Here is a 258,837-nt window from a genome sequence, read left to right on the forward strand (position 1 = left end):
CAACCCCTCTCCCCACTAGATGTTCCAACCCCTTCCCACTAGATGTTCCAACCCTTCTCCCCTTTAGATATTCCAACCCCTCCCCACTAGATTTTCCGACCCCTCCACTAGATATTCCAACCCCTCCCCACTAGATGTTCCAACCCCTCCCCACTAGATGTTCCAGCCCCCTCCCCACAAACGACCCCAAACCCTCCCCACTAGATGTTCCAACCCCTCCCCACTAGATGGTCCAGCCCCCTCCCCACAAACCACCCCAAACCCTCCCCACTAGATGTTCAAACCCCTCCCCACTAGATCGTCCAACCCCTCCCACCAGATGTTCCAACCCCTCCCCACTAGATGTTCCAGCCCCTCCCCACAAACCACCCCAACCCCTCTCCACTAGATGCTCAAACCCCTCCCCACTAGATGTTCCAGCCCTCTCCCCACAAACCACCCCAACCCGTCCCCACTAGATGTTCTAACCCCTCCCCACAAGATGTTCCATCCAGCTCCCCACTATATTCTCCAACCCCTCCCCACTATATTTTCCAGCCCCCTCCCCACAAACCACCCCAACCCCTCTCCACTAGATATTCAAACTCCTCCTCACTAGATTCTCCAGCCCTCTCCCCACAAACCACCCCAACCCCTTCCCACTAGATGCTCCAACCACCTCCCCACTAGATTCTCCAGCCCCATCCCCACTAGATGTTCCAGCCCCCACCCCACTATATTTTCCAGCCCCCTCCCCGCTAGATGTTCTAGCCCCCTCCCCAATAAATGTTCCAGCCCCCTCCCCACTAGAACCTCCATCCCCCTCCCCACTAGATGATCCAGCCCCTCCCCACTAGATTAAAACATCCCTCTCCCCACTAGATTATCCAGCCCCTCCCCACTAGATGTTCCAGTCCTCTCCCCACTAGATGTTCCAGCCCCTCCCCACTAGATTCTCCAGCCCCCTCCCCACTAGATTCTCCAGCCCCCTCCCCACTAGATTCTCCAGCCCCCTCCCCACTAGATGTTCCAGCCCCTCCCCACTAGATTCTCCAGCTCCCTCCCCACTAGATTCTCCAGCCTCCTCCCCACTAGATGTTCCAGCCCCCTCCCCACTAGATTCTCCAGCCCCTCCCCACTAGATTCTCCAGCCCCCTCCCCACTAGATGCTCCATCCAGCCTGCCCTTACCCTCCTTGTTAGCTGCTCCCTCTAGTTACTGTCTTAATTAGCACCTATAGTAGCTACTGCGGCTATAATAATAGAATCACTTTTCCTGTTTCTGGAAATCCCTTTGAAATTACACAGGATTAAGGAAAGTTGGTTGCCAAATTAGTATGTACATCAGTAATTTAATTGCATCTGAGGCTATTAATTAATAAGGTGCCTTCTTAATAGTTAATGTATAATTGCTATTAATTAACCAGCGGTCCCGATAAAGTGTCACCAAAATCAAACAAAAACAATTAGCATCCGGAGGTAAGTGTCTTTTAAAAGGCTCATTATAAAGACTAGAGGTAGTATACAGTAGTAGTTAGAAAGATAACAAACCCAGTGTAGATGTTCATTTGGTGGGAGAAATAATAAACAGTTGACATCCATAAGGGAATTAACATTCATTAATTAGGGGGCTAAGCCCATTGTAACATAATACATATTGTTGAAGATCTGTCCCCTCCAGCAAAGTTGTTCCAGTTCTATTAGAAGTGGATTTCAAGCTAGATATAGAATTTCAACGGTTGAAACTTTTGATTATATCATTGTTGTATTTGATTGTATTACAGATGATATCCATTGAATTGGATCCTATGATATTCTATTGGATTCTGGATAATTCCTACTATGAAGAAATAACATCACCCCATAATTCATATCGTTTATTAATGATTTCTAAATAAGTATACTTAACTGGCTATAAACTCTTTACCCTTAGGGTTGAAAAGGGTACCTTATTGTAAAGTGTTGCGAGATCTTGTATAATGTTAAGGAATTAAGTGTATAAGGGTACCTTATTGTAAAGTGGTATGGAATCTAATGAGTGTTTTTGTCAGACATGGTTACCCTGGGCAGGCTCCTGGGCAGGCTCCTGGGCAGGCTTACAGGCTTGCTCTTCTCTTCTCTTCCCCTCATGTAGTAGACTACATTCCTAGACAAATGTAATCATCTCAAAACCTTATGTTTGAGGAGTCTCCATTTGCAGTGTCACATGGTATAAATACAACAGGTCATAACTTAGACCTCAGTGAACAGCCATGGCTAATATTTAAATACACTGAGAGGAAACTAGCAGCTTTCATGTTTGAGTTAATGCCTCCCTAAAGCCTATTCAAGGGAAATAACACCAACACTATTTAGTTGTTCATCTTATCTGGTATAAATCTGTGAGCTAGTTGGGTTTTTGCTCTACAGATCTACGTATGAAGCCGTGTTCATAAAAAATGAACGAGGTGGAAGGTTGAGAAATTACATGCATCTTGAACATGAAACTTTAAACAAGCCAGACTGTTATTTGCAGAGCAATATTACCGTGAATACAAATGACACCACAACCTCAATTTTGTGCTCTGTGAGAGGAGTGGTGCAAACCGCCAGTTAAGTGTTATTCTACAGCAAGTGCTTGTTTGGTCTCAGTTTCTGTCGTATCACAATGTCAACAGTCATGCTGTTTAGTGTTGGAGGTGTAAAATAATATTTGGTCTACCATCCAGGAGAAAAATAATGTAGAGAAAAACCTTTATTCAATGAATGATATTTTAGAAATGTTCACCCCAAGCAGCTGTTGCCTTACTTTACATGAAGTACATCAGGAACAATAGTGTAGGCTACAGTACAGAACAGTAAGCAGACACTTGCTCCCTATCAACCCTCTAATAAATCTAGACTGGTACGCCAGAATGAATCCCAAAGTGGAACAATGGTGAGCATAGCATTCAGTTTAACAAGGCTAAAATTAAACATCCCACTGAAAACTATTAAAGTGTACCATTCATTCAGCACAGCCTTTCAGGTAAAAAGAACCACTCCATTCAGTCTTACTTCCCTCTGTTTCCCCTGTAGCCTCCTACCTTCTTTCCACAGAGAGACAGGAAGGAAGGGATGTGTTATGTTATGGGACCTCGGGGAGCACTGGGGTATTTTACTCAGGCAGTGACTGAGGCGGCCCGTTGGGAATACAGTAGAATCTGTGTGAGTATGTAACTCATTAGTTCAGTTATGTAATTTGGTAGCAGTGATAATCCTTGAGGACCGGCAAGTTAACGCACCTCAGCAACAAGAGACAAAGTCATCAACAAGCAGCAAAGTAGCGACAGTACAGCACAAGCTGTTAATTGCTCAGCCCCATATACTGTATGTTAATACCATGACTGTTCCTCTATGGCATTTAGAGAGAGGATGTCACGCCCCCTGGCCTTAGTTATTTTTGTTTTCTTTATTATTTTGGTTAGGCCAGGGTGTGATATGGGTGATTTGAGTTTCTCTTGTCTAGGGTTTTTTGTAGATTTATGGGGTTGTGTTCAGTTTAGGTGTCTAGGTAAGTCTATGGTTGCCTAGATTGGTTCTCAATCAGAGGCAGGTGTTTATTGTTGTCTCTGATTGGGAACCATATTTAGGCAGCCATATTCTTTGGGTATTTTGTGGGTGATTGTTTCCTGTCTTTGTGTGTTATGCACCAGTTAGGACTGTTTCGGTTTTCACGTTTATTGTTTTGTATCCTGTTCATGTTTGAGTTACCTTATTAAATTAACATGAACTCTAACCACGCTGCGTTTTGGTCCACAACTCCTTCACAGGAAGAAAGCTGTGACAGAATCACCCACCGCAACAGGACCAAGCGGCGTGGTGACAGGCAGCGCCAGCAGGAGCAGCGCAATCAGGACTTCTGGACTTGGGAAGAAATCCTTGATGGGAGAGGACCCTGGGCACAGCCAGGAGATTATCGCCGCCCCAAGGAAGAGCTGGAGACAGCGAAGGCGGAGAGGCGCTGGTATGAGAAGTCAGCACGGCGGCGTGGATGGAAGCCCGAGAGTCAGCCCCAAAAATTTCTCGGGGGGTGGCACACAGGAAGTGTGGCGAAGCCAGGTAAGAGACCTGCGCCAACTTCCTGTGCTTACCGGAGGGCGAGAGAGACCGGGCAGGCACAGTGTTATGCTGTGGAGCGCACGGTGTCCCCAGTGCGGGTGCATAGCCCGGTGCGGTACATACCAGCTCCTCGTATCAGTCGGGCTAGAGTGGGCATCGAGCCAGGTGCCATGAAGCCGGCTCTACGCATCTGGTCTCCAGTGCGTCTCCTTGGGCCAGCGTACATGGCACCAGCCTTACGCATGGTGTCCCCGGTTCGCCTGCACAGCCCAGTGCGGGCTATTCCACCTCGCTATTCCATTCAACCAGGTAAGGTTGGGCAGGCTCAGTGCTCAAGAGCTCCAGTGCGCCTGCACGGTCCGGTCTATCCAGTACCACCTCCACGCATCAGCCCTCCGGTGGCAGCTCCCCGCACTCGCCCTGAGGTGCGTGTCCTCGGCCCAGTACCACCAGTGCCAGTACCACGCACCAGGCCTACAGTGCACCTCGCCTGTCCAGCGCTTCCAGAGCCTTCCTCCTCTCCAGCGCAGCCGGAGTCTCCCGCCTGTCCGGCGCTGCCAGAGCTTCCGCCCCTCAGTCCAGAGGCGACAGAGCCCCTCAGTCCAGAGGCGCCAGAGCTCCTCTGTCCAGCGCTGCCAGAGCCTTCCTCCTCTCCAGCATTGCCGGAGCTGCCCGTCTGTCCAGAGCCGCCAGAGTCTCCCGTCTGTCCAGAGCCGCCAGAGTCTCCCGTCTGTCCAGAGCCGCCAGAGTCTCCCGTCTGTCCAGAGCCGCCAGAGTCTCCCGTCTGTCCAGAGCCGCCAGAGTCTCCCGTCTGTCCAGAGCCACCAGAGTCTCCCGTCTGTCCAGAGCCACCAGAGTCTCCCGTCTGTCATGAGCCGCCAGAGTCTCCCGTCTGTCATGAGCCGCCAGAGTCTCCCGTCTGTCATGAGCCGCCAGAGTCTCCCGTCTGTCATGAGCCGCCAGAGCCGCCAGTCAGCATGGAGCCGCCAGAGCCGCCAGTCAGCATGGAGCCGCCAGAGCCGCCAGTCAGCCAGGATCTTCCAGAGCCGCCAGTCAGCCAGGATCCGCCAGAGCCGCCAGTCAGCCAGGATCCGCCAGAGCCGCCAGTCAGCCAGGATCCGCCAGAGCCGCCATTCAGCCAGGATCCGCCAGAGCCGCCAGTCAGCCAGGATCCGCCAGTCAGCCAGGATCCGCCAGAGCCGCCAGTCAGCCAGGATCCGCCAGAGCAGCCAGTCAGCCAGGATCCGCCAGAGCCGCCATTCAGCCAGGATCCGCCAGAGCCGCCAGTCAGCCAGGATCCGCCAGTCAGCCAGGATCCGCCAGAGCCGCCAGTCAGCCAGGATCCGCCAGAGCCGCCAGTCAGCCAGGTTCCGCCAGAGCCGCCAGTCAGCCAGGATCCGCCAGATCCGCCATTCAGCCAGGATCTGCCAGAGCCGCCATTCAGCCAGGATCCCCCAGAGTCGTCAACCTGCCTGAGCTACCTCTTAGTCCTGAGCTACCCCTCGGTCCTGATCTACCCCTCGGTCCTGAGCTTCCTCAGTAATGAGGCACCCCTCAGTCCAGGTGGGCCCTTTGTTAGGGTTACTAGGCCAAGGTCGGTGGCGAGGGTCTCCACTCAAAGGACGCTAAAAAAGCGGACTAAGACTATGGTGGAGTGGGGTCCATGTCCCGTGCCACAGCCAGAGACGTGGACAGACGCCCACCCAAACCCTCCCCTATGGGTTTAGGTGTGCGGCCGGGAGTCCGCACCTTTGGTGGGGGGGTACTGTCATGCCCTGGCCTTAGTTATCTTTGTTTTCTTTATTATTTTGGTTAGGACAGGGTGTGATATAGGTGATCTATGTGTTTTGTCTTGTCTAGGGGTTTTTGTAGATTTATGGGGTTGTGTTCAGTTTAGGTGTCTAGATAAGTCTATGGTTGCCTAGATTGGTTCTCAATCAGAGGCAGGTGTTTATTGTTGTCTCTGATTGGGAACCATATTTAGGCAGCCATATTCTTTGGGTATTTTGTGAGTGATTGTTTCCTGTCTTTGTGTTTTATGCACCAGTTAGGACTGTTTCGGTTTTCACGTTTATTGTTTTGTATCCTGTTCATGTTTGAGTTACCTTATTAAATTAACATGAACTCTAACCATGCTGCGTTTTGGTCCGCCTCTCCTTCACAGGAAGAAAGCCGTGACAGAGGAGCGTACTATATTTCACAAAATACTGTAGCATCCACTTTGGTCAGCGGCAATAGATGTTGATGATGTAATTAATAGCTTGATTGATATTTTAGTTAAACAATAAAGACAAGGATACATTCCACTGTAGCCCTACCAACCTGAATTCATGAGCTGAAGCTATGAGGAATCACATTAGGGTCTTGGGGATGGATGACTGGCTCAGAAGGTGACAGGTTCAACCCTTCCACACTTGACCCTCGTCTATGGCCCTCCTCCACTTCAGCCCAACCTGCAGCAGTGAACAGGAAGAGGAGAAAGGGTGTCAGTATCATTCACCGTGACACACGTAGTCCAATAACAACGTACAACATCACAGCAGTTAACCTTTACAACACACTTATTGATCTGTCCTGTGGTTATCAGGCTGCGATCAGAGCTCGTGGCTCAGCTTAGCTCTGCTTCAGGCTCTTTGAATTCACTCAGCAGCAATATCTCAGAGACAATGACATCCAGACGCTCTACCAGTTATTCGTTTTCCACGTACGTTCTCCCAAGCTTTCAGTGGAACAATGGAATGATATCTATATCTCTTTCTGGGTTCCATGAGACGGCTAGATGTACAATGAGATATCATCTGAACACAAGAGAGCGAACTGATTAAGAAAAAACTCCTGAACCCCCTGTGTGATTTTCACTGATGAGATGAAAGAGTCTCTCCACACATTGAAAACATGTAGAAAGGATTCTCTGATGTATTAAAGAAAAACAGTAAGATATCATTTAACAATTCATTGAATTAGATTTAGTTTTGTCTCTGTTAACCTATTCCCTAAATAAATACAGTAGAGCATGTTAATGACTGTGTTCGTGTGTGTGTGTGCGTGTGTGCGCGTGCATGTGTGTGTGTGTGTGTGTGTGTGTGTGTGTGTGTGTGTGTGTGTGTTAAAAAGCCCTGTAATGTAGCTGTTATGTGTAATGTGGAGGTTGGAGTTGTCCCTCCCTGAAACCACACAGGAAGTGTAGGATACTCAGTGGACGTGGAACTTGACATTGTAGCTCAGGCTCACATACAGTATGACATATAGTCAACCTATCAGGCCAGTTTAGACAGTAAGATGACAATAATGATGATGGTGATGATGACTATGATGATGAAGAGGAGGATTGGGTTTAGGGGATGGTGGGGGGCAGAGGGGAAACAGTCTTCATATTTTTTTCTTGCGAGTATACATTTTTTATATCAATATCAAATTATTTCTGGGTAACAATGAAGTACCTTACTGTAATAGATTTCCATTCAAATGGGCAAACATGACTTTTTAAAGAAAAAAAACTATTTGTCAAGCAAGAATTTTGCTAGGACTGTGTGGAAATGGTCTGAGTGTAGAGGGGAAAAACTGAAAACTAGGTGTTATTGGAACTCCTATTGGTCCATTAATCAAACTTCCGCATGGTGATGTCACCATGGAAAGCCAAAACTCCCACCCATTCAAACCTGCTGATTAGAAAGTCCTGTGTAGATTGTATTTTCAACCAGCAACTATAAAAAAAATACATTATTACAGTGTTAGCGTCATCATCTGCTGTACAATATGATACAAAACACGCAATTTTGACTGCACTGGGCCTTTAAGAAATCAGATCTATTCCTCCTTTCCTTCTGGTCGGCATGGCCCTTCCCTCGTGCTCCTTGGCTGAGTGACTCATTGCAAGCTTACAGAACAGGGCTGATTACAGAACAGGGCTGATTACAGAACAGGGCTGCGTACAGAACAGGGCTGCGTACAGAACAGGGCTGATTACAGAACAGGGCTGCATACAGAACAGGGCTGATTACAGAACATGGCTGCATACAGAACAGGGCTGCTTACAGAACAGGGCTGAGGGCAACTAAGCTAAAATTCTGGAGGTTCAATCATCCTTCCAGTCCCTCCTCTCTACCTTCTCTTCCTCTGTATCTGCTGCTAAAGCCACTTCTATCACTCTACATTTCAAGCTTCTGCCTCTAACCTTAGGAAACTATTTTCCAGCTCTCTACCCTCCTTAATCCTCCAACCCCTCCCCCTTTAGCCTCCCTCTCTGAAGACGACTTTGTCAACACCTTTGAAAAGAACGTTGACGACATCCGCTCGTCATTCACTCAGCCTATTGAGCCCACTCACACCGACCTACCCTACGCCTTGACCTCTTTCTTCCATGTCTCTCCAGATTAAATCTGAGAGGTCCAGACAATCTTCCCGCTCGACCCCATCCCCTCCTCCCTGACCACTGGCTGTGTCCCTTTTGACTTATAAATGGCCCGAGTCGCTCCCCTCCTTAAGAAATCAACACTCGACCCCATCCCCTCCTCCCTGACCACTGGATGTGTTCCTTTTGACTTATAAATGGCCCGAGTCGCTCCCCTCCTTAAGAAATCAACACTCGACCCCATCCCCTCCTCCCTGACCACTGGATGTGTTCCTTTTGACTTATAAATGGCCCGAGTCGCTCCCCTCCTTAAGAAATCAACACTCGACCCCATCCCCTCCTCCCTGACCACTGGCTGTGTCCCTTTTGACTTATAAATGGCCCGAGTTGCTCCCCTCCTTAAGAAACCAACACTCGACTCCTCTGAAGTCAAAAACTATGACCCGGTATCCCTTCTTTCTTTCTCCCCAAAACACTTGAGCGTGCTGTCTTTCACCAACTCTCTCGCTATTGCTCTCAGAATTATCTTCTTGAACCTAACCAGACAGGCTTCAAGACACGTCACTCAACCGAGACTGCTCTTCTCGCTTTCACGGGGCTCTCCGCACAGCCAAAGCTGATTCTCTATTCTCTGCTATCATCCTCCTAGATCTATCAACACTTGAATCAAATCAAATCAAATGTTATTTGTCACATGCGCCGAATACAACAGGTGTAGACCTTACCGTGAAAAGCTTACTAACAAGACCTTAATCCATGTGAGATCCTCCATCTCCACAGGGCTGGGCGTCTCAGGCTCTGCACACTCTTGGATTGCATCCTACCTGGCAGTTGACGTGGAGAGGATCTGTGTCTGCACTACATACTCTCACTACTGGTGTCCTCCAGGGCTCGGTTCTAGTCCCTCTCCTCTTCTCTCTATACACCAAGTCACTCGGCTCCGTCATATCCTCACATGATCTCTCCTATCATTGCTATGTGGATGACACTCAACTACTTTTCTCTTTACCCCCTTCTGACACCCAGGAGGTGACACACATCTCTGGGTGTCTGGCAGATATCTCAACTTGGATGTCGGCCCACCACCTCAAGCTCAACCTCGACAAGACGGAGCTGCTCTTCCTCCTGGGAAAAGCCTGCCCGCTCCAAGACCTTTCCATCACGGTTGACAACTCCACGATGTCGCCAAGTGCAGAGTGCAAAGAACGTTGGCGAGATCCTGGACAACACCCTGTCGTTCGCTGCAAACATCAAAGCAGTGACTCGCTCCTGCAGGTTCATGCTCTACAACATCTGTAGAGTACGACCCAACCTCACACAGGAAGCGGCGCAGGTCCTAATCCAGACAATTTTCATCTCCCGTCTAGACTACTGTAACTCTCTGTTGGCTGGGCTCCCTCCTTGTGCCATCAAACACCTGTAACTTATCCAGAATGCTGCAGCCCGCCTGGTGTTCAACACTCCCAAGTTCTCCCATGTCACCCTGCTCCTCAGCACACTCCACTGGCTTCCAGTCGAAGCTCGCATCCACTACAAGACCATGGTACTTGTCTACGAAGCAGCAAGAGGAACTGCCCCTCACTACATTCAGGCTATGTTCAAACCCTACACCCAACCTGAGCACTCCGTTCTGCCACCTCTGGTCTCTTGGCCCTCCCACCCCTCTGGGAGGAGAGCTCCCATTCAGCCCAGTCCAAGCTTCCCCCTGAAGCTAGGACAGCAGAGTCCCTGTCACATCTGAGTCCCCGTCACAAACATCTGAAACCCTACCTCTTCAAAGAGTATCTTAAATAATCCCCCCACACCCCCCTTTGTGAACTACTGTAACACTCGGACTTGATATTTTCCCCTTTACTAGCTCTGACTTTGCTACTTTAGGACAAACGTACCTACTATGACTGTATGTGGTTGTCCCACCTAGCTATCTTAAGGTGAATGCACTAACAAAGTAGCTCTGGATAGGAGTGGCTGCTAAATGACTAAAATTTCAATGTAAATTATAGTAAAAGGGGGAATGAAAGGATGGCTCATTACAGTGTAACAATGATAGAAGCAAAAACCAGAGTTATCAAATGTGCTGTGGCCTACATGCTGATAATAGATATGTGTGTAGTGTCTAGGGAAATACCATTTCAATATAACTTTTAACTGGATATCTCAAAGCTGAAATTAAACATCCATTCTAATTGAATACCTGGTCCAAATTGCACTCACACCCACACCATTATAAATCATCAGGAATCACTTGTACAATACTGCCTCTCTCCTAACCTGCATTACAAACACAGTGGAAGGCTTTTTAAACCTTTGATAAACGTTAATAAATTACCTGGATTTCTAAATTAATGGCCGGCCGCCTGCTTGACGGAGATATCATTGTGCTTCATGAATATTTAGATTTTGTGATTAGATCAAAATGCTGTGAATTCCTAAACAGCGCCATGCCCAAGCTCTCACTGATCATAAACTCTTCTCTTTAAAAAAAAAATAAACACATTCTATTTCTTGCAAATCTGCTGATATGGAATAATTAGAAATGCGTTTGCCAGTATTTTCCCTCCTGTAACATTTGCATGACTTTAGATCTCAACCCAGTGATCTCCAAGCAGACGGAAAATAAAATATATGTTTTGTGCAACGACGACTCCCCAAAATGTACCTTGCTGAGTTAGATAATGGATTATATTGTGATGTTAAAGAGGCTTGTATTTACAAAAAGAAACAAAGGCGAGCGGCTCGGTCTCCAGTCCTGGGAGACATTGATTAGACACTTCCTGTCAGTCCTATTCAGCTGCTGTGTCGCTGGCATCCCAGCTCATCTGCTTCTAGACATGATAGGGATCAAATAGTTGCTGCTATGCTCATTGTCATAGCATTAAGTTGTGTGAAATATTAGTGAGGGGAAAGACTACAATAGACAAACTTTGACTGAATAACACAGTCTTGCCATGGCTACATTCCTTCACACTTTACAATGAATTTCTCTCTCTCACACAAAAATAGGCCTACGAAACACACACGTGGAAACACATGCAGACACACAAACACAGGTGCACACCAATATACACAAACACAGGTACACACCAATACACACAAACACAGGTGCACACCAATACACACAAACACAGGTGCACACCAATATACACAAACACAGGTGCACACCAATATACACAAACACAGGTACACACCAATACACACAAACACAGGTGCACACCAATACACACAAACACAGGTGCACACCAATATACACAAACACAGGTGCACACCAATATACACAAACACAGGTACACACCAATACACACAAACACAGGTGCACACCAATACACACAAACACAGGTGCACACCAATATACACAAACACAGGTGCACACCAATATACACAAACACAGGTACACACCAATACACACAAACACAGGTGCACACCAATACACACAAACACAGGTGCACACCAATACACACAAACACAGGTGCACACCAATATACACAAACACAGGTGCACACCAATATACACAAACACAGGTGCACACCAATACACACAAACACAGAAGCTATGTTAAATCATTTAAGTCTCAGTGGAATTCTCACAACATTTTGTGCCGTCCTTTACACCACCATGGGGTTTTGTGCAATGCATTCACTTTTAGTTTAGATTCATGTGTGACTTCAAATATAAGTTAGCTACAGTACACTTTCAAACACGGCAGGAAAGTCGTATAGTCGGTGTGTGTGTGTGTGTGTGTGTGTGTGTGTGTGTGTGTGTGTGTGTGTGTGTGTGTGTGTGTGTGTGTGTGTGTGTGTGTGTGTGTTCCCAGCAGCTGCACTGGGCCCATGGGACAGGCCTGTGTAGATTGGGTCTCTTCAACCAGTAGCTCATTAGTGGGAGTGAAAATAATCCACACAGATGGCTGTCAACGTTCTAAACAGTCAGCTGTATGAGACATGTCAATTCCGGTTTAACTTCCTTCTGCTTGTTCTTATGACATTGCAGTATTCAAGCAGTATTTGTTTATTCCCCACCAAAACTACAAAAACATGGGAGCTCTGTGACTTCTGAAAATGTGTTGTCTAATGAGCGCTCAGAGTACTGAGCAGGAGTCTGTACTTGGTACTTGTCATTCAGCACCACAAATTACTCGCTCTAACTTGACATGTTTTCAGTGGTACAGATGATGTGCTCCTCTGTTCAGGAAACACTGGGAATAGGACCGCATTTAACTGGAAATAATGACAAGCAGTCCAGCAAGTCACCAGTGGGAATCAATTAGATTGTTTACCTGTCCGACTTGAGATGGAGGCCGTGGTACTTTAACAGTGGCTCATCACACAATTACACTAACCTGTACTCTCCATTACTTAATGAACACGTCTACATCTGTTACAGTAATTATATCATGGATATTTGCTCAACCTCTTGAGTCTCTGACCTGTAAAAGGTTTGTGTGCTCAGTGGTAACAAACAGTCATGATTATCTGTGATTTGACTATAATATGACTGTACAAATATACATTATTTTCAAGAGCAACCCCAGTAACGCAGGATAGAGGGAGGTTGTTTTCCTAACAAAATGAGGTGGTTAGGGGATAGCAATAATGTATACTGAATGTGCTTTGGTTAATGTCCATCAATGTTGATCGGTTTAATGTTGTACATTTCCTTTTCATCAGTAACTATAGTAGTCCTGACCTAGTGGTATTGTACTTGACACAGTAAAAGGCTGGGGAGTGTACAGTACTGTAGAGTACGGTAGGGCTCTCCAACCCTGTTCGTAGAGAGCTACCTCTTCTGTTTTACAGCCCCAGCTGTAACTGACCTGATTCAGCTTATCAACCAGCTAATAATTAGACCAGGTGTGCTAGATTAGGGTTTAGGAGAGAAGACCTACAGAACAGTAGCTCTGTAGGACAGAGTCTTGGTGAAGAGTTGGACAAGTCAGAGATGCTGTGATACTAACACACCGACTCACCGACACGTAGACCATTATAGCTGACCTAGTTGTGAAGCTGGCAACTTTTCTCTCCTCCAGCCAAGTCTAAAAACAACCCACCGGCCAGTTTTAGACCCGTCTCCACTGCAGCTCTGTCACTTAGAGAGACAATGACAAGACCCTGTTGAAGTCTGTCCTCCATAAACACTGTGTACTGTAAGCACTGTTGGTTCCCCGGCCTTGTCTGCCGTTTCACTCATCATTTCCCTAAAATTACTAACTAATCGTCCTTCAACTGTTAATATTAACAAACAAAGTATATTCTGTTAGCTATAACAGCAAATGTATCCCAGATGTTTTGTTGTTGACAAAGCTAGCACGGTCTTGTATAAGAAAAGAACAGGTAAGTACAGCTAGCTAGTATCAGCATGTAAACCAATAGCTCTCAAAAACCTTATTATCCATAGGGTTTTCAATCCCAATGCTGTGTTTTAATGTTTAGAAAAGTAAATTATCATTGCGTGCAAATTTTCTCCAGGGTTTCTGTACTACTCTGGCTGACCTTGTAAAACAACACATTTCACTGCACCTATCCGGTGTATGTGACAATAATGTTTAATTATGTATTTTTTTATTTTTTTATTCCAAAGGTACTGTATGCAAAATCAAACATGATCGTCTTCCAAAACTTCCTGTTTACTGAGGTCACATGACAGGTCAAGCTCACAAAAGAAAGAAACTGCATATAGAAAATGCCAGCAGGGGTATGGTAAATGAATACTGGTAAATGAATACTGGTAAATGAATACTGGTAAATGAATACTGGTTAATGAATACTGGTAAATGAATACTGGTTAATGAATACTGGTAAATGAATACTGGTAAATGAATACTGGTTAATGAATACTGGTTAATGAATACTGGTAAATGAATACTGGTAAATGCATACTGGTAAATGAATACTGGTAAATGAATACTGGTTAATGAATACTGGTAAATGAATACTGGTAAATTAATACTGGTTAATGAATACTGGTAAATGAATACTGGTAAATTAATACTGGTAAATTAATACTGGTAAATGCATACTGGTAAATGAATACTGGTAAATGAATACTGGTAAATTAATACTGGTAAATAAATACTGGTTAATGAATACTGGTAAATGAATACTGGTAAATGAATACTGGTAAATGAATACTGGTAAATGAATAATGGTAAATTAATACTGGGAAAAGAATTCTGGTAAATGAATACTGGTTAATGAATACTGGTAAATGAATACTGGTAAATGAATACTGGTAAATTAATACTCATGTAACAGAACATCACTGTTTTGCCATTTTGAAGTGGACACAATATACTGTACAACTGCTTAGTTTCAAAATAAACCAAAATATACTATAGCCTATGATACACTATAAATAAACAATGTACCAAGCTTACCAAATTCCACTGATCTCACTATCTATGAGCAAATGAAGGAGGTGTCCTACAATGTTAAGAAGAAGCACGATCTTACTGTACATTTCCTCTTCTGGTTCCACTGAGTTAGTAAGCTGTGCACAGAAAATCTGTGTGAAGTAGCTCTCGTTTAATCAATTACAGCAAATGACAGTCAATGATTCTGTTGAAACACACTGGGATTCATGTCCAGGCAAAACAGAAATCATATGGTGTTTTTGTGATCTGGTTTTTCTTTTTAGTCGTTGTATGGCTCTTTCTCTTGCTGCACACATCGCTCCTTAAGATGATTTGGAATTAGTGGGCTTTTCATTGCGCTGTATATTATGTAGCTTGGTGGGGCTCCGTTAGCTTGTATCAAAGGGGACTGCAGCCTGCGTGGAGCAGTACAACACTGGGTTACAGGCTGTGTTTCAGCAAATTAAAAACAAATCCTCCCGCCTGCCCGGCCACTTAAAGAACCAGCAGCCAATGCAAACCAACTAATTAAAAGATGAATGGAGGATATCCTCCTAGCCTAGTAGTTTGTGTTGATGGTTTGTAAATTGTAAGTAAGTGACATTCGAGGGGGATTATTTTTTAGATGAGCCTCGTCAGTTGACCATCACCTCACACAGTATTGATTTGACTTGAAGATGTCGTATAGGGCAGAGGGGACACCCAAACATGATCTAGTGTGGGGGAGTGGAAAGGGGTTACACTGTTGTCCCATGGAAGAGGAACCGAGGGCCCTCCCCTTCCCCCATCTACCACCAGTAGTCCAGCTCTCCTCCCAGAGAGCATCATGGGAGTACGGAGCTCAGACTCTAGGATTAGTCAAGGATCCATTTTGAGATGCAGATAATGCTCTGTTACCTAGACCCCCCCACCTGTAATGTACTAGAACTCCCCCAACCCCATCCTCCATAGGCTTCAGTCTCTATGCACTCGCTCCACCACTTCATTATAAAAAGAGAGCTACCAAAAATGTATATTTTGTATTTCATCAAACTGTTGTTGTTGTTGTTTGTGGTGGTTAGATTTCTTATATTCTATTCATGGAGGATAACTAGGTCAAGACAAATCTGCAGCTGCTCCTACTGACTGACTGTCTGTGGCTCGCTGCTCTGCGGTCGGTCTGACAGTAACATGGAACCGCCACAGGGCTGTTTGAATATGCCCCCTGGCCATTCCCTCTCACGCTGTTTAAATGACTTAAGTGGGTGGTAGTGCCACGGGTTCCCCTGGTCTACTCAAAACTGCACATGCTTCTGGCCTTGTACTGCAATCGTGTGAAATTGCTGTGCAGTATTTTGTTATTCTGAAATAAGTGAAGTTGCAATGAATTTGAATTTAGTTTCACCTGAATAACTTTCTCTCTGTAATAATCAAAGGGGAAATAAGCTTGCTCCTCCTTGGCATGCTGCATATATCTTGTTCTGATCGTGGTGTGTGTGTGTGTGTGTGTGTGTGTGTGTGTGTGTGTGTGTGTGTGTGTGTGTGCGTGCGTGCGTGTGTGCGTGCGTGCGTGCCTCACCTGCCTGTCATTTTGACTGACAGAACAGAGGAAAACATGTGCAGAAGTCTAGCAGCTGGATTTGCACCTGCAGGCTCCAACACTACAGCTCCACGTTTCTGTCCCTCAATACTTCCACAAGTTAACCCACAATAGAGTTATTCATTAGTGGGTACCATTTATAACAGTATTTTGTCTATTGTTAGCACATGATTTGCGAACTACATTTATAGATTACCATCAACACAAATAGTGAGATAAAACCAATGACAAAACAACATAATTTCACTATTACATTGACTCCAGTCCTTGTAGTGTTGTAGGATTCTAGCCTGTTCATACTCCACTTAGTAACCTCACTATTTGCTCTTACAACACTGTCATTTACAGATACTCGTCCAATTTGATTGGCTATAATTCTTCATGAAACAATTAAATGTCTCTGTATGATGGTCAAGTTGGGTTGCATAGAGCTCCAGCTACACTCAAGCAAAACAAGGCCTGAGCAAATTTCATTTGGAGACTTTTTCTAATTTCTTCCATATACTGGATATTTAAGACACTGAAGTAACTGTTCAGCTCCTAGCATGTAAAAGCACCCATTATCAAAGCATTGAGATATGATTCAACTGACATTTTCTTAAAACCCCCAAAAGTGGGAGAAAATAAAAAAATGTCTCTGAAAGTCAAAAACGACATACTCCAGATGTTATCAGTACATACTGATGTTTAAAGCAGCTTATTACAGGGTGAGCTAAGCTAGCTACAGATCAGACAAGTCAAATGCACCTGGTGATACTATCGCTCCGTGTGTCAGATCAGAGGGGAATGCTGATTCTAGCCTCAAATGCACCTGCCTTTCTTGTTGTTTGCTGAATGGAAAGGTGTTTTGACTGTCCTTCCGGTTGAATTTGACATACTAAGTGGACACTTGAAGAGGCATTTCCCTCTGTGTTCATGAGCTTTGATGCTCTCAGGTTTCAATAGGACTTTTGCATTTCTAATTGAGTGTTGAACTCTTGCTATGTACTATTACAGTCATTGACTTCATGTCACCTCAAATCAACCTGTCTGAGCATGGGGTTCTGAATGAATGAAGGTCAACAACTCAGAGGAAGTTGGCCAAAGTAGTTTGATGTGTTGCACATCTAGACATCTAGAAGTTAGCGAGGGGAAACCTGGCTAAATTACATTTGGATTTATTTATCTGGTCGACGTGAGGCAGACTGCCATAATGCAATGAGAAAAGCTATAGGTTGTCAAAAGATCTGAACTGCGATAAGACCAAGACATTTTGATGAATAGTCTGATCAAGCTGGAGACTGTTCTCTTTTTATCCCCGTCTTGCTCTCTCTCTTTCTCTCTACCTCTCTCACTCTCCCTCTATCCATCTGTCTCCCCCTCTCTCCCTCTTCTTTCCCCCATGACCCCCCTCTCTCACTCTCTCTCCCCCTCCCCCTTCTCCCCTCTAACTGGCCTGTGAGTAAACGTTACCACACTACTGGGAGCCTCTCATCAGGAGTCTTGTGTGCGGCTGTATCATCATCCCTGTCAGAGGGGGGGAACCTAAGGAGCAGCAAAAGGTGGCGCTACAAAGTATTAACTTAAGGGGGCTGAATAATTTTGCACGCCCAATTTTTCAGTTTTTGATTTGTTAAAAAAGTTTGAAATATCCAATAAATGTCGTTCCACTTCATGATTGTGTCCCACTTGTTGTTGATTCTTCACAAAAAAATACAGTTTTATATCTTTATGTTTGAAACCTGAAATGTGGCAAAAGGTCGCAAAGTTCAAGGGGGCCGAATACTTTCGCAAGGCACTGTATATGGATGAGTGATGGCCGTGCAGCATAGACAAGATGTAGTAGATAGTATAGAGTACAGTATCTACATATGAGATGAGTAATGTAGGGTATGTAAACATTATATATGGCATTGTTTAAGTAAATAGTGATACATTTATTACATCAATTTTTGTATTATTAAAATGAATAGAGATTTGAGTCAGTATGTTGGCAGCAGCCACTCAATGTTAGTAATTGCCTTGAGACAGAAGCTGTTTTTCAGTCTCTTGGTCCCAGCTTTGATGCACCTGTACTGACCTCGCCTTCTGGATGATAGCGGGGTGAACAGTCAGTGGCTCGGGTGATTGTTGTCCTTGATGATCTTTTTGGCCTTCTTGTGACATCGGGTGGTGTAGGTGTCCTGGAGGGCAGGTAGTTTGTCCCCAGTGATGCGTTGTGCAGACCTCACTCAGACCTCTGGAGAGCCTTACGATTGTGGGCGGAGCAGTTGCCGTAACAGGCGGTGATACAGCCTGACAGGATGCTCTCGATTGTGCATCTGTAAAAGTTTGTGTGTTTTTGGTGACAAGCCAAATTTCTTCAGCCTCCTGAGGTTGAAGATGTCGTGGTTGCGCCTTCTTCACCACGCCGTCTGTGTTGGTGGACCATTTCAGTTTGTCCGTGATGTGTACGCCAAGGAACTTAACTTTCCACCTTCTCCACTACTGTTCCGTTGATGTGGATAGGGGGGTGCTCCCTCTGCTGTTTCCTGAAGTCCACAATCATCTCCTTTGTTTTGTTGACATTGAGTGTGAGGTTATTTTCCTGACACCACACTCCGAGGGCCCTCACCTCATCCCTGTAGGCCATCTTATCGTTGTTGGTTATCAAGCCTACCACTATAGTGTCGATGAGCGTCATATCATTGTCCTGGTTAGAGGAGGGGGAAACTAGGGGGGAGCAGCATCAAATGACTAATCAAAAAGAATCCGTGAGCAACAAAAACATGAAACAAAACTCCCCCCTCGCCAGCCACCATACCACCCCAAAGATTCTTCCATTCCATCAACTGTGAATCAGGGGGGTAGAAATTAGAAATGTGCGTGGCAGAGATGTGGTACAATGCAGAGTTGTTGCTGGTTTCCGCAGCTTCACTCCACACTCTCCTGCTGAGTTAATACATCTGACCTCTGCTTGATTAAAATAACAGACTATCCTCCACTGAGAGAAAAGAGACAATTTGAGAATTATTCCAACTAATCGCTAATTAACATTCAGGAAAACAACAAGAAACCCATCATGAAAGATATATCTATTTTTAGTCATGCAGAGAGAGGGAGGAACCGTCAGAGAGTTATTCTGGCTAACCTAATAATGAACAAATACACTGTAAAGCTCATGAAGCAAAGATCTGTTCTTGCTCTTGTGATGAGATGTTATCAAACACATAGGAAAGAGCTTGTAATGGATTCTAAACCAACTGACAATCATAAGGAACTCATTTAGTAGTATGCATAGGAGCTAGAAGCAGAGCTGCCATGTCTGTCGACGCCATTTTACAAACATATATTACTTAAATACAGTTTAACATGCAACAGTATTTCATCATGAAAAAATGATCCTCTGTAAGGTTTTAGTTCATTATTGTTGTCGCCATGTTCATTATAATGTTACTATTCTTGAGAAAACAACGGAAGGTGAATTGAGAGGGAGAGAACAATGGTCTCCCGGCTCTAATTGTTGATGTTGTTTTCTGCCATCTTGAATGCTGGCTGCCGCTGCCATGAGGGCTGTAATACGCCAGTGTTCATGGCGCGTTAAGAGGATATCATTATCGTGTGTTTTAGGGAGTAAGCCGCAGATTTGGTTAAATATGGTCGTTTTCTTTGTTTCCTCTTCTTTTCATTGGTGTGTTTAAGCTGGGTCAAGCTGAAACCTCCCATGACAGTTCTCTCACATCAAGCCGCCAAAGCGCCTCCTCTTGCCACAAACACAGCCAATATCGATGCTATGCTCGAAAACTGATTGAAAAGAGACTTACATGTTTCAAAGCATGCTGGGAATTGGGGGCCAGGCGACAACCCAAAGTATTAAAGATTAGATAGTGTAGTCACCAGTATGCTATAAAAAGACAGCATATGCCCACTTTGTACAGACTGACTGGTAGCCTACACACAAACCACTACATGTCAACTTTCCTTCCAAACAACATATCCAGAAAGTATTTACAGAAAAATACACTGACACTGTAGTCCAGAGAACATTTTTTAGCTTCTGTCCTGTACTATGGCAAAATAACAGCAGACAGACAGATCTCCATATTCATGCACTAATAAAATAAATGCTAAATAAATTAAGCTCCAAAATGGTCATAATTGAACTATTTAACTGTATCACAATTTTTTAAAACAGTCTCTCAGCTGCACTGAATTACACTGTAAATGTGGAGTATGTGATGCACTGTATTCTTCAACACCTCTCTTTACAACACACCATAAACATTTTATAAATCCTGTATTTACATTCCCTCTTCACAGGTAAAAAAAAGTACCTCTCCAGAAATGAGGGAAGACAGCATTGCATTCACTTGTTATGTGGAAAGTCATGTACTTGTTGAAATGCTGTGATTCTATAGGGCTGCCTTTTTAAAACAGGACAGGGAGGACAGAAGGACAGGGAGGACAGAAGGACAGGGAGGACAGGGAGGACAGAAAGACAGGGAGGACAGAAGGACAGGGAGGACAGGGAGGACAGGGAGGACAGAAAGACAGGGAGGACAGAAGGACAGGGAGGACAGGGAGGACAGAAAGACAGGGAGGACAGAAGGACAGGGAGGACAGGGAGGACAGAAGGACAGGGAGGACAGGGAGGACAGAAGGATAGGGAGGACAGAAAGACAGGGAGGACAGAAGGACAGGGAGGACAGGGAGGACAGAAAGACAGGGAGGACAGAAGGACAGGGAGGACAGGGAGGACAGGGAGGACAGAAGGATAGGGAGGACAGAAAGACAGGGAGGACAGGGAGGACAGAAGGATAGGGAGGACAGAAAGACAGGAAAGACAGGGAGGACAGAAGGACAGGGAGGACAGGGAGGACAGAAGGATAGGGAGGACAGAAAGACAGGGAGGACAGAAGGACAGGGAGGACAGAAGGACAGGGAGGACAGAAAATCAGGGAGGACAGGGAGGACAGAAGGACAGAAGGACAGGGAGGACAGAAGGACAAGGAGGACAGAAGGACAGGGAGGACAGGGAGGACAGAAGGACAGGGAGGACAGGGAGGACAGAAAGACAGGGAGGACAGAAGGACAGGGAGGACAGAAGGACAGGGAGGACAAGGACAGGGAGGACAGAAAGACAGGGAGGACAGAAGGACAGGGAGGACAGGGAGGACAGAAGGATAGGGAGGACAGAAAGACAGGGAGGACAGAAGGACAGGGAGGACAGGGAGGACAGAAAGACAGGGAGGACAGAAGGACAGGGAGGACAGGGAGGACAGAAGGATAGGGAGGACAGAAAGACAGGGAGGACAGGGAGGACAGAAAGACAGGGAGGACAGAAGGACAGGGAGGACAGGGAGGACAGAAGGATAGGGAGGACAGAAAGACAGGGAGGACAGAAGGACAGGGAGGACAGAAGGACAGGGAGGACAGAAAAACAGGGAGGACAGGGAGGACAGAAGGACAGAAGGACAGGGAGGACAGAAGGACAAGGAGGACAGAAGGACAGGGAGGACAGGGAGGACAGAAGGACAGGGAGGACAGAAGGACAGGGAGGACAGGGGACAGGGAGGACAGAAGGACAGGGAGGACATAAGGACAGGGAGGACAGGGAGGACAGAAGGACAGGGAGGACAGAAGGACAAGGAGGACAGGGAGGACAGAAGGACAGGGAGGACAGGGAGGACAGGGAGGACAGGGAGGACAGAAGGACAGGGAGGACAGGGAGGACAGGGAGGACAGAAGGACAGGGAGGACAGAAGGACAAGGAGGACAGGGAGGACAGGGAGGACAGAAGGACAGGGAGGACAGAAGGACAAGGAGGACAGGGAGGACAGAAAGACAGGGAGGACAGGGAGGAAGGAAGGACAGGGAGGACAGAGAGGACAGGGAAGACAGAAGGACAGGGAGGACAGGGAGGACATAAGGACAGGGAGGACAGGGAGGACAGGGAGGACATAAGGACAGGGAGGACAGAGGGACAGGGAGGACAGAAGGACAGGGAGGACAGAGGGACAGGGAGGACATGGAGGACAGAAGGACAGGGAGGACAGAGGGACAGGGAGGACAGAAGGACAGGGAGGACAGTAGGACAGGGAGGACAGAAGGACAAGGAGGACAGGGAGGACAGAAAGACAGGGAGGACAGGGAGGAAGGAAGGACAGGGAGGACAGAGAGGACAGGGAAGACAGAAGGACAGGGAGGACAGGGAGGACATAAGGACAGGGAGGACAGAAGGATAGGGAGGACAGGGAGGACAGAAGGACATGGAGGACAGAAGGACAGGGAGGACAGAGGAACAGGGAGGACAGAAGGACAGGGAGGACAGAGGGACAGGGAGGACATGGAGGACAGAAGGACAGGGAGGACATGGAGGACAGAAGGACAGGGAGGACAGAGGGACAGGGAGGACAGAGGGACAGGGAGGACAGGGGACAGGAAGGACAGGAAGGACAGGAAGGACAGGAAGGACAGGGAGGACAGGGAGGACAGAAGAATAGGGAAAAGCCAGCAGACATGACAAGAAGTTTTGATTTTTAACACCAGAAGGTATACATATGAATAATTGTGAATAGCTAACTATTTAGTAACCAACACACCCAAATAACAATAACAGAAATATATTTAAGACACCAAATTATAATCTTGTTTTTTAAAAGTTATATATATATATTTCATGTGATATATCTATATCTCCAGATATTCTAACTGTGATCCCAAAATACTTCTCTTTTCAGTCAGAGTATCTCCGAGGGAATCTGTGGTGCAGAGTGTATTAGTGGAGCAGTGCAGTAATACGATAGCATACGTATTCATCACATCACATCCATCTGTGCAGATCTTCAGTAATGATCAACTAAAAGGAGCAGAGTATTATCATTGGGGTTTTTTTTTCACTGAGGGTGTGAAATGATTCAAGTATATTCCTGAAATGCCTGAAAATATATAAACATTAGTAAACAAAAGTATTAAGATTTGGCAGAAGTCATTGAATTCTTAACAAAAAATGTATGTGCTGTTGGAAATGTGAATATGACTGAGCACTGTACCTCAATACAAATTAGATTAACAAAACACAAGAGTAAATTAAATCATTTTAAAAAGCTATTTAAAAATGTGAAATCACTTTTAATGGTGTAAGTATATAGTCATTGTTGGACAACTTTAACTTGTCCTTCCTTGACATATACACTGAGTGTACAATACATTAGGAACACCTTTTAGGAACACCAGCCTCAACTTGTCGGGGAATGGACTCTCCAAGGTGTTGAAAGCGTTCCACAGGGCTGCTGGCCCATGTTGACTCCAAAGCTTCCCACAGTTGCGTCAAGTTGTCTGGATGTCTTTTGTTTGGTGGACCGTTCTTGATACACAAGAAAAACGGTTGAGCATGAAAACCCAGCAGCCTTGCAGTTTTTGAGACACTCAAACCGGTGCGCTTGGCACCTACTACCATACCTCGTTTGAAGACACTTAAATATGTTGTCTTGCTCATTCACCCTCTGAATGACAAACATACACAATCCATGTGTCAATTGTCTAAAGGCTTAAAAATCCATCTGTAACCTGTATCCTCCCCTTCATCTACACTGATTGAAGTGGATTTAATAAGTGACATCAATAACAGATCATAGTTTTTACCTGGATTCCCCTGGTCAGTCTATGTCATGGAAAGAGCAGGTGTTCCTAATGTTTTGTACACTCAATGTATATAGAATCAATATGTTGGGAATTCACATTTGTGGGAATTTTACTCTGAAGTATTTAATACTGCATGGACTAAATCAAATAGAGTGCCCTGCTCAGCACTACCAATCCTTTGTGAATATTTTCCTGGAGAGAACACAAACCCTGTGACATTTAGAGGAAACGTGAGCTCATGTTTCACACCTCACAGAGAAAGCAGATGAAATATTATGTCAACTTAATGGCACTGGGAAATGTCCTCTTTGATTTCCACATGATAAACATGTAAATGTCAGTCTTTCGTTTTTAAACAGGGTGTTATTGCTCTTGACACTGTCTGGTTGAGAAGTCCATCGACCTCCACATCATCATTACTTTGGTTGCCCATCAATGTAAAGACAAGAAGACATGTATCTGTAACTGCAGGTGTCATAAAGGTCCCCATATATATTACATCAGCCTATACATATGTAAACGAAACGAACTCAGTAAGGACACTAGGACTGCAAATTGTGTGGATATTCAAGTTGTGACAGACAGAGGACGAACCAGTTGAAATGTCACTCAATGGTGCCATCTAGTGGTTGGAAAAACACCCTGTTTGAGACAGACGAAGATCCAAACCCTCTGGTAACATATAAGTTTGAACAACAATCATCGGTTATATTTGCTGCATTCATTTGATTGCTTTGTCTACGGATTCATCTGCCTTGCAATTATAAGTGTAGCATTAAAACACAAATTAATTAATTCAATTGTGGGTAGATTGATTAATTCTAAATAAACATGAGATTGCTGCAGCAAACAAGCTCTGCGGCAGTGCGGAGACATCTGGGACTGAGAGGAGAAGACATTTTGATTATCTTCAGACACGTGTAGTTGCAAATCTTTTAATTAACATGAGTAGATAGTGAGGTTGTTGAACATCTACAGTAGCTGTCTGTTATGTGTTCTCATATTTGGTCACTTTATCAATGAGAAATGAGATGCAGTGGTACTAGTGAAGGGGATCGATCTATACTGGGGGCATATCCATCATCACCCTTCAAGATTATGATTTTTTTGAATGGGGCCTGTATATGCAAATTCAGCTACCCAAAAATATAATTATATTAAGACCAAACAAAGCAGATGGTCACATAAATCATATTTTCACATGTTGGAATGTTGCCCTTATTACAGAACAATGACTCACATGATGTTTTGGAATAGTTTGGCCATTCTGCTCTTTATCAAATCTGACTATCAATAAATGTGTTGAAATAGAATTGGTTTGAAAATACAACAATTATTATAAACATAGGGTGGTTAATAAGGTTATATTGAAGCTGAAGAAAACATATCTTAACATAACATATCATGCTAGAATATTATGCTTTTTTCCCTTGACTTCTACCTACAGTACAGTGCAGTATCACATGCATCATTTCTCATGCCACAGAGTAGACTAACTAAGCTTGGTTCAGAACAGGGGTTCAGTGAAGGGCTTTGAACACTCTGTATCAATACAATCCAAGCCCTGGAATAGAGAGAGCAGTCAGTCAAAAAGCTCTCCTTTCTGAGGCTCTGTCAGCATCTGCACATACAGAAAAGCCTCATCAGAGAGATACTGCTAAAGTGCATGTAATACTTTAGAGATTTAATGCAGGTTTTAATTGGATAGAGGCCCATTATTTTTCAATACAGAAGGGGCAGTGAGGCACATAAAGCTCTTGAATATTTTTGCAAATCGTGTTCAACAGCATAATGATTAACCATGGCACTAAATGTGCCTCACAAAATGAAAAGCAAACTTCATGCAAGGCATAATTTAATTGTTTCCCTTCACATTTTCTGCCTCTCCATTGTTGGAAGCTTAACATTTTTAGAGTCTGCTTAACAGCTGCCTGTCTTGTGATGCTTGAGCTGCAACAATGTGATTGACAAATGTTTTGAAGTACTGTTGTCGCACTGCGTTTTCACCTCCAAACAGTCCCATTTTTTTCCACTTAGTTCTATTGATTACAGATCATCTAGAGATAATTGATTGATCATTATGTATGGAGGACTGATCATTATGTATGGAGGACTGATCATTATGTATGGAGGACTGATCATTATGTATGGAGGACTGATCATTATGTATGGAGGACTGATCATTATGTATGGAGGACTGATCATTATGTATGGAGGACTGATCATTATGTATGGAGGACTGATCATTATGTATGGAGGACTGATCATTATGTATGGAGGACTGATCATTATGTATGGAGGACTGATCATTATGTATGGAGGACTGATCATTTGAAATCTCTATTTCAGTATCTGTGTGTTTCTAGGATTATGAAAGAATGAGACAAATGTATATTAGTCCTTTCAATGTCTTTGCAATCTGAAGAGAACATTGCCATCTGGGGCAACAATTAGTGGAAATGCAATTTACCAGTCTGGGTCTATGGATGTCTGTGTTTCCTTAACACTTGAATCAGATTGAGAATGCACATATGCTTTCCCTGTAATGTGCATTCTTTCAAAATACTTTTTTGTAGACATCTGTTAGCATAAAAAATATGCTAAAGAAGTAGAAAAGATACTGCAGTACCAGGAAGAAGCAGGATCTCCCTTTATTAGAGCGCACAGAGGTAATGAAGGGGATCAATAGGATTAGGAAATAGCATTTTCTGTTTTCCCACAACATTATAAATTGAAATGGGAAAAGTGTAACTGTTATACCGGTAAATAATAAGTAAGTATTACAAAGATTGAAAAAATTAGGACATTCTGAGCTAAAACTAAACACAATCAAATCACTTTGACGAACAATGGCCATTTTGGCACTTTTTAATTCATATCACCTTCTGCTCAGTTTATCATTCCCAGGATATATATTTTTTACAGTTACACCTGACCTGTGTAGTACAGGGAAGAACAACAAGGCTCAACGGCAGCTTTCTAAATCCACCCTGAATCGGAACTTTCTTAATGCCGCATCGAGAGTTTCTGTTAGTTACAAGATGCCACTGCTGCCTCATTGGTTTGTCTCCTACTGATTAGGGCTCTCATCTTATGTAAATCCTCTTAAGTCACATGTTATTGTGTATTGAAGTACTGTGAAGGTTAGGTGTTTCCTAAGCCCTGTGCGCTGCCTTATCTCCCGACCACATGCATCTTTGTCTCTCCAATGTCTCTGTTTTTTATTCTATTTTTAATACACTAATGGATGAAAAAAGTTGTGGGAACTGAACTGATGTGATGTTCTTGTTGACAACCAATCCACTGCACTGAAATGCTCATCTCTCCCAGTGGCTAACAACAAAAACAGTTCAGGAGACAAAGAGATGTGACGTGTTGAGTGCTCCAGGAACATCACAATGTTATCTGACAGTCTGTGGTTTTAGTTTACCTACTGAATGCAAGTTTTCTGTCATTCTAAACATTTTGCCATGGGGTGGAGAGACATTTTTGCCATTTTAAAGCTAATTTCCTGAAATTCTACAACTTTTGCCATGACTTATGTTAATTTGATATCCGAGTGAGAGTAACTAACAATATCAATGTGATCCCTCTGGAGATCAGGGTCCCATCATGCCTGGTCGGTAATTCAGTCATCTACAAGTTTAGATAGCTGCTGGGTAGACTAATTTAACAATCTAAAAAATGTTAGCTGACGTGCTAATTGCGTGACAGTCGATGACTGACATAAGAGGAAAACTGCTGATGCACAACCAAATTTCCACCCTGTCTATTCTACTATTCTAACTCTCAACAGTAAGTTGAGACCCCAGCTGAGTTCCTAGCAGCCGGCATGAGGCCCTAGGCAACCTCCTATGTTGCTTAAGCACAGGGCTGGCTCTGGCTGTAACCTCAGACTAACCTCATGTCCTGGGAATGTTGGAAAGCAAGAAGTCAGCAATCCATTAATCATTTGCCTATTTGTGGGAAGGGCCGACCGCCCAACATAAAATGAGTGGTCCCTGGAGCTTCATGGAAACACACTTTAGGCCTACTGCAAGTTCATTTCTTTGTCACTTTCTACCAGACAATTTTAACTTGCTCATGCTTGCCATCTGTGATCTGGATAAATTGAGTGATTTTTTTATAGTAGTAATGTCCTTGGAGACCACGGCCCTGCAAGTCTGGTCAAGTTTTCTAAATAGTGTGGAATCTAGGCTACTTCCTGGCAATGTCTTTTTTTCTCTTTCTCTTTTTGTGAGAGGTGTGTCTACTTGTGAAATATTTGTTTGTTGTGTAACCCATACCTAAGTGACATTCTAGACCTACGCCCAGTGTGTCCCATACCTAAGTGACATTCTAGACCCATGCCCAGCGCTTCTAAAAGGGAAAGAAACAATGTTAAACCAAAGCAGGATCCTTATAAAAGGAGGGAAAATTGTGAACGAGGATTGCTCCATTATCAGCGATGTCTACATTGAAGACGGAAGAATTAAAGAAGTCGGATTAAACCTCCAAATCCCGGCTGGAGTTACCGTTATAGATGCCACAGATAAACTGGTGATACCGGGTGGTATCGATACCCATACCCACATGGAGTTGGCATTTATGGGCACCAAAGCAGTAGATGATTTCCATATTGGAACTAAGGTGAGAATACTTTTGTGTTGCACTGTGTGTAGGCTCTGGGTTAATTGAGTTTGCTTGATTTCACTGCATCAGGAAAATGCACAAGTAAAATCTGACAAAAATAATTACAGTTCCTTCAGAAAGTATCCATACAGAGGGCAACATTTGCACATTCGTCTTTTCAAAATTCTTCAAGCTCTGTCAAATTTGTTGTTAATCATTGCTAGACAACCATTTATAGGTATTGCTATAGATCTTTAAGTAGATTTAGGTCAAAACTGCAACTCAGGAATGTTCACTGACTGCTTGGTAAGCAATTCCAGTGTAGATTTGACCGTTTTGGGTTATTGTCATGCTGAAAGGTGAATTCATCTCCCAGTGTCTGGTAGAAAGCAGAATGAACCAGGTTTTCCTCTAGGATCTTGCCTGTGCTCCATTCAGTTAGTTCTTTATCCTGAAAAACTCCCCAGTTCTTAATGATTACAAGCATACTCATAACATGATGCAGCCACCACTATGCTTGAAAATGTTGTATTGGATTTGCTCCAAACATAACATTTTGTATTGAGGGCAAAACGTGAATTGCTTTGCCACAAGTTTAGCAGTATTACTTTAGTGCCTGGTTTCAAACAGGGTGCATGTTTTGGACTGTTTTTTATCCAGTATAAGCTACCTTCTTTTCACTCTGTCAATTAGGTTACTATTGTGGAGTAACTACAATGTTGTTGATCCATCCTCAGTTTTCTTCTATCTCAGCCTTTAAACTCTGTAACTGTTCATGGTGAAATCCCTGAACAGTTTCCTTCCTCTCCGGCAACTGAGTTAGGAAGGACGCCTGTATCTTTGTAGTGATTGGGTGTATTGATACACTATCCAAAGTGTAATTAATAACTTTACCATGCTCAAAATGATATTCAATGTCTGCATGTTTTACACATCTACCAATAGGTGCCCTTCTTTGCAAGGCATTGGAAAACCTCCCTAATCTTTGTGGTTGAATCTGTGTTTGAAATTCAGTGTTCGACTGAGGGACCTTACAGATAATTGTATGTGTGGGGTACAGAGATGAGGTAATCATGAAAAAATCATGTAAAACAATATTATTACACACAAAGTGAATCCATGCAACTTATTATGTGACTTGTTTAGCATGTTTTTATTCCTGAACTTATTTAGGCTTGTCATAACAAAGTGGTTGAATACTTATTGGCTCTATCAGGTTTCAGGTACGACCCAGATGCAGACAGTGTCGAAGAAACAAAAGTGTACTTCTAATGGAGGGGCAAGCAAATGACAGATCAAAGTCAAGCAGAGGTCTGTAATCCAGAGAGGATGCAAAAGGTCCAGAACGGCAGGCAGTCTCAAGGTCAGGGCAGGCAGTCTCAGGGTCAAGGCAGGCTCAGGGTCAGTGCAGGCTCAGGGTCCGGGCAGGCAGTCTCAGGGTCAGGGCAGGCAGTCTCAGGGTCAGGGCAGTCTCAGGGTCAGGGCAGGCAGGCTCAGGGTCAGGGCAGGCAGGCTCAGGGTCAGGGCAGGCTCAGGGTCAGGGCAGGCAGAGGTCAGTAATCTAGTGAGGTGGGGCAAGGTATAGAATGGCAGGCAGGCTCAGGGTCAGGACAGGCAGGCTCAGGGTCAGAACAGGCAGGCTCAGGGTCAGGGCAGGCAGGCTCAGGGTCAGGGCAGGCAGAGGTCAGTAATCCAGTGAGGTGAGGCAAGGTCCAGAATGGCAGGCAGTCTCAGGGTCAGGGCAGGCAGTCTCACGGTCAGGGCAGGCAGGCTCAGGGTCAGGGCAGGCAGTCTCACGGTCAGGGCAGGCAGTCTCAGGGTCAGGACAGGCGGTCTCACGGTCAGGGCAGGCAGTCTCAGGGTCAGGGCAGGCAGTCTCACGGTCAGGGCAGGCAGTCTCAGGGTCAGGGCAGGCAGTCTCAGGGTCAGGGCAGGCAGTCTCAGGGTCAGGGCAGGCAGTCTCACGGTCAAGGCAGGCAGTCTCAGGGTCAGGGCAGGCAGTCTCAGGGTCAGGGCAGGCAGTCTCACGGTCAGGGCAGGCAGTCTCAGGGTCAGGGCAGGCAGTCTCACGGTCAGGGCAGACAGTCTCAGGGTCAGGGCAGGCAGTCTTAGGGTCAGGGCAGGCAGTCTCAGGGTCAGGGCAGGCAGTCTCAGGGTCAGGACAGGCAGTCTCAGGGTTAGGGCAGGCAGTCTCAGGGTCAGGGCAGGCAGGCTCAGGGTCAGGGCAGGATCAGGGTCAGGGCAGGCAGTCTCAGGGTTAGGGCAGGCAGGCTGAGGGTCAGGGCAGGCAGGCTCAGGGTCAGGGCAGGATCAGGGTCAGGGCAGGCAGTCTCAGGGTCAGGGCAGGCAGGCTCAGGGTCAGGGCAGGATCAGGGTCAGGGCAGGCAGTCTCACGGTCAGGGCAGGCAGTCTCAGGGTCAGGGCAGGCAGTCTCACGGTCAGGGCAGGCAGTCTCAGGGTCAGGGCAGGCAGTCTCAGGGTCAGGGCAGGCAGTCTCAGGGTCAGGGCAGGAAGTCTCAGGGTCAGGGCAGGCAGTCTCAGGGTCAGGGCAGGTAGTCTCAGGGTCAGGGCAGGCAGTCTCAGGGTCAGGGAAGGCAGTCTCAGGGTCAGGGAAGGCAGTCTCAGGGTCAGGATCAGGGCAGGCAGTCTCAGGGTCAGGGCAGGCAGTCTCAGGGTCAGGGCAGGCAGTCTCAGGGTCAGGGCAGGCAGTCTCAGGGTCAGGGCAGGTAGTCTCAGGGTCAGGGCAGGCAGTCTCAGGGTCAGGGCAGGCAGTCTCAGGGTCAGGATCAGGGCAGGCAGTCTCAGGGTCAGGGCAGGCAGTCTCAGGGTCAGGGCAGGCAGTCTCAGGGTCAGGGCAGGCAGTCTCAGGGTCAGGGTCAGGGCAGGCAGTCTCAGGGTCAGGATCAGGGCAGGCAGTCTCAGGGTCAGGATCAGGGCAGGCAGTCTCAGGGTCAGGGCAGGCAGTCTCAGGGTCAGGGCAGGCAGTCTCAGGGTAAGGGCAGGCAGTCTCAGGGTCAGGGTCAGGGCAGGCAGTCTCAGGGTCAGGGTCAGGGCAGGCAGAGGTCAGTAATCCAGAGAGGGTGCAGAAGGTCCAGGCAAATTTTTAAGCACATTTTTACTCCTGAACATATTTAGGATTGCCATAACAAGACATTTAAGCTATTCAATTTTAATTCATATGTAAACATTTTGAAAAACATAATTCCACTTTTATATTATGGGGTATTGTGTGTAAAAATCGAAATGTAATCCATTTTAAATTCCGGCTGTAACACAACAACAACTTTCTGAAGGCACCGTATGTCTTTTCTGTATTACAGGTGGGCTGCATAAAACCCCATTTAATGAAGTTTAAAACATACTGTACCTTTACATATTAAACAAAAAAAGCATTGTAAGGTGCAGTAGATGCTGCAGATACTGTAAATAAAGTTATACCTGTGGATGTATTTCAAGGCATACCTTCAAACTCAGTGCCTCTTTGCTTGACATCAAATCAAAAGAAATCAGCCAAGACCTCAGAAACGCCTAAAGGTACCACATTCATCTGTACAAACAATAGTACGCAAGTATAAACACCATGGGACCACGCTGCTGTCATACTGCTCAGGAAGGAGACGTGTTCTGTCTCCTAGAGATGAACATACTTTGGTGCGAAAATTGCAAATCAATCCCAGAACAACAGCAAAGGACCTTGTGAAGATGCTGGAGAAACAGGTAAAAAAATATCTATATCCACAGTAAAACGAGTCCTCTATCGATATAACCTGAAAGGCAGCTCAGCAAGGAAGAAGCCACTGCTCCAAAACTGCCATAAAAAAATCCAGACTACGGTTTGCAACTGCACATGGGGACAAAGACCGTACTTTTTGGAAAAATGTCCTCTGGTCTGATAAAACTAAAATAGAACTGTTTGGCCATAATGACCATCGTTATCTTTGGAGGAAAAAGGGGGAGGCTTGCAAGCCAAAGCACACCATCCCAACCGTGAAGCACAGGGGTGGCAGCATCATGTTGTGGGGGTGCGTTGCTGCAGGAGGGACTGATGCACTTCACAAAATAGATGGCAACATGAGGGAGGAAACTTACATGGATATATTGAAGCAACATCTCAAGACATCAGTCAGGAAGTTAAAGCTTGGTCGCAAATGGGTCTTCCAAATGGACAATGACCCCAAGCATACTTCCAAAGTTGTAGCAAAATGGCTTAAGGACAACAAAGTCAAGGTATTGGAGTGGCCATCACAAAGCCCTGACCTCAATCCTATAGAAAATATGTGGGCAGAACTGAAATAGCATGTGCGAACAAGGAGGCCTACAAACCTGACTCAGTTACACCAGCTCTGTCAGGAGGAATGGGCCAAAATTCACCAAACGTATTGTGGGAAGCTTGTAGAAGGCTACCTGAAATGTTTGACCCAAGTGAAACAATTTAAAGGCAATGCTACCAAATACTAATTGAGTGTATGTAAACTTCTGACCCACTGGGAATGTGATGAAAGAAATAAAAGCTGAAATAAATCATTCTCACTACTATTATTCTGACATTTCACATTCTTAAAATAAAGTGGTGATCCTAACTGACCTAAAACAGGGAATTTTTACTAGGATTAAATGTCAGGAATTGTGAAAAACTGAGTTTAAATGTATTTGGCTAAGGTGTATGTACACTTCCGACTTCAACTGTATCTTTATCCATGGAACCTGAACCCTATTCTGTGTATCTTTATCCATGGAACCTAAACCCTGTTCTGTGTATCGTTATCCATGGAACCTAAACCCTGTTCTGTGTATCTTTATCCATGGAACCTAAACCCTGTTCTGTGTATCTTTATCCATGGAACCTAAACCCTGTTCTGTGTATTTTTATCCAGGCTGCCCTGGAAATTGGCAGGAGGCACTATCATGATCCTGAACTACACTCTAACCCCCCCCCCCTATCCACCCCTCTCTAAACCCTAACCTATCTACAGTATACCCTAACCCTGCTCTCTGTACCCAGGCTGCACTGGTAGGAGGGACCACCCTACTGGATATACCCCATACCACCCCCTAAACCCTAACCCCCTCTCTAAACCCTAACCCTGCTCTCTGTACGCAGGCTGCTCTGGTAGGATGGACCACCCTACTGGATATACCTCATACCACCCCCTAAACCCTAACCCCCTCTCTAAACCCGAACCCTGCTCTCTGTTCCCAGGCTGCCCTGGCAGGAGGGACCACCATGATCCTAGACTTTGTGATACCCCAGAGAGGCACGTCTCTGCTGGAGGCCTATGATAGGTGGAGGGTCACGGCTGACGCCAAGGTCTGCTGCGACTACTCCCTGCATGTGGCAGTCACATGGTGGAGCGACAAGGTAGTGCCCCCTGTTATATATATCATCTATTTTCTATCCTGAAAAAAAGTGCACATCAGACTCATGCTCATGTGTGACAAGGTAGCTTTCCCTGCACCATGTATTGCTTTACCAAGCGAGAGACCGGGGTTCAGATCCCACGGGTTACATTTGTGCAGATATTTACAAAAATGATGAAACATTCCTGTCTCAGACTGAAATGTTTCATTTATTTTGTCTTGATCTGTGAATGCTTTGTGAGATTGGGCAGGGTTTAGAACTTTGTTTGTTCTGGCCTGATGCCATCAAATCTACAGGGATTTTATAAAAGAGCAGACTTGTTTTAAAAATGAGGGACACTGTTAATGTAGATTCAAGCCGATCAGCGTTATAGCACAGTTGACATTTAAAGGTAATTTCCGTTTGAGACAAAAAATGTGTTTATGGTGAATGCTGCCTCCTTCAATGTGGGAATGTTGCCTTTAAAAGGTGCATATCCGACAAATCCCAGCCTTAACCTCTGTAAAATCTACTTTAATTAAAAACTGAGTGGTTCGAGCCCTGAATGCTGATTGGCTGACAGCTGTGGTATATCAGACCATATACCACAGGTATTACAAAACGTTTCTTTTTACTGCTCTAATTAGGTTGGTATACAGTTCATAATAGCAATAAGGCACCTCAGGGGGCTAATGGCTGTATCCAGGCACTTCGCGTTGCATTGTGCGTAAGAACAGCCCTTAGCCGTGGTATATTGGCTATATACCTCATCAGGCCTTATTGCTTAAATAACATCCCAACAGAAAATAGCATGTGGTAATAGACTCCATGGAGACCTGGGATGGACAGTATGTCAATACATGGTTTTTACAGAAATGTTAACAGTCTTATCTCTCAGCATTGAAAAGAAAAGCACGCTAAACTAAATGGCTTTTTGCTAAACCCATTCTAGGTCAAAAAGGAAATGGAGACTTTGGCCAAAGAGAAAGGTGTCAACTCCTTCAAGATGTTCATGGCATACAAGGATGTGTTCATGCTTCAAGACCATGAGCTGTATGCTGCGTTTTCCCAATGCAAAGAGATTGGAGCCATAGCCCAGGTGCACGCAGAGAATGGAGACCTTATTGCAGAGGTATTCCAAAACATTTCTGACCACAACACAGTCAATATGGCTCAAACCAGGGCTTTGTTCAGTCTACTTCAACTTCTGCGACGTTGTGTAATGGTTTGTATTGAACCACACATTGCCTCCAAATGGTACACACCCTTCATCAACAGCATTTGAGGTAAGTTTGCTACCGTTAAGTAGGTGTGGTGAGATGTGCCCTGATCAATTTAAGTGGGACCATTTGAAATCGTAAAAATGGTGCAGCAAACAATCCGGTAATTGCCATCTGGGTCACCATAATCACAATACTCTTCTACTGGTCGTTTAGTACATTACCGCTTCTGTTGAATTTCTGTTCTGTCGCACCCGAGAAAAGACTATGGGTGTGTTAAAAAGGGACCATGGAACCTTGCCCTACACCCAAACAAGGGCACTGCGTTCATCCACCTCTGGCCTGCTCGCCTCCCTACCACTGAGGAAGTACAGTTCCCGCTCAGCCCAGTCAAAACTGTTCGCTGCTCTGGCCCCCCAATGGTGGAACAAACTCCCTCACGACGCCAGGACAGCGGAGTCAATCACCACCTTCCGGAGACACCTGAAACCCCACCTCTTTAAGGAATACCTAGGATAGGATAAAGTAATCCTTCTCACCCCCCTTAAAAGATTTAGATGCACTATTGTAAAGTGGCTGCTCCACTGGATGTCATAAGGTGAATGCACCAATTTGTAAGTCGCTCTGGATAAGAGCGTCTGCTAAATGACTTAAATGTAAATGTAAATGTTGTGGGTAACAATGTACCAATCCAATATCCCATGAACCAGGACAGAACAAAGGTTAACTAAACAACTGTTGGTGAATACATTATTTTTAAAGGGTCACGAGTTCCTATTAACTGTCCGCTTAGGTTTAGGTTAATATTTAAACCTGATGTAGCCTAATAGAAGACTAGACTAAAGATACACAAGCCAGGCAAATCGAACCCTATCCAAGCCATGTAAAACTAACCCTATCCAAGCCATGTAAAACTAACCCTATCCAAGCCATGTAAAACTAACCCTATCCAAGCCATGTAAAACTAACTCTATCCAAGCCATGTAAAACTAACCCTATCCAAGCCATGTAAAACTAACCCTATCCAAGCCATGTAAAACTAACCTTATCCAAGTCATGTAAAACTAACCCTATCCAAGCCATGTAAAACTAACCCTATCCAAGCAATGTAAAACTAACCTTATCCAAGCCATGTAAAAGTAACCCTATCCAAGCCAGGTAAAACTAACCCTATCCAAGCCATGTAAAACTAATCCTATCCAAGCCAGGTAAAACTAACCCTATCCAAGCCATGTAAAACTAACCCTATCCAAGCCATGTAAAACTAACCCTATCCAAGCCATGTAAAACTAACCTTATCCAAGCCATGTAAAAGTAACCCTATCCAAGCCATGTAAAACTAACCCTATCCAAAAAGCCATGTAAATCCAAGCCATAACCCTATCCAAGCCATGTAAAACTAACCTTATCAAAGCCATGTAAAAGTAACCCTATCCAAGCCATGTAAAACTAACCCTATCCAAGCCATGTAAAACTAACCCTATCCAAGCCATGTAAAACTAACCTTATCCAAGCCATGTAAAAGTAACCCTATCCAAGCCATGTAAAACTAACCTTATCAAAGCCATGTAAAACTAACCCTATCCAAGCCATGTAAAAGTAACCCTATCCAAGCCATGTAAAACTAACCCTATCCAAGCCATGTAAAACTAACCTTTTCCAAGCCATGTAAAACTAACCTTATCCAAGCCATGTAAAACTAATCCTATCCAAGCCATGTAAAACTAACCTTATCCAAGCCATGTAAAACTAACCTTATCCAAGCCATTTAAAACTAACCTTATCCAAGCCATGTAAAAGTAACCCAATCCAAGCCAGGTAAAACTAACCCTATCCAAGCCATGTAAAAGTAACCCTATCCAAGCCATGTAAAACTAACCCTATCCAAGCCATGTAAAACTAACCTTATCCAAGCCATGTAAAAGTAACCCTATCCAAGCCATGTAAAAGTAACCCAATCCAAGCCAGGTAAAACTAACCCTATCCAAGCCATGTAAAAGTAACCCTATCCAAGCCATGTAAAACTAACCCTATCCAAGCCATGTAAAACTAACCCTATCCAAGCCATGTAAAAGTAACCCTATCCAAGCCATGTAAAACTAACCTTTTCCAAGCCATGTAAAACTAACCTTATCCAAGCCATGTAAAACTAATCCTATCCAAGCCATGTAAAACTAACCTTATCCAAGCCATGTAAAACTAACCTTATCCAAGCCATTTAAAACTAACCTTATCCAATCCATGTAAAACTAATCCTATCCAAACCATGTAAAACTAACCCTATCCAAGCCATGCAAATGAACCCTATCCAAGCCATGTAAAACTAACCTTATCCAAGCCATGTAAAACTAACCCTATCCAAGCCATGTAAAACTAACCCTATCCAAGCCATGTAAAACTAACCCTATCCAAGCCATGTAAAACTAACCCTATCCAAGCCATGTAAAACTAACCCTATCCAAGCCATGTAAAACTAACCCTATCCAAGCCATGTAAAACTAACTCTATCCAAGCCATGTAAAACTAACCCTATCCAAGCCACGTAAAACTAACCCTATCCAAGCCACGTAAAACTAACCTTATCCAAGTCATGTAAAAGTAACCCTATCCAAGCCATGTAAAACTAACCCTATCCAAGCCACGTAAAACTAACCCTATCCAAGCCACGTAAAACTAACCTTATCCAAGTCATGTAAAAGTAACCCTATCCAAGCCATGTAAAACTAACCCTATCCAAGCAATGTAAAACTAACCTTATCCAAGCCATGTAAAAGTAACCCTATCCAAGCCAGGTAAAACTAACCCTATCCAAGCCATGTAAAAGTAACCCTATCCAAGCCATGTAAAACTAACCCTATCCAAGCCATGTAAAACTAACCTTATCCAAGCCATGTAAAACTAACCCTATCCAAGCCATGTAAAACTAACCCTATCCAAGCCATGTAAAACTAACCTTTTCCAAGCCATGTAAAACTAACCTTATCCAAGCCATGTAAAACTAATCCTATCCAAGCCATGTAAAACTAACCTTATCCAAGCCATGTAAAACTAACCTTATCCAAGCCATTTAAAACTAACCTTATCCAAGCCATGTAAAAGTAACCCTATCCAAGCCAGGTAAAACTAACCCTATCCAAGCCATGTAAAACTAACCTTATCCAAGCCATGTAAAAGTAACCCTATCCAAGCCATGTAAAAGTAACCCTATCCAAGCCATGTAAAACTAACCTTATCCAAGCCATTTAAAACTAACCCTATCCAAGCCATGTAAAACATACACAATCCAAGCCATGTAAAACAAACCCTATCCAATCCATGTAAAACTAACCCTATGCAAGCCATGTAAAACAAACCCTATCCAATCCATGTAAAACTAACCCCAACCAAGCCATGCAAAACTAACCCTATTCAAGCCATGTAAAACTAACTCTGTCCAAGCAATGTAAAACTTACCCTGTCCAAACCATGCAAAACTAACCATATCCATGCCATACATGAAAGGCACTTTTAGGTATTTGCTGTATGATCGATGAGAAACTCCATATTGCAAATGTACGGTCCCTTACTAGACATCCGCGAATGTTTCTAAAATTCGCAGACGGCGGTGGGCCGTGCACCGGGGCCAGATCTTCCGGGAAGTCATCGAACAAAGTCTCTTGGACATTCCATGTTATACATTTTTCAAATTTTGGCAATTTTTCCGCTGTCCCGGTAAATTCCACCAGATGGCGAATGTAATCTTATTGCAAATGTACAAAACATAACCAATCACGACATGGCCATTTCTCCTAAACGGAAAAGACTTCAAAGACGAAACTTGGTGAGCATAGGTTTGGCATAATGGGTAGTTAGCCCAGAAACAAGATGGTGTCGAGGCCTCAACGCTTTTTGAGTTAAGGCCATTTTCCTGGGATTAAAGGTCAAAAACAAAAATAGAGCTCTAATTTGATCACTTCACTTCAAAGTACATGAACCTACGGTGTCAGGAAAAAAAGGACCAGCCATTTATATATCGGAATTTAAGAGAAATTGTACAACGTACAATTGGTGATGCTCAAAGAAATGTGTTTTTTCCCCAAAAAAGTTACAGATCCAGTTGCGGCGTGTTCAGATGAATCCGTTAAGGTGGGTTTCAGAGCTCTGTGAGATTTCTGTGATTTTCTGAATTCACACACACTCATTCAACCCTCTGTAAATGAGTAAATTATTAACGTAAAGACGTAAAACTCAAAATTCTGTAAGAGCCTACCCCAAGGAGGATATGTTTTTCACTTTCAGCTTCCTGTGTCAACTGGAAGTGCCTTAAATTGGGATCATAGAGGCAGTTTCGAAGGGTTAAAAAGGTCAGATCTTACCAAAACATCATATGTGTGATTAGGGAACCCTCATGAACTGTAAATCAGTCATGTCTTCCATCAGATTTCCAAGAAAAACTCATACACACACACACACACACACACACACACACACACACACACACACACACACACACACAGCAAGGACGCAAGGACGAAGTGACACAGTGTGGGACTTGCAGACACACAGAGCCTGCAATAGTTACCTTCATTCTAACTATCAAAGAACCGTCAGACCTAGAGTTCTGAAACTTTAGAAACCTCTTCTTGAGCTCAAGTCAATAGTGTTTGGTGAGTTATGTGGCTCTAGAAGGTTCTCAGACCAAGAAACAGCCTCGTACATTTGCAATAACTTCAATTCATTTTGACCATCACGAAAATGACGACATTTAGAAAAGTTCCAGAGTCACAAGTTTAGGTGCATTGAAACCGCCTCGGCCCATAGAAATGGACCCCAACGTTTCTGTCTGATAGCTCATTCAAGGATCCCGTAGCAATGCCCGGAAAAAGTGGATTTTCAGCACCAAGTAAGGTAATTGATTGGGCACCGAATGACCTATCGAGCCAAAACTTGGATCCAGGGTCGCCTCACATAGGCCTACACATAATGTCAGAACTGGACCCGCAGCTAGAACATGTGTTTAATATTATTATTAAGGTTTAAAATGAAGGCGCTGTGAATTATGGGCCTGCTCTGAAATATGTGATAGTTGGCTTCTATTCGAGTTGGAAAAAGTGGGTTTGGTATCAGATGATATCAGTTTGGTGTCAGAATGATATCTAATTGACTGATGGATGCTGACTTGCTGGCAGACTTTTGTACATTTGCAATATGTTTAACCTGTTGCTTCTACTCGGGACGCTTGCGTCCCAACTAGAGCTCTGGAAATGCAAATGCACTACGCTAAATGCTAATAGTATTAGTTAAAACTCAAAAGTTCATTAAAATACACATGCAGGGTATCGAATTAAAGCTACACTCGTTGTGAATCCAGGCAACAAGTCAGATTTTTAAAATGCTTTTCGGCGAAAGCATGAGAAGCTATTATCTGATAGCATGCAACACCCCAAAAGACCCACAGGGGACGTAAACAAAATAATTAGCATTTCGGCATTACACAAACCGCACAATAAAATAGAAAACATTCATTACCTTTCACCATCTTCTTTGTTGGCACTCCTAGATGTCCCATAAACACTATTTGGGTCTTTATTTCGATTAAATCGGTCCATATAAAGCCTAGATATCGTTATATGTAGACTGTGTGATAAACGAAAAAAACATTGTTTCAAAACGTAACGTCATTTTTTAAAATTCAAAAAGTCGACGATAAACTTTCACAAAACACTTCAAATACGTTTGTAATGCAACTTTAGGTATTAGTAAACGTTAATAGCGATAAAATTCATCAGGAGGCGATGTAAAGATCATTAGCTGTCCGTCTGGAAAAATGTCCGGCTAGAAACTCAACGAAAATATCCGGTCCTAGACCGGATTAGATACGGTGTCCTGCATGTGTTTGACCAAGAAAAAACTCGAAGGGAAATGACAAGACTCTAGACACCGTGTGGAAGCTGTAGGTACTGCAACCTCAGTCAATTAATTGTGGTTCACCTTTATCAATGGGATCAAGTAGCGCATGGATATATTTTCCCATTTTCAGTGATCAGTTTTTCCTGTGCTTTTCGATGTAAATGCCGTTCTGGTAAAGCCACAGCAGTGATTTAACCAGTTTTTTAAACGTCTGAGTGTTTTCTATCCACACAGACTAAGCAAATGCATATACTATATTCCTGGCATGAGTAGCAGGGCGCTGAATTGTTGCGCGATTTTTAACAGAATGTTCAAAAAAGTAGAGGGTCGACTTAAGAGGTTAAACAGTGATGAACCATCACCAAAATGACAGACTGAAATCAACACTAAAAATGTCATCACCATAATCTCTAGGCCGTGCCGAGTTCAACGAGATGACCGTAGCTCACCCTGAGTGCAGCGACCGTGAAAAAAAGTAGGCCCATAATGAAGCCTGGTCCTAAATTTCAGGTACTTTTGGGGGACAGCGGTGGAACCGTTAGGGTTAGAAGGACAATTCAACCACAGGAATGTTCCAAGATGGCGTAGCAGTCAGACGTCTTTGTCCTGTCGTGTCCCTTGTATATATTGTTTTTTACATATTTTTCTTCGCATATCTTTTAAAATATTTTGCTAAACCTCAACATCTAAAAACTATCCTGCAACCCGCCTCACCCAATGTAGCGTGGATCTGCATTTTTTTCTTCTAAAGTATCTATATTTACTTTGGATCTAGAATCCCTCAACTGAAGCTAGCCAGCTAACTACCAGCTATCAGTCAGCAAACCATTGCCAGCGGTGTTCAGCTAACCTTCAGCTCGAATAGCTCTCACCAATTCGAACAACGTGATCAGAGCGTAACGGACCTATTATTTTTATCCAAGGATTCCCACCGCAAACTGAACATTTTCATCTGGATCTTCACAACTAGCTAACTGCAAGCCCGGTTGACCTCTCCTGGCTAGTGTTTCCATCCACTTAGCTTGAAGCTAGCCTGGCCAGAGCTCCTGTGCTACCACCGAAGCATACTCCTGGGCTACAATATCCAGACCCCTTCTACAGCCGGTACAGGGCATGGAACCCCGCAGATCCCCTACGACTGGAATACCGACATAATCTGCCCGAGGACTCCAACAGGCCCCGCTGTAGGCCCATTATGCTAACCAGCTAGGCCTGCTAGCTACCTAGAGCTACTTGGAACCCTACTAATTCCACGACCGGTCTATCGACGTCACCGCATGAAGAGGCAAAAACAGACTTAACCCCATCGCGACGTCCCCCAAAGGCTAACTTTCTAGCCCCTGCTATCTGCTTGCTTGCTAACCCGGCCTGCTAACTGCTAGCCTGCCCCGGTATACTAACTGCTAGCTTGTTTAGCCCTGTCCTACTAACTGTTAGCTTGTTAGCACAGGCCTGCTAACTGTCTGAATCGCCGTGTCCCCAGCCAGCCCAACCACTCACTGGACCCATACCTTCCGGTAACCTGCCTCACCCATGATACGGAATCACTATTATTTTTAATTTTAGAACACATTCAAGAACCTCCAGAAGCTAACCAGCTAATTAGCTACAAGCTGTTTAGTCATTGTTAGCCACTGCTAGCGGCTTTTACCTTCTGCACAGCCAGCCCTGTTTTTAGCCTGGATAATACTCGCCAGTCTACCAGTATCGAACTGTCTCTCCACAACAACGCCGGATTCCTGCCGTAATCCCTGGACCACTACTTCTGATCTTCACAGCTAGCTTGCACCCAGTACCGAATCCCTGAGGCCCACCTCCCCACCTACTCAGCTGTTCACCCGAACCCCACTCATACACGGCTAGAACCCAATACTCCACTGGATCCTTGCTGTAAACTCTGGACCTTGGCTAACGCCACTGCCACGAAGCTAGCACCAGTTAGCCGTGAGCCAGGCACATCTGCCTGCTAGCAAACTAAATTATACAATACCTCTTTTGCCATCTGACTTGGATTCTCTGTCGACACGGCCGACACGGCCCCCCCGCCGCACCACCCCAGACCCCCCTACCACCCCCGGGCTACTTACTTTAAACGCTGTGTCGCCCGCGTGCTAGCGTGGTGGCGGCTTCCCTGTTCCATCTACTGCTGCCCCCTGGACACTATGACACTGTGATCACTTGGCTACATAGCTGATGCCTGCTGGACTGTCCATTAATCACGGTACTCCATTCTGTTTATTTATGTTTTATCTGTCAGCACCAGCCGCGAACTCAGGCTCTGTGTGTAGTTAATCCAACCCTCTCTGCCTAGTCATCGGCATTTTACCTGCTGTTGTTGTGTTAGCTGACTAGCTGTTGTAGTCTCACCTGTTGTTTTAGCAAGCTCTCCCAATCAAGACCTGCGATTACTTTATGCCTTACTGTATGTCTCTCTCAATTATCAATATGCCTTGTATACTATTGTTCAGGTTAGTTATCATTGTTTTAGTTTACAATGGAGCCCCTAGTTCCACTCCTCACACCTCTGATACCTCCTTTGTCCCACCTCCCACACATGCGGTGACCTCACCCATTATAACCAGCATGTCCAGAGATACAACCTCTCTTATCATCACCCAGTGCCTGGGCTTACCTCCGCTGTACCCGCACCCCACCATACCCCTGTCTGCACATTCTGCCCTGAATATATTCTACCACGCCCATAAATCTGCTCCTTTAATTCCTTGTCCCCAACGCTCTAGGCGACCAATTTTGATAGCCTTTAGCCGCACCCTCATCCTACTCCTCCTCTGTTCCTCCGGTGATGTGGAGTTAAACCCAGGCCCTGCATGTCTCCAGGCACCCTCATTTGTTGACTTCTGTGATCGAAAAGCCTTGGTTTCATGAATGTCAACATCAGAAGCCTCCTCCCTAAGTTTGTTTTACTCACTGCTTTAGCACACTCTGCCAACCCTGATGTCTTTGCCGTGTCTGAATCCTGGCTTAGGAAGGCCACCAAAAAATCTGAGATTTCCATACCCAACTATAACACTCCGTCAAGATAGAACTGCCAAAGGGGGAGGAGTTGCAATCTACTGCAGAGATAGCCTGCAAAGTTCTGTTATACTTTCCAGGTCTATGCCCAAACAGTTCGAACTTCTAATTTTAAAATGAATCTCTCCAGAAATAAGTCTCTCACTGTTGCCGCCTGCTACCGACCCCCCTCAGCTCCCAGCTGTGCCTTGGACACCATCTGTGAATTTATCGCCCCCCATGTAGCTTCAGATTTTGTTCTGTTAGGTGACCTAAACTGGGATATGCTTAACACCCCGGCAGTCCTACAATCTAAGCTAGATGCCCTCAATCTCACACAAATCATCAAGGAACCCACCAGGTACAACCCTAAATCCGTAAACACGGGCACCCTAATTGACATTATCCTGACCAACTTGCCCTCTAAATACACCTCTGCTGTCTTCAATCAGGATCTCAGTGATCACTGCCTCATTGCCTGAATCCGCTACAGGTCCGCGGTCCCTAAAACACTTCTGCGAGCAGGCCTTTCTAACCGACCTGGCCCGGGTATCCTGGAAGGATATTGACCTCATCCCGTCAGTTGAGGATGCCTGGTCATTCTTTAAAAGTAACTTCCTCACCATCTTAGGCAAGCATGCTCCGTTCAAAAAATGCAGAACTAAGAACAGATATAGCCCTTGGTTCACTCCAGACCTGACTGCCCTCGACCAGTACAAAAACATCCCGTGGCGGACTGCAATAGCATCGAATAGTCCCCGCGATATGCAACTGTTCAGGGAAGTCAGGAACCAATATACGCAGTCAGTCAGGAAAGCAAAGGCCAACTTTTTCAAGCAGAAATTTGCATCCTGTAGCTAACTCCAAAAAGTTCTGGGACACGGTAAAGTCCATGGAGAACAAGAGCACCTCCTCCCAGCTGCCCACTGCACTGAGGCTAGGTAACACGGTCACCACCGATAAATCCGTGATAATCGAAAACTTCAACAAGCATTTCTCAACGGCTGGCCATGCCTTCCTCCCGGCTGCTCCAACCTCGGCCAACAGCTCTGCCCCCCCTTCAGCTACTCGCCCACGCCTCCCCAGCTTCTCTTTTACCCAAATACAGATAGCAGATGTTCTGAAAGAGCTGCAAAACCTGGGCCCATACAAATCAGCTGGGCTTGACAATCTGGACCCTCTATTTCTGAAACTGTCCGCCGCTATTGTCACAACCCCTATTACCAGCCTGTCCAACCTCTCCTTCGTATCATCTGAGATCCCCAAGGATTGGAAAGCTGCCACGGTCATCCCCCTCTTCATAGGGAGAGACACCCTGGACCCAAACTGTTACAGACCTATATCCATCCTGCCCTGCCTATCTAAGGTCTTCGGAAGCCAAGTCAACAAACAGATCACTGACCATCTTGAATCACACCGTACCTTCTCCGCTGTGCAATCCGGTTTCCGAGCCGGTCACGGGTGCACCTCAGCCACACTCAAGGTACTAAATGATATCATAACCGCCATCGATAAAAGACAGTACTGTGCAGCCGTCTTCATCGACCTGGCCAAGGCTTTCGACTTTGTTAATCACCATATTCTTATCGGCAGACTCAGTAGCCTCGGTTTTTCTAATGACTGCCTTGCCTGGTTCACCAACTACTTTGCAGACAGAGTTCAGTGTGTCAAATCGGAGGGCATGTTGTCCGGTCCTCTGGCAGTCTCTATGGGGGTGCCACAGGGTTCAATGATGTTGCTCTTGCTGCGGGCGATTCCCTGATCCACCTCTACGCAGATGACACCATTCTGTATACTTCTGGCCCTTTCTTGGACACTGTGCTATCTAACCTCCAAACGAGCTTCAATGCCATACAACACTCCTTCCGTGGCCTCCAACTGCTCTTAAACGCCAGTAAAACCAAATGCATGCTTTTGAACTGTTCGCTGCCTGCACCCGCACGCCCGACTAGCATCACCACCCTGGATGGTTCCGACCTAGAATATGTGGACATCTATAAGTACCTAGGTGTCTGGCTAGACTGCAAACTCTCCTTCCAGACTCATATCAAACATCTCCAATCCAAAATGAAATCTAGAGTCGGCTTTCTATTTCGCAACAAAGCCTCCTTCACTTACGCCGCAAAACTTACCCAAGTAAAACTGACTATCCTACCGATCCTCGACTTCGGCGATGTCATCTACAAAATAGCTTCCAATACTCTACTCAGCAAACTGGATGCAGTTTATCACAGTGCCATCCGTTTTGTTACTAAAGCACCTTATACCACCCACCACTGCGACCTGTATGCTCTAGTCGGCTGGCACTCGCTACATGTTCGTCGCCAGACCCACTGGCTCCAGGTCATCTACAAGTCTATGCTAGGTAAAGCTCCGCCTTATCTCAGTTCACTGGTCACGATGGCAACACCCACCCGTAGCACACGCTCCAGCAGGTGTATCTCACTGATAATCCCTAAAGCCAAAACCTCATTTGGCCGCCTTTCCTTCCAGTTCTCTGCTGCCTGCGACTGGAACGAATTGCAAAAATCTCTGAAGTTGGAGACTTTTATCTCCCTCACCAACTTTAAACATCTGCTATCTGAGCAGCTACCCGATCACTGCAGCTGTACATAGTCCATCGGTATATAGCCCACCCAATTTACCTACCTCATCCCCATATTGTTTTTATTTTATTTACTTTTCTGCTCTTTTGCACACCAGTATCTCTACCTGCACATGTTCATCTGATCATTTATCACTCCAGTGTTAATCTGCTAAATTGTAATGGCCTATTTATTGCCTACCTCCTCATGCCTTTTGCACACAATGTATATAGATGATTTTTTTTCTACTATGTTATTGACTTGTTTATTGTTTATTGTTTACTCTATGTGTAACTCTGTGTTGTTTTCTGTTCACACTGCTATGCTTTATCTTGGCCAGGTCGCAGTTGCAAATGAAAACTTGTTCTCAACTAGCCTACCTGGTTAAATAAAGCTGAAACAAAAGTAAAATTTAAAAAAGCTCCTCCCGATCTGTGCAAGCCTAACCTTGACCGTGTGGCATTAACCCTTAACAGTGAAAACAGGGTTTTTTCATCTCACCCATAGGAATACATTGTCTGCTCCCCTAAATTCAACCTGTAGCCTATGTGGGTTATGAATACCTTATGAACCTGCCTTCGATGACAATCCATCAGGCCAATATGAGGTCTACCTGTGTCGATTCTAAGCTTCCTGGAGCAACCGGAAGTGATTAAATTCACCCGAAAGGTGTTTTGATATACATTTACATTTACATTTACATTTAAGTCATTTAGCAGACGCTCTTATCCAGAGCGACTTACAAATTGGTGCATTCACCTTATGACATCCAGTGGAACAGCCACTTTACAATAGTGCATCTAAATCTTTTAAGGGGGGTGAGAAGGATTACTTTATCCTATCCTAGGTATTCCTTAAAGAGGTGGGGTTTCAGGTGTCTCCGGAAGGTGGTGATTGACTCCGCTGTCCTGGCGTCGTGAGGGAGTTTGGTCCACCATTGGGGGGCCAGAGCAGCGAACAGTTTTGACTGGGCTGAGCGGGAACTGTACTTCCTCAGTGGTAGGGAGGCGAGCAGGCCAGAGGTGGATGAACGCAGTGCCCTTGTGTGGGTGTAGGGCCTGATCAGAGCCTGGAGGTACTGAGGTGCCGTTCCCCTCACAGCTCCGTAGGCAAGCACCATGGTCTTGTAGCGGATGCGAGCTTCAACTGGAAGCCAGTGGAGAGAGCGGAGGAGCGGGGTGACGTGAGAGAACTTGGGAAGGTTGAACACCAGACGGGCTGCGGCGTTCTGGATGAGTCATAGGGGTTTAATGGCACAGGCAGGGAGCCCAGCCAACAGCGAGTTGCAGTAATCCAGACGGGAGATGACAAGTGCCTGGATTAGGACCTGCGCCGCTTCCTGTGTGAGGCAGGGTCGTACTCTGCGGATGTTGTAGAGCATGAACCTACAGGAATGCCTGAAATGGACAAAATATGACATTTGCAACATCGTGTATATGTTTCATACGGTGGAAATAAGTTCCCATTCATTTTTGTCCATTTCAGGGATTATTCCCTTACACGCAAAACTAATCCTATCCAAGCCATGTAAAACTAACCCTATCCAAGCCAGGTAAAACTAACCCTATCCAAGCCAGGTAAAACTAACCCTATCCAAGCCATGTAAAACTAACCCTATCAAAGCCATGTAAAACTAACCCTATCCAAGCCATGTAAAACTAACCCTATCCAAGCCATGTAAAACTAACCCTATCCAAGCCATGTAAAACTAACCCTATCCAAGTCATGTAAAACTAACCCTATCCAAGCAAAAACTAACCCTATCCAAGCCATGTAAAAGTAACCCTATCCAAGCCATGTAAAACTAACCCTATCCAAGCCATGTAAAACTAACCCTATCCAAACCATGTAAAACTAACCCTATCCAAGCCATGTAAAACTAACCCTATCCAAGCCATGTAAAACTAACCCTATCCAAGCCATGTAAAACTAACCCTATCCAAGCCATGTAAAACTAACCTTATCCAAGTCATGTAAAACTAACCTCATCCAAGCCATGTAAAACTAACCCTATCCAAGCCATGTAAAACTAACCCTATCCAAGTCATGTAAAACTAACCCTATCAAAGCCATGTAAAACCCTATCCAAGTCATGTAAAACTAACCCTATCCAAGTCATGTAAAACTAACCCTATCCAAGCCATGTAAAAGTAACCCTATCCAAGCCATGTAAAAGTAACCCTATCCAAGCCATGTAAAACTAACCCTATCCAAGCCATGTAAAACTAACCCTATCCAAGCCATGTAAAACTAACCCTATCCAAGCCATGTAAAACTAATCCTATCCAAGCCATGTAAAACTAACCCTATCCAAGCCATGTAAAACTAACCCTATCCAAGCCATGTAAAACTAACCCTATCCAAGCCATGTAAAACTAACCCTATCCAAGCCATGTAAAACTAACCCTATCCAAGCCATGTAAAACTAACCCTATCCAAGCCATGTAAAACTAACCTATCCAAGCCATGTAAAACTAACCCTATCCAAGCCATGTAAAACTAACCCTATCCAAGCCATGTAAAACTAACCCTATCCAAGCCATGTAAAACTAACCCTATCCAAGCCATGTAAAACTAACCCTATCCAAGCCATGTAAAACTAACCCTATCCAAGCCATGTAAAACTAACCCTATCCAAGCCATGTAAAACTAACCCTATCCAAGCCATGTAAAACTAACCCTATCCAAGCCATGTAAAACTAACCCTATCCAAGCCATGTAAAAGTAACCCTATCCAAGCCATGTAAAACTAACCTTATCCAAGCCATGTAAAAGTAACCCTATCCAAGCCATGTAAAACCCTATCCAAGCCATGTAAAACTAACCATGTAAAACTAACCCTAAAGCCATGTAAAACTAACCTATCCAAGCCATGTAAAACATAACCTAACCTATCCAAGCCATGTAAAACTAACCTCATCCAAGCCATGTAAAACTAACCTCATCCAAGTCATGTAAAACTAACCTCATCCAAGCCATGTAAAACTAACCTCATCCAAGTCATGTAAAACTAACCTTATCCAAGTCATGTAAAACTAACCCTATCCAAGTCATGTAAAACTAACCCTATCAAAGTCATGTAAAACTAACCTATCCAAGTCATGTAAAACTAACCCTATCCAAGTCATGTAAAAGTAACCCTATCCAAGCCATGTAAAACTAACCCTATCCAAGCCATGTAAAAGTAACCCTATCCAAGCATGTAAAACTAACCTGTAAAACTAACCCTATCCAAGCCATGTAAAACTAACCCTATCCAAGCCATGTAAAACTAACCTATCAAAGCCATGTAAAACTAAAGTCATGTAAAACTAACCCTCCAAGCCATGTAAAACTAACCCTATCCAAGCCATGTAAAAGTAACCCTATCCAAGCCATGTAAAACTAACCCTATCCAAGCCATGTAAAACTAACCCTATCCAAGCCATGTAAAACTAACCCTATCCAAGCCATGTAAAACTAACCCTATCCAAGCCATGTAAAACTAATCCTATCCAAGCCATGTAAAACTAACCTTATCCAAGCCATGTAAAACTAACCCTATCCAAACCATGTAAAACTAACCCTATCCAAGCCATGTAAAACTAACCCTATCCAAGCCATGTAAAACTAACCCTATCCAAGCCATGTAAAACTAATCCTATCCAAGCCATGTAAAAAGCCATGTAAAAACTAACCTTATCCAAGCCATGTAAAACTAACCCTATCCAAGCCATGTAAAACTAACCCTATCCAAGCCATGTAAAACTAACCCTATCCAAGCCATGTAAAACTAACCCTATCCAAGCCATGTAAAACTAACCCTATCCAAGCCATGTAAAACTAACCCTATCCAAGCCATGTAAAACTAACCCTATCCAAGCCATGTAAAACTAACCCTATCCAAGCCATGTAAAACTAACCCTATCCAAGCCATGTAAAAGTAACCATCCAAGCTAAAACTCCAAGCCATGTAAAAGTAACCCTATCCAAACCATGTAAAACTAACCCTATCCAAGCCATGTAAAACTAACCTTATCCAAGCCATGTAAAACTAACCTTATCCAAGCCATGTAAAACTAACCCTATCCAAGCCATGTAAAACTAACCCTATCCAAGCCATGTAAAAGTAACCCTATCCAAGCCATGTAAAACTAACCCTATCCAAGCCATGTAAAAGTAACCCTATCCAAACCATGTAAAACTAACCCTATCCAAGCCATGTAAAACTAACCTTATCCAAGCCATGTAAAACTAACCCTATCCAAGCCATGTAAAAGTAACCCTATCCAAGCCATGTAAAAGTAACCCTATCCAAGCCATGTAAAACTAACCCTATCCAAGCCATGTAAAACTAACCCTATCCAAGCCATGTAAAAGTAACCCTATCCAAGCCATGTAAAACTAACTCTATCCAATCCTAGTCTAGATGATGAAGTTCTACTCTTGGTGATGTAAGATTTGACCGTTGGTTATAAAATACTTTGTCCCATGAGTGTGTGAAATACCTAATGTGGGCTAAGGTACTGGTAAGAAATGTTTCCTCTGAGATTAGTAGAGTACCTATATGTTCATCTATCTATGCAGCACACAGTATGTGCTTGAACTAGTTAACATTGTTTTCAAATCTTCACAGATGTGGATCACTATTGATATCTAGTTGTGTCTTTGAGTCTTTGAGATTCTTTGCCCATGTTGGTAAATAAGGTGCCCACACATTGATTCTATTGCAGCACCAACATAACTATGGGATGTCAAATCACATAATGTCTGACAGTAACATATCACACATGTTATTACTATACATGCTGGTATTACGAAACCCACAGCAAACAGACACACAGTCTTCTTCATCTTTATCTATCTCGTTCCCTCCATTCATCTCATGTACCTTATCATGTGTGTCATCAAGGTGCTTCCTAGAACACGGCCAACATACCCTTATCATCGGCGGTCATTTGGTCATGTCATTCATATATGAGTATAAGAGTACCATTTACGTGTCATAGCCTACATAAAGGCACATGAACAGTAGCTCATTTCATTCCTCCATATGAGGTACGGGAAACCAAACCAAACTTGTTTTGCAGTGTCATGTTTTGCAATCTCATGATACTGGAATTACAGTTCATAGCTTTCATTGCTGATCATTTTATAATTGATCATTTTACCCCTCTATGGCATTCATTCTTTCGCGCATTTGAAAATGAAGTTATGTTGCTGAGAATGTTTTTATGTTGCTGCAATGTGGAAGCAAAGAGCACAATAAATGATTAACTAAGGGGGAAACTATTTGACTTATTACTTAACTCTTATTTTGTTTGTTCCTTGTCAATGTCTGAAGGGGCAAGGTTCATTACAGTAACTGTCCTCTGTTTTAGCTGAACAGGTGGGTCGGTGTTAACCTGAAATTATACTCAAAGCAGTGTTCACTCAATACAATATCAGTTACACAAAAAGTCCAAGGATCAACACCTAGTTCGGTTTGATTCAGGTTGAAATGTTCCAGCTCTGGATTGTTAACTTTCTTTTCCAAGGTGAGGTCTGCAGAATAACCACTAGAGGGCAGCAGATGACCAATCTGTAGTCTGTTTGTGGTGACAAAATATTCAGGAGATACATTTATTGTGAGCATGTTTAGAGTGAGTTTACAGATAACTTTGATGTAAACGATTAGCAACTAAACTTCCATAGAGTAGTATTCGTAATAAAACCATTGTCTGTTTGCAAAAAGCATGTAACATGTCAGCTTCCTCCCTCAACACTAGCTGAGGAAAACCTGTTTGCGTCATGGTGTAATATTATATGCTAATCTGCTCATGCTTGTATAACCTTTTGTAACAAAAGTTTATCTGAGTCACACAGGCAGTTTTTATTTTATCTGCCATTTAGGGGGCATTTTTTAAACTGACCTTCTCTCACTTGGCAGGGGGCTAAGAAGATGCTGTCCCTGGGCATCACAGGTCCGGAGGGTCATGAGTTGTGTCGTCCTGAGGAGGTGGAGGCTGAAGCCACCCAGAGAGCCATCACTATCGCCCACGCTGTCAACTGCCCGCTCTATGTTGTCCACGTCATGAGCAAGTCTGCCGCTAAGGTGGTGTCCAACGCACGCAGAAATGGTGAGGGGGGCCTGACAATGCCTGCTGGGAGGAACTGTAGGTGGGAAAGAATGACAGAGACAGAGAGAGTGAGAGAGAATGAGAGAGAGAGACAGACAGAGACAGAGAGAGTGAGAGAGAGGCTCAACATGACATGGATGGTGTTCTGTGTGCATGTTTTTGGGATGTTTTTGCCACAACAGGCCGTGTGGTGTTTGGAGAGCCCATAGCAGCAGGACTGGGTACAGATGGCACCCACTGCTGGCACAAAGACTGGGCCCACGCTGCCAAGTTCGTCATGGGCCCACCTCTGAGGCCCGACCCCAGCACCCCGGGATACCTTATGGACCTACTGGCAAAGTATGTGGAGCCTTAAACAATATCAACCTGCTCTCACTGTCCCTCTTCTGCCCTTTTCCCTGAGTAAATCATATTAGGTTACACCTTCCATGCACCCTCTGTCACATAAGTGCTCCATAACACTGTCATAACAATGACATAACAGATGTTATAAGCAGTCATGACTAGTGCTATCAGCATATGATCCCAACAGTCATGACTGTTTATAACATATATCACATAATATATGTACAATTGGAGTGTATGTAACACAGTGTTACCAACCAGCCAGGAACACAGGAACTGGGAAGGTGAACAACAGTGGAAAACACAGTGGAATCTTTGAAAAAGAAAGGAAAGTGAAGTGGAACTGTATATTGTCGGTGCAATAGAATGAATGACAGGCAGTAAAGATGGCTGCCTTACCGTTTAGTGATGTAGATGCTTCTGTTTCCTTCTTCCAGTGATGACCTCAGCGTGACTGGGACAGACAACTGCACATTCTCTGTGTGTCAGAAAGCCCTGGGCAAAGACGACTTTACAAAGATCCCCAATGGAGTCAACGGAGTGGAGGACAGGATGTCTGTCATTTGGGAGAAGGGCGTTGTCAGTTAGGCCTCTCATTCTTCATATCACATCATTCTTTATTATACACACCATAGGCCAGTTTCCCGGACAGATTAAGCCTATAGCCCTACACCAAAAAGCTTACTCATGGAGATTCTCCACTCAAAGGGATGTTTTTGTTGTTGTCCAGGACAAGGATACAGGTCCTACAAAAATGAGTGGTACTATTTTTAGACGGTTGATTAAGTTCTATAGTAGGACTTAAAAGGTGACAAGTGACATTTCTGCTGTGAAACGAGAAGATAACCATTTATATTATGCTATTTATTATGTGCATCAAGGAAGTTTTTATCAGTCAGAATCAATCCAAACTGTCATAGTGGATGTAGCAGCAGGCTAGTTTTCTTTCTGTCCTTCTCTTTCCATTTCTTTCTTCCTCCCTTACTTCTTTCTGCCCTTCTCTCAGGATCAGTTGACCCGGAGGCCATTGCAAAAATTAACATTGTAAAACGCTGGCAAAAAATGACACGTTTTGATATTTGGAGTGAAACTTTGAATCGCTTACTGCACCGTTAAGCATTGACCTTTGGTCAAGTTAATTATGCCAGTAAATATGGAATTTGTCATTCATATCCAGAATATTGAAACTCAGTATTTTGTGCAATTACTTTCCGCAGCATAGCGGGAAAATGGACGAGAATCGATTCGTAGCTGTCACCAGCAGCAATGCAGCAAAAATCTTCAACTTCTACCCCCAGAAGGGAAAGATCGCTAAGGGATGTGATGCTGATGTGGTCATATGGGACCCTAAAGCAACCAGGTGAGACAAGGATAAAGACCGTCCAAGGCGTTTCTCGTTAAACACATAGTGAAATACTGATGTTTAGCTAAATAATGAATTGTTTCGATGATGCTACATTTGAAATCTTTGTGTATGCATATTATCCAACTAGTAGCATTCCATCACTACTATTAACGATGTCGTACACTGCAGATTGTGCAGACAAATCGAGCTTCCCACAAAGCCTGTTTTCAGGGTGAAAAACATTTGGCTAAATATGAAAATAGGTTCATGTTAAGTAGCTATGGTACAGCCTGGATATATCTAGCTATGGTAGTACTACAGCCTGGATATAACTAACTATGGTAGTACTACAGCCTGAATACAACTAGCTATGGTAGTACTACAGCCTGGATATATCTAGCTATGGTAGTACTACAGCCTGGATATAACTAACTATGGTAGTACTACAGCCTGAATACAACTAGCTATGGTAGTACTACAGCCTGGATATATCTAGCTATGGTAGTACTACAGCCTGAATACAACTAGCTATGGTAGTACTACAGCCTGGATATAACTAGCTATGGTAGTACTACAGCCTGGATATAACTAACTATGGTAGTACTACAGCCTGGATACAACTAACTATGGTAGTACTACAGCCTGGATATATCTAGCTATGGTAGTACTACAGCCTGGATATATCTAGCTATGGTACAGCCTGAATACAACTAGCTATGGTAGTACTACAGCCTGGATATATCTAGCTATGGTAGTACTACAGCCTGGATATATCTAGCTATGGTAGTACTACAGCCTGGATATATCTAGCTATGGTAGTACTACAGCCTGGATATATCTAGCTATGGTAGTACTACAGCCTGGATATATCTAGCTATGGTAGTACTACAGCCTGGATATATCTAGCTATGGTACAGCCTGAATACAACTAGCTATGGTAGTACTACAGCCTGGATATATCTAACTATGGTAGTACTACAGCCTGGATATATCTAGCTATGGTATTACTACAGCCTGGATATATCTAACTATGGTAGTACTACAGCCTGGATATATCTAACTATGGTACAGCCTGAATACAACTAGCTATGGTAGTACTACAGCCTGGATATATCTAACTATGGTATTACTACAGCCTGGATATATCTAGCTATGGTACAGCCTGAATACAACTAGCTATGGTAGTACTACAGCCTGGATATAACTAACTATGGTATTACTACAGCCTGGATATATCTAACTATGGTAGTACTACAGCCTGGATATATCTAGCTATGGTACAGCCTGAATACAACTAGCTATGGTAGTACTACAGCCTGGATATAACTAACTATGGTATTACTACAGCCTGGATATATCTAACTATGGTAGTACTACAGCCTGGATATATCTAGCTATGGTAGTACTACAGCCTGGATATAACTACCTATGGTAGTACTACAGCCTGGATATAACTAACTATGGTAGTACTACAGCCTGGATATATCTAGCTATGGTAGTACTACAGCCTGGATATAACTACCTATGGTAGTACTACAGCCTGGATATAACTAACTATGGTAGTACTACAGCCTGGATATAACTAACTATGGTAGTACTACAGCCTGGATATAACTAGCTATGGTACAGCCTGGATATAACTAACTATGGTAGTACTACAGCCTGGATATAACTAACTATGGTAGTACTACAGCCTGGATATAACTACCTATGGTAGTACTACAGCCAGGATATAACTAACTATGGTAGTACTACAGCCTGGATATAAATAACTATGGTAGTACTACAGCCTGGATATAACTAACTATGGTAGTACTACAGCCTGGATATAACTAACTATGGTAGTACTACAGCCTGGATATAACTACCTATGGTAGTACTACAGCCTGGATATAACTACCTATGGTAATACTACAGCCTGGATATAACTAACTATGGTAGTACTACAGCCTGGATATAACTAACTATGGTAGTACTACAGCCTGGATATAACTAACTATGGTAGTACTACAGCCTGGATATAACTAACTATGGTAGTACTACAGCCTGGATATAACTAACTATGGTAGTACTACAGCCTGAATACAACTAGCTATGGTAGTACTACAGCCTGAATACAACTAGCTATGGTAGTAATACAGCCTGGATATAACTAACTATGGTAGTACTACAGCCTGGATATAACTAACTATGGTAGTACTACAGCCTGGATATAACTAACTATGGTAGTACTACAGCCTGGATATAACTAACTATGGTAGTACTACAGCCTGGATATAACTAACTATGGTACAGCCTGGATATAACTAACTATGGTAGTACTACAGCCTGGATATAACTAACTATGGTAGTACTACAGCCTGGATATAACTAACTATGGTAGTACTACAGCCTGGATATAACTAACTATGGTAGTACTACAGCCTGGATATAAATAACTATGGTAGTACTACAGCCTGGATATAACTAACTATGGTAGTACTACAGCCTGGATATAACTAACTATGGTAGTACTACAGCCTGGATATAACTAACTATGGTAGTACTACAGCCTGGATATAACTAACTATGGTAGTACTACAGCCTGGATATAACTAACTATGGTAGTACTACAGCCTGGATATAACTAACTATGGTAGTACTACAGCCTGGATATAACTAACTATGGTAGTACTACAGCCTGGATATAACTAACTATGGTAGTACTACAGCCTGGATATAACTAACTATGGTAGTACTACAGCCTGGATATAACTAACTATGGTAGTACTACAGCCTGGATATAACTACCTATGGTAGTACTACAGCCTGGATATAACTAACTATGGTAGTACTACAGCCTGAATACAACTAGCTATGGTAGTACTACAGCCTGAATACAACTAGCTATGGTAGTACTACAGCCTGAATACAACTAGCTATGGTAGTAATACAGCCTGGATATAACTAACTATGGTAGTACTACAGCCTGGATATAACTAACTATGGTAGTACTACAGCCTGGATATAACTAACTATGGTAGTACTACAGCCTGGATATAACTAACTATGGTAGTACTACAGCCTGGATATAAATAACTATGGTAGTACTACAGCCTGGATATAACTAACTATGGTAGTACTACAGCCTGGATATAACTAACTATGGTAGTACTACAGCCTGGATATAACTAACTATGGTAGTACTACAGCCTGGATATAACTAACTATGGTAGTACTACAGCCTGGATATAACTAACTATGGTAGTACTACAGCCTGGATATAACTAACTATGGTAGTACTACAGCCTGGATATAAGCCTGGATATAACTAACTGGTAGTACTACAGCCTGGATATAACTAACTATGGTAGTACTACAGCCTGGATATAACTAACTATGGTAGTACTACAGCCTGGATATAACTAACTATGGTAGTACTACAGCCTGGATATAACTAACTATGGTAGTACTACAGCCTGGATATAACTACCTATGGTAGTACTACAGCCTGGATATAACTAACTATGGTAGTACTACAGCCTGGATATAACTAACTATGGTAGTACTACAGCCTGGATATAACTAACTATGGTAGTACTACAGCCTGGATATAACTAACTATGGTAGTACTACAGCCTGGATATAACTAACTATGGTAGTACTACAGCCTGGATATAACTAACTATGGTAGTACTACAGCCTGGATATAACTAACTATGGTAGTACTACAGCCTGGATATAACTAGCTATGGTAGTACTACAGCCTGGATATAACTAGCTATGGTAGTACTACAGCCTGGAATACAACTAGCTATGGTAGTACTACAGCCTGGATATAACTAACTATGGTAGTACTACAGCCTGGATATAACTAACTATGGTAGTACTACAGCCTGGATATAACTAACTATGGTAGTACTACAGGATATAACTAACTATGGTACAGCCTGATATAACTAACTATGGTAGTACTACAGCCTGGATATAACTAACTATGGTATATCTAACTATGGTACAGCCTGAATACAACTAGCTATGGTAGTACTACAGCCTGGATATAACTAACTATGGTATACTACAGCCTGGATATAACTAACTATGGTAGTACTACAGCCTGGATATAACTAACTATGGTAGTACTACAGCCTGGATATAACTAACTATGGTAGTACTACAGCCTGGATATAACTAACTATGGTAGTACTACAGCCTGGATATAACTAACTATGGTAGTACTACAGCCTGGATATAACTAACTATGGTAGTACTACAGCCTGGATATAACTAACTATGGTAGTACTACAGCCTGGTAGTACTACAGCCTGGATATAACTAACTATGGTAGTACTACAGCCTGGATATAACTAACTATGGTAGTACTACAGCCTGGATATAACTAACTATGGTAGTACTACAGCCTGGATATAACTAACTATGGTAGTACTACAGCCTGGATATAACTAACTATGGTAGTACTACAGCCTGGATATAACTAACTATGGTAGTACTACAGCCTGGATATAACTAACTATGGTAGTACTACAGCCTGGATATAACTAACTATGGTAGTACTACAGCCTGGATATAACTAACTATGGTAGTACTACAGCCTGGATATAACTAACTATGGTAGTACTACAGCCTGGATATAACTAACTATGGTAGTACTACAGCCTGGATATAACTAACTATGGTAGTACTACAGCCTGGATATAACTAACTATGGTAGTACTACAGCCTGGATATAACTAGATGGTAGTAACCTGGATATAACTAACTATGGTAGTACTACAGCCTGGATATAACTAACTATGGTAGTACTACAGCCTGGATATAACTAACTATGGTAGTACTACAGCCTGGTAGTACTACAGATATAACTAACTATGGTAGTACTACAGCCTGGATATAACTAACTATGGTAGCCTGGATATAACTAACTAGGTAGTACTACAGCCTGAATACAACTAGCTATGGTAGTAATACAGCCTGGATATAACTAACTATGGTAGTACTACAGCCTGGATATAACTAACTATGGTAGTACTACAGCCTGGATATAACTAACTATGGTAGTACTACAGCCTGGATATAACTAACTATGGTAGTACTACAGCCTGGATATAACTAACTATGGTAGTACTACAGCCTGGATATAACTAACTATGGTAGTACTACAGCCTGGATATAACTAACTATAACTAACTATGGTAGTACTACAGCCTGGATATAACTAACTATGGTAGTACTACAGCCTGGATATAACTAACTATGGTAGTACTACAGCCTGGATATAACTAACTATGGTAGTACTACAGCCTGGATATAACTAACTATGGTAGTACTACAGCCTGGATATAACTAACTATGGTAGTACTACAGCCTGGATATAAATAACTATGGTAGTACTACAGCCTGGATATAACTAACTATGGTAGTACTACAGCCTGGATATAACTAACTATGGTAGTACTACAGCCTGGATATAACTAACTATGGTAGTACTACAGCCTGGATATAACTAACTATGGTAGTACTACAGCCTGGATATAACTAACTATGGTAGTACTACAGCCTGGATATAACTAACTATGGTAGTACTACAGCCTGGATATAACTAACTATGGTAGTACTACAGCCTGAATAACTAACTAGCTATGGTATAACTAACTATGTACTACAGCCTGAATACAACTAACTATGGTAGTACTACAGCCTGATATAACTAACTATGGTAGTAGCCTGGATATAACTAACTATGCCTGGATATAACTAACTATGGTAGTACTACAGCCTAACTAACTATGGATATAACTAACTATGGTAGTACTACAGCCTGGATATAACTAACTATGGTAGTACTACAGCCTGGATATAACTAACTATGGTAGTACTACAGCCTGGATATAACTAACTATGGTAGTACTACAGCCTGGATATAACTAACTATGGTAGTACTACAGCCTGGATATAACTAACTATGGTAGTACTACAGCCTGGATATAACTAACTATGGTAGTACTACAGCCTGGATATAACTAACTATACTACAGCCTGGATATAACTAACTATGTAGTACTACAGCCTGGATATAACTAACTATGGTAGTACTACAGCCTGGATATAACTAACTATGGTAGTACTACAGCCTGGATATAACTAACTATGGTAGTACTACAGCCTGGATATAACTAACTATGGTAGTACTACAGCCTGGATATAACTAACTATGGTAGTACTACAGCCTGATATAACTAACTATGGTAGTACTACAGCCTGAATATAACTAACTATGGTAGTACTACAGCCTGGATATAACTAACTATGGTAGTACTACAGCCTGATATAACTAACTATGGTAGTACTACAGCCTGGATATAACTAACTATGGTAGTACTACAGCCTGGATATAACTAACTATGGTAGTACTACAGCCTGGATATAACTAACTATGGTAGTACTACAGCCTGGATATAACTAACTATGGTAGTACTACAGCCTGGATATAACTAACTATGGTAGTACTACAGCCTGGATATAACTAACTATGGTAGTACTACAGCCTGGATATAACTAACTATGGTAGTACTACAGCCTGGATATAACTAACTATGGTAGTACTACAGCCTGATATAACTAACTATGGTAGTAGCCTGATATAACTAACTATGGTAGTACTACAGCCTGATATAACTAACTATGGTAGTACTACAGCCTGGATATAACTAACTATGGTAGTACTACAGCCTGGATATAACTAACTATGGTAGTACTACAGCCTGGATATAACTAACTATGGTAGTACTACAGCCTGGATATAACTAACTATGGTAGTACTACAGCCTGGATATAACTAACTATGGTAGTACTACAGCCTGGATATAACTAACTATGGTAGTACACAGCCTGGATATAACTAACTATGGTGGTAGTACTACAGCCTGGATATAACTAACTATGGTAGTACTACAGCCTGGATATAACTAACTATGGTAGCCTACTAACAGCCAGCCTGATATAACTAACTATGGTAGTACTACAGCCTGGATATAACTAACTATGGTAGTACTACAGCCTGGATATAACTAACTATGGTAGTACTACAGCCTGAATATAACTAACTATGGTAGTACTACAGCCTGAATATAACTAACTATGGTAGTACTACAGCCTGGATATAACTAACTATGGTAGTACTACAGCCTGGATATAACTAACTATGGTAGTACTACAGCCTGGATATAACTAACTATGGTAGTACTACAGCCTGGATATAACTAACTATGGTAGTACTACAGCCTGGATATAACTAACTATGGTAGTACTACAGCCTGGATATAACTAACTATGGTAGTACTACAGCCTGGATATAACTAATAACTAACTATGGTAGTACTACAGCCTGGATATAACTAACTATGGTAGTACTACAGCCTGAATATAACTAACTATGGTAGTACTACAGCCTGAATATAACTAGCTATGGTAGTACTACAGCCTGGATATAACTAACTATGGTAGTACTACAGCCTGATATAACTAACTATAACTAACTATGGTAGTACTACAGCCTGGATATAACTAACTATGGTAGTACTACAGCCTGGATATAACTAACTATGGTATAACTAACTATGTACTACAGCCTGGATATAACTAACTATGGTAGTACTACAGCCTGGATATAACTAACTATGGTAGTACTACAGCCTGGATATAACTAACTGGTAGTACTACAGCCTGGATATAACTAACTATGGTAGTACTACAGCCTGGATATAACTAACTAGCCTGGTAGTACTACAGCCTGGATATAACTAACTATGGTAGTACTACAGCCTGGATATAACTAACTATGGTAGTACTACAGCCTGGATATAACTAACTATGGTAGTACTACAGCCTGGATATAACTAACTATGGTAGTACTACAGCCTGATATAACTAACTATGGTAGTACTACAGCCTGGATATAACTAACTATGGTAGTACTACAGCCTGATATAACTAACTATGGTAGTACTACAGCCTGGATATAACTAACTAGCTATGGTAGTACTAGCCTGGATATAACTAACTATGGTAGTACTACAGCCTGATATAACTAGCTATGGTAGTACATGGTAGTACTACAGCCTGGATATAACTAACTATGGTAGTACTACAGCCTGGATATAACTAACTATGGTAGTACTACAGCCTGATATAACTAACTATGGTAGTACTACAGCCTGGATATAACTAACTATGGTAGTACTACAGCCTGAATATAACTAGCTATGGTAGTACTACAGCCTGAATACAACTAGCTATGGTAGTACTACAGCCTGAATATAACTAGCTATGGTAGTACTACAGCCTGGATATAACTAACTATGGTAGTACTACAGCCTGATATAACTAACTATGGTAGTACTACAGCCTGGATAACTAACTAACTATAACTAACTATGGTAGTACTACAGCCTGGATATAACTAACTATGGTAGTACTACAGCCTGGATATAACTAACTATGGTAGTACTACAGCCTGGATATAACTAACTATGGTAGTACTACAGCCTGGATATAACTAACTATGGTAGTACTACAGCCTGGATATAACTAACTACCAGCCCGGATATAACTAACTATGGTAGTACTACAGCCTGGATATAACTAACTATGGTAGTACTACAGCCTGGATATAACTAACTATGGTAGTACTACAGCCTGGATATAACTAAGTACTAACTAACTATGGTAGTACTACAGCCTGGATATAACTAACTATGGTAGTACTACAGCCTGGATATAACTAACTATGGTAGTACTACAGCCTGGATATAACTAACTATGGTAGTACTACAGCCTGGATATAACTAACTATGGTAGTACTACAGCCTGGATATAACTAACTATGGTAGTACTACAGCCTGGATATAACTAACTATGGTAACTAACTATGGTAGTACTACAGCCTGATATAAGTATAACTGGATGGTAGTACTACAGCCTGATATAACTAACTATGGTAGTACTGCCTGGATATAACTAACTATGGTAGTACTACAGCCTGATATAACTAACTATGGTAGTACTACAGCCTGAATATAACTAACTATGGTAGTACTACAGCCTGATATAACTAACTATGGTAGTACTACAGCCTGGATATAACTAACTATGGTAGTACTACAGCCTGGATATAACTAACTATGGTAGTACTACAGCCTGGATATAACTAACTATGGTAGTACTACAGCCTGGATATAACTAACTATGGTAGTACTACAGCCTGGATATAACTAACTATGGTAGTACTGGTAGTACTACAGCCTGGATATAACTAACTATGGTAGTACTACAGCCTGGATATAACTAACTATGGTAGTACTACAGCCTGGATATAACTAACTATGGTAGTACTACAGCCTGACTAGCTATGGTAGTACTACAGCCTGAATACAACTAGCTATGGTAGTACTACAGCCTGGATATAACTAACTATGGTAGTACTACAGCCTGATATAACTAACTATGGTAGTACTACAGCCTGGATATAACTAACTATGGTAGTACTACAGCCTGGATATAACTAACTATGGTAGTACTACAGCCTGGATATAACTAACTATGGTAGTACTACAGCCTGGCCTATAACTAACTATGGTAGTACTACAGCCTGGATATAACTAACTATGGTAGTACTACAGCCTGGATATAACTAACTATGGTAGTACTACAGCCTGGATATAACTAACTATGGTAGTACTACAGCCTGATATAACTAACTATGGTAGTACTACAGCCTGGATATAACTAACTATGGTAGTACTACAGCCTGGATATAACTAACTATGGTAGTACTACAGCCTGGATATAACTAACTATGGTAGTACTACAGCCTGGATATAACTAACTATGGTAGTACTACAGCCTATAACTAACTATGGATATAATAACTAACTATGGTAGTACTACAGCCTGATATAACTAACTATGGTAGTACTACAGCCTGGATATAACTAACTATGGTAGTACTACAGCCTGGATATAACTAACTATGGTAGTACTACAGCCTGGTATAACTAACTATGGTAGTACTACAGCCTGGATATAACTAACTATGGTAGTACTACAGCCTGGATATAACTAACTATGGTAGTACTACAGCCTGAATATAACTAGCTATGGTAGTACTACAGCCTGATATAACTAACTATGGTAGTACTACAGCCTGGATATAACTAACTATGGTAGTACTACAGCCTGGATATAACTAACTATGGTAGTACTACAGCCTGGATATAACTAACTATGGTAGTACTACAGCCTGATATAACTAACTATGGTAGTACTACAGCCTGGATAACTAACTAACTGGATATAACTAACTATGGTAGTACTACAGCCTGGATATAACTAACTATGGTATAACTAACTATGCATATAACTAACTATGGTAGTACCAGCCTGGATATAACTAACTATGGTAGTACTACAGCCTGGATATAACTAACTATGGTAGTACTACAGCCTGGATATAACTAACTATGGTAGTACTACAGCCTGATATAACTAACTATGGTAGTACTACAGCCTGATATAACTAACTAACTATGGTAGTAACTATGGTAGTACTAGCCTGGATATAACTAACTATGGTAGTACTACAGCCTGGATATAACTAACTATGGTAGTACTACAGCCTGGATATAACTAACTATGGTAGTACTACAGCCTGGATATAACTAACTATGGTAGTACTACAGCCTGGATATAACTAACTATGGTAGTACTACAGCCTGAATACAACTAACTATGGTAGTACTACAGCCTGAATACAACTAACTATGGTAGTACTACAGCCTGAATACAACTAGCTATGGTAGTAATACAGCCTGGATATAACTAACTATGGTAGTACTACAGCCTGGATATAACTAACTATGGTAGTACTACAGCCTGATATAACTAACTATGGTAGTACTACAGCCTGAATACAACTAACTATGGTAGTACTACAGCCTGAATACAACTAGCTATGGTAGTACTACAGCCTGAATACAACTAGCTATGGTAGTAATACAGCCTGGATATAACTAACTATGGTAGTACTACAGCCTGGATATAACTAACTATGGTAGTACTACAGCCTGGATATAACTAACTATGGTAGTACTACAGCCTGGATATAACTAACTATGGTAAAGCTGGATATAACTAACTATGGTACAGCCTGGATATAACTAACTATGGTACAGTCTGGATATAACTAACTATGGTACAGCCTGGATATAACTAACTATGGTACAGCCTATATAACTATGGTACAGCCTGATATAACTAACTATGGTAGCCTGGATATAACTAACTATGGTAGTACTACAGCCTGGATATAACTAACTATGGTAGTACTACAGCCTGGATATAACTAACTATGGTAGTACTAAGCCTGGATATAACTAACTATGGTAGTACTACAGCCTGGATATAACTAACTATGGTAGTACTACAGCCTGGATATAACTAACTATGGTAGTACTACAGCCTGGATATAACTAACTATGGTAGTACTACAGCCTGGATATAACTAACTATGGTAGTACTACAGCCTGGATATAACTAACTATGGTAGTACTACAGCCTGGATATAACTAACTATGGTAGTACTACAGCCTGGATATAAATAACTATGGTAGTACTACAGCCTGGATATAACTAACTATGGTAGTACTACAGCCTGGATATAACTAACTATGGTAGTACTACAGCCTGATATAACTAACTAACTATGGTAGTACTACAGCCTGATATAACTAGCTATGGTAGTACTACAGCCTGATATAACTAACTATGGTAGTACTACAGCCTGGATATAACTAACTATGGTAGTACTACAGCCTGGATATAACTAACTATGGTAGTACTACAGCCTGGATATAACTAACTATGGTAGTACTACAGCCTGAATACAACTAGCTATGGTAGTACTACAGCCTGAATACAACTAGCTATGGTAGTACTACAGCCTGAATACAACTAGCTATGGTAGTAATACAGCCTGGATATAACTAACTATGGTAGTACTACAGCCTGGATATAACTAACTATGGTAGTACTACAGCCTGGATATAACTACCTATGGTAGTACTACAGCCTGGATATAACTAACTATGGTAAAGCTTGGATATAACTAAGTATGGTACAGCCTGGATATAACTAACTATGGTACAGTCTGGATATAACTAACTATGGTACAGCCTGGATATAACTAACTATGGTACAGCCTCGATATAACTAAGTATGGTACAGCCTGGATATAACTAACTATGGTAGTACTACAGCCTGGATATAACTAACTATGGTAGTACTACAGCCTGGATATAACTAACTATGGTAGTACTACAGCCTGGATATAACTAACTATGGTACAGCCTGGATATAACTAACTATGGTAGTACTACAGCCTGGATATAACTAACTATGGTAGTACTACAGCCTGGATATAACTAACTATGGTAGTACTACAGCCTGGATATAACTAACTATGGTAGTACTACAGCCTGGATATAAATAACTATGGTAGTACTACAGCCTGGATATAACTAACTATGGTAGTACTACAGCCTGGATATAACTAACTATGGTAGTACTACAGCCTGGATATAACTAACTATGGTAGTACTACAGCCTGGATATAACTAACTATGGTAGTACTACAGCCTGGATATAACTAACTATGGTGGTACTACAGCCTGGATATAACTAACTATGGTAGTACTACAGCCTGGATATAACTAACTATGGTAGTACTACAGCCTGGATATAACTAACTATGGTAGTACTACAGCCTGGATATATCTAGCTATGGTAGTACTACAGCCTGGATATAACTAACTATGGTAGTACTACAGCCTGGATATAACTAACTATGGTAGTACTACAGCCTGGATATAACTAACTATGGTAGTACTACAGCCTGGATATATCTAGCTATGGTAGTACTACAGCCTGAATACAACTAGCTATGGTAGTACTACAGCCTGGATATAACTAACTATGGTACAGCCTGGATATAACTACCTATGGTATTACTACAGCCTGGATATAACTAACTATGGTATTACTACAGCCTGGATATAACTAACTATGGTAGTACTACAGCCTGGATATAACTAACTATGGTAGTACTACAGCCTGGATATAACTAACTATGGTAGTACTACAGCCTGGATATAACTACCTATGGTAGTACTACAGCCTGGATATAACTAACTATGGTAAAGCTTGGATATAACTAAGTATGGTACAGCCTGGATATAACTAACTATGGTACAGTCTGGATATAACTAACTATGGTACAGCCTGGATATAACTAACTATGGTACAGCCTCGATATAACTAAGTATGGTACAGCCTGGATATAACTAACTATGGTACATCCTGGATATAACTAGCCAATGGGTCAGCCTGGACATAACTAGCTAATGGGTCAGCCTGGACATAACTAGCTATGGTACATCCTGGACATAACTAGCTATAGGACAGCCTGGATATAACTAACTATGGTACAGCCCGGATACAACTAGCCAATGGGTCAGCCTGGACATAACTAGCTAATGGGTCAGCCTGGATATAACTAGCTATGATACATCCTGGACATAACTAGCTAATGGGTCAGCCTGGATATAACTAGCTATGATACATCCTGGATATAACTAGCTATGCTACATCCTGGACATAACTAGCCAATGGGTCAGCATGGACATAACTAGCTAATGGGTCAGCCTGGATATAACTAGCTATGATACATTCTGGAAATAACTAGCTATGATACATCCTGGATATAACTAGCTATGATACATCCTGGATATAACTAACTATGGTACATCCTGGATATAACTAGCCAATGGGTCAGCCTGGACATAACTAGCTAATGGGTCAGCCTGGACATAACTAGCTATGGTACATCCTGGACATAACTAGCTATAGGACAGCCTGGATATAACTAACTATGGTACAGCCCGGATACAACTAGCCAATGGGTCAGCCTGGACATAACTAGCTAATGGGTCAGCCTGGATATAACTAGCTATGATACATCCTGGATATAACTAGCTATGATACATCCTGGATATAACTAGCTATGTTACATCCTGGATATAACTAGCTATGATACATCCTGGACATAACTAGCCAATGGGTCAGCCTGGACATAACTAGCTAATGGGTCAGCCTGGATATAACTAGCTAATGGGTCAGCCTGGACATAACTAGCTATGGTACATCCTGGACATAACTAGCTATGGTACATCCTGGACATAACTAGCCAATGGGTCAGCCTGGACATAACTAGCTAATGGGTCAGCCTGGATATAACTAGCTAATGGGTCAGCCTGGATATAACTAGCTAATGGGTCAGCCTGGACATAACTAGCTATGGTACATCCTGGACATAACTAGCTATGGTACATTCTGGATATAACTAGCCAATGGGTCAGCCTGGACATAACTAGCTAATGGGTCAGCCTGGATATAACTAGCTATGGTACATCCTGGATATAACTAGCCAATGGGTCAGCCTGGACATAACTAGCCAATGGGTCAGCCTGGATATAACTAGCTAATGGGTCAGCCTGGACATAACTAGCTATGGTACATCCTGGACATAACTAGCTATAGGACAGCCTGGATATAACTAACTATGGTACAGCCCGGATACAACTAGCCAATGGGTCAGCCTGGACATAACTAGCTAATGGGTCAGCCTGGATATAACTAGCTATGGTACATCCTGGATATAACTAGCCAATGGGTCAGCCTGGACATAACTAGCTAATGGGTCAGCCTGGACATAACTAGCTATGGTACATCCTGGATATAACTAGCTATGATACATCCTGGATATAACTAACTATGGTACATCCTGGACATAACTAGCCAATGGGTCAGCCTGGACATAACTAGCTAATGGGTCAGCCTGGATATAACTAGCCAATGGGTCAGCCTGGACATAACTAGCCAATGGGTCAGCCTGGACATAACTAGCTAATGGGTCAGCCTGGATATAACTAGCCAATGGGTCAGCCTGGACATAACTAGCTAATGGGTCAGCCTGGACATAACTAGCTATGGTACATCCTGGACATAACTAGCTATAGGACAGCCTTGATATAACTAACTATGGTACAGCCCGGATACAACTAGCCAATGGGTCAGCCTGGACATAACTAGCTAATGGGTCAGCCTGGATATAACTAGCTATAATACATCCTGGATATAACTAGCTATGGTACACCCTGGACATAACTAGCCAATGGGTCAGCCTGGACATAACTAGCTAATGGGTCAGCCTGGATATAACTAGCTATGATACATCCTGGATATAACTAGCTATGATACATCCTGGACATAACTAGCCAATGGGTCAGCCTGGATATAACTAGCCAATGGGTCAGCCTGGATATAACTAGCCAATGGGTCAGCCTGGACATAACTAGCTAATGGGTCAGCCTGGATATAACTAGCCAATGGGTCAGCCTGGATATAACTAGCTATGATACATCCTGGATATAACTAGCTAATGGGTCAGCCTGGACATAACTAGCTATGGTACATCCTGGACATAACTAGCCAATGGGTCAGCCTGGACATAACTAGCTAATGGGTCAGCCTGGACATAACTAGCTATGATACATCCTGGATATAACTAGCTATGGTACATCCTGGACATAACTAGCTAATGGGTCAGCCTGGACATAACTAGCTATGGTACATCCTGGATATAACTAGCTAATGGGTCAGCCTGGACATAACTAGCTAATGGGTCAGCCTGGATATAACTAGCTATGGTACATCCTGGATATAACTAGCTATGATACATCCTGGACATAACTAGCCAATGGGTCAGCCTGGACATAACTAGCTAATGGGTCAGCCTGGATATAACTAGCCAATGGGTCAGCCTGGACATAACTAGCTAATGGGTCAGCCTGGACATAACTAGCTATGATACATCCTGGATATAACTAGCTAATGGGTCAGCCTGGACATAACTAGCTAATGGGTCAGCCTGGATATAACTAGCTATGGTACATCCTGGATATAACTAGCTATGATACATCCTGGACATAACTAGCCAATGGGTCAGCCTGGACATAACTAGCTAATGGGTCAGCCTGGATATAACTAGCCAATGGGTCAGCCTGGACATAACTAGCCAATGGGTCAGCCTGGACATAACTAGCTAATGGTTCAGCCTGGATATAACTAGCTAATGGGTCAGCCTGGACATAACTAACTATGATACATCCTGGATATAACTAGCTAATGGGTCAGCCTGGACATAACTAGCTATGGTACATCCTGGACATAACTAGCCAATGGGTCAGCCTGGACATAACTAGCTAATGGGTCAGCCTGGACATAACTAGCTATGATACATCCTGGATATAACTAGCTATGGTACATCCTGGACATAACTAGCTAATGGGTCAGCCTGGACATAACTAGCTATGGTACATCCTGGATATAACTAGCTATAGGACAGCCTGGATATAACTAACTATGGTACATCCTGGACATAACTAGCCAATGGGTCAGCCTGGACATAACTAGCTAATGGGTCAGCCTGGCCATAACTAGCTATGGTACATCCTGGATATAACTAGCTATAGGACAGCCTGGATATAACTAACTATGGTACAGCCCGGATACAACTATGGGACAGCCTGGATACAACTATGTGACAGCCTGGATATAACTATGGGACAGCCTGGATATAACTATGGGACAGCCTGGATATAACTATGGGACAGCCTGGATATAACTATGGTACAGCCTGTATATAACTATGGGACAGCCTGGATATAACTAACTATGGGACAGCCTGATTATAACTATGGGACAGCCTGGATATAACTATGGGACAGCCTGGATATAACTATGGTACAGCCTGGACACAATAGAAGGTGAAGGAAGTGGCTCTTTCATTGTTAGGTCCAACATATTCAAGTCCTTTATTTTCTATGGTGGAGTAGGTCAGGGCGTGACTGGAGGGTGTTCTAGTTTATTATTTTTATGTGTAGTCTAGTTTTTTTATTTCTGTGTCGGTCTGGTATGGTTCCCAATCAGAGGCAGCTGTCTATTGTTGTCTCTGATTGGGGATCATATTTAGGTAGCCTTATCCCACCTGTTGTTTGTGGGATCTTGTTTTTGTACTGTTGCTTTTGAGCCCTACAAGGCTGTACGTTCGTTTGTTTGTTTCTCTTTATTGTTTTTTTTTGCTGGTTCACATTTAAATAAAACATGATTAACCTAAATCATGCTGCGCCTTGGTCTACCCATTTCAACGAGCGTTACAGAAGATCCCACCACAAACGGACCAAGCAGCGTGGCCAGGAGGAGCAGACATCATGTACATGGGAGGATATTTTGGACGGTAAAGGATCCTGGACGTGGGAAGAAATCATGTTCGGAAAGGATCGCCTTCCATGAGAGCAGACGGAAGCAGCAAGGGAGCATCAACGCCGACTCTGGGGTTCGCAACCACGACGCAAGCACGAGAGGCAGCCCCAAAACATGTTTTTTGGGGTGGCACACGGGGTGGTTGGCGGAGCCAGGATCCAGACCAGAGCCAATTCCCCGCACTCGCTTTGAGGAGCATTTGACCATTCAGGCACCATGTTATCCGGTGATACGCACTGTGTCGCCAGTGCGCCTTCACAGCCCAGTGCGTCCTGTGCCGGCGCCCCACACTTGCCGGGCTAAAGTGAGCATCCAGCCAGGATGGGTCGTGCCAGCTCTACGCTCTAGACCTCCAGTGCACCTCCACAGTCCAGTACATCCTGCGCCTCCTCCCCACACTCGCCCTGAGGTGCGTGTCATCAGCCCGGTGCCACCTGTACCGGTCCCACGCATCAGGACTCCAGTGCGCATCCACAGTCCAGTGCGTCCTGTGCCTCCTACCCGCATTCGCCCTGAGGTGTGTGTCATCAGCCCGGTGCCACCTGTACCAGTCCCATGCATCAGGCCTCCAGTGCGCCTCAACAGTCCAGAGCTTCCGGCGACAGTTCCCAGTCCAGAGCTTCCGGCGACAGTTCCCAGTCCAGAGCTTCCGGCGACAGTTCCCAGTCCAGAGCTTCCGGCGACAGTTCCCAGTCCAGAGCTTCCGGCGACAGTTCCCAGTCCAGAGCTTCCGGCGACAGTTCCCCGTCCAGAGCTTCCGGCGACAGTTCCCAGTCCAGAGCTTCCGGCGACTGTTCCCAGTCTAGAGCTTCTGGCGACAGTTCCCATTCCGGAACCTCCAACGACAGTCCACAGTCCAGAACCTCCCGAGACGGTCCACTGTCCGAAACCTCCAACAACGGTCCACAGTCCGGAACCTCCTGAGACGGTCCACAGTCCGGAACCTCCTGAGACGGTCCACAGTCCGGAACCTCCTGAGACGGTCCACAGTCCGGAACCTCCTGAGACGGTCCACAGTCCGGAACCTCCAACGACGGTCCACAGTCCGGAACCTCCAACGACGGTCCACAGTCCGGAACCTCCAACGACGGTCCACAGTCCGGAACCTCCAACGACGGTCCACAGTCCGGAACCTCCAACGACGGTCCACAGTCCGGAACCTCCAACGACGGTCCACAGTCCGGAACCTCCAACGACGGTCCACAGTCCGGAACCTCCTGAGACGGTCCACAGTCCGGAACCTCCAACGACGGTCCACAGTCCGGAACCTCCTGAGACGGTCCACAGTCCGGAACCTCCAGCTCCATGGCCAGAGCCTTCTCCTGCGCCGATTCCCAGTCTAAGCATGGCATCCAGTCCAGCTCCTAGGTCAGAGTATTCTTCTACGTTGGTGCCCAGTCCAGGCACAGTGTCCAGCCTGAGTCGCCTCCGATGCTGGAGGATCCGCGGGATGAGAGGATTTTTTGTCCCGCACCAGAGCCGCCACCGCACTAGACACCCCCCCCCCCTCGCCCAACCCTCCCTTTTGGTTTCAGGTTTTGCGGCCCCCTTTGGGGGGGGGGTACTGTTACGTCCTGACCATAGAAAGCCTTTATTTTCTATGGTGGAGTAGGTCAAGGTGTGACTGGGGGGTGTTCTAGTTTTTGTATTTCTATGTTGGCCTGGTATGGTTCCCTATTTCTCTTTATTGTTTTGTTGCTGGTTCACATTTAAATAAAATATGATGAACCCAAATCACGCTGCGCCTTGGTCTACCCATTTCAACGAGCGTTACAAACATACAGCACCTGAGACCATGCCCACAATTCACCAGCCGTGCGTGACATCACTGCTGCGTCATCTGCATCGTTCAAATTAAGATCATTTAAAAAGGAAGATTTGCACCATTTGGTCTCTTTTTGCACTGAATCCGTTTGGGCATATGTTTAATGTTTTGGGAAATTAAATAGTGGGGTTATGAATAATCCCAGTGAGCAATTCAACATGCTTATGTAAGCACTGATGTTTGATAGTAATATCCGGATGGGACGTAGTCATTTTTGTATGTTGAGATTGACACATTTTTTAATTGTCTTCAAAACAATACAAAATACCTGAATGTTTAGATTTAAATAGTTATTTTAAGTCAAATATATGGTGTTGTTTAGGCCAAAGGGAATGGTTGCATAAGTGTCATTCCTAGAGTAAGAAAAAAACGAACATTTGTAATCTATATAAGGCCGCAGATGTGGAACTACACTCCCCAATCTCAACAGATAGAGATACAATATGTCCCTGTTGTGCACGTGTTTACCCCCTCCCCCCAAACACACACACACACGCACACACACACACACACACACACACACACACAGTACATATCTCTACTATGCAGTAAACTAGGCTAGCGTATGTGTGCATGCAAGGCAAGGAGCTAGCAACAGTCATAACAGGCTTACATAACCCAGCAGTAACAGGACTGCTCTCTTTCCTATGGAATCTGGGCCAGGTCCCTCAAGGCAAATCACAAAGTGTTGATGTGAGCTGAAGAAGGGATAGGAAGGGGGATGAACCCCAGTGCCATTTTCCTGTAAATTCATTTCATGATAATGTGAGATGAGGCTCTTGTAAGTGTTGCTCAGCTCAGCTCAGACAGACCTTGTGAATATTACTAATGCATGCAGCTCTGGAATAAGGAAGATATCTAGTCTCTACCTCCCCTCTTAGCCTTGATGACGATATCATGTCCAATTCTATTTCAGATCAATTTTAGTGTCCCAGGCTTGTGAGGTTGTCAAGTCTCAGCACCCAGAACTAAAATCAACTACTGGATTATGTCTTTTAACATTTTAATGTTAGGGCTGTGATAAGAGACTAGCGGTTGTATAGTAATCCTATAGTATACAATTACATATTGCTGTACAGTATAGTAGCATTGTTTGTTGTACAATATGTGTGCTACCACTGTGTTCTAGTCCTATAGTTGGATTGAGGCTTTGTAGCTCTTCGTGTTACATTTTTGTAACTATGAATTCATGTGTGAAACTGCGTAATTATTTGGCCTAAATACGGCTTAAAAACACCAGAGTCCGGAGGCAAGACTCAGTTATGGAATGCAACGAAGATACAGTAGGTCTGTATCCCAAATAGCAAAAATCCTTCTTTAATCTGTCTCCTCCCCTTCATCTACACTGATTGAAGTGGATTTAACAAGTGACATCAATAACAGATCATAGCTTTCACCGGGTCAGTCAAAAGCTATAGGAAGGCCTATATATATACATATTTAAGTCGGAAGTTTACATACGCTTAGGTTGGAGTCATTAAAACTCGTTTTTCAACCACTCCACAAATCTCTTGTTAACAAACTATAGATTTGGCAAGTCGGATAGGACATCTACTATGTGCAAGTAATTTTTCCAGCAATTGTTTACAGACAGATTATTTCACTTATAACTCACTGTATCACAATTCCAGTGGGTCAGAAGTTTACATACACTAAATTGACTGTGCCTTTAAACAGCTTGGAAAATTCCAGAAAATTATGTCATGGCTTTAGAAGCTTCTGACATCATTTGAGTCAATTGGAGGTGTACCTGCGGATGTATTTCAAGGCCTACCTTCAAACCCAGTAACTCTTTGATTGACATCATGGGAAAATCTAAAGAAATCATCCAAGACCTCAGAAAACAAATGGTAGACCTCTACAAGTCCGGTTCATCCTTGGGTGCAATTTCCAAATGCCTGAAGGTACCATGTTCATCTGTACAAACAATAGTACGCAAGTATAAACACCATGGGACCCCGCAGCCGCCATACCGCTCAGTAAGGAGATGCGTTCTGTCTCCTAGAGATTAATGCACTTTGGTGTGAAAAGTGCAAATCAAATCCCAGAACAAAAGCAAAGGACCTTGTGAAGATGCTGGAGGAAACAGGTACAAAAGTATCTATATCCACAGTAAAACGAGTCCTATATCGACATAACCTGAAAGGCTGCTCAGCAAGGAAGAAGGGGGAGGCTTGCAAGCCAAAGAACACCATCCCAACTGTGAAAATGGTTTGACCCAAGTTAAACAATTTAAAGGCAATGCTACCAAATACTAATTGAGTGTATGTAACTTCTGACCCACTGGGAATGTGATGAAAGCAATCAAAGCTGAAATAAATCATTCTCTCTACTATTATTCTGATATTTCACATTCTTAAAATAAACTGGTGATCCTAACTGACCTAAAACAGGGAATTATTACTAGGATTAAATGTCAGGAATTGTGAAAAACTGCGTTTAAATGTATTTGGCTAAGGTGTGTGTAAACGTACGACTTCAACTGTATCTACATATTTTAACTGGTCCTCATTCAACACAGTATCTGACCAAGTCGGTTTGCATCTGCGTGTTTGTGTGTGTGTGTAGGACGATCTCTGCAGCTACGCACCACCAGGCTGTGGATTACAACATCTTTGAGGGCATGGAATGCCACGGTGTTCCCGTGGTGACCATCTCCAGAGGGAAGGTGGTCTATGAGAGAGGTCAGCTGAAGACCCAGCCAGGACAGGGCCGCTTTGTCCCCAGACAGCCCTACGCAGAGTTCATCTACAAACGAGTCAACCAGAGGGAACAGGTATGTCTCCATATGTCTTGTGACATATCGCTTTATTATAAGGTTTGATAATGTTCCGTGACTACATCTATAATGTGCTATTCATGTATTTATAAGGCCCAATAACACAAGTGTTGTCGTTATACCTGTGTTATTAACTGTGGTTTTTAAAAAGCTGTTTGTTTTGTTTTCTAGGTGGGACAGCCTAGTCCTGTAATCAGGAAGCCTTATGATGGTGAAATCATCGCCATATAAAGGAATGGATCTCATCATGAAAGAGACTGTTTAGCTCAGGATCTACATGCTGGACCAAGATAAAATGTATGTTTGTTTGAATGCAGATGCCAGTCAATGTTTTGATGCTGATGATATTATGTTGCCAAACTATTTTGTACAATTTATACAATTGCATAACATGTATTATGTTATTACTATGTGAAATAAACACTTGCATAGTTATATTTGATGATGATGGTGATGATGATTTAAACACTTATGTCTTTGTTACTGTGTGTTTGTATCTGGCATGTTGGACATTGGATGAGAGTCTACCCTTACTTCCGTGTTAAACTATGAAGAGCACAGTGTTTCACATTGAAAGCTCATTTCCACATGAGCTGACATCCATAGCGTTTACCATGAACACGAGCTTCACAAACTCTGGGGAAAATTGTCGGTAGTTCAGCGAGCAGTGCTGCAACGTGCATGGCCTTTGTAAAAAAGGCCCAGTGCTGTTGTCACACAGCATCACATTACACATTGGGATTGTCTCCTACTGGGCATGCTGACATGCTGGCGTGGTACTGAGCCGCTGGGGCTCTGCAGACATAATGTGAGTTTATCAGAGGGAACGCTACGGGTCAGTGGCAGCAGTGTGTGAGTCACAGTCAGCCCACTCATCTCTGTGCCTTCTCCTTCACTCTGCCTTCTCTTTCACTCTGCCTTCTCCTTCACTCTGCCTTCTCCTTCACTCTGCCTTCTCCTTCACTCTGCCTTCTCCTTCACTCTGCCTTCTCCTTCACTCTGCCTTCTCCTTCACTCTGCCTTCTCTTTCACTGTGCCTTCTCTCAGTAACAGACCTGGGTTCAAATAGTATACATTTTCTTTCAAAAACTTACACTGCACTTTACTGAGTTGACCTGCCTGGCACAATTGAGAAATGACATTAATACCACATACAATTGTGGTATTAGGCAACATTTTTCACATGATCCTTTATCTTCATATACAGTGGGGTCTGACATTATTGAAGCCCTTGATAAAGATGAGCAAAAATAATTAAATAATTCATATACTGTGCTCCCAGATTTTTTTTTAATTATATTATTTTATACTAATACACTTGTTGAAGAGAAAAGGTAGGGGTAAATATCCTTAGTCTGCGTATCACGTTCTGACCTTAGTTATTTTATTATGTCTTTGTTTTAGTATGGTCAGGGCGTGAGTTGGGTGGGTTGTCTATGTTCTTTTTTCTATTGATTTGGGATTGCTGTGTTTGGCCTGATATGGTTCTTGTTACGGTTTTCTTGCGGTGAAGGAGTGGTGGACCAAAATGCAGCGTGGTATTCTTGATACATGTTTAATGACGATGAAAAAAACGAACAATACAAAAACAATAAACGTAACGAGAAAACCTAACAGCCTAGCTGGTGCAAACTAACACAGAGACAGGAACAATCACCCACGAAACACTCAAAGAATATGGCTGCCTAAATATGGTTCCCAATCAGAGACAACGATAATCACCTGCCTCTGATTGAGAACCACTTCAGGCAACCATAGACTTTACTAGATAACCCTACTAAGCCACAATCCCAATACCTACTAAAACCCCAAGACAAAACACACCACATAATAAACCCATGTCACACCCTGGCCTGACCAAAATAAGAAAGAAAACACAAAATACTAAGACCAGGGCGTGATAGAACCCCCCCCCCCAAGGTGCCGACTCCCGGCCGCACACCTAAACCCATAGGGGAGGGTCCGGGTGGGCGTCTGTCCACGGTGGCGGCTCCGGCGCGGGACGTGGACCCCACTCCAACAAAGTCTTAGTCCCATTGCATAGCATCCTATGATTGGCGACCCTCGCCGCCGACCTTGGCCTAGTAACCCTCACCAAGGACCCAACTGGACTGAGGGGCAGCTCGGGACTGAGGGGCAGCTCGGGACTGAGGTAGCTCGGGACTGAGGGGTAGCTCGGGACTGAGGGGAAGCTCAGGCAGGTAGTTGGCTCTGGCAGATCCTGTCTGACTGGCGGTTCCGGCAGATCCTGGCTGACTGGCGGATCCTGGCTGACTGGCGGATCCTGGCTGACTGACGGATCTGGAAGATCCTGGCTGACTGGCGGATCCTGGCTGAATGGCGGATCCTGGCTGACTGGCGGATACTGGCTGACTGGCGGATCCTGGCTGACTGGCGGATCTGGAAGATCCTGGCTGACTGGCGGCTCTGGCGGATCCTGGCTGACTGGCGGCTCTGGCGAATCCAGGCTGACTGGCGGCTCTGGCTGCTCCATGCTGACTGGCGGTTCCATGCTGACTGGCGGCTCTGGCTGCTCCATGCAGACTGGCGGCTCTGGCTGCTCCATGCAGACTGGCGGCTCTGGCTGCTCCATGCAGACTGGCGGCTCTGGCTGCTCCATGCAGACTGGCGGCTCTGGCTGCTCCATGCAGACTGGCGGCTCTGGCTGCTCCATGCAGACTGGCAGCTCTGGTTGCTCCATGCAGACTGGCAGCTCTGGCTGCTCCATGCAGACTGGCAGCTCTGGCTGCGTTGAACAGGCAGGAGACTCCAGCAGCGCTGGAGAGGAGGAAGGCTCTGGCAGCGTTAAACAGGCAGGAGACTCCGGCAGCGCTGGAGAGGAGGAAGGCTCTGGCAGCGCTAAACAGGCGGGAGATTCCGGCAGCGCTGGAGAGGAGGAAGGCTCTGGCAGCGCTGAACAGGCGAGGCGCGCTGTAGGCCTGATGCGTGGTGCTGGCACTGGTGGTACTGGGCCGAGGACACGCACAGGAAGCCTGGTGCGGGGAGCTGCCACCGGAGGGCTGATGTGTGGAGTTGGTACTGGATAGACCGGACCGTGCAGGCGCACTGGAGCTCTTGAGCACCGAGCCTGCCCAACCTTACCTGGCTCGATGCCCACTCTAGCACGGCCGATACGAGTAGCTGGTATGTACCGCACCGGGCTATGCACCCGCACTGGAGACACCGTGCGCACCACAGCATAACACGGTGCCTGCCCGGTCTCTCTAGCCCCCCGGTAAGCACAGGAAGTTTGCGCAGGTCTCCTACCTGGCGTAGCCATACTCCCTGTGTGCCCTCCCTGTTAATTGGTAACAATGAAGAAAATGCAGAAGGTAAAGACATGACATAGAGATACAAGAAGTTGATATCCCAGTTTCAACTGGCCTGAGCCCTAGGACCATGTCCCAGGACTACCTGACATGATGACTCCTTGCTGTCCCCAGTCCACCTGGCCATGCTGCTGCTCCAGTTTCAACTGTTCTGCCTTATTATTATTCGACCATGCTGGTCATTTATGAACATTTGAACATCTTGGCCATGTTCTGTTATAATCTCTACCCGGCACAGCCAGAAGAGGACTGGCCACCCCACATATGCTCTCTCTAATTCTCTCTTTCTTTCTCTCTCTCGGAGGACCTGAGCCCTAGGACCGTGCCCCAGGACTACCTGACATGATGACTCCTTGCTGTCCCCAGTCCACCTGACTGTGCTGCTGCTCCAGTTTAAACTGTTCTGCCTTATTATTATTCGACCATGCTGGTGATTTATGAACATTTGAACATCTTGGCCATGTTCTGTTATAATCTCTACCCCGCACAGCCAGAAGAGGACTGGCCACCCCACATAGCCTGGTTCCTCTCTAGGTTTTGGCCTTTCTAGGGAGTTTTTCCTAGCCACCGTGCTTTTACACCTGCATTGCTTGCTGTTTGGGGTTTTAGGCTGGGTTTCTGTACAGCACTTTGAGATATCAGCGGATGTACGAAGGGCTATATAAATACATTTGATTTGATTTGATTTGAGTTACTGGGATTGATGGCTGTTTTTGTGGTGTTTTTATTCTTTAAAATTAAGTGTAATTTCGTACCAATTATTAATTGTTTGAACTATTTACATCTCACATTAGATTGCTTCAAAAAGTTGCTTGGAAACCTTGGTAACCTTCATTTAACCTTTATTTTTATTATTAAAAATGTGTTTTTTTAACCTTTATTTATACAGGTACGTGAATTAACAAACCAAAATACTGTATGTATTTACAATGACAACATGTCATTAGTCTAGATTAGAGTTGTTAAATAATGTAACGTGTTACATAACTCACATTTCACAATTCAGATTTTCAACAAAAAAAGGGTGTCTCACTTCTTCCTGTGGCAGCAGAAAGTCTAGCTTGCTTACTGAGTGGGGTCATCCTCCTGTGGTCTGTAGAGTATTGGACACCAGAAATCTGGCTGATGAAGAAAGTATGGATTAATCAAACAGTACATTAGTCATTTACATATACTGTATCTATTGTTTTACTGAGAAATTAATCTGCACTTTTTCCCTGGGACAAATTATGACAATGTGCAGTACTGTAGGCCACATAAGAACATCTATGTAATATACGGTATTATACCAATTTAAGATCTCCATCAGTGTTTATCAATGATCTCAGACTGCTTTCCTCAGCTTTCCTGTTCCCTTCCATTCTTGATCTCTTCTTCAGGATCTTAGCATGCAGACACTCCACACTGTTCTCAACATTAGTGGAGAAGAACTGCTCACACACCATGAGCCTGATCTGTGTGAGCTTGGCAGACATCAGGGCCATGCTGAGAAGGGCAGCTAGTAACACAACCAGAGGCAGGATGGAGTCATAGAGTAGTAGTCTGGGTTTAGGAAGGCAACTCCTCTCAAAGATGGACACCTGGTAGGAGAAATCGCTCCTGTTGATCTCCTCTGAAATGGGGACACCAATAACAGTCATGTCTTCCTGAAACAACAATGGTTCAGTAGAGCAACAGGGTTATAGCCTAGTGGCTAGATTGTATTGAATGAATTAATGCAATAACTCATTGACTAAGACTGTATCTTGTTGTGTGTTTTATTAACATAGCTACTTACATTTATGTTCATAATCAAAGGAACATGAAATGGTTCTAGCCCATGAAGCCGCGTTCTGATGACCTCAACTAACCAGAACATGAGTACATCAACACCGATGAACAAGACCCAGGCTAGACAATGGGTGAACACTGGGAAACTGAATTTCAGCATGGCTTTCCCTTCCGTGGCCCTGAGTCGAGGGGAAGGGATGGTAATGTAGTCTGGCCTCCTTCAATGTGAAGGGGAGCACTTCCTTCTGCCTTCTGCTTCTCATCAAAATGAATGAACATCCTGGTAATGTACACGTTTTCACATTTCTTATTGTGGCGGTATCTCCTCAAGTGCAGCACTGTGAAGCCCATCAGCAGGAGGAAGTCTCTGACCTATAGAGGACAGAATGTCCAACGTGGCCAAGATGCTCTTTGCAGTTCCATTCGGAGTCCTCTCAGCTCCAACCAGCCTCTCCATCAACTTCTCAGAGTCTCCTCTGGACGTGACCTCCAGATCGGAAATCAACTCCGCCACCCCGAAGTCTGTGAATGCTCTGAGATCGTTGCCGACCCATCTCAACATCCTGACGTAGTTACAGAGCAGTCTGGTGTCGATGGACACCCTCTTGGCCTGCAGGTTGCACACCATACTCCTACTGAGCCCTGTGATGTTCTCCAGCGTGTTCGGAGCTTTCTTGAGAACCACCAAACTGGTCCCGGCGGTGATGAGAACGTTCGGGCCCTGCCTCATCCCACAAGACAGCACAAACAGAACCCCAAGGCACCGCACCCTCTTAGAGAGGAACAGAGAGGCCCCCACTACCACCCAGCAGGAGCCTGCTATTCCAGCAACCACCATCAGGCCGTACTGCAGGACATAGAGCAGGTAGATGGAGCTCAGGATGAGACAGAAGGTGAGACAGATGATCAAGAGGGTTTCTCCAGCCCTGCCTGGTGTTTGTTGCGTACAGGTCTGCAGCAGCGGACCAGGAGTGATACAGGGTTTCTTTCAATTGAGGGCAAGTTGTTTTCATCATTGATGAAATCACAATACCTTGAAAAAGGTAAAAAGACAAATATGTGTCTGATAATACTGTGAATCCTCGAAACGTCCATGACAAATATGTGTCTGATAATACTGTAAATCCTCGAAAAGTCATTGACTGAAATTGTCTCAGATTAAGTGGCAAAAAAGTTGTTTGAACGAATCCAAAAGAAATAAGTACAGTGGCTAGAAAAAGGAGGCGAACCCTTTGGAATTACCTGGATTTCTGCACAAATTGGTCATCATATTTAATCTGATTTTAGCAACAATAAATAAACAAAGTCACAACAATGGACAAACATAGTGTGCTTAAACTAATAACATACAAATGATTGTATTTTTTTTTATTTTTTTTTTTTTTTTTACAAAATGTGAGTTTGCTATTCACAAGAAGCATTGCCTGATGTGAACCATGCCTCGAACAAAAGAGATATCAGAAGACCTAAGATTAAGAATGATTGACTTGCATAAAGCTGGAAAGGGTTACAAAAGTATCTCTAAAAGCCTTGATGTGTGGAGAAAAAAAGGCACAGCAGACTGTTTGTCTACTGTTGTGATCTCAAATTTTATAACCAATTTTTGCAGAAATCCAAGTATTTCCAAAGGGTTCACGTACTTTTTCTTGCCACTGTAATTCATTAGGTTAAAACTGTGTAATTTCCATTCAACCATTTCATTTCTTTGTAAATATCTGGTAATGTATCTACGTAAAAGAAAGTGCTACCCAAGCACACTGAAGAAAAATATTAGAACAACCAACCAGGCATTCAGAAAGAATAATCAAACAATCTATTAATATCAAGAGGACTGAGATATGCCTGAAATCCAAGAGGATAAATACATAGGATTTCATTTGATTGATCATTTCCATAAACATTTGGGGTGAAGTTTAGCATGACATATAATTAGAGGGAACCAAAAGTTGTTTTAAAAGCTACAGTAACTGTTGACTATATTGGGTAGACACTGGTGTGTCCAACCTTACACCTTAAACATAGTTTTTCATAACCATCCACCAATACTTTGGAAAGCATTACTAGAGCCTCACAAATTCAGCATTACCACAACACAGTGTCTCTCTTACTTGCTGGTCCTGTGTGCTATGTCTGTATAGTAGACTATGTGAAATGATAAGCAGAACTCTCAAGCCTTCGTACTAATTTTAACTAAACACTTACTCATTTCCCATTTAAAATGTCCGAACTTAGTCACCTACCAGTTATCATTGCAATGGAGGCATCGCTCACTTAACTGTCTAACCACACCACAGGAGTTCATCTCAACAAACACGTGAAGAATAAACTCAAAATGCAGTACTGTCATTGTTGAAGTACAGTATTTTGTGATAGGTGGTTAAATAACTAACTAACTAACGTACTTAATTACTTACTTTCTTACTATTCAAGTCGTACAACCTTCAAGCATAAAGCATTGTTGGTCATTCCAACATACCACTGTCATGACGTTGGCCTCTTTGAGTATAGCAACCCCATCCTCCTCTCCCTGCCTCCCCCCTTTCCTCCTTCAACTAGGCTGCTGTGGTCAGAGGTCGTAAATTCCTGAGAAGACCTCATGGACACACAGTTATAGAGAGTAGTTTTTCATGGAGACAAAGGACATCCTTCCACCTCACAGAACTTGAGGTACGAACAAATTTCATGTTCCGGAGAAAGTGTAAAAGATCGGTGAAGAATCCAGCTACGAACTGGTCCGTTTTCCACAACTTGGGAAGCTCATGGGAGACTGTGTGGCCACATTACCATAACGCTGTTAATATAATAGCCCCAGATATAAGGTTTACATCTAATTGTTGAATAAGATGAATGAGTGAGTATGATACTGTTTACACAATTTTACAATATGATTTTGGACTGTTTAATGAAGGAAAACTCCAAAAGGGAATTGGATTTGAACTAAATCAAAGGACCGCCCCTGATCCCAGTTAGGGTCAGACATCCTGGGACATCCCTTTTCTGCTATTCCGAATAAAACCCAACTTTGAGAAATTATCAGCAGACCATGTTTTTCTCCATTAGGAGGGGGACAAAGGTTGCAGACCATTGCTGAATCTTTTAACCATACCACGTGGTTAAACTCTTAGACTATCGATACCGACAGAATGAGAACAAGTCTTTGATATTAATTACTAGTCTGCAGCTAGGAATTCGGTATCATTGAACGCGAAGAACGACAACCGCCGAAACATCCATCCTATAACGAATGTCACTTTGAACTATCCCCTCTAACCAAGACAGACAGAGAGAGAGGGGGAGAGAGACGGACAATTCTACGAAAGACACAAACTTTTCACCAGCGATCAAGACGACACACTGAGCGTAAATATATATATTGATTGCAATTGTTCCCAAATGAGTGAGCGTTCATGTGTAAAGGATTAGCATTTTAATTGTTATAATTATCACTTTGTAGTGACTTCTTGGTCGACCCCCCATTTCTCCTTTTGTCTAACAAGCCGCCATGCCGGTTCAGCCCACTAGGGCACATTTTCCTATACTTTCATGTAACCACATTTACCCTGTTGTTTGTTTATGCATTTCTGTGAATTACTTAGTTAGAAACAAATGATTTAAGACAATTGATGTATGGATGACTCATAGTGAAGACTGAGTTCGTGCAGATAACCAACAATTTACGACGTTTGGAATGAGACTAACGTGAGGTGAAATATATAAATCATTCATCAGAAGACTATTGATCAGATATGAAAATATCTGAAAGGGTATATTGGGAAATTATAACTTTTGTATTCTGAATACTTTCCTTGGTGCCCCGACTTCCTAGTTAATTACAGTTACATGATTATTCAGTTTAATCGCGTAATACTAATTACAGGAATCTTTGATAAAAACGAAGTCTTCAATTTAATGATAGTAAAGACACGACACCACTCTACACAGTTGAATAATGTGTGTTAAAAACAGTAAAAGAGGAACTTTCTTTTTAGTTCTGTAGTAAAATGTATTCCTGGCTTTCTCCGAAAGTATAGGTTGTTCTTTCATCTGTAGTGTTGCCAAAGAATTTAGTGGAAGCACAACTTTGCACTCATATGAGGGGAAGTGGAACTGACTGCTACTTCTTGTCTCTTAACTTCCCCCAGCTTGACCTAAGTCTTGATTTGTGCACATGCTGTATACAGTTCTGAAAGACAAAACAAATTATATGTAGCGTAGACTGTAGTATAGGTAGGAACTATTAGTGGGCCACAAAGGTTGTGACCTCCTTTTTACTCCCAACCTACCTGGAGAAATAAAGATGGTAATTTGTGGAACAACCTACCTGGAGAAATAAAGATAGTAATTTGTGGACAACCTACCTGGAGAAATAACGATAGTAATTTGTGGAACAACCTACCTGGAGAAATAAAGATAGTAATGTGTGGATGTTGTGGAACAACCTACCTTGAGAAATAAAGATAGTGATTTGTGGATGTCGTGGAACAACCTACCTGGAGGAATAAAGAAGGTAATGTGTGGATGTCGTGGAACAACCTACTTGGAGGAATAAATATAGTAATTTGTGGATGTTGTGGAACAACCTACCTTGAGAAATAAAGATAGTGATTTGTGGATGTCGTGGAACAACCTACCTGGAGGAATAAAGAAGGTAATGTGTGGATGTCGTGGAACAACCTACTTGGAGGAATAAATATAGTAATTTGTGGATGTTGTGGAACAACCTACCTAGAGGAATAAAGAAGGTAATGTGTGGATGTCGTGGAACAACCTACCTGGAGGAATAAAGAAGGTAATGTGTGGATGTCGTGGAACAACCTACCTGGAGGAATAAATATAGTAATTTGTGGATGTCGTGGAACAACCTACCTGGAGGAATAAATATAGTAATTTGTGGATGTCGTGGAACAACCTACCTGGAGGAATAAAGAAGGTAATGTGTGGATGTCGTGGAACAACCTACCTGGAGGAATAAATATAGTAATTTGTGGATGTTGTGGAACAACCTACCTAGAGGAATAAAGAAGGTAATGTGTGGATGTCGTGGAACAACCTACTTGGAGGAATAAATATAGTAATTTGTGGATGTTGTGGAACAACCTACCTGGAGGAATAAATATAGTAATTTGTGGATGTTGTGGAACAACCTAGCTAGAGGAATAAAGAAGGTAATGTGTGGATGTCGTGGAACAACCTACCTGGAGGAATAAATATAGTAATTTGTGGATGTTGTGGAACAACCTACCTGGAGGAATAAATATAGTAATTTGTGGATGTTGTGGAACAACCTACTTGGAGGAATAAATATAGTAATTTGTGGATGTTGTGGAACAACCTACCTGGAGGAATAATGAAGGTAATGTGTGGATGTTGTGGAACAACCTACCTAGAGGAATAAAGAAGGTAATGTGTGGATGTTGTGGAACAACCTACCTGGATGAATAAAGACAATAGTTTGTGGATGATTTGGAACAGGAAATCGTCAAGCCCAGATAGATAAAAATGCTCTTGTATGTTGATACTGTTCGCTGGTACTCAGTGTCGGTGTAATATCCATTTTTTATTTGAAAAATAACTTACATAAATCTCTGTACTCAACCATACTTCACCAAGACATAGCCTTGGCATAAACACATTGCACCAAAACAAAAGAAAGAAAAGGCATTCAAAAGGGTAAATAACATGTCTTTGTCATCATGTGAGACATTATTCCTATTCCAAAATATTGTCATCTATTTGTGTTTGCTTGTTTTATTCAAATTTCTAATATGTACAATGTAAATCAAAAATGAAAGTATATAGCTTGTTATAGCGACAAGATATCGGATGGACATTAGAATGTATTGGTTTAACATGGAAAAGGAATAACGTCTCAGTTTATTTTCATTCAGACATAACTGTAAGATTCATATACCTCCCATACACAAGAAGCATTTACAATTACTAAAAATAAAAAATAAACTGGTCTTGGCTTATAAATAAACTAATAAAAATATATGAAATTAATTATATTTTCACAAAAACAAAAAAAACTAAATTCATATTGTGTGGCAATATCCCATGTTGTTTGACCTTGTGTTTTGCTCATCCTCACAAACTACACAGCAATATACAGTACATAAGTTGTATGTTTGCCGCATCTTGCTTGGATATAAATATCCTTCTTGCTGTACCAATACAGATTATTTTTGCATGTTAGTTAACAATACTGAAATAAAATACACTCGCAACCATAACTTTTTTTGTCAACCTCCAATGAATATAAAATATTTTTCCTTGTCATTCTTTTTGAAAAAGTGGAAATAAAATATGATCTAGGGGTTAGTGGAATGTTTTGTTAAAACGTTTTAATAGTTTGGCCATGAAAGTAACTAATGAATTTTCTGTAGAATTCAATTGAAGGTGAGGGGGGGAAAAGTAACGAAGTTGACATGCACTGTACAAGAAACTGTAAAACTCCCAAACATCCTCTTTATCAAAACATGCTGAGTTACTTTAAGGTGTGACCAAGCCATGTTGCAGAAAATCCTTTTCAACATGCTTGTTCAACAAATCGCCAAAAAAGACATATTGAAACGATACAGAGCTGTAAAAGAACCAACAGTCCTGAAACTCTGGACAATATCAGGGGGATGCCCTGGGACAAGGGAGAGAAAGAGACGTGTACAATTTGCACATAATGTTTATCTTTATAAGGCTTGTAAACTTTTACAATGAAATAAATCATTTACATTTATTTTCATCATCACTTTGTCACATAAACAGTTTTTTTTTGTTAAATTAACTCCAAAAGTTTTTATTTGAGTTTCTCTTACTGTATGTCTGCCAAACACAGACTTATGTTATGGATGGTCTAAAGAATGATAAACAATGTGTATTTTTTTTATCACGCTGTTGCATTCACTCCCCTTTGAAAACCATGCACTAGTGAAATTTATATTTAAAAATAATATAAATTGTTGAAAATGGCTGATGTGTTTTATTTGTTTTTCTTCATCTTTTTTTGCAAGTCGCAGCCTCAAGAAAATAATGGTCATTTTTTTTCAGCTAAATTTTTGTCCATGCAAAAAAATCTTCTTTTTTTTTAAATCTTCATTTAAATGTCATACAATATATCAACAGAGAAATAATAATGTTAGGTCATAAAAGTTAGTCTTGTTGTGGGTTCTGATCAATAGATTCTGGAGTGTCGATAGTACAGTAGCCACTTCTGTATTGCCTTTAGTAACTTTAGTATTGTCTCTCTCTCTCTGGTGTGATCTACTACTATTTTGACTAGGGCCTCATATTCGGAGTTTGAGCTTTAGTTGGGACACCCCACCTCTCCAATTGCAATGATCCTCATAGTTCCATTTACAAATATAGATAGGTCTGTTGGCGTGGCGTGACCAAGCTTCTGGACAGGACAACACTGTCAGTTACCCCTTCAGGTATACAAGTACATCGACAATAAAACAAACAAAAAACAAAACAAAAAAATAATTATAAACAAAAACATGTATTTTTCATTTGAAAAGGGCTTCTGTAGAACTCATCGAGCGGGTTCCCAGTTCCGACCCCCATGGCTTAGATTGGATGAAAACCTGGAATCGCTCGATTTAGAGACAATTCCTGGTGCTAAGGAGTCCGTTACGGCCTTCTAATCCGAGCTGGTGCTCAGACCCGGCCGAGGGAGCGACGTTCGCTACGCACAATGTGTGCGACATTTTTGTCAAAACACAGGATCACGTTTGCACCCCTAGAAACAGGCTCAGAAGACACAACATCAAGCATGCAGTGTAACCGGGGGGCGTGACCTGTCTGTCGCAGCATGTTCAACCTCAACACTGGGTGCTGCTGCTACAACAATGCTATCAGTCCACACACTGCTATGACCGGCTATCCAATGACGTTTGGGAAGCTCTTCTTGTCAAGGGGGCCAGGGTAGGGTCCACCAATGAGGAAGGAGGAAAGAGCTTGAACCAGCCAATCACCATGTTAGACAGGTCCAGCTCATCTAAAAGTATCTGAACTGCTCCCATAAAGGATTTATGGTCCATGCGTCCGTAGTCTCCCCATACGATGATCTGTGGAGAAGAGGGTTTATTAGACATGTTATTATAATATGTTAGAGGCCTGCATTTGTTTAGAAAGTATGTGTGAACTGTGAAGTATTTATCAAGGCCTTGTAGCACATAGTTTACCTGTAGAACTTTCCCTCCAGGAGCCTCTTCGAAAGGCAGTTGCTGCTGGTAAAGGGGATCCAAGGTTTTTCTTGCTACTTTTGTTTTCTTTTTGGCTATGCAGGCTCCATTTTCCAAAAGATACACTTTTACATATGGTGCTATGAAGAGAGAGACAGACAGAATAGTTACAATACTATTGGCAGCATTATCAGTTGGTTCAAGCTCTGGTTACAATAGTGACCAGTTGGTATTAGCATGAAGTTCGGGGCTGTGGGTTCTATTCTATTCTACTCACATACAGGATACAAAAAATGTATGTACTCACGGTACTGTAAGTAGCTTTGGATATATGTGTCTGCTAAATAGCATATATTAATATATTATACATCATGTAGTAAATTACCTGGCAGTGCCTTGGAACCTGGTTTTCCCACAAGGCCACGGGCTCGGATCACTTCCACCTCCAGCGCTCCTTTCTTGTCTACGATTCCAATCTGGATGTCACCTGAACAACACACACCACAGCCAACCCAATGTTAACACTCCATTCACACAATACAGATATCCTTTCCGTATGGACTGGGGTCGCTAAAGGCGTCTTGACACGTAAACCAAATATATAATTCATTCAGAATCTCTTGACATAACATTGTTCCAGGAATCTGATCCACCTACCCATGGGTGGTGTAGCTAGCGTCTGTCGTCCAACCAGCTGGGCTGGGCCTAGTCCATCCAGGAAGTCAGAGAACTGGGCGTCGGAGGACAGTCTCACACCAGGGAAGATCAGGCTGGAACGGAAGGGAGAGATGACACAGGTAACTATGGAGACTAAAGAAAAAGGCCTCAAAGCTTGAACTTGCTTATTTAGAGTTGGCAAGATCCAAAAAGACAGGAAATTCAAATGAGCACCCCAAACCTACATTTGACCTGTTGATGACTTCAACGAGACTTCTCGTAATAAGTGAGAATGCTATGTCTACAATTAACCTACGCATACCAATGTGATAATGTACATTGGAGGGATGTACACTATCACATTGGTATGCGTTAGACTTCACTTACTTTCCCTCGGAGCTGTAGCTGTTCATGCTGCCGTCGGTGGACTCCCTGCTGGCCTGCCGAGTCATCCTGCTCCTCATCTCTACGGCCAAGCCCGTCTCTGTGCTCCTCTGCACGGTGCTGCGAAGCTTCTTCCCACCGGCTTCTGGACAGAACACAGGGACAGAGCGGGAGAAAGAGATAGAGCGAGGGAAAGGGAGAAAGGGGGAAAGAGAGAGGGAAAGAGAGAGCAGGGGGGAGAAATAGTTAATACATTGCTCTCAAGTGTGTGCTTTGCTTTCGAATTACGTACAGTAGGTTATTGTAGACATAGCATTTTCACTTATTACGAGAAGTCTCATTGAAGTCCTCAACAGGAAGATCACACTTCCACTCTATGGCAATTCTACCATGAACTCTCTTCTCAGAGCACTGCAAGTTCCATGTGATCATTTAGCAAAGAGATGTATTAAACATAGAGTGCCATATTACAGAAATATTTTTTTTAAACAGTTGTGTGCGTGTACGTGTGTGAGTGTGTGTATGTGTGTTCGTGTATGAATGGGCTAAACAGAAGAAGACCATGTACATCCCTCTTCCTGCTATGCAAGAGCACCGGCTGCCTGCTCTGCAGGGTTCTTGCTCTAGCTTAGAGTCTCTCTCTCTCTCCCCCCTCCATCCCTCTGTTCCACCTAGGACCGTTCAGTGTCTGGCCTCCCACAACTGATACAAGGTGACAGCTGACCGCCCCCATTAGACCCACTGAACATCTCCTCCAATCTATGTGACAGCAGGCCCTGCGTAGGGCACATGGCCAGGACGTGGCTGGAGCTGCGTGGGGCCTGAATGGCATTCTTTGCAAACCACCAAGGAGGGCCAGGAGAGGGATATACTGGAGGTAACTGTAGGAGCAGGTACTGGTACAGGTCAGCCACTGCAGAGCTCTACACAAGTCACATGACAGGGCTTTCAGCAGAGAACTAAAGAAACAAAATGGCCGTTCCTTCAAATACAAAAATGCATACGGGGTACACCGGACTAATTAAAAGTGTCAAATGGTAAAAGGTGAACTAATGGGTCTGTCTTGTCTCTCAGTAAGGAATGCAGGAAGCAGAGGTATTGAGTTCTAGCAGTGTTATTAACTCTGAGAATAACCAGGGTAAAGAGAACGAATTTAAAGAGAGCTAATTTATGTGTCAGACATGACCACTGTCAGGGAATGCACGTCAACATAGAGAGTGAATGTTCCTCACTCAATGTTTACATACGTAAGAGTGGTTCTGCTTTATCACAGGAACAACCTTTCTGAGGGCATCACACAGAGGGAGTAATAAAGCCCTCTATAACCAAGACCTCTTACAGTTTGAAGACCACTCAACAATTCCTCATACTCTGTGTTCAAATAAACTGCAAGTAATCTGGCAGATATTCATATTGTCCTTAATGCAATTTCCATCTCTGTAACTTAAAATGTGTGTGTGTGATTTCAAAACGCCTTAATTATACTCTGGTTACTGTCCCTGCCACCAGCTTCTCTCACTTCCTGTCTGCCTGCCTGCCTGCCTGCCCGCCTGTCTCCCATCCACAGGAAGTACAGACTCTTAGAATCAGAGGAAGATAAGGCTTTATTACTCAGGCAGGCCCTCACTGCTGAGGCCAGAACCCTGGCATCTCAGCTATTCAATGACATCCGCCTCCTCATCCTCTCCTCAGCACTGACAAAGCAAACTGGATTCAGATACGCTGAGAGTGACGTCTAAAGGCATCTAAAGAGCTGCCAGTGTGACAGTCAGGCTCCCAATGAGCGATGTGCTGAATGATCAGCTGAATGAAAGCTAAGGTCAACCTGACCACTGTATGTACTGCGGTTAGCATGCATATGGTTGTATCTGAGGTCATTATGGATGGCAATACTAATAAAGGAGGAGAAGCTAATCTATGAAATAGCTTTTTAATGGCCGGTCAACTGTTTTTAATGATGCATTTTATACCTTATTGGAGTAATGCTGAATAAAGGTGTGTGATTATGATGAGACTGTAGGTGCCATGAGCCAGGCCACACACACTCATACACACACTCATACACACTCATACACACACACACACACACACACACACACACACACACACACACACACACACACACACACACACACAGGCTGTGCCGTTGTCATGGTTTGTTATTAAGGTAGAGTATTAAAAAGATTACGGAGTGGATTTTTTAAAGCTCACCCAGACAGATATATTCAGTCAAATTAAGCTACTACCATTGAAAGTGCACATCATTAAACTCCATATCCCACTAAAAGGGAAAAGAATATAGAAAAATATGTGTTCTGGAAAGAGATAAGGATCTGTGAAAGACAGAAAAAAAAAAAGCATTTAGAAAATGCTGCAGTGCATCCAGCCCCAGCCGTGAAACACTCCTCAATGAAAATGCGTCACTTTGGAGTGGTAGAGATATACGGGCTCTGGGAAAATCATACAACGCCACTTTCCCAGAGCCCATCTAGATGCTGGAACAAAACCTTCATTTGAGGAGCTATTCTCTGCTGGAGTCCTAAGATACTCTAAGATACTGTCTTAGTGTCACTTCCATCCAATCAAATGACTGTTTACAAACATCATCAGTACAGTTTGTGTCATCTGGGAGAAATGTTTATCAACAGCAACTTGATTGGACGCACATTTTGGGTCGACTACTCTAGTACCTTTAACTCCAGGTATGGAAGCATTAAAGTCAGTGTCGACCCAGAAAGAGGATTGAGATGAAGGGGGCTGGAGACATTTCTACTGTATTATCTCAACATTCCAGTGGATCATGTCTATTTCAGAAGAGTCTATTAAAGTCTATTTATAGGAGGAGGGTTATACAACCCCTAACCCAGCTAATACAAGCACAGCTAATACAACCCCTAACCCAGCTAATACAATCCCCTAACCCAGCTAATACAAGCACAGCTAATACAATCCCCCTAACCCAGCTAATACAAGCACAGCTAATACAATCCCCCTAACCCAGCTAATACAAGCACAGCTAATACAATCCCCCTAACCCAGCTAATACAAGCACAGCTAATACAATCCCCCTAACCCAGCTAATACAAGCCCCCCTAACCCAGCTAATACAAGCACAGCTAATACAATCCCCCTAACCCAGCTAATACAAGCACAGCTAATACAATCCCCTAACCCAGCTAATACAAGCACAGCTAATACAATCCCCCTAACCCAGCTAATACAAGCACAGCTAATACAATCCCCTAACCCAGCTAATACAAGCACAGCTAATACAATCCCCCTAACCCAGCTAATACAATCCCTAACCCAGCTAATACAAGCACAGCTAATACAATCCCCCCTAACCCAGCTAATACAAGCACAGCTAATACAACCCCTAACCCAGCTAATACAAGCACAGCTAATACAATCCCCCTAACCCAGCTAATACAAGCACAGCTAATACAATCCCCTAACCCAGCTAATACAAGCACAGCTAATACAATCCCCCTAACCCAGCTAATACAAGCACAGCTAATACAATCCCCCTAACCCAGCTAATACAATCACAGCTAATACAATCCCCCTAACCCAGCTAATACAAGCACAGCTAATACAATCCCCCTAACCCAGCTAATACAAGCACAGCTAATACAATCCCCCTAACCTAGTTTTATGAAAACATATTCTCAACACCCACTCAGAAATAAAACAGCTATAAACACACACACTAGACACTAGAGACGAGGTCAACACAATATCTAAATCTATTCTACCGCCCACACTAAAACAAATAGTGATTCATTCCAATCGGGACAAGACAAGCATGCTTGCCATTGGTAAGTGATGTCGATGAGGGAGCCAGACAGTGTTTCAGAATAGAACATCAGATCTAAAGCAGTAGCCAATGACACGAACAGGGAAGTAGCTACTCAAGTACGAGAAGCCTCTCCAAAAACACACTGAGCATGCCCATCCACCAGCTACACAGTACTGTACCACAGCTAATACTACAACAGCCTCCACCCTCCCCGTGCTCCCTCTCCCCCGTCAGGTCATCAGTCAACCATCAGTCCATCCCTCCCTCTCCTCTATCCCCCGCTCCCTCTCCATCTCTCTCCAGCCGTTCGTCTGCTCCCTCTCTTCCCGCTGCCCCTCTCCATCCCCCCATCCCATCCCTTTGCTCCTTCTCCCATCCCTCAGCTCCTGCCTCTCTCCCCCTTCAGCTCCTGCCTCTCTCCCTCCAGCAGCAGCAGCAGCAGCTGTGTGTGTCTGCCTCAGTGTCCCAGGTTTAGAGCCATCTCGTCTTACCTCCGTCCTCCTCGTCGAAGGAGTTCATGCAGGGGAAGTAGTTGGCCAGCGCCTCGAACGACGCAGACAGGCTCATCTTGCTCTGGGAACGCTGCATGCGCATCCCGGACCCCGGGGCGCCAGCCGCTGCAGTGGCATCATGCCCCTGCCTACCCATGGTCACCGAACACCCACTGATCACCTGAGTCAAGTGGCCTTCTAGTGGAGGTTACAGGTCTCCAGACAGCTCTACCGTGCACCGAGAGGATAACTGAAGAACTGGTTGAAAGCTAGAGCCCAAGAGAAGACTATGGTGCTGTAGTAGCAGAATGACTCTCTGATGCAGCTCTTTGTGTTGTCTCCCTGTGCTGCGTAGTGTGAGACTGGGTTGAGAAAGAGCTTGCTTGCCTCTCTGCTCCGTGTTAGTGCTCTGTGCTATGTGCCTGCTACTCAGCTCCTCTCCCCCCTCTCCTCTTCTAACACAATTGGGAGAAGGAGAGGGGGGGGCAAACTGCATCCTCCTCAGCCAATCAGAGGGCTCACTGCTCAGGCGCACCTCGGCTGCCTCTCCAGGCAAAGGAGCTCTACCCAGAGATACGACTCACTGAACCTCACTAGCTCCTCTCTCTCTCGCACACATGCACGGATACACAAACACACACACACACACACACACACGCATGCATGCACAAACACACGCACACTCAAACGCAAAGACACAGAGGTCCCTGTGACAGCCAGCCATTAGGGGCATAAACAACCCTGAACAGCTATTCCACTCACAGTTCACGTGATAGATCTCCATCTCCATCCCCCTCCCACCCCCACTCCCTAGCAGCGCAGTTCTCTTCAGTGTTTTTCCACCAAAGATTGCAGCAAACCCCATGTAGCCAGCTATCCCACTCTCTGTTTACATACCCATGAATCATCAGTACAGTGGCTCTGAAATTATTGCCATTATCGAATGAGAATTCACTTGAGCTAGTTCAAATTGACCATCTGTTAAAAAATTGTCATTTGTGAGAGAATCTCACAAAATGGCTGTCAACCGAATTCTTGTCTTTGAGACATCTCACTTCCTTCAACATCATTTCAACCACCAACACTACAACATGGACTGTTTGAATTAGTTGCCATAAACACTGCAGAGTTCATTATCTCTGGCATCTCTCTCTTCAACCTGAGGCAACAGACATCCTCTAAACAGCTCACTTCAGTACTGGGAGTGTGTGTGCTTGGACATGTTTGGACCAGATTGGACCATCCATCCAGAACCACTTCCATCCAGATCTCACAGGTGGTTCCTAAGATCCTTTACAATGTTTCTGAGCACAGTAAAATTAGATCGTAATGGCATGTGGGAGAGATGCCCTCTATACTAATCTAGGACATCAGGCTTGGTGAAGAGAGAGCCAAAGTGCCTGTAGAGTCAGTTTAGCACTGAAACAACAGACAGCTAAATTGTGCTGTTTTAACTATCTTGTCAGAAAATCAACTGCTGTGCTTTTTCTCAGAGAAACTGGCAGAATAGACACAGTACTGGTCAATTACTGAACAAGCACTGAGCTGCTCTCCTTTAAATATAGCATACCTCTGGGCTACAGTCCCTCACTGGGAATAAAATAGAATAGAAACACTGCAACCTATTTCCACGAAATAAAATCGCCCAATTTCCCCTTTTGTACATTGAATGACATGTTCTCATCTAGGTCAGATGAACAAGTAAAGGAAATTAGACAGAAGAGAAGAACACCACCTGAACCAATTGGGTCATTTTAATGCGTCATCTGACTGTAGCAGTTTGGAATATGATAATGAATCGACCAGACAGAGTTAAATATGCGTACTAAACTCTTGACTTTTGTGTGAATCCTGAATTGTTCTTAATGGGAGACATTTACCTTTTTACGTGCACTAAAGTCAGAGTACAACTCATTGTGTATTAATGAGGATCCTGCTAACACCTCCTCCTACGTATCACAACCATCAGACACACCGTTAACTTTGAGGTAGGTGATCCGGCTGTGAGAGCCAGAGGCTTAATGTTTTGGAATGGCACCAATAATTATTGGATCATTATAATGAGTGAGGTCACACTAACAAGCCAAAAGTACGTGCATCTTTATATTTCTGGACTATTCGTAATAGAGTGTGACACACTCATCACTACAGGAAGAAGACAGAAGATAGTGACAAGTGCAGTTTGTTAAATAGCCTTGTCACTTGATATGGCAAAGGGTGATGTGTTCTGTTGGTCTCAGAGCTCTAGTACTCTACTGAATGCTTGGCTGACCCCTGACCCCTGTTCCATTAGTTCTATAGAACTAAGAATACCCAACAACATTCTATATGTTTCAAAGAGTAAAGGACTTGCAGAGAGGTAGATTACTACAGCACATGTCATTGAAAGCATCAGAGGAAACGTATTCTTCCCTGCAAAGATACACAGCTTTGATATGTCTTTACCTAGCAACGTACATGCAACATTGCCATAACAACCCAGAGCTACTGTAAAACAAGGGTGTGAAAGATTCAGAGGAATGGTCCAGACGTTTTGGGAAGTGGAATGGTAACGTGTCTCACTGACCAGGTGACTGTGATCGGCGTTCAACGAAAACAACACGCTGCGCAGGTGCCGTGTGCCACAACATTAGCACCTTCGGCGTAGCCAAACCTCCACCTTCCACCCAACCAAGGACCAAGAGATGACGTAAAGACCAATGGCCAAGGTGTTGAATACAATGCACAGACTCGTCTGAAGAAAATGAGGTTGATTACATAGCCAGCTGGTTTATTTCCCACATGTCTGTCTGTGTAGATCTGGTGTCCACAAATAGAGTCCACTTCACACTCCTTTCAGAGGACTAAAAGTAAATAAATGAAAGCCAGGGGCTGAAATCTCATTAATTGTGAAATATACTGCACATGGGTAAGAAAAGGTCCCTCTGTATTGAATTCATTCATATTAATTAATGCAGCAAGATAAAAGTCTGGCATTAGAATAAAGCATAGAAGGTCAAAAGAAAAAGAAACTAACTGTGCTCTATGTTATCTTCATTTCTGTATTCAGTTCTCTGTCCAACACTTCCTAAGGAAACAGAGCATTAAAGCCCCACTGATCAATTAGTCTACAGTAGAGGTCTACAGTAGAGGTCTACAGTAGAGGTCTATGGGCCTAAAGTAGATGCCTACAGACTGGGGTCAAATAAAGAACATATGTGAAATAGTTTCAAATACTTGGTCTTTGTTTGATTTAGTTTCCCTGGTACAATGGAACCAATGATATATTGCACACTTCAAATCAAGCGCACCTGAATCACTTTCAATATGCATTCTGACCGTGGTCTGAAAGTCCATAGACCTTCTACCTTTTATAAGACTGTACAGCAATGACGGTCTCTGCATCTTTGACTCTTTCCCAACAACGTGTACAATTGTTTTTCAGATGTATTAGTCATTGCTTCACAAACAGAGATATGTGTTTTATTACGATCAATACAGCAAAAAGACGACAGATAGTCGGGAAAATAATAGCACCTCACACGACGGGAATCCCAAGAATGCTACTCATCGGATGATAACAGCAAGTCCGGGGCAAAATAACCCTGAAGTGACGCAGGCGTTGAGCAGCAACATAAAGACATCAAAGACTGGTTGGTCTTTGGGGAAGAAAACGTGTGTGATTGATGGCGCAGGGTGAGGCCAAGCGTTAGACAGAGAAACAGAACCAGTCAGTCTGCAGAGTGTAAACACAGCCTAATGGAGCTGTCCTGTCCTTCCTGCCCCCTCTGTTTCCTCTCTCTCTAATGCCCAGTCCACCACCGTCATACAGACCAGCACAACAGCAGCCCTCAGACCATACAGCTAGGGTTATAATGGCTAGGGATACAATACAGTCATACATACACACACACACACACACACACACACACACACACACACACACACACACACACACACACACACACACACACACACACACACACACACACACAGCAGCCCTCAGACCATACAGCTAGGGCTATAATGGCTAGGGATACAATACAGTCATACATACACACACACACACACACACAGCAGCCCTCAGACCATACAGCTAGGGCTATAATGGCTAGGGATACAATACAGTCATACACACACACACACACACACAGCAGCCATCAGACCATACAGCTAGGGCTATAATGGCTAGGGATACAATACAGTCATACATACACACACACACACAGCAGCCCTCAGACCATACAGCTAGGGCTATAATGGCTAGGGATACAATACAGTCATACATACACACACACACACACACACACACACACACACACACACACACACACACACACACACACACACACACACACACACACACACACACACACACACACACAGCAGCCCTCAGACCATACAGCTAGGGCTATAATGGCAACTGATACAATACAGTCATACATACACACACAAACACACACAGCAGCCCTCAGACCATACAGCTAGGACTATAATGGCAACTGATGCAATACAGTCATACATACACACACACACACACACAGCAGCAGCCCTCAGACCATACAGCTAGGGCTATAATGGCAACTGATACAATACAGTCATACATACACACACAAACACACACAGCAGCCCTCAGACCATACAGCTAGGGCTATAATGGCAACTGATACAATACAGTCATACATACACACACACACACACACACAGCAGCCCTCAGACCATACAGCTAGGGCTATAATGGCAACTGATACAATACAGTCATACATACACACACACACTCACACACACACAGCAGCCCTCAGACCATACAGCTAGGGTTATAATGGCAACTGATACAATACAGTCATACATGCACACACACACACACACAGCAGCCCTCAGACCATACAGCTAGGGCTATAATGGCAACTGATACAATACAGTCATACATACACACACAAACACACACAGCAGCCCTCAGACCATACAGCTAGGGCTATAATGGCTAGGGATACAATACAGTCATACATACACACACAAACACACACAGCAGCCCTCAGACCATACAGCCAGGGCTATGATGGCAACTGATACAATACAGCCATACATACACACACACACACACACACACAGCAGCCCTCAGACCATACAGCTAGGGCTATAATGGCAACTGATACAATACAGTCATACATACACACACAAACACACACAGCAGCCCTCAGACCATACAGCTAGGGCTATAATGGCAACTGATACAATACAGTCATACATACACACACAAACACACACAGCAGCCCTCAGACCATACAGCTAGGGCTATAATGGCTAGGGATACAATACAGTCATACATACACACACAAACACACAGCAGCCCTCAGACCATACAGCTAGGGCTATAATGGCAACTGATACAATACAGTCATACATACACACACAAACACACACAGCAGCCCTCAGACCATACAGCTAGGGCTATAATGGCAACTGATACAATACAGTCATACATACACACACAAACACACACAGCAGCCCTCAGACCATACAGCTAGGGCTATAATGGCTAGGGATACAATACAGTCATACATACACACACACACATACACACACATCAGCCCTCAGACCATACAGCTAGGGCTATAATGGCTAGGGATACGATACAGTCATACATACACACAAACACACACAGCAGCCCTCAGACCATACAGCCAGGGCTATGATGGCAACTGATACAATACAGTCATACATACACACACACACACACACACAGCAGCCCTCAGACCATACAGCTAGGGCTATAATGGCAACTGATACAATACAGTCATACATACACACACAAACACACACAGCAGCCCTCAGACCATACAGCTAGGGCTATAATGGCAACTGATACAATACAGTCATACATACACATACACACACACACAGCAGCCCTCAGACCATACAGCTAGGGCTATAATGGCAACTGATACAATACAGTCATACATACACACACAAACACACACAGCAGCCCTCAGACCATACAGCTAGGGCTATAATGGCAACTGATACAATACAGTCATACATACACACACAAACACACACAGCAGCCCTCAGACCATACAGCTAGGGCTATAATGGCAACTGATACAATACAGTCATACATACACACACAAACACACACAGCAGCCCTCAGACCATACAGCTAGGACTATAATGGCTAGGGATACAATACAGTCATACATACACACACACACATACACACACATCAGCCCTCAGACCATACAGCTAGGGCTATAATGGCTAGGGATACGATACAGTCATACATACACACAAACACACACAGCAGCCCTCAGACCATACAGCCAGGGCTATGATGGCAACTGATACAATACAGTCATACATACACACACACACACACACACAGCAGCCCTCAGACCATACAGCTAGGGCTATAATGGCAACTGATACAATACAGTCATACATACACACACAAACACACACAGCAGCCCTCAGACCATACAGCTAGGGCTATAATGGCAACTGATACAATACAGTCATACATACACATACACACACACACAGCAGCCCTCAGACCATACAGCTAGGGCTATAATGGCTAGGGATACAATACAGTCATACATACACACACAAACACACACAGCAGCCCTCAGACCATACAGCTAGGGCTATAATGGCAACTGATACAATACAGTCATACATACACACACAAACACACACAGCAGCCCTCAGACCATACAGCTAGGGCTATAATGGCAACTGATACAATACAGTCATACATAGACACACAAACACACACAGCAGCCCTCAGACCATACAGCTAGGGCTATAATGGCAACTGATACAATACAGTCATACATACACACACAAACACACACAGCAGCCCTGGCAGTGGGGAAGTACAGCTTTCCTCCAGCTCCTGGCTCTGAGACTGATTCAGGTCATCCTGGTGACCACAAGCGGAAACCACAATTAGCTTCACAAAGGAGAACGGATTTGAAGACTAATCATAATGATATCATGTCATATTGTATAATATCATATTGTATTGTTTTGTATTGTTTCAAATCACATCAGATTAGATCACATGACATACATATAGAGTAGGGAGGAAGCCACGGTATGGAGTTTGATCCGACAGCTCATTCCATTTCACAGAGGTCAGTCAGTTAGTCAGGCAAACTTTACAGTAACAGTCAGAGGAACTACAGGATGGAAAGTCCACTGACGCAAAGGAAACCAAAAGAGGCAGATTTCTGGGAAGAAGAGAGTGTAAAAGAGAGTTCTGGTTTGGATACTTGTCAAAGCTACATTAAGACTGACATTGAGCCCTAGTCATTAACACACATTAGCCCTACACGTTGTTTCCAGGAACCAATGCAATCCTTCAGGTCTCAGGCAAGGTCACACGCACGCACACACGCACGCTTCACACACACACAGAGCTTACAGTATGTTGTTCACACTTTCATCAGTTTGTGAGGAAAGTGTGACGTGTGTGGAGGTGGACACACAAGGTAAGGTGAAGTAGGACACTGAGCTGTGTAAAGACAGCAGCAGCACAGTGACTACCTGTACTCAGTGGTGTGAATACACTGACAGACAGAGAGGGAGAGAGAAAACAAGAGATTGAGAGAGAAAACGAGAGAATGAGAGAGAAAACGAGAGAGTGAGAGAGCGAGAGAATGAGAGATGTTATGACAGCCGAGGGATGGCGTTCAGAGTCATTCAGAGTCAAGATAATCATCTATGTTTCAACTTGCAATCACATTTCACATTCCACTCCCTCATACAGTATACATATGCATCAGTAGTGTTATGATACAGAGTATCATACCTCATACCAATGGCCTGTGAAGGCAATATCATGGATATGTCATCCTCAAACAAAATACTAGTTAAAAAGAAAACAAGAACATTTCCCAACAGGAATAGGACATTCAAAAACCCAACTGTTGGTGACTAAGAGGATATAGACATCCAATAATACATTTTGACAGATTGCTCATAGCTCTTCCTCATTGAAAAACAGTAGTATTACACATTGGAACAGAGTGGGAGGACAGAAACAGAACATCTTTAGCTGTGGTTAAAACCGAGGTGAGTGAGTGAGTGATATGTTTAGCACAGCTGTGTTGAATGTATGTCTGTGGGCAGTCAGTCTGTCAGTCTGTGGTCAAGGGAAGAGCTGACTTGGTGACACGGGAGCCATATGCTAGGGGAAGGGGCATGAGGAGAGTCACGTTCCAAGCTGACAGACTAACGGGCTGTCAGTGTTATGTTACATAAGCTGATTGGCCAATGGAAAAGCTGCTTCATGGATGGATCATCCCTTTTCTATAATTCAATGGCACCCTATTCCCTTGTAGTGCAGTAGTTTTGACCAGAGCTATGGGCCCTGGTGAAAAGCAGTGCACTATAAAGGTAATAGGTTGCTATTTGGGATGAACCCTAGGTCTTTCTGGGGAACCTGAATGTTGTAACGAGGTGACCTATTAACGAATGGCAACACAGTCAACAGCAGAAAGAAACCGAAAAAGACCACACAGCTTAGGGAGCGAGTGAGGCAACTGGGGAAAACCTTACTAGTCATTATTGTAATAGCATTTAGCAGACACCTTTCTCCACAGCAGCTTCTAGTTAACAATAACACATACAGGTAACTGCCAGAATAATGTCAACACTTGAGTAAATAAGGGATACATACAGTGCCTTTGGAAAGTATTCAGACCTCTGGACGTTACAGCCTTGTTCTAAAATTTATTAAATAAATAAAAGTATTCTGCAATCTACACACAATACCCCATAATGACACAGTGAAAACAGGTTTTCAGTCATTTCGCAAATGTATTATCAATAGAAGGTATTCAGACCTTTTATCTCTGTCAGCCTGATCACCGACAACGATGAGACAGCCTATAGGATAAGACAGCCTATAGGATGAGACAGCCTATAGGATGAGACAGCCTATAGGATGAGACAGCCTATAGGATGAGACAGCCTATAGGGAGGAGGTCAGAGACCTGACAGTGTGGTGCCAGGAAAATAACTTCTCCCTCAACGTGATCAAGACAAAGGAGATGATCGTGGACTACAGGAAAAGGAGAGCTGAGCACACTCCCATTCTCCTCGGCATGGCTGTAGCGGAGCAGGTTGTCCACGTCACCAACGAACTGTCATGGTCAGTTTGGTGGTGATGTGGACACCAAGGAACTTGAAGCTCTCAACCTGCTCCACTACAGCCCCGTCGATGAGAAAAGGGGCATGCTCGGTCCTCCTTTTCCTGTAGTCCACAATAATCTCCTTTGTCTTGGTCACATTGAGGGAGAGGTTGTTGTCCTTGCACCACATGGCCAGGTCTCTGACCTCCTCCCTATAGGCTGTCTCACCATTGTTGGTCATCAGCCAATTTAATGATGGTGTTGGAGTCGTGCATGGCCGTGCAGTCATGAGTGAACAGGGAGTACAGGAGGGGACTGAGAACATACGCCTGAGGGGCCCCTGTGTTGAGGATCAGTGCAGTGGATGTGTTGTTACCTACTCTTACCACTTCAGGGGGGCCTGTCAGGAAGTCCAGGATCCAGTTGCAGAGGGAGGTGTTTAGTCCCAGGGTCCTTAGCTTATTGATGAGCTTTGAGGGTACTATGGTGTTGAACGCTGAGCTGTAGTCAATGAATAGCATTCTCACATAGGTGTTCCTTTTGTCCAGGTGTGAAAGGGCAGTGTGGAGTGCAATAGAGATTGCATCATCTGTGGATCTGTTGGTGTGGTATGCAAATTGGAGTGGGTCTAGGGTTTCTGGGATAATGGTGTTCATGTGAGCCACGACCAGCCTTTCAAAGCATTTCATGGCTACGGATGTGAGTGCTACGGGTCTGTAGTCATTTAGACAGGTTAACTTAGTGTTCTTGGGCACAGGGACTATGGTGGTCTGCTTGAAACATGTTGATATTACATACTCAGAGAGGGAGAGGTTGAAAATGTCAGTGAAGACACTCGCCAGTTGGTCAGCACATGCTCGGAGTGCACGTCCTGGTAATCCGTCTGGCCCTGCGGCCTTGTGAATGTTGACTTGTTTAAAGGTCTTACTCACATTGGCTGCGGAGAGCGTGATCACACAGTCGTCCGAAACAGCTGATGCTCTCATGCATGTTTTAGTGTTACTTGCCTCGAAGCGAGCGTAGAAGTTATTTAGCTCATCTGGTAGGCACGTGTCACTGGGCAGCTCTCGGCTGTGCTTCCCTTTGTAGTCTGTAATAGTTTGCAAGCCCTACTACATCCGACGGGCATGGGAGCCGGTGTAGTACGATTCAACCGTAGTCCTGTATTTACGCTTTGCCTGTTTGATGGTTCGTCGGTGGGCATAGCAGGATTTCTTATAAGCTTCCGGGTTAGAGCCCCGTTCCTTGAAAGCGGCAGTTCTACCCTTTAGCTCAGTGCGAATGTTGCCTGTAATCCACGGCTTCTGGTTTGGGTATGTGCGTACAGTCACTGTACACACATTCAAATCAAATCAAATGTATTGATATAGCCCTTCGTACATCAGCTGATATCTCAAAGTGCTGTACAGAAACCCAGCCTAAAACCCCAAACAGCAAGCAATGCAGGTGTAGAAGCACATTCCCTCTGGTTTTACATTTAACATGCTGATAAAAATTAGGTAAAACTGATTTAAGTTTCCCTGCATTAAAGTCCCCGGCCACTAGGAGCACCGCCTCTGGATGAGCATTTTCCTGTTTGCTTATGGCGGTATACAGCTCATTAAGTGCCGTTTTAGTGCCCACATCGGTCTGTGGTAGTATGTACACAGCTACGAAAAATACAGATGAAAACTCTCTAGGTACATAGTGTGGTCTACAGTTTATCATGAGATACTCTACCTCAGGCGAGCAAAACTTTGAGACTTCCTTAGATATCGTGCACCAGCTGTTGTTTACATATATGCATAGGCCCCCACCCCGTGTCTTACCAGGCTGCTGTTCTATCCTGCCGATAGAGTGTATAAACTGCCAGCTGTATGTTCTTAATGTTGTTGTTCAGCCAAGACTCAGTGAAACATAAGATATTACAGTTTTTAATGTCCCGTTGGTAGGATATACATGCTTTCAATTTATTTTCCAGTGACTTAACATTAGCTAACAGGACGGAAGGCAAAGGCAGATTAGCTACTCGTCACCTGATCATCACAAGGCACCCTGATATTTTTCCGCAAAATCTCAGTTTCCTTCTTCAGCGAATGACGGGAATCTTGGCCTGCTCGGGTGTCTGTAGTATATCCCTCCCCTCTGACTCATTGAAGAAAAACTCTTTGTCTAATCTGAGGTGAGTTACCTCGACTAACCTGTGCCCCTGTACAGGTACCCCCTGTATATAGCCTCGTTACTATTATTTTATTGTTGCTCTATATATATATATATATATTTTTTTTTTTATATATATATATATTTTTTAAATATATATTTTTATTTATTTATTATTTACTTCAGTTTATTTAGAAAATATTTTCTTTTTTCTTAATTGTTGGTTAAGGGCTTGTAAGTAAGCACTTCACTGTAAGGTGAAATGCCTGCTGCTGTATTTTGCGCATTATTTGATTTTGATGGTCATCTCAGTGACCAGATCTCAACCCAATTGAATACTGATGGGATATTCTGGAGTGGCTCCTAAGACAGTGTTTTCCACCACCATCAACAAAACACCACATGAGTCAAACTTGTAGAATCAATGTCAAGGTGCATTGAATCTGTTCTGGCTTGTGGTGGCCCAACGCCCTTTTAAGACACTTTATGTTGGCGTTTCCGTTTCATTTGGCAGTTACTTGTACATCAAGTATAAAATGTACCCATGCCATAATTCCCACAAACACACCAGTCCAAAATGAAGAGGTACTGTCCGTCCAATATTGAGAACAGTTTGTTTTCATTTTGCAACATTTTGCTAGAGTTCCCTACACGGTGAACATGACCTCTTGTGTTGCCAGCACCATAACTCCAATCAACGGAATCATCATGACAACCACAAAGAGTGTTAAGTAGCACCACTTAACCAAGAAGAGAAGTACTGTAATGTACTGACGGAAGAACATGATAGAGACAAAAACACATAATAAAAGTGCCGACATGTTGGTTCGGTAGGCATGGACGGGCACATGGGACAGATGTGAGCCAAAAGACAGGTGTCCCAGTCAGCTCACTCACACGTGTCCTGCTCTGCAATCTCAAAACAGCTTTTTTGGCCGTCTTATTTTTCTGTAACTATGGCTACATTATTGTATTTAACTTGGTTTTTATTCAATTCATGTATTTGTTACAAAAAAGTCAAAACAAAGACATTAGTTAACATCGTGGACAATGCAAAGCACATGAAGCACCTGCTGTACCATGTGCCATTAGACAACATTAAGTTATTCATTCAAAAATAATATCAATAATAGAATCACTGCCTCGTGAATAATCACTCTGAAAGATGTTTGGTACATCAACATTTGATCCTAATACAAACCTTTCTTTGTACAAAGTCTTTGTAGAAACGCAATACTGCACATTCAGAACGATGAGAATAACACAAACACGCTCCCTAAAACACTATAAAGCAGGCCTTTATAATCGACCTGGCACGGGTATCCTGTCAGTAGAGGTTGCCTGGTTATTCTTTAAAAGTGCTTTCTTCACCATCTTAAATAAGCATGCCCCATTCAAAAAATGTAGAACTAAGAAAAGATATAGCCCTTTGTTCACTCCAGACTTGACTGGCCTTGACCAACTCAACCAATAGAACCAATACACACAGTCAGTTAGGAAAGCAAAGGCTAGCTTTTTCAAACAGAAATGTGCATCCTGTAGCACAAATTCCAAAAAGTTTTGTTACACTGTAAAGTCCATGGAGAATAAGAGCACCTCCTCTCAGCTGCCCACTGCCCAGAGGCTATCAAACACTGTTACCACCGATAGATAAATCCACGATAATCGGGAATTTCAATAACCATTTTTCTATGGCTGGCCATGCTTTCCACCTGGCTACCCCTCCCCTGCCAACAGCTCTGCACCCCCCGCAGCAAGTTGCTCAAGCGGGGTGCTTCTCCTTCACCAAAATCCAGGTAGCTGATGTTCTGAAAGAGCTGCAAAATCTGGACCCCTACAAATCATCTGGGCTAGACAATCTGGACCCTCTCTTTCTAAAATGATCTGCCGCAATTGTTGCAACCCCTATTACTAGCCTGTTCAACCTCTCTTTCGTATCGTCTGAGATCCCCAAAGATTGGAAAGCTGCCTCGGTCATCCCCCTCTTCAAAAGGAGAGACACTCTAGTCCCAAACTGTTATAGACCTAAATCCATCCTGCCCTGCCATTCTAAACTCTTCGAAAGCCAAGTTAACAAAGAGATCACCGACCATTTTGAATCCCACTGTACCTTCTCCGCGATTCAATCTGGTTTCGAGCTGTTCATCGGTGAACCTCAGCCACGCTCAAGGTCCTAAATGAAATCGATAAGAGACATTACTGTGCAGCCGTCTTCATCGACCTGGCCAAGGCTTTCGACTCTGTCAATCACAGCATTCTTATCAGCAGACTCAATAGCCTTGGTTTCTGAAATGATTGCCTCGCCTGGTTCACTAACTACTTCTCAGATAGAGATCAGTGTGTCAAATCTGAGGGCCTGTTGTCCGGACCTCTGGCAGTCTCTATGGGGGTGCCACAGGGTTCAATTCTCGGGCCGACTATTTTTTCTGTATATATCAATGATGTTGCTCTTGCTGCTGATCCACCTCTACGCAGACGACACTGTTCTGTATACCTCTGGCCCTTCTTTGGACACTGTGTTAACAAACCTCCAACACTCCTTCCGTGGCCTCCAATTGCTCTTAAATGCATGTAAAACTAAATGCATGCTCTTCAACCAATCGCCGTTATAGCAGCAGCCGTTATAGCAGCAGCCGTTATAGCAGCAGCCGTTTTAGCAGCAGTCGTTATAGCAGCAGTCGTTATAGCAGCAGTCGTTATAGCAGCATTATAGCAGCAGCCGTTATAGCAGCAGCCTTTATAGCAGCAGTTGTTATAGCAGCAGTCGTTATAGCAGAAGCCGTTTATAGCAGCAGTCGTTATAGCAGCAGCCGTTATAGCAGCAGTCGTTATAGCAGCGGTATAGCACCAGCCGTTATAGCAGCAGCCGTTTTAGCAGCAGCCGTTATAGCAGTGTTATAGCAGCAGTCGTTATAGCAGCAGTCGTTATAGCAGCAGCCGTTATAGCAGCAGCCGTTATAGCAGCAGCCGTTATAGCAGTGTTATAGCAGCAGTCGTTATAGCAGCAGCCGTTATAGCAGCAGCCGTTATAGCAGCAGCCGTTATAGCAGCAGTCGTTATAGCAGCAGTCGTTATAGCAGCAGCCTTTATAGCAGCAGCCGTTATAGCAGCAGCCGTTATAGCAGCAGTCGTTATAGCAGTGTTATAGCAGCAGTCGTTATAGCAGCAGCCTTTATAGCAGCAGCCGTTATAGCAGCAGTTATAGCAGCAGCCGTTATAGCAGCAGCCGTTATAGCAGCAGTCGTTATAGCACCAGCCGTTATAGCAGCAGTCGTTATAGCAGCAGTCGTTATAGCAGCAGCCTTTATAGCAGCAGCCGTTATAGCAGCAGTCGTTATAGCAGCAGTCGTTATAGCAGCAGCCGTTATAGCAGCAGTCGTTATAGCAGCGGTATAGCACCAGCCGTTATAGCAGCAGCCGTTTTAGCAGCAGCCGTTATAGCAGTGTTATAGCAGCAGTCGTTATAGCAGCAGTCGTTATAGCAGCAGCCTTTATAGCAGCAGCCGTTATAGCAGCAGTCTTTATAGCAGTTATAGCAGCAGTCGTTATAGCAGCAGTCGTTATAGCAGCAGCCTTTATAGCAGCAGCCGTTATAGCAGCAGTCGTTATAGCAGCAGTCTTTATAGCAGTGTTATAGCAGCAGTCGTTATAGCAGCAGCCGTTATATATAGCAGCAGCCGTTATAGCAGCAGTGTTATAGCAGCAGTCGTTATAGCAGCAGCCGTTATAGCAGCAGTCGTTATAGCAGCAGTCGTTATAGCAGCAGCCGTTATAGCAGCAGTCGTTATAGCAGCAGTCGTTATAGCAGCAGTCGTTATAGCAGCAGCCTTTATAGCAGCAGCCGTTATAGCAGCAGTCGTTATAGCAGCAGTCGTTATAGCAGCAGCCGTTATAGCAGCAGCCGTTATAGCAGTTATAGCAGCAGCCGTTATAGCAGCAGTCGTTATAGCAGCAGTCGTTATAGCAGCAGCCTTATAGCAGCAGTCGTTATAGCAGCAGTGTTATAGCAGCAGTCGTTATAGCAGCAGCCTTATAGCAGCAGCCGTTATAGCAGCAGTGTTATAGCAGCAGTCGTTATAGCAGCAGTCGTTATAGCACCAGCCGTTATAGCAGCAGTCGTTATAGCAGCAGTCGTTATAGCAGCAGTCGTTATAGCAGTGTTATAGCAGCAGTCGTTATAGCAGCAGCCTTTATAGCAGCAGTCGTTATAGCAGTGTTATAGCAGCAGTCGTTATAGCAGCAGCCTTTATAGCAGCAGCCGTTATAGCAGCAGTCGTTATAGCAGCAGTCGTTATAGCAGCAGTCGTTATAGCAGCAGTCGTTATAGCAGCAGTCGTTATAGCAGCAGCCGTTATAGCAGCAGTCGTTATAGCAGCAGTCGTTATAGCAGCAGTCGTTATAGCAGCAGCCGTTATAGCAGCAGCCGTTATAGCAGTGTTATAGCAGCAGTCGTTATAGCAGCAGTCGTTATAGCAGCAGCCGTTATAGCAGCAGCCGTTATAGCAGCAGCCGTTATAGCAGCAGCCGTTATAGCAGCAGTCGTTATAGCAGCAGTCGTTATAGCAGCAGTCGTTATAGCAGCAGCCGTTATAGCAGCAGCCGTTATAGCAGCAGCCGTTATAGCAGCAGTCTTTATAGCAGTGTTATAGCAGCAGTCGTTATAGCAGCAGCCGTTATAGCAGCAGTCGTTATAGCAGTGTTATAGCAGCAGTCGTTATAGCAGCAGCCGTTATAGCAGCAGTCGTTATAGCAGTGTTATAGCAGCAGTCGTTATAGCAGCAGCCTTTATAGCAGTGTTATAGCAGCAGTCGTTATAGCAGCAGCCGTTATAGCAGCAGTCGTTATAGCAGCAGTCGTTATAGCAGCAGTCGTTATAGCAGCAGTCGTTATAGCAGCAGTCGTTATAGCAGCAGTCGTTATAGTAGCAGTCGTTATAGCAGCAGCCGTTATAGCAGCAGTCGTTTAGCAGCAGCCGTTATAGCAGCAGTCGTTATAGCAGCAGCCTTTATAGCAGCAGCCGTTATAGCAGCAGTCGTTATAGCAGTGTTATAGCAGCAGTCGTTATAGCAGCAGCCGTTTTAGCAGCAGCCGTTATAGCAGCAGTCGTTATAGCAGCAGTCGTTATAGCAGCAGTCGTTATAGCAGCAGCCGTTATAGCAGCAGCCGTTATAGCAGCAGTCGTTATAGCAGCAGCCGTTATAGCAGCAGTCGTTATAGCAGCAGCCGTTATATCAGCAGTCGTTATAGCAGCGTTATAGCACCAGCCGTTATAGCAGCAGTCGTTATAGCAGCAGTCGTTATAGCAGCAGTCGTTATAGCAGCAGCCGTTATAGCAGCAGCCGTTATAGCAGCAGTCGTTATAGCAGCAGTCGTTATAGCAGCAGCCGTTATAGCAGCAGTCGTTATAGCAGCAGCCGTTATAGCAGCAGTCTTTATAGCAGTGTTATAGCAGCAGTCGTTATAGCAGCAGCCGTTATAGCAGCAGTCGTTATAGCAGTGTTATAGCAGCAGTCGTTATAGCAGCAGCCTTTATAGCAGCAGCCGTTATAGCAGCAGTCATTATAGCAGCAGTCGTTATAGCAGCAGCCGTTATAGCAGCAGTCGTTATAGCAGCAGTCATTATAGCAGCAGCCGTTATAGCAGCAGCCGTTATAGCAGCAGTCGTTATAGCAGCAGCCGTTATAGCAGCAGCCGTTATAGCAGCAGTCGTTATAGCAGTGTTATAGCAGCAGCCGTTATAGCAGCAGCCGTTATAGCAGCAGTCGTTATAGCAGCAGCCGTTATAGCAGCAGCCGTTATAGCAGCAGTCGTTATAGCAGTAGCCGTTATAGCAGCAGTCGTTATAGCAGCAGTCGTTATAGCAGCAGCCGTTATAGCAGCAGTCGTTATAGCAGCAGCCGTTATAGCAGCAGCCGTTATAGCAGCAGTCGTTATAGCAGTGTTATAGCAGCAGTCGTTATAGCAGCAGCCTTTATAGCAGCAGCCGCAGTGTAGCATAGGCTACATGGGAGCAGAGATGCTCCATGCATCATCCAACACTATGTGTCTGGTCTACTCTGAGATGAATTTGGAACCAGCTCTAAAAGGAGGTGGTGTTTCTGTGTGTGGTATTTGAGAGTGTGTGTGTGTGTGTGTGTGTGTGTGTGTGTGTGTGTGTGTGTGTGTGTGTGTGTGTGTGTGTGTGTGTGTGTGTGTGTGTGTGTGCGTGCGTGTGTGTGTGTAAAGACTGCAACCCAGATTAGAAGAATATTAATCATCCTCCTCTGGACTCAATAAGCTCAACGTTCAGCTATTTTACAGCCTAGAACAGACACTTAGTCGAGGGACAGTAGAACACCATATCTACGTTACAATCTATAAGTGGTGAGGCTGGTATGTACACAATGCATTTTGGACTACATCTGTGTGTCTCTTTCTCTCTAATGCTTCTCCAAAAGAATGAAATATAAATCTCTGGCATGTCAGCTCTACCTGAACACCAACTGAACCATCAGTAAATTCAGACTGGAGAAAGGCTCTGCTACTTCCCAGACAGACTTTATCAGGACTCAGAGTGTTAACAGAACAGCACAGAGAGACAACCCAGGGAGGGCTTGGGACAATACTACTATTTGTGCTGCAAGACAATAAGGACTAGTTCAATCATACATGTATAATAGATGTCTTACAATCGGACCTGTGTGGTGAAATTATTGTAATCAAAAGGAGAGACTTAGATTTCTTCAAAACAATCAAACTTTATTATTTAATTATTGCAGTAATGGAGCTGGTCCGTAATCACCCTTGCAGGTGATCACTGAGAACTCAACCAGCTGGTTGGAGCCACAGCATTTTATAGCAAAGTCCATCCTCCTTCAGTCTACATGACAAACAACAGATGTATGGAATGGGTCACAAGGTTAAGATTTGTATGAAAGATGCTTATAATTCACAGCAGACAGTATCTGCTGTAACAACAGTCCTCATTATGTAGAGATCAGGGTCTGGCCCCCAACTCCATACTGGAGCCATCTCCCCCTGGTACCCCAGTACAGAAACATTAACTCATGCTCTGGAATGCGGTATCACTCAAAGACATCTCCTGTCAGTGTTAAATCTCCCAGAGGCCCACTTTCAGTTCACACAGACACAATAGAGTTATAAGAACCCTCTATTCTGTTGCATAAAACAACCATTTGATGCAATTTCAGCATTATAACATAATCTTGCAATGTTGCTCTCGCACATGACCTGAAGAAAGTACAATAGCAACATGCAGATGATTCTGAGACAGAATGCATATGAATCATCTCCTGAAGCAGGTTAACTGAAGTGTCGTTGAGGTCACAAGATTGCAACACAATTCTGTAACTGTAACTATCTTTATCAGCACAATGTTTGATGACAACTTGCCTAGAAAGATGCTGAGATGGTAAATATGACAGATTGGGGAAGTTTAGGACATCATGTTTATTACCCTACCTGTCCTATTTGAACACATCACATTTTATTAGTTACAATATCGGTACGTTTGAAACATTGCATAAGGCAATAGACACAGCAACACATTTTCCAATGGCTTGCAGAATTTGAGGCACTAAAGTGTGTTTTTTTCTGCTGAGGCAGATTTGATAACAGCAGTTTTGGGGGAGGAGGATGTATAGGGATTTAGAGTCTTCTCCACCGAGGCTAGAGTGTAATTACCAGACTGCTGAATGAAGTCTGAAACAATCAAACTTTACAAATCAACTCTGTGTTTCAGCTTGGTCATGAGTAACGCCACGCTGACACATACACGCACACATGCCCACATGTGTACACACACACAAGTGTATGCACACGCACACACACACACACAAGCGCACGCACACACATACAGAAAAACCTCAGCCCTATGAAGCAGCTATCACAACCAGATTAATTACACCATTATGTTCAAGCTAACAAACTTCTAGAATCCACATTGATCCCTCAACCTTATGGTAACCTTGAATTAACAGCAGAATAGCGAATAACAAGGTCAATACATTACAAGCCTGGTACAGTAAGACAGTCCCTTCAGCAGAAATATCCAAACGTCAACACGAGAACTTCACATCTGTTACACGGTGCTATTTTAAGTAAGAACAAATACCATCATCTTCGAATAAAATAATGAAAGGAACAAAGTGTGTGTGCATGTTTCTTTGCACATGACCTCTTGATGCACACTTGGGAACAACCCCTGTACGTGTCTGTCAGTCAGACTCTGTGTGGCCAACCGGCTCCAATCCCATCCACATGGCTACAGATAGAACATCTACAATAACCTCTTAAATCCATCCATCCTTTGAATGTGCCCCTTAAGTCGGCGGTCAGGGCCTCTGGGTAAATCAACAACAAAGTAGGCCAAAGAGAGAGAGAGAGACTACATTGCAGTGGCTTGCAACATGGCAGAGTCTCCATCCATTGGTTGGTTCAGAACCAGGACAAAGATTTGAGAGACGGACACACAGTCATACTCACGCTGATGCACCTAAAATCATTGAGTGAAATATTGATATGCCCTTAAGATTCAAGCTGAAGGGGGATGTGTGTGTGTGTGTGTGTGTGTGTGTGTGTGTGTGTGTGTGTGTGTGTGTATTTTGCAGCAAAATCTTGACATGGATAGGCCTGCCTGACTTGTACAAAAACATGACAATATTATATATACAGTATATATATATATAGCTATATATACAATGGGGAGAACAAGTATTTGATACACTGCCGATTTTGCAGGTTTTCCTACTTGCAAAGCATGTAAAGGTCTGTCATTTTCATCATAGGTACACTTCAACTGTGAGAGACGGAATCTGACACAAAAATCCATAAAATCACATTGTATGAATTTTAAGTAATTAATTAGCATTTTGTTGCATGACACAAGTATTTGATACATCAGAAAAGCAGAACTTAATATTTGGTACACAAAACATTTGTTTGCAATTAGAGATCATACATTTCCTGTAGTTCTTGACCAGGTTTGCAAATACTGCAGCAGGGATTTTGGCCCACTCCTCCATACAGACCTTCTACAGATCCTTCAGGTTTCAGGGCTGTCGCTGGGCAATACGGACTTTCAGCTCCCTCCAAAGATTTTCAATTGGGTTCAGGTCTGGAGACTAGCTAGGCCACTCCAGGACCTTGAGATGCTTCTTACGGAGCCACTCCTTAGTTGCCCTGGCTGTGTGTTTCGGGTCGTTGTCATGCAGGAAGACCCAGCCACGACCCATCTCCAATGCTCTTACTGAGGGAAGGAGGTTGTTGGCCAAGATCTCGCGATACATGGCCCCATCCATCCTCCCCTCAATACGGTGCAGTCGTCCTGTCCCCTTTGCAGAAAAGAATCCCAAAGAATGATGTTTCCACCTCCATGCTTCACGGTTGGGATGGTGTTCCTGGGGTTGTACTCATCCTTCTTCTTCTTCCTAACATAGCGAGTGGAGTTTAGACCAAAAAGCTCTATTTTTGTCTCATCAGACCACATGACCTTCTCCCATTCCTCCTCTGGATCATCCAGATGGTCATTGGTAAACTTCAGAAGGGGCTGGACATGTGCTGGCTTGAGCAGGGGGACCTTACGTGCGCTGCAGGATTTTAATCCATGACGGCGTAGAGTGTTACTAATGGTTATCTTTGAGACTGTGGTCCCAGCTCTCTTCAGGTCCTTGACCAGGTCCTGACGTGTAGTTCTGGGCTGATCCCTCACCTTCCTCATGATCATTGATGCCCCACCTTGCATGGAGCCCCAGACCGAGGGTGATTGACCGTCATCTTGAACTTCTTGCATTTTCGAATAATTGCGCCAACAGTTGTTGCCTTCTCACCAAGCTGCTTGCCTATTGTCCTGTAGCCCATCCCAGCCTTGTGCAGGTCTACAATTTTACCCCTGATGTCCTTACACAGCTCTCTGGTCTTGGCCATTGTGGAGAGGTTAGAGTCTGTTTGATTGAGTGTGTGGACAGGCGTCTTTTATACAGGTAACGAGTTCAAACAGGTGCAGTTAATACAGGTAATGAGTGGAGAACAGGAGGGCTTCTTAATGAAAAACTAAGGTCTGTGAGAGCCGGAATTCTTACTGATTGGGAGGTGATCAAATACTTATGTCATGCAATAAAATGCAAATGAATTAATAAAAAAATCATACAATGTGATTTTCTGGATTTTTGTTTTAAATTCTGTCCCTCACAGTTGAAGTGTACCTATGATTAAAAAAAGTACAGAGCTCTACATGCTTTATAAGTAGGAAAACCTGCAAAATCGGCAGTGTATCAAATACATGTTCTCCCCACTGTATATATATACAGTTGAAGTCGGACGTTTACATACACTTAGGTTGGACCCTGACAAATTTCTTGTTAACAAACTAGTTTTGGCAAGTTGGTTAGGACGTACTTTGTACATGACACAAGTCATTTTTCCAACAATTGTTTACAGACATATTATTTCACTTATAATTGACTGTATCACAATTCCAGTGGGTCAGAAGTTTACATACACTAAATTGACTGTGCCTTTAAACAGCTTGGAAAATTCCAGAAAATTATGTCATGGCTTTAGAAGCTTCTGATGGGCTAATTGACATCATTTGAGTCAATTGGAGGTGTACCCGTGGGTGCATTTCAAGGCCTACCTTCAAACTCAGTGCTTCGTTGCTTGACATCATAGGAAAGTCAAAAGAAATCAGCCAAGACCTCAGAAGAAAAATTGTAGACCTCCACAAGTCTGGTTCATCCTTGGGAGAAATGTTCAAATGCCTGAAGGTACCACTGTGCAAACAACAGTACGCAAGTATAAACACCATGGGACCACACAGCCGTCATACCGCTCAAGAAGGAGACTGTCTCTGTTCTGTCTCCTAGAGATGAACATACTTTGGTGAGAAAAGTGCAAATCAATCCCAGAACAACAGCAAAAGACCGTGTGAAGATGCTGGAGGAAACAGGTACAAAAGTATCTATATCCACAATAAAAACGAGTCCTATATCGACATAACCTGAAAGGCCGCTCAGCAAGGAAGAAACCACTGCTCCAGAACCTCCATAAAAAAGCCAGACTACGGTTTGCAACTGCACATAGGGATAAAGATTGTACTTTTTGGAGAAATGTCCTCTGGTCTGATGAAACAACGACCATCGTTATGTTTGGAGGAAAAAGGGGGAGACTTGCAAACCGAAGAACACCATCCCAACCAGAATGAATGATGCGCTGTGGTGCAGCCATGACAGAATGATGTGCTGTGGTGAAACCATGACAGAATGATGTGCTGTGGTGAAACCATGACAGAATGATGTGCTGTGGTGCAACCATGACAGAATGATGTGCTGTGGTGAAACCATGACAGAATGATGTGCTGTGGTGCAACCATGACAGAATGTGCTGTGGTGCAACCATGACAGAATGATGTGCTGTGGCGCAACCATGACAGAATGTGCTGTGGTGCAACCATGACAGAATGATGTGCTGTGGTGCAACCATGAAATAAGAAGGAATGACTAAAACTACAAAGAAATAAGACTGTCATGTCATGTGCCTGTCAAATCATGGGTTGGAGGGGTAAGGCAGCGCCACATGAGTAACGCACACATACACACACTCACACACACACACACACACACACACACACACACACAATCATTCCGCACCTCCCTTTACGTTCAACCCTCAGTGGACACGACTGATGAAGAATGGAGGAGTGATCATTGACCATAATCATCCCAGACCTTGGCTGCGTCCCAAATGGCACCCTACTCCCTCCATCGTGCACTACTTTTGACCTGCATATAGTGAATAGGGCGCAATTTGAGAGACAGATTTTGATGACATAAAAAGGCCATTTAAGGTGTGAACAAGTGACCTCTTGAGACAGCAGAGCGTCACCTCTCAGGACCTTGGGAATTATTGAAGCTGACCTTCCTACAGATGAACCAGACCTCAATCAGGGACAACCCGTGACCAAGACAACCCACCCATCCACCCGCCTGCCTGCCTGCAGCACTTTTTATTGTCACATTCAAGTTCCACTCTCTCGAAATAACAGAAGTCCATGTAAAAATAACCAACATTATGTTGGTGGGCTTTGCTTTGTGTGATATTAACTGAGGAACGTGTTATGAAAATAACGTATGATAATTGACATTTTCAGGTCATCTATTGGTGTAAATCACAGCAATAATGGCCTTTACCAGTCCTTTCCTTCAGGAGGAGTACATTCAATTGGCCTAGTTTTTTAATTGAGAGGCTACAACAATGTGTTACCTTCTAGCCTCACAGTGCTAGGTGGTTTGACTGTTTTCATCATTATCTCTCTCTTCCTCGCTATTGCTTTCTCTCTCTCTTTCTCTCTATCTCTCTCTCTCTTCTCTCTCTCTCTCTCTCTCTCTCTCTCTCGATCCAATGATAATCAGTTCATACTGTTCTGATACACCTATGACAAGAGGTTCTCCTTTGAGTATTCATGACAAACATTGTGACACAAATGAAATCAAATGTAAAATGTTTCTCTCCCACCGGCTGCGTCTCCACCAGTCAGTCTATGAATAGACCCAGAGTGCTACGTGATACCGAGGCCCTTAGAGTATAGAGCATCTTCAAAACGTGACTGAGAACAGAAAGAGAAAGTATGTGGCTGAAGCCTCCTCTCTGCCTCGTGAAACATCACGTACACATCATTAACAATCCATTGCAATGGTCTGCATGGTGTTTTCTTGTACAGCCTTGTTCCTGCAAAGAACAATAATCATAACAAAGGGGTTCAGGAAAGGAAGGAAAATGTCTCGACAGTAGGATTGTCATCGTCTAGGAGGAAGAGAGAAGTGACGAGGATAAAACACATTCATGCCATCCTAGACATCCTTCTAGCTCTGGATCCAGAACTCCTGCAGACAGAAAGATATGCAAACTGGAGGAAAAGGAAAGAACTGAGGTATCACATGACATTCATGGAAAGAGAGAGGGGCAGAAAGACATGATACACAGACAGTGTCATAGTACAGTAGATCAGAGAAGGACAGAGGCATATATATCCCAAGTGACTCAGGCACGCCTACCTGTTTGGCTGAGCTGAGAGGTACTCCTGCTTTTCCGCGAGAGGCCAACCACTGCCGCCATTTTGGCACCAATACTGGAGCGTCTCTTCTTGTCCCCGTCCCCGTCCCCGCCTACCATGCCCACGCCCGTGTCCGATTGGCTGCCGTCCGTCTTCTCCAGGTTGCACATGTCTCCACCGATGCTTGTGCTCTTGGTCATGTTCATACTCCCTGACGACGTGCCCAACTGCCTGTTTTTCATTTTGGACGTAAAGTCACTGTCAGCCACGCACCACCATTACAGGGGCAGGCCAGGACAGACAGGATAGAGGAGAGGGGGAGGAGAGGAAGAGGAGGTAGAGGACAGGAGGTAGGAGAGGAAGAGAAGAGGCAGAGGAGACAGGGGTGGAGACAGAGGAGGAGAGAAGAGGAGACAGAGGAGACAGGGGAGATGAGAAAACGAGACCGGGGAGGAGACAGGGGACGAGAGGAGACAAGGACAGGATTCAGCTACAGTAGTCTTAGGGCATAGGTTTAGAGACAGGGCTCAAGGTCCTCTGGCTAAACTTCCCACAGATGGGTCATGCACTGGATGGGTAGCTGGTTGATTGATACATTAACATGGCTGCTTTACTGATTTTGTGATCATTGTCAAATGAGTACATATACAAAACAGTCAAAAATGAAAAGTGAATTCAACTAACATGCAGAGAGGTACAGTAAAAGCCTGTGACACCTTGTTCCTCCTTCAACCATCTAAAATGAAACAGTCATATTGTTTGAACAACAAAATATCCTTCACCTTTTTAAGAAATAAGACATCTTAATTCTAAAGCTCTAAATTCTGGTCTTTCTACTTTTTATCCCCGGCTTCAGATGAGCTATTCATTCTGACTGGCCATCTGTTCTTATTTATTCTCCTCGAGATTCAATTGATCAAAGAAAAGATGTGAAGTTTGACCCTGATTCATGAGCACGCTTACAATACGGGTGGGAAATTATTCCAAAAAATGCATGTCCTTTGTCTGCTTGAAAGGAAATAGGTGTCGAAATGAAGGTCTCATTTTGTCTCGCAGTCCTGGGTTTAAAGTATGAGAGACGAATGATATCCTGTACCATGGGTTTTAAGTCGTAATGACTATAAATTAGTATAAAGACGTGGTAAAGAGCCGCCCGAGGACAGGAGCCGTCTAAAACTGCGGCTGACCTATAACGCTCAATTGTCTCATCCAGACGATTTTAAGAAGAGTCAATAGGATCAAAAATCTATGCTCTTTGACAATTGCTTCTTCAGTTATTTCAATTAGGCTCCTCTCCTCCTCTCACATCTGTGGTGTTTAGTTCTCTATTCAGTAGGAATCTGTTCCATAGGCTACTTCCCGTACTTGCTCTGAAGGTGATTATATAGGGCTCATGTATCCTCACTCAGTGAAGGGATGTTTCTGCTTCTGTATGAACTGAACACGTCCACTGGGTTCGTCCTAATCGCCTGTAGATACTGAACTGAACACGTCCACTGGGTTCGTCCTAATCGCCTGTAGATACTGAACTGAACACGTCCACTGGGTTCGTCCTAATCGCCTGTAGATACTGAACTGAACACGTCCACTGGGTTCGTCCTAATCGCCTGTAGATACTGAACTGAACACGTCCACTGGGTTCGTCCTAATCGCCTGTAGATACTGAACTGAACACGTCCACTGGGTTCGTCCTAATCGCCTGTAGATACTGAACTGAACACGTCCACTGGGTTCGTCCTAATCGCCTGTAGATACTGAACTGAACACGTCCACTGGGTTCGTCCTAATCGCCTGTAGATACTGAACTGAACACGTCCACTGGGTTCGTCCTAATCGCCTGTAGATACTGAACTGAACACGTCCACTGGGTTCGTCCTAATCGCCTGTAGATACTGAACTGAACACGTCCACTGGGTTCGTCCTAATCGCCTGTAGATACTGAACTGAACACGTCCACTGGGTTCGTCCTAATCGCCTGTAGATACTGAACTGAACACGTCCACTGGGTTCGTCCTAATCGCCTGTAGATACTGAACTGAACACGTCCACTGGGTTCGTCCTAATCGCCTGTAGATACTGAACTGAACACGTCCACTGGGTTCGTCCTAATCGCCTGTAGATACTGAACTGAACACGTCCACTGGGTTCGTCCTAATCGCCTGTAGATACTGAACTGAACACGTCCACTGGGTTCGTCCTAATCGCCTGTAGATACTGAACTGAACACGTCCACTGGGTTCGTCCTAATCGCCTGTAGATACTGAACTGAACACGTCCACTGGGTTCGTCCTAATCGCCTGTAGATACTGAACTGAAAGAGGCACAGTGAATACTGTACATCTAAATGATTCTTTTATCCTCCTATCATATAGCCCACATTGGTTATTTACAAAAAATAATATATAATACATGCTACAATTCACTAACTATGGATTACTCTGTTTAACTATGAGTTTCTATCAGCCAGCACTACACATGTAAGACTTAAAGCTCCTCAGAAATCAATCAGCCAATAAGCTCACTGTATTAGCTCAGTGTTCTGAGGGAGAGAGGATATGCAAGTGAGAAGTAAGCGATCCCCGTCTCTGCACACTCATTAGTTTATTAAGAGCACTGGAGAGAGAGAGAGAGAGAGAGAGAGAGAGAGAGAGAGAGATAGAGAGAGAGAGATGGGTTGAACTATTTGCACATCATTACAACACTGTATACTGACAAAATATGACATTTGAAATGTATTTTGGAACTTTTGTAAGTGTAATCTTTACTTTTGTTTGTTATCTATTTCATTGTCTTTGGCAATGTAAACATGTGTTTCCCATGTCAATAAAGCACCTTAAATTGAAATTGAAATTGAATTGAGAGAGAGAGAGAGAGAGAGAGAGAGAGAGAGAGAGAGAGAGAGAGAGACAGAGAGACAGAGAGAGACAATGAGAGAGAATGGGAGAGAGAGAACAGAGTGAAAGGAGAGAGATAGGGAGAAAGGAGAGAGAGGGAGAAAAGAGAGAGAGAGGGAGAAAGGAGAGAGAGACAGAGAGAGAGACAACACAAGAGAGAGAACGAGAAAGAGAGAGAGAGAGAGAGGGACAGAGAGACAACAAAAGAGAGAGAACCAGAGAGAGAGAAAGGAGAGAGAGAGAAAGTAGAGAGGGAGAAAGTAGAGAGAGAAAAGAGAGAGAGGGAGAAAAGAGAGAGATAGGGAGAAAGGAGAGAGAGAGGGAGAAAATAGAGAGAGGGGAGAAAGGAGAGAGATGGAGAAAGGAGAGAGTTTGGGAGAAAAGAGAGAGAGAGAAATGAGAGAGAGTGGGAGAAAAGAGAGAGAGAGATGGAGAAAAGAGAGAGAAATAGTGAGAAAGGAGAAAGAGGGAAAAAGAGAGAGGGAGAAAGGAGAGGGAGAAAGGAGAGGGATAAAGGAGAGCGAGGGGGAGAAAAGGAGAGAGGGAGAATGAGAGAGAGAGAAAGGAGAGAGAGACAGAGAGAGACACAGAAAGAGAGACAACAAAAGAGAGAGAACGAGAGAGAGAAAGGAGAGAGAAAGTAGAGAGGGAGGAAGGACAGAGAGACCTTGCTAATAGACTCATTAGGTGAGTTGGTGCTCTCCTCTGGCAGGGAGGTCAGCCAGGTGATCTCTTGGCAGGTGGCCCTGTTCTGTCTGACCTCAGGTGGCACACACAGTCATTAGAAGGGCCAGTGTGACATAGATGACGGAGTTAGAGGTGTCATGTACAGAGATAATTTTTCCTCTCTCCACCTCTCATCTCCATGATCATCTCTGAGAGGTTAGAAGGTCAGAATGGAACTCTGTGAAACACACTGATCTTCAAAAGGTTGATTGTCTGTTTAAAGCATTTCACAATATACAGTTGAAGTCGGACGTTTACATACACTTAGGTTGGAATCATTAAAACTCATTTTTCAACCACTCCACAGATCTCTTGTTAATAAGCTATAGATTTGGCAAGTCGGTTAGGACATCTACTTTGTGCATGACACAAGTCATTTTTCCAACAATTGTTTACAGACAGATTATTTCACTTATAATTCACTGCATCACAATTCCAGTGGGTCAGAAGTTTACATACACTAAATTGACTGTGCCTGAAGGTACCACGTTCATCTGTACAAACAATAGTATGCAAGTATAAACACCATGAGACCACACAGCTGTCATACCGCTCAGGAAGGAGACGAACGTACTTTGGTGCGAAAAGTGCAAATCAATCCCAGAACAACAGCAAAGGACCTTGTGAAGATGCTGGAGGAAACGAGTACAAAAGTATCTATATCCACAGTAAAACGAGTACTATATCGACATAACCTGAAAGGACGCTCAGCAAGGAAGAAGCCACTGCTCCAAAACTGCCATAAAAAAGACAGACTACGGTTTGCAACTGCACATGGGGACAAAGATGGTACTTTTTGGAGAAATGTCCTCTGGACTGATGAAACCAAAATAAAACTGTTTGGCCATAATGACCATCGTTATGTTTGGAGGAAAAAGGGGGAGGCTTGCAAGCCGAAGAACACCATCCCAACCGTGAAGCACGGGGGTGGCAGCATCATGTTGTGGGGTTGCTTTGCTGCAGGAGGGACTGGTGCACTTCACAAAATAGATGGCTTCATGAGGAGGAAAATGATGTGGATATATTGAAGCAACATCTCAAGACATCAGTCAGGAAGTTAATGGGTCTTCCAAATGGGCAATGACCCCAAGCATACTTCCAAAGTTGTGGAAAATGGCTTAAGGACAACAAAGTCAAGTTATTGGAGTGGCCATCACAATGCCCTGACCTCAATCCTATAGAAAATTTGTGCCCAGGACTGAGAAAGCGTGTGTGAGCAAGGAGGTCTCCAAACTTGACTCCGCTACACCAGCTCTGTCAGGAGGAATGGGCCAAAATTCACCCAACTTATTGTGGGAAGCTTGTGGAAGGCTACCCAGAACATTTGACCCAAGTTAAACAATTTAAAGGCAATGCTACCAAATACTAATTGAGTGTATGTAAACTTCTGAGCCACTAGGAATGTGATGAAAGAAATAAAAGCTGAAATAAATCATTTAGGATTAAATGTCAGGAATTGTGAACTACTGAGTTTAAATGTATTTGGCTAAGGTGTGTGTAAACTTCTGACTTCAAATGTAACTGCTGTTATGATACTGACAAAGTACACCATGATACTACTTCTGGAAAGTTCTCAGGCCTAACCCGCATTCATCTCAGTCTGAATGCAGTACAGTGCCAGCAAAACGTTTTCTATTGAGCTCAGTGGATGCATGTGGCCAGTCAGAGAGGAGGTGAATGAGATCTCGCCTACACTATTCTCTCTCCACTTCTGATGACTGAGCATTTATCCAAGCTTCCTAGGCTGTCAGCTCCTCTCTGAATTTGTATTATTCATTAGTTTGCCAACAGGTGAATGTAGGAGTTACCTGTTGCAATAGAATACTAATTGTAACTAGTTAAAAACATATCAGAGGAAAATCTTCTCTTCAAAATTAAAATCTGGAATGCTCTATTGGAATCCAGCCTTGTTTAACTTTGCCACCCTGTGTTGTTTTGCATGGTCATGGTTGGCACTGCCTAAAGTCTCACTAGAGGAGGGTAAGGGTTGTTAAGTAGCTCAGATGGAAATTACAAGCACACCTCATAAAGCCCATTGTTTATGATAGTAAGTGGTGTTAGTGAGAGCTGCTCTGTCGTGGATTACATAGAGGATTAGTCTCCAATAAAGCACCTCGGAACCCTTGAAGAAGTGACTTCAAGGGCAACAAACGCAGTGGGTTTTAATTGGCGCATTTTCACATGTGCTTTTTATCTCCACTATGGTGGTGTTGTTTAATCTACTGACACAAAATGACAACAGTGAAGTTGTGGGCTGCACTTATACATAGTCAAATATTAATGTGAGATCAATATGATTCCTAAGCAGCATTTCTATTGCCTGGCTTCATCCTACATGCCAGACAGACAGAGGCTATACATGGCTGCAGTTTATCTGTCCTCAGTTCAGGGGATGGTCTATGAGAGCTATAGCTTGCCTCAAAAATATACCAAAATCTCCCATCTAATGTTATGGATGTCCTTCTACCACTCCTCCTCTTCCTCCCCCTCTCCCTCCCCCCACTCCTCTCCCACCCCCACATCCTCCTCCTCCTTAGCTCATGGCTGAGTCTTGTGTCAGGGCCTGTCCACAGTGCTAGGCAGCTTGGAACACTGAGCCTCTCCAGAGACTGGAGGGACTGGTTTCAACCCCAGCTAACTGAACAAACCAACACTGTGTTCCTTCCTTGTCATGCAGATTGTTGCTGTGTCTTTCATTTTCATCTAGGCCAAGATGTTCCCTCAGCTAAAACAAGAGCTGCACAAGTATTTCTGTGTGTTCACGGGCCAACAGGATTTAGTCTGGTTGGCTCCTATTCGAGGCACTGAGCAGCATTTTACTGCATGTTCAATGTAGGTCTGTTCTTAGGTAAAAATAGCACAACCTCTGCACATTTTTGATTTAGACGAAAATACTTTAACAAAAGCATGAAAATGCTTGAACTGAAGTTTAACCATATTATTTAAAGGATCATTTTTTTCTCAAAACAGCTTTTAAAATGATTAATACTAATTCAAGATAACTGTAAATAACTTCAGTCACTGAACTGAAAGTGACTGACAGGCACCTTGACAACCGGTTGATGAATGATGGATGTCAGATATGGTCATCTCAGGAAAGACAAATCTTGTCTTTCTCCCCTCTCCCCTCCTGAGCAGCCTCTACTGTGGGATCTAGATACTCTTGCAGAAAGACTGGCGCTAAAACTGAGGTGATGCAGAAATAATTGGTTTCTATGGAAACCGTGCTCCAGGTCAGAGCGTTTGTGTGCGTCCTCCTCTCCTCCTATCTACATGAGCCACAGACACAGATAGACGGCTGAGTCTCAGCGTTGAGTGACTGAGGTGTTCAGAGAGGCTTATGGGGAATAAGAACAGGGTATACTGAGATGTGCTTTGTTTCATCATTTCTCTGTACAGCTTCCCTTGAGTTTAAGTGTACAGTTGTTTATCCATCTTCGAGGGGGTGCAACTCTAACTTATTGTTAAAGACAGATTTGTCCTTCAATGTATTAGTCTTTACTTTAACTCACAAGAATGAGCAGTTACCAAGGTAACAATAATGGATTAAATGGAGAAGAAGGAGGTGTGTGTATTTAAATGTACTGATGGAAAGCTCCTAACTTCCTGGACACCCCTGGCAACCGTTTAGTCCCCTTAGCTTAGTTCACTTCCTGGACACCCCTGGCAACCGTTTAGTCCCCTTAGCTTAGTTCACTTCCTGGACACCCCTGGCAACCGTCTAGTCCCCTTAGCTTAGTTCACTTCCTGGACACCCCTGGCAACCGTTTAGTCCCCTTAGCTTAGTTCACTTCCTGGACACCCCTGGCAACCGTCTAGTCCCCTTAGCTTAGTTCACTTCCTGGACACCCCTGGCAACCGTCTAGTCCCCTTAGCTTAGTTCACTTCCTGGACACCCCTGGCAACTGTCTAGTCCCCTTAGCTTAGTTCAGGTGTGTCTCTGTGTGTTTGTGTGTGCATGCATTGGTGCAAAGCGCATCACAAAAGAGCTTGTGTTGTATTATACACTTTACAATAAACCTCCATTTATGTATCTCTTTTGTCATGTGATTACATGCGTGTGGTAAAAAGGTTCTCTTTATCTCCTTGCTGCAAATCATCAACTGAACTGAGAGGAGACATGTAACACTGATCTTGAGATTGGATTGTGAAGACTATGAACATAATAACCGTTTCCCAGCACAAAACCCTCCAAGCTTACCGATCACTGTACCCGTATCCCCGTATCCCCGTATCCCCACTTCATCTCCATATTGTTTTTTTGCTCTTTTGCACCCAGTATCTCTACTTGCACATCATCATCTGCACATCTATCACTCCAGTGTTAATGTTGTAATTATCTCGCCTCTATTTATTGCCTTACCTCCCTAACCTTACTACGTTTGCACACACTGTATAAAGATTTTCTATTGTGTTATTGACTGTACATTTGTTTATCCCATGTGTAACTCTGTGTTGTTTTTGTCACATTGCTTTGCTTTATCTTGGCCAGGTTGCAGTTGTAAATGAGAACTTGTTCTCAACTGGTCTACCTAGTTAAGTAAAGGTATAAAAAATAAAAAATAAAAATAAATAAAAAATGAAAAACTGAGAATGATGCCTGTATTGTATGTCCCTGAGCAATCGATGGCCACTGTAGCTATTCACTATCCTTATTGAGTTATTGAAGAGGTTTGGGTTTCTATACAATGCCCTTGTATTGCCAAATGTGAACATAATTCATTCTATTAGAAAACTGTCCATGTAGTACTCTAGTTAGCCTTGTTCATCTCACCTCTTATTTATCACATTGTTAAGCCAATCGAGCGGAAAAGCCACTCAAATAGTGTCTGTCTGTCTGTCTGTCTGTCTGTCTGTCTGTCTGTCTGTCTGTCTCTGTCTGTCTGTGCTCCTCTCTGTCGGTCTGTCTGTCTGTCTGTCTGTCTGCTCCTCTCTGTCTGTCTGTCTGTCTGTCTGTCTGTCTGTCTGTCTGTCTGTCTGTCTGTCTGTCTGTCTGTCTGTGCTCCTCTCTGTCTGTCTGTCTGTGCTCCTCTCTGTCTGTCTGTCTGTGCTCCTCTGTCTGTCTGTCTGTCTGTCTGTCTGTCTGTCTGTCTGTCTGTCTGTCTGTCTGTCTGTGCTCCTCTCTGTCTGTCTGTCTGTGCTCCTCTCTGTCTGTCTGTGCTGTGCTCTGTCTCTCTGTCTGTCTGTCTGTCTCTCTGTCTGTCTGTCTGTGTTCCTCTCTGTCTCTCTATCTGTCTGTCTGTGCTCCTCTCTGTCTCTCTGTCTATCTGTCTGTCTGTCTGTGCTCCTCTCTGTCTCTGTCTGTCTATCTGTCTGTCTGTCTGTGCTCCTCTCTGTCTGTCTGTCTGTCTGTCTGTCTGTCTGTGCTGTCTCTCTGTCTCTCTGTCTGTGCTCCTCTCTGTCTCTCTGTCTGTGCTCCTCTCTGTCTCTCTGTCTCTCTCTCTGTCTGTCTGTGCTCCTCTCTGTCTCTCTATCTGTCTGTCTGTGCTCCTCTCTGTCTCTCTCTCTGTCTGTCTATCTGTCTGTCTGTCTGTGCTCCTCTCTGTCTGTCTGTCTGTCTGTCTGTCTGTCTGTCTGTCTGTCTGTCTGTCTGTCTGTCTGTCTGTCTGTCTGTCTGTCTGTCTGTCTGTCTGTCTGTGCTCCTCTCTGTCTCTCTGTCTGTGATCCTCTCTGTCTCTCTGTCTGTGCTCCTCTCTGTCTCTCTGTCTCTCTGTCTCTCTCTCTGTCTGTCTGTGCTCCTCTCTGTCTCTCTATCTGTCTGTCTGTGCTCCTCTCTGTCTCTCTCTATCTGTCTGTCTGTCTGTGCTCCTCTCTGTCTGTCTGTGCTCCTCTCTGTCTCTCTATCTGTCTGTCTGTGCTCCTCTCTGTCTCTCTGTCTCTCTCTCTGTCTGTCTGTGCTCCTCTCCGTCTCTCTCTCTGTCTGTCTGTCTGTCTGTCTGTCTGTGCTCCTCTCTGTCTCTCCATCTGTCTGTCTGGGATTATCTCTTGTATTGTGTAACAGAACTGTTCAGCGTCCCTGTTAAGATCTTCATAATAAGGCTGGTTGAAAGCATTACCTTGGAGCACACAATAACGGAGTAAATGAAAGGTACACAGCAGCATGAGGAAAAACACTTCATCATCTGAACACTGTGCTCTCCAGCTCTCCATCCATCTGCTTTTCATTCACAAGGAGACTCCTTATCCAGTCCATGCTCTCTGTCTTTTCATTTACAAAGAGACTCCTTATCCAGTCCATGCTCTCTGTCTTTTCATTTACAAAGAGACTCCTTATCCAGTCCATGCTCTCTTTGTCTTTTCATTTACAAAGAGACTCATTATCCAGTCCATGCTCTCTTTGTCTTTTCATTTACAAAGAGACTCATTATCCAGTCCATGCTCTCTGTCTTTTCATTTACAAAGAGACTCATTATCCAGTCCATGCTCTCTGTCTTTTCATTTACAAAGAGACTCATTATCCAGTCCATGCTCTCTGTCTTTTCATTTACAAAGAGACTCCTTATCCAGTCCATGCTCTCTTTGTCTTTTCATTTACAAAGAGACTCATTATCCAGTCCATGCTCTCTGTCTTTTCATTTACAAAGAGACTCATTATCCAGTCCATGCTCTCTGTCTTTTCATTTACAAAGAGACTCATTATCCAGTCCATGCTCTCTGTCTTTTCATTTACAAAGAGACTCATTATCCAGTCCATGCTCTCTGTCTTTTCATTTACAAAGAGACTCATTATCCAGTCCATGCTCTCTGATGCTGTGTCACTGAAGTACTAGTTTGAAGGGGCAACACAGGCTTTTACTGTACCTCTACCCAGAACATTACTATTACAATCAACCTCACAGGTTTTCAGTGATCGTACGAGGTACTGCACAGACATTCAAAGTGATTACAAAGAGAGCAGCTGAAAGCATTTAACAGCCAGGGTTGAAGAGAGTTGAAGAAAGTTGAAGAGAGTTGTAGTTGAAGGCCAGAGGACAACAGTAGTTGTGGACTGGGTTATGGGGTCAGGGGGTCAGGGTCAGCTGGGTTTACAAGCACATAGAGCCAGCCAGCCACAGGCAAGGAAAAGGACATCATACTGACCAAACACTGAGAGGTACAGACAAACAAGTGATTTAGCAACTGACTGACTACAGCCTAGTGTACCATAACTTTGTGTGTGTGTGTGTGTGTGTGTGTCCACATCGGTAGCACTTTACTTAATAAGATCTGAGCATTTAGCTCAACTAAAAATAGAGTCTGTTTGCAAGAACCTCTTAGTTCCTGCTGTGAATGCAATGTAACACTGATTACATCTTATTAGACAGCTAAACTAATCTGTTAGCCTACTGCTGAGAAGAACTCACAGGGTTCCAAATCTATTTGTTCTAATCTTGACATATTTTAACAGCCTCTGTTATGAGGACTATCCTCCCGGTTGAAACAAAACAACTGTCATGTCTGTAATATAAAAGTATCATGTAAAACATTATGGGAACACGATAACTGGCATTCCATATAAATAATAACATAAATAATGGATTGATGTAAGATTCATGTTAGATTAAGGGATTGAGGTTTGTTTGAGGTCAGGTTTGACCTGTGGTTGGATTGAGGTTAGATTGAGGTCAGGTTAGGTTTGACCTGTGGTTGGATCCACTTCCGGCGCCGACAGAGATGGCCGCCTCGCTTCGCGTTCCTAGGAAACTATGCAGTTTTTTGTTATTTTACGTGTTATTTCTTACATTTGTACCCCAGGTCATCTTAGGTTTCATTACATACAGTCGAGAAGAACTACTGAATATAAGATCAGCGTCAACTCACCATCAGTACGACCAAGAATATGTTTTCCGCGACGCGGATCCTGTGTTCTGCCTTACAAACAGGACAACGGAATGGATCGCATGCAGCGACCCAAGGAAACGACTCCGAAAAAGAGGGAAACGTAGCGGTCTTCTGGTCAGACTCAGGACAAGGGTACATCGCGCACCACTCCCCAGCATTCTTCTTGCCAATGTCCAGTCTCTTGACAACAAGGTTGATGAAATCCGAGCAAGGGTAGCATTCCAGAGGGATATCAGAGACTGCAACGTTCTCTGCTTCACGGAAACATGGCTCACTGGAAAGACGCTATCCGGGGCGGTGCAGCCAACGGGTTTCTCCACGCATCGCGCCGACAGAAACAAACATCTTTCTGGTAAGAAGAGTGGCGGGGGCGTATGCCTCATGACTAACGAGACATGGTGTGATGAAGGAAACATACAGGAACTCAAATCCTTCTGTTCACCTGATTTAGAATTCCTCACAATCAAATGTAGACCGCATTATCTTCCAAGAGAATTCTCTTCGATTATAATCACAGCCGTATATATCCCCCCCCAAGCAGACACATCGATGGCTCTGAACGAACTTTATTTAACTCTTTGCAAACTGGAAACCATTTATCCGGAGGCTGCATTCATTGTAGCTGGGGATTTTAACAAAGCTAATCTGAAAACAAGACTCCCTAAATTACATTTACATTTACATTTAAGTCATTTAGCAAACGCTCTTATCCAGAGCGACTTACAAATTGGTGCATTCACCTTATGACATCCAGTGGAGCAGCCACTTCACAATAGTGCATCTAAATCTTTTAAGGGGGTGAGAAGGATTACTTTATCCTATCCTAGGTATTCCTTAAAGAGGTGGGGTTTCAGGTGTCTCCGGAAGGTGGTGATTGACTCCGCTGTCCTGGCGTCGTGAGGGAGTTTGTTCCACCATTGGGGGCCAGAGCAGCGAACAGTTTTGACTGGGCTGAGCGGGAACTGTACTTCCTCAGTGGTAGGGAGGCGAGCAGGCCAGAGGTGGATGAACGCAGTGCCCTTGTTTGGGTGTAGGGCCTGATCAGAGCCTGGAGGTACTGAGGTGCCGTTCCCCTCACAGCTCCGTGGCAAGCACCATGGTCTTGTAGCGGATGCGAGCTTCAACTGGAAGCCAGTGGAGAGAGCGGAGGAGCGGGGTGACGTGAGAGAACTTGGGAAGGTTGAACACCAGACGGGCTGCGGCGTTCTGGATGAGTTGTAGGGGTTTAATGGCACAGGCAGGGAGCCCAGCCAACAGCAAGTTGCAGTAATCCAGACGGGAGATGACAAGTGCCTGGATTAGGACCTGCGCCGCTTCCTGTGTGAGGCAGGGTCGTACTCTGCGGATGTTGTAGAGCATGAACCTACAGGAACGGGCCACCGCCTTGATGTTAGTTGAGAACGACAGGGTGTTGTCCAGGATCACGCCAAGGTTCTTAGCGCTCTGGGAGGAGGACACAGTGGAGTTGTCAACCGTGATGGCGAGATCATGGAACGGGCAGTCCTTCCCCGGGAGGAAGAGCAGCTCCGTCTTGCCGAGGTTCAGCTTGAGGTGGTGATCCGTCATCCACACTGATATGTCTGCCAGACATGCAGAGATGCGATTCGCCACCTGGTCATCAGAAGGGGGAAAGGAGAAGATTAATTGTGTGTCGTCTGCATAGCAATGATAGGAGAGACCATGTGAGGTTATGACAGAGCCAAGTGACTTGGTGTATAGCGAGAATAGGAGAGGGCCTAGAACAGAGCCCTGGGGGACACCAGTGGTGAGAGCACGTGGTGAGGAGACGGATTCTCGCCACGCCACCTGGTAGGAGCGACCTGTCAGGTAGGACGCAATCCAAGCGTGGGCCGCGCCGGAGATGCCCAACTTGGAGAGGGTGGAGAGGAGGATCTGATGGTTCACAGTATCGAAGGCAGCCGATAGGTCTAGAAGGATGAGAGCAGAGGAGAGAGAGTTAGCTTTAGCAGTGCGGAGCGCCTCCGTGATACAGAGAAGAGCAGTCTCAGTTGAATGACTAGTCTTGAAACCTGACTGATTTGGATCAAGAAGGTCATTCTGAGAGAGATAGCGGGAGAGCTGGCCAAGGACGGCACGTTCAAGGGTTTTGGAGAGAAAAGAAAGAAGGGATACTGGTCTGTAGTTGTTGACATCGGAGGGATCGAGTGTAGGTTTTTTCAGAAGGGGTGCAACTCTCGCTCTCTTGAAGACGGAAGGGACGTAGCCAGCGGTCAGGGATGAGTTGATGAGCGAGGTGAGGTAAGGGAGAAGGTCTCCGGAAATGGTCTGGAGAAGAGAGGAGGGGATAGGGTCAAGCGGGCAGGTTGTTGGGCGGCCGGCCGTCACAAGACGCGAGATTTCATCTGGAGAGAGAGGGAGAAAGAGGTCAGAGCACAGGGTAGGGCAGTGTGAGCAGAACCAGCGGTGTCGTTTGACTTAGCAAACGAGGATCGGATGTCGTCGACCTTCTTTTCAAAATGGTTGACGAAGTCATCTGCAGAGAGGGAGGGGGGAGGAGGATTCAGGAGGGAGGAGAAGGTGGCAAAGAGCTTCCTAGGGTTAGAGGCAGATGCTTGGAATTTAGAGTGGTAGAAAGTGGCTTTAGCAGCAGCGACAGAAGAGGAAAATGTAGAGAGGAGGGAGTGAAAGGATGCCAGGTCCGCAGGGAGGCGAGTTTTCCTCCATTTCCGCTCGGCTGCCCGGAGCCCTGTTCTGTGAGCTCGCAATGAGTCGTCGAGCCACGGAGCGGGAGGGGAGGACCGAGCCGGCCTGGAGGATAGGGGACATAGAGAGTCAAAGGATGCAGAAAGGGAGGAGAGGAGGGTTGAGGAGGCAGAATCAGGAGATAGGTTGGAGAAGGTTTGAGCAGAGGGAAGAGATGATAGGATGGAAGAGGAGAGAGTAGCGGGGGAGAGAGAGCGAAGGTTGGGACGGCGCGATACCATCCGAGTAGGGGCAGTGTGGGAAGTGTTGGATGAGAGCGAGAGGGAAAAGGATACAAGGTAGTGGTCGGAGACTTGGAGGGGGGAGTTGCAATGAGGTTAGTGGAAGAACAGCATCTAGTAAAGATGAGGTTGAGCGTATTGCCTGCCTTGTGAGTAGGGGGGGAAGGTGAGAGGGAGAGGTCAAAAGAGGAGAGGAGTGGAAAGAAGGAGGCAGAGAGGAATGAGTCAAAGGTAGACGTGGGGAGGTTAAAGTCGCCCAGAACTGTGAGAGGTGAGCCATCCTCAGGAAAGGAGCTTATCAAGGCATCAAGCTCATTGATGAACTCTCCGAGGGAACCTGGAGGGCGATAAATGATAAGGATGTTAAGCTTGAAAGGGCTGGTAACTGTGACAGCATGGAATTCAAAGGAGGCGATAGACAGATGGGTAAGGGGAGAAAGAGAGAATGACCACTTGGGAGTGATGAGGATCCCGGTGCCACCACCCCGCTGACCAGAAGCTCTCGGGGTGTGCGAGAACACGTGGGCGGACGAAGAGAGAGCAGTAGGAGTAGCAGTGTTATCTGTGGTGATCCATGTTTCCGTCAGTGCCAAGAAGTCGAGGGACTGGAGGGAGGCATAGGCTGAGATGAACTCTGCCTTGTTGGCCGCAGATCGGCAGTTCCAGAGGCTACCGGAGACCTGGAACTCCACGTGGGTCGTGCGCGCTGGGACCACCAGATTAGGGTGGCCGCGGCCACGCGGTGTGGAGCGTTTGTATGGTCTGTGCAGAGAGGAGAGAACAGGGATAGACAGACACATAGTTGACAGGCTACAGAAGAGGCTACGCTAATGCAAAGGAGATTGGAATGACAAGTGGACTACACGTCTCGAATGTTCAGAAAGTTGAGCTTACGTAGCAAGAATCTTATTGACTAAAATGATTAAAAATGATACAGTACTGCTGAAGTAGGCTAGCTGGCAGTGGCTGCGTTGTTGACTTTGTAGGCTAGCTGGCAGTGGCTGCGTTGTTGATTCGGGGGCTAGCTGGCTAGCTAGCAGTGTTGATTACGTTACGTTGCGTTAAAAGAACGACAATAGCTGGCTAGGTAACCTAGAAAATTGCTCTAGACTACACGATTATCTTTGATACAGAGACGGCTATGTAGCTAGCTATGTAGCTAGCTACGATCAAACAAATCAAACCGTTGTACTGTAATGAGATGAAATGAAAATGTGATACTACCTGTGGAGCGAGGCGGAATGCGACCGGGTTGTTGAGTTCTAATCGGTAGACGTTGGCTAGCTGTTGGCTAGCTAGCAGTGTCTCCTACGTTAAGGACGACAAATAGCTGGCTAGCTAACCTCGGTAAATTAAGATAATCACTCTAAAAACTACACACTCTAAACTACACAATTATCTTGGATACGAAGACAGCAAAGACAACTATGTAGCTAGCTAACACTACACTAATCAAGTCGTTCAGTTGAGGGTAATAGTTTCTACAAATTTTATCAGCATATCGATTGCGCAACCAGGGGTGGTAAAACCTTGGATCATTGTTACTCTAACTTCCGCGACGCATATAAGGCCCTGCCCCGCCCCCCTTTCGGAAAAGCTGACCACGACTCCATTTGGTTGATCCCTGCCTACAGGCAGAAACTTAAACAAGAGGCTCCCACGCTGAGGTCTGTCCAACGCTGGTCAGACCAAGCTGACTCCACACTCCAAGACTGCTTCCATCACGTGGACTGGGACATGTTTCGTATTGCGTCAGATAAAAATATTGACGAATACGCTGATTCGGTGTGCGAGTTCATTAGAACGTGCGTTGAAGATGTCGTTCCCATAGCAACGATAAAAACATTCCCTAACCAGAAACCGTGGATTGATGGCAGCATTCGCGTGAAACTGAAAGCGCGAACCACTGCTTTTAATCAGGGCAAGGTGTCTGGCAACATGACCGAATACAAACAGTGCAGCTATTCCCTCCGCAAGGCTATTAAACAAGCTAAGCGTCAGTACAGAGACAAAGTAGAATCTCAATTCAACGGCACAGACACAAGAGGCATGTGGCAGGGTCTACAGTCAATCACGGACTACAAGAAGAAACCCAGCCCAGTCACGGACCAGGATGTCTTGCTCCCAGGCAGACTAAATAACTTTTTTGCCCGCTTTGAGGACAATACAGTGCCACTGACACGGCCTGCAACGAAAACATGCGGTCTCTCCTTCACTGCAGCTGAGGTGAGTAAGACATTTAAACGTGTTAACCCTCGCAAGGCTGCAGGCCCAGACGGCATCCCCAGCCGCGCCCTCAGAGCATGCGCAGACCAGTTGGCCGGTGTGTTTACTTTGAGAGACTAGTCAAGGACCATATCACCTCCACCCTACCTGACACCCTAGACCCACTACAATTTGCTTACCGCCCAAATAGGTCCACAGACGATGTAATCTCAACCACACTGCACACTGCCCTAACCCACCTGGACAAGAGGAATACCTATGTGAGAATGCTGTTCATCGACTACAGCTCGGCATTCAACACCATAGTACCCTCCAAGCTCGTCATCAAGCTCGAGACCCTGGGTCTCGACCCCGCCCTGTGCAACTGGGTACTGGACTTCCTGACGGGCCGCCCCAGGTGGTGAGGGTAGGCAACAACATCTCCTCCCCACTGATCCTCAACACGGGGCCCCACAAGGGTGCGTTCTGAGCCCTCTCCTGTACTCCCTGTTCACCCACGACTGCGTGGCCACGCACGCCTCCAACTCAATCATCAAGTTTGCGGACGACACAACAGTGGTAGGCTTGATTACCAACAACGACGAGACGGCCTACAGGGAGGAGGTGAGGGCCCTCGGAGTGTGGTGTCAGGAAAATAACCTCACACTCAACGTCAACAAAACTAAGGAGATGATTGTGGACTTCAGGAAACAGCAGAGGGAACACCCCCCTATCCACATCGATGGAACAGTAGTGGAGAGGGTAGCAAGTTTTAAGTTCCTCGGCATACACATCACAGACAAACTGAATTGGTCCACTCACACTGACAGCGTCGTGAAGAAGGCGCAGCAGCGCCTCTTCAACCTCAGGAGGCTGAAGAAATTCGGCTTGTCACCAAAAGCACTCACAAACTTCTACAGATGCACAATCGAGAGCATCCTGGCGGGCTGTATCACCGCCTGGTACGGCAACTGCTCCGCCCTCAACCGTAAGGCTCTCCAGAGGGTAGTGAGGTCTGCACAACGCATTACCGGGGGCAAACTACTGGAACTAGAAGCACAAGCATTTCGCTACACTCGCATTAACATCTGCTAACCATGTGTATGTGACAAATAAAATTTGATTTGATTTGATTTGATTTGGATTGAGGTTAGATTGAGGTCAGGTTAGGTTTGACCTGAGGTTGGATTGAGGTTAGATTGAGATCAGGTTAGGTTTGACCGGAGGTTGGATTGAGGTTAGATTGAGGTCAGGTTAGGTTTGACCTGTGGTTGGATTGAGGTTAGATTGAGGTCAGGTTAGGTTTGACCTGAGGTTGGATTGAGGTTAGATTGAGGTCAGGTTAGGTTTGACCTGAGGTTGGATTGAGGTTAGATTGAGGTCAGGTTAGGTTTGACCGGAGGTTGGATTGAGGTTAGATTGAGGTCAGACTGGTGAACTAGTTAACTAGTTACCTGAGGTCAGTCTCTGAGAACCTCCTCCGCAGCATTTCCTCTTCATTCTCCTCCTCCTGTGACTTCTGTGTGGTCCTCCTCTCACCTCCTTCCTCTTTAGCCTCCTCCTGCCCTTCCCTCTGTTTACCCTGCCCTCTATGTGTACCCCCCGCTCCCCCTCCCACTTCCTCTCGCCAAACTTCCTCTTCCTCCAGCACCTCCCCCAAATGTTCATCCCCTTCCCGTGATTGGTTCCTTGATTCGGAATAGATGAGGACGTAACAGAAGCGCAAACGCGGCGCATGCAAAGCAGAAAGGAAACGAAAGAAAGGTATGTGAAACCAAACTGCAGAAATAAGGTCAACAATGAGAAAAAAATGGGACATACATAAAACAGCAAAACTCAAATAAACTAAAAGCAAAAAAACATGCATATCTGTTTCAGTTATGTTTCAACACGAGACAAACCATACAGCATTGTTTCACACTAATATGAGTTACCAGTTACGAGCAAACCCCAACCTGAAGCAGTAGAGTTCAAACATTTAGCTCTATTTTCACCTAGGCAGAGCCAAACCTGAACTCACTGGACAGTGGGAAATAGCACAATGCTAGCTGTGCATTTCCCTCTAAAGTTAAGAAACCAAGTGAAAACTCTTTTCATTGTGGAAAATGTCTGTACTTGGCAACTTTAGTTGGAAGAAAGCTTCACGGCCTTTGGGGTTTGCCCATCCCTGGCAAGGCAGAGGTGTTGGACCTAGGGCTTCTGTCTCCCCTTGGTGTGTTGCTGCATCCTACCTGATCTTCTGCTTTCCTCGCGGCCGTTCTGACTGGACAGACATGTAGCTCGTGCTGCTGAACCGAGAGGCACTACTGGTTCTCGACACAGCGGACACGTCGCTTACATCACTGTCCGAAGACTTGGCTGACATGTTGTCTGAACCCCGCTGACCATCCCTCCTCTGTAAAGGAGAAACACACACCACTCAGCACACAACTAAAAATAGACTTGGAAATACTACTTTGTTGTAATTATTTTGTCCTTTTTTCCACTATTGTACAGAACATTAAGGACACCTTCCTAATTATTGAGTTGCACCCCCCCTTTAACCCCCAGAACAGCCTCAATCCGTTGGGGCATGGACTCTACAAGGTGTCGAAAGCATGATGCAGGATGCTGGCCAATGTTCCTTTAAACAAAATTAGACACTGAGCAAATTTCAGGTCTGCTGAGTGCAAAATTGAACGTTGTGAAAATTCTGTGCAACTTCAAGTGAGCGTTTACTTTGAACACTGAGGCTTGATGTTAGTTTTAACAGCAGTCAAGTAGGCTACTATGGCTATTTGATCATAATGTAGGCCTACCAGAGTGACCTACCATTAAAAACAGTGGAGAACATGCATCCCATAACAGTTTAACATGCAAATAGCTGTTCTATCATTCAGTCTACAGTAACAGCCAATGTGTGGTGTTCAATGTAGGCTACATTCCATTAGATTAAAAAAACTAAAAAACATGCAGGGCTTGACAATAACCTTCATCACACAGACAAGGAGGTGACTGAAAATGTTGTTGGTTTGTTTGATGCAAGAAACTACTTTGCAAAATAAAATACATTATTATTCCCATACCATTACTACAGAGAATCAAACAAATTATGCCACCCTCTGCCTACTGCCAAAAAATACAACATTTCCCCTTTAAGACAAAAAAAGCTCTTCATGCTGGCCCATGTTGACTCCAATGCTTCCCACAGTTGTGTTACATTGGCTGGTTCTCCTTTGGGTGGTGGACCATTCTTGATACACATGGGAAACGATTGAGCGTGAAAAACCCAGTGGAGGCTACTGAGGAGATAAAGGTTCATAATAATGGCTGGAACGGAGCAAATGGAGACCATGTGTTTGATACCAGTCCACTGATGCCGCTCCAGCCATGACCATGAGCCCGTCCTCCCCAATTAAGGTGCCACCAACCTCCTGTGCACCTGGCACCATACCCTGCTCAAAGGCACTTCAATCTTTTTTCTTACCCATTCACCCTCTGAATGGCGCACATACACAATCCATGTCTCAATTGCCTCAAGGCTTAAAAATCCTTCTTTAACCTGTCTCCTCCCCTTCATCTACACTGATGGAAGTGGATTTGGAAGTGACATTTTCTATTTAGAAAAAACACTCTTATCCAGAGCTACTTACAGGAGCAGTTAGGGTTAGGTGCCTTGCTCAAGAGAACATCGACATATTTATCACCTTGTCAACGCGGGGATTTGAACCAGCAACCTTTCTTGCCCAACCGTAGCTACCTTAACCACTAGGATACCTGTCACCTACATAAATAAGGGATCATAGCTTTCACCTGGATTCACCTGGTCAGTCTATGTCATGGTGGTCATAATGTTTTGTACACTCAGTGTACAGTGGGGCAAAAAAGTATTTAGTCAGCCACCAATTGTGAAAGTTCTCCCACTTAACCTGTTGCTCCTACCCTCTACTTTTTTGAACATTTTGTTAAAAATCGCGCAACATTTCAGCACCCTGCTACTCATGCCAGGAATATAGTACGTTCATATGGTTAGAATGTGTGGATAGGAAACCCTCGGACGTTTTTAAAACTGGTTAAATCACGACTGTGGCTATTACATAACGTGCGTTACATCGGAAAGCGCAGGAAAACCTGATCACAGAAAATGGAAATAAATATCCTTGCGCCACTTCCAGCAATTGTTAACAGTGAGCCGAATTAGATAAGACCGAGCATTCAACTCCCACAGCATCCCCATGTTGTCTAGAGTCTTGTGAATTGAATCCTCTTTGATTCTTGGTTGAACCGAAACAGGGGCACCACTTACCTCCGGTCTCCGCCCAGATCATTCCGGAAGAGCTCTCTCGTGAAATTTTTTCCAAGACGACAGCTAATGATTTTGACATCGCCTATGGATGATTTTTATCGCTTATTAACGTTTACTAATACCTAAAGTAGCATTACAAACGTATTTCGAAGTGTTTTATGAAAGTTTATCGTCTACTTTTTGAATTTTAAAAAATGACGTTACGTTGTGAAATCGCTGTTTTTTTCGTTTATCACACAGTCTACATATAACGATATCTTGGCTTTATATGGCCCGATTTAATCGAAATAAAGACCCAATAGTGTTTATGGGACATCTAGGAGTGCCAACAAAGAAGATGGTGAAAGGTAATGACTGTTTTCTATTTTATTGTGCGGTTTGTGTAACGCCGAAATGCTAATTATTTTGTTTACGTCCCCTGCTGTGCTTTTGTGTTGAAGTGTATTGGTGCATGCTATCAGATAATAGCTTCTCATGCTGTCGCCGAAAAGCATTTTCAAAATCTGACTTGTTGCCTGGATTCACAACGAGTGTAGCTTTAATTTGATACCCTGCATGTGTATTTTAATTAACTTTTGAGTTTTAACTAATACTATTAGCATTTAGCGTAGCGCATTTGCATTTCCAGAGCTCTAGTTGGGACGCAAGCGTCCCAAGTAGAGGCAAGAGGTTAAAAAGATGAGAGAGGCCTGCAATTTTCATCATAGGTACACTTCAACTATGACAGACAAGATAAGGAAAAAAAATCCAGAAAATCACATTGTAGGATTTTTAATGAATTTATTTGCAAATTATGGTGGAAAATAAGTATTTGGTCAAAAACAAAAGTTTATCTCAATACTTTGTTATATACCCTTTGTTGGCAATGACAGAGGACAAACGTTTCCTTTCTTCACAAGGTTTTCACACACTGTTGCTGGTATTTTGGCCCATTCCTCCATGCAGATCTCCTCTAGAGCAGTGATGTTTTGGGGCTGTTGCTGGGCAACACAGACTTTCAACTCCCTCCAAATGTTTTCTATGGGGTTGAGATCTGGAGACTGGCTAGGCCACTCCAGGATCTTGAAATGCTTCTTACGAAGCCACTCCTTCGTTGCCCGGGCGGTGTGTTTGGGATAATTGTCATGCTGAAAGACCCAGCCATGTTTCATCTTCAATGCCCTTGCTGATGGAAGGAGGTTTTCACTCAAAATCACACGATACATGGCCCCATTCATTCTTTCCTTTACACGGATCAGTCGTACTGGTCCATTTGCAGAAAAACAGCCCCAAAGCATGATGTTTCCACCCCCATACTTCACAGTATGTATGGTGTTCTTTGAATGCAACTCGGCATTCTTTGTCCTCCAAACACGACGAGTTGAGTTTTTACCAAAAAGTTATATTTTGGTTTCATCTGACCATATGACATTCTCCCAATCTTCTTCTGGATCATCCAAATGCTCTCTAGCAAACTTCAGACGGGCCTGGACATGTACTGGCTTAAAGAAGAAGTTACAGGTCTGTGAGAGCCAGAAATCTTGTTTGTTTGTAGGTGACCATTTTCCACCATAATTTACAAATAAATTAATAAAAAATCCTACAATGTGATTTTCTGGATTATTTTTTCTCATTTTGTCTGTCATAGTTGAAGTGTACCTATGATTAAAATTACTTTCACAATTGGTGGCTGACTAAATACTTTTTTGCCCCACTGTATGTGATGTAGATAATAAACTATTTTAAATAGTCTATTGCAAGGGTTATATTCTTGTGGGGAAGGAATTTATCAAAGTTTTAATTAGAAAATTATAAGACAAAGGACAATAGAACAAACTTTCATGTGGCCAAAATCTTTGCTTTCAATGATTCGTTGGCTTTATAAGGAGATCTGTTCGTCCTAAAACAATTGTTAGCCAAAGAGCAGCTCATTCACATTCATTACGGCCAATGTTCTAGGAGGAGGACACAGAGAAATACTAGGTTATATAACCAAATAATCTGGAGCGATAGTAAATTGTTCTCTGTAAAGCCAAAATGTAAGCTAATCAAAATCATTTGGCATAAACAAGAAATGGGAAAATGATATTTTTCTTAGTTTTTTTTTTACAGCAAGTTGGTGAACCAAGACATGATGTTAAAACAAATGAAAATCATCTGCAAAGAAAGAGATTGTATATTAAAAGCTGCTCTGTGTCCAGTTTGTTAAAATACGGTTGTAGTTCGTGGCACTCCTCACAACTAACAGAGTTGACAAATGTTTATTTTTATAGAACTATAAGTGTAATGCATTCTTAGTCTATTCCAGGGCAGTAGTTATCATTCCACACACTTAAAAGGAAGACAGGACAGGATGGACATGCTTTCTCTTATAAGGCTTGGCTCAGGCTCTGGCGAGGCCCCCAGGGCTCTTTATAAACACACTACACTTACAGCAACTACAGTCTGTGTGACTCTGGACACAGTCACTGCTACATTCCAGGGATTCACAGGGTCGATATAATACCTCATGTATGTACGTATACTTGTTCATGAAGCTTGCCAAATTGTGAATACTGCTGTAATGGGTGTTTGGAAACAAGTGTTTTACATTTTTTGATGTCTCGCCATGGGTTTGAGTATGATGCTGTTAACATCCTGCTCGGCTTTAAATTTGATTCCTGCGTGGGTCACATTTACTGAACATTTTCTGTGTTAGCCGTAAGTCAGTTTGTATACAAAGTGTCTACTTAATGACCATGTTATGAATAGAAAAGGAAGGAAGGGCTGATATTGGCCTTGCCTTAAGAGTGATAGTCCTGCTTCACGTGTCCTGAACATGGATGTGTTAAAGTAACTCCAAGTCAGTTTGTTGGGAGAAATAGTGTGATGCTAACAATGTTCTACTTATGAAAGGGAAAGGAGGGCTGTGTCACTGTGTCTTGCCTTGTAGTCCTGTTCCAGTCTGGAGTCGCACCCGGCCCCCTGCTTGAACTTGTTCACCTTCAGCTTCATCTGTCTGGTCCTCTCCTCCACATCCATAGCACCTAGGGAGCAGAGTGGTCAGTGGAGGTCATACTCAGGAATAGGGAAATCCTGGTTGGAAGACTCCCAGAATCACAAGGGAATCATCTGTTATCCTCCAACCAGGATTTCTGGAAAACCTGGGAATTTGGGGGAAATTCACAAATTTTTGCAACGCTACTCAGGAATAGTCTTTTGAAATTTTTTGGGGTTCTGGTATAAAGCACTGACCGAAAAAGTCCTCACGATATCAGCATAAAAAAAGGTTTCTACTTTGATTTAGGAATCCCGCATTACTATGATCCAAAGACTTATTCGGGTATCATTTTCACATGACAACGTTATTGTATAAAAGTGCTGCATGCAGCGTTCAGAGTTAGTTCACCCAGACACCAACAGTCAGTCAGTCCATGATGTCACATAGAGCTGGCAAAATGAACAGTCGGAAAACACAAACAACAACTTGTAAGAGATATTCCATTTCATAATGAAGGGGTTCACTTGGAGTTTACATGAAGGGTTTGAATGAAAGGTGTCAGTTATTCCGTGTCAAAATCTCAGACATGCTCTGTTGGGTCTGGAGCCCTAACTTTACTATACAACCTCTTTGCCATAGTTTATTTTACTGAATGAATTATTCATCATATTTCTTGCAAGCAGCTACCAACCTCCCAGAGCTCACATAGGCTTTGGGGGCTAAACGTGACTGTCCACATGCCACAGTGAGCATGCCAGGTCAGTCAGGTCTGTTAGGTCAGTCAGTCAGTCTATAGTGTGGGGAGTATTCAGATCAGAGGAACCCTATTCTCTATATAGTGTTCCCAATGTGGCTCTGGTCCAACAGAATACACTCGACTAGGGAATGGGGAAGGTGCCATTTGGGACGGCCTCACTTCGTGATGTCAGGCAGACTACAGTAACTCTAGCCGTCTTACCTGCATCACCATTCTCTGGACACACTTTCATTCTCTCTACTTTAGATTTGTATGATGGCGGTGGGGAGAGGAAGCACAGGCGCATAAGAGAAAGAAATCACAAAAACAAAGAGCAAATGAATGTAGAAAGATAATAGATGAGACGAAATGAAGATCTCCAGGATGGGAAATGAAAGGAAATGAAAGGACAGCATCCATGTTAGTTTTTCTGCAACATGTGAATACGATTTCCTGTCCATCAGCTTTATATGACAGTTCATGAGATATGACCTTATGTTGTAGAACAACAGAATGAGATGCCATCTTGGTGGCATATCAGGATTCCTAGGTTCTATTTGTACAACATGCCTCAATGAAATGTCGTCAGGGTTGAATATAGCCGAACAACAGACATGTTACAATGAACACAGTTGACATGAATGACCATGCATGCTTACATGTAAGCAAGCACACACAAACTGAGTCAAATCCATCCCCTCCCCCCCAAAAAACATCTCCAACAAGCTCAATCAGCAGGGAAGAATGGACATGAGAAAGCAGGAGTAGGCGGGATGAAGAAGAGGAAGAATGAGGAAGATAAGAAGGAGGTAAAAAGGGGAGGCATACAGAAGAAGGAGGGACAGACCTGAGCTGGTCCAACCTGGTGAGTCCGTGTCTTCTGGGGTCACATGACAAAACACAGACACAGACAGAGGACAGGAGATGGGAGTGAGAGGGGTGACACCATGGACAGGAAGTGATATCACTGTGGAGGACCCTCCTTCACAGTGGCCGCCGCACAGATCGGGTGGGGGTCAGAGTGAGGGGGGGGGGGGCATGATGGACAGGGGTGGCACAAAACGACAACAACAACAAGCACAGAGCACAACAACACAAACAAAATCATACACCACAACAAAGAAAGATCACACCAACACAAATTGCACTAATGGACAGCCAAGGAGAAAAGTGAAGAGAAGAGAAGGGTGCAAGCCAGGCCGGGAGCGGCTGGACTAAAAGACCTGTAGTGTTATTGAAAAACAAAGAGGGGGAAAGGTGAGCTGCTGTGTACTGTCCAGAGGAAAGAGAGCTGAAACAGTCAAGTAGACGTTAAGGATGGGAGGAAGAGCGTTGGAGCTGACAAAGCAGACAGAAACCCTAAAAGACTTGAGGTAGAAGAGAGGCGGTGGGGGAGCCACTTGAGTCAGGGACTAATAGTCTACTGTGGAGAGACAGACAGACAGACAGACAGACAGCCTGGAACATAAACAACCAAAAGCAGGCAGAGAGGTGGCGGTAGATACAAAAGAGAAAGCTACCAGTACCACAACTTTTCTTTCTTTCTTTCTTTCTTTCTTTCTTTCTTTCTTTCTTTCTTTCTTTCTTTCTTTCAGAAACCTTGTTGTTGTGATTGAGGCTGAGGCACAGAGAGAGTAGGCCCACCAATACCCCTGGGAATAAACAGGTTACACAACAGAGAGAGCTGGGATCGACTAGCAGCCGCTCTCCTCTCCAGAGCCCCTGTTAGCCTCCAATTAACAACCATCTCCCGCTACTCCAGTACATAATCCCACTCCTATTCCGCCACTGTGTCTTGGGAGGAAAACAGAATGTGCTTAGGTTTTGATGAGCTGTGCTTTCATCAGCCTTTCATTAATCATCCCCTGCCGTGTGCAAATCATCTTGCATAATGGAACCGAGAGAGAGAGAGAGAGAGAGAGAGAGAGAGAGAGAGAGAGAGAGAGAGAGAGAGAGAGAGAGAGAGAGAGATGGAGCACTCACTCCTCCTGGCTCGTCTGTGGCTTCACGCAAGCATAGTGATACACTTACTGTGTTATGCATGTAATGGGGTTGTATTTTCATGGTATTTTGGAAGATACAGTAAGACCCCATTGTGGGCTAAAAGAGATCCAAATAAACAAGGGAATAAACTGTGGCTTCACACAGCCATAGTGATTCCGCTAACTATGACAGGGCAAGCTGTGGTGGGGGTGGTTAGCTCAAAGACCATCTTCACTGAAGTGACACTGTCCACTCCTGGATGTGTGCCCACCTACCCCCCTACTGTTCCTCTTGCCCCCTTCTTGTATGCTTCCATGTTGAAGGCTTTGGTGTACACCCCCTGGGAGACCACCACAAACCACAGCTGCAGCTATACGAGTTGTTGTCTGCATCCCAAATGGCACCCTAATCCCTACGTGGTGTACTATGTACAGTGCCTTGCAAAAGTATTCATCCGCCTTGGCGTTTTTCCTATTTTGTAGCATTACAACCTGTAATTTAAATGTATTTTTATTTGGAGTTCATGTAATGGACATACACAAAATAGTCCAAATTGGTGAAGTGAAATTTAAAAAATAATTTGTTCCAAACAATTATAAAAAATGAAAAATGGAAAAGTGGTGTGTGCATATGTATTCACCCCCTTTGCTTTGAAGCCCCTAAATAAGATCTGGTGCAACCAATTACCTTCAGAAGTCACATAATTAGTTAAATAAAGTTCACCTGTGGGCAATCTAAGTGTCACATGATCGGTCACACGATCTCAGTATATATACACCTGCTCTGAAAGGCCCCAAAGTCTGCAACACCACTAAGAAAGGGGCACCACCAAGCAAGCAGCACCATGAAGACCAAGGAGCTCCAAACAGGTCAGGGACAAAGTTGTGGAGAAGTACAGATCAGGATTGGGTTATAAAACAATATCTGAAACTTTGAACATCCCAAAGAGCACCATTAAATCCATTATTAAAAAATGGAAAGAATATGGCACCACAACAAACCTTCCAAGAGAGGGCCGCCCACGAACACTCATGGACCAGGCAAGGAGGGCATTAATCAGAGGCAACAAAGAGACCAAAGATAACCCTGAAGGAGCTGCAACGCCCCACAGTGGAGACTGGAGTATCTGTCCATAGGACCACTTTAAGCCATACACTCCACAGAGCTGGAATTTACTGAAGAGTGGCCAGAAATAAAAACATTGCTTAAAGAAAAAAATAAGTAAACACGTTTGGTGTTCACCAAAAGGCATGTGGAGACTCCCCAAACATATGGAAGAAGGTACTCTGGTCAGATGAGACTAAAACTGAGCTTTTTGGTCATCAAGGAAAACTCTATGTCTGGCGCAAACCCAACACCTCACATCACCCTGAGAACACCATCCCCACATTGAAGCATGGTGGTGGCAGCCTCATGCTGTGGGGATGTTTGTCATCAGCAGGGACTGAGAAACTGGTCAGAATTGAAGGAATGATGGATGGCGCTAAACACAAGGAAATCCTTGAGGGAAACCTGTTTCAGTCTTCCAGAGATTTGAGACTGGGACAGAGATTCACCTTGCAGCAGGACAATGACCCTAAGCAAACTGCTAAAGCAACACTCAAGTGGTTTAAGGGGAAACATTTAAATGTCTTGGAATGGCCTGGTCAAAGCCAAGACCTCAATCCAATTGAAAATCTGTGGTATGACTTAAAGATTGCTGTACACCAGCAGAACCCATCCAACTTGAAGGAGCTGGAACAGTTTTGCCTTGAATGGGCAAAAATCCCAGTGGCTGGATGTACCAAGCTTATAGAGACATACCCCAAGAGACTTGCAGCTGTAATTGCTGCAAAAGGTGGCTCTACAAAGTATTGACTTTGGGGGGGTGAATAGTTATGCATGCTCAAGTTTTTTTTTTGTGTTATTTCTTGTTTGTTTCATGATCAAATATATTTTGCATCTTCAAAGTGGCAGGCATGTTGTGTAAATCAAACGATACAACCCCCCCAAAAAATATATTTAATTCCAGGTTGTAAGGCAACAAAATAGGAAAAATGCCAAGGGGGTGAATACTTTCGCAAGCCACTGTAGTGAAAAGGGTGCCATGTGGGACAGAGCCGATGTGTAAGGCCAGGTGACGAGACTCTGATTATTGGCCTTAATGTGTAACACACTATAGTCAACATCTGCAGTTAGGTCAATTCCGTCTTCATGAAGTTGAATAATTAAGAGAGGCATGAATAAAACAACACTGTGAGACATCTGCCTTATTCAGCTTTGATCTGATCACACCACCGTGCCAACTCAACTCAACTCACATCATTGTCAAGTCAAGAGATACCCGCTGTAGCTGAACAAAGCGAGCAGGCAATTTTTTGGCTCGTCATCAACAGCATGGTACAAGTTGTAGGTCAATGCGTGTCATCAACAGCATGCTACAACAGCATGGTACAACAGCATGGTAAAAGTCCTAGGTGAACTCATCAATGGTGTACCTTACATAACACAAATAAACTCTGTTTAAAGAATCCTCTATCTAGTCAAATGCATTAGTTGACGCACACCCAAACATTTTGGCGAGGCGCTGACTAACGGAATAGTAAGATTATGTATAACAAAATATAGATAGTCATCAAATAATCATCCTTGTTTTGTTCATCTTGAGTCATATTGTCCAAACACTGACCAGTGCTTGTTGAAAGGGGTCAAAGAGTCATCACCTGACAGCATGAGCATACTGATCCACAGAGTTTTACAATACCTCTGACAGTATGAGCATACTGACCCACAGAGTTTTACAATACCTCTGACAGCATGAGCATACTGACCCACAGAGTTTTACAATACCTCTGACAGCATGAGCATACTAACCCACAGAGTTATACAATACCTCTGACAGCATGAGCATACTGACCCAGAGTTTTACAATACCTCTGACAGCATGAGCATACTGACCCACAGAGTTTTACAATACCTCTGACAGCATGAGCATACTGACCCACATAGTTTTACAATACCTCTGACAGCACGAGCATACTGACCCACAGAGTTTTACAATACCTCTGACAGCATGAGCATACTGACCCACAGAGTTTTGCAATACCTCTGACAGCATGAGCATACTGACCCACATAGTTGTACAATACCTCTGACAGTATGACTGCAAACATTCTATGAATCATAGTTGAATCATGATGGCTTCAGCAGAAAACATATTCATTGATTTCAGCATATTGCTACAGTCACATGTCATGCTTTCACAAAGTAGTGGGTGTATCATAATCTGTGCACTACAGAGAGAGAGAGAGAGAGAGAGAGAGAGAGAGAGAGAGAGAGGGGGAGAGAGACAGAGACAGAGAGAGACAGGGACAGGGAGAGAGAGACAGAGACAGAGAGAGAGAGAGAGAGAGAGAGAGAGAGAGAGACAGGGAGCGAGAGACAGAGAGAGAGAGAGAGACAGGGAGAGAGAGACAGAGACAGAGAGAGAGACAGGGAGAGAGAGAGAGAGACAGAGAAAGAGAGAGAGAGATAGAGATAACAAGAGAGAGAGAGAGAGAGAGAGAGAGAGAGAGAGATAGCAAGAGAGACAGAAAGAGAGAGAGACAGAGACAGAGACAGAGAGCGAGAGACAGAGACAGAAAGAGATAGCAAGAGAGACAGAGAGACAGAGAGAGAGAAAGAGAGAGAGACAGAGACAGAGACAGAGAGCGAGAGACAGAGACAGAAAGAGATAGCAAGAGAGACAGAGAGACAGAGAGAGAGAAAGAGAGAGAGACAGAGATAGACTGACATTGAAGCTTCATTAAAGCTGAAGTCATGAACTACTGCCCTCACTGAGCTACAGTTCAGGAAAGACCACAACACAACATTACAATCCATGGCAAGCAAACTGGTGATAACTAGGAAACTACACCAAGTAAAACAGTCAGTATGCAACTCTTAATTACAATGTGTCCCAGTGTCCTGGTAGCATGGTGCATTTTATCAAGGTGTTAGCTAATGGATCTACTTTCATTCAGCAGTAAGAGAAGCTCTAATGACTATGATCATGGATAACACTTTCAGTGATGCTCATCTCATCTACCTCAAAATGATCTTCAATCAAGTTAATTGTCTCCAGAGGGCCTATATACAATTTCCATTGCTTCCATGGATACTCAACAAGATAATTGAGAAACAAACATTCACAGCTGATTTGCCTGGCAACACTCTTTTACATGTAAATCTACAGCCCAATCAGAAACCATAAGTTATGGAGATTAATTAGACATGTTTAAAAGAAACTAAAATGTCATCGTTTTCAGAGACCCGACCACAAAACAAACTCAGCAAACCACTTACCAAACCAAATCAAACACTACCATGCTGCACTGTATCACTGCACATCACAGAGAGGAGAAGGACAGAGGTCAGAGCCTCTGTGACATTTGGATAAGGATAACCACAGTGAGGGGCCCACAGGGGACAAGATTAGGTTGAAGTCTCCACTCCAAGTGTGTGTCCCAAATGGCACCCTATTCCCTGTATAGTGCAGTACTATTGACCAGTACTCTATGGGTCCTGGTCAAAAGTAGTACACTACATACTGTAGGAAATAGGGTGCAATTTGGGACCGCAGCCCAAGACAAACCTGGCTGTGTTCCTCCCTCAGAAAGAGAATCATTGAGGCTTTTCTGCTGGTCCTCCCATGTCACTTCTGAGGCAGGGCAGGGCAGGGCAGGGAGGGAGAGAGAGACAGACAGACAGACAGACAGACAGACAGACAGACAGACAGACAGACAGACAGACAGACAGAGACAGACAGACAGACAGACAGACAGACAGACAGACAGACAGACAGACAGACAGAGACAGACAGAGACAGACAGACAGACAGACAGACAGACAGACAGACAGACAGACAGACAGACAGAGACAGACAGAGACAGACAGACAGACAGACAGACAGACAGAGACAGACAGACAGACAGACAGACAGACAGAGACAGACAGACAGACAGACAGACAGACAGACAGACAGACAGACAGACAGACAGACAGACAGAGGAGCTATTGACAACACTCACAGTAGAGGGGCATGGAGCTCCTTTCATTAAGCAAACAACAACAAACAGTGTTCCTGTCAAAGATAATTTTTCGTCTTGTGTACATTTATGGCAATAAAGCGTTTTGAATTGAATGAACCTTTCCTATTTAAACATGTGGGATGGATTCCATCAAGATTCACCATGAATCTATAACTCTCTCTCTCCATTAATGGTGCTGCACTCAGGAAACCCCTAAGATACCTCACTGACAGTCACCTGGGAGAGAACACAGTTCATCCTGTGGTGAAGAGAGTTATGGTCAGCTATATGGTTAACACTCACAACCCATTATATGGATCATGGGTACAGGGGCATGGGAGGAATCAACATATATATATATTTAATACATTTATTTCTATGGATGGGATACATTGAATGGGTATTAGGAGCCACACAATGTTGTTAAAAAAATCTACAGGATAGGCAAAAGAAAAATACAGCTGTATTAATTAATCGGTTTAATTATCATGAATATGTAGACCGCGTTTGCCTGTGTGTCTTCATTGTGAAACGAAGTCGCGACAGGGAAAGGCAGCCAGGTTCAGCACTGCAATCATGGACAGCTCCTTACTAAAGATTATGAATTTTGCGCCATCTGCTGGCCAGTAGTGGTAATGGTCTTCTGAATTGATGGACTATCTTAATTTAACCCTGTTTCTCACAGCAGGAAAATAATTCTGCAGCAACAAGAAATGTAAATTAATGGACATTTTTGTAGGGGTTGACACATCTTTCGTTAGGTCAAATCAAGTCTGACATTTTCAAGTGGAAATTACAAACTTTAGAAGCCTTTTTAAACCTTGAATAGACTACAATTTGTATTTCCTGCTGTGCAAAGAAATTCTCTGTGATAACAGAGTGATCAAATGAATACAGCAGATCTGTTTTTTGTTGGCCCATTATCAAGAATGATATTTACAAGCTGTTATCGACAGTTTCATGACAATTGGCATTTAAATTGCAACATCTACTAACGACCAACAACCAGTTGCATGAATGTTGTGTCTAAGGTGACTGGTTCAACTTAAACTCTTCAAACTGCAATCCCAGCATGCATCCCTTTTCCTCCACTAGATTTACTTCAATCTCAATAAGTGGTGCTTTGACTGAAGCACGAAAATCTTACATGTCTAATTGAAATGATCTTTAATTCCAAACGGTAGATTTGACCATGGAGCTATACAGTATATATAACTAATACTGTTCCATTGAATTGTGTGGTTGTGACATGGGGACAAAGGGCTGAACATTGATTCTCAAACCCTTCAATTAAAGGGCAGTGTAGATTAGTGGTGTGTGGTTGTGATGGGGCTGGGACACGCACGACTATATGAGCTCAGGGAGACACAACTCTGAGTTATATTAGCATCAGTCTCAACCTCATTATCATCATCGTCATAATGATGAAGATCATCATCGTTATCATCACCACACACTCACCCAACCTCCACTCCTGCGGTTAGTTAAACACTGCAAATCAACCCAAATCTAATCAATCACATTCATCATCTCAGAAAATATGAAATGTGGATAAAAGAGAGACAGAAACACGGAAGAAAGTTGACTAAATTAACTGGAAGCTCTAACTGGCATGCAGAGTCCCACAGCACTGACACACCCCTGAGGGCACTATTGAGGACACACCACCACAATGGCACACTCCTGAGTGCACTTGCCTTTCCTCCCATTCACAAGTGGGCCTGGCTGAGGCCTGTCCTCACAGTCTGAACGGTAAGTGGGACACAGACGGAGCTTTATGAGATCATGGAACACGGATGCATGCACAGAGGCAGGCGCACACACACACACACGCATGACCACACACACACACACACACACACGCATGACCACACACACACACACACACACACACACACGCATGACCACACACACGACCATACACATACACACACACACACACACACACGCATGACCACACACAAACACACGTGTTTGCAAGCCTGCACACTTGTAAGAACACAAGTACACAAGCCTGCACACAGAACAATCGCATACAGATATGAAAACCCATAAAGTATAGCGCATGTTTCATGACCAAGATATTCTACTACTATCACACAGAAGACTTAACTGAATGAATGAACAGACAGATGGGTGAGGAGGAACTAGGAAGAGAGACCTGTGGGAAACTCCAGCTCCTGCCAACACAACCCTGGACACTCTCATTCAAGCCAGTACATTCATAAAGAACAGTACTGACTCAAAAAATGATCATATTTGAAGGGTTTTGGCTGAGGGGCAGAATGGCTGTAGGGCTTATAAAGATGGTACAACATCATAGTCCAGTACAGGCTGTGTGGACCAGGCAGGGTTCTGGGACTATTCTATTGGTTTCTATGGTACCAGGCAAACTAAATAAAGTGCAGCTTAAGTACATCATGTATTGGACCCAGATCTGGCGTGGAGTTCTCACCAGAGAGGCACATTCATAAAGGTGACAGAGGTGAACCAGGAAGTCTTAAGGCTCAGTCTGCTCTGAGACACACCAGTAGATAGACACACCTCGCTCTCCCTCGTACTGCTCTAGAGGGCAAAGGTCACCAGTAGGCCGCTCTAGCTCCTCCCATGTTCCCCCTGAGCGGTCGGGGGTCGTAGTAGAGACAGGTAGATAACAACAGGAACAGGGGCTGATTAGATATCACTTGGTTTGTGGCTAAAGCCGTCAAAGCTAGTTCAGGTCTCAATGTTGACCTCCCTGTCCACCTAAAGGAACAATAAAATCAGGGCAGGACGGTTGAACAGGGGTCACCACAGATACTATATCACAACATCTAGGTCCACCTTGTAGAAGAGGTTTTCAGAGCTCAATGGGAATTCCTGGTTAAACAAAAAGGTTAAATAAATACAAATCTAACTAAAGCCAGTATGGTGCAACAACATGGATCCTTTGTCTAGGTCGGGAACACAAAGGTACAATCACACACACCTGACTGGATACACATTCCCTGTTCTGCTTTGATTTCTGTTACCTCAAACACCCCTCCTATTTGAATCCCAGTCAGCCCAGCCCAGCCCAGTTAGCCCAGCCCAGCCCAGCCAACCCCCAGTCCCCTGGCCTCTATGGATCAGTACCACGTGCAGCAGCAGCATTAGTGCCATGATTAGATAAGTCCTGGCTGTGTCACGCTGCAGGGCTCTGTGTGAGCGTCAGCCCAGGGTCGGATCGATACATTAGAATACCTCCCCCATTTTCCCACCCTCTGCCATTAGCCCATGAGGAGAAAGAGGAGGGACAGAGGATAGAGGGGGAGAGGGGTATGGGGAGAGGAGAGGAGAGAGATGGGGACAGAGGGAGAGAGAGAGGAGGGACAGAGGATAGAGGGGGAGAGGGGAAGGGGGAGAGGAGAGGAGAGAGATGGGGACAGAGGGAGAGAGAGAGGAGGGACAGAGGATAGAGGGGGAGAGGGGTAGGGGGAGAGGAGAGAGATGGGGACAGAGGGCGAGAGAGAGGAGGGACAGAGGATAGAGGGAAAGAGGGAAGGGGAGAGGAGAGGAGAGAGATGGGGACAGAGAGAGAGAGGAGGGACAGAGGATGGAGGGGGAGGGGGGGGGGAGAGGAGAGAGATGGGGACAGAGGATAGAGGGGGAGAGGGGTAGGGGGAGAGGAGAGAGATGGGGACAGAGAGAGAGAGGAGGGACAGAGGAGAGATGGAGAGAGGGGAGGGGAGAGGAGAGAGATGGGGACAGAAGGCGAGAGAGAGGAGGGACAGAGGAGAGATGGAGAGAGGGGTAGGGGGAGAGGAGAGAGATGGGGACAGAGAGAGAGAGAGGGACAGAGGATAGAGGGGGAGAGGGGTAGGGGTAGGGGGAGAGGAGAGAGATGGGGACAGAGGATAGAGGGGGAGAGGGGTAGGGGGAGAGGAGAGAGATGGGGACAGAGGGAGAGAGAGGAGGGACAGAGGAGAGATGGGGAGACGGGAAGGGGGATAGGAGAGAGAGGGCAGGAGAGAGACTGGCTGGCTGCAGACAAGGAGGAGAGAGGAGTGCTCATGGTTTCTGACAATGATGAAGGAGTTCTGGGACAAGTTCTCAGCACCGGCTAGGCTTTCTCTCTTTCTCTCTGCTTTCTACCTCCCTCTCTCTCTTTCAGCTTTCTCTCCCGCTCACTTCTCCCTCTCTCCCTCTCTTTCTTTCTCTGCTCTTCTCCCTCTCCCTCTCTCTTGCTCCCTTCTCTTTCTCTCCCGTGGCACGCTCCTTCCAATCACCACTCAGCTAATCTGTCAATTCACAGCGCTGTTCCAGAGAACTCAGGCTCATCCCCTCCCTTCCATCACCACACCCTTACATCATGTGACACACTCTGTTACAACCTGTCAGAACATTTTAGGGAGAGAAACGAGAGGAATACATTTGTGCTGAAGAATCAAACAGTTTAAGATGTCATTCTGTCTGTGACCCTGAAGAGCTTCAGTAAGAGAAGCAGGATCCCGCTGTCTGTAGTAGTTGTGATTCCTCATTAAGGAGATCTCACAGTCTCACAGTACAGGAGGAACTAGATGAACGCTCTGCATGCAGCTCAGTTATACCTCTTGTACCAGGGACAGTTAAGGGCACTACATTATAGCCTTCCCAGACTCAATAAAAAGTGAATCATTTATTACTTTGCTTCTGGATAAATGACTTTACTACTAACAACACTGGTTACGGAATCACACATGTTTAAAACACAAATAGTCCACTGCACCGTGTCCACGCCAGAACCCCCAGTGACACGTCTCACCTGAGCACTCTGAAGCCAGAACCCCCAGTGACACGTCTCACCTGAGCACTCTGAAGCCAGAACCCCCAGTGACACGTCTCACCTGAGCACTCTGAAGCCAGAACCCCCAGTGACACTCTGAAGTCAGAACCCCCAGTGCCACGTCTCACCTGAGCACTCTGAAGCCAGAACCCCCAGTGACACGTCTCACCTGAGCACTCTGAAGTCAGAACCCCAGTGACACGTCTCACCTGAGCACTCTGAAGCCAGAACCCCAGTGACACGTCTCACCTGAGCACTCTGAAGCCAGAACCCCCAGTGACACGTCTCACCTGAGCACTCTGAAGTCAGAACCCCCAGCCCACCTGAGCACTCTGACACAACCCCCAGTGACACGTCACCTGAGCACTCTGAAGCCACAACCCCCAGTGCCACGTCTCACCTGAGCACTCTGAAGTCAGAACCCCCAGTGACACGTCTCACCTGAGCACTCTGAAGCCAGAACCCCCAGTGACACGTCTCACCTGAGCACTCTGAAGTCAGAACCCCCAGTGACACGTCTCACCTGAGCACTCTGAAGCCAGAACCCCCAGTGACACGTCTCACCTGAGCACTCTGAAGCCAGAACCCCCAGTGACACGTCTCACCTGAGCACTCTGAAGCCACAACCCCCAGTGACACGTCTCACCTGAGCACTCTGAAGCCAGAACCCCCAGTGACACGTCTCACCTGAGCACTCTGAAGTCAGAACCCCCAGTGACACGTCTCACCTGAGCACTCTGAAGCCACAACCCCCAGTGACACGTCACCTGAGCACTCTGAAGCCACAACCCCCAGTGACACGTCTCACCTGAGCACTCTGAAGTCAGAACCCCCAGTGACACGTCTCACCTGAGCACTCTGAAGTCAGAACCCCCAGTGACACGTCTCACCTGAGCACTCTGAAGTCAGAACCCCCAGTGACACGTCTCACCTGAGCACTCTGAAGCCAGAACCCCAGTGACAGTGACACGCCTCACCTGAGCACTCTGAAGCCAGAACCCCCAGTGACACGTCTCACCTGAGCACTCTGAAGCCAGAACCCCCAGTGACACGTCTCACCTGAGCACTCTGAAGCCAGAACCCCCAGTGACACGTCTCACCTGAGCACTCTGAAGTCAGAACCCCAGTGACACGTCTCACCTGAACACTCTGAAGCCAGAACCCCCAGTGACACGTCTCACCTGAGCACTCTGAAGCCAGAACCCCCAGTGACACGTCTCACCTGAGCACTCTGAAGCCAGAACCCCCAGTGACACGTCTCACCTGAGCACTCTGAAGTCAGAACCCCAGTGACACGTCTCACCTGAGCACTCTGAAGTCAGAACCCCCAGTGACACGTCTCACCTGAGCACTCTGAAGTCAGAACCCCCAGTGACACGTCTCACCTGAGCACTCTGAAGTGACAGAACCCCCAGTGACACGTCTCACCTGCACTCTGAAGTCAGAACCCCCAGTGACACGTGAGCACTCTGAGTCAGAACCCCCAGTGACACGTCTCACCTGAGCACTCTGAAGTCAGAACCCCCAGTGACACGTCTCACCTGAGCACTCTGAAGTCAGAACCCCCAGTGACACGTCTCACCTGAGCACTCTGAAGCCAGAACCCCCAGTGACACGTCTCACCTGAGCACTCTGAAGACAGAACCCCCAGTGACACGTCTCACCTGAGCACTCTGAAGTCAGAACCCCCAGTGACACGTCTCACCTGAGCACTCTTAAGTCATAACACGAAACTGAGGACTGTTCAACATAGAACACAAAACTACAGTAGACCTCATGACAACTGAAAAACATGGAAGCTACGATGCTAGATGACAACACTGACCCAGTGTAGGAACCAGAAGAAGACTAGGAGGCTAAGCTAGGACACAGGACTGCTAGGTCACACAGTCAGGGAGTGAGAGACACACAGGCTGCAACATAGAGCAGGACAGGGGGTGCTGTGGACCACTGTAAATCAGGGCTGTTCAGTAGGGAGGAAACCTTTTGAAACGTAGTGAAACAGGGAGGTTCTCTCTGAACTTGTCCAATAAGAACACAGAATCAATATCCAATAAGAACACAGAATCATTATCTAGATTGTCATTGTAAAACCTTTTGTTTTGATGTGCTCTACTGAACAGGACCCTAGTCCCTGCCGTTGCAGACAGATTCAGCCTTTCACAGGGGGGTTCTCTAACTCCCACCTCCTGTGAAAGACCAAACCTACACTCTATGTTACAGACCTTCACAAGGTTCTGTTCCTTCTTCTCCATCTTCTGAGGAAGGGATGGAAAAAAGGAACCAAGTAGATATGTTAAAATAAAAAACAGCAAATGTTTATGAAGAGACAATATCACCAATATCACTGACTAAGGTTACAATGCATGTTGTAAACCTTCCACAGGACACCCTGGTTAACACTGACAACATATAGAGTACTGAGACCATAAGAACACACAACCAACTCACTAAAACAGAAGACACAGGAATTCTGAGCCAAGCTCTGTCGTTCATGAGCAACTGACCAGAGAGAACCCACAGACAGCAGTATCTGTTAAACTTGAGTCTTTTCCCACTCAGAGGTTAATGACACAAAATAACCAATATCTCAAGGTGCCATACCCAGGTAAAGACTAGCAAATAACAAGAAACAATTGCTTCTGACAAAGAGATGCTTCAATCAAAGTCAAACCTGTTCCAAAGTAAGTGAACATAGTGACCAATGGAGAAAAGCCTTAAGGTGTCACCAAACCAAAGCAACCAGAGAGGCCCAGAGCTGGGCATGGAAAATAAAGCTGAGAACTTACTTCTGCCCTTGGTCCCTGTGGGTGGAAGCTGTGGTAGTTGCCGACCTCCTCTCCTGTCAGACATGGGGGTACTGGTGGGGCTGGTTTGGGCCGATCCGCTGCGGGGGTTCGCCCTACATGGGTGGGGGGCAGAAAATGGTACAGCCTGGGTGAGTCAAGGATCAGAGGTCAGGCACAGAGATGACCTGTGATTGGTTGGAAGGCCCCGGACAAGCAGACGGACTACATTTCCCAGTGTGCTTTGCTTTGTTATGTAAGAGGATAGGATGGTTGTAGAAACAGCAACACATCAAACAGACAAACTACTACTGTCTACTGGGGTTGGTAATGAACCAAACATGGAGAAAAAAATGGTATCCAACACATATATATGTCAGTTCACATATATACTGGACATGTTGTGTACAATCATGTCCATGCTCAACCAGGGAAGCTGCTATGTTGTTGGATCGGTGAAAGCTGGACACATAACAGATCATTTACCTGGTCAATTACCTGATCAATGAACTGATCAATTACCTGATCAATGAACTGATCAATGAACTGATCGATTACCTGATCAATTACCTGATCAATGAACTGATCAATTAACTGATCAATGAACTGATCAATGAACTGATCAATGCACTGATCAATGAAATGATCGATTACCTGATCAATTACCTGATCAATTACCTGATCAATGAACTGATCAATGAACTGATCAATGAACAGATCAATGAACTGATCAATGAACAGATCAATTACCTGATCAATTACCTGATCAATGAACTGATCAATTACCTGATCAATGAACTGATCAATGAACTGATCAATGAAATGATCGATTACCTGATCAATTGCCTGATCAATTAACTGATCAATTACCTGGTCAATTACCTGATCAATGAACTGATCAATTACCTGATCAACTTAACCTTTTACTTTCTGTAGAATATTTTTTCAGTCTATTGTATTGAACGTATTCTCAACAGATATTCTTTCTCCCATAAGACTTGTATTATGTTTTTACACCATCTGCCAGTTGAGCATCTGTGTCTGCTAAACACTGTATTCTGATATGTGTTGAAGTCAGGCTATGCAGAAGCATCAAATACAGTAGCTTGAATTAATACTTCATTTACTAAACATGAATGACTAAAAGTTATTGCCTGAAAATGGCTAATATTGATTACTGGTGTCTTATTCTAATTAAAAGCACATAACAGATGATCAAGCTCATTTGTAATTGGTAGGTTGCTGACTGATTTGAATAAATCCTGCATATCTGGTGTAGGCCAAAGCAGGGTATCTGGGTTCTTTCTAATTCATGTCAGCACCTACCAGTTGATGAACTCTACAACCCATCAAAACAATGACATTTGGTACATGACATGCTAGAGATAATGTAGCATCAGTTTTGCAACAAAGGTGATGAATCGCATGTTTCACTCGACCCATTAAGTTGCAAGGAAAGAGTGAGGACAGCACCCATGGGCGTTTGTTCAATGTGGACCAATGTGGACCAATGTGGACCAATGCGACCATGCGATCTGACGGTCTACAAAAGATTAGAAAAAAAACAACTGGAATAAAAAATGTAATTACAGGATTATAACAGGTAATGTTAGTAAAGAAAGAAAAGCACAATGGTGATCCATCACTACTATACTCAGTCAAAGTAGTGTATAAGTAGTGTGTTCCAAAAACAAAAAGAGTTACTATCTAGTCTACTACCAGTCTGGGATGGGGAAGGAAATGCAGCACCATTCGTTGCTTTAGGAGGGGGGGCGGAGTAAATGATAAAGTGGTGAGCTGGCTGGATGCTGATTGGATGCTGGGTGGGTGGTGGGGGGTTGGTGGTTGGTTGCAGTGAGACAGGCAGAGAGAGGGGTGGGTGGTGGTTGTTGGTTGTTCTTTGGATTGGTGGGGCAGTAGCTATGCAGTGGAGGCTGGTGGGAGGAGAAATCGGAGGATGGGCTCATTGTAACGGCTGCAATGGCAGAAATGGAAACGTATGAAACACATCAAACCCATGTGTTTGATTCCAATCCATGAATTCCATTCCAACCATTACAATGAGGCCATCGTCTGATTTATAGTGACACCAGCCTCCTGTAGATGTGTCTGTCTGGTCACCTCGTTAAGGCAGGTGAGGGAGGGGCGGAGCGTCCGGAGGGTAAAGACGGCATGGACCTCATGAGGGCGGAGTCGGGCCGCTCCGTGGTGGTGCGCTCTAGCGCGGGACGCTGGTCAGCTGACCTGGACCTGCTGTGATACACATGCCTGTCAACGGCTCCGTGGTTCCTGCAACACGTTATTGAGAGAAGGGAAGGAAGCTGCTGCTGATGATCAGGTGCCATGATACAGCAGAGTGATGCATGCTCTGGGTCCCTGGACTGGGCCTCATAGGGCCATAGCAGGTGTGACAGGGAGGGACAGGCAGGGGACAATGTGTCCCTCATCTGTGGTAGGTGACTGAGTGAGTGAGTGGGAGGCCCTTTGGAATCTGTCTGTGAGTGAAAGACACTGGGTGAGATGTGAGAGAATCGTGGATTAGCATGTGTTGGTTGGTTTCCATTCAGCCTACTAGCTTACTATACTCCTGCAAGGTACATGCTGTCTCCGCCCTGCCATTGTAAAATGTAACTGAAATCTAGTTGGAAAAAGAAAATATATTTTTGCCACTGAGTAGTTTGGGAAAAAAATTGAATAAAATGCATTTCACATACATACACCGTGTACACAAGAAAATCTACACAGTATCATTATGTACAATAAAAACATGAATTTGCTGTTGTTTTGTATCGTGTTCTTCCATAAGCGTCTTCATAAGCAGTAAGTGTCATTACCTCTCAATAGCATGTGTATATCTGAAAATCAGGTCACATCAGTTAGTTATATCGTTGTCATTGCAAATGCTCATGAAGAAAAATACCTTATTTTGCCCAGATGTGGATTAATTAACATCTGACATGAGCAGCATTTGCGAAGCCAAAAACAAACACCAAACACTGAGGACACGGTGGCAGCACAGTAAAATAGCAAATGTTAGAGTGAAAAGCTGTCCAGCAGAGGCTATGCTTCCTGCTTCCTGTTCTACACCAGACAATTGCAACACAGCGGTCACTCCAGTTGTAGACCAGCCAATTGCAACACAGACACTTCATCAGCCAGTGAACGACCTTACGTTGCCTGAGCCTTTAATGATGGTGACCATCATCATAATCATTCGTGGTCTACGATCCTCAGGTCGTTATGTCCAGGGATTGATGGCTTTGAACAGTAAAGGAGATATCGGAATCTAACGACTTGTTACTTACTAGAGGTGTGTTGGGATGGATACTGTAGTTCACCATAGCTCTCTCTCTCTCTCTCTCTACCGTTCAGGATATTCCCTTGGGATTTCAACACGGTCAAAATAATAACTCAAACAGCCCAAGTCTGGTGTGGTTAGTATATACTCTGATAATACGTTGCACACCTTTGTTGCACAGTAGAAACACTAAAACTCTAGTTAGATCGACTACAGCACCGGTGCTACTGTAACATCTACACTGTTATTACCTTGTCTCCCACTGCATTCCTCCTGCTAAAACTATACATCTACTGTAACATCTACACTGTTATTACCTTGTCTCCCACTGCATTCCTCCTGCTAAAACTATACATCTACTGTAACATCTACACTGTTATTACCTTGTCACCCACTGCATTCCTCCTGCTAAAACTATACATCTACTGTAACATCTACACTGTTATTACCTTGTCACCCACTGCATTCCTCCTGCTAAAACTATACATCTACTGTAACATCTACACTGTTATTACCTTGTCTCCCACTGCATTCCTCCTGCTAAAACTATACATCTACTGTAACATCTACACTGTTATTACCTTGTCTTCCACTGCATTCCTCCTGCTAAAACTATACATCTACTGTAACATCTACACTGTTATTACCTTGTCTCCCACTGCATTCATCCTGCTAAAACTATACATCTACTGTAACATCTACACTGTTATTACCTTGTCTCCCACTGCATTCCTCCTGCTAAAACTATACATCTACTGTAACATCTACACTGTTATTACCTTGTCTTCCACTGCATTCCTCCTGCTAAAACTATACATCTACTGTAACATCTACACTGTTATTACCTTGTCTCCCACTGCATTCCTCCTGCTAAAACTATACATCTACTGTAACATCTACACTGTTATTACCTTGTCTCCCACTGCATTCCTCCTGCTAAAACTATACATCTACTGTAACATCTACACTGTTATTACCTTGTCTTCCACTGCATTCCTCCTGCTAAAACTATACATCTACTGTAACATCTACACTGTTATTACCTTGTCTCCCACTGCATTCATCCTGCTAAAACTATACATCTACTGTAACATCTACACTGTTATTACCTTGTCTCCCACTGCATTCCTCCTGCTAAAACTATACATCTACTGTAACATCTACACTGTTATTACCTTGTCTTCCACTGCATTCCTCCTGCTAAAACTATACATCTACTGTAACATCTACACTGTTATTACCTTGTCTCCCACTGCATTCCTCCTGCTAAAACTATACATCTACTGTAACATCTACACTGTTATTACCTTGTCTCCCACTGCATTCCTCCTGCTAAAACTATACATCTACTGTAACATCTACACTGTTATTACCTTGTCTCCCACTGCATTCCTCCTGCTAAAACTATACATCTACTGTAACATCTACACTGTTATTACCTTGTCTCCCACTGCATTCCTCCTGCTAAAACTATACATCTACTGTAACATCTACACTGTTATTACCTTGTCTTCCACTGCATTCCTCCTGCTAAAACTATACATCTACTGTAACATCTACACTGTTATTACCTTGTCACCCACTGCATTCCTCCTGCTAAAACTATACATCTACTGTAACATCTACACTGTTATTACCTTGTCACCCACTGCATTCCTCCTGCTAAAACTATACATCTACTGTAACATCTACACTGTTATTACCTTGTCACCCACTGCATTCCTCCTGCTAAAACTATACATCTACTGTAACATCTACACTGTTATTACCTTGTCTTCCACTGCATTCCTCCTGCTAAAACTATACATCTACTGTAACATCTACACTGTTATTACCTTGTCTCCCACTGCATTCCTCCTGCTAAAACTATACATCTACTGAAGCAGCTACAATATGAGGTCCCACTCAATATAGACTTGCCATCTTAACCCTGTGGGCCCTGGTCAAAAGTAGTCCTCTATAAAGGGATGTAGGATGCCATTCAGGACACAGTCAAAATACTTTAGTTTAGTTCTACAGCCAACAGTGTGAGAAGCATGGAATCTATCCAAGGTCACTGTCTAGATCTACTGTGCTGGCAGGGACCTGTTCTCAGGGGCCGCACGGGCCACAGCGACTCACCCGGGGCTCTAAGCTACTCCACTCTCTCTCTCTCTCTCTCTCTGACTCTCCCTCTCTGTCTCTGTCTCGCTCCTCTGACTCTCCCTCTCTCTCTGACTCTCCCACTCTCTCTGACTCTCCCTCTCTGTCTCTCTCGGACTCTCCCTCTCTGTCTCTCTCTGACTCTCCCTCTCTGTCTCTCTCTGACTCTCCCTCTCTGTCTCTCTCTGACTCTCCCTCTCTGTCTCTCTCTGACTCTCCCTCTCTGTCTCTCTCTCGCTTTTCTGACTCTCCCTCTCTTTCTGACTCTCCCTCTCTCTCTGTCTCTCCCTCTCTCTCTGTCTCTCCCTCTCTCGCTCTCCCTCCCTCTCCGTCTCTCCCTCTCTGTCTCGTCCTCTCTGTCTCTCCCTCTCTGTCTCCCCTCGCTCTCTGATTCTCCCTCTCTATCTCTCTCTCTCTCTGTCTCTCCCTCCCTCTCCGTCTCTCCCTCTCTGTCTCGTCCTCTCTGTCTCTCCCTCTCTGTCTCTCTCTGACTCTCCCTCTCGGTCTCTCTGTCTCCCTTCTCTCTCTCCCCCTTCCCCCTCTCCCTCTGTCTCTCTCCTAATCATTCTGACTATAGCAGAAAGAGAAGGCCCACAGTTGGAATGGGAGTGGAAGGGACATCTCCTCTCCTCTCCTCTGTGACTGTGTTACTGCCATGGGATGTGAGAACCATTCATCTCCCTGCCAATCTACAGACAGAGAGAGTGAAGCTATCTGGTCCGGGGCCTCGCTCAGGGAAACTTTGTGACACTTTAATAAAGTCAGTTGCGCTGCCTCAGTTCTGACGACTCATTGTTTTTTTCTCCTGGAGAGACAATGCACGATGTGTCGTTTTTGACTGACAGCCAGATGGCAGCGATGGGAGCCCAGGAGGAGCTATTTGCAGCATTTCTCCAGGGGGTGCTGAGAGTGTGACGTTGCGTTCCAAATTACACCCAATTCCCTATTTAGTGCACTACATTTTACCAGGGCCCATAGAACTCTGGTCAAACGTAGTGCACTATATAAGGACTTTGGGAGTGCCCGGCTTGGCCCAGCCCGCTGAACTGGCACATCACAACATTGGGCCTGGCACACGCACTTGGGGGGAACCTAAGCCTGATCCTAGGCCATCATAGGGCTGGAACAGCCTGGGCATGGGGCAGTGCTGAGCTTCCCATACTTAGCACTCTTAGCATAGAGAAAGTCACTCAGGTCCAGGACAGAAGAGAAACAGACAGACCCTCAGAGTCAGCATGGAGAAATGGCTAGGCAGTTCTCCTTCGTCTTCAGATAAAAATATCTTTCACTCATGTGGTACTGACCTGTCGGCCATATTGGCCTTCATCACAATGACAAGGACATGGTTTGAAGACAGAGGGCCAGATCAAATCAAACTGCAGACATACAGTTAACCACTGTTGATAATGATCCAGGCCATCCAAGATGGTGGAGGTAATGTTAGAGAGACAACCATGCATTAATAAAGGAAAGGTAAACATCCCATTACCACCAGCAGCATCAAAAGGCCATGTGTCCTTTTGTTCAATGCAGCCCTTATACAGTATTACCTGCAGAGCTGAGCATCAGAGCTACCAATGACCAGCCAGTCTTTATTTAGCCAGATACAAACAGGACACCACTGATCACAAACACAACTTGTCATCTTACCACTGATGGTAGACTAGTAGGCATGACAACAAAACAGCAACAGAGGACGATACATGTGTCACAACCGATGTGGAGACACGAGAGCTCGCAGCAGCCTCTATATTACACAGTAATTGGAGGCAGTTGTGTGGTTTATGGGTCTAGTACACAACTTGAGCAGAGCTGTGATGACATGCTCCTGAACCAGATATCACCCAGGATATCACCCAGGATATCACCCAGGATATCACGTGGGGTTCATCACCTTTTACAATCACATATTAATGTCATACAGACGACTACAGAGAAAAAGACCCACAAAATGGCTGACTGTGGATATATACGTAGAGACACTGTAATGTGAATACCTCTTGTAGTCATAGTCGACGGAAGCAGAGGAGGAGTACGCGCCCTCTGAGTGGGCTCGGGACATCCTAGTGGAGCGCAGTAACCTGACAGCCTCTTCTCGACTGATGTTGGATATGCGGTGGTTGCGGCTGGCGAAAAGAGAGCGGTCAGAGGGAGTCAATGTGTGTTTTAAGAATACCTTAATACCAGGTTGGTCAGGTGGGACAGAGAGAGAGAGAGAGAGAGAGAGAGAGAGAGGTCATGAACCTGTGGAAGGAACCCGGTTTTCACATGACCCTGGGGACAGTTGGGGACAACTGATGGAAGTACACCAACTCTCTGTAGACTGTAAAGGGGACAGTTGATGGGGGCGCACCAACTCTCTGTAGACTGTTAAGGGGACAGTTGATAGGGGTGCACCAACTCTCTGTAGACTGTTATGGGGACAGTTGATGGGGGGGGGGCACACCATCTCTCTGTAGACTGTTAAGGGGACAGTTGATGGGGGTGCACAAACACTCTGTAGACTGTTAAGGGGACAGTTGATGGGGGCGCACCAACTCTGTAGACTGTTAAGGGGACAGTTGATGGGGGCGCATAAACTCTCTGTAGACTGTTAAGGGGACAGTTGATGGGGGTGCACAAACTCTCTGTAGACTGTTAAGGGGACAGTTGATGGGGGCGCATCAACTCTGTAGACTGTTAAGGGGACAGATGATGGGGGCACACCAACTCTGTAGACTGTTAAGGGGCCAGTTGATGGGGGCGCACCAACTCTGTAGACTGTTAAGGGGACAGTTGATGGGGGCGCACCAACTCTGTAGACTGTTAAGGGGACAGTTGATGGGGGCGCACAAACTCTGTAGACTGTAAAGGGGACAGATGATGGGCGCGCACCAACTCTGTAGACTGTTAAGGGGACAGTTGATGGGGGAGCACCAACTCTCTGTAGACTGTTAAGGGAACAGTTGATGGGGGCGCACCAACTGTCTGCAGACTTTTGGGGACAGTTGATGGGGGCGCACCAACTCTCTGTAGGCTGTTGGGGACAGTTGATGGGGGCGCACCAACTCTCTGTAAGCTGTTAAGGGGACAGTTGATGGGGGCGCACCAACTCTCTGTAGGCTGTTAAGGGGACAGTTGATGGGGGCGCACCAACTCTCTGTACCTCTACTATTCTCTTGTGGTTTGATCCAAACACAACATCCACCTTGACCGCTGTGGATGGGTAGCCACCATAAAGAGTGCATATCAGATATATAGGATTCATATACTGATATATACAGTGGTACAACACAGGGTGGGCACTGGACAGGGGGAACTACCTCTGCTGGACAACTCTTCACAAACAGAAAAACAACAGGACACATCCATTTCAGACTATTGACAGGCTACTTTCTTTGAGGTATATCTCAAGTTACAATCGAAGATAACAAATAGCGGGCTATGTATTTGTCTACCAGTAAAGATACGTAATCAATGATGAAAAGTATGTGGAGAGAGGAAATGTATGTGTTTATGAAGCCGAAATGAGGAGTGATCCTGATTCTGTATCTTTTGGTTCCATATAGAATCCTCTGGGGAAAGGGTGCTACCTGGAACCAAAAGGGTTCTACCTGGAACCAAAAAGGTTTCTACCTGGAACCAAAAGGGTTCTACCTGGAACCAAAAAGGTTTCTTCAAAAGGTTATCCTATGGGGACAGCAGAAGAACTCTTTTAGGTTCTAGATAGCACCTTTTCTTTCTGAGTATATGGGCCATGGAGTGGCCCACCTGTTTCATTCTACTGACTACAAAAGGCCACACACTACACTTATGCATATACAGTATATTTGTCTGGGAAGGGAGAAATATATACCTGGCTGCCCACACCACACCACACCCCACCACACGTTGTGTCGTCAATGGCATTGGCTTGGGATGTGAAGTGGATAGGTTTGTGCGCCATTGACATCAAACCAACACAGGCTTGAAGGGGACAGTTGATAGGGGCCAGCAGCTTCCTATAGACAGACAGGGGGCGGAGTGGAGGGTGTGATGGAGGGAGGAACATGCACTGTCAGGTAAGAGTCTACCTGGGTTCCTTCTGATGATCATCACTAGGTTGACAGCGTCTGGATCGAGGTAGGGTGAGAAAATGGCTGCGAGACATGAAGGGAGAGAACAGAGACATGGTTGGATGTGGCTGAATGGGGAGGGAGAACACAGGGAGACACAGGGAGGGAGAGAGAGACACACGAGGCGAGAGAGAGAGAGACACGAGGAGAGAGACACAGGGAGAGAGAGATATAGCGAGAGAGACACACAGGGTGAGAGAGAGAGAGAGCGAGAGAGAGAGAGAAAAGAGACACAGGGAGAGAGAGATCGAGAGAGATAGCGAGAGACAGACACGGGAGAGAGAGATAGCGAGAGAGAGACAAAGGGAGAGAGAGAGAGAGAGATAGAGAGAGAGAACAAGAGAGATTGCGAGAGAGACACGGGAGAGAGGGATCGCGAGAGAGAGACACAGGGAGAGAGAGAAAGAGAGAGAGAGAGAGAGAGAGAGAGAGAGACACAGGGAGAGAGAGAGAGACACAGGAGAGAGAGATCGAGAGAGATAGCGAGAGACAGACACGGGAGAGAGAGATAGCAAGAGAGAGACAAAGGGAGAGAGAGAGAGATAGAGAGAGAACAAGAGAGATAGCGAGAGAGACACGGGAGAGAGGGATCGCGAGAGAGAGACACAGGGAGAGAGAGAGAGAGAGAGAGAGAGAGAAAGAGACACGGAGAGAGAGATCGAGAGAGATAGCGAGAGACAGACACGGGAGAGAGAGATAGCGAGAGACAGACACGGGAGAGAGGGATCGCGAGAGAGAGACCCAGGGAGAGAGAGAGAAAGAGAGAGAGAGGGGGCGGTACAGTGTTGGAGGAGAGAAGGGAGGAGTACAGCCATGGAAGAGGAGATGATATTGGTGCAGTCCTTCCTCAGGTTAGAAAGCCCATTGAGATGCATGATGAGGCGCTCCTAATTTACTGTTTTGTACTGTAACACACATGCTGCTGTAAACCAACATCAGTCCCAGTGGATTCAATCCAAACCGTGTAAGATACTGAATGTTGTTGGAGTTACTGTATGTTGTTGGACTAGCCCCCTAACTCTCCAAATATCTGTACATTCATTTCTGCATTAGTTAATAACTTTACAAAATAAAATGAAAAACAAACAAAAGTACATTAATGTGTTGTTGGATTTCAAAACAAAATAACACATAGGCAATACAAAAACAACCTCTAAAAAAATGTAAATTCCCCAAAATAATGAAATAATAAGGCCCATAGGGCTCTGGTCAAAAGTAGTGCACTTTATAGGGCATAGGGTTCCATTTGGTATGCACACCATGACTCATTTCCTGTTTCCTAATTTTCAACTGTTTTCAATAAATAACAGCAGCAGTTGATTAAGGGGAAGCTGAAATACAGTCTTAGTGAGCAACTGTCTGTCACACACAATCTAGATAAGTGCATTTCCTGTGTCTGGCCCTGATTTAGGCTGCCTCAGCCATCCTCGCCTCAGAAATATCAAATAAACTTAATTGAATGATGGGAGGGGGTAAGTAAGGAGAAGAGAACTGTGCCAAGGCTGAGCTGTATGTCTGAGACGCTGGGCTGGTGTTGGTGCTATAGCGGAACAAACAGTATGACTAGAATGGGGAAGGCCCCTCAGACCACAGCAATTTGACAGTACACTGATGGGTTATAACTTGACTGGAGTTGTCCATTCTAGAGATTCTATTTCTATAGTCTCAGGTATGGTGGAGGAAGGAACATCACAACACAAACACAGGATCTGTCACAAATGGCACCCTATTCCCTACATTGTGCACTACTTTTGACCAGAGCCCTATGCTTATCTTTTCTTATTTGTTATTGTTGTTGTGGAGACGGTGGACGGTGTATACCATGTGTATCCCGTTACGACTAATAAAACTTGAATCTTGAACCTATGAGCCATGTTCAAAAGTCGTATACTATTATAGGGAATAGGGTGCCATTTGGGATACAGGTGTTGATTCTAATGAGTCTGAGCACCGGAGTTAATGATCCCCTCTCAGTATTCATAAGGCAACACGATTTGAACACAAAGGAGAGAAGAGGTTAGTTAAAGATCCACCTAATGCAGAACATCAGAGAGGAGATTGGAGTTCTTGGAAAAGGGACAGGTTGGGGAAAGGGACAGGTTGGGGAAAGGGACAGGTTAAGGAAATGGACAGGTTGGGGAAAGGGACAGGTTGGGGAAAGGGACAGGTTGGGGAAATGGACAGGTTGGGGAAAGGGACAGGTTGGGGAAAGGGACAGGTTGGGGAAAGGGACAGGTTGGGGAAATGGACAGGTTGGGGAAAGGGACAGGTTGGGGAAAGGGACAGGTTGGGGAAAGGGACAGGTTGACTTGTGAGCACTAGGTGAGACATCCGTATAGCAGTTGTAGATGTGAAAGCATCAGGGGGATTAAACAGGTGTAAGGTTGTGTAACGGAGGCAGTTCAGTGAAACCAAGCTCATGTGATTAGTAACGGTGCCTGAGACCTGGACACTTGGGTTAGCTCCCGAGCTAATGCCTAGGCTCAGCTCAGAGGTCTAACAGTTACACAGTCTTGTGGCTCGCAGACAACCCGGGTTGGAACCCTGTCAGTCCTAGTTGGTTGTGTTGTCTGCAGCAGCTGGTGTGTGAGGTTGTGTGGGGCTGTGTTAGGCTGTGTCAAGCTGTGTGAGACAGGGGTATCTACCTGTCAGGTGAGTGGTGGTCATCGGACACACTGCGCCGGTCCACTCTACTGGAGGAGCTGTACTGAGATGAGGCGGGGTCAATGTCATAGCCGGGGTCCAGACTTCTGCTGTACACAACAGAATCACTGGATCACCCCCCTAGTACGGTACAGTCACAGTACAAACTCCCCACAGTGTCCCCTAGTGGCTCGGAGATGCAGCTACTCACCTTAATGCAACCACTGTCAGTGTGAGTGAGATCCCAGTATCGGTTATATGGGTTAAACATTCTACTATCAAGACAACTATCACAGAGATACCGCTTAAAGGACAACCTCTGATATCAGTTGAGGTTCTCAGTTCCCATTGTGGTGCAGTTTGGCACAAACTGTTTTTGAGGAAGGGATACAACTTGGGATGCTGGGCTGGACGGGGGACAAGTGAGATGGGGGAGTTACCTCTGTGGAGGGGGGACACTGGGGGACCGCGACCGCGCCCGGTTCATGTCTGCCGACCGCGAGCAGTGGTTGGATGACATCGCCTGCTCGGGGACAGACAACGTGGAACTATGTAGGTCCCTGCCGTTCTGCCGGTAGTCTGGAGAGACAGAGAGAGAGGGGGAAAGAGAGAGGCAGAGAGAAACAGAGATACAGAGAGAGACAGAAAGAGAAACAGAGAGAGACAGAAGCACAGAGAAAGAGAGAGAAACAGAGATACAGAGAGAGAAACAGAGATACAGAGAGAGAAACAGAGAGAGAAAAAGAGAGAGAGAGAGAAACAGAGAGAGACAGAAAGAGAAACAGAGACAGAAGCATAGAGAAAGAGAGAGAGAAACAGAGATACAGAGAGAGAAACAGAGAGAGAAATATGGAGACAAACAGAGAGAAATGGAGAGAGAAACAGAGATACAGAGAGAGAAACAGAGAGAAAAAGAGAGAGAGAGAAACAGAGAGAGAAATATAGAGACAAACAGAGAGAAAGAGAGAGAGAAAACAGAGAGACAGAGAGACAGAAGCATAGAGAAAGAGAGAGAAACAGAGATACAGAGAGAGAAACAGAGAGAGAAATATAGAGACAAACAGAGAGAAAGAGAGAGAGAAACAGAGATACAGAGAGAAACAGAGAGAGAAATATAGAGACAAACAGAGAGAAAGAGAGAGAGAAACAAAGAGAAAAATATAGAGACAAACAGAGAGAAAGAGAGAGAGAAACAGAGAGACAGAGAGACAGAAGCATAGAGAAAGAGAGAGAGAAACAGAGATACAGAGAGAGAAATATAGAGACAAACAGAGATACAGAGAGAGAGAAACAGAGATACAGAGAGAGAAACAGAGATACAGAGAGAGAAACAGAGATACAGAGAGAGAAACAGAGATACAGAGAGAGAAATATAGAGACAAACAGAGAGAAAGAGAAACAGAGAGACAGAGAGACAGAAACAGAGAGTAAAAGAGAGAGAAAGAGAGATACAGAGAGAGAACCAGATAGAGAAACAGAGAGAGAGAGAATGATGTCAGGAGTCATTCAGAGAAAGACTCATCGTTCTGAGCGCAGCCTCTCTAACCTGGTCCCAGATCTGTGTGTACTGTCTTGTCTAGATGGCAAGGCAGAACAAACTGATCTGGTACCAGGCCAAAACCTTTCCTCCCTATTGACCATACACACTGCTGCAAAAAAAACTGTCAACAGCAACATTTATTTTCAGAGGATTCTTTCAAACTTTTCAGAAGTTGCACACAGTGGCATAATGGTTGGTGGCTTTCAAATTTTCAAAATGCTGAGGCTCTCTATATTCAAATAAATGAGGGCTTAGTCTCAACTCAATGTTCATGTGATTTAAGTCATTGCGGTTAACATTTTTGCATTAAACATGAAAATAGCTTTCAAAAATCAGAAACATTATAATGACTTTTCCCTGCTAGACTGATTAGTCCATCGAACTTGAATGATTATCATTATTCAATAATAATCCATGGCCAGGAAGCATGATTAAGGTCAAAGGTCAATGTTTTGCACCATTATCCTTGGTTAATATTCAATAGAGTGTATTGCACATTAAAATGAGTTAAACGTAACAGTGAATCAAAGGTAGGATTAGGAAGGAAACACAAGACATTATGAAATATGAGAGGAAAAGTTAACCTTCACGGCCACTTTAGTTTGGTACTTCGATCAATGATCTCCAAATCATTACATTTTCACTTCCAAATATGTTTGAAAGTGAGTTTGCTGCATTGTGAAACCTGAATTCCTTCAAATTATACATAGAAGGAACCCAGATAACATAAAAAGGACAGTATTATGTGAATGAATATTATGTTAAAATGATTCACAATCAAGTCCTGCATAACACCACGTCATACATATTTACTATTGTGGAAACAGAGAAACATTAAACCCATTCCACCTGACATCACTACATTTCACTATCTAACATCTGCAGTCTAACTATCAGCAGCCCAACACTGGGGTAACTAAGCACCCAGCTCTGCAATCAGCTTGCTTTACGTGCACAACCCAAATGTAATTCATTGGTTCTCTTGACAAGCCACGTCACACATGACTAGAAACTGTGTGTTAAGCATATATACTGTGTATAGAGGAGAGAAGCTCAGATCCGAATTATCAGGACAGAGCCAGCAGAGAAGAATGACTGCATTATCCTAGTTAAAACCACAGCAGTGACATCCCAATTCAAAAAAACAATCAATCTAATTATTCCTGTGAATAGTTATCATCTCTTCACCCTTAGTAAAGTATCAGTAGTTTGATATGGAGAAGGTAGGAGGAAAGGGGATTAGCAAAGATCTCTGGGAAACAAGGGAAGATGAGAGAGAGAGGAGAGGGGTATTCCCACTGAGTGAAGGGATATTATGGGCGTAGTGAGAGAGGAGGCTGTGATGTGAGAGAGGGGGACTGATGAGAATGTTACAGAGGTGGGAGGGTTTCCTCCTCATCTATTACACACACACGCACACGCACGCACACACACACACACATAAGGCACGCACGCACACACACGCGCACACGCACGCACACACACACACACACACACACACACACACACACACACACACACACACACACACACACACACAGCTGTCTGTGTGCTGCCTGGACTGCTACAGTAATCTACTCTCTCTCTCTCTCTGGCAACAGCCTCTCATTTGATGTGCAGCAGCGGCAGGCTGAGACTAGCGTGGGCGTCTGCTGCCTGTGTCGAGGAGAGCAGCTAGTTACTGTAGCGCAGAGGGAAGGAGAAGAAACTCACTGCTCCTTGTAGAGCTGCTGCAGTATCTTAGCTAGCTACCTTCTTTTAAAACATCACATGATCCAGTACAGTACATTGACATACATACAGCTGTATGTTCATATACTGTTTACCCCTGAGTTATCTGCATCGACATTATACTGATTACTATTCATGTGTGTAGTATATTACCTGACACTACACCAACACCGTCTTCACAGTCATAGTCAGAGATCTCACTGTCACTGATTCTCTGAGATCCTGGAGGAGAGATGGAGAAAGGAGAAAAGAGGAGGATAGAAGTTAGTTTACTCCAGGGTCTGTCCTCTTCCCCTGGTCAGACCATGGCTCTGTGGCCTAGCTGTCACCAGTGTTGTCCAGTTGGTCTCTAGACTCTAGATCAATGCCCTGGACATAGTCAGGAAAAGCAGCAGACACAGAAATAGAACACTATTTATTTTGAGAACACTATTAAACAGTATTATATTGTATCTCAAAGTCACGTTCTTACATTGATAATCACTGGCCACACTTTATAAACAGTACATACAACCAAGACCTACATTTACTCTGCAATATACTGTCTGACTCTTCTGATTTTCCCCACCAACGTAGGAGCTGCCTATTTTAGATAGTGTGATATAAAGTCTCATTTAAAGAGAACAACTGTAACATATAGCTAGTGTGAGACATGATGTTGGATGTGATGTAAACAACATCGTGTGGTCCTCTCCATCTAGCCTAATTGGCAATAGCTTCCATGTTTTCACGGTGGCGCTTTGAATTGACATTTCAATCATTCAATGTACATCTGAAGATGGAGTCTGAGAGGTATTCTACCATCTCCACCGTCTTCAGAACTACTCCCTCCCTCAGCCCTCTTTCCGAGTCGTCCCCTCTCTCACTCAGTTGCTTTTTCTGACTTATTCACTGTTCAGTCAACTTAAATCAACTGGACACTTGGGCTTTTACAGAAATGACAAGTGCTGCATTCTGGCAGCCGCTCTCTCAGCCTTTCTCTGCCCCTCTTTTTCTGGCAGCCGCTCTCTCAGCCTTTCTCTGCCTCTCTTTTTCTGGCAGCCGCTCTCTCAGCATTTCTCTTCCTCTCTTTTTCTGGCAGCCGCTCTCTCAGCCTTTCTCTGCCTCTCTTTTTCTGGCAGCCGCTCTCTCAGCCTTTCTCTGCCTCTCTTTTTCTGGCAGCCGCTCTCTCAGCCTTTCTCTCTCTCTCTTTTTCTGGCAGCCGCTCTCTCAGCCTTTCTCTGCCTCTCTTTGCTTCTCTTTTTCTGGCAGCCTCTCTCTCTCAGCCTCTTTCTTCCTCTCTTTTTTTGGCAACCGCTCTCTTAGCCTTTCTCTGCCTCTCTTTTTCTGGCAGCCGCTCTCTCAGCCTTTTTCTGCCTCTCTTTTTCTGGCAGCCGCTCTCTCAGCCTTTCTCTGACTCTCTTTTTCTGGCAGCCGCTCTCTCAGCCTTTCTCTGCCTCTCTTTTTCTGGCAGCCACTCGCTCAGCCTTTCTCTGCCTCTCTTTTTCTGGCCACCGCTCTCTTAGCCTTTCTCAGCCTCTCTTTTTCTTGCAGCCGCTCTCTCGGCCTTTCTCTGCCTCTCTTTTTCTGGCAGCCGTTCTCTCAGCCTCTCTCTGCCTCTCTTTTTCTGGCAGCCGCTCTCTCAGCCTCTCTTTTTCTGGCAGCCGCTCTCTCAGTCTTTCTCTGCCTCTCTTTTTCTGGCAGCCGCTCTCTCTGCCTTTCTCTGCCTCTCTTTTTCTGGCAGCCGCTCTCTCAGCCTTTCTCTGCCTATCTTTTTCTGGCAGCCACTCTCTGCCTCTCTTTTTCAGCCTTTCTCTCTCTGCCTATCTTTTTCTGGCAGCCACTCTCTCAGCCTTTTTCTCTGCCTCTCTTTTTCTGGCAGCCGCTCTCTCAGCCTTTCTCTGCCTCTCTTTTTCTGGCAGCTGCCTTTCTGCCTTTCTCTGCCTTTCTCTGCCTCTTTTTCTGGCAGCCGCTTTTTCTGCCTCTCTTTTCTGCAGCCTCTGCCTCTCTTTTTCTGGCAGCCGCTCTCTCAGCCTCTCTCTGCCTCTCTTTTTCTGGCAGTCGCTCTCTCAGCCTCTCTCTGCCTATCTTTTTCTGGCAGCCGCTCTCTCAGCCTCTCTCTGCCTCTCTGTTTCTGGCAGCCGCTCTCTCAGCCTTTCTCTGCCTCTCTTTTTCTGGCAGACGCTCTCTCAGCCTTTCTCTTTCTCTTTTTCTGGCAGCCGCTCTCTCAGCCTCTCTCTGACTCTCTTTTTCTGGCAGCCGCCTTTTTCTGACTCAGCCTCTCTCTGCCTTCTCTGCCTCTCAGCCTCTTTTTCTGGCAGCCGCTCTCTCAGCCTTTCTCTCAGCCCGCTCTCTCTGCCTTTCTCTGCCTTTTTTCTGGCAGCCGCTCTCTCAGCCTTTCTGCCTTTTTCTGGCAGCCGCTATCTTTTTCTCAGCCTTTCTCTGCCTCTCTCTTTTTTCTGGCAGCCGCTCTCTCAGCCTTTCTCTGCCTCTCTTTTTCTGGCAGCCGCTCTCTCAGCCTTTCTCTGCCTCTCTTTTTCTGGCAGCTGCTCTCTCAGCCTTTCTCTGCCTCTCTTTTTCTGGCAGCCGCTCTCTCAGCCTTTCTCTGCCTCTCTTTTCTGCAGCCGCTCTCTCTGCCTTTCTCTGCCTCTCTTTTTCTGGCAGCCGCTCTCTCAGCCTTTCTCTGCCTATCTTTTTCTGGCAGCCGCTCTCTCAGCCTCTCTCTGCCTCTCTTTTTCTGGCAGCCGCTCTCTCAGCCTTTCTCTGCCTCTCTTTTTCTGGCAGCCGCTCTCTCAGCCTTTCTCTGCCTCTCTTTTTCTGGCAGCCGCTCTCTCAGCCTTTCTCTGCCTCTCTTTTTCTGGCAGCCGCTCTCTCAGCCTTTCTCTGCCTCTCTTTTTCTTTTCTCCTCTCTTTTTCTGGCAGCCGCTCTCTCAGCCTTTCTCTGCCCCTCTTTTTCTGGCAGCCGCTCTCTCAGCCTTTCTCTGCCTCTCTTTTTCTGGCAGCCGCTCTCTCAGCATTTCTCTTCCTCTCTTTTTCTGGCAGCCGCTCTCTCAGCCTTTCTCTGCCTCTCTTTTTCTGGCAGCCGCTCTCTCAGCCTTTCTCTGCCTCTCTTTTTCTGGCAGCCGCTCTCTCAGCCTTTCTCTCTCTCTCTTTTTCTGGCAGCCGCTCTCTCAGCCTTTCTCTGCCTCTCTTTGCTTCTCTTTTTCTGGCAGCCGCTCTCTCAGCCTTTCTCTGCCTCTCTTTTTCTGGCAGCCTCTCTCTCTCAGCCTCTTTCTTCCTCTCTTTTTTTGGCAACCGCTCTCTTAGCCTTTCTCTTCCTCTCTTTTTCTGGCAGCCGCTCTCTCAGCCTTTTTCTGCCTCTCTTTTTCTGGCAGCCGCTCTCTCAGCCTTTCTCTTCCTCTCTTTTTCTGGCAGCCGCTCTCTCAGCCTTTCTCTGCCTCTCTTTTTCTGGCAGCCGCTCTCTCAGCCTTTCTCTGCCTCTCTTTTTCTGGCAGCCGCTCTCTCAGCCTTTCTCTGCCTTTTCTGGCTCTTTTCAGCCTGGCTTTTTTCTGGCAGCCGCTCTCTCAGCCTTTCTCTGCCTCTCTTTTTCTGGCAGCCGCTCTCTCAGCCTTTCTCTGCCTCTCTTTTTCTGGCAGCCGCTCTCTCAGCCTCTCTCTGCCTCTCTTTTTCTGGCAGCCGCTCTCTCAGCCTCTCTGCTTCTCTGGCAGCCGGCTCTTTTTCTCAGCCTTTCTCTGCCTCTCTTTTTCTCTGCCTTTCTCTGCCTTTTTTTCTGGCAGCCGCTCTCTCAGCCTTTCTCTGCCTCTCTTTTTCTGGCAGCCGCTCTCTCAGCCTTTCTCTGCCTCTCTTTTTCTGGCAGCCGCTCTCAGCCTCAGCCTCTCTCTCTGCCTCTCTTTTTCTGGCAGCCGCTCTCTCAGCCTTTCTCTGCCTCTCTTTTTTCTGGCAGCCGCTCTGTCTCAGCCTCTCTCTGCCTCTGCTCTCTTTTTTCTGGCAGCCGCTCTCTCTGCCTCTCTGCCTCTCTTTTTCTGGCAGCCGCTCTCTCTGCCTTTCTCTGCCTCTCTTTTTTTTCTGGCAGCCGCTCTCTCAGCCTTTCTCTGCCTCTCTTTTTCTGGCAGCCGCTCTCTCAGCCTTTCTCTGCCTCTCTTTTTCTGGCAGCCGCTCTCTCAGCCTTTCTCTGCCTCTCTTTTTCTGGCAGCCGCTCTCTCAGCCTCTCTCTGCCTATCTTTTTCTGGCAGCCGCTCTCTCAGCCTCTCTCTGCCTCTCTTTTTCTGGCAGCCGCTCTTTCTCAGCCTCTCTCTGCCTCTCTTTTCTTTTTCAGCCGCTCTCTCAGCCTCTCTCTGCCTCTCTTTTTCTGGCAGCCGCTCTCTCAGCCTTTCTCTGCCTCTCTTTTCTGGCAGCCGCTCTCTCAGCCTTTCTCTGCCTCTCTTTTTCTGGCAGCCGCTCTCTCAGCCTCTCTCTGACTCTCTGCTTTTTTTCTGGCAGCCGCTCTCTCATCCTTTCTCTGCCTCTCTTTTCTGGCAGCCGCTCTCTCAGCCTTTCTCTGCCTCTCTTTTTCTGGCAGCCGCTCCCTCCTCTCTCAGAAGGGCTGAAACTGCCTTTTTTTCTGGCAGCGCTCTTGCCTTTTCTGCCTATCTTTTTTCACCTCACTCTGCCTCACACACAGATGCCTTTCTCTGCCTTTTTGTCCCAGCTAATCTCAGCCTTTCTCTGCCTTGGAAATTCATGTGCAGGTTAGCCTCGTCTGCCTCTCTTTCAAGTCAAGTGCAAATACAGCCTCACTCTGCCTCTCTTTTTGACTGACACAGACACAGACTCCAGCACAATTATCAGCCTCTTTCAAAAGCCTCTCTGTTTCTAGGCAGAAGATGAGACAGCCTTTCTCTGCCTCTCTTTTTCTGGAAAACAAGCTCTCTCAACATATTCTCTTTCTCAAACAGAGGCTCTCTCAGCCTCTCTCTGACTCTCTTTTTCTGATAGAGCTAAATCAGCCTCTCTCTGACTCTCTTTTTCTGGCAGCTGGGAGCCTCTCTCTAAACCTCACGTCTCAGAAGGGCTGAAACTGTTTTAACGCTCTTGTTTTAGAGCGGTCAGCTCTTTCACCTCACACACACACAGATGCCCCGTAAAAATTGTCCCAGCTAATCTCAAGCCTTAACATTGGAAATACATGTGCAGGTTACGTACAATAGAAATATGTCAAGTCAAGTGCAAATACAAGTTCACACCCAACAGACACAACAGACACAGACACAACAGACACAGACACAAGCAGAGGAGAGAAGAGAAGCCAGCACAATTATCATAGTGTTTTTCAAAAGGAAAGTGTTGGCATAGGGCAGAAGATGAGACAATGCATTGCACTGGGAAAACAAGTGGTCAACATATTCAAATGACAAACAGAGGAGTGGACAGAGCTCTTTTGATAGAGCTAAATCACCAGGATCTGGACTGGGAAACATAAACCTGCCGGGTCGAGACTGACCAGCCATCTTGTTTAAGGACTGCGGTGGAGCGGAGAGGGAGCATAGAGAGGATTAAAGGGAATTGTGGGACAGCTAATGGAGGAGTGGAGTGAGAGAACACTTTGGAGGTAGAGAACAGTACAATAGGACTGAAGCAGAGGGGAGAGACAGAGTCTTCGTATGAACAGCAACACTGAGTGGAGAGAGAGCTCAGTGGAGAGAGAGCTCAGTGGAGAGAGAACTCAGTGGAGAGAGAGCTCAGTGGAGAGAGAGCTCAGTGGAGAGAGAGCTCAGTGGAGAGAGAACTCAGTGGAGAGAGAGCTCAGTGGAGAGAGAGCTCAGTGGAGAGAGAGCTCAGTGGAGAGAGAGCTCAGTGGAGACAGAGCTCAGTGGAGAGAGAGCTCAGTGGAGAGAGAGCTCAGTGGAGAGAGAGCTCAGTGGAGACAGATCTCAGTGGAGAGAGAGCTCAGTGGAGAGAGAGCTCAGTGGAGAGAGAGCTCAGTGGAGACAGATCTCAGTGGAGAGAGAGCTCAGTGGAGAGAGAGCTCAGTGGAGAGAGAGCTCAGTGGAGAGAGAGCTCAGTGGAGAGAGAGCTCAGTGGAGAGAGAGCTCAGTGGAGAGAGAGCTTAGTGGAGCGAGAGCTCAGTGGAGAGAGAGCTCAGTGGAGAGACAGCTCAGTGGAGAGAGAGCTCAGTGGAGGGAGCAGCGTGGAACAACAAACGGGGGCCGTTACCTGAATTGTACGAATACGGCCCCTTGTCTGTAAGTATCAGGTTGAGTTGAGAGGGATAAGAAAACAAACACCATATGAACATACTAACAGTAATAAATACCTCATAAATCATTCAGGCTTTGTCAGACAGGCAAAGACAGTTGGTAACAGGGCACCTGCCAGCCGCCATACTGGCTTTTCAAAATCATCAGACGAACGGTTGGTTCGACACTCATGTCTCATTCCCTATCCTGAGGTTTGGGGTTCGAACAGACAGGAGCTTTCCTACACTGTTCTAGTATAGACTAGTATACAGGTTATGGATGTTAGGGCAGAGGGGTAACCTACTCTGTATGGGTAGCCTCCTCGTGGGGCTCTCTCCGTGGAGCTGTCTGCGCTGGGGGTTGGGTGAGGCGCGGGGGAGGGGCATGGAGGACACGTCGTGGGTCTGCAGCTTGTACCAGTGAGGCTCATCATCCAGCAGGGCTGTCTCCAGCTCTATCAGTATCTAAAGGAGAAACATACCAGCGTCACTACACACACACACACCACACACAATCCTCAATACACTAGCCACTGCTAACTGGACTCATTCCAGAGCAGATCAAGACCTCCACAGGCATGGCCCGACATAATTTATTAAATAAGGTTTTCCAGCAATCCTGATTGGAAGATTCTGGATTCCCTGCTTTTTCCCTCCAACCGGAAGGATTTCTGTATGACCTGGGAATTCTGGGAAAGTTACCAGAATTCTGCAACCTTATTGACAGTGAGGGCAGAGTATGTGAGTATGTGATGATGTTACAGTAAGCAAGCATCACATCAACCCCCAGTAGCCTATCATCCTTCCTATGGAATGTAGGGTTTTATCAAGAGCTTGACCCTATTGGTAGGATTAGTTGAGCTATCAGAGTTACTGTCCAAATCCTGACTGGATGGGTATGTTTGGTATTATATCAGAGACGGATGAGTGCCTGAGTCTGGTTAAGTGGTGGCGCTGCCGACTCTTGTTACAAATATAGCCTCAGTCCCTTGTCTCCGTGTCCCTCTGTACCTGTCTTTCTTTCTACCTTCTGACTGTCTCTGTCCAGAAAACAATAGAAAACTGTGAGGGGAAAAAAGAGATGGATGGGCTTACCTCTCCCAGGAACTGGCTTTCCTCCTCCCTGACCCTGGCCTGGTCCCACAGGGTGATCTCCAACATACGCTCACGGAACTCCCGCCGGTGCACAGGAGAATACATAAAGGTCTGGTTCCATTTGGGCTCTAAGGATTTCTTTACCGTTTTTGTTCTCCTCTTGCTTTTGTCGCTGGAGGAACAATAATTCAAACTGTTTTTATTTACAACCATGGTAGAAAAGACTCCCGAACAGGTCAACACAGCACAGGGCAATGGGATGAGCTGGGGAGGGAGCGTCATGTTGGAGCCCTGTTCAACTTTCTATCATTACTTCCAGGTGTGTGAGAAGGGGTTCTCTGAGCGCAGTGAAGGTGTAGGTCAATGTGATCACATGATGATCTTTGTGACGGTAGCAGTTTAAATGCAATGTGACATGTCCCCAAATTCAATTACCAGAAGAAAAATATATATAGGTAAATAAAACCAAAGACATTCTTACCATAAATTCAACATTCAGTGAGACTATTATGCGAGTGCCCAAATCTGTATCAATCAACCAATGGTAACTTTAGGATATTGGAGGATCGGTCAAGCCACTAAGAAATGGCTGTGGATAGAATGAAGTGAAATGATGCTAGCTAGATCATTCTGTAGTTACTGTCTCTACTCTTACCTTCTGTCAGGGAGGAAGTAGATTTTGACGTAAGGGTTCCTGGGGCGGCCATCTTCCCTAGAAGGCAGGTCCTTGGCTCCCAGGATGGTGACTATTAGCTGATGGCCCACTTTGTCATACCACAGTTTGACCTATGGATGGGATAGAACAGGGTCACATGGTCACTGGGCTGCCAGTAGGGAAGGGGGGGGCTCTATATCAGGGTGACCTCATAACCCTCCACTTGGAGAGCTACTGGGTGTGCAGGGTTTAGCACCAGCCCTGCTCTATATTAACTAACAAACACACCTGATTCAGCGAATCAAGGTCCTGCATGGTGAGCAGCTAATTAGTCAAATCCCTGGATTGTGTTAGATTTGAGCAGGGTTGGAGTTAAAGCCTGCACACCCAGTACATCTCCTGGAGGAGGAGTGGCCACCCCTGGTTTAGGCATTAGCAGGTCACATGCTTAGGGGGGGCGGGGTGATACAGATCTGAACTGTATATCTTACCATGACCTAAATCTTACCATGACCTATATCTTACCATGACCTATATCTTACCATGACCTAAATCTTACCATGACCTACAGTATATCTTACCATGACCTACATCTTACCATGACCTAAATCTTACCATGACCTATATATTCATCGGCTGCTCTAGCCACATTTTCTAGGTGTGTTTGAGTGGAAAGGATTCTACAGTATGTGTATCTGTATTCATATCTACAGTATCCTAACTCTTGGTATCTAAACCATTACAACATGAGAATTAGACCAACATGCTTTGAAATGAACACTTACTGATCTGAGTGTGAAATTGTATTTGGAACCATACAACACAATGCAGGCCTCTACGCTGACCTTTTTTACAAGGAGCATGTGTGCACCTAATTTGAAAAATGTAGGCACACACAAAGATATTTACGAGCACAATTAATATTTCAGGTCATAAAGCTAGAATCCTTCATTTTTGTAGGCATACTAGTGCTCCTAAATTAAAATTCCAGGACGCACAGCAAAATATTTAGGCGCATATGCTAGTAAAATGGTCACACTGTAGAGCCCTGCAATGCAGTGTCAGATAGTGTATAGGTCAAATATACATATAAATCAATCATGCTGTCATGAGTGGCATCAAAGACACTTCACACTTGTCCGAGCGAAGTATGGACACAACAGAGAACACTTAGAAGTAAGAAATGAAATAAACAACATTTACGGAAATATTTGTTTAAAAAAAAATGAAATGAAATTACTGGAGAAAAATCAAGCCTTCTAAGCTCTTGCCCATACTTATGTCGATAATGATGGGAGGAGTCTTGATCATTGCATTGACTTCCATAGTTATTTCTTTATGCATGCAGCAATACAAAGCAACAGCAAGCATTTAACACATACAAGATCAGTCAGGAGATCTGATATTGTCAAACAACATAGGCAGTAGGGGCCTTCAGGTCAAACAGCTTGCACTGGGAAGACTTCCTCAACACAAGTCCCCTATGGAAAAGACGTACGTGCAATTCTGACCATACTACAGCACTGCCCATATGACTGATGGTACAACCCTTAACTGACAGATTCACCTTGAAAAGTTGAAATTGAAATGATACCCCTGATGTAATACATTACACTGCCTATATTTCTTGTACAGTCGGCCACATCATTTACATTGACATTATTGCATGGCCTGGTTAAGTAGAGCATAACACTGCTTCTACAGAAGGCTAATTGATCTACCTCTAGGAGCTGCGCCAAGGGTACACTACACACCTATTTATAGACTTCCATTCTCACCCTCTCCTTATCTGACAGATAGTGTGAGGTGTTGGCAATACATCACCTACCTTTAAAACGAGGAAACCAACAGTGCATATCATACCAAAAACTCCTATACAGTATACGGTATATATATTTTGTTCGAAGCTAAGCTGATGCTTGACAAGGACATGATGGGACAAATATACAAATATGATCTCCCAAATAACATAAGTATTCCACACTCCAACAAGCTAGCTAGAGTAAAACAACTCCTCAAAAAGGCTCCATGTTAAGATAGAGACACCTTGCCTGTTCAGTTCAAGTGAATTCTGTATTCAAACTCTACTCTTATTTTGAATCTGCTTTAAAATAAGGGACAGTTATCTTATCCCACCTTTAACTGCAACATGAAACTTACAGCCATTCAAAAATGTCAATATAAATATTTGCCAAATGTTGTACTCATGATTACCAGTTGTTGGCCGCTGTTGCTATAGCAACCTATTCAGGACCTGAGGGCGTCAAGCCAATTGAGGACGATGTCCAATCTAGTTTCATGTTCCACAGAACAAATAAGCTCATTTATTTGTCCCACAAAATGTAATAGTTTTACTAAAACATTTAAGGAGACACCCTCCTTTAATTGCCAATGTGGAGCACTGTTGTAGCTGACTAGGTACAAAATGCCCATGTCAGCTAACATGTTGATCAATGTGTTTCAGCTTGTTTGAGTGTAGACTACAGGATCTGACCATGTGTTTGAGCTTGTTGTTGCTGTTGAGTGTAGACTACAGGATCTGACCATGTGTTTGAGCTTGTTGTTGCTGTTGAGTGTAGACTACAGGATCTGACCATGTGTTTGAGCTTGTTGTTGCTGTTGAGTGTAGACTACAGGATCTGACCACCATGTTTGAGCTTGTTGTTGCTGTTGTTGCTGTTGAGTGTAGACTACAGGATCTGACCATGTGTTTGAGCTTGTTGTTGCTGTTGTTGCTGTTGAGTGTAGACTACAGGATCTGACCATGTGTTTGAGCTTGTGACCATGTGTTTGAGCTTGTTGTTGCTGTTGTTGCTGTTGTTGCTGTTGAGTGTAGACTACAGGATCTGACCATGTGTTTGAGCTTGTTGTTGCTGTTGTTGCTGTTGAGTGTAGACTACAGGATCTGACCATGTGTTTGAGCTTGTTGTTGCTGTTGTTGCTGTTGAGTGTAGACTACAGGATCTGACCATGTGTTTGAGCTTGTTGTTGCTGTTGTTGCTGTTGTTGCTGTTGTTGCTGTTGAGTGTAGGCTACAGGATCTGACCATGTGTTTGAGCTTGTTGTTGCTGTTGAGTGTAGGCTACATGATCTGACCATGTGTTTGAGCTTGTTGTTGCTGTTGAGTGTAGGCTACAGGATCTGACCATGTGTTTGAGCTTGTTGTTGCTGTTGAGTGTAGGCTACATGATCTGACCATGTGTTTGAGCTTGTTGTTGCTGTTGAATGTAGGCTACAGGATCTGGCAATGGAAGGGTGTCTCTCTGAAATATTTCCTTTAGATTAGTAAGTCATGCAAAGAGTCGAGACTCCTGTCATAACCGTATGATCATGTTATATGGTATAAATGAATAATAATAATAACAATGACATAATGCACCGCACTGCAAGGGAAAGATGCTGCAATTTCCCTGGTATGCATTTTCCAAGATGGAGGAAAGCAAAAAGGCAACAGAAAAAGGCGAGCGAAGACCAAAGAGAGTCAGTCTGTGAGTCAGACAGGTGTTTACCTGGACCCTAGGGACAAAAGGCGCTGTTCTTCTACTAAGGCTTTGGCTCTGGGTAAGCAAAATTAAACAACAACATAGAAAAATGCAATAAAACCAACAAAAAAACACAAAACAACCAACAAAACACACTCACTGGACTCGAACCAGTGCCACAAAACACAAAACACATTTTGAGGAGGAGGGGACGGAGAGTCAATCTAGCGGTGTGTGTGTTTTCCCCCACTGTTCATTAGCATCAATCTGCATCTCATTATTCACTAATGTGCTGTATTGTCTTAGAGCCTTATCTGTGGGTTCCTGTACCTCCACACTGTAATCCTCAGAGAGAGGAAGAGGCTGCTCTGCTCCTGTTTTCACAGAAAATGATTGATGACTTCTAACTAAGCATTCCCTCCCGTGCTCTCTGGACTGTAACTTTCCTTCCTTTCTTCATTTAACATTTGCGTCATGATGACGTATTCAATTCCAATTGTTCCCTCAACACGGCTTGGAAATAATAATAATAATAATAATAATAAAAACACATTACAATTTCTAACTGCATTCAATGTATTATTCAACTGGCACTTGATCCAACAAGGTAATGTACTACAGTATATCAACTACAGTATATTAATGACAGTATAATTACAGTATATCAACTACAGTATATTAATGACAGTATAATTACAGTATATCAACTACAGTATATTAATGACAGTATAATTACAGTATATCAACTACAGTATATTAATGACAGTATAATTACAGTATATTAATTACAGTATAACTACAGTATATTAACTACAGTACAATTCAAATGCTCTTATTTTGGTTTCAAGGTCAGCTCATTGATGAAATGGAGAGAACTTCTGGATCTGAGTGGTGTGGGGCTGAGTGCTACAGGTAGGGATTGCAGAGATCAGAACTGCAGCCTGATTGGCTGACTGGGTTCTATTTGCGTCATAACTGTCAGCACGGGCCTCCTGGGTGTAGGCCTATGAATACTGGAGGGCCTGTGTGTGCCTGCTACCTCTCTCTGTGCTCCTTCTCTCCCTGGCTCTCACTCTGCTCTGCCATGCTCCTGTTACATATAGACAGGAGAGGAGAGGAGCCAGGCGGAGACGCTAGTAGCAGCACAGATTAGATCTCCCCCTCCTCACCAAAGAAAACAACAACAAGCAGAAAGAACACTGACATCAAAAGATTCCTTCTCTCCCTTCCTTCTCTCCCTTCCTTTTCTTCCTTCCTTCTCTGGCTCCAGGAGCAGTGTTACTGGAGTGCAACATTACAGTACAAGGCTTACAGTGTTTATGGACACGCAGTCAACTATCAAACCTTCTCACCTCTTCTGATAAACAAACACACTATGGACTTGATAGACTGATATATTTTGACTGATATACTGGTATATTGTTTGATACTTTGATATATTTCATTGATATATTTTTATTTATAATCACATATAATATTGATGTGTTTTCATAAGGAAAGGGATTGAAAAGCTGTGACTATTTCATAACTATCTTTATTTTTTCTCCAAGAAACTAAATATCCTGAGTGTTGAGACAACAAAATAAGTGTTAGAGGTTAGCATTAATCTATTTCCATCTGGCCTCTTTGAGTTCTAGAGTTTATTCCTCCCATGTTAATCTCAACTGAGTGTTTTACTCACTTCCCCCAAGAGTAAATTAGGCATCAGATAATAAGCAACATGGTTCAGGGTAACAGGATATATGGTCCTAAGCTGGGTTGGGATGGCTCCAACTGAACAACTCTCAGAGCTCAGCTACTCTCAGAGCTCCAGCTACTCCCAGAGCTCCAGCTACTCTCAGAGCTCCAGCTACTCTCCAGAGCTCCAGCTACTCTCCAGAGCTCCAACTGAACAACTCTCAGAGCTCCAGCTACTCTCAGAGCTCCAGCTACTCTCCAGAGCTCCAGCTACTCTCCAGAGCTCCAGCTGCTCTCAGAGCTCCAACTGAACAACTCTCAGAGCTCCAGCTACTCTCAGAGCTCCAGCTACTCTCCAGAGCTCCAGCTACTCTCAGAGCTCCAGCTACTCTCCAGAGCTCCAGCTACTCTCCAGAGCTCCAGCTACGCTGAAGAGCTCCAGGTACTCTCCAGAGCTCCATCTACTCTCAGAGCTCCAGCTACTCTCCAGAGCTCGACATACTCTCAGAGCTCCAGCTACTCTCAGATCTCCAGCTACTTTCCAGAGCTCCAGCTACTCTCAGAGCTCCAGCTACGCTGAAGAGCTCCAGCTACTCTCCAGAGCTCCAGCTACTCTCAGAGCTCCAGCTACTCTCAGAGCTCCAGCTACTCTCAGAGCTCCACCTACTCTCAGAGCTCCAGCTACTCTCAGAGCTCCAGAGCTCCAGCTACTCTCCAGAGCTCCAGCTACTCTCCAGAGCTCAGCTACTCTCAGAGCTCCAGCTACTCTCAGAGCTCCAGCTACTCTCAGAGCTCGACATACTCTCAGAGCTCCAGCTACTCTCAGAGCTCGACATACTCTCAGAGCTCCAGCTACTCTCAGAGCTCGACATACTCTCAGAGCTCCAGCTACTCTCAGAGCCCCAGCTACTCCCCAGAGCCCCAGCTACTCTCAGAGCTCCAGCTACGCTGAAGAGCTCCAGCTACTCTCCAGAGCTCGACATACTCTCCAGAGCTCCAGCTACTCTCCAGAGCTCCAGCTACTCTCAGAGCTCCAGCTACGCTGAAGAGCTCCAGCTACTCTCCAGAGCTCGACATACTCTCCAGAGCTCCAGCTACTCTCCAGAGCTCCAGCTACTCTCCAGAGTTCCACCTACTCTCCAGAGCTCCAGCTACTCTCAGAACTCCAGCTACTCTCAGAGCTCCAGCTACTCTCCCTGAATACTGCAGAGAAAGAGAGAAAGAAAACATCTGTTCTCAAACCCTCTGTGTGAATCTACACTGTATGATACTTTCCTGTAGGTAATGTAGGCCCAGACAGAGCCAGGGTGTATTGTGGGTATTGTAGTAGGGTACTCACTGAGAGCTGTCCTGACAGGTACTGGGGGGCGTCCCGCAGCATCCCGGGGCTCATGGGAGACGTGACAGAGATAGAAGGGCGATCCATCTTCTGAGACTCAAAGGAACTCGAACCTGAGACAGGACAGACAGGAAGGAGGTCACATGATCAAATCTGAAACACTGATTTTGGTAACATACTTCAAGGAGAGGAAGAGAGGAAGAGGGAGAGAGAGGGGGGAGGGGAGAGAAGAAGAAAGCGTGTAGGGTAGAGAGATAGAAATGAGATACCATCACCTCTCTTTTGACTTTACCTTAGCTTGATATTTCAAGGTTGATTAATTGGCTAACGCAGGCTAATTAGTTATCATTGGGAAATGAAAGAAAAGCCAGACTTACTTGATTCCAGTTGTGCATGTGTGCTGTCTGGTATCCGAGGAATATCTCTGAAAGGAGAGGGGGGGAGGAAGAGGGGATCAATTGGTGCTAATGCTGAATGCACTGTATTTTAATGGTCCTAAGAAGAGCATTAGTCTTCATTCTCCTGTACAGCAGCTCCCTCCCTCAGCAATACAAAGCAGGACAAATATAGACACTGACAAAGCAAAGGGGTTTCTGATTTCTCTGGGTATCTCTACTTTCAAAAACGATTGGCATCCCGCTGTTTGTGGAGGAGAGGGGGAGAGTGGGTAGTGAGACAGAGAGAGAGAGAGAGACAGAGAGAGAGGCAGCAGCCACCGTTCATTTCACTGTGCCGCACTGCTAGTCCCATATGAGCCTCTGACACTGTCATCACACTAGAGGACTGATGGAGGGGAGGGATATTGGGAGGGAGGAAGGGAGGGAGGGTTGGGAGGCAGATATGTTAAATAAACAAGCTGGTGCTGGCAAAACAAATGACATTGAAATACACTCAGCCCCCATTTTCCATTTCTCACATACTCTCTCCTCTGCAAGACACATATTTCTACAAATGTATGAATGTGAATATACTGTAGTTTTGATGGTTCCGTAGTAATAAGTGTAGTTGCTGTTGTGAGGTCTTACCCTATGGGCCTTGAGACCACCAGTTCCACCTGGGGTTCTGGCTTTGATTCTAGAATGATATTGTAAACTTCTTTAAATGTGGCTCCTTGTAAAAACCTCCCGTTCCACTCCAGCACCTGGTCGCCTGTAAAACAAGATATGCTGTCAGTCATCCACACATCAAGACGTCAGCTGACAAGGTGCCGTTATGAACATGGGAAGCATAGTTATAAATATAGTTCAAAACATGATCCGTGTAGTTATAAACATGAGCAGGCCCACAGGATGGAAAAAAGAAGAATGTGAATGGTATTGTAGAAAACACAGCACACATAAACAAACAGTACAGCATTGTAGTCTTCCTGCTTCGGTAATATTATAAATGATTGAATAGGCCTCGGTCGCAAACCTTATGGTAACAAATAACAGCACATCTGTCTAGTTCATACATGTTGTAATTAGTGCTATTAAATGAAGGGTAAAGGGTGTCAGACGTTAAAACAAGGTTCTGACCCAGTTCAGCACCAGTTCACAAAGTCATCAAAATGTTTCTTGAATCACTGAAGTAGCTTATTAAATCTACAGTGCTGTGTACATGAGAAATGTATTGACAATCTTCAGTGTGCTTCAAAAAATCTTGTATCTATAAGTGTAGTTCTAAACACAGTAAGTGTACTTCTAAACATGGTAAATGCAGTTTTAAACACAGTAAGTGTAGTTCTACATGTGGTAAATGTAGTTCTAAGCATAGTAAGTGTCATTCTAAACATGGCTAATGTAGTTCTAAACATGGTAAGCGATGTAGTATAAAATGAGGTCAGCAGGTACCTGGTCTGAGGTGTCCAACAGTATCCGCTAGACTTCCTTTCCTCACTTTAGTGATGAAAGCACAAAGTCTACCAGATTCTGTCATCTTTCCACCCACCACCTATGAGGGGAGCAAAACACATCAACATGTATAGTATTAGTATATATTATTATACTGTAATATAATCACACCCTCAGTATGGTGTAAGCAGCCTGGCAGGGAAGGAACATGGATGCACTGATCACTTTGTTTCATAGAAACATATTTATTGACCATGTTTGAAAATCCACGTGTGAATTCAATTCACACATGGTAAAATGCAACCTGCAGATCTAGACCTAATTCTAATTGCATATGGAGCCACATAGCGTCATTCTGCCCATAGGAAGCTATTCTTGAACAGAGAAAGTAGCTACATGTTTAGTCAAAATGTACATCTCTTTTCATAATGATGAATGTCCCTGTGTGTTGTGTTGGAACCCTGGGGCCACCTCTCTCTGCATGGGGCTGGAACACTTGAGGCCTGGGGGGCCTATAGCAGGCCAGGGGGCCCAGCTCTGCTCTACTCTGTAAGCCCCTGAACCGCTCTCCCTCCACAGGCATCAGACAAATAAAATCCCCTCTTAATGGCAGTTGAATGCCAACATACAAAGGAGCTTACGGAAGTCTCCTAAATGAAATGGCTTTATGTAACAGCCGGGCCAGAGAGAGCGAGAAAGGGACTGAGAGAGTGAGAGATAGAGATGTATTTATTTATTTTTATTTCACCTTTATTTAACCAGGTAGGCAAGTTGAGAACAAGTTCTCATTTACAATTGCGACCTGGCCAAGATAAAGCAAAGCAGTTCGACACATACAACAACACAGAGTTACACATGGAGTAAAACAAACATACAGTCAATAATACAGTGGGAAAATAAGTCTATATACGATGTGAGCAAATGAGGTGAGATAAGGCCATGGTGGAGAAGTAAATACAATATATCAAGTAAAACACTGGAATGGTAGATTTGCAATGGAAGAATGTGCGAAGTAGAAATAGAAATAATGGGGTGCAAAGGAGCAAAATAAATAAATACAGTAGGGGAAGAGGTAGTTGTTTGGGCTAAATTATAGATGGGCTATGTACAGGTGCAGTGATCTGTGAGCTGTTTTGACAGCTGGTGCTTAAAGCTAGTGAGGGAGATAAGTATTTCCAGTTTCAGAGATTTTTGTAGTTCGTTCCAGTCATTGGCAGCAGAGAACTGGAAGGAGAGGCAGCCAAAGGAAGAATTGGTTTTGGGGGTGACCAGAGAGATATACCTGCTGGAGCGCGTGCTACAGGTGGGTGCTGCTATGGTGACCAGCGAGTTGAGATAAGGGGGGACTTTACCTAGCAGGGTCTTGTAGATGACCTGGAGCTAGTGGCGATGAGTATGAAGTGAGGGCCAGCCAACGAGAGCGTACAGGTCGCAGTGGTGGGTAGTATATAGGGTAGTATATAGGGCTTTGGTGACAAAACGGATGGCACTGTGATAGACTGTATCCAATTTATTGAGTAGGGTATTGGAGGCTATTTTGTAAATGATATCGCCGAAGTCGAGGATTGGTAGGATGGTCAGTTTTACGAGGGTATGTTTGGCAGCAAGTGAAGGATGCTTTGTTGTGAAATAGGAAGCCAATTCTAGATTTAGCTTTGGATTGGAGATGTTTGATGTGAGTCTGGAAGGAGAGTTTACAGTCTAACCAGACACCTAATGTATTTGTAGTGGTCCACATATTCTAGATCGGAACCGTCCAGGGTGGCAACAAACAGATTACCGACCATTTCGAATCTCACCATACCTTCTCTGCTATGCAATCTGGTTTCAGAGCTGGTCATGGGTGCACCTCAGCCACGCTCAAGGTCCTAAACGATATCTTAACCGCCATCGATAAGAAACATTACTGTGCAGCCGTATTCATTGATCTGGCCAAGGCTTTCGACTCTGTCAACCACCACATCCTTATCGGCAGACTTTGGTTTCTCAAATGATTGCCTCGCCTGGTTCACCAACTACTTCTCTGATAGAGTTCAGTGTGTCAAATCGGAGGGTCTGCTGTCCGGACCTCTGGCAGTCTCTATGGGGTGCCACAGGGTTCAATTCTTGACCGACTCTCTTCTCTGTATACATCAATGAGGTCGCTCTTGCTGCTGGTGAGTCTCTGATCCACCTCTACAGACGACCATTCTGTATACTTCCGGCCCTTCTTTGGAGACTGTGTTAACAACCCTCCAGGCAAGCTTCAATGCCATACAACTCTCCTTCCGTGGCCTCAATTGCTCTTAAATACAAGTAAAACTAAATGCATGCTCTTCAACCGATCGCTACCTGCACCTACCCGCCTGTCCAACATCACTACTCTGGACGGCTCTGACTTAGAATACGTGGACAACTACAAATACTTAGGTGTCTGGTTAGACTGTAAACTCTCCTTCCAGACCCATATCAAACATCTCCAATCCAAAGTTAAATCTAGAATTGGCTTCTATTTCGCAACAAAGCATCCTTCACTCATGCTGCCAAACATACCCTTGTAAAATTGACCATCCTACCAATCCTCGACTTTGGCGATGTCATTTACAAAATAGCCTCCAATACCCTACTCAACAAATTGATGCAGTCTATCACAGTGCTATCCGTTTTGTCACCAAAGCCCCATATACTACCCACCATTGCGACCTGACGCTCTCGTTGGCTGGCCCTCGTCAAACCCACTGGCTCCATGTCATCTACAAGACCCTGCTAGGTAAAGTCCCCCTTATCTCAGCTCGCTGGTCACCATAGCATCTCCCACCTGTAGCACACGCTCCAGCAGGTATATCTCTAGTCACCCCCAAAACCAATTCTTTCTTTGGCCGCCTCTCCTTCCAGTTCTCTGCTGCCAATGACTGGAACGAACTACAAAAATCTCTTAAATTGGAAACACTTATCTCCCTCACTAGCTTTAAGCACCAACTGTCAGAGCATCTTACAGATTACTGCACCTGTACATAGCCCACCTATAATTTAGCCCAAACAACTACCTCTTTCCCAACTGTATTTAATTTATTTATTTATTTTGCTCCTTTGCACCCCATTATTTTTATTTCTACTTTGCACATTCTTCCATTGCAATACTACCATTCCAGTGTTTTACTTGCTATATTGTATTTACTTTGCCACCATGGCCTTTTTTGCCTTTACCTCCCTTCTCACCTAATTTGCTCACATTGTATATAGACTTGTTTTTATTTTTTTATTTTTTTACTGTATTATTGACTGTATGTTTGTTTTACTCCATGTGTAACTCTGTGTCGTTGTATGTGTCGAACTGCTTTGCTTTATCTTGGCCAGGTCGCAATTGTAAATGAGAACTTGTTCTCAACTTGCTTACCTGGTTAAATAAAGGTGAAATAAAAATAAATAAAATAAAAATAGTCGGGAGGGGGGTGCGGGCAGCAAACGGTTGAAAAGCATGCATTTGGTTTTACTAGCGTTTAAAAACAGTTGGAGGCCACGGAAGGAGTGTTGTAGAACCATCCAGAGTAGTGATGCTGGACGGGCGGGCAGGTGCAGGCAGCGATCGCTTGAAGAGCATGCATTTGGTTTTACTTGTATTTAAGAGCAGTTAGTTAGATAGTTAGAGAGAGAGAGAGACAAACAGACTGGCTGGTCACTGCTTGCTGCTGAGCGAGGAGAAACACATAGCGTACCGTACAGCACAAAGAGCCACTGACCAGGCACAAACATACCAATTCAGGAAGCTCATTGAATCACTAATGATTTTCCCATCTTGCCACTTTCCTTTTCTCTCCTGATGGCCTTACTGTTCTAGCTCTCACTGTTCTAGCTCTCACTGTGCTAGCTCTCACTGTGCTAGCTCTCACTCTTCTAGCTCTCACTCTTCTAGCTCTCACTGTTCTAGCTCTCACTGTGCTAGCTCTCACAGTGCTAGCTCTCACTGTGCTAGCTCTCACTGTGCTAGCTCTCACTGTGCTTTGGCTAGCTGTGTGTGCTCAGCTCTTTAACCAGCCCACTCCGCACAGATTAGGTGGAGTAAGGAAAACCTAAGATACTTTTCATCAGAAAATCTACCCGTCTAATCATGATATACTGTAAATATGGGACATATGTTTAGTACAGTACTGTACATAATGGGGAATAAGATGTACAATCACAATGTTTCAGATGTGATCTCCCTATCTACAGTAAAGGGACATTGTCTCTGACTGAGCATTTCAAATAGGCTTTTCTACATAAAAAAATGTTCCAAATGGTACACTACTCCTTATATAGTGCACTACTACCAGTTCCCTGGTTAAAAGTAGCACACTGTATATGGAATAGGTTGCAGTTTGGGACGCACAGAGTTTTTGAGAGTTTTTTTGCACTGAGCCAAAGAATGTTGTTCATTAAAAAGGTTCAATGTGAGCATGTTTGGATACACAGTGTGCATCACAAATGCCCCCCTATTCCCCATATAGTGCACTACTTTTGATGTACACTATATAGGGAATAGGGTGCCATTTGGAATACAGTCATGAACATAAAGTATTTGATATCAATATACAGCTCATTAATATTAATCAGGAAAATAATTAGCCGCCTAATTAATATTAAATCATGAATAATACAATATCACTTCAAAAAACATCACTTCAAAATATATGTGCAGATAAAAATAGCCACAGCTGAAGGACAGTTTGTTAATGTCTTTTTTGCAACGTATTTCTCCTCAACCACAAAACCAGTTTACAACCAGAAAATGATGTCAATAATACATCATCTCACCGTTGCCGCTTGCTATATACCACCCTCTGCCCCCAGCTGTGCCCTGAACACCATATGTGAATTGATTGCCCCCCATCAATCTTCAGAGCTCGTGCTGCTAGGTGACCTAAACTGGGATATGCTTAACACCCCGGCCATCCTACAATCTAAGCTTGATGCCCTCACAATCTCACACAAATTATCAATGAACCTACCAGATATAACCCCAAATATGTAAACACGGGCACCCTCATACATATCATCCTAACCAACTCGCCCTCCAAATACACCTCTGCTGTTTTCAACCAAGATCTCAGCGATCACTTCCTCATTGCCTGCATCCGTAATGGGTCTGCAGTCAAACGATCACCCCTCATCACTGTCAAACGTTCCCTAAAACACTTCAGCAAGCAAGCATTTCTAATCGACCTGGCCAGGGTATCCTGGAAGGATATTGACCTCCTCCCGTCAGTAGAGGATGCCTGGTTATTCTTTAAAAGTGCCTTCCTCACCATCTTAAATAAACATGCTCCATTCAAAAAAGTTAGAATCAGGAACAGATATAATCCTTGGTTCACTCCAGACCTGACTGCCCTTGACCAGCACAAAAACATCCTGTGGCGGACTGCATTAGCCCCCGTGAAATGCAACTTTTCAGGGAAGTTAGGAACCAATATACACCGGCAGTTAGGAAAGCTAAGGATAACTTTTTCAAACAGAAATTTGCATCCTGTAGCACAAACTCAAAAAAGTTCTGGGACACTGTAAAGTCCATGGAGAATAAGAGCATCTCCTCCCAGCTGCCCACTGCTCTGAGGATAGGAAACACTGTCACCACTGATAAATCCACTATAATTGAGAATTTCAATAAGCATTTTTCTACGGCTGGCCATGCTTTCCACCTGGCTACCCCAACCCTGGTCAACTGCCCGACACCCCCCACAGCAACTCGCCCAAGCCTCCCCCATTTCTCCCTCACCCAAATCAAGATAGTTGATGTTCTGAAAGAGCTGCAAAATATGGACCCCTACAAATCAGACAATCTGCTACAGGCTAGACAATCTGGACCCTCTCTTTCTAAAATGATCTGCCGAAATTGTTGTAACCCCTATTACTAGCCTGTTCAACCTCTCTTTCGTATCGTCTGAGATTCCCAAAGATTTGAAAGCTGCCGCGATTATCCCCCTCTTCAAAGGGGGAGATACTCCAGACCCAAACTGCTACAGACCTATATCTATCCTAACTTGCCTTTCTAAGGTCTTCGAAAGCCAAGTTAACAAACAGATTACCGACCATTTCGAATCCCATGTACCTTCTCCGCTATGCAATCTGGTTTCCGAGCCACGCTCAAGGTCCTAAACGATATCATACCCGCCATCGATAAGAGACATTACTGTGCAGCCGTATTCATCGACCTGGCCAAGGCTTTCGACTCTGTCAATCAACCACATTCTTATCGGCAGACTAAACAGCCTTGGTTTCTCAAATGACTGCCTCGCCTGGTTCACCAACTACTTCTCTGATAGAGTTCAGTGTGTCAAATCGGAGGGCCTGTTGGAGGGCCTGCAAAATGCTAAAACAATATTTACAATAGCACCTCTGGCAGTCTCTATGGGAGTGCCACAGGATTCAATTCTTGGGCCGACTCTCTTCTCTGTATACATCAATGATGTCGCTCTTAGTGCTGGTGATTCTCTGATCCACCTCTACGCAGACAACACCATTCTGTATACCTCTGGCCCTTCTTTGGACACTGTGTTAACTAACCTCCAGACAAGCTTCAATGCCATACAACTCTCCTTCCGTGGCCTCCAACTGCTCTTAAATGCAAATACAACTAAATGCATGTTCTTCAACCGGTCACTGCCCGCACCTGCCCACTCATCCAGCATCACTACTCTGGACGGTTCAGACCTAGAATACGTGGACAACTACAAATACCTAGGTGTCTGGTTAGACTGTAAACTCTCCTTCCAGACTCACATTAAGCATCTCAAATCCAAAATTAAATATAGAATCGGCTTCCTATTTCGCAACAAAGCATCCTTCACTCATGCTGCCAAACATACCCTTGTAAAACTGACCATCCTACCGATTCTCGACTTCGGCGATGTCATTTACAAAATAGCCTCCAACACTCTACTCAACAAATTGGATACAGTCTATCACAGTGGCATCCGTTTTGTCACCAAAGCCTCATATACTACCCACCACTGCCCCATATACTACCCACCACTGCCCCATATACTACCCACCACTGCCCCATATACTACCCACCACTGCCCTATATACTACCCACCACTGCCCCATATACTACCCACCAAAGCCCCATATACTACCCACCACTGCCCCATATACTACCCACCACTGCCCCATATACTACCCACCAAAGCCCCATATACTACCCACCACTGCCCCATATACTACCCACCAAAGCCCCATATACTACCCACCACTGCCCCATATACTACCCACCACTGCCCCATATACTACCCACCACTGCCCCATACCCCTATATACCCCACCAAAGCCCCATATACTACCCACCACTGCCCCATATACTACCACTGCCCCATATACTACCCCCCCCATATACTACCCACCACTGCCCCATATACTACCCACCACCCATATACTACCCAACTGCCCCATATACTACCCACCCCCACCACCAAAGCCCCATATACTACCACTGCCCCATATACTACCCACCAAAGCCCCATATACTACCCACCACTGCCCTACCCACCAAAGCCCCATATATTACCCCACTGCCCCACTGCCCACCACTGCCCCATATACTACCCACCACTGCCCCATATACTACCCACCACTGCCCCATATACTACCCATATACTGCCCACCACTGCCCCATATACTACCCACCACTGCCCCATATACTACCCACACCACCACTGCCCCATATACTACCCACCAAAGCCCCATATACTACCCACCACTGCCCCATATACTACCCACCACTGCCCCATATACTACCACCACTGCCCCATATACTACCCACCACTGCCCCATATACTACCACCACTGCCCCATATACTACCCACCACTGCCCCATAAGCCCCATATACTACCCACCACTGCCCATATACTACCCACCATTGCTACCCCACTATACTACCCACCACTGCCCCATATACTACCCACCACTGCCCATATACCCACCAAAGCCCCATATACTACCACCACTGCCCCATATACTACCCACCACTGCCCCATATACTACCCACCACTGCCTCATATACTACCCACCACTGCCCCTACCCACCACTATACTATCCACCACTGCCCCATATACTACCCACCACTGCCCCCCACCACTGCCCCATATACTACCCACCACTGCCCCATATACTACCCACCACTGCCCCATATACTACCCACCACTGCAACCTGTACGCTCTCGTTGGCTGGCCCTCGCTTCATACTCATCACCAAACCCACTGGCTCAAGGTCATCTACAAGTCTCTGCTAGGTAAAGCCCCGCCTTATCTCAGCTCACTGGTCACCATAGCAGCACCCACCCGTAGCACAAGCTCCAGCAGGTATATCTCACTAGTCACCCCCAAAGCCAATTCCACCTTTCCTTCCAGTTCTCTGCTGCCAATGACTGGAACGAACTGCAAAAATCACTGAAGCTGGATACTCATATCTCCCTCACTAGCTTTAAGCACCAGCTGTCAGAGCAGCTCACAGATCACTGCACCTGTACATAGCCCATCTGCAAATAGCCCATCCAACTACCTCATCCCCATACTGTATTTATTTATTTATCTTGCTCATTTGCAGTATCTCTACTTGCACATTCATCTTCTGCACATCAATCAGTCCAGTGTCTAATTGGTATATTGTAATTAATTCGCCACCATGGCCTAATTATTGCCTGTATATAGATTTTCTTCAGTTGTATTATTGACTGTATGTTTTGTTTATTCCATGTGTAACTCTGTGTTGTCGAACTGCTTTGCTTTATTTTTGGCCAGGTTGCAGTTGTAAATGAGAACTTGTTCTTAACTAGCCTACCTGGTTAATTAAAGGTGAAATATATATATTTTTAAATCATATACCAAATTATATCCGCTGCGTATACTCTTTAGCGAGGCCCAGATGGCAACATATTCCCTCTACATATGGAATAGGATACCATTTGGGAAGCAACCTTTGAATAGTGATGGACAGCTGTAATAACAAACGGCCTCTGACCATCAGGTCAGACTGGTCCCAGTAGATAGACAGAAGTCCAGCCAGAGAGGTCAGACAGACAGGGCAGACTCACCTTTAGTCCCAGCAGTGCTCCTGAGTCTCGAGGTACACTTCCATCCTTCATCCGCTTGTTGAGCAGAATCCGCCCTATTAGGCGCTCCCCATCTTTGGAGGGCTGCCATGTCACTGGATGCTATAGGAACACACACAGCAACAACACACCTCGTGTTTTACAACTCATCCACACCAGATTCACTTCAATCACTTTAAAAAAGACTTCTTCAGAAAAGTGTGTATCATGTGAGGGGTGGGGGGTGGGGGTGGGGTATCAATTAATTTGACTTAATGAACGATCACACAAGCTCTGGCTAGTTATCTAATCTGGTGATTATAGCTCTGTCTCTATCCTTTCCATTTCAGATTATATAACCTGTCTTTTCTTTTGGGATTAGCCGGACTATCACAATTAGATAACAAAAGACATAATTCATCAAAATCTAAAAAAGATTTGTATCTATTGCATCACAGTTATGCGTACCGCAGTTGAAGGCAAAATGCTAAAACAATATTTACAATAACACAGCCCACCTTTTAAGCAGTGATTAGCTATGTCCATAAACATACTTCATGGAAGTACTTCAATCTGATTCAATGAAAATAAAAAATGCTGCACATCCAATGCCAGGACTTGTGTGATCCTGCCAACAGGGAATAGGTAGAGTGCATTCAGCACCCCATGCAGGGTAAAATAGGCAAACCATCACGCCCTCCTAGTCACCGTAGAGCAGAGCAGAGGCTCCACACAAACCATCTGAGAAAACCTGCACTGTATCTAGAACATCTCACTGAAACTCTGCCTCATTGGCATCAAATCCAGTTGAGTTTGGATGAGTGTAGATTTTGTCTGATGGTCTGTGAGGGAGGCCTTAGCTGAAGGCAGAGGGAGGTTAAGACTGCAGTCCACCACTCTCTGCCCTGCTACACACAGCACTACACCACTCTCTGCCCTGCTACACACAGCACTACACCACTCTCTGCCCTGCTACACACAGCACTACACCTCCACAATGGAGCAGGTAGAAGCAGATGAAGAAAACATGTATTACGCAACAACAACAAAAAGAAGTGAACCAAAGTAGGATTTATGGACGAAAACTTCCAAAAGCACAGCACAGCGCGATGATTAAGGCCAAGATGAAGAGACAAAAAAAAGATGAAGTCACAACAAACATGACAGCGGAAGGGAAAAAAAGAAAAACGTAACTTTGTCTGTGCAAAAGAAATCCAATCGTACCTGTTCTCAGTTCTAAGTGGTTGGTTTAGTTTTGGTATTGGACTGAGTGGAGATCTAGGGGGGATAATGACTTGACAAGGTAGTGTGCGTTGGGAGAGGAGGGGTCATTCCAGTGAGAGGTAGGTGTCGTTACCCTACTGTAGCGTTACTAAGCTGGCCGCTACAGTAAAAATAACAAAACAGACAGAGCAACTAGCAACATGCAACTAGAGGAGTGGACATCGCTGTGTGCCATGACAAAAAGAGAGTTGTGTTTTAATGCTCCTGGGTGGATCTTTATGCTGCCAGAGAGCAAACAGCAGAACAAAAGAGAGGTTCCCCATCTCCTATTCAATCTGATCAATTCCCCGGGATAATAATAAAGAGGAAGTTCAAAGAAAAATCAATCAATTCAAATTTAAAAAAGAATAAACATGTCTACTATTTAACGATTAGTGACAGATAAGAAAGACCGGAGGAGGTAGGTAAAGAAAAATAAAGAAAAAAAGAACAAAAAGCAGATATTTTGGCTACATAGACTCCAGTACCTTCTCACTATGGCTATGCTGATTGTCCTCGTTTAGGGTAGTGCTACTGCATGTGTCAACGCCAGAGTCTTTAACCTGGGGTTCGCACCATTCTGCGTCCTCTTCCAATGAGTGGCCCCCAAAGCGAACCATTTTCTTTTGCCTCTCAGATAAGGTGTTGTGTGTTGAGTCGGACAAAAATGCCTGCTCAATAGTTTTTCTTTTGCCCCTTTGACTGTCCCCTACAGGTGTGGGATAAAAAACAGAAAGAAAGAAGAAAACCCATGCGGAGGTGTAAATAAAACAAAGCAAACATGAAATGACAAAGGACTCTGAGAGGGGAGGAAAGGGGAGGGGAGGGGGTTAGGGGCAGGGCTCCGCATGTCTCACCAAAGACATTGGGGAGGCCTCGCTGCTATGCCATGACGCATGGTCCAACCAGTGGCCATCCAAATCTCCTGTGGGAGCCACACACACACACACACACACACACACAAGAGAAGACAGCGAGAGCAAAAGGTGAGGCCCACAGAACTCCAACGTACAGTGCTGACACACAAGCAGACACACACACACACAAGAGAAGACAGCGAGAGGAAAAGGTGAGGCCCACAGAACTCCAACGTACAGTGCTGACACACACGCAGACACACACACACACACACACACACACAGGTGAACAACAATAGCTCCTGTGAAGAGAGTAGAAACATACAGTCCACATACAGTAAATTGGCCTCTCTGAAGTCAATACTGCGATGGTATACAGCACAGAGTACATGACCATGACTACTAACACACACATTCAGACAACACAAGCACAGACCATTTAGGTTGTGTTTAGTCTTGGAACAATTCTCATTGGTTGCAAGACCAAACCAGGCCCCAATCTCTTGTTCATAAATCATTCAAACATGCTGCCAGTCAAACCTCTTTTCCAAGAGATTCTGTTGAAGCAAACTAGCCAAAGATATTGTTGTAACTCTCTGCAGTCTCTGCAGGAATTCACATTTTTCAAATGAAGATAGCGTCCTTGCGTCCTGCTATCTTAACAGCCTGGGTCTGGATCAGAGAGAGAGAGGTGCTTCTTGGGATGTAATATGTTTAACTGGGACAAAGATGGCAATGCCCCAGCAACCTTAACTAACCTCAATCTAAAGTGCACCAGGGAGAGCTTTTTAAGATGCTATCCCGATGACTGCCTTGCCCAGATCTGTCCTGGAGGCATCAGTGGATGGGATGGATGGATACAGCCTTGAGAGATGGAGGCTGGGCAAATGGCTATTATGCCATTACATGTTCAGTTTTTCCCCATATGTTTGTGTTGCTCAGACAGTAAAGTGAGTGAGTAGCAGTCATATTCCCTCAGCCTAGCAGGCCAGACAGGGACTTCAGCAGTCAGGGAGAGAGTTCATCTTTTTCTCTGTGTCTGTGCTCTGTGTGTGCACTTTTTCCAATAAGGCTCAGTCAGTCTTTCTGTCTGTAACCTGTCTGATGTGGGTCAGGGGGATCGATGGAGACTGGCTCCGTCAGACAAACCAAGAACTAGTCCCTGTAAACCCACATCTCTCTCTCTCTCTCTCTCTCTCTCTCTCTCTCTCTCCTCGGTCCTCCACTTCTCTCTCTCCTCCATCCAACCTCAACCCATCAGTCTCCTGATAGAGAGAACATCATCTTTAGATCCAACATGACTTCTGGACCTGCTTTCTAGAACGACGTCATGTTGTTATAGACTTCAGCAGCGTTTCCTCTGGTTGATGATGGTGGGTGGTGGATGTGCAGAGTGAGAATGCAACAAACACTACAATGTGATGAAGAAGCTTGTAAAGCCAGCTAACTAAAAGAGTGAGAAGTAGTGAATGTTGAATGCGGGATGGGAGTCTTCACCGACAGGCTGAGGTGGCCCGTCGAGAGGATGAGTCACTCATTGGCCACTCATTTTACAACCCCAGAAGACAGAAATTCGGAAACATGAAATGATTCCTATTAAAAGCATACAGCGATGAAGTATGAGGTACGGCCAGCCACTTGCTCGCCCATTTTGTTACTATGGACCATTCAGGACACTGGATCTGTCTTAATTGCCGATTTGTCGATATATAGCTTGCCGTATGTTCAGTATGCACTGTAAAAAATAAATAAAAAACAGGCTTTTTTGTTTACTCAGTCAAAGTGTACGTTCCCATACGTCTGCAGGCACAGGTAAGGTTAAATAGAACCAGTGCATTTTTGCAACCCAAAGCTGCACGCATCATTTCCTTTGCATCACTTCCTGTGAAAAGAGAATAATCTAATGGAGCTATAAAGGACAGGTCTCCATAAAGCAGTTCGCCTGGTGAATACATAACTCAATCTGGGAGAAGTCAGGGAATTCAGTTGGAAGAATATAAAAATAGCTTTATGCTGCATATGTTGTTAGGGTTGGGGGTTTGGGTAGGATGGGAAGGGAAGGGGGAGATCAGATGTTCTCTCAATATCTCTCTAAATGTAGAGCCTGGTCTGTAGCTTTACTCTAGGGTTGCTATCAAGAGTGTTGAGGATCACGTCGTTGGAAGCTGAGAAAACAGTAAATAATTTCTACATTAATATTAATGAATATTTTTCAAGGCTGGCTGACACTGAATGTTAGAGTAAGGTCAAGTCCTTTCCAAAACAACCAGCCATCCTCCCTTATCACCATCCTCCCTTATCACCATCCTCCCTTATCACCATCCTCCCTTCTTATCACCATCCTCCCTTATCACCATCCTCCCTCATCACCATTCTCCCTTATCACCATTCTCCCTTATCACCATCCTCCCTTATCACCATTCTCCCTTATCACCATCCTCCCTCATCACCATTCTCCCTTATCACCATCCTCCCTCATCACCATTCTCCCTTATCACTATCCTCCCTTATCACCATCCTCCCTTATCCCTATCCTCCCTTATCACCATCCTCCCTTATCACCATCCTCCCTCATCACCATTCTCCCTTATCACCATCCTCCCTCATCACCATTCTCCCTTATCACTATCCTCCCTTATCACCATCCTCCCTTATCACTATCCTCCTTATCACTATCCTCCCTTATCACCATCCTCCCTTATCACCATCCTCCCTTATCACCACCATCCCTACACCCCTCCTCTGGTCCTATCACAAGCCCTCTATCCCTCCACCCCTCCCCTGGTCCTATCACAAGCCCTCCATCCCTTCACCCCTCCACTGGTCCTATCACAAAAGCTCTCCATTCCTTCACCCCTCCACTAGTCCTATCACAAGCCCTCCATTCATTCACCCCTCCCCTGGTCCTATCACAAGCCCTCCATCCCTTCACCCGTCCACTAGTCCTATCACAAGCCCTCCATCCATTCACCCCTCCCCTGGTCCTATCACAAGCCCTCCATCCATTCACCCCTCCACTAGTCCTATCACAAGCCCTCCATCCCTTCACCCCTCCACTAGTCCTATCACAAGCCCTCCATCCCTTCACCCCTCCACTAGTCCTATCACAAGCCCTCCATCGATTCACCCCTCCACTAGTCCTATCACAAGCCCTCTATCCCTCCACCCCTCCCCTGGTCCTATCACAAGCCCTCCATCCCTTCACCCCTCCCCTGGTCCTATCACAAGCCCTCCATCCCTTCACCCCTCCACTAGTCCTATCACAAGCCCTCCATCCCTTCACCCCTCCACTAGTCCTATCACAAGCCCTCCATCCCTTCACCCCTCCACTAGTCCTATCACAAGCCCTCCATCCCTTCACCCCTCCACTAGTCCTATCACAAGCCCTCCATCCCTTCACCCTCCACTAGTCCTATCACAAGCCCTCCATCCCTTCACCCCTCCACTAGTCCTATCACAAGCCCTCCATCCCTTCACCCCTCCACTAGTCCTATCACAAGCCCTCTATCCCTCCACCCCTCCCCGGGTCCTATCACAAGCCCTCCATCCCTTCACCCCTCCACTAGTCCTATCACAAGCCCTCCATCCCTTCACCCCTCCACTAGTCCTATCACAAGCCCTCCATCCCTTCACCCCTCCACTAGTCCTATCACAAGCCCTCCATCCCTTCACCCCTCCACTAGTCCTATCACAAGCCATCCATCCCTTCACCCCTCCCCTGGTCCTATCACAAGCCCTCCATCCCTTCACCCCTCCCCTGGTCCTATCACAAGCCCCTCATCCCTTCACCTCTCCCATCCCTTCACCCCTCCACTAGTCCTATCACAAGTCCTCCCTCACAAGCCCTCCATCCCTTCACCCCTCCACTAGTCCTATCACAAGCCCTCCATCCCTTCACCCCTCCACTGGTCCTATCACAAGCCCTCCATCCCTTCACCCCTCCACTAGTCCTATCACAAGCCCTCCATCCCTTCACCCCTCCACTAGTCCTATCACAAGCCCTCCATCCCTTCACCCCTCCACTAGTCCTATCACAAGCCCTCCATCCCTTCACCCTCCACTAGTCCTATCACAAGCCCTCCATCCCTTCACCCCTCCCCTGGTCCTATCACAAGCCCTCCATCCCTTCACCCCTCCACTAGTCCTATCACAAGCCCTCCATCCCTTCACCCCTCCCCTGGTCCTATCACAAGCCCTCCATCCCTTCACCCCTCCCCTGGTCCTATCACAAGCCCTCCATCCCTTCACCCCTCCACTAGTCCTATCACAAGCCCTCCATCCCTTCACCCCTCCACTAGTCCTATCACAAGCCCTCCATCCCTTCACCCCTCCACTAGTCCTATCAAAAGCCCATCCATCCACTTCACCCTCCACTAGTCCTATCACAAGCCCTCCATCCCTTCACCCCTCCCTGGTCCTATCACAAGCCCTCCATCCCTTCACCCCTCCACCTAGTCCTATCACAAGCCCTCCATCCCTTCACCCCTCCACTAGTCCTATCACAAGCCCTCCATCCCTTCACCCCTCCACTAGTCCTATCACAAGCCCTCCATCCCTTCACCCTCCACTAGTCCTATCACAAGCCCTCCATCCCTTCACCCCTCCCCTGGTCCTATCACAAGCCCTCCATCCCTTCACCCCTCCCCTGGTCCTATCACAAGCCCTCCATCCCCTTCCCCCTCCCCTGGTCCTATCCACAAGCCCTCCATCCCTTCACCCCTCCACTAGTCCTGGTCCTATCACAAGCCCTCCATCCCTTCACCCTCCACTAGTCCTATCACAAGCCCTCCATCCCTTCACCCCTCCACTGGTCCTATCACAAGCCCTCCATCCCTTCACCCCTCCACTAGTCCTATCACAAGCCCTCCATCCCTTCACCCCTCCACTAGTCCTATCACAAGCCCTCCATCCCTTCACCCCTCCCTGGTCCTATCACAAGCCCTCCATCCCTTCACCCCTCCACTGGTCCTATCACAAGCCCTCCATCCCTTCACCCCTCCACTAGTCCTATCACAAGCCCTCCATCCCTTCACCCCTCCACTAGTCCTATCACAAGCCCTCCATCCCTTCACCCCTCCACTAGTCCTATCACAAGCCCTCCATCCCTTCACCCCTCCACTAGTCCTATCACAAGCCCTCCATCCCTTCACCCCTCCACTAGTCCTATCACAAGCCCTCCATCCCTTCACCCCTCCACTCCTATCCCTCCACCCCCCCCTGGTCCTATCACAAGCCCTCCATCCCTTCACCCCTCCCTGGTCCTATCACAAGCCCTCCATCCCTTCACCCCTCCACTAGTCCTATCACAAGCCCTCCATCCCTTCACCCCTCCACTAGTCCTATCACAAGCCCTCCATCCCTTCACCCCTCCACTAGTCCTATCACAAGCCCTCCATCCCTTCACCCCTCCACTAGTCCTATCACAAGCCCTCCATCCCTTCACCCCTCCACTAGTCCTATCACAAGCCCTCCATCCCTTCACCCCTCCACTAGTCCTATCACAAGCCCTCTATCCCTCCACCCCTCCCCTTCACCCCTCCCTGGGTCCTATCACAAGCCCTCCATCCCTTCACCCCTCCACTAGTCCTATCACAAGCCCTCCATCCCTTCACCCCTCCACTAGTCCTATCACAAGCCCTCCATCCCTTCACCCCTCCACTAGTCCTATCACAAGCCCTCCATCCCTTCACCCCTCCACTAGTCCTATCACAAGCCCTCCATCCCTTCACCCCTCCACTAGTCCTATCACAAGCCCTCCATCCCTTCACCCCTCCACTAGTCCTATCACAAGCCCTCCATCCCTTCACCCCTCCACTAGTCCTATCACAAGCCCTCCATCCCTTCACCCCTCCACTGGTCCTATCACAAGCCCTCCATCCCTTCACCCCTCCACTAGTCCTATCACAAGCCCTCCATCCCTTCACCCCTCCCTGGTCCTATCACAAGCCCTCCATCCCTTCACCCCTCCACTAGTCCTATCACAAGCCCTCCATCCCTTCACCCCTCCACTAGTCCTATCACAAGCCCTCCATCCCTTCACCCCTCCACTAGTCCTATCACAAGCCCTCCATCCCTTCACCCCCATCCACTAGTCCTATCACAAGCCCTCCATCCCTTCACCCCTCCACTAGTCCTATCACAAGCCCTCCATCCCTTCACCCCTCCACTAGTCCTATCACAAGCCCTCCATCCTTCACCCCTCCAATAGTCCTATCACAAGCCCTCCATCCCTTCACCCCTCCACTAGTCCTATCACAAGCCCTCCATCCCTTCACCCCTCCCCTGGTCCTATCACAAGCCCTCCATCCCTTCACCCCTCCACTAGTCCTATCACAAGCCCTCCATCCCTTCACCCCTCCACTGGTCCTATCACAAGCCCTCCATCCCTTCACCCCTCCACTAGTCCTATCACAAGCCCTCCATCCCTTCACCCCTCCACTAGTCCTATCACAAGCCCTCCATCCCTTCAACCCTCCCCTGGTCCTATCACAAGCCCTCCATCCCTTCACCCCTCCACTAGTCCTATCACAAGCCCTCCATCCCTTCACCCCTCCACTAGTCCTATCACAAGCCCTCCATCCCTTCACCCCTCCACTAGTCCTATCACAAGCCCTCCATCCCTTCACCCCTCCACTAGTCCTATCACAAGCCCTCCATCCCTTCACCCCTCCCTGGTCCTATCACAAGCCCTCCATCCCTTCACCCCTCCACTAGTCCTATCACAAGCCCTCCATCCCTTCACCCCTCCACTAGTCCTATCACAAGCCCTCCATCCCTTCACCCCTCCACTAGTCCTATCACAAGCCCTCCATCCCTTCACCCCTCCACTAGTCCTATCACAAGCCCTCCATCCCTTCACCCCTCCACTAGTCCTATCACAACCCCTCCATCCCTTCACCCCTCCACTAGTCCTATCACAAGCCCTCCATCCCTTCACCCCTCCCTGGTCCTATCACAAGCCCTCCATCCCTTCACCCCTCCACTAGTCCTATCACAAGCCCTCCATCCCTTCACCCCTCCATCCCTGGTCCTATCACAAGCCCTCCATCCCTTCACCCTCCACTAGTCCTATCACAAGCCCTCCATCCCTTCACCCCTCCACTAGTCCTATCACAAGCCCTCCATCCCTTCACCCCTCCACTAGTCCTATCACAAGCCCTCCATCCCTTCACCCTCCACTAGTCCTATCACAAGCCCTCCATCCCTTCACCCCTCCACTAGTCCTATCACAAGCCCTCCATCCCTTCACCCCTCCACTAGTCCTATCACAAGCCCTCCATCCCTTCACCCCTCCACTAGTCCTATCACAAGCCCTCCATCCCTTCACCCCTCCACTAGTCCTATCACAAGCCCTCCATCCCTTCAACCCCTCCACTGGTCCTATCACAAGCCCTCCATCCCTTCAACCCTCCCCTGGTCCTATCACAAGCCCTCCATCCCTTCACCCTCCACTAGTCCTATCACAAGCCCTCCATCCCTTCACCCCTCCACTAGTCCTATCACAAGCCCTCCATCCCTTCACCCCTCCCTAGTCCTATCACAAGCCCTCCATCCCTTCACCCCTCCCCTGGTCCTATCACAAGCCCTCCATCCCTTCACCCCTCCACTAGTCCTATCACAAGCCCTCCATCCCTTCACCCCTCCACTAGTCCTATCACAAGCCCTCCATCCCTTCACCCCTCCACTGGTCCTATCACAAGCCCTCCATCCCTTCACCCCTCCCCTGGTCCTATCACAAGCCCTCCATCCCTTCACCCCTCACTAGTCCTATCACAAGCCCTCCATCCCTTCACCCCTCCACTAGTCCTATCACAAGCCCTCCATCCCTTCACCCCTCCACTAGTCCTATCACAAGCCCTCCATCCCTTCACCCCTCCACTAGTCCTATCACAAGCCCTCCATCCCTTCACCCCTCCACTAGTCCTATCACAAGCCCTCCATCCCTTCACCCCTCCACTAGTCCTATCACAAGCCCTCCATCCCTCCACCCCTCCACCCCTCCAGTCCTATCACAAGCCCTCCATCCCTTCACCCCTCCACTTCAGTCCTATCACAAGCCCTCCATCCCTTCACCCCTCCACTAGTCCTATCACAAGCCCTCCATCCCTTCACCCCTCCACTAGTCCTATCACAAGCCCTCCATCCCTTCACCCCTCCACTAGTCCTATCACAAGCCCTCCATCCCTTCACCCCTCCACTAGTCCTATCACAAGCCCTCCATCCCTTCACCCCTCCACTAGTCCTATCACAAGCCCTCCATCCCTTCACCCCTCCCCTGGTCCTATCACAAGCCCTCCATCCCTTCACCCCTCCACTAGTCCTATCACAAGCCCTCCATCCCTTCACCCTCCCCTGGTCCTATCACAAGCCCTCCATCCCTTCACCCCTCCACTAGTCCTATCACAAGCCCTCCATCCCTTCACCCCTCCACTAGTCCTATCACAAGCCCTCCATCCCTTCACCCCTCCACTAGTCCTATCACAAGCCCTCCATCCCTTCACCCCTCCACTAGTCCTATCACAAGCCCTCCATCCCTTCACCCCTCCACTAGTCCTATCACAAGCATCCTCCATCCCTTCACCCTTCACCCTCCACTAGTCCTATCACAAGCCCTCCATCCCTTCACCCCTCCACTAGTCCTATCAAGCCCTCCATCCTTTCACCCCTCCAATAGTCCTATCACAAGCCCTCCATCCCTTCACCCCTCCACTAGTCCTATCACAAGCCCTCCATCCCTTCACCCCTCCCCTGGTCCTATCACAAGCCCTCCATCCCTTCACCCCTCCACTAGTCCTATCACAAGCCCTCCATCCCTTCACCCCTCCCTGGTCCTATCACAAGCCCTCCATCCCTTCACCCCTCCACTAGTCCTATCACAAGCCCTCCATCCCTTCAACCCTCCCCTGGTCCTATCACAAGCCCTCCATCCCTTCAACCCTCCCCTGGTCCTATCACAAGCCCTCCATCCCTTCACCCCTCCACTAGTCCTATCACAAGCCCTCCATCCCTTCACCCCTCCACTAGTCCTATCACAAGCCCTCCATCCCTTCACCCCTCCACTAGTCCTATCACAAGCCCTCCATCCCTTCACCCCTCCACTAGTCCTATCACAAGCCCTCCTCCATCCCTTCACCCCTCCCCTAGTCCTATCACAAGCCCTCCATCCCTTCACCCCTCCACTAGTCCTATCACAAGCCCTCCATCCCTTCACCCCTCCACTAGTCCTATCACAAGCCCTCCATCCCTTCACCCCTCCACTAGTCCTATCACAAGCCCTCCATCCCTTCACCCCTCCACTAGTCCTATCACAAGCCCTCCATCCCTTCACCCCTCCACTAGTCCTATCACAACCCTCCATCCCTTCACCCCTCCACTAGTCCTATCACAAGCCCTCCATCCCTTCACCCCTCCCCTGGTCCTATCACAAGCCCTCCATCCCTTCACCCCTCCACTAGTCCTATCACAAGCCCTCCATCCCTTCACCCCTCCCCTGGTCCTATCACAAGCCCTCCATCCCTTTACCCCTCCACTCGTCCTATCACAAGCCCTCCATCCCTTCACCCCTCCACTAGTCCTATCACAAGCCCTCCATCCCTTCACCCCTCCACTAGTCCTATCACAAGCCCTCCATCCCTTCACCCCTCCACTAGTCCTATCACAAGCCCTCCATCCCTTCACCCCTCCACTAGTCCTATCACAAGCCCTCCATCCCTTCACCCCTCCACTAGTCCTATCACAAGCCCTCCATCCCTTCACCCCTCCACTAGTCCTATCACAAGCCCTCCATCCCTTCACCCCTCCACTAGTCCTATCACAAGCCCTCCATCCCTTCAACCCTCCCCTGGTCCTATCACAAGCCCTCCATCCCTTCAACCCTCCCCTGGTCCTATCACAAGCCCTCCATCCCTTCACCCCTCCACTAGTCCTATCACAAGCCCTCCATCCCTTCACCCCTCCCCTGGTCCTATCACAAGCCCTCCATCCCTTCACCCCTCCACTAGTCCTATCACAAGCCCTCCATCCCTTCACCCCTCCCTGGTCCTATCACAAGCCCTCCATCCCTTCACCCCTCCACTAGTCCTATCACAAGCCCTCCATCCCTTCACCCCTCCACTAGTCCTATCACAAGCCCTCTATCCCTTCACCCCTCCCCTGGTCCTATCACAAGCCCTCCATCCCTTCACCCCTCAACTAGTCCTATCACAAGCCCTCCATCCCTTCACCCCTCCTCTGGTCCTATCACAAGCCCTCCATCCCTTCACCCGTCCCTGTGGGTGCTAAAACCACTTACTGTATACAGTTATGCCCAGTGATAAAACTATATGGAAGTCCCCAGATGGGCTATGCCCTCCGTGACCCGCTGGAACCAACAGCTGACAACACTCAACACTGATTACCCTCCCTGCCACACACACACACACACACACACACACACTGAGCTGTTGTTGCTGCCAGTCGCCATAAACACATTTTAGCATCGCTGCCTCTCCTCTCCCTGCCTCTCTTTGTCTCAGCTGCTGCAACCCAATGACTTTGCTATTGTGTCCATGATATCCCCAAACAGCTTACGGCTTGCAATTCTAACAGTCACAGATGTTTAAATCCCATAGACATGATTAAATCATATTAACATGTTGAAATCATATTAACATGTTGAAATCCCATAGACATGATGAAATCATATTAACATGTTGAAATCCCATAAACGTGTTGAAATCACACATCTCTCCAGCTCATCTGAAGCCAACCACACACACACACACACACACACACACACACCGCCACGCCCCTCAGATGGGGGCTGAGCTAAGCTACTGTTGTCCCAGTCTAGAGAACGTGGCCTCCCTCTGTTGCCTCCCTCTTCCTCCTGTTTTATTAACAGTGCCAATCACAATTAAGCCCTGATCCCTGGTGAGGACCGTTAAAACCTCAGCTGAGGGTGATTCAGCCAACAGGAAACTCATCACAGCCGTAAATTGTGAGCATCAGCAGTCTCCTCCCTCCCTCGTCCCCCCCAGTTGGTTTCACTCGGGCCCGGCGCAGCAGGCGCGGGGACCCACCACCAAAGTGCTGATTCAGGGTTCCGGCAGCAGCACAACGTGAGGAGGAGACAGTGGAGAAAGAGTTCATTGCCAGCAGGCTCTCCATCACTTTGACAACTCAATAGAAACCAGTGTACACTATTAATTGGATCATTAATTATTGATGGTGTTTTTACTACAATTCGGGGGGGTGAGAGCAGAAAGAGAGAGAGAGAGAGAGGTGAAACATTGTGTATGTTTAAACAGTATCCATAATGTGAGGTAAAGGGAGCAGATTAGCTGTGTGATTTGTGTTTGTGGAACCAGATTGTCCAAAAACATCCAAGGTGGAGCAGGTTAAAGAGCTACAGAATCAATTATTATTTAGGACATTTGTGAGAATCTAGTCTGGTTTTATCACTAAACAGCGTCCACCCCATCCACCCCCCTCACCCTCTCTCTCTTCTGCCCCCCCCCCTCTCTCTCTCGCCCCCTCTCTCTCTCATGACTCTCCTTCTTTCTACATTTACATTTACATTTAAGTCATTTAGCAGACGCTCTTATCCAGAGCGACTCTCTCCCCCTATCCCTCCCTGCCTCTCTCTCTCTCTCGGTGTCTCTCGTCTTTTCTAGTTTCTGTCCTGCTTGCGCTATCATGAGGTGGCATGTCATGAGATCAATACGGAGGAAAACAGAGTGAGAGGGACGTCACACTAAATCAGTCTCCCAGCCTCACTACCAACAGCCAGCCAGGAGCAGCCAGGAGCAGCCAGGAGCAGCCAGGAGCTCAGGCCATTACTGATGGCACCTCCTCCCTCTCTCTCCCTCACTCACTCACTCCCTCCCTCACCTCCCCCCCCCAGATCCCCAGAGTGCCCAGGGTCAGAGAGCATGGCACGAGGTGAGCTTAGCCTGCCATAACACACCCATGTATTCATCTCACCCACCTCAAACTCCCTCCCTCCCTCCCTTCCTGGCCAGTCAAGCAGCTCACTGAGTGTATAACATAGCAGAGCAGACCATAGTGCTGCTGACTGGCCACAGATGGACAGAAGGTGCTTTCTGCCCACTTTACTCTATCCCTCAGCTTTCTCCCCCCTCGGCCCAAGCTATTGAATGTATGTTCTGCTTATCTGGTTATGGCTCGTCCTTCAACGTCACACTGGACTGACTGGGTGAAGGGAAAATTCTGCAGGCCAAACACCATTCCTATTGCTAATCATTGAGCGCTTGCTTACCATGCATGTTACATACAAGTGTGACAGACTCGGAACAGGGGTTTTAATAACAGACAGTATATACTGTAAGCCCCCTCCCCCCATACCTCCAAAATACAAAACCTTACATCCTATACCTCAGAAGCTCACCTCCCTGGCCTCAGCAGTCCACATTCAAACTACTCTGTGACCCCACCACTACTGTGATCCTTCACATAACCTTCACAATACAATGCATCAATAATGGAGCCAGTCTGAGCTAACCTAGCCATGTGCTACTTCCCTCCCTGTGTGAGGAGAGAAAGTTATATAACACAGGGACTGGGGAATGTTGACTGCCTGTATTCTCCTCATCCTCGTCCTCCTCTCCTCTTCACCTGTGAAGCAGCTCTGCGTTCCTCCCCTGTCCTCTTTTCTCCTCTCCTCTTCTCTCTTGTTTTTTTCCTCCCTCTCCTCTCCTCCTCATCCATTTTTCCTGCTTTTGACGTTGCCAAGGTAAAAGCCCCCATAATTACAGATTTGACAACAAAATCAATTTGCAATTATGACGACTGTGGGCCTGCGTGGAGTGAGTCAAGTGGCCCAACTCTTGAAGGATAGCTTTGGATGTTAATTCTGAACGAAAATGGGGTTTAATTCAATGTGTGTGTGTGTGTGTGTGTGTGTGTGTGTGTGTGTGTGTGTGTGTGTGTGTCAATGGGAGTGTTTCGTTCTGAAGCAGGGGAATGAAAAACGACCCTTTGTCTATAACCATTGTCCTGTTGTAACAAACAAGTGGGAAGGCTACAGGACGGGGAACAGGGGAACAGGGGAACAGGGGAGAGTCTGTGTGTTGCTATTTAGCATGTAGTTGTCTGTAGAAGTAGTGGAGATCTGAAATACAGGCCTTAAACCCTTACAGATGCCATACAGTATAATACCTATCCTGTCCAAAATCATATCCTATGGTGTTGAGGGGAAACTGACATGATGAGGTTGATTTGATATATCAAATTTACATAAGTATTCAGACCATTTACTCAGTACTTTGTTGAAGCACTTTTGGCAGCGGTTACAGTCTCGAGTCTTCTTGGGTATGATTCTAAAAACTTGGCAGACCTGTATTTGGGGAGTTTCCCCCATTCTTCTCTGCAAATCCTCGCAAGGTTGCTCGGGTTGGATGGCGAGCGTCGCTGCACGGCTATTTTTAGGTCTCTCCAGAGATGTTCGATCGGGTTCAAGTCTGGGCTCTGGCTGGGCCACTCAAGGGCATTCAGAGACTTGTCTCGAAGCCACTCCTGTGTCATGACGTTGCCCTCTTTGGGTACAGCAAGCCCCATCCGCCTCTCCCTGCCTCCTACAACTAGGCTGTTGTGGTCAGAGAGGTCGTAAATTCCAGGAGGATCCTGCCTCATGGCCGCACAGTATAGAGACAGAGTGAAGTTTCATAGAGAACAGAGGAATTTCTTCCACCTCACAGAACTTGAGGTACGACCAACATTTATGTTCCGGAGAAGGTATAAAAGATCGGTGAAGAATCCAGCTACGAACTGGTCCGTTTGTTACAAGTTTGTAAAACTCATGAGAGACGGTGCGGCCACATTAGCATAACACTGTTTATATAATAGCCTCAGATATGAGGTTTAAATCTAATTGTTGTATAAGATGAATGAGTGAGGATGATATTGTTTGTAAAATTGTGTAATGTGATTTTGGACTGTTTAATGAAGGAAACTCCAATTCCCTTTTGAGTTTAACGAAATCAGAGGACCGACCATGAGCCCAGTTAGGGTCAGGCATCCTGGGACAGGCCCTTTTCTGCAACTCCTGAATAAACCCCCAACTTTGAGAAGTTCTCAACTAGACCATGTTTTCTCTCAATCACGAGAGGACAAAGGTTGAGACGATTGCTGAATCTTTTAACCATACCACGTGGTTAAACTCTTAGACTATCGATACCGACAGAATAAGAACAAGTCTTTGATATTAATTACTAGTCTGAGAGAGAGAGAGAGAGAGAGAGAGAAAGAGAGCGAGAGAGAGGACGGAAAATCTCCAACAGAAACTAACTTTTCAGCAGAGATCCCGACGACACACTGAGCGTAAATATATATATTGATTGCAATTGTTCCCAAATGAGTGAGCGTTCATGTGCAAAGGATTAGCATTTCAATTCAAGTTATAATTATCAACTGTGTGTTGTCTTCTCAGTCGACCCCCACTTCCCTTTTGTACAACAAGCCGCCATGCCGGTTTAGCCCACTAGGGCACATTCCCCTATCACTTCTTGAAACCATATGTACTTTGTTTGTTTGTTTATGCATTTCTGTGAATTACTTAGTTAGTAAATAAATAATTTCAGACAATTGATGTATGGATGACTCATCGTGAAGACTGGGTTCGTCCAGATAACCAACAATTTACGACGTTTGGAATGAGACTAACGTGAGGTAAAGTAAATAATAAATTAATTCGAAGACTAATTGATCAGATAAAATATCTGAAAAGTTAAATTAGGAAATTATAACTTTGTAATCTGAATATTTTCCTTGGTGCCCCGACTTCCTAGTTAATTACAGTTAAATGATTAATCAGTTTAATCGCATAATACTAATTACAGAGAATCTTTGATAAAAACTAAATGTCTTCATTTAATGATAGTAAAGACATGACACCTGCTTTGGCTTGGTTGTGTGCTTAGGGTCGTTGTCGTGTTGGAAGGTGAACCTTCACCCCAGTCTGAGGTCCTGAGCACTCTGGAGCAGGTTTTCATCAAGGATCTCTCTGTACTTCGCTCCGACCATCTTTCCCTCGATCCTGACTAGTCTCCCAGTCTCTGCCGATGAAAAACATCCCACAGAATGATGCTGCCACCACCATGCTTCACCGTAGGGATGGTGCCAGGTTTTCTCCAGACCTTACACTTGGCTTTCAGGCCAAAGAGTTCAATCTTGGTTTCATCAGACCAGGGAATATTGTTTCTCATGGTCTGAGAGTCCTTTAGGTGCCTTTTGGCAAACTCCAAGCTAGCTGTCATGTGCCATTTACTGAGGAGTGGCTTCCAACTCGCCACTCTACCATAAAGGCCTTATTGGTGGAGTGCTGCAGAGAAGGTTTCTGGAAGGTTCTCCCATCTCCACCGAAGAACTCCGGAGCTCTGGGAGAGTGGCCATTAGGTTCTTGGTCACCTCCCTGACCGATTCAATTGGAGGTGTAGCTGTGGATGTATTTCAAGGCCTACCTTCAAACTCAGTGCCTCTTTGCTTGACATCATGGGAAAATCTAAAGAAATCAGCCAAGACCTCAGATTTTTTTTAGGATTCCACAAGTCTGGTTCATCCTTGGGAGCAATTTCCAAACGCATGAAGGTACCACGTTCATCTGTACAAGAAATAGTATGCAAGTATAAACACCATGGGACCACGCAGCCATCATACCGCTCAGGAAGGAGACACATTATATCTCCTAGAGATTAATGTACTTTGGTGCAAAAAGTGCAAATCAATCGCAGAACAACAGCAAAGGACCTTCTGAAGATGCTGGTAGAAACAGATACAAAAGTAACTAGATCCACAGTAAAATGAGTCCTATATCGACATAACCTGAAAGGCCGCTCAGCAAGGAAGAAGCCACTGCTCCAAAACCACCATAAAAAGCTAGACTACGGTTTGCAACTGCACATGTGGACAAAGATCGTACTTTTTGGAGAAATGCCCTTTGGTCTGATGAAACAAAAATAGAACTGTTTGTCCATAATGACCATCGTTATGTTTGGAGAAAAAAGGGTGAGGCTTGCAAGCCGAAGAACACCATCCCAACCGTGAAGCACGGGGGTGGCAGCATCATGTTGTGGGGGTGCTTTGCTGCAGGAGGGACTGGTGCACTTCACAAAATAGATAGCATCATGAGGGAAGAAAATTATGTGGATATATTGAAGCAACATCTCAAGACATCAGTCAGGAAGTTAAAGCTTGGTCGCAAATGGACAATGACCCCAAGCATACTTCCAGAGTTGTGGCAAAATGGCTTAAGGACAACAAAGTCAAGGTATTGGAGTGGCCATCACAAAGCCCTGACCTCAATCCTATACGAAATTTGTTGGCAGAACTGAAAAAGCGTGTGCGAGCGAGGAGGCCTACAAACATGACTCAGTTACACCAGCTCTGTCAGGAGGAATGGGCCAAAATCCACCCAACTTATTGTGGGAAGCTTGTGGAAGGCTACCTGAAACGTTTGACCCAAGTTAAGCAATTTAAAGGCAACGCTACTAAATACTCATTGAGTGTATGTTGACTTCTGACCCACTGGGAATGTGATGAAAGAAATAAAAGCTGAAATAAATCATTCTCTCTACTATTATCCTGACATTTCACATTCTTAAAATAATGTGGTGATCCTAACTGACCTAAAACAGGGAAATTTTACTCTGATTAAATGTCAGGAATTGTGAAAAACTGACTTATATGTATTTGGCTAAGGTGTATGTAAACTTCCGACTTCAACTATATCTGTTTTTTAAATTTTTAATACACTTGCCAAAATAAATAAAAACCTGTTTTCACATTGTTATTATGGGGTATTGTGTGTAGATTGATGGGAAAACATGTACTGTATATAGTCCATTTTAGAATAAGGCTGTAACGTAACAAAATGTGGAAAAGGGAAGGGGTCTGAATACTTTCCGAATGCACTGCATTATTCGATTTGTGCAGCTTTATATCTGATAGCAGCTAATGGGGATCCATAAGAAAAACACATACAAATAATAACTATGCCTGTTTCACTTTCAAGCTATGTGAAAGGGGCCTTGTAGAGGGACTAACTCACAGTCAGTCCTTCACAGTCATCCAAAGGAGACAGAGACAGCACACAGGGAAGTAACCCTTGAGTGTAGATGTGCCATGCAGTCTGCTTTAGAGGGGAATCTATATAGGTCACTCCTCAGAAACAGCTCTACAAACACTTAAAAACTCCTTTGGAAGCTGTCTGCCTTTTCAAAGGACTAATATGGAAACCACAAAGCCAGCCTGCCCGTATAGCAATGCTTTCAGCACGGTGACCGCTCCTCTGCCGGCCCAGGCCTAATCTCTCTCTCTCTCTCTCTTTCCCTCTATCTGGGACGTTGTTAGTGTCCTTAACATTATGACATCACCGAGAGAGGGCGAGAGTGGTTTGATCGTTGTGGTCCAGTAGTATGAGATGAATGTTTATAACCTTATAATACATAACTATCTACTGCCTGCATCTAGAGGAGAGAAAGGTAGTAGTTAGTGCCATGATGTTGCCCTGTTGGTGAGGTTTATGACCCGCATAAATACTTTCCCCCCTTTTCTCTCTCTACTCTACAGATTGGACTCTTGGAAAGCCCTTTGTTAACATAGAGAGTCTGGTGACATCAGGAGGTTGGGAACGGAGCCATATTTCGGTAATCCAACCAGTTGAAAATATCCGTTGGTACTTAAAGATTATGATATCAGATCTGTTGTCATCTGAGACATTATTACTGATGATAGGACGACATAAAGTCTATCTTGGGAAGTCTATCACATTCACATGGAATTGTTGTGCAATTTAAATATGAAACTATTTACATGATTAGTTTAATCAGGTAATATTAATTACAGAGAATTGATTTGATAAAATGTCATATATAACTTAATCCATAGTAAATACACAAACAATATGGACTAGGAGTTAGGGACTAGAGGCTAGAATCTAGAAGTAAGCAATTCAAAAAACATTTGATCTTCAAACTTCCACTCTGCCCAGCCCAGCTCACGACTCGACTCCACTGTCTACTCCAATCCCATCCTGTGCTCCCTGGCTGATCCAACGGAGTTGATTTGTCATGCAGGGGGAATCCTACTGGCTTCACAAGTAGCCTGATCTCGCGGATTTATCAGTGCAAGGAACCATTCATGTTAGCGTGCAAGATCACGCGGCTTGCGAGGCTAGATTCCTACAGGGAGAAACCCTAATTATTCTACCACTTAATTGCATTTGCCGTACCTTCATTAATTAATATGCACGACTGATGACATTGTTCAGCCAGAGGCCGTTCAAAAGCAGCATCACAGACTAACCCACAGACACAGACAGACTGACTCCCTATAGGCTGAATGACTGGAACAGCACATCACCTCTGGCCCTGATTCTATTGGAGTGTGCCGCCCAATACGCACAAACACACACACGCATGCACACACACACTTTGGGACAGTTTGTGTGTGTGTGTGTTTGTGTGTATGTGTGTGAAACAAGTGTGTGTGTTTGTGTGTATGTGTGTGTGCGTGCGTACCTGTGACACTGTAAAAGTACAGTATCAGACTACAATTACATATATCATTACCTTCCTTCCTTCTCTCTCCCGCTCTCTCTCTCTCTCTTTCTCCACTCTCTCCCCGCGCTCTCCCTCTCCCTCCCCTCTCTCCTCTCCTCTCCTCGCTCTCTCCTGGCTCTCTCTCTCCCTCCTCCCTGGCCCCTCCTCTCCTCTCTCCATATTTTTCTTTTTCTCTCTCCCACCCCCTCTCGTCACTCCTCTCGCTATCTCTCGATCTCTCCCTCTATCTGTTTATATAATATAGAGTCCATTACATCAGATTGAATGTGTGAAACAGAAGTGGTAGCCAGGCCCTGCAATGTGTGCTACAGGAGGACAGAGACAGGATAAGGTATCTAGAGCAGCAGCCCAACACACACACACACACACACACACACACAAACACTCTTGCATAGACATTTACACACATCTGGCCAAGCCCTGTCGACATAATAAGCTCCCTCCACACAGTTGCTGTACAGTGTAGAATAGACTTGACACACACACACACACACACAAAAACAGGTCAGATCACGTAACAAAGACACAGACAGACCATAGACTGTGAGGGAATAAAAGGTTAGTTTTTAAGCGACGTCTCATTAATAAGATCAAATTCCTATCATAATCTACATATCATATTATTATGAATGAGACCACGAGGGCAAGATTAAAACACATTAGTTATGCAAGCCTGACCATACAGAACATATACAGAACATATGGTATTGTTTTCATGGATAAACGTTGTAGTTTCCTTCATATAATTAAGGGCGACTGAGAAGAGAGTTGTGATGGTCTGGTGCTCATTAGTCATCAATGGCACTCAGTCCTCTGTACTGAACATATGGAGCTAGCAGACTACTGTCGTACCACTAACTCACTGAATATGGAACAGTGGTAATTAGTCAATAAACATGTTCAACATGAGCTGACAGTGACACTGAATACACTTCCCAATGAATAATGTAAAGGTGATTTGACTATCCCTGACATAACTCTGTGCTTCCCAAATGGCAGTCTATTCCCTATATGGTGCACGACTTTAGGCCAGACCCCAAAATATATTCCCTATATAGAGCAATACTATATAGGGAATAGGTTGCCTTTTCAGATTTTCCCCTAGTAAAAGAGAGTGCCCTATAAAGTAGTGCACTATAGGGAATAGGTTGCCTATTCAGATTGCCCCCTCTAGTGTACAGTATGAGAGTAGAACGAGAGAGAGCAGGAGGAAGAGTGTTCCTACCTTTCTCACTGACAGACTCACTCTCTATCTCCACGTCCTCACAGCTGGTGTACTCCGGCGTGGTGGCCAGTTCCTCCTCCGAGCTGCTCAGGGACACTTGCCGCATTTTACCCCCCTTTTTGGTTTTGTGGGGCTTTGGTGGCGGCGGCCTGATGGACTCGGACTGGTCAGAGCTCAGAGAGTCGTTCCTCAACATGGTGTCCATCTTCTCCCTCTTGGTCTTCCTGACTGCAGAGCTGGGGTCCAGATAATCATGACCCCTGAACCCTATTGGCTCCCCTGGCCCCCGCCTCATGTCCCCTGACCTGTCCCCCAGCACGGGGCTGCGGTGTGGGGTGGGGGGGCTGTGGTTGGAGGTCCGGTGGTGGCCTCCAGGAGTGGGGGAGTTTCTGTCCATGGAGTAGGAGCGTTGGCCCACCATGGGCGGCCGGCGCTCGGTCAGGTGCTGTCTGGACAGGCGGATTGGTCCCTGGGGCTCATCCTGCTCCGTGTAGGCCAGAGACACATCACTGTGGCGCCTCTCGTGCCTGGCCCGGCCCACCTCAGCATGCATCCTCATCTGCTCCTCGTAGGGCTGGGGCTTGACGGGGTAACGAGCCAGGTTGGGGTCGGAGCGGTAGCGTGTCTGGTACTCCTCCTGGCGCTGGCGCTGCAGCTCGTACTCATTGGGCTGCCCGTCTAGAGGGTAGGGCCCGTCCTGGTCCAGAGGGTAGTCCTCATGGGAGCGCCAGCGGCCACGCCCACCACGGTACTCCCCCCGCGCCGCCTCAGCGTCTTGGTACCTCCGTGGGGCCCCACGCCGAGGGTCCCCATCCCCGTAGTCGGACGGTGATCTGGGCATGGTGCCGTCCCCCGGGGCATACTGACCCCGCTCCTCCCTTTGGTCGTATCTTTGGTTTGGATCCCTGGATGCTGATGGGCTTCGTTTCCTGTCCGTCAAAGAAAAAAACTGTTAGTCAGAGGGTCAAGTAGGAAAGAAAATTATCTTAGTCAGAAGAGGGTTTTAAAAGGCTGTATAAAAACTCTCACTGATGCTTAGGATGAAAGATCTACAGGGCTTTCTGCTGAGCTTACCTGCCTTTTAAACCCACTCCAAAAACAGCAGTTCCCTAGAAAGGGTAACCACCAGTGTGTGTGTGTGTGTGTGTGTGTGTGTGTGTGTGTGTGTGTGTGTACTCCACACTGCGTGGGTCTCGTAGAATGCTGATGAAAGGCATAGCTAGCTGTCACATAACAGGGCTGGAGCTGGGGGTTTGGAGCTGGGGGTTTGGGAAGAAGACTCCTGCACTTCTTTGACTCTCTTCACTAAAAATATATCTAGGAGTACTAAGATGGCAGCCAGACCCAAAGACAAGATATCTCTGAAAAGGCAAGGCGCTTTTCAGAAACCAAGCAGCCTTAAAAAGTCTCAAAACAGGAAATAGTTTCACCATCAAAACTGATGTTATTCCTGTAATGAGTCAAAGTCTGTACAAATATATTCAACATTCTACCTGTACACTATTATCTATTGATCTATAATATGGTTCCATTTCCTCTTGGTTACTATGTGGATACTATAGGTCATCTTTCATCTTCATGTTCATTCTATGTGATTACTGTGTTGGTGTAAAGCGGATAAATGACGATTATTGCAAATCATTTCAAACAGCTAGATGGCACATGATTAACAGCAGACGTTGCTTGAGTATGGCCCGTTCATGTTTTCAAATTAAAAGCATGTGTGTGTGTGTGTGTGTGTGTGTGTGTGTGTGTGTGTGTGTGTGTGTGTGTGTGTGTGTGTGTGTGCGCGCGTGTGTGTGTGTGTGTGTGTGTGCGCACGTACGTATGTGTGCGAGAGAGAGAGAAAAAGAGAGTCAAAGAGAGAGAGAGAGAGTCTGTGCTATGATAAATTACACTGTTCCCCAGCGTTGGGATGTGCTGTCTGTTGTCTGGAGAGGGAGAGGGAGGGGCCAGGCGTTTGGGAGGGAGGTGTCTGTGGTGTGTGTAGCTTAGCCAATAATAATGTGCCTAAATTAGGAAAATGCTGGGAAAAGGGGATTATTAACAATCTAATTTCGAACCTTAGAAGATGAGTAGGAGAGGAGGAAAGGAAGAAAGGAGAACAAGAGAGGAGGAGAGAAGGAACGGAGGAGAGGGGTAATGGAGGAGAAGAGGAGAGACTTCTTCCCTAATTATATCGGCCCCCTCCATCCCCATGGAAAACCACTGCTCTGCTCCACACACAGCCAGTAGAGTCACATAGACAGACAGAACTAGCCTTCTGTAGTCACTACACTGAGCTAGAATACTGTGAAGCCAGGACGGGAGAGCAGGATCATACGAAACACTTTTTAAGTCTCAACTACTGTATTCACACCTGAACTGGACTCACACCAGTACTGCACTGTTCCAAGAATATTGTCCGACCAGACGTTAAGTATTATCTATTGACAGTAAATATAGAGCAGCAGCCACCATTTTGTGTTTGTCGCGATGTTATTTGGGCCAAATGTAATATGTCATAACTGGTTCAGGATTTGTGATATATTATGTACTCCTCCATAATTCCAAAGACAGTGTCTATATCCCAAATGGCACCTTATTCCCTTTGTAGTACGCTCCTTTTGACCAGAGCTCTATGGGCCCTGTTCAGAAATAGCGTACTATAAAGAGATTAGGGTGCCATTTGGGACACACTACAGTATATCCAGCAGTCACTGAAGGGGGAACGGGGGAAGAAGGATGTGGCTGAGGAGCCCTGGCTGTGAACAGCCCTGTATGTTAATGCTTTCCTTTTGTCCAAACTACACTGTTCACAAATCTTACCTCTTGTTCTACTTTTTACCTCTGGAAAGAAAGAAAGTAATGACATGTTAGGACTCAAATGCTTTCTGAGTCTTAATTTAGTATGTTACAACCTGCCAATACATTTCCAACAGCAGGTTCATTAATGGTCATGTTTTTGACCCAGTCATGTAGTGTACTGAACTCTACTGTCTGATGCATTATGTATAAGTCGTCCAGACAATAACAGACCGCTGATTCATTGAGAAAACCAAGGTGAGGCGGCGGCAGGAATGATGATATGGCAGAGTACAGTAGACTGGCTGAGTGACTGGATGGAACGCGCAGGGTGTACTGTGTGTGTGGGTGGGGGGGGAATTGCATTGTCAGCATGTCTCTGTAAGACAGGCATGGTGATGAAGGAGGTGTGTGTATGAGAGTGAGAGTGTGTGTATCACTGATAGGGGGGTAACACTGATAACACTAGGAAATGCTTCAGTGAGAGTTATTAGTATGGCCTAAGGGCCCCCTAGCCAATGCCCCCTCAGGACTGCTACTGTTGTGGAATTTTACACACACACACACACACACACACACACACACACACACACACACACACACACTACCATACCCCCCCCTGACAAGCCCCAAATATCCCATAATGTGTAGTCCTGTTTAGCCCTGGATGCCCTTTGTATCCAAACAGACCAGAGTCAGTAGCAGCTACTACTACTACTACTATTACTACTACTACTACTACTGCTACTGCTACTACTACTGCTACATCTACTACTACTACTACATTTACATTTACATTTAAGTCATTTAGCAGACGCTCTTATCCAGAGCGACTTACAAATTGGTGCGTTCACCTTATGACATCCAGTGGAACAGCCACTTTACAATAGTGCATCTAAATCTTTTAAGGGGGGGTGAGAAGGATTACTTTATCCTATCCTAGGTATTCCTTAAAGAGGTGGGGTTTCAGGTGTCTCCGGAAGGTGGTGATACTACTACTGCTACTACTACTACTACTAATACTACTACTACTACTGCTACTACTACTATTGCTACTACTACTGCTACTACTACTATTGCTACTACTACTACTACTACTACTGCTACTACTACTACTACATCTACTACTACTATTGCTACTACTACTACTATTGCTACTACTACTACTACTATTGCTACTACTACTACTACTACTACTGCTACTACTATATCTACTACATCTACTACTACTACTACTACTACTATTGCTACTACTACATCTACTACTACTACTACTACTGCTACTACTACTACTACTACTACTGCTACTGCTACTACTACATCTACTACTACTACTACTATTGCTACTACTACTACTACATCTACTACTACTACTACATTGCTACTACTACTACTACTACTACTACTACTACTACTACTACTACTACTAATACTACATCTACTACTACTGCTACTACATCTACTACTACTACTACTATTGCTACTACTACTGCTACTACTACTACTACTGCTACTACTACCACTACTACTACTACTACTACTACTACTACTACTACTACTACTACTACTACATCTGCCCACAGCATCATGCTAATGTCCTCAGCGCAGGCCGTAGAGCAATCACCACCTTCCGGAGACACCTGAAACCCCACCTCTTTAAGGAATACCTAGGATAGGATAAAGTAATCCTTCTCACCCCCCTTAAAAGACCTAGATGCACTATTGTAAAGTGGCTGTTCCACTGGATGTCATAAGGTGAAAGCACCAATTTGTAAGTCGCTCTGGATAAGAGCGTCTGCTAAATGACTTAAATGTAAATGTAACACAACACCACTCTGCTGTGGATGATCTGTACATCGTCTGCCTGTAAATGTATTTGGAATACATGTTGTATAATAAGACATATATTGACATCCGTGTAGGATCTCTGACTGACTGGCTGTGGTAGTTGAATGTCGCTCTGTGCTCTCCTGCTGCTCCCAGATCCCATATGACACAGTCCCGTGAGCTTACGTTTGCATTCAAACCCCTATTCAAACTGCTGTCCGACAGACGGACGGACCGACTGAGGGACGGACTGAGGGGCAGACTTAGGGACAGACAGACAGACAGACAGACAGACAGACAGACAGACAGACAGACAGACAGACAGACAGACAGACAGACATACATACATACATACATACATACATACAGGCAGACATGGGGAGAGAGGGGAGTTCAACACTCTCGTAGAATAGCCGGTATGATACAGTGGCAGTGAGCATTGTGCAGTCAAAGAGCATTGTCCAACACCCAAGCTGCCAGTGCAGTATGGGAGCTAGGAGGATGGGATAGTGACATCATTCAGAAGCAGACAATGATTCATCCACCAGCCTCTCAGCCTACCGTCTGAAATCTGAACTGCATAGCGTAGTGATGTAAGTACTGGCATGGCATTGAACTGCATTCACACTGCATAAGGAGCCTAATCTGCTGCTGGGCTGAGCCTGGGACAGCCAGTGAATCAAATCAATCAAATCCAATTTTATTTATTTATTTATCAAAGTGCGGAGGTACAGGTTAGTCGAGGTAATTGAGGTAATATGTACATGTAGGTAGGGGTAAAGTGACTATGCATAGATAATAGATAATAAACCGCGAGTAGCATTAGCGCAAAAAAATAAGGGGGGGGTCAATGCAAATAGTCTGGGTAGCCATTTTATTAGCTGTTCAACAGTCTTATGGCTTGTGGGTAGAAGCTGTTCAGAAGCCTTTTGGACCTAGACTTGGTGCTCCGATACCTTGCCGTGCAGAGCAGAGAGAACACTATGACTAGAGTGGCTGGAGACTTTGGCAATTTTTGGGGCCTTCCTCTGACATTGCCTGGTATATAGGTCCTGGATGGCAGGAAGCTTGGCCGGAGTGATGTACTGAGTCGTACACAATACCCTCTGTAGCGCCTTGCGGTCGGTGGCCGAGCAGTTGCCATACCAGGTGGTGATATAACCAGCATGCTCTTGATGGTGCAGCTGTAGAACTTTTTGAGGATCTGAGGACCCATGCTAAATATTTTCAATCTCTTGAGGGGGAATATGTGTTGTCGTGCACTCTTCACGACTGTCTTCGTGTGTTTAGACCATGATAGTTTGTTGGTGATGTGGACACCAAGGAACTTGAAGCTCTCATTCTGCTCCACTACAGCCCTGTCGATGAGAATGGGGGCGTGCTCGGCCGTCCTTTTCCTGTAGTCCACGATCATCTCCCTTGTCTTGATCATGTTGAGGGAGGGGTTGTTGTCCTGGCACCACAATTCTAGGTCTCCTCCGTAAAGGCTGTCACATCGCTGTGATCAGGCCTACCACCGTTGTGACGTCTGCAAACTTAATGATGGTGTTGGGGTTGTGCTTGGCCATGCAGTCGTAGGTGAACAGGGAGTATAGGATGGGACTAAGCACGCACCACTGAGGAGACCCTGTGTTGAGGATCAGCAGATGTGTTGTTGCCTACCCTTACCACCTGGAGACTGCCTGTCAGGAAGTCCAGGATCCAGTTACAGAGTGAGGTGTTTAGTCCCAGGGTACTTAGCTTATTGATGAGATTTGAGGGCAATATGGTGTTAAACGCTACGCTATATTCAATATAGTTGTGCATTCTCACGTAGGTGTTCCTTTCGTCCAGGTGGGAAAGGGCAGTGTTGAGTGCAATAGAGATTGCGTCATCTGTGGATCTGTTGGGGTGGTATGAAATTTGGGGTGGGTCTAGGGCTTCTGCGATGATGGTGTTGATTTGAGCCATGACCAGCCTTTCAAAGCACTTCATGGCTACAGATGTGAGTGCTAAGGTTCGGTAGTCATTTAGGCAGGGTACCTTGGTGTTCTTGGGCACAGGGACTATGGTGGTCTGCTTGAAACATGTAGGTATTACAGACTCGGCCAGGGACAGGTTGAAAATGCCAGTGAAATGTCATCCAGAAGGCGATGTCAGTACAGGTGCATCAACGCTGGGACCGAGAGACTGAAAAACAGTTTCTATCTCAAGGCCATCAGACTGTTAAATAGCCATCACTAGCCGACTACCACCCGGTTACGCAACCCTGCACCTTAGAAGCTGCTGCCCTATAAACATTGCCACTTTAATAATGTTTACATACTGCTTTACTCATCTCATGTGTACAGTTGAAGTCTACATACACTTAGGTCGTAGTCATTAAAACTAGTTTTCAAACCACTCCACAAATGTATTTTTAACAAACTATAGTTTTGGCAAGTCGGTCAGGACATCTACTTTGTGCATGACACAAATAATTTTTCCAACAATTGTTTACAGATAGATTATTTCACTTATAATTCATTGTATCACAATTCCAGTGGGTCAGAAGTTTACATACACTAAGTTGACTGTGCCTTTAAAAATCATTTGAGTCAATTGGAGGTGTACCTGTAGATGTATTTCAAGGCCTACCTTCAAACTCAGTGCCTCAGTCAAGACCTTAGAAAAAAATGGTAAACCTCCACAAGTCTGGTTCATCGTTGGGAGCAATTTCCAAACGCCTGAAGGTACCACATTCATCTGTTCAAACAATAGTACGCAAGTATAAACACCAGGGGACCACGCAGCCATCATACCGCTCAGGAAGAAGACGCGTTCTGTCTCCTAGAGATGAATGTACATTGGTGCGAAAAGTGTAAATCAATCCCAGAACAACAGCAAAGGACCTTCTGAAGATGCTGGAGGAAACAGGTACAAAAGTATCTATATCCACAGTAAAACAAGTCCTATATCGACATAAACTGAAAGGCCGCTCAGCAAGGAAGAAGCCACTGCTCCAAAACCGCCATAAAAAAGCCAGACTACGGTTTGCAACTGCACATGGGGACAAAGATCGTACTTTTTGGAGAAATGTCCTCTGGTCTGATGAAACAAAAATAGAACTGTTTGGCCATAATGACCATCGTTATGTTTGGAGGAAAAAGGGGGAGGCTTGCAAGCCGAAGATCACCATCCCAACCGTGAAGCACGGGGGTGGCAGTATCATGTTCTGGGGGTGCTTTGCTGTAGGAGGGACTGGTGCACTTCACAAGATATATTGCATCAAGAGGGAAGAAAATTATCTGGATATATTGAAGTAACATCTCAAGACATAAGTCAGGAAGTTAAAGCTTGGTCGCAAATGTGTCTTTCAAATGGACAATGACCCCAAGCATACTTCCAAAGTTGTGGCAAAATGGCTTAAGGACAAGAAAGTCAAGGTATTGGAGTGGCCATCACAAAGCCCTGACCACAATCCTATAGAAAATTTGTGGGCAGAACTGAAAAAGTGTGTGCGAGGGAGGAGGCCCACAAACCTGACTCAGTTACACCAGCTCTGTCAGGAGGAATGGGCCAAAATTAACCCAACTTATTGTGGGAAGCTTGTGGAAGGCTACCTGAAATGTTTGACCCAAGTTAAACAATGCTACCAAATACTAATTGAGTGTATGTAAATGTCTGACCCACTGGGAATGTGATGAAAGAAATAAAAGCTGAAATAAATCATTCTCTCTACTATTATCCTGACATTTCACATTCTTAACATAAAGTGGTGATCCTAACTGACCTAAGACAGGGAATTTTTACTAGGATTAAATGTCAGGAATTGTGAAATGTTAAATGTATTTGGCTAAGGTGTACAGTATGTAAACTTCCGACTTATATATATATAATATATATATACAGTATTCTATTCTACTGTATTTTACTCCGACATTGCTCAATCTAATATTTATATATTTCTTAATTCCATTCTTTTACTTTTAGATGTGTGTGTATTGTTGTGAATTGTTAGATATTGCTGCACTGTTAGAGCAAGAAACACAAGCATTTCAGTACACCCGCAATAACATCTGCTATATATGTGTATGTGACCAATAAAAGTTTATTTGATTTAAATGTGGTGCTCTTTAACATGGTGATACATGTGACTGGTATATAGGTTGTGTGTGTGTGTGTGTGTGTGTGTGTGTGTGTGTGTGTGTGTGTGTGTGTGTGTGTGTGGTGATGATTAAGTGTTTTCTGGGGATCCAGAAGGATGCCCTCTGTGGTGACAAATCATTAACATTTGATGCAGGTTGTCATAAAAACGAGATGATCAAACATACATTATTGGGAGCATCTGCAAAACACAGCCTCCGACTGATTTACAGTGAGAGGAGAGGAGAGGAGAGAGGAGATGTGTGTGAGTGTGCTGTTCGCAGAGCTATAAGCTCCCATCTCTCATCGTTCTCCCGACCTGATCAACCCAGAAACCACTCATACGATTCTGTGTAGAACTGTAGAACTGTTTTAAACGTCAAAGCTGGGAGTACAACGTCAAAGATGGGAGTACAACGTCAAAGATGGGAGTACAACGTCAAAGATGGGAGTGCTGTACATGCTGCTCTGTTTACATGAACAACATATTGTATGTTACCATCTCTGTCCTGTGTTTGTTTTTGTAATGTCTTTTCACATGTTCACAATGCTACAAACTATCCTGATCTGCCCTGAAGTGGACAATAGCAATAAAGCATTGATCTTTGCAACAAGGAAATAGCATAACAAAGGCGCTATAGTTTAGTTTCACCAAAGATTCATAAGGTATCCTTCAATTAGAATTTGAGAAGGCATACCGTTTTCACTGTTTCTCGGGGCTATGCTGATATTCCATTAAAAACCAAAGGAATGCCACAACAGGAAAGAGCAATAAGGGAAAGTCAATGAGAAAGCTTTCAGTGACTGATGTACCCTTCATGGTTACTGCTGGTTTCACACACACAATCACATACATACATAGGCACACAGACACATACGCACAAACACCAACACGCACCAACACCGGCATGCACACAAAGAGACACGCACACACACACACAATTCCCTTCCTCAATAACTATGAGGGGTTTGGAGGTTTAAACCCCCTACGTTATGTCAGAGCAGACATAATTCTATGTTCATACTGCTATTAGTGCAGGGATAATAATAATGTCAACTGTACTAGAGAACATCTCACCAATACTCTTTTCTCTCTGCTGAGGCCAGCCAAGAGGCGCTGAACTGGGCTGGCCCGGTTACTCGTGATGGGGAAAAAACATATGGCAGTATTATTTTGGACAAAATTAAAAGTATCGATTTGTACAAAAATAAATATAAATATTTTTTGTTGCTAGGTAGTGTTACCTAGCGCTAGTTGTCTGTATTATCTTGTACTAGCTTTTTCTCCATCTTCTTTTTTAATAGTAAGCCAACATGTTTTCAGCACTTTTATTTCCATGACATATCAAAACTCGTTTTTATTATGTCTCCCTCTTGTATATTGAGCAATATATTTGGAACATCAAATCGCAACAAAATCACAGTATCGAATCGCAATACATATAGAATAGTGAGAATAGCAATACATATTGTATCGGCACCTAAGTATCATGATAATATCGTATCGTGACGTCCCTGGCAACTACCAGCCGTACTGGTTACACATCCATCATAGTGTTTAGAAAGGACTATGTGAAAATAAAATATCCACAGTAAAGTTTGGGTAGGCAAGATAATAAGACAAGATGTCCAACAGTCCGAGTTGAGGCTGACAGCATTGAGGACTGATATGCAACAATAGATGATAAAAACCTTACTGTATTCTACTGTCAGATCCAGGGACGCAGTTCATCTCAAAGTGCCTCCTCGCTGCTCCACGCAAACACATGGCCTTGGTCTCTCACTCTTACTTTTCAGCTCCAAAAACAATTCCGCTTCAGACCGACCGCTTTGCTGTTTGTTTTCAACCCTCTGTCCTCCTCAGGAACTGTTATTTCCCTACTATAGTGAGACTGAGCTAGATGGAGAGGGGCTATGCGTGGTCTTGGCAATCCGGTTCCGGCTGTGTGATGCACCACCACCAGCACCAGCAGCAGGATCAGGCGGTGGTAGAGCTGAAACATGTTAAATAAGAGAGTGAATAGCAATCACGGTTAAAACGCGAGCCTGCCCCCCCATGGGGATGGTGCCACCTCTGCTTCACGGATAATGGAGATAAGTCAATGAAAACAAATAACTAGCGCTGCGTAGCTACAGCTCTCCATCTTACAGTAAATTTGGTCCGCCTAATGACGCCCATATATGGTCAGAGGGAGGGAACAGTCTTTATTGAAATGAGATAAGTGAAAAGAAAGGCTGAGTGTTCATGTCTCAACAAAGAGGAATCAGAGACAGACGACCACTCTGGGAAGAGATAGAAAGGAGAAACTACTCAGAGAGTCAATTTAGAGCCCATGCAACGTCACAGCGCCTAGGTCCAAGACTGAGTGAGCCGCCCGCCTGCCACCTGTCTGGAAGCCCCCTTGGCTGACACCCAGCCAGACAATCCTTACTGGTGTTACTACACGGCTAACACCCAGCCAGACAATCCTTACTGGTGTTACTACACGGCTAACACCCAGCCAGACAATCCTTAGTGGTGTTACGACACGGCTAACACCCAGCCAGACAATCCTTAGTGGTGTTACTACATGGCTAACACCCAGCCAGACAATCCTTAGTGGTGTTACTACATGGCTAACACCCAGCCAGACAATCCTTAGTGGTGTTACGACACGGCTAACACCCAGCCAGACAATCCTTAGTGGTGTTACGACACGGCTAACACCCAGCCAGACAATCCTTAGTGGTGTTACTATACGGCTAACACCCATCCAGACAATCCTGAGTGGTGTTACTACACGGCTAACACCCAGCCAGACAATCCTTAGTGGTGTTACTATACGGCTAACACCCATCCAGACAATCCTTAGTGGTGTTACTACACGGCTAACACCCATCCAGACAATCCTGAGTGGTGTTACTACACGGCTAACACCCAGCCAGCCAATCCTTAGTGGTGTTACTACCTTCTAACACCCACCCAGACAATCCTTAGTGGTGTTACTACACGGCTAACACCCATCCAGACAATCCTGAGTGGTGTTACTACACGGCTAACACCCAGCCAGCCAATCCTTAGTGGTGTTACTACAAGTCCAACACTCACCCAGACAATCCTTAGTGGTGTTACTAGAAGGCTAACACTCACACAGACAATCCTGAGTGGTGTTACTACCTTCTAACACCCACCCAGACAATCCTTAGTGGTGTTACTACAAGTCCAACACTCACCCAGACAATCCTTAGTGGTGTTACTAGAAGGCTAACACTCACACAGACAATCCTGAGTGGTGTTACTACCTTCTAACACCCACCCAGACAATCCTTAGTGGTGTTACTACACGGCTAACACCCAGCCAGCCAATCCTTAGTGGTGTTACTACCTTCTAACACCCAGCCAGCCAATCCTTAGTGGTGTTACTACCTTCTAACACCCACCCAGACAATCCTTAGTGGTGTTACTACACGGCTAACACCCAGCCAGCCAATCCTTAGTGGTGTTACTACACGGCTAACACCCAGCCAGACAATCATTATTGGTGTTACTACACGGCTAACACCCATCCAGACAATCTTGAGTGGTGTTACTACACGGCTAACACCCAGCCAGCCAATCCTTAGTGGTGTTACTACCTTCTAACACCCACCCAGACAATCCTTAGTGGTGTTACGACACGGCTAACACCCAGCCAGACAATCCTTAGTGGTGTTACTACACGGCTAACACCCATCCAGACAATCCTTAGTGGTGTTACTGCCTTCTAACACTCACCCAGACAATCATTAGTGATGTTACTACAAGTCCAACACTCACCCAGACAATCCTTAGTGGTGTTACTAGAAGGCTAACACTCACCCAGACAATCCTTAGTGGTGTTACTACAAGGCTAACACTCACCCAGACATTCCTTAGTGGTGTTACTACACGGCTAACACCCAGCCAGCCAATCCTTAGTGGTGTTACTACACGGCTAACACCCAGCCAGGCAATCATTAGTGGTGTTACTACACGGCTAACACCCAGCCAGCCAATCCTTAGTGGTGTTACTACCTTCTAACACCCACCCAGACAATCCTTAGTGGTGTTACTACACGGCTAACACCCAGCCAGCCAATCCTTAGTGGTGTTACTACCTTCTAACACCCAGCCAGCCAATCCTTAGTGGTGTTACTACCTTCTAACACCCACCCAGACAATCCTTAGTGGTGTTACTACACGGCTAACACACAGCCAGCCAATCCTTAGTGGTGTTACTACACGGCTAACACCCAGCCAGACAATCATTAGTGGTGTTACTACACGGCTAACACCCAGCCAGCCAATCCTTAGTGGTGTTACTACACGGCTAACACCCAGCCAGACAATCATTAGTGGTGTTACTACACGGTTAACACCCATCCAGACAATCCTGAGTGGTGTTACTACACGGCTAACACCCAGCCAGCCAATCCTTAGTGGTGTTACTACCTTCTAACACCCACCCAGACAATCCTTAGTGGTGTTACTACACGGCTAACACCCATCCAGACAATCCTGAGTGGTGTTACTACCTTCTAACACCCACCCAGACAATCCTTAGTGGTGTTACTACACGGCTAACACCCAGCCAGCCAATCCTTAGTGGTGTTACTACCTTCTAACACCCACCCAGACAATCCTTAGTGGTGTTACTACACGGCTAACACCCAGCCAGACAATCCTTAGTGGTGTTACTACACGGCTAACACCCATCCAGACAATCCTTAGTGGTGTTACTACAAGTCCAACACTCACCCAGACAATCCTTAGTGGTGTTACTAGAAGGCTAACACTCACCCAGACAATCCTGAGTGGTGTTACTACCTTCTAACACCCACCCAGACAATCCTTAGTGGTGTTACTACCTTCTAACACTCACCCAGACAATCCTTAGTGGTGTTACTACCTTCTAACACTCACCCAGACATTCCTTAGTGATGTTACTACCTTCTAACACTCACCCAGACATTCCTTAGTGTTGTTACTACCTTCTAACACTCACCCAGACAATCCTTAGTGGTGTTACTAGAAGGCTAACACTCACCCAGACAATCCTTAGTGGTGTTACTAGAAGGCTAACACTCACCCAGACAATCCTTAGTAATGTTACTAGAAGGCTAACACTCACCAAGACAATCCTTAGTGGTGTTACTACCTTCTAACACTCACCCAGACATTCCTTGGTGATGTTACTACCATCTAACACTCACCCAGACATTCCTTAGTGATGTTACTACAAGTCTAACACTCACCCAGACAATCCTTAGTAATGTTACTAGAAGGCTAACACTCACCCAGACTATCCTTAGTGGTGATACTACCTTCTAACACTCACCCAGACATTTCTTAGTGATGTTACTACAAGTCTAACACTCACCCAGACAATCCTTAGTAATGTTACTAGAAGGCTAACACTCACCCAGACTATCCTTGGTGGTGTAACTACCTTCTAACACTCACCCAGACATTCCTTAGTGGTGTTACTACAAGTCTAACACTCACCCAGACATTCCTTAGTGGTGTTACTAGAAGGCTAACACTCACCCAGACAATCCTTAGTGGTGTTACTACAAGGCTAACACTCACCCAGACATTCCTTAGTGGTGTTACTACCTTCTAACACTCACCCAGACAATCAGACTACTGTAAGGGCTGGAGCGAGCAGTCGCATACGCACTTCGGTCTGCAGGTAGTATAACTTTTCATTACATTTCATTACATTTCATTATAGTACAACGGTTTGATTTGTATAATCTTAGTAATTTCTTCTTAGCTACCTACATAGCCGTCTTTGTATCAAAGATAATTGCGTAATTATCGTATTTCGTCGTCCTAACGTAGCCTACACTGCTATCTGCCCAGCAGCTAGCCAGCTAGCTAACGTCCACCGTCTACCGTATAGCAGCACTGTAGTAACTATTACCCTCAACTGAACGACTTGATTAGTGTAGTGTTAGCTAGCTACATAGTTGTCTTTGCTGTCTTCGTATCCAAGATAATTGTGTAGTTTAGAGTGTGTAGTTTTAGAGTGATTATCTTAATTTACCGAGGTTAGCTAGCCAGCTATTTGTCGTCCTTAACGTAGGAGACACTGCTAGCTAGCCAACAGCTAGCCAACGTCTACCGAATAGAACTTAACAACCCGGTCGCATTCCGCCTCGCTCCACAGGTAGTATCACATTTTCATTTCATTTCATTACAGTACAACGGTTTGATTTGTTTGATCGTAGCCGTCTCTGTATCAAAGATAATCGTGTAGTCTAGAGCGATTTTCTAGGTTACCTAGCCAGCTATTGTCGTTCTTTTAACGCAACGTAACGTAATCAACACTGCTAGCTAGCCAGCTAGCCCCCGAATCAACAACGCAGCCACTGCCAGCTAGCCTACAAAGTCAACAACGCAGCCACTGCCAGCTAGCCTACTTCAGCAGTACTGTATCATTTTTTATAATTTTAGTCAATAAGATTCTTGCTACGTAAGCTCAACTTTCTGAACATTCGAGACGTGTAGTCCACTTGTCATTCCAATCTCCTTTGCATTAGCGTAGCCTCTTCTGTAGCCTGTCAACTATGTGTCTGTCTATCCCTGTTCTCTCCTCTCTGCACAGACCATACAAACGCTCCACACCGCGTGGCCGCGCCACCTAATCTGGTGGTCCCAGCGCGCAAGGCCCACGTGGAGTTCCAGGTCTCCGGTAGCCTCTGGAACTGCCGATCTGCGGCCAACAAGGCAGAGTTCATCTCAGCCTATGCCTCCCTCCAGTCCCTCGACTTCTTGGCACTGACGGAAACATGGATCACCACAGATAACACTGCTACTCCTACTGCTCTCTCTTCGTCCGCCCACGTGTTCTCGCACACCCCGAGAGCTTCTGGTCAGCGGGGTGGTGGCACCGGGATCCTCATCTCTCCCAAGTGGTCATTCTCTCTTTCTCCCCTTACCCATCTGTCTATCGCCTCCTTTGAATTCCATGCTGTCACAGTTACCAGCCCTTTCAAGCTTAACATCCTTATCATTTATCGCCCTCCAGGTTCCCTCGGAGAGTTCATCAATGAGCTTGATGCCTTGATAAGCTCCTTTCCTGAGGATGGCTCACCTCTCACAGTTCTGGGCGACTTTAACCTCCCCACGTCTACCTTTGACTCATTCCTCTCTGCCTCCTTCTTTCCACTCCTCTCCTCTTTTGACCTCTCCCTCTCACCTTCCCCCTACTCACAAGGCAGGCAATACGCTCGACCTCATCTTTACTAGATGCTGTTCTTCCACTAACCTCATTGCAACTCCCCTCCAAGTCTCCGACCACTACCTTGTATCCTTTTCCCTCTCGCTCTCATCCAACACTTCCCACACTCCCCTACTCGGATGGTATCGCGCCGTCCCAACCTTCGCTCTCTCTCCCCCGCTACTCTCTCCTCTTCCATCCTATCATCTCTTCCCTCTGCTCAAACCTTCTCCAACCTATCTCCTGATTCTGCCTCCTCAACCCTCCTCTCCTCCCTTTCTGCATCCTTTGACTCTCTATGTCCCCTATCCTCCAGGCCGGCTCGGTCCTCCCCTCCCGCTCCGTGGCTCGACGACTCATTGCGAGCTCACAGAACAGGGCTCCGGGCAGCCGAGCGGAAATGGAGGAAAACTCGCCTCCCTGCGGACCTGGCATGCTTTCACTCCCTCCTCTCTACATTTTCCTCTTCTGTCGCTGCTGCTAAAGCCACTTTCTACCACTCTAAATTCCAAGCATCTGCCTCTAACCCTAGGAAGCTCTTTGCCACCTTCTCCTCCCTCCTGAATCCTCCTCCCCCTCCCCCTCCTCCCTCTCTGCAGATGACTTCGTCAACCATTTTGAAAAGAAGGTCGACGACATCCGATCCTCGTTTGCTAAGTCAAACGACACCGCTGGTTCTGCTCACACTGCCCTACCCTGTGCTCTGACCTCTTTCTCCCCTCTCTCTCCAGATGAAATCTTGCGTCTTGTGACGGCCGGCCGCCCAACAACCTGCCCGCTTGACCCTATCCCCTCCTCTCTTCTCCAGACCATTTCCGGAGACCTTCTCCCTTACCTCACCTCGCTCATCAACTCATCCCTGACCGCTGGCTACGTCCCTTCCGTCTTCAAGAGAGCGAGAGTTGCACCCCTTCTGAAAAAACCTACACTCGATCCCTCCGATGTCAACAACTACAGACCAGTATCCCTTCTTTCTTTTCTCTCCAAAACTCTTGAACGTGCCGTCCTTGGCCAGCTCTCCCGCTATCTCTCTCAGAATGACCTTCTTGATCCAAATCAGTCAGGTTTCAAGACTAGTCATTCAACTGAGACTGCTCTTCTCTGTTTCACGGAGGCACTCCGCACTGCTAAAGCTAACTCTCTCTCCTCTGCTCTCATCCTTCTAGACCTATCGGCTGCCTTCGATACTGTGAACCATCAGATCCTCCTCTCCACCCTCTCCGAGTTGGGCATCTCCGGCGCGGCCCACGCTTGGATTGCGTCCTACCTGACAGGTCGCTCCTACCAGGTGGCGTGGCGAGAATCCGTCTCCTCACCACGTGCTCTCACCACTGGTGTCCCCCAGGGCTCTGTTCTAGGCCCTCTCCTATTCTCGCTATACACCAAGTCACTTGGCTCTGTCATAACCTCACATGGTCTCTCCTATCATTGCTATGCAGACGACACACAATTAATCTTCTCCTTTCCCCCTTCTGATGACCAGGTGGCGAATCGCATCTCTGCATGTCTGGCAGACATATCAGTGTGGATGACGGATCACCACCTCAAGCTGAACCTCGGCAAGACGGAGCTGCTCTTCCTCCCGGGGAAGGACTGCCCGTTCCATGATCTCGCCATCACGGTTGACAACTCCACTGTGTCCTCCTCCCAGAGCGCTAAGAACCTTGGCGTGATCCTGGACAACACCCTGTCGTTCTCAACTAACATCAAGGCGGTGGCCCGTTCCTGTAGGTTCATGCTCTACAACATCCGCAGAGTACGACCCTGCCTCACACAGGAAGCGGCGCAGGTCCTAATCCAGGCACTTGTCATCTCCCGTCTGGATTACTGCAACTCGCTGTTGGCTGGGCTCCCTGCCTGTGCCATTAAACCCTACAACTCATCCAGAACGCCGCAGCCCGTCTGGTGTTCAACCTTCCCAAGTTCTCTCACGTCACCCCGCTCCTCCGCTCTCTCCACTGGCTTCCAGTTGAAGCTCGCATCCGCTACAAGACCATGGTGCTTGCCTACGGAGCTGTGAGGGGAACGGCACCTCAGTACCTCCAGGCTCTGATCAGGCCCTACACCCAAACAAGGGCACTGCGTTCATCCACCTCTGGCCTGCTCGCCTCCCTACCACTGAGGAAGTACAGTTCCCGCTCAGCCCAGTCAAAACTGTTCGCTGCTCTGGCCCCCCAATGGTGGAACAAACTCCCTCACGACGCCAGGACAGCGGAGTCAATCACCACCTTCCGGAGACACCTGAAACCCCACCTCTTTAAGGAATACCTAGGATAGGATAAAGTAATCCTTCTCACCCCCCCCCTTAAAATATTTAGATGCACTATTGTAAAGTGGCTGCTCCACTGGATGTCATAAGGTGAACGCACCAATTTGTAAGTCGCTCTGGATAAGAGCGTCTGCTAAATGACTTAAATGTAATGTAATGTAAATTAGTGGTGTTACTACCTTCTAACACTCACCCAGACAATCCTTAGTGGTGTAACTACCTTCTAACACTCACCCAGACAATCCTTAGTGGTGTTACTACCTTCTAACACTCACCCAGACAATCCTTAGTGGTGTTACTACCTTCTAACACTCACCCAGACAATCCTTAGTGGTGTAACTACCTTCTAACACTCACCCAGACATTCCTTAGTGGTGTTACTACCTTCTAACACTCACCCAGACAATCCTTAGTGGTGTTACTACCTTCTAACACTCACCCAGACAATCCTTAGTGGTGTTACTACCTTCTAACACTCACCCAGACAATCCTTAGTGGTGTTACTACCTTCTAACACTCACCCAGACAATCCTTAGTGGTGTTACTACCTTCTAACACTCACCCAGGCAATCCTTAGTGGTGTTACTACAAGGCTAACACTCACCCAGACAATCCTTAGTGGCGTTACTACCTTCTAACACTCACCCAGACAATCCTTAGTGGTGTTACTACCTTCTAACACTCACCCAGACAATCCTTAGTGGTGTTACTACCTTCTAACACTCACCCAGACAATCCTTAGTGGTGTTACTACCTTCTAACACTCACCCAGGCAATCCTTAGTGGTGTTACTACAAGTCTAACACTCACCCAGACATTCCTTAGTGGTGTTACTACAAGTCTAACACTCACCCAGACATTCCTTAGTGGTGTTACTACAAGGCTAACACTCACCCAGACAATCCTTAGTGGTGTTACTACCTTCTAACACTCACCCAGACAATCCTTAGTGGTGTTACTACCTTCTAACACTCACCCAGACAATCCTTAGTGGTGTTACTGCCTTCTAACACTCACCCAGACAATCCTTAGTAATGTTACTACCTTCTAACACTCACCCAGACAATCCTATGTGGTGTTACTACCTTCTAACACTCACCCAGGACAATCCTTAGTAATGTTACTACCTTCTAACACTCACCCAGACAATCCTTAGTGGTGTTACTACACGGCTAACACCCAGCCAGCCAATCCTTATTGGTGTTACTACCTTCTAACACTCACCCAGACATTCCTTAGTGGTGTTACTACCTTCTAACACTCACCCAGACAATCCTTAGTGGTGTTACTACCTTCTAACACTCACCCAGACAATCCTATGTGGTGTTACTACCTTCTAACACTCACCCAGACAATCCTTAGTAATGTTACTACCTTCTAACACTCACCCAGACATTCCTTAGTGGTGTTACTACCTTCTAACACTCACCCAGACAATCCTTAGTGGTGTTACTACAAGGCTAACACTCACCCAGACAATCGTTAGTGGTGTTACTACAAGGCTAACACCCAGCCAGCCAATCCTTAGTGGTGTTACTACCTTCTAACACTCACCCAGACAATCGTTAGTGGTGTTACTACCTTCTAACACTCACCCAGACAATCCTTAGTGGTGTTACTGCCTTCTAACACTCACCCAGACAATCCTTAGTAATGTTACTACCTTCTAACACTCACCCAGACAATCCTATGTGGTGTTACTACCTTCTAACACTCACCCAGACAATCCTTAGTAATGTTACTACCTTCTAACACTCACCCAGACAATCCTATGTGGTGTTACTACCTTCTAACACCCACCCAGACAATCCTTAGTGGTGTTACTACACGGCTAACACCCAGCCAGCCAATCCTTAGTGGTGTTACTACCTTCTAACACCCAGCCAGCCAATCCTTAGTGGTGTTACTACACGGCTAACACCCAGCCAGACAATCATTAGTGGTGTTACTACACGGCTAACACCCATCCAGACAATCCTGAGTGGTGTTACTACACGGTTAACACCCAGCCAGCCAATCCTTAGTGGTGTTACTACCTTCTAACACCCACCCAGACAATCCTTAGTGGTGTTACTACACGGCTAACACCCAGCCAGCCAATCCTTAGTGGTGTTACTACCTTCTAACACCCAGCCAGCCAATCCTTAGTGGTGTTACTACACGGCTAACACCCAGCCAGACAATCATTAGTGGTGTTACTACACGGCTAACACCCATCCAGACAATCCTGAGTGGTGTTACTACACGGCTAACACCCAGCCAGCCAATCCTTAGTGGTGTTACTACAAGGCTAACACTCACCCAGACAATCCTTAGTGGTGTTACTACAAGGCTAACACTCACCCAGACAATCCTTAGTGGTGTTACTACCTTCTAACACTCACCCAGACAATCCTTAGTGGTGTTACTACCTTCTAACACTCACCCAGACAATCCTTAGTGGTGTTACTGCCTTCTAACACTCACCCAGACAATCCTTAGTAATGTTACTACCTTCTAACACTCACCCAGACAATCCTATGTGGTGTTACTACACGGCTAACACCCAGCCAGCCAATCCTTAGTGGTGTTACTACCTTCTAACACTCACCCAGACATTCCTTAGTGGTGTTACTACCTTCTAACACTCACCCAGACAATCCTTAGTGGTGTTACTACAAGGCTAACACTCACCCAGACAATCCTTAGTGGTGTTACTACAAGGCTAACACCCAGCCAGCCAATCCTTAGTGGTGTTACTACCTTCTAACACTCACCCAGACAATCCTTAGTGGTGTTACTACCTTCTAACACTCACCCAGACAATCCTTAGTGGTGTTACTACCTTCTAACACTCACCCAGACATTCCTTAGTGGTGTTACTACCTTCTAACACTCACCCAGACAATCCTTAGTGGTGTTACTACAAGGCTAACACTCACCTAGACAATCCTTAGTGGTGTTACTACCTTCTAACACTCACCCAGACATTCCTTAGTGGTGTTACTACCTTCTAACACTCACCCAGACATTCCTTAGTGGTGTTACTACCTTCTAACACTCACCCAGACAATCCTTAGTGGTGTTACTACAAGGCTAACACTCACCCAGACAATCCTTAGTGGTGTTACTACAAGGCTAACACTCACCCAGACAATCCTTAGTGGTGTTACTACAAGGCTAACACTCACCCAGACAATCCTTAGTGGTGTTACTACAAGGCTAACACTCACCCAGACAATCCTTAGTGGTGTTACTACAAGGCTAACACTCACCCAGACAATCCTTAGTGGCCTAATTACAGTACAATCCAAAACTCCAAGACGTAAAATTTTGCGGCAAAAAAAACGGAGACTTGTGGCCCCTCAAAACGCTGTCATGCAAATGATCCAAAATGACATCCATCCAGAATTAGTGGCTTTAGTTTAGAGACAGCTCCCTTTCATCCTCCCTGTCCAGTCTGCCAGCTGTGTCCTCTCTCTCTTCCCACTGCTACCGTCCTGGCCACACTGCCGGACAGGGGCGATGGGCACCACTTACAGCACGACCTGCTGAAAAGGCTGCTGGGATGAGAACTGTGGAGGGGTGGAGGCCGGAGAGTCCTGGTATAATACCCTGGTGTGTGCGCGCGTATGTGTATTTGCCTGGAGGTCGAGCAATGGCGTCCTCTCCAGGAGAGGATTACAGTACTGGATGTTAGCTCCTCTCCTCAGCTGATTACTGGCTGCCAGTCGGTTATCACCCAATGAAACCCAGTCAGGCAGGCAGCATACCCTGTAGATCAGACTGACCTATAATCCCATTCAACAGAGTTGCGCTCTGACCACAATGATCCTCCTGAAACTGAACAAATTATGTCTGTGTCCCAAACGGCACCCGTATCCCGTATGTAGTGCACTACTTTTGACCAGGGCCCAAAAGTTGTGTTCTATATAGGGAACAGGGTGCCATTTGGGACTTATCCTATGTATGTTTTCTCCCTCCCCAAAGGGATTTCAGGGCATCAAATACGAGAGAGACAGAGAGATAGAGAGAGAGAGAGAGAGAGAGAGAGAGAGAGAGAGAGACAGACAGAAAGAGAGAGACAGAGAGAGAGAGAGAGACAGAAAGAGAGAGAGAGACAGAGAGAGAGACAGAGAGAGAGAGAGAGAGAGAGAGAGAGAGAGAGAGAGAGACAGAGATAGACAGAGAGAGAGAGAGACAGAGAGAGACAGAGAAAGAGAAAAAGAGACAGACAGACAGAGAGATAGACAGAGAGACAGACAGAGACAGACAAAGAGACAGAGAGACAGACAGAGAAAGAGACAGAGACAGACAGAGAGACAGAGAGACAGACAGAGACAGAGAGTCAGAGATAATCTCTATCTATCTACCATTATTAGTGCGCATCACCAAATGGATCAAAGAGTTTTTCTGAAGCTGCGCCACCATAATGACGTAGCCTCTTCCAATGACCTGTTTTAGCTGTGCCCTTCTGTGGTAGTGGAGTGAGGGAGGGTGGTGGACAGGTGCAGGAGTATGGGACTCTGCATGGGACTCTGCATGGGACACTGATTTCCAGTAACTCCTCTGTGGGCCTGTTAAGCTGGGTGAGTGAGGACACACAGAGGGAGGAAACAGCAGTACTCTTACTGAATGAGCTGGTCTTTAAAAGGGAGTATTGTGCCAACCAGCCCAGCATATCTCCCACGCCCAGCCCCCAGTAAACCCCTGGCCTGCACTGTCTGTCTCTCCCTCAACAACATCTGGGTTGTATCCCAAATGACACCACAATGCACTACATAGGGAAAGCAGTGCACTATATAGGGAATAGGGTGCAATTTGGGACAAGTCCATTCAGTGTTAACATTTGCAAACCAGAGGGAGACCTGAGACTGTCTCTCAACAGGATGGCATGGATGGATCTAATGTGACATTCAATAACATTGTAATTGTAAACCTATACAGACCTCTCACACACACAGGGACAGCTGTCAACATTCAGAACATTCTGGATGGAACAGAGCAGGCAGGATGTCCCATAACACCACATTCATCACGGCCTGCACAACACACACACACACACACACACCATACAAACACACACACACCATTCAAACACACACACACACACACACACACACACACACACACACACACACACACACATACACACACACACACCATACAAACACCATTCAAACACACACACACACCATACAAACACACTCCACACACAATACAAACACACTCCACACACAATACAAACACACTCCACACACACACACACACACCATACAAACACACTCCATACAAACACACACACACACACACCTCTAATTGACCATGGTAGCAGGGCTGCTGCAGGCCTGTGTGTTTATGCCATGTTTATATCATACTCCTGACTTGAAAGCTAAACAGACGTCACGCTGCCAACTATGTCTTCTGTTACAGTAAGCAGCTAGTGCCACTGCCAAGCTACGTAGGCCAAGCCCAACAGAGAAAAGCATAAAGATGGTACTCTAGTCTATGCTACTGCTTCTCCCTGAAGAGAAAATGTCATTGTAATTATCTAACTAACTGTCTGTACATCGTTCAAATTTCAAAAACAGCATCTAGACACAAAACACTTCTGGAATTGATAAAACAAACATCTATTTGTCTGCCAAACTGTCTGTCTGTTCACTGGGGTTTTCTAGGAGCAGCACACAGTCACACACACAGTCACACACACAGTCACACACACAGCAAAGCACAGCAGTCTCATGGCTGACTGAAAGTAATCAACACCAGAGGCACACCCAACACACCTTTGGCAAGTCGAATAAATACATGTGTTTGCTGCTCATCTGTGACCAGACTTCACCACATGTGAATCAACTAATCATTCAAACCAAAACAGGCCAACACCCAACAGCAACCAAACCCAATAGCAGCCTATGGCAGTTGAATATACTGTAAACACATTTAGGTTTACTCTCTACAGGCATTGAAGATAAATAAATACAGTACAGTGCAGTACAGTACAGTGTAGTGCAGGACAATTCAGTACAGTGCAGTACAATTCAGTACAGTGCAGTGCAGTACAGTGCAGTACAATGCAGTGCAGTACAGTGCAGTACAGTAGAATGCAGTACAGTGCAGTAAAGTACAGTACAGTACGGCACAGTACAGTGCAGTACAGTGCAGTGCAGTAGAATGCAGTACAGTGCAGTGCAGTGCAGTACAGTGCAGTTCAGTACAATGCAGTACAGTACAATGCAGTACAGTGCAGTGCAGTACAATGCAGTAAAGTACAGTGCAGTACAATTCAGTAAAGTGCAGTGCAGTACAGTACAATGCAGTACAGTGCAGTGCAGTACAGTAGAATGCAGTACAGTAGAATGCAGTACAGTGCAGTACAGTAGAATGCAGTACAGTGCAGTACAGTACAGTTCAGTGCAGTACACTACAATGCAGTACAGTGCAGTACAGTACAATGCAGTACAGTGCAGTACAGTACAGTGCAGTACAGTTCAGTGTAGTGCAGGACAATTCAGTACAGTGCAGTACAATGCAGTACAGTGCAGAACAGTACCGTGTAGTACAGTACAGTGCAGTACAGTAGAATGCAGTACATTGCAGTACAGTGCAGTACAGTTCAGTGTAGTGCAGGACAATTCAGTACAGTGCAGTACAATTCAGTACAGTGCAGTACAGTGCAGTACAGTACAATGCAGTACAGTGCAGTACAGTGCAGTACAGTGAAGAACAGTACAGTGTAGTACAGTACAGTGCAGTACAGTAGAATGCAGTACAGTGCAGTACAGTACAGTGCAGTACAATTCAGTACAGTGCAGTACAATTCAGTACAATGCAGTACAGTACAATGCAGTACACATAGCAAACCTCTGTTTGTTCAGTGCTAAGGTCAACTCTTCTCTTTTATAATGAGTTAATCATTTGAGTTCTATTTTCCAAGTTCAAACTTCCTATTCTACTGCATGTTGAATACTTGTCAACCATTGTTGATCTCCATACACCAGGCTCTGTACAGAGCATATTGTGACTTGTCAAGCTATTCATAACAGCACATTTTCATTGTAACTCCAGTATTGTTTTCTTCCAATGGTAGAACATGTATTTTCATGCAGGCAGACCCCCTGCCTCCCCACCAACTTCTCTCTCTCACTCTTTGATTCTCTCTGAATCTATGTCGGATTCTCTCTCTCTCGCACTCTTTCTCCTTCTGTCTCACACACACACACACACACACACACACACACACACATTTCTTTCTGGTTCTGCTAAGTATGCATTTTTCATTCCATTGAGCAAGCTGCATTTGAAATCAAAGGGAACACGGGGCAGCTGTCTAGCTCCATAGAAAGTGAGGAGGTAATGAAAAAGCAGTGGTGAGTCAGAGGATGGTTTAATAATCCCTGCTGCCCAAAATACCATCTCAGGGATGGGGATGGAAAGAGAGAGGCTGGGGGAGAGGCTAGGGGTAGCTGGGGAGAGAGAAGGGCTGGACATAGGGATGGGCCTGAGGATGGAGTTGGGCTACGGCAGAGAGGGTGGAGCTGGAGCTGAGGCTGGAGGTAGGGCTGAAGCTAGGATTTAGGGATGGGGCTGAAGCTAGAATGTAGCGCTGGGGCTGAGGCTGGAGGTAGGGCTGAAGCTAGGATTTAGGGATGGGGCTGAAGCTAGAATGTAGCGCTGGAGCTGAGGCTGGAGGTAGGGCTGAAGCTAGGATTTAGGGATGGGGCTGAAGCTAGAATGTAGCGCTGGAGCTGAGGCTGGAGGTAGGGCTGAAGCTAGGATTTAGGGATGGGGCTGAAGCTAGAATGTAGCGCTGGGGCTGAGGCTGGAGGTAGGGCTGAAGCTAGGATTTAGGGATGGGGCTGAAGCTAGAATGTAGGGCTGGGGCTGAGGCTGGAGGTAGGGCTGAAGCTAGGATTTAGGGATGGGGCTGAAGCTAGAATGTAGCGCTGGGGCTGAGGCTGGAGTATAGGGGTGGGGTACAGGGCTGGGGCTGTGGCTTGGGCTAGGGAATAAGACTGGAGTTGGGGTTGGGGCTTGAGTATAGGGCTAGGGCTGGGGCATAGGTGCTGGGGCTTCATTTCACAGGGGCTGCATTGCACACATACAACACCTACCCCTACTACTAACCCCTGTGGGTCTCAATATCAGACAAGACTGCAGCCAGGCAACACAACAGGACAAACAGCCAACCTCTGTCTATGTCCCACCCACTCCACTGACGTCCCGATAGAGGAGGGGGAGAACAGCTTTCTATACGGGTGAACGGCCATTATTAATCTTTTAATCATCATTGATAAACGATGATGATGACCGTTCAAAACAAGCAGCAGGTTCAAGGATGAGCTGCCAGCTTCCCACACATACATTCTCTCTCACGAGCCTCTTTCACAACATGCATTTCAATAGAGGTACTAAATACAGTACAGTACAGTAACCAGGTTACGAATCCTGAGGTATTAGCCAATCCGGTCTACTTCCACAGCAAGCCTGTCCATCAAACCAATGGGAAGCTTCCACAAGGTCATGTGGCTCATCTTCTTATTCACTCACCAATGGCAGCTCAGCAAGTATGAGAACCAGGAGAATCAGGTAGTATGAGAATCAGGAGAATCAACTAGTATTAGAACCAGAAGAATCAGATAGTATGAGAACCAGCTGAATCAATTCGTAAGAGAACCAGGAGAATCAACTAGTTTGAGAACCAGGATAATCAATTGGTATAAGAACCAAGAGAACCAGATAGTATGAGAACCAGTCAAATCAATTTGAAAGAGAACCAGGAGAATCAGCTAGTATGAGAACCAGGAGAAGCAACTAGGATTAGAACCAGGAGAGCCAGCTAGTATGAAAATCAGGAGAATAAATTGGTATAAGAACCAAGAGAACCTGCTAGTATGAGAACCAGGAAATCAACTAGTATTAGAACCAGGAAATTAACTAGTATTAGAACCAGGAGAATCAGGTAGTATGAGAACCAGGAGAATCAGGTAGTATGAGAACCAGGAGAATCAACTAGTTTGAGAACCAGGAGAATCAGGTAGTATGAGAACCAGGAGAATCAACTAGTTTGAGAACCAGGAGAATCAGGTAGTATGATAACCAGGAGAATCAACTAGTTTGAGAACCAGGAAATCAACTAGTATTAGAACCAGGAAATTAACTAGTGTTAGAACCAGGAGAATCAGGTAGTATGAGAACCAGGAGAATCAACTAGTTTGAGAACCAGGAGAATCAGGTAGTATGAGAACCAGGAGAATCAGGTAGTATGAGAATCAGGAGAATCAACTAGTTTGAGAACCAGGAGAATCAGGTAGTATGAGAACCAGGAGAATCAACTAGTTTGAGAACCAGGAGAATCAACTAGTTTGAGAACCAGGAAAATCAGGTAGTATGAGAACCAGGAGAATCAACTAGTATTAGAACCAGGAGAACCAGCTAGTATGAGAACCAGCTTAATCAATTGGTAAGAGAACCAGGAGAATCAACTAGTATGAAAACCAGGAGAATCAATTGGTATAAGAACCAAGAGAACCAGCTAGTATGAGAACCAGTCGAATCAATTTGAAAGAGAACCAGGAGAAGCAACTAGGATTAGAACCAGGAGAGCCAGCTAGTATGAAAATCAGGAGAATAAATTGGTATGAGTACCAGGAGAACAAGCTAGTATGAGAACCAGCCAAATCAATTGGTAAGAGAACCAGAAACAGCTAGTATAAGAACCAGGAGAATCAACTAGTTTGAGAACCAGGAAATCAACTAGTATTAGAACCAGGAGAATCAGGTAGTATGAGAACCAGGAGAATCAGGTAGTATGAGAACCAGGAGAATCAACTAGTTTGAGAACCAGGAGAATCAGGTAGTATGAGAACCAGGAGAATCAGGTAGTATGAGAATCAGGAGAATCAACTAGTTTGAGAACCAGGAGAATCAGGTAGTATGAGAACCAGGAGAATCAACTAGTTTGAGAACCAGGAAATCAACTAGTATTAGAACCAGGAGAATCAGGTAGTATGAGAACCAGGAGAATCAACTAGTATTAGAACCAGGAGAATCAGGTAGTATGAGAACCAGGAGAATCAACTAGTATTAAAACCAGGAGAATCAGGTAGTATGAGAACCAGGAGAATCAACTAGTATTAGAACCAGGGGAATCAGGTAGTATGAGAACCAGGAGAATCAACTAGTTTGAGAACCAGGAGAATCAACTAGTTTGAGAACCAGGAAAATCAGGTAGTATGAGAACCAGGAAAATCAACTAGTATTAGAACCAGGAGAACCAGCTAGTATGAGAACCAGCTTAATCAATTGGTAAGAGAACCAGGAGAATCAACTAGTATGAAAACCAGGAGAATCAATTGGTATAAGAACCAAGAGAACCAGCTAGTATGAGAACCAGTCGAATCAATTTGAAAGAGAACCAGGAGAAGCAACTAGGATTAGAACCAGGAGAGCCAGCTAGTATGAAAATCAGGAGAATAAATTGGTATGAGTACCAGGAGAACAAGCTAGTATGAGAACCAGCCAAATCAATTGGTAAGAGAACCAGAAACAGCTAGTATAAGAACCAGGAGAATCAACTAGTTTGAGAACCAGGAAATCAACTAGTATTAGAACCAGGAGAATCAGGTAGTATGAGAACCAGGAGAATCAGGTAGTATGAGAACCAGGAGAATCAACTAGTTTGAGAACCAGGAGAATCAGGTAGTATGAGAACCAGGAGAATCAGGTAGTATGAGAATCAGGAGAATCAACTAGTTTGAGAACCAGGAGAATCAGGTAGTATGAGAACCAGGAGAATCACCTAGTTTGAGAACCAGGAAATCAACTAGTATTAGAACCAGGAGAATCAGGTAGTATGAGAACCAGGAGAATCAACTAGTATTAGAACCAGGAGAATCAGGTTGTATGAGAACCAGGAGAATCAACTAGTATTAAAACCAGGAGAATCAGTTAGTATGAGAACCAGGAGAATCAACTAGTATTAGAACCAGGGGAATCAGGTAGTATGAGAACCAGGAGAATCAACTAGTATTAGAACCAGGAGAATCAACTAGTATTAGAACCAGGAGAATCAGGTAGTATGAGAACCAGGAGAATCATCTAGTATGAGAACCAGGAGAACCAGCTAGTATGAGAACCAGTCAAATCTATTTGAAAGAGAACCAGGAGAAGCAACTAGGATTAGAACCAGGAGAGCCAGCTAGTATGAAAATCAGGAGAATAAATTGGTATGAGTACCAGGAGAACAAGCTAGTATGAGAACCAGCCAAATCAATTGGTAAGAGAACCAGAAACAGCTAGTATAAGAACCAGGAGAATCAACTAGTTTGAGAACCAGGAAATCAACTAGAATTAGAACCAGGAGAATCAGGTAGTATGAGAACCAGGAGAATTAACTAGTTTGAGAACCAGGAGAATCAGGTAGTATGAGAACCAGGAGAATCAGGTAGTATGAGAACCAGGAGAATCAACTAGTTTGAGAACCAGGAGAATCAGGTAGTATGAGAACCAGGAGAATCAACTAGTTTGAGAACCAGGAGAATCAACTAGTTTGAGAACCAGGATAATCAGGTAGTATGAGAACCAGGAGAATCAACTAGTATTAGAACCAGGGGAATCAACTAGTATTAGAACCAGGGGAATCAGGTAGTATGAGAACCAGGAGAATCAACTAGTATTAGAACCAGGATAATCAGGTAGTATGTTAACCAGGAGAATCAACTAGTTTGAGAACCAGGACAACCAGCTAGAATGAGAAGCAGCCCTACAAGGTGCTTGGTGACTATCTAGTGCTGTGTAGTCAGTAGAGAATAAAACACACTAATGCTTCAATGGATTTTTCCAAGTATGTTACAACCCCTATCTCTCTGGCTGTGGGACAGGAACCTTCTAGAAACTTGTGATCTGATGAGCCCTCTAGAACCTCGAACCGTATGTGATCTGATCTGATGAGCTCTCTCGAACCGTATGAGATCAGATATATGAGCCTTGTAGAACCTTCTAGAACATAAGCTCTTCAGTATGGCAAAGACCTTTAGTAAGCAAACCACACTCATGTAGGTGCCCATATTCCGAAGGAGACTGTGTGAGTAGTAACTGTCAACTCATATTGAGAAAAAATACACAGCAATTTTGCAACAAAGCAAAAACATATGAGGAAAACATGAAGGAGCCCATTTCATTTCAGCTTTTTCAATTTAAATGTAGCCTTGTTCCACACCGGTAAGCATTGAATATTGCCTCTGCCCTCTGCCTCGGGCACAGTTCAAGATAACCACTACAGGATCTATTTTTAACAGCCATCAATTATAAAAAATGTATTCTAGTAAGAGTGACTGGGTTGTGTGTGTGTGTTCCATGCTTTTCCAAAGGTGTATTGGAGGACAGTGTATTGTCCGGTCCTCCACTTGCCAGTTCAGACCACACTTCTTTTCAGGTTTTAGAGACTTTTATCAACAAGGCATGGTCAAGTATCTCTTCACCATGTTTCTTCCTGTCACACTGTAGGCATTACCATGGTCTGTCTGTATATTGCATGTCACAAATACAGAGGTAGATGTATAGTGCTGGAAGCCAATGAAAGGAAGGTTAAGTGTGTGTCCCAAATGGCACTAAACTCCCTATATAGTGCACTACTTTTGACCAGAGCCCTATGGGCCCTGGTCACAAGTAGTGCACTATAAAGGAATAGGGTGCCATTTGGGATGCAACCAGGGCCCATAGGGCTCTGGTCAAAAGTAGTGTAGGAGGAGGGGGTATGGATGGGTGGGGTGGGGCTGCCATTCAGGAGAGGGGAGGGAAGGTGGGGAGTTCCATCCACAGATATTCTATAAATCACTTCTGAATGTAAGTGTGGTATATTATATGTGAGTTTTACATGTTATTCTGTGTGTAGTTCCAGCCCTGTCACAGCTCCAGTGGTGGGCGGCTGGGCTGCCATGGAAGTTTCTCCCGGAAGGCCACCAAGATGGCCCCTGCTGTATGGCCCCAGGGCAGGCAGCCATGCATGCATAAGGCCCATCCCGAACCTCACACTCACTCTCTGTCTGTCTGAGAGACGGTAGCTCCCACATGCTACAGATGGATATCACTCGTGGAAACATCGAACAACCTCAGCTGAGTACATATTTCGCCCGGTGCCAGAAAGCAAACAAATACACTGATATGGCAGACGCTGGGGTTTGGAAGAGACATGTATTTGTCAAGTCCTTGTCTGTGGGCCTACATCTACTGCAGCAATGACTTGGGTTCCTCATGAGATCCAAGTGCTATAATCTAATAAAGGTGAGAGACCTCCAGTCCACATTGACTCCTGTGTCCAGCAGTCCATAAGCCTGTTCCCAGCACTGTTTGTGCTGTCTTGCCAAATCCTATGACAATGACTATAGTAGTTGGCAAAACAGCATAAACTGATCTGGGAACAGGCCAGCAGTCCACTGCCTGAATCAGTGAATCCTCCCTGCCTTTCCAAAGGCCTTCCTGTGTCCCACACTACAGAGTACACGGCAATGACCTGTACAAGACATGTTAATGGTAATTGTTTGGGACAGGGCCTCTGATACATCTGATCTTAAAAGCCCTGGAAGGGAGAGGCTGGAGTTTGGAAATCGTTTCATCTTTGACAACAGTTATCTTCAAATTCCAAAATGCCCTTGAAATGTAGTTCCGCTATAGCCTCATAGAACAGTGGAGTGGTCTAGTGGAAGTAAGTGGAGTGTACAGTAGGTGACAAGAAGATTATTTTCTTTTTTTTACTGACAAACTGTGCAGAGAACTTCCCCATAAAGCAGGGAGGGGGGGTGAATAAATGGGGAGCTTGCCTGCATGGTAAAAAAATCATCATCATCTTCAAAGTCTGCTTCCTTCCTTCCTCTCTCTCACCACCACCGGAGATCAGATCAACTGCTATCCTAAAACCTAATGAACTAGTAAACACACTGAATTAAATTCATATTATATGCAGCTTCATTAATGCTGGGCAGGCAGCAGTCTCCAGAAATAACAGAAAGCGGAGGGGGTGTTGCTCCCTCCATGTTTACTCAGCATAAACCTGCCAGGAAGAGGATCTTTTGATTACTTCTCAGCAGCCCCCCTCACTTTGTATCCTCTCATAGACCATTTTAATCGCAACACAAATGGAGAATGGAGTCTTAATGTCCACGTGCGGGGAAGACAGAGACTGAGACAGAGAGCCTACCACAGTGCATCAGAGCGCAATGATAGCAAAATATGGCAATAATTAGTCTCATTGAGCCTCTAAATCAATATCGTGGAGGAGGATTGGAGTGGGGCTAGGAGTTTTATTTTACCTTTATTTTAACAGGGAAGATATATTAAGACCTAGGTCTATTTTTCAGATGTGCCCTGCACAATAGAACATAACTATACACTAAATATACACTAAAATACAAAAACACAGTCATGGGAAGCACGTGTAAAACATCACAAATCACCCAGAAAAACAGTTACATTCCTCCACAAATACGTCCCCATTCAGTACTCTAACGTGCCCGTGTAACGTCCCCATTCAGTACTCTAACGTGCCCATTCAGTACTCTAACCTGCCCATGTAACGTCCCCATTCTGTACTCTAACGTTCCCATGTAACGTCCCCATTCAGTACTCTAACATGCCCATTCAGTACTCTAACCTGCCCATGTAACGTCCCCATTCAGTACTCTAACCTGCCCATGTAACGTCCCCATTCAGTACTCTAACCTGCCCATGTAACGTCCCCATTCAGTACTCTAACGTGCCCATTCAGTACTCTAACCTGCCCATGTAACGTCCCCATTCAGTACTCTAACCTGCCCATGTAACGTCCCCATTCAGTACTCTAACCTGCCCATGTAACGTCCCCATTCAGTACTCTAACCTGCCCATGTAACGTCCCCATTCAGTACTCTAACCTGCCCATGTAACGTCCCCATTCAGTACTCTAACCTGCCCATGTAACGTCCCCATTCAGTACTCTAACCTGCCCATGTAACGTCCCCATTCAGTACTCTAACCTGCCCATGTAACGTCCCCATTCAGTACTCTAACCTGCCCATGTAACGTCCCCATTCAGTACTCTAACCTGCCCATGTAACGTCCCCATTCAGTACTCTAACCTGCTCATGTAACGTCCCCATTCAGTACTCTAACCTGCCCATTCAGTAACGTCCCCATTCAGTACTCTAACCTGCCCATGTAACGTCCCCCCATTCAGTACTCTAACCTGCCCATGTAACGTCCCCATTCAGTACTCTAACCTGCCCATGTAACGTCCCCATTCAGTACTCTAACCTGCCCATGTAACGTCCCCATTCAGTACTCTAACCTGCCCATGTAACGTCCCCATTCAGTACTCTAACCTGCCCATGTAACGTCCCCATTCAGTACTCTAACCTGCCCATGTAACGTCCCCATTCAGTACTCTAACCTGCCCATGTAACGTCCCCATTCAGTACTCTAACCTGCCCATGTAACGTCCCCATTCAGTACTCTAACCTGCCCATGTAACGTCCCCATTCAGTACTCTAACCTGCCCATGTAACGTCCCCATTCAGTACTCTAACCTGCCCATGTAACGTCCCCATTCAGTACCCTAACCTGCCCATGTAACGTCCCCATTCAGTACTCTAACCTGCCCATTCAGTAACGCCCATGCCCCATTCAGTACTCTAACCTGCCCATGTAACGTCCCCATTCAGTACTCTAACCTGCCCATGTAACGTCCCCATTCAGTACTCTAACCTGCCCATGTAACGTCCCCATTCAGTACTCTAACCTGCCCATGTAACGTCCCCATTCAGTACTCTAACCTTCAGCCCATGTAACGTCCCCATTCAGTACTCTAACCTGCCCATGTAACGTCCCCATTCAGTACTCTAACCTGCTCATGTAACGTCCCCATTCAGTACTCTAAACCTGCTCATGTAACGTCCCCATTCAGTACTCTAACCTGCCCATGTAACGTCCCCATTCAGGACTCTAACCTGCTCATGTAACGTCCCCATTCAGTACTCTAACCTGCTCATGTAACGTCCCCATTCAGTACTCTAACCTGCCCATGTAACGTCCCCATTCAGTACTCTAACCTGCCCATTCAGTAAACGTCCCCCCATTCAGTACTCTAACCTGCCCATGTAACGTCCCCATTCAGTACTCTAACGTGCCCATTCAGTACTCTAACCTGCCCATGTAACGTCCCCATTCAGTACTCTAACCTGCCCATGTAACGTCCCCATTCAGTACTCTAACCTGCCCATGTAACGTCCCCATTCAGTACTCTAACCTGCCCATGTAACGTCCCCATTCAGTACTCTAACCTGCCCATGTAACGTCCCCATTCAGTACTCTAACCTGCCCATTCAGTAACGTGTAACCCCCCATTCAGTACTCTAACCTGCCCATGTAACGTCCCCATTCAGTACTCTAACCTGCCCATGTAACGTCCCCATTCAGTACTCTAACCTGCCCATGTAACGTCCCCATTCAGTACTCTAACCTGCCCATGTAACGTCCCCATTCAGTACTCTAACCTGCCCATGTAACGTCCCCATTCAGTACTCTAACCTGCCCATGTAACGTCCCCATTCAGTACTCTAACCTGCCCATGTAACGTCCCCATTCAGTACTCTAACCTGCTCATTCAGTAAACGTCCCCCATTCAGTACTCTAACCTGCCCATGTAACGTCCCCATTCAGTACTCTAACCTGCCCATGTAACGTCCCCATTCAGTACTCTAACCTGCCCATGTAACGTCCCCATTCAGTACTCTAACCTGCCCATGTAACGTCCCCATTCAGTACTCTAACCTGCCCATGTAACGTCCCCCATTCAGTACTCTAACCTCCCATGTAACGTCCTCTAACCTGCCCATGTAACGTCCCCATTCAGTACTCTAACCTGCCCATGTAACGTCCCCATTCAGTACTCTAACCTGCCCATGTAACGTCCCCATTCAGTACTCTAACCTGCCCATGTAACGTCCCCATTCAGTACTCTAACCTGCCCATGTAACGTCCCCATTCAGTACTCTAACCTGCCCATGTAACGTCCCCATTCAGTACTCTAACCTGCCCATGTAACGTCCCCCATTCAGTACTCTAACCTGTCCATGTAACGTCCCCATTCAGTACTCTAACCTGCCCATGTAACGTCCCCATTCAGTACTCTAACCTGCCCATTCAGTAACGTCCCCATTCAGTACTCTAACCTGTCCATTCAGTAACGTCCCCATTCAGTACTCTAACCTGCCCATGTAACGTCCCCATTCAGTACTCTAACCTGCCCATGTAACGTCCCCATTCAGTACTCTAACCTGCCCATGTAACGTCCCCATTCAGTACTCTAACCTGCCCATGTAACGTCCCCATTCAGTACTCTAACCTGCCCATGTAACGTCCCCATTCAGTACTCTAACCTGTCCATGTAACGTCCCCATTCAGTACTCTAACCTGCCCAAATGTCACCACAACATTAAGGTTAAATGGATTTAGAATTTTGATCCAAAAGCAGATGTAGCTCACTGGATGGAAGCAGATGTAGCTCACTGGATGGAAGCAGATGTAGCTCACTGGATGGAAGCAGATGTAGCTCACTGGATGGAAGCAGATGTAGCTCACTGGATGGAAGCAGATGTAGCTCACTGGATGGAAGCAGATGTAGCTCACTGGATGGAAGCAGATGTAGCTCACTGGATGGAAGCAGATGTAGCTCACTGGATGGAAGCAGATGTAGCAGATGGAAGCAGATGTAGCTCACTGGATGGAAGCAGATGTAGCTCACTGGATGGAAGCAGATGTAGCTCACTGGATGGAAGCAGATGTAGCTCACTGGATGGAAGCAGATGTAGCTCACTGGATGGAAGCAGATGTAGCTCACTGGATGGAAGCAGATGTAGCTCACTGGATGGAAGCAGATGTAGCTCACTGGATGGAAGCAGATGTAGCTCACTGGATGGAGATGTTTAGATTAAGATTTCTTGATTGTTTCCTTATCACGTTGGTTCTCATGTATTTCAGGGTAATTGAATAAATCTGAGCATGAAATTGGGACAAAGCCAGAGAATTGTGGGTATTCATCAGCCAACAAAAAATATGATTTTGCGCCATAAGGTCCATTGTAAATGTATTCAGTGATTTTAAAAAGAGGGGCTGTGTTTAGTGTAACACACACACACATACACATACAGCCACACATACAGCCACACATACAGCCACACATACAGCCACACATACAGCCACACATACAGCCACATATACAGCCACATATACAGCCACACATACAACCACATATGCAGCCACACATACAGCCACACATACAACCATATATACAGCCACATATACAGTCACATATACAGCCACACATACAGCCATATATACAGCCACACATACAGCCACACACACACACACATACAGCCACACATACAGCCACACACACACACACACAGCCACACATTCAGCCACATATACAGCCACATATACAGCCACACACACAGCCACATATACAGCCACACATACAGCCACAAATACAGCCACATATACAGCCACACATACAGCCACACACACAGCCACATATACAGCCACACACGCAGCCACACACACACACATACAGCCACACACACACACACACATACAGCCACACACACACACACACATTCAGCCACACATACAGCCACGCATATAGCCACACACACACACACATACAGTCACGCATATAGACACACATACAGCCACACACACACACACACACACAACCACGCATATAGCCACACATACAGCCACACACACACAGACACACACACACACACAGTAAGTGCTGATTCTAATTCATGTGAGCTAGCAAGGCTTGATGTGGTGATAACTTTCTACTTGGTAGGGGCTAATGTGTGTTAGATGTGTCATGAGTGTGTATATGTGTGTGTTTGCAGGCGTGAGTGTGCAATAATTATGTGTGAATAAATATGTAGTTAGAACAAAATAATAATTTGGTAGGTGCTTATATATTTTGTCCTGTTTCATTATTTAAACATTTTGTGCATATCCTACTCTCCCTGAGACAAGGGGTTAAGTGCCTTGCTCAAGGGCACATCGGCAGATTTTTCGCCTTGTCGACTCTGGGATCCAAATTAGCGACCTCTCGGTTAATGGCCCAACGTTCTAACTGATAGGCTACCAGCCACCCTAAATTAACTACATATATCATAAAGGCCTTATGACATTGACAATCAACGTCACGTCAACACATGGTAGAACTGTAAGTACACCACATCCATACATGCAGTGTTTAAAATGTCTCTCTCTACTGAAGAAAAAGAACAGGATGAAATCAGACATCTGGTTCACAGCTGAAAGAGAAGCTTTTCAAAGAAGAAACGCCCCTTTGGGACGGGCTTCGAGTTCACGCAACACACACACAACTTAGAGATGCCCCTCTCATACACACACAAATGCACACACCACTTTGAATGCCACTCAGCCACCCTCTTTTCA

The 258,837-nt window shown here is 45.1% G+C and overlaps 2 protein-coding genes and 1 pseudogene across 6 annotated transcripts; 1 reads left to right on the forward strand and 2 right to left on the reverse strand.

Moving 5' to 3' along the window:
- The first annotated feature begins 27,950 nt into the window (after positions 1–27,950).
- Positions 27,951–76,851, forward strand: dpys (dihydropyrimidinase). Of its 2 annotated transcripts, XM_065008786.1 has the most exons (9): positions 27,951–28,565; positions 33,748–33,906; positions 34,838–35,017; positions 52,500–52,689; positions 52,872–53,028; positions 53,472–53,613; positions 54,252–54,394; positions 76,206–76,413; positions 76,588–76,851. In XM_065008786.1, exons 1-9 carry the CDS (start codon positions 28,314–28,316, stop codon positions 76,645–76,647), a joined length of 1,491 nt encoding a protein of 496 aa, XP_064864858.1. In that variant the 5' UTR covers positions 27,951–28,313; the 3' UTR covers positions 76,648–76,851. The 2 variants fall into 2 exon arrangements, with proteins under 2 accessions (XP_064864858.1, XP_064864864.1); XM_065008792.1 differs by lacking the exon at positions 34,838–35,017.
- Positions 76,852–80,810: 3,959 nt separating this feature from the next.
- Positions 80,811–82,528, reverse strand: LOC135562981 (dendritic cell-specific transmembrane protein-like; annotated as a pseudogene).
- A 4,525-nt stretch (positions 82,529–87,053) lies between these two features.
- Positions 87,054–222,090, reverse strand: rims2a (regulating synaptic membrane exocytosis 2a). Of its 4 annotated transcripts, none has more exons than XM_065008799.1 (24): positions 221,167–222,090; positions 201,385–201,452; positions 199,268–199,387; positions 190,222–190,321; positions 189,415–189,538; positions 188,767–188,813; positions 188,390–188,502; positions 185,401–185,448; positions 181,892–182,022; positions 181,237–181,408; positions 180,447–180,606; positions 180,120–180,146; positions 174,102–174,170; positions 171,118–171,256; positions 170,680–170,787; positions 158,504–158,616; positions 143,110–143,210; positions 138,152–138,315; positions 119,331–119,560; positions 90,740–90,881; positions 90,353–90,465; positions 90,081–90,182; positions 89,696–89,835; positions 87,054–89,578 (listed from the first exon to the last, which is right to left on the reverse strand). In XM_065008799.1, the coding sequence occupies exons 1-24, from the start codon at positions 222,005–222,007 to the stop codon at positions 89,381–89,383; spliced, it is 3,570 nt and encodes a 1,189-aa protein (XP_064864871.1). In that variant the 5' UTR covers positions 222,008–222,090; the 3' UTR covers positions 87,054–89,380. The 4 variants fall into 4 exon arrangements, with proteins under 4 accessions (XP_064864871.1, XP_064864869.1, XP_064864865.1 ...); XM_065008797.1 differs by having other exon boundaries at positions 90,740–90,878; positions 119,331–119,587; XM_065008793.1 differs by having other exon boundaries at positions 119,331–119,587.
- Positions 222,091–258,837: the final 36,747 nt, after the last annotated feature.

Source organism: Oncorhynchus nerka, linkage group LG3, assembly GCF_034236695.1.
Source record: "Oncorhynchus nerka isolate Pitt River linkage group LG3, Oner_Uvic_2.0, whole genome shotgun sequence".
Lineage (NCBI taxonomy): Eukaryota > Metazoa > Chordata > Actinopteri > Salmoniformes > Salmonidae > Oncorhynchus > Oncorhynchus nerka.

Excerpts from the sequence above, each read along its gene's own strand:
- rims2a (XM_065008793.1), bottom strand. The coding sequence starts at position 222,007 with ATGCCCAGATCACCGTCCGACTACGGGGATGGGGACCCTCGGCGTGGG. Across the intron at positions 199,388-201,384 it reads AGGCCTCCCCAATGTCTTTG|CATCCAGTGACATGGCAGCC; the intron begins GTGAGACATGCG and ends GTGTTCCTATAG. Across the intron at positions 90,882-119,330 it reads CTCTCAGCTCAGCCAAACAG|AAGCCGGTGGGAAGAAGCTT; the intron begins GTAGGCGTGCCT and ends TGTTCTGTCCAG.
- dpys (XM_065008786.1), top strand. The coding sequence starts at position 28,314 with ATGTTAAACCAAAGCAGGATCCTTATAAAAGGAGGGAAAATTGTGAAC. Across the intron at positions 33,907-34,837 it reads TCACATGGTGGAGCGACAAG|GTCAAAAAGGAAATGGAGAC; the intron begins GTAGTGCCCCCT and ends AACCCATTCTAG. Across the intron at positions 52,690-52,871 it reads GTCCAACGCACGCAGAAATG|GCCGTGTGGTGTTTGGAGAG; the intron begins GTGAGGGGGGCC and ends TTGCCACAACAG.